Source organism: Micropterus salmoides, unplaced genomic scaffold (assembly GCF_014851395.1).
Source record: "Micropterus salmoides isolate LMB-PRFRI ecotype aquatic unplaced genomic scaffold, ASM1485139v1 Ms_hic_scaffold_2, whole genome shotgun sequence".
NCBI classification, from domain to species: domain Eukaryota; kingdom Metazoa; phylum Chordata; class Actinopteri; order Centrarchiformes; family Centrarchidae; genus Micropterus; species Micropterus salmoides.
Window position 1 is genome coordinate 12,590,846 of NW_024041150.1, and position 259,740 is coordinate 12,850,585.

Here is a 259,740-nt window from a genome sequence, read left to right on the forward strand (position 1 = left end):
TTATTCATGGGGGGCACGGTGTGTATGTGTGCACATAAAGGTACCTGAGCATCATCTTTGTAGGTTTTGTGTGTTTGTGTTGGATATGTATGCTGTTGCATTTGTCAGAAAGTGTGTGCATGCTCGGCCTCCCTCTGTGGACATTACATGGCACGTGTAGAGCTCTGTCATTACAATAAATAATAATAAACCAGTTTGTTTTATATACAGTTAAATGTTTGATTTATTTACCTTACATTTATTCTGTGATGCAAATCTTGTGATTTGAACCCCCCAAAAGTCCTCAAGCACAATTAACTTGAGGACCTGAGGCTTGTAAATGGTTATAGCAGTGCAATGTCAGCTGTGGTGACACCTGCTGACAGAGACTCATTACTACATTAATCCTTTTTACACAGAGGCTAGGCGAATGGTATAGTAGGGAGTATCTGGAGTATTTGGTTGGTGGTATTTTGTAAGTGGTATTTATTTTATCTTTATAAATATTTTATGACAGGACAGGGATGAGTGGTTGACTCACTTGATTTACAGAAGACAAGTGGGCAAATATGAGCTATAGTGTATACTACAGCATAGCATCTTGCTTTTAAAAAATATTCACATTCACCCCAGTAACTTTGTACAGTGTTAGACTTGGTAGACTGTGTGCATATTTGTTATAGTGAACAGTCTTCAGTGCATGATTGCCTTGCTAGGTGCAGTGCTAATATCCCTGACAAAAAGTTATCGTTTTTGGCCCAAGTGCAGCGGTGCAACCCCAGTTGCAGTCATAAGCAGATAATGCAACAAGCTTTATAAACCCTATAAATCCTCTGTGGCAGGACGGGTGGTTTTTGATTAACAGGTTGACTGAATATTAATCTGCTCCTGAGATATGGAAGAGAATTTAGTTTCTACACTGAGCTCTTTCTGGGACTTAGACCTTGTTATAGACTGGAAGAGCTCCAGAATTCATTTTACCATTTCAAGTAAAGTTTTAATAGTATAGTACTAACAGAATGTAGCCTTAGTAATAGTATTTCATTAGAATCTGTAGTATTATATCTTGATACAAGACAAACAAAAAACATCACTGCATACATCCCTACATATGAATACATATAAATAATATCCAGTACAATCACTTGTCAGTGTTACACATTTTAAAAAGCTAATCTGTCAGTTTAGCATCGCAATTTTAAAAATACTTTAAAACATAATGGTAACAATCCTGACTTTTAGTCCCTAGTAAAAATTTAACAAAGAAAATGGATCCTACAGTTCCCATAATGCGACTCATTAGCATATTTCATGAAACCTTTCATTCTTGGCAAACATTCATGTCTTCAAAGTCAAGTCTAACACCTCATCCAAAACCCCAGTGACATCACTATGACATTTTCTCCGACAAAGCTCCTTCAGAGCCACAGCAGACACCAGAAGACTGTTTTATCAGGCTGGGTAATACCCCTCATGATGGAAATCACTAGTGCCACTTTAAGAAGGTAATGTCCAAAATATAACAATACGTTTTTCTTATGCTCATATTCAAAGCTCAGCTGTGAACATCAAGATCAATAAAAAAGAAAGAGAAAGTTAGTGAGCCTGTTGTTTTCTCTTAAAGGATCAAGTAAATGTTGGCATTTTTGGACGGTAAAATCTTTATTTTAACATTTGAATTAGCTAGGCTTGCAGTTTCACCCTGCTTCTCGTCTTTGTGCTAAACTAGGCTGAGCATGCTGCAGAAGCTCTACTCAAAAGGATAACGTGATAGAGCAGGCCGAGAGTAGTATTATTTGTATTTGGATACAAATGGAGATCATTTTCAAACAGCCTCTCAGGGTGTACACATAAAAAAAGAGAGCTTGAGAGAGTTTAAAACTCTGCATGCTTTCACACCTCCATACACCTGGCCAATCACTGCCAAACTGTCTAATACAATATGCTGATATTAGCTAATTGCAGATTAATCGATGTCTGTGTTTATAACAGCCGATAAATGACAATTAAAAAAGGAACAGAGAGACAGAAGAAGGCTCCTTCAATAATTTTACGAGTGTTGTCATTGCATAGTTTTTCCACCAGAGGGCGCTTTGCAACTCGGCAACCATAGACTGTAAAGTTGGCAACACACCTTTGCCACAATTCCACCACAAACTCCATTCTGGTGAGGTCTCATAACCACACATAACAAATGTTAGGGATAATCTTTGTTTTCGTTATGTGTTGAAAAGTAAAATTAAGAACATCGGCTGATATATCGCGATATCGGATTTTAAAATTCTCAACTATTAAATCTGGTATCGGTCTTAAGAATCCCATATCGCTCCGGCTCTACATCATATCACAGTCAAATGCAAAGGGCAATATTTACGTGTGTGTGTGGGGTTATGACAATGCAGCAGGAAGTATTTCCACATTGCCTGTGTGTGTTTGCATGTGTGTACGCTCTTGCTCGTCCGCCCTTCGTTACTTCTTCATTACACCATTCTGATTCTAGGTCAGTAGAAAAGACTCCTCTATTTTAGTCCACATAATCCCCTCTAAGAATGCGCACACCCCTCACTGTGCATGCATCCGTGTGTGTGTGTGTTGTTGTACATGCATGCAGTGTGTTAATACCTCCAGCACGTTACACACTAATCCACTCACAGTCGACAAGACTGTCCTGCGCTTGTGCCTCATCTCACACACACATAAACACACATTACGCACAGTACGCACGCTTCCATCTTGGTTTAGACACTCCGAGTCATACACACCTTGGATATATTTCGCCCCGGGGTGTTGTGGCCTCTTTGGGAGCACCCATGAGCGCAGGCATGGTGGTAGGAGCAACAGGCCAGGTAAGCTTTGATTGGCAGGTCATCCTCACATTCCCATCTCTAGCCTGAGCTCTGCGCGCTTGTAATGTTGTTGTCATATAATAAAATTGCACTGCAAGTGAAATGTTCAGCGTTTTGAAACATTTTGTAATGTGTAACTTTGAATTTAGTCTCCAGCAGCCTCCTGCTTACTGTGCAACTCTCTCATCTCTCATCAGTGTTTTGAATACAGTTCTGCGTTGTTTTAATTAGGAGTAAATTCTGCAATGGCAAAACTAATTTGAATGTCATGTGAAAATCAAAGCGAGAATAGTGCTAAATGAAAAAATGGTGTGAATTTGGTTTAAAACTAATTTGAATTTGAATCTGTAGTTATATCAAAAAAGGCTAATTTTGAATGTGTAGAATTCAGCATCATTTGGTGTCAAACGAAATGGTTTGGTTGATGGACAAGGGGATTCTGTTACAAACCATACCTGCTACCATCTGCATATGTTTGCTTCACGCATGACAGGAGCGACTTATGTTCCTCAGGACCCCCTCACTGTCACAGCAGTTCATTTGGCCATGGTGGAAGTACTTCCACTGAGGTTTGCAGTCTTTTTGTTTGAAGCTTCAGAGCTGAAAGTTCCCCTCCATGTGGCGTGTCCTGGCCTTCCAATTAATCCTGTCACTTGGGAGTGTGATGACTACTTGCTGTGGTTTCTCCCCTCTCTCTCTCTCTCAGTGGGAAACCACTCTGCACTTCCTGGGTTTTTAACCCCTAATCTCCCACCTCCAGGATTTCCTTCTCCATCTTTCACACTGGATTAAAATCTGAGAGACTCATTAGCCAGACAAAAGCTATGAGCTAGTTAAGCAGGTCTTTGCATCAGTGTGCAACACTTGACTTAAAGTGGTGCTCAGAAGACATCATAAGCCCGGCACGACTGTACGGTTTATTATTCTAATCCCATCAGACATAAATATTGGGGGTGGAGTACCATAATGACCCAATATAACGAATAGCAAGTTTCTGATGATACAGTTGTTCATAGTCACATAGGCACGCCACCAGTTTTACACATGAAGGTCAGTTTGCTAGTGATGGGAAGTACTGCTGTGCAAACAATTATATAATGTCTCCATCGCCTCTGGAGGAGTTTATTCCAATTACTCGTAAAGTGACATTGTCCATTTAACTACATCTTTACAACTTGATGATACAGAATGTGCGCCCCTAAAAAAAAACATTTCCTTTCCTGCAGCCTTCCTACGCCTGTTTGTGCCATAAAATCAAAGGCAGGGTCACTGTCACTATTTCATGACTTAAGCTACATACAAAGTTATACAAAATAAACTGTTGCATTGCATTGCAAGCTTGATGTGTGTATGCTTGACCAAAGATCACACTGAGAGGAACGCCACTCAGTGGATAGGGTCAGTGGAATGGGTCTTCTTGCTGCTCAAAATAAAAGTGGGGAGTGTGTTTAGCATTAGCCTAGCGCGCTCATCATTTTCCAGCCCTGTTCCTTCAGGCATTGACCAACAGGTACTGCTCGTGGACAACAAGGGTCAGAGTTTAATAGGGAACAACAGCAACAGCTTGTGCTGTCCGTCGGCAAAGCTATTACATTAGCTAAAGTAACAGTAGCTTAGCAGCTAAAGTGAGACAGAGAGCCGTCTCAAGGATCAATTTAAATGATCTGATATCTTGTCAGACGTGTTGTACCAGCTGTTTGTCTTTATTACCAGTTAGACAACAGAATGCAACATTTTGTCGCACTCACCTGGTATTGTCCCCTCTTGGATTGAGTATTGACCCTTACTTTCCTCTTCCCTGACAATCCTGTCTCAAACTGTACATTTACCAAGCCTTTTCAAATGAAAAGATACTATTGGTTGCATTATGGGAAATGACTGATGAAGATGCCATATCTCGTTCTGTAAATTGTAGGTCTGGTTGTGTTGTTTTTTTTCTGATTGTGTTGCTGTCAGTTGCTTTCAGCCGGCATGTAACAAGTTTGTTTGTGATGTACTTGTAGTACAGGCTGATGGTCGGACCTAAGATTTAAACCATAACCCTGAAACAACCTCTTGTGTTAAAGCAGTTCTCAAGTGAATCAAGTATTATATGGGGCTCATGCAGGGGGACTGATAAAGCCCCTGTAGTTGTACGGAGTAAAACACTCCACCTATGGGCAGGTGTTCTCCATTCAGTGATTCTATTGTTTGCACACAGCCCTGTAATGGCAGATTACAGCAGAAACTGGTGTGAGTGTGTGTGTGTTTGTGTGTGTGGTATGTGTGTAAAGAAGATGAATAATGCGTGAAGCGGAGAGGGGGAGCAGCAATGGATGATGTCATCAAGGCCATAGGGGAATTCTGGGACGGCTCATTTGGCTTGTTCGGGTGTGGCGGCGAATCAGCTACCCCCTACCACGCCTTCGCTCTCGCTCTGTCTCTGTCCATGTAATGCTTCCTCGCCCTTTTGTGTCCGCTATCAGTCGAGATGATTGTTCAGTTCATGGCGCCTGACGTTCAGATGTGCCTTCTCTATTACGCATACACATTCCACACATACAGCCTCTCATTCTGTGTGTGTGTTAGTATGTTAGCCCATTAGGCAAGGAAAGGTTGTACTAATGAAACCCAAGGGACACAGACACACACGCTCCACGGAGAGCCTTTTTGTTACCTTCCTTTGCTTCACTGTTGCCTCTGACCGCGCCCCACACCCTTGTTGCTAGGCAATGAGCAGCCGTATGAGAAAGTAGAGGCTATGCTTCGGTTTAAACCCATTATGATGGCACTGGTTATTAAGCTTTCCATGACTTGCTGTCTTTTTAATGTGTTTACCTCATTTCAAATCACATCATGTTTCACTGCCCCCAAGTGGAAGAAGAAGAATGTTTCTGCACACCGAGAAGCAACTTTATATCATGCAATCAAAAACACTGCGTCACACTTATGAGTCAATTATAATAATATTAAATATAAAAATCCTTTTATGGCACGCTCCACCAAAGCCTGAAATGCAAATTTCAGGGCCTAAATTCCCTCCTCTGCAGGAGTGTGGTAACAAGTGCTGCCTAGATGATTCTACGAGCATCACCTCAGAGCTTTCTCTCATCTGGATCATGTCATCTGAAAATGAAATCCAACTGGGACAAAACTGAATCCAGCGGAAATTATATCCTTTTCAAATTAAGACTGAAGCCTTTTCTTTTTACCACTGCCTTTAATTAAATCAATTTTAAGGCTGTAGATTAATAAATTACACTGCACTGTAATTTCTACTGCTCTGTTTTTATTTTATTTTTTTGTTAACTCTTTTAAAATTTGTATTTCAATGTCTTTTTTTAAATGTCCCTATAATGCTTTTATGTTTTCTGTAAAGCACTTTGAATTGCCTTGTTGTGGGCTATACAAATAAACTCGCCTTGCCTTGTAGCAGTGGGCCATGTGAAATATTGTAACCATCGAACAGCTGCAGTATCACCACTATCGTCATCTGTGTCAACAACAGCAACAGTACAAGAGGGAATGATTTTGGCGTTTAATCACTGACACATTAAGTGATGTTGCAGTTAGAGCTGTAACATGATGCCTGGTCAGATTGAGCTCTATTCATCCCTTGGGTTTCATCAGACAATTGGGAGAAGCTTGGACTGGTAAAGAGCTAAATTGCTCCATTGTTGTCTGTTGATGCTATCTGCTAGCAGTGCACTGACACACGTCACAGCTCAATCTGAGCTGCAGTCAGTCAAGTCATTTGGCTATTTTGGAAGTGGCAATAAATTAAAGACCCTCCCCCGGGGCCTTTGAACAATACACCCACATATAGAGTAAATGCACACACACACACTCACACACCCCATCTCCAACCCACAATGTTTTGCATGCCCCCGTGCTTGCATGTCAGAGGTGAGGGATGGTGTTTAAATGGTGTTGAGGAACAGTGCGTTGCACAGACAGACACAGATAACGCTCTCTACATGACATCTGTTTGGAATGACTTTAAAATGCAGATTTCGACCAGAAGGCAGAAGCTCAGCTCTGTCATCACGAATGTGCTAATGATGGTGCCTGCTAGTATCAGAGAGGCTAAGGCGTGGCCAGGTTAGCAGTGCCTCTTTGTCTGCTCTGCACACGAGGAACAACTCCCCCCCCCCCCCCAAAAAAAAGTACACCCAAGCCCCTCTGGGAGGTTGGAGGGTTGTTTGTGCTGTGTGTGTGGTGTCTCTCTGTCTGGTGTGTGAGTTCATCTGAGGTGTCAGGTTAAGTCACCACCTTAAGGTGTAAACATGTTGGATTATGTCTGTGAAACAGGCAGTGCATGACTAATGCAGCTGGAATAAAATCGCTGGATTTGTGTTGAACTGTGCTAACAAAAAATCCTGGCATAGAATTAAGACGAGATGTATTAAAATGGTTTTAAAATCCACATGAACAGTCATATTAAATTAAGATTGGATTAAAGTTTAACTGTTTATTACCACACTTTGGCCAAATTATTGTCTTATATATCAAAATAATTGCAGTCAGATAATGAGACATGTTTATCACATCACCAAAGCTAGGGAACGTTGAAAGTCTCCGGGGTGAATGTCCTCCTTGATCTTTCTCTGGTCCTTCCGCTGGCTCCTGGCGACTGACCTTTGACCTCTTCCAGTGGATGGGCGGTTTTGGTCTGATGTTTACAGACAGCCAATGTTGTCTGTTCATTCAGTACTAGCAGAGGATCCTAAGGTCTTGAAATGTTTGAGGTTTCTGAAATTAGTTGATTTAAGGAACCCTATGTTTGTCTGAAATTATGTTGGGGCATTTTTAGTGGTGTCTGCCCTTTATTTAAATTGCTGTAATATGCTGTTTTGATGATCAGAGATGCCGATTTTCAAGAACTCTTTTTTAAGTATTGCCATCTTTCTCCTGAGACATTCAGTTGTTACTCTGTCTGGAACCCTGAGATCTGGGCCATACATTATTGTAAAACACAACTGTACACAACTGCGAATTGCATGTTTTAAAGGATATCATCTTTTTTATTTACTGAAATTCAAGTCCAAATTGTGTGTTGATCGCAAATCAACCAGTGGACGCTAACTGAATCATTTTGTCTTCCCTTTCTTCTAGGTAAGTTCAAATGGATGAGTGAGACGCTGAGACGGGGGCCTTGTTAGAGGTATTGTTGAGCTGTTTCTTTAGCATCACAGCTACAGGACACAGCTGCACCTGCTCCTGATTGTTGTATTGATTTTAGCACTTGGTTGAGCACATCTTCAGCTGAGTGGTAAAACCCGTGTGTGCTGCACAGTTCCAGTTGAGACAACCAGAGGGCCTCAGGAGCCAATCCTTTACTTCTCTCATCAGCACTGCAAGTCTGACTAAATAAATCCAGGGTTTTTGCACAGAGCCACCAATAAAACACAATCCGTTTTGTTTAGAATTTATTTTAATTGTTAAAATCTACAGTACAAATGGCATGTTGACATGTTTTCGCCTAATAGTCTTTCTTGGCGATCACTCGCTCCAGCCATCTCTGAACCAATTAACTGTCTAACCACGGCTCTGTCAGGGTCACACTCAGGCCGTGAAGAGAGTTTGCATTTTGTATAGGCTGAAAGCCCCCATTATTGAGGATTGTAAGGAAGGTAGAAGCATCTGGAGGTCCTTTAATCTCTTGAGACCCTCAGCAGATTACTGATATATTTGTGAAGATCAGCACAAGATTAGAAACGTTAGACTTACCACAGGCACCTGCTTTTCTACTTCTACTGTAGGTTAAACAAAACACACAAACAGTAGTATTTGATCAAAGATATGCTTGTGAGTTTTTGCTTTCAATTGAACCAAATAGCTTTAAATAAGTTCTGGAAGCTGTCAGGAGCCAGGAAAGTGCACAAACGGTTCTACTTTGGTAGTAAAGCAGCTGGTTCCATTTCTGGACACCTTTTTCTTTTTAAAATAATAATAAGAAACTAATAACCCACCCTGTGAACTCCTCAGGTACCATTCTTTTGCTGTTGTTGATACATTTTCACGTTCATGTAGCATGTTGGGCTTCATTGCTTCAGCAGTGCCTGCTGTAAATCATTGTTTTATTGCCACTGTTTGTCCATATAGTGACTCTCATTGAGTAGAAAGAGAAGAGGTCATACTTTCTTTAGAAACAACACTGAGGGATGCAAAGCCAGGCAAAATGCACAGTTGCTTGGTTGCATACCCTCACATTCGAAGAACAAAACCCATATGTGCCAACCACTCTGCATACTGACATAGAATCATATTTTCTTTTTTCTTAATTATTATCATTATTATTATTATTATTATTATTTTTTGAATTAAACAATCCCCTACTTGTAGGTGGAGCTGTACATTCTGTTAATGCCTGTGGATCACGTAGATGTTTGCATTGACGGAGAAGACCTTAAAGATGGAAATGCTGCTTCATTAGCTTGTACGCTGCTTTTGTCCTGCACCTGTACCTAGCGCCAGTTGGACAGTCTCACTTTCCATCTCTTTTTGAATTGTAATGTTGGGCCAGGCCATGGGGTGGCGCCATGGTATTAAAAAGGAAAAGGGGTGAGGTCTTGTAAAAAAAAGAATAAACATTGCAGTGGATTCCTCTTCATAAGGTGTTAGGTGAGGACTTGGATATAATAGGTGAAATAATTATTTGGTGCTGGATCCCAGTGCTGCCATGTTTTGTAGTTCTTGTGTGAATATTTATAGATGATGGCTGGCTGGGTATTGTTTTTCTTAAAAGCTACCTGAACTGACACATTGGTGCTAGTAGCAGGTGTAGTCTTCTATAGTGCTTCTTGACCAAGAATGTTTAGCACTAGAAACATACAACAGTGAAACATACAGGGCAGTAAAACGAGATAAGTGTCCTTTGCTGCCCTTCAGTGGTGCTTAAAATACACGGGCAGCATTGTGATTTCAGCACCATGGACAGGGGTTGTCTGGAATGAGTCACAGCAGCAGAGCCTTCACTGTGGGTTAGTTTTTTAAGTTAGCACTGCCACAGTTAGCTGTTAATCATAGTTATTGCTTCTGTCTGCTTTTATAGTATAGGATATATTATGTAGGAGTGTTGGAGGCCGTGGTACATTTGATTCCAGGTCATGCTGTCTCTTCTATGCCCCCCACGGTGTCATAAAATAATATAAGTGATGACTGCCAGTAAAAACAGTGTAACTGATGTACAAGCAGCTTTGCCCACAAAGCTGTGACACATAGCAACGGCTAGATTTTGTTTAGATATCATATATTGCTGCAGTAAGCTTCAAATCTCCCAACATTTGCATTTCACATGCAGTTTATCATTTTCATGACTACAAGCTAAGAAACTGTGAACGAGTGCTTGAGAAAAACTGACTTATGTGTTTTTCTGTGTGTATTTATGCGTGTGTTTGCTCTGGAGCTGTGAAATCTCCCAGCCACTGAGGCAGACTGTACCATGTCAGACTTGCTAATAGGGGAGGTTGAAGGCACTGACTGGAGTCCCAAGTGTTACCCCCTCTGACTTCAGCTGAATTGGTACCTCCCTTGCTATTTTTTCCAAAGGACACTCACTGAAGCTTCCGTGTCTTGTATCCCCTCCCAAATATCGTTTCCTTCAACTCACCCCGATTTCTATAATCCACACGCACACACACACCCCCCTACCTTCCCTTCTGCTCATGTATTTGGGGAGTCCAAATCTGAGGCTTCCCAGGTTCCCATAGTATCTGCAGCCTGAGTGGTAAAGGGAGGGAAGGAGGTCTCCCTCGCTACTCTGCCTTTCTATTGGTCTTCTAGCTTACCTCTTGGTGGCGTGTACTGGCCCACCCCTCCTCTCTCTCTATCCCCGGCTCAGATGCAGTTATCCTGGCAGCAGCGAGGGAGGCTTTACAGACACTCTCTGCATGGGTGAGGACAGCCGGTGGGTTAGAGGACTAGAGGATATCAGCGCCACCTCTATCCTCTTCCCCGTTTCATCTACTAGTGTCGATTTGTCCTTGGGCATAAAAAGAAAGACACCTGGTGAGGTGGAGGCTTGTTTCCTTGGATGACTGGATTGCCAATGAGGCGGGCATTCTGCGAGGACATCAGAAAGTGATCTAGAAGATTTAGTTTTCTTTGTGTGGGAAGAGTGAGAGGGCAACCATGGCTCACGCCGCGGCTCACATTAAGAAGGCCAGGTCCGAGATGGATCAGCCTCCGGACCTGAAGGCTCTGGAGAAGGCTAGAGAGAGGAGGAGACGTTCCCGGGAACGGGCTGAACGCAAGCGCAAGGTACCGGGCAGACTCACGGGAATCACCCACCTCTTCATTCCTTCCCGCTTCATGTGACCAATCAGTTTTTTACTGGTTACTTCATCCCACCTCCAGTCATCCCTCCACCTTATCATCATCAAAGTGTCGCTTCACCTTTACCGAATGAAGACTTTATCAGAGTCCATTATCAAGGACTGCGGAGGAGTTTGGGGAGCAGAAATCATCATCCAACACTACCCATGTCCTAATCTTTACTGTTTCCACCTCCACCTTCATTATCATCTAGAGGTATTCTGTGGCGCCATCAAGGGGGAAAGATTGTAAAGGGACTCATTAACGGAAACCCTCTATAGCACCAAAGAAAAAATCCAAAGCACCAAACTGTGTTGTGTGATCAGTGTCATTAGTCCTTGGTCACCCACAAAACCCCAAGAAACACAAATCATAGTAAGCTGTGTATCCGACAGAACATGGCCATGATGATTGCTCTCCGCTTGATCCCTGCTGCTGTCAGTGCTAGTCCTCATCTCATACTGTACACTGCTGAAGGATCTCCCTCAATCCAACCTTCATCCACTCCTCATTGTGTCATCGTGTGCCTGCCACAGTATTATAAATCGCCTTTGTACAAGTTGTCAATCACTCCATCAGTGTTGCCGTCACCCAACTCCAACCTTCCCTTAGCACCACCCTAACACATTCTTTGTAAAGTAAAATTCCTACAAATACCTCTGCTCGTCTCCCTGTAGATGTACCTACGCAGAGCAGTCTCTGGTGCGTTTTCTAGTACTAGGCTGCGCAGTAAATGATCACTCTGTTTGCTCGTGGATAGACCCATACTCTCACACAAACACAAAATCCTGCAGCTGTGGTTTTATTGGTAAGAGCTGCTGCGATATGCCGTGTCTTGTGTGTATCTGAGTGTATTTGCACACATGATTCTGTGCAGGATTACTGGAGTTCATGCAATTCTGACAGCACAGCACATGGCATGCAAGCAGACAGGCAGTGGACACACACATTTCTGATTGCACTTTTAGGAAAGTCTTGTGTCACTGAGCAGAACTGATCTTGTTGCCAGTATGTTTTATGGAAGAAATGGGCAACCCACTTGAATTCCCACTTGTGATATTTAAAGACAATGAACAGACATGTTTTCAAAGGAATGTCAGCTTGATATATATTCAGTGTGAATATTTAGGAGCATTATCTTATCCAGTCGTAAATCTGTTGTGTTAAATCAGTGTCTCAGTGAAAGTACTGACCTTTTCCTCCCAGTGATGGGTAATGGTTCTAATAAAGATCAGAACTTGGCATCAAAATAACATCTAGCACTCTGCAGCTGTTTGGATGAAGAGCTGTTGTTTTAGTCTTTTCTCCCCCCCCCCACTGCTATTATTATTGACCGAACTGCAAGGGAGATTATCACATGGGATTATCGGTGCCCTCTCTCACTCTGTTTCACTACACAGACACACACACACACACACACCTAAAAGTGATTAATAAATTAAATTTGGTGGATTGTCCAACAAGTGCCCCAGGCCAGACATTTACATCACAGCAACACGCACGCTGCGGTCAAGTCAGTGTTTTGTCACCAGCGGCCGGTCTGGCCCTGTTGGGAAACAATTAACCCCGTGCAAATGGTACTTAGTGAGTATCAGAGGGCTTGGTCTGGACAGCGCATGGTTAAAGCATGTTGTTATGAAATGCTGAAACACATTGTGGATGTAATATTGGATTTCCTCTCAGATATGTCATCATGGGTGCTAGCATCACCAATTATGTAAGAAAGCAGGCAAAAGGCATCATTTAACGTGGTTCGTCAGTTTAAACGCAGCAAACATCAACAAAGCTGAGGGATCCTCTGGCGAGCCAGTCTTTAACAGCTGCGTCTGTAATAGATGAGGATTTTCACTTCATTGCTGTTGTAGAGTGATGTACAGTTATCTCAATAAATCTGAATCTGAAAATTTACTCAGAAACACTTAAAGAAGTGTTGAGTTTCAAAAACACAGCACAGTAGAAGCAATGTAGAATGTCATAGAATGCCCCAATGTCATTTACATTCAGATTCAGTTATAGTCAGATATTTGAGTGTCTATAAAGGGTATTTCAAATTCAGCGGTCTGGGGAAGGCTCTCTGCACTAAAACAGGTAGTGCTCTGGATTTACACATATGATGGTCACTGAGTAATCTATTCCATATAATCCAGCCTTTTACTACGTCGCTGCGCTACTTTAGATACAACATTGTGATGTGGCCCACTTACTCATTCCATATGGAAATACTTATCAAATCATGACAACATTGGACAGAACAGAACAGGACAATTAAAAACATGCCATCTCAGCGTGTGCATGTGTGTTTTACCACTGACCAGACACTCCACTACCGGTCAATAAGGCACATAAATCACTGTAGGGGTAGTTGGGCTATTACATTTTAGTGATTTAATAGGCACCCACAGTGAGTTATGAATTTGAATGTCTGTTTGTTATGTTGTGTGAATGAATCCATCTTTCTCTGAGTAAAAAATCGGTCTGGAGGGAGAGGATTAATTTGGCACACACTGCCAGCCTCATGACATAATATATCTTGATGAAACTCTTGTTGTTTTATGTGCTGTACTGGCAGTCAACAAGATGTAGCAGATGTTGCAGAGTTTTCATTAGTCTCCAGACACATTAAAGAGTAATTCAGCACTGAGCCACCGAGTGCAGTATACTTTAGTCAAAGTGTAGCATGCTACATTACAAGACACTATCCAACAGTTCCCTGTTAGCTAAATACACACTGAGATGCACACATGTCTTGCAATACAATGCCACGATGGCATTATTACATACTGACTTAGAGTATGTGAGTCAAAAAGAGCAGCCCACTTAGGTTTCTGGTAACTATTCCAACCCATGAGCTGAGTCTGGCTGGATCTAAATAATATTTATTGTAATTGGGTCTAACTGGATTCAAGCAGACTTGCCATCAAACCCTGATCAAGTTGTGCATCATGTACAGTCATCACAAGAGAAAAGAAAAAGAGAAACATTAGTTTTTTTAATCCCGTGCAAAAAGAAAACGGTTTTGCTTGAAATTGGCGGCTCATCATGCTGCTACCAGTGGTAGTGCGCTCTCTCTTCTGGGTCTTTGTGGCTCATCTACATTTGTGTCTAATTAACCTCTAGTCTATTTGGACAGTGTGTCTTTACTATTTTGTGCATGTTGGGTTAGGATAGGGTTTTCATTGGGATCCTGCAGGATAGCCTCTAGCAGCCGTCTGGCGGGCAGAAAACAGGCTTGAAAGCAGTCATGCTAGCATGTAAATGCATCAATACTGGCCGCTGAAGTAGCTCGTTGCATGTGAGCTTGTTTTATCGAGGACATTTTCCACTATGTCAGACACACGTGTGAAACAAAAATGGAAAATCAATATGTTTTTCTGTTAATGCCACCAAAGTATATGGATGTCTGGCAATTTAAAGCAGGGTGGTGGTGAAAACTACAGAAGAAAGGACGACGGTCGTGGTTTAGCCTGGACCCCACAGAATTCTTAAGGTTTTAACTGCTGACTCTCAGATTTGTTAAAGAAGCTGTATTACAGTGAGTCTGAAACATAGTCTGCTCAAGAAGTTATTATCTTAACAACGCACCTTCAGGTAGCCATATTGGAGCTATTGGTGGATTAGCTGTAAACCGCTGAAGGTGTCTCTGTTGCCACTTGACCGCCACTTAATGATTTCAGCAGAGAACACATTTGGTTGATTGCTGTCCTTATTTTGTCTAACTTAAACTTGTCATTTTGGTGATTTCCCCTCTAGATAATTAGTGGAATGACTTAGCTGCTTTGTTAAAGTAGCCTGGTTTGTTAACTAGCTAACAGTGGGTTAACTGAGCTAACTTCTCAAGCTGTGTTCAGCTGTCTTATAAACATTTCAGTTTGGAAATGACGTTACCTTGACAGACATTCCAGTTTGAACAACAAGTTTCTGTGTTAATCAAGTGACCTACAGTGTGGAAAGACCACAACCAGCTTTTTTTCTCTTTTAGCATCCTGATTGTTTCATTTAGCTAACATGAGTGCACAAATGTCACTGATCCTCAGACATATTACATGTAATCTCACAGTACCATTGCTGTATTCCTAGTTATACCTGCAGTCAGTTTGTAGGATCAAGTGACGCCTCGCTTGGCCATGTGACTTGACATGCTGGGAATGGATGGAGAAAAAAGATTCGCTGAACAGCTTCTCGTCTCCATCTGTGTGTTTTGGCCGGGAGGGCGGCTCACATGCCCACAGGACAGCTTGAAACAGCCGCAGTCATATAAAACTGTGTCTGTGCTGCTATGTGGCGGAGGACACAGCCAGCAGTTGACCTATCTTTTTACATGAAGAATTAAGTTTACTGCTCTTTACACCCTGTTGTGTATCTTTCACACATTATAATCTACGCTGTCGTGACGGAGATTAGATGATATACCTATTTTATTTCATCTGTTGTCCAAACACTGTCTGTCCTTTTATTATTGTTCACCTCCCACTTCTTCTCATTATCTGACAGACCAGACGTAGGACTGTGAATTTCAGTTAAGTCTTAAGTCACTACCTATATGTGAGCAGGTTTATTCTGTCGCTCTCACTCTGCTTTGTCTCTGCATTGCACTGTAATCCTGACAAGTGCACCCATCTCCTGCAGGTATAATGCACCCAAAAAGGCTCCACCTTCTTTGATTCTAAGGGACTGTTATCTCCTCCTTTCGAACATATTCCCCATCACACTTCCCCCTTCAGAATGACTTTCCTCTCCCTCTTTCCCCTGGTTCTCCCTCTCTGCTGTCCACGTCTGCTGCAGGGCAGGATGCTGCTCAGCTGTGAAATGCGCATTCACCTTTTATCTGTCCTGAAGTCGACCAAAGCAAATGTATCCCAGCGTCTTTGTTAGGCATGCTAGTAAACATCAGTCAGTTTCTCCTACCTAAGATGTTGTAAGTAAGTATCCCGTGCTGGTGTGAATGTTGTTTCAGTGGTTTGTCACTGGCTACACTGCCTGTCAAAGAAATCTGGTCACTAGATTATAAATATACTTCAATACAAATATATATTGCTTGCAGTTAAACTCTTATAAAGAACTATTTTTTTTTACCTTTACTAAGGTAGTATTAAGTATTAAGTATTGAACCAATGGGCAGTTTAGCTGAGTTTACCCCAGCAGGCGTGTTGTTTTTGCCTTCTTGCCAATGCACCTTGTTCAAGTTTCAAGAGTATTTGCCTTAAACACTGTGGACAAGCCAGTATTGATATTGGTATTATAAAACCAACATGTTACTTAACCTTATTCATTATGTTGAAGCTGTAATAAGATAAATGTAGATATATCAGTTTAAAAAGCTAGCTGTGGGCCGTCTAGCCCACAGACGCTAGCCATAGTGCTTCTGACACTATTCTGTGATAGCAACGTCCCCAGTTTGGTTCCGGTGGGGGGTGGGGGGGTCTTTATTGCATGTTGAATACTTGCTCTGTCTCCTTCACCATTTCTTGTCTGCATGTTTTCTGTTACCTGTCTAATAAATCATGATGATCATGATAATGTATTCTGGCTATGAATAATTAGCAGATCCAACACTTGCTGTAATACACAGAAGAAAATGATGACATTATATTTACTCTTATTTTACTGGCTAAAAACAGCATATTCATCAAATCTGTGGGATAAACTTACAAAGATGAGACAAGACTTCATGCCTGGTGTGGAGGCAAACCACTATTTGAGTGAATTGTGTGACAGGAGTGACGGTATTTTTGAAACTGAAAATGATGTGCGCTCCAAGGGCATATCTGTTCCCATTGGGTGACGTGATCACAACATAATAGCTTTAACTAGGAAAGCAAAGGTAACAGAAAGGAAACCAAAAGTACTTCATTCAGGAGATTCTGTCATGAATCGATAATGCTGGTCGGATGTATACAAGGAAGATCATTTATTTGGAAACATATTTTACCCTGTAATAGTCAAACATGCACCTATCAACAAAAAAATCCCATACTGTTAAAAATGTCAGGACACCATAGATCGAATGAGTTGTGAAGCGTTATGGTAGATAGAGATGTGGTAAAGGGTACAAACAGGACGGGGAGTAAGGATAAAAAGAGGTTTTCAGACTCAAAATAAATGACTGTAAATTTGAGGGGAAAAAACTGCGGGGCACCCTAAATGTAGGAAACCGAGCCAAACCACATCTTGTATTGATGCAGTTGACTCATTTCTAACAAAACCATGTGAGATCATCTGTGAATCATACCCCATCATACAAGTGCAGAATTAAACAATTTATGCAAGAGAATTCCTTAGAATGGAACGGGTATCAGCTATAAACACTGATAAACCAGGAGGGATAATCTGGGAAGGAAAGCTTCTGAAATGGGTGGCCAGCTGTTTGGCTGGACCTGTTTGTGAACAAGAAAATAGTGTCTTCTTCTTCATGTCTAGCTTGTGTTTGGATCAAATTACAGACTTAAACATGAGCCACAGTTAAATGAGGGAGCTGGGGACAGGTAGTTATGAAGAGATGTGCTACAGGTTTACCACAACAATGTATATCTCACATTGCTCAAACACAAGTACACAAGATTTGGAAAAACCACTGTTAGTTCAGAAAAGAGCCACACGACACTTGCTCTGAACTGCCTCATCAGAACGCACATAACCTTAGGTGGATGATTGATGAGGGACAGGAGGGTTTTTTATGTGCCCTGTTTTATATATTTTGTTGTTTAAATCCATCCTGTACCATTCATTTTGATATAATAGTAATGGCCATGACTTTATTACCAGGCATTATTCAATGCAAATATGGAATGGTTTGCCTTCAGCCGTTGTACATTTGACAAGTAAACTGTTTTTGAAAAGAGCCTAATGGTATAGAACACCAGCCCCTCTCTAAATATCACATGTTTAGCTACATAATGTCAGACAATATGATGATTACTAAGGAACTTTCTGGATCATTGTCATTAGATTTTTTCAGTTGCTGTATATGTTTTTTTTGATGCGCTTATGATGTAATGTTTACTTGTGTGGACACCAGGGAGAGTAGCTGCTGTGGAGGACAATGACACCATTTGTTCACTATTTGCAGTCCAGAATTCTGCTGCTTTCTGTTGTTTTTAGGAGGTAGAGCTGGTCATCCACTATTACAGCTCCTGTCAAAGTGTCCCTGAGCAAGATACTGAACCCCGGACTGCTCCTGAAGCCTGTGCAGTCGGTGTGTGAGTGTGTGGGAACGTTAGTTCCATTCTGATGAGCAGTTGGCACCTTGCATGGCAGCCTCTGCCATCAGTGTGTGAATGTCTGTGTGAATGTGACATGTAGTGTAAAGCTCTTTGAGTGGTCGGAAGATTAGAAAGGCGCTGTACAGTCCATTTATCATTTACCATTTTGTGTCTGCACATCAGTGTGACTGCAGAGAAATGTAACTCTCACCCCGAGGCACTTGACTTGACTACAGTGCCAGCTGTTCAACTGAAAACTTATCTTACAAACTTGTTTGGCTCTCACATTTCATAGTTAATTACTTGATCGACTCACCCAGAGGGGTTGTTATGAAGCTCCTGCCAGAGCCTAATTGAAATTAACTGAATGATTACATAATTCCCGCCTTAATGTTCTCCTCCCTTGTCTTTCTCTTCTCTGGGTCTTCCTTTCTGTTTCTGTCTCTATCTCTAAAATGGAACAGGAGATTGATGGTGTAATACTAATCCGCTGTAGGGCCCCGATGCAGGGGTAATCCATTTGCCATTTTCGTCATGCTTGTTTTTATGGCCATTTGTGTGTGACACAGTGCATTTCAGTTTTAACCTTTTCTAAGTACTAAGTTGTTAGTTTCTGAGTAAATGGACCTCAGCTGGAACATTAGTTAGTGCTTTTTCTGTGATGAGGTTTGTTATAAAGTTTGCAGATTTGATGCAAATTTAAATATGGGTGATTCATAATGGATTTTGTACACAACATTTATTTCAGATATGCTTAAAAGCTGTAGGAAATGGATGGAGAGGGACATAAATGGGCAAACAACTCTGTTGAAATGGCTTGCCAGGTGCAGCATCACATTGTAAGTGTGACTCTGACTCATTACCACACCTGTGGTTGTCCAAGTGGGTATTCTGTCTCCACACAGCTTTCCAGCTCTTTCTAGTATTATATGTGGGCAGCACTGACTGTGAGGAACATACGCACGAAATGCTGGCTGATTGGAGTGTTTCATGCAATTTTTTTATTTTCTGTATTACTGTAATTATTTCATTCTTATGCCTGGAGTGCTAGATGAAAATGTGTAGTCATATACAGTATGTATTAATGATTGGATCTTCCATGAGTGGAAAGTATTAAAAAATACAAGATATCGAAACATTTTCATTTGTAACTAGTCTAAGTGAGTACTATTAGGTGTTTTAACTTGCAACTGCAGTCTGCAAAATTGGGCAAAATCAGACTTCTAGCAAAAGCAAAGGCTTATTTTTTGAATCACCGCTTGCATGTCCAGTTTAGATTGAAATAGACCCTGTGAAACAAAACTTACAGTTTTTGAGAAAAAAATTCATCCATCTGGGGCTTTGAAGGTGGGATCAAGAATGGAGACATCATTGTCCTACATAGCCAGTAAAAAAATATTGACAGAAAAATGGCCACAAAAATGGGGACAAGCCATGTTGAGATGAGATGGACAAAGTTGTACAGGTTGTTGTAGATCGACTTATAAAAAAAACAATAATATTTAAAAAATCATAAATCAGCGTATTTCTTAGATTGGCACAATAAGCATTTAGCTAGCTGCTCCCACCAATCTGAATCTTACCTGTCAACTGAAAATGATTAGCAATCGGAAAGATTCTCCTTACTGATTCAGTCAGCAATGAATGGGGTGAATGTGACATGCACTGTAAAGTGCTTTGAGTGGTAAGACTTGAAAGTGCAGTACATTTACCATACTGATCGTTTTGGGTTGGCGATGGCAGTATTTAAGCTAGATATTCAGTATCTTGTAATTGGAACATTTTCATCTTGAATAATATAACTGAAACCTACGCTGGTTTAACAACAAATACACAAGCTAGCATTCTTAGCAGAAGTTACAGCATCTGATAAGGCTTGTTAGCTAAAGCTTTATCCATCCTACAAAGCAGCTCACCAGGATGCTATGCACTACATGGGAATGTACGCAATCACAATTTTTATTTTCTTGGTATCTCTGTCCTCTCTGATATTTTATTCCATGCTTGAGGTTTTTCACCCAAGTCTTATAAGGAGCCCAGAGTAAAACCTTCAGTATGTGTCAAACAAGCTTGTTAGATCATCGAACAGTGAAATCATCTTTCCAACTGCGGAAATTTTGGGGGAGCCGATCTGACAATTTTTCTAACTTTCAAAAACAGATTATACGAGTTAGTTAGACTTTGTAGACTTAGTAGAATTAGTAATACAGCTCTCCTTCGACTTTCCAGACTTGAATGAATCAAAATGTGACGATACAAAGAGTCATTTCGGGGTGTTGGTGATGCTCAGAAAAAAGTGTTTAACTATTTATAGCCGTTCCTTTTGTACTGACAAGTGCGGGGGGGAAAAAGTATTATTTGGCCAGTGTGTCACTCGATCCTTCATAGCCCCTATGCCAAAGGTAGCTCACAGCTCATCAGTGTTCCTGGGGGCTTGGTCAGCATGTTGCACAACCTATCATTTGAAGCATACTGACGTCTTAAAGTTACAAATCTGGTTCCTTCCTTACTTCCTACAGTGAAGTTGGCATAGTCATAACCTCTGTCTGTCAATGCCAGAATGCCCTTAGATATGGACGTCAGCATATCTGGTTTCAAAGCTCAAATTTTCCTAGTGGAAAATCAGGGTATGGCCTGCTGCTACAGCTTGAGCAGCCAAGCCCATTGAAATGTACATTGCCATGGAATCTGATCAGAAGTCACATTAGAGTGAGTCTGGGTTAATGGCTTCCCGTGAACTACCATTATAGTGTAAACAGAAATTTTGGCCTTTTAATTTTCCACCAAGCCCTAGTGTTTCCACCATCCAAAGCAACCATCTGGGTTTCCACCATCCAGTTTCCACCATCCAAAGCAACCATCTGGGTTGCTTTGGATGGTGGCTTTGGATTTACTTCTAATCTCAGGCCACAGCTGGATGCCATTTAGGGGGAAATGATTGTAGTGGAGATGTTAATCATTGCCTCCACCACCCCGTCTCACCTTCTTTACATCTATCTATGGATGTATCTTCTGATTCGTTCAAGATTTAGACAGAATGTTTGCACACTTCATGCCTATGTTCACAGTGTGTGACATTATATCATTCCACCACACTAAACTTTTCTGGTAACTGTGTTTACATTTTGTAAGATAATGGTTTTATTCATTTCTGCAGTCATTACCTTGTTTGTTAAATATTCTGCCAGAAATCTAAAATCAATTTTTAGTCCCAACAACCAACTCATTTATGTGACTAAACAAGAAATGTTTCCTCTCTGTTTGGAGCTGCGGAAAACTGAACAGCTGTCATTTTGTCTTTTAGTGGAATTCTAAACTCTGCTCAACTGCTCTTAATCTAACACAGAAAATGTCCTCTTCACTCATTGTGGCTCTATGATGCCCGCCGACCCCACGCCATTAAACCACCCCCTCACACCTCCCCCACTGACCGTACATGGATGTTGATCATGCACCACTGTTTGATGCTGAACTGGGATTGGCAAAATCCAGGATTAGAGCATTTATAATCTGGTTGCTGTGGCACTATGGAACCCACAGGAGAGATACCAATCCTATCGCCATGGCAACCAAGAGAGGGGAAAATCCACTATAGAGAGTTAACAGCAGGGTCTACCCTGTGCAGAGACACACTGGTTAATAGTACAGAATTAGGGCAGTGTAGTGGTAGAGCACAAGCAGGAGTTAGTCATTGCATTTATCATGGAGTTTAGTGTCTCATAATAGACTGATAGTATTTGCTGCATTGCAGGCTTTGTACCTACAATCTAAAGCAATTTGCACTTATTCCTGTTTCCTTTTCAGTTCATTCAGTTCTGTTCAATATTATTTTATGTTGCGCCAATTCATAACAGAAGATATCTCATTGCACTTTTCATAGAGCAGACTGTACTCTTTGTAATATTATTTACAGAGACCCAACATGTCCCATCATGAGCAAGCGCTTGGCAACACAGGCAAGAGAAAACTCCCTTTTCGCAGGTAGTAACCTCGAGCAGAGGTTCATCAACTGAGCTCATTGTTGTGGGTCATCCTGGTCTCCATGAGAGCTTGACAGGTTCAGTCTGAAAGTCTGAATGTGTCCATCTGTGAATCTGATGATATGTTGATGTGAAATTGAAGCGCATAAGACCTGCGAGTTTGTCAGACACTATCGTCACAGGGATGTGGTCCACAGTTGGAAGTGCAGTGCAGTATAGCAGATGATTGTGTGGCTTAGTTATGCAAGGGGAAAGATCACCCAAAGGAGCTTAGCCTGAGAGCAAAGTCCTTCTGGAAAAAAGCTATCTGTCTGAACGTCTTTTGCAGAAGTCAAGATTTAGCTACTTTAGGTCTTAATGGGCCTCACTCACTTTTTTAGAATTTGTGGTTTGGCATCAAAACCAACTCTAGTTGTAAAACAGTGCTATAGATACCTCTGCCTGCTATGCGAGAGAATATTTTCTCACCTATCTCTAGTGGCACCTGGCCATAGCAGAAAGTTTGGATTCTATTTGTCCAGGTTTTGAGGTTCTGAGATTTAGACCCTATCCAGGTGAATTTAATAGGTGTGTAGACATTAGAGTAAAGTTTCTGGTGTGTACCAGATAGTTGAAGATAAAGGTTTCTTGTGTTCATGAGAAAGTTTATAGTGCTCACAAGAAAGTTTCTACTTTAGTATTGTCGCTAACGACTGTAGCTAACTACTATGTATAATACGATTATGTTTTGGTAAATGTGTACTTCACCATCTTGTCAACTTTCATTGTTTTATTATTATTTCTAGGCTGCCTTTTTAACATGTCGCCATTTATGGAAAGTCCTAGAGTTATGGAATATCACATAAAGGCCAAAACGTGGACCCTGATGTCAGTAATGCAGATTGTCCAGTAGCAAAGTCAGAATGAGAGTGATGAGAGAATGGATGGAGCAAGGCGGTTAAGTGAACAAAAGGAAGTAGAGACAACAGAGGGGTGGAGCGGTAGAGGCCAAAATTGGACTTCAGTGTCAACACAGCGTCTGTACAGCAGGCACGGCGAGGTGGTGTCATTTTAGAGTTACTACCTGGAGACAGTGTGTGTTTTCACATTCTTATCTCCATCTGCATCTTTCCTCTGTCCAGCTATTCTCCCTTCCACATAGTCATGGTGCTTCTTTTTGGCATCCCTCTCTCTCTTTATGTCTTTTCTCTTTTCCCTCTCCAGTCAGAGCCGTTCTTCTTCTCATCTTACGGATCTGTGGGTGTTTGGTCTGCTATTTTAGGCAGGTTCATCATCCCTCCACACACCAGTTTCTTCTCTGTGTGTGTGTTTTGAGATGCTGTGCTGAGATTTCAGGGCTTGGAAAAATGTTATAGTCACACCAATTCAACTAAACAGAGCAGGGGCTCACTGAGATTAATTTGCCCCACTGGATCAAGTCCAGGCACCAACATCGCTACATACAAGTCTGTGTGTGTGTCTGATTACTCCCTGTTTGTCCTTCAGGGTATTATGAAATGACAAATGAAGGCATTAAGAAGCTATATTCTTGAGCATGTTGAGACAAAATAAAATTTAAAGGTGCACAGAAATGGATTAGTGCCCAAGCAATAGAAAGTTAAAAGATAAAATAAAGGATGGTTAAAATTGTGACAACCAACGCCAAGAAATGCTGACTTTTAGGCTCCAGTACACTCCAACAACACTAGATCCCACACTTTCCACAATGCAACTTGACTCCCAGCCTGGTAAATGTATTTCTAAAAGTTTTATAAATATCAGTTTTTAAATTGTTATTTTGTAGACGATTGTGGATGGAAGCTGTCTTATTCTCTTGGTGTCTCTGGCTAACTGTTGATATTTTTTGAGCCACTGTAATTTTTAAGATAAGAAGTGAAAGTTTAATGATCTACTTGGAGAAACTGGGACACCATCAGGAGCAAAAATAATAATCGCATAGGGAGATCAACAACACACAAAGGGCAGTGTTAACTGAACTTACTGATGCAGAGAAAACAATTAGTGAACATATAAGTTGTCACAGTACCATTATGAAGTACGTGGTAATATACTAGTAATACATGGCTGTCTTCATCTACCTGCTGGGATGTCAGAAGTCAGACTCAGCTGGAGAACAGTGGCTCTTTGGCAGCCAGGGGCTTGAAAACCTGTGTGCATGGTTTGTGTAGGTTCAGGCTTTGAGTTGAGCAGCTGGTTGTTCCTCAGCAGGGAGTCCCCAGTGCTCGTTCCTGATTGGACAAACGGGCTTTACAGAGGGTGTAGCACTACAACTCTTGGTTAATTCTACAACATCTGGCCTATCATATGACCAGTACCAGATTGTGTAGCACCAGTCTAGTGTGGTTTGACTGCACTGAAGGTCATTGAAAGTCATTGGTGTTTTCCCCACGTGAGTGGATGAATAAATATGTTGTTGAGTATCAAAGTGGGCTATATTCATCCTTTGTAAAGACTGTTATACTTGTATTATTATAACTTTTCCTTTATACTATAACTATAAAGTTACAGCCAATTAGTTAGAAATGCTTCAGATTATCACGGCAATGTGAGATGAGTTCTGCTGTCCACAAAGGCAGACTGCAGGCCTTAATGCTCAATTGTAATTTTTTTTGTTTGACAGTTCACATTATTGTTTAAATGTGGCCCATATCAGACTCAAGTGTGAACTGTCCTCGGCCTGAAGCTGACCCGCATGCGCAGAAGAATAACACGACGTCACAGTGTAAACAGAGCAACAGAGGTTAGCTCCGGTTAGCTCGCTAACCCACCCCCCCAATTTTCACAGGAGACTCGTTTTTCGTTGATTTCTCCCTGGTCACATTTCTCCAGAATTATGACAAATGCTTACAACTTTCTGTTCTTTTCATTATGGTTTCTGTTGCTGTACAACCTAATAGCCCCAAAACTCTCTCCCTCTCTCCCTCTCCCTCTCCCTCTCTCTCTTTCACTCCCTCCCTGTCCGCTATGTCGGCACGGACACAAGTAGCATGCATGTGGCCTTACTAAGAAGAGAGCTCGCGGTTCGGTGGATTTCAGGTGTAAGAAAGGGAATTTGTGAGCAGACGAAAGCAAGGTAGAGGAGGAAGAGAGCCACAGGTTTAAGTATGGCTTTTTGTGAAGCTTCTTCATTCACCCGTCTGCAGCAGAACAGCTGCTCCAGAGTGACGTCAAAGTCGCATCAATTCCGACCTGAGTGTCTAACTCAGGTCGGAATTAAAAAGATCTGTATCGGATTAGGACCACATGTGAAAGTGGCCCAATACTGGAAAAGATCAGATTCCATGTGACTTGGCCTGTTCACACTGTCATAAAAAGATCAGATCTGAGTCACATATGGGCAAAACAATCTGATTTGGGTCTCGCAGTCTGAACGTAGCCAAAAAGATGGGACTTGACTTGGACTTGACTTCTGTGAGAACTGACTTGAGACTTCAAAGCTTTGACCCGAGACAGTCTTAGAACAAAAAACATAAGACAGCGTCAGACGGGCTTGCCTGGCTGCTGAACTTGAAAGGCGAATCATTAAACCCATGCATTGAAAGGGCCGTGTAAAAGAAACTTAGGCTACACCTTAACCTGCTCTTTGACTTGGACTTGCCCCAAATGACTTGGGACTTGTTTCAAATATCTTGGGACTCAACTTGATCTTGCTTCATCTGCCTTAAAAATGGTGTTGCCTCTAACTTAACCAACAAATGCAACAGAATCCCTTCCCACCTGGTATTAACCTGTATCAGGAAGGAAAAACACATGTTAATGCTGGTATAAAAGAACATAAATGGATTGCAACTGATAACATATCCAGATGTAGATTGTATTTTAAAAGTCTTCAACATCTTAGCCCTACCTTTGGAAAAATAGAGACATGACATGACACTATCTCTCTGTCCTCTCACTTTCCAGTGTATAACAGTCAGGCATGTTCGTCTTACTAAGGTTTGACACAGAAGAATCCATTTTCTGAAGGCTTTTGTAGCAAAAGACAAATCCATGCATAAACCCTTTCCAAATCTGTGTTTCCATAGCAACCTGGCCTCCAACTTCTATAATTTATATTTTCTGTTTTTCCCATTGCAGTTGTGTTTTGCTATAGCGTGTTCCTTTTTGAGAGCCCCTGCTGTGTACTTGAGTTTAAACCTATGTTTAATACTGATTCATACATTTACTAACATGTGGCAGTAATGTGCTTGATCCAGTGTGTTCAATATTAAATCCCAGATTTGTGTTTGCTCGGATGACTGACTGCACTCCTTGCTGCATCTCAAGTCTCTGTTACTCGGCAGCACTTCCTCTTTGTTCCCTATCTCTGACTTGTGTTAGCTTTAGCTGGTAGTCATGTTAACCTTTCTCCATTTAATGATGTACTAATTCAAATTTGACAAACTAGGAAACTTAAATAAAATAACGGATAAGTGATCTCTTTTGTGATTTGAAACTAAACTTAAGACATGAATCAAAACAGGATGTTGTTGGCTTTGAGCTGCTACCCCCTAAAACAAATCGCCCCCCATTACACTGTCAGTAAACCCCTTTCATGCAGCTAGTGTTCAGGCATACATCATCACATTTTTCCTCACAGCGGGAACATAACGCAGTACAAGTGGCTTTACCCAACATCCCTCCTCCATCCTGCAGCCAGTGAGCCATATGGTCTATCACAGATTAAAAGAGTTTGTTGTATTCGCCTGCCCCGCCCAGTGGATTACCAACCCACAGAGGGAGCGCCAAGCGAGTGGGTGGGGTGGAGGGCTTAGGAGGGGAGAGGAGGAGGTTATTTCTGTGGGCATTGTGGAGACATGAGAGGAGTGACTTTCCTGTTTAAACTCGAGATGAGGTAAAGAAATGATACTGCCTGCCTGTCCAGGTTTGACCTTTGTCTCTTTGAGCCACACTCCACACACACACACACACACACACACACACACACACACACACCCATGGCCTCATCCCTTGGCTAACCTAATTGGATGAGTTTTGGCAGATGATGGTGATTTAGAGAGGAGATCGGAGGAGACCTTAAGTAAATTACATCCAGGAGAAGGTTAATGAAACTAAAAAGGCCTGTTGGGTGACAAAGCAGTTGTGTGTATTTTAACTGGTGATGGTGCTAAACTGAGTTGGATGGATGAGTGTGTGTTGAGCATCTGGAAAATCGTGGCTGTGCTAGTAACTGTAAATTGACATGTTAGCAAGTCATTTAGTCAAAACATTGTCCTTTAAATGTTATTTTTCTGAAAGCAAGGGAAAACAAATTCTTCCTCTTACAAATAAAAAGTTGAATTCATAAGCAAGAAACACACTTGTTCAGTTACAGCTGCTGCTATAGTCTGTCTTACTTGGTCTGGTACGACCAGTCGAATATGGTGGCCTATGTTCTCTCAAAGACTATTAGGGTGCCGTTTTGGTATTTTTAAACCTGGGCCCCAATCTTCACTAATTTAATAAAAGTTTTGAAATCCATGCAGTAGATGGCTTAAGCCTGCAACTTATTCCTTTTGGGGCAATTGTGGCTGTCAGAATTACGTCCACAAAAAGTTCTTTCTTCTTTTTACCACAGACAGGCTCAGACTATTAAACTAGGTGTCTGAAAACATCATGGAAAGGATCCCTACAAGTCACCCCCGGTGACTCATTGTTTTTAACAAGAAACAAAAGTCTTGCTCAGGGACAATTCTCGCTCTGAAACCTCATGAGAGGCGAGTTGTTGCAGGAAACGGAGTCAAAGTTGAAGAGAGGAGTTTGTTGGAACGTTAAGTCTTGTTAGCAGTTCCTCTATGTATGTAGTTAGAACTGAAGAAGCCTCTGAGATGGTCCAGTTGCCCTTGATTTAACCGTCCTTGGGTAACTTTTTCTTAATACCAGAGGGGGAATTTGAATCATTTTGTGTTGTTTCATGAAACGGACCCCCCACTTGGTATTCATTTGTTACTTTTTTACTCCATGAATTGACATATTTACTCTTTATAGTAAAGTATAGGCCTGATTTTCATTGAAAGTGATTCATTGCTAATTTCCAAATCACCTTCAAGCTGACCAGTTTAACAATTTCTGTGGACGTGGTACAGTATGTCTACTCATTCAGTTGATGTTTTTGTTTGAATATTATCCTATTTGATACATTGTATCTAATTTTTCACATAACATTACCATTTTTATTTAATCAGGCAATATGATGGGTGCCATTTGGAATAATCCATTAACGCCTTTAAAAGTTATTAAATGATGTAACATTTTCAATTGATGCAAACCAACTGCATTCCTAATAATAAGGCCTTTTATTAGAAATCATGTCAGCCTGTAAAATGTGCCATCATACAAGTCTCACTCTGCCAAGATATTCTTATAACAGATGCTTCCCATGATATTCAAAATGTTGGTTCAGAAGACTTTCCAGCATGAAAAGATCTAGTAATACCCTTTACTTTCCACATGGTGTTCCACATAGTTTTACACTTGACCCGCAACTTTATTCCATCCATCCATCCATCCATCCATCGTCAACCGCTTATCCTGTGTACATGGTCACGGGGGGGCTGGAGCCAATCCCAGCTGACATCAGGCGAAAGGCGGGGTACACACTGGACAGGTCGCCAGTCCATCGCAGCAACTTTATTCAGACCAGACTTTTATTTTAACCCAACACCATCAGTGAATGTCCTTACAATCTGTGCATCCTTTTTAATCCCTTGTCGAATCTCAACAACATTAAGTAACACAGTCATAAATCAATTGTTAAAACTTAAAGATACTCAATAGAATTTAACACTCGTGTTTTTATGATGTTATAACAGATTTGCTATTTAGCTAAATGGCTCACTGAATGTTTCTTTTACTCTTTACTCAGAAAGAAAAGAAGGAGGTTAGCGATTTGATTGGAGATGTATTAAAACGAGCTGAATCAATGTATTTTACCAGTCTGGAATTGGAGTCACTATGACACTCGCTCTGATAATCCAACCCTACTTCCACTTTGTCAAATTATGACATATATTTATATATACCGTAAATACAACAACACAGGGTAACTTTAGATGGAATTTCATACCATGCAACATTTGCATGACCACCAACATACAATTTGGAGATATGACAACTGTTTGGAATTAAATATGGACATAACCAAAAGTATAGGCATTGATGCATTCTTAATAAGACAAACTTCTAAGTGGACTTCTGAGTGGGAAGGTTTGGGTGCCATTGCACCAATAATCAGGCCATATCTGGCACCTTGGTTGCAATGTTCTTTTAACCGGACCACCTAGGAACTCATTGAATAAATGTCAGCTTGTTTAAAATTTCAACCTTCAATTGCATATCTGATTTTGGTAAGAAGTCTATTAATAATTATTAATAATAATTGATTCTAGAGCAATAAAAGTTTGATCTGTACATTATTCAGCTTCAGCTTCTTGCTGGACCTGTTAAGATGGTTTTCAGCTCTCCTTGTAAAACATTTTTCTCCGTCCCAAAAGTTCAGTGTGATTTTGTCAGATGTGGTAAATGTTATGATCATGTTGCTTAGTCCATTCATAGAAAACTCCAAAGCTGCTTTCTCATGTGGTTTCTGTGACTCTCAACAATGCAGAGTCTTTCTCCCTACGCTAGCATAGTCAGTGAATGAGAATTGTTTGAGTGATATTTTGAACAGTGACAGCATTGTGTGAGTCATGACCCAGAAGACTGCAAAGAGAATGGGCGCATTTACCTCCCTGATGTCATCAGACAAGGACACATATGTGCACACGGGGTGAATACAAGCATACACATGACACCGACGTGTAGAGACAGCATTGACCTGATGTCTGAAACAGCATCCCATGAAGTCTATAAACCAGTCAGTCAGTCATTCCCATAAGCCGGCTGGCACAAAGGCCAGCTACAAAGTCCCTCCACTTCTGTCTGTCTCTGGACTTCCTTTCTTTTGAACTAATCAATTGCCATGAAAAGGTCTGTGTGACTTTAATTTGTATTCAGCCCAAACCGAATCAATACTGCTCTGCTCTGGGCTACAGTCTGACACAGATCTGCATTAGCAACACACCATGCCTGTTTCCATTAAAACGGTCAATGACATGAGGTCTAATGATCACAATGCAGAAGAAAAGCCTGGTATGCTACTAGTGTTGGACACGAGTCACCAGTAGGGGTCAAAGTATATGATGCCCACTATTACTTATATTTGTAGATTCAATCAATATTTCCAGTCTGTTGTTTCAATATTACGTACTTTAATGCAAGGGTGTCACTTTGTGTTGAAAAGGGGTGGGGACATAGGGGCTCAGATTAGGGGTGTGAAGAGACACTTAGCTCTTTAGACATCACAGTATACGATATTATGTGCAATAAAAGTGAAATTTTGATCTTTAAACACTTCATTTCCTACATTCTGGTGAAAGTTACTGTGGAATTTTATTTATTTATGTAAAAGGAAACACAAAATTCAGGTGGCAGGTTACATTTCAAAATATATAAATATAACAGAATATAATTTAGTGCAGCTCTCAGGCATTCTGTGCTGCTTTCAGATCTGTTTCTCCTGTAGATCAACTTTTCTCATCTAATATCATCCCTGCTGAGGCGACACACATGCAGACATGATTTAGTCTATCTCCTCTTTTGTCATGTTTAAAGGGAAAGAACGGAAAACTTGGCCAAAAAGAAACTGTCAAGAAGTTGTTAAAGTTACGGATTGGTGCATGCACGTCTTTGGGTCGAATAGATTGTTTTGTTTTTTAGCTTAAGTTACATTTTTGGAGCAATGCACATAAGTTTCTTCTATATTTTAATTGCGTTGCATGTTTAATGCGCAAATAAACCTTTCTAAAGGCATTTTCATCCATCCATCGTCAACCGCTTATCCTGCGTACAGGGTCGTGGGGAGGTATTTTCATTTGTTATTTAAGTGCAAGCTATAATTCAGATCGTTTTTTTACAGATTATGCTTTCAAAAAGTGGAGGGGTCATGTCCCCAGCATCCCCAGTATAAATGACACCTATTCTTTAATGCCAGATAGAATCAAAGTATTTAATGTTTCCCCTGTAATTTTCTTGCAAAAGGACAATGCTACTCTTAATTTTTCCAAACAGTTCTGCTTGGAGAAAGAGCTGCAATTTAGCAGGTGTTCAGCAAGCATGCAGTAAAAAGCATGGCTTGGTTTTCAGTCTGGGTGAAGGCATTTAGAAAAAGGTCACATGGGGGCAGGTTACACTTAGTTGTATATTTAATCTTAAAGGAGCCACTCCACACATACATGGCAGTCAGCAGAGGAATCCTCATTGACAGTATTATTTTCTGGTATGTATTTCTTTACTGATAGTATTTTAAGCTCTTTCACATTTCATACTCAGATAGTGGAATGTTGATCAGGTTTGTGAAGTTGTAACTATCTTGCTGTGCTAATGCTGTCCTACTTCGTCACATAGTAAGACAAATTCATGTTCTCTTTACCCAGTGAGTCAAAGACAGTGTCATCGCGGGCCAAAAACCATGACGTGACATCTGTACAAACAACTAGAATCCCCAACATCTTTGCTGTAATTTCAACCTGTAGAAGTTAATCTGAGTGTAATTTCAATGAGCTCACAGGGAAAAAAAGATCTTGGAAGGTGCTACCTCCACAGAAGCCTGGTTCCAGAGTTCTGAATTGTCGCCCACATCTGATTTGTTTAGCAATTTAAATAGGCCTGGGGTTGTACTTGATGATGGCAGTTTCACCTGTTTAGAGAAATAATTGACCAATCACACCCCATCTACACCTGGTATTAAAATGTGATCTGTATCCAGATAAGTTATGCAGATAAATAAAAATGCCCTTTATTAACATACATGAATATTTTTGTAATGACGGAGAGTTTTAGTGTCTCTTTTGGAATATGAAGTGCTTGAATACTGCGTATCACATGGTACATGTAGGGCCTCATATCTGCCCATGGTTAGTGGGTCTTTGATGCCCCCCCCCCTTCCTTTTTTGGCATGCCGCCCCATGCCGACCACCCTCTCTGCTCTCTGTCTTCATGCATAGCTAGGCTGGTGGGTGTAAAAATAGTCGGGTTGGTGGAGTGGGGAGGGGGTGTTGTCCAATGGTCAGAGAGTTGTGCTGGCAGTGGTGACAGGACACAAGTCTGGTCAAGTGGTGCAACAGGGACAGGAGTGCTACTGTGGCCATAGTGAAGTGAGGTTTGGCCCCCCCCGGATGGTAGCCTGAAAGGTTATTAGGGGGAGGGGAGGGGAAACGGACAGGGAGTGGATTATCAGTGCGATTAAATGCACTCACTTAGATTCCTTTATGTTCTGATGGGATAGACTTGCAAACCTTGCACCATGGGCAACGCGGCCATGTGTAAGGTGTGCGGCTCGGACAAGGGCCTGAGGACTGCCGGGAGCCAGTCCAACTTGGACCAGAATTCTTTGCCAGACTACTACTGTGTGGAGCATTTTCCTGTGCAGCCTCTGTTGATGCTGGTAAGAACCCACACTGGCAGGTGCAGCAAAAACTTTCAGGCAGCAGAACTGCTCTTTTTGGGATATTTTAAGATTTTTTTTTTTTTTTTTTTTACAGATGAGAAGTGTTTAAGCAACTTTCTGAAAGTACTTGGAAGTCAGTGTCAGCTCTGGCTTTTAAATTCTGTTAATAGTATTTTGACAAACTGCTCAACTTCTGTAGATTTTCAAATCAGATTGTAACTTTTTGTGTGGAGTTGATATCATTTCAGTGAAAGCAAGTGTAAACTGCTTAGGACTTCTATTCTGACTTCAGAATCCATACCATTTTGTACCTTTAGACAAATGATACAGGTGTTAGAGTTAGCAGCTTGAGGAGCTTTGATGGCATTACTGTGTCAGTGTATGGGGGGAAGGGGGGAAGGGGGGTTGTTTCCTCTCCTCCCTTTAAAGGCCAGTGTGACATTTTTGTATCCCTGCACAGTAGCATGTGGACTCTTGTGCCTAATTTGAAAAGCTATGTAATGACTTTAGCAGCTAGTTGCTGTGGAATGAAAGTATTTTGTTTGTTTCTAAATGAGGTTTCTTGAAGTGGCACTTTTAAAAGTTTTTCGCCTGCCTCAATGGCTTGTTTTAAGTTACTGCAACTTGTTTTTTTCATACTGCTGAATTGCAATTGGAGTCTCATTGAGATTAAAATCCCTTTTGCAAGAGAGACCTGGCCAAGACGCAGCATAAAAGAACATAAAGGACAAGTTTCCAACATATAAAAGACAAACTCTCAATAAGAAATAAAGGAAGTCAGTTTCAAGAAGTGCTGAAGAAGGTTCCAAGCAGAAGGTGCAGCAAACATGAAGGCTTTTTTACATAATTCTGTTCGGACACGAGAGACCAACAAGTGTAGGACGTCCTTTGAATGTAATCCATAATGGCCTTGAGTACTTGTTAAAAAGATACTCAGGTAGGTAGGAGCTAGTCCGAGAAGTGCTTTATAGATAAAACACAGTATACCTTCTTGCATAGAGAGAGGGCCATTGAGCTCAATAGTAAAGGGTACAATGATGTGTCCTATAACTATCATCACAGGAAAGTCGTTTTAAACACAGTGCATCATAAGACAACAGTTTGGATACTTTGTATATCAAATAGTGCAACTTGTGCATGTTCATAGTAGTGCATGTTTTAACTCATCCATCTCTCTCTTAAATTCACAGCATTTTTTCTGAACTTTGAAAACTGGCATGAAAATCCACTTGAGGACAGCGACTTAAAACATTCAGTAACATGGTTGTCTTGTTGTCATGCAGTTATGAGGTTATTTTGCAAAGTTGTCATTGCTGGTGCATTCAACTGCTGCAGGAAAGCTAGGGTGCCCAAAACACCCCGGTGAACTGGTCCTGTAATGTACAGTGCAATAATTCACAGGATGATTTTTATGGCTCTTGTATTGTTTTATTCTGGTAAATGGACTGTACTTGTATAGCGCCTTTCTAGTATTTACATGTCAAATTCACCCCATTCACACACATTCATACGCTGATGGCAGTGGCTACCCTGCCAGTTGCCAACTGCACATCAGAAACTAATCATTCACACACACTCACACAATTTGGGGCTCAGTATCTTGCCCAAGCACACTGACAAACGTAGGCCACACGTAGGCCAATCTTGTGAATTCCTTTCCAAAAGCAAAGCGTGTTAATGTCAAGATTTTTGGCACCTTGAATATCATTGCTTCCAACAACCACCAAAACATCGTTATAACATACTGTTTTATATACATTACCACTTTATACTCACAGGAAATGATAGAATACATGTGATGTCAGATTTTGGAAAGCTACTTCCAATTAAACTTAAATATAAATAGACATCAAAATGTATTTCTTAAGATTTAATACTTATTTTAGGTTTTTTCAGCTCTGAGTTGCTCGTACATTTCTTTTATGCATTGCATAGTAGGAGAACAGCACACTCAAAAATCAACCGTATTTAGGATGCATACCGTTTGGTTTTAGTATACTTTTTTGTCACCTTTCTGTGTGAATACACAAACTACACATTAAAAACCTGCTTAGGCAACTTTCAGCTGCACTAATGGGTCAAATGATTATGTAAGGAGAAAAGTTACTGTGACGACCCCACTGAAAATCAACCACTCCGCAGTTCCCCTCAGCTCTCCAGAGCTTTTTAGTTTCTTTCAGCTCATTGTTTTGGTTGTACAGCCCACAAATGGACTGATTGGTTCAGCTTTCCTGCTCTTATCCATAATGTTTCCAACTGCAGCAGGCTCCAGGACTAGCAGGTGAACAAAGTGGGGCATTTAGCAGCTGTAGTGCCCGATCTTTTTCTCAGGAGTTGGTGGAGACCTAAACAGAGCTAAAATATAGTGAAAATTGGATATACATTGGACACAATGGACACCAACACGTCTCCAAACAAATCCCAATGTTGCTCTGTAACTGCTGGATGCATAGATATCCAAATGTTTTCCAACTCCGATATGATCTTTTTTAAAGGCCTTGATATGTCAAAGGTTTGCATTACATGTTGGACTTGAGAGTGGTGACACCTGGCAGCACCAGTTCCAGCTGAGCTTCTATTATCTGATAGGATGAAAGAGAGAGGATGAGAGGAGAAACACAAAGAGAAAAGTCAGTGAAACTGCAAAGAGACAAATAGAGCTGAACTTCATTACAACATTTAGACTGTCTCTGTGAATGAATGTGGTGAAGTCAAACATACTGAGCGTTTGCCATCAGCATTCTGACTAGACACTCTATAAACATAGATGTACTGTTACACCGGCTGATGAACATGTAAATATATACCCTAACTTTTTGTTGACGGGAACCATCCAGATGGTACCAAAAAAAAGCCCAAATCATCACAACCTGCAGAAAACCGCCCAATCTGTGTACATTGCATCAGACTTTAAAGTGGACCTATTGGTCTGGTGCACTGGTGTTAAGGTAGAGGGTAGAAGAGATGTGTCCGCCCAACCTGTCAGTACGTCAGGGATCTATATGCACAGTGAGGAGTTTAAGGTCCTTGAGCTTTGTGACAATCTAGGAGAGATCTACGGTTTTAAACAAGGAACTGCAGACAATGTCGACCATGATGCACTTCTAGTTTGCTGGAAGGATTTGGGCATTGGAACATTCTAGTAAACACTTGACTTGACAGCTAAACTAAGGACCAGTTATCAGCCCCATATCTCTGTGCTAAAGGTCACTTTTACTGTAATCCATTTTTATTACATTTATTGTGTATATCAGAGGTCACTAATAGGCGGACCGCGGTCCGGATCCGGACCCAGCCGCCGTCCTCTCCGGACCGCCGACCTACAGCCCATTTATTATTGAAACTTACTACCTCGTGACGGAGCGTTTCTATTTTAACCCGCGCAGCTTTTCTAGCATTTACTGTACTGGTTTAGAGGACCAGGAAATTCACAGACCAATCGCATGTGCTCAATCAAATCTGTGCATACCGATGCTTGCGAGTCGAGTCTGCAAGATTCACCAGAGACGTTTTGGAAACACACCCGAATTGAGCAGACGAAAGATAAAAGAGATTTCACATGACTTTTAATCAAGAATGTACAGATTTTTACATGTACATTCCTCCCACGGGCAGTTCAAAACCAGAATATCTCATAGATCTCCAATATGCTAGCTGGAGCTCACGTTTCTCACTGAACAACAGAAAGTAGGAAAGTGGTAGCTCTGCAAGAGGAAATGAAAGAGAAGAGGAGGCATTACAGCTGTTCAGTTGTGTGTTTATTATAAAATTGGTTAAGACTACACTTCATCACTTCAAGCTACACTTTTTATTACATTTTTTCTAAAAATTAGGCACTTTAATTTAGTTGACTTAAATTTAGAAGTTATTATTTGAATAGATATTATTTATTATCCCTCCAGTTTGATGTGAAAACTGACTGAAATATTATTTGATTTGACAGTCCGTTGTTGACTAAAAACATGTGTTGATACAACTATAGGTTATAGTACTGAATGATAACGCAAGTTCGTCGTTTTGATGTTCCGGACCTTTTCCTTCAGGAAATTTTCTCTAACTAGACCCCTTTGAAATCTAATTAAATACCCCTGGTGTATATTGTGTTCTACTGCCTGGTTAAAATCGCATAGGTCAAATCAAGCATTAAATTGTAACTGTTCCCTAATCATCATGTTTATATGGCTTATGTTGTGCTCATAAACCATTCCATCTTCTTTACAGTCACATCCCACCCACCTCCTGTGTTTATGGTCTATTCTGAAAAGCTCTACATCTTGACCCATGACCCCCTCTCAAACTGATATACTGTAGTCAGGTGCAGTTTCAAAGGCGCTGTCATATCCTCCTATTTATGAGATGTAGCAGATATGTGCATGTTTAGTGGTTAAAAAAAGCCCTTATTTTAGTCAAGCATTACAAAAGGATGCAATCAAGCATGTAGTAGAAAAAGGAAAACAATTATTGATCAAATATTTTTGCATTTATCAATTAAACCATTAGTTGCTGCCTCTATGCCCTAAAGGTAACTTCTTCTAATAGAAAATGCTCACTTTGCTTGCTGTAGCACAATCTAGATGACTCGTTTGTACTTAAAATGCATACTTTGGGTGGATGCATGGATGGGTCAGACACAGGACTTTTGACCCAGGAGACCAGTGTCCCATGTGAAACCAAAAGTCAACGTTGACTTATTATTTTAACCCAAACCATGATATTATCCTGTAACAAACTAAGTAGCTTTGGTGCCAAAACCGAACCAAACAGCGACAGTTTCACAACATGTTAGAAAGGTTTCTGGCAGAGAGTAACAATTTAAATAACAAATTATTATTTAAACAAAACAATCAGTGTGAATCAATGAATTTTCTTTGTGAATTAGAAAATGGTCAGCGGTCCACCTGCCCCCCTATGAAATCTGGCACATATGTTGTGGATCACTAGTATATAAGTATATATGATACAGCTGTATTGGTACAGTCGTATGAAACCACTACATGGGTGCTCCCTCAGCCATATGGATCAAAATCTGTCTGAAATAAATAATCCTCCAGCTCCTGCACTGATGATTGTATGCTAAAAGGTCCATAGGGACAGCTCTGATAGGCTGGAAACAGCCGCTGGCCATTTCCAAGTTATCTTGGCTGGATATCACTTTATGCAGGTCAGCTGCTTTAATCATAATGGTAATGAAGGGAATGGAAACACAGGGAAGGTGAATGTGGTGTATATTATCGGGACCTACTATAGTTCCAGCTATGTCAGCTTGAGGATAATGAATTAGGACAGGCTATTTATACTCTGCATGAATGGTCTGTAGTAAGTGATTACATCGTTAATGTCGCTGCGGGGAGAAAACTTCCAGGTGTGACGGAAAAGCAGGGTTATATTTGGCAAAATGTGGTTTGTTTTTGTCATTGCATTGATTGAAGTGCCGCCATAATCTCAAAAATGTGGGTGTGTTCATGGACTACTGTGTGCAAAGCAACCCAAAGGAGCTGTTAATATCAGAAACACACACAGAGCCAGCACCAATGGGAGGAGTGCAGTTGCTAGTAAACACAGATACTGTTATTCCGTCCTGACAGCTAGGAATAGAATGTGCCTCTTCAATCAAATAAACAAGGACACGGTTGCAACTTGTGTGTGTGTGTGTATGTGTGCATACTTTTAGCCTTGTTCTAATGTGGGCCAAATGTCTTTAAAGAGGTCATATTCTGCTTTTGTCTTTTCCCCTCTCCTTTATTGAGTTATATATCTTTTTTGTGCATGTAACAGGTTTGCAAAGTGAAAAAGCCCAAAGTCCACCCCAAAGGGAGTTCCCATCTCCCACAGAAAACTCTGCTCTGAACTGCATGACAACAGCTCGTCTGGTGTCCAGCCTTTTCTTCCGCTGCCGACACATGCATCATAATGCTCGCTTAGTGGCTAGTCAGACACACCCTCAAAAACACTGGTGGAAACACACTGAGCTTCAACACACAGTGACAAGACGTCCGCCTGCTGCCTCTCCTCTCCCTTCCAAACACTAGCTACCCTCCAAGCAGTCAGTGGACATAAAGTTGTTGTGATGTAGAGACAGAGCTCAGGTAAAACTTTATGGATGAAAGATACTTTTGTTACAGATTAATAACTCACCACTCTGAAACTCTTGCTCCAGTCCATGTTGCTAAGCTGGTAAGGGGGAACACGTACAGCTTAACTGCAGCCGTGTTTACCGGCTTTTCAGGGCCCGCCCTACTCTGCTTCTGATTGGCTAGTGGTCCTTAACAAGTTACTGCGCATGTGCAACTCCCAACAAAGATCTTTTAGAAGTGAGATGTATCACTCCACATCTAAAACGAAGTATTCATACAGCAGCTGCAGTATGACAAAAATATGGCGTTTTTTGAAAATGAAACCCATAAACCTGTAAATATGAACACTTTAAACTATTCTGGAGGATGGAAAAGTTACATTTATGATCATAATTAATTGCGTACTATAGGGGTGGCCAAACCTTTTTGATTGGGGGCCAAATAGAGAAAAATATAGGAAGTCAAAGCCCAAATTCTGATATTTTCAGGGTCTGAAAAAGTATTCTTTTGTCTACCACTTAGAAATTTTATTGGCCACTTTTGAAATGTTGATGGAAATGAGACTGAATCATTGAGCGGTGAAACTGATTCTTAGCCTGCATTAAATATAACCAAAATAATGAGTTCAAATATGCCAAAAAGCTCCACAGAAATGAATACAGTTAAGGTAATTATCTTTAGCACTTTAACACACACTATTGGTGTTAATAAACTATTAACATTTTGTTCAGTTAGCCAGAAGTTAAGAACAAAAAGCTAACATGAGTCAAGTCCTGACTCTTTTTATGTTCCTGTATTCAAGACTTCACCAACAGCTCAACTACTTCATTTTGCGTACAGGAGAGCAGTTATTGTTTCCAATCATTAAACATGTTTGATGCAAAATATAACGTCTAGTTCACGTTACTATTACTACTGTTAATATTTTAAAAATGTGCTGACTTGTCAACACAGTGTGTGCATAAGTCCCCATTTGTCACAGGGTTTATCTTCTCCGTCAAAATCGTCTATGGGAGCTCTAAACGGGAGCTCTTTTTTTACAGTGGACATTTTGAGAGGCCATAGCAGGAAATGTAATGTGTAATTAATAATATTGATGAGGGCTGTTTCCGTTTAGATGTTCCACTTCCAGGACCCAGCTGCATGTTGGCTCACTGACATGTCAGTGGAACGGAGTCATCATTCATTTTAGAAGTTGCATGTGCTTCACCTTCAAAAAGTCAGATTGTCTGCCATGGTCTATTGGAAATGAGCATGGCACTTCATTCTTGACCTTAGAAACAGTAGTTTGACAAAATAATCTTAATTCAAGGTAAATACTATCTTTCCCTACGGCTTTTAACCACACCACACAGCCTTCATGAACACTCAGTTCAGATTATTTTGTCAAAGCCAACAATTAACTTTTTCCCCTGTGTGCTGGTAGTGGCTGACCATGTTGATTTGATTAAATCTTAAAACCAAAACTGTGCTTACTGGATTTATACGTAAGTGCTAAACTGTTAAGTGAAAAACTTGAAGTGTTAGTGTGGGTGCTACTCTCACTCATCATTTTTGTGTAGCTAATCTTAGCTAGCAAATTACAAATCGAGCATATAGCATTAGTACAGGCAGGCAACAAAGTCACGCTCATCTCACGATCCCAGCATGTCAGCTGACAGCAGCCATCTTGAGCCAGCCACCTCAGCTGACCGCTCAGCTGATTTCCCTTTCAGCATTCGTTAGCAAATTCCACACAAGGCGCCTTATTTAAGATCCTTTAGCCTGCCTACCCTTGCTGCTTCCTCCGCGAGCCATTTTTAACCCGCCGCCACCCCAGCTCCTCCTTTCAAGCCATTCCTGACCAATCAATGTAATTTCTGTTATTGATGCTGCTCTGTTCGGTACCCTGGGAGGCGCTCTTTGCTGCTGCTCTCTCTGCAGATAGGCAGGGAGGTGTGCCTTTTCTGCCTTATGGCTTTCCACGTAGCCCAAGATCCTCCCTGTCCCTAAACAGAGCTGTACAACCAAACATAACTACTGCAGAGTTCTTTGATAAAGTTCTCCTGACTGAACTAGTGCAATTGGTACATTCTGACAAACAAGACACGCTCATAATAATTGTGATAATAAAAAGGTTCAGAGAAAGGGAATGTGTGTGTGTGTGTGTCTCAAAAGGATCTGACATGGTTCTGGATACACACACACACATAAATGTCCAGTATCTCTCACATGTGAATGACACCCTGATGCCATGGTGTGCCGCTGTGTTTGACAGACAGTTCTAAAGGAAGTAATGCTCTACATGTTTTCTGTGCTTACTTTGCTGACAGACAGAAAGCCTTGTTGTCATGGTTACCTCCAGTGAGGGCAGTGCTAGTCTCCGTGGTAACTGGGAGGGGCAAGGATGCTCCCGGCCTGGGCACTGGGTCTCGCACAGTGTGTATGTGTGTGTAGGAGTGTAGGGGATTGTTTTGCATTATTGATAAAGCTCCTCGCACTCCACAGATGAAGACAGTGACTTTATAAATGAATGTTTGATGTAATGTGGTGGTGGAGGAGCTTTAGGAGCTTCGTTACGCTTGGCAGGTTTGATTAAGTCATGAAGTAATGTGTCTAGACACAGCTGAAAGAGAAGCAGGAGCAGATAGTTATAGAAAGCATGCACGATACGATTATATATTACAGATACAGTAGAAATGATGCAGCCAGTGTGGTTGGGACCCAAGGTTATTTATTTTTCATTTTACATATCTACCTAACTCCATTATAAAATGTACATTTTGAACAGTAATGAAAGCAATAACCTTTATGCACATTCAAAATATTTCCCATCTAAGAGAGTGACAAACTGACTAAGCTCCTTATAACCAGGAGTTATGAAACCGTTTCTGTAGGAAGCTGGCTACCACAATTCTCCCTTTCTCTCTAATGGTAAGTGTTTTTCATTGAAAAGCCTCACTTGTCTGAGAGTCCTGTTGGTCTGAGTGTCACTATAGCAACCCAGCAGTTGCAGAAAGATGATTAGGGCATGGTCTTGCATAATGTGACTCGGCAGCTCTGGAGGGAATGTGAGGATATTATCAGGCAGGCTTGCTTGTGGGTAATGGCTGCTTTGTCCAGTGCTGCTAGAAAACAATGCTAACCCTGTACCAACATGTATGAGTCTGTATGAACAAGTCTACCCAGGGCTTAGTAGACATATTTTCTGTTTTATTGTAAATGAGATTGTTTTTCTAAGAGTTCTTATAAGGTCACTCCGAATTCCCACTTTACAGTCCATTCAGGTACCAGATGTTCAATTGCACATGTGTCCCATTGTTTAATGTTCATCAATTGACGACCGTCATACAGACAGAGTCTTGACTACTTAGTCAAGGGTGTAGTACCTGGCACGTGCCAAACATGGGACTAAATGTGATCAAATTGCTGCTTTTATGAAGAGTTGATGCAGGCATGTCATTGTAGTTGACCCACATCGACTTGTAATGTGCGCCAAGACACTGCTGGTGTTTACTGCCCTTTAGAGTTGCAGCTTGTTCTTTCAGTTCCAGGGATCAGACTATTCGGTGTCATCACTTCATTAAAGGAACACTCTGACATTTTGGGAAATCCTTTTGTTTGCTGTCTTACCCAGAATCAGATAAGGAGCTTAGCACAAAGACTGGAAACTGCTAGCCTAGCTCTATTAAAACTAAAAGTAACGGCATGCACAGTGGTAGTAGTAAGTACTGCCCCGGGGCCTCAACCATTAGGGGTCCTAAAAGCCCCATTTATTGTGTCAATTAATGGTAAAGAACAATCAACATCAACATCTATCTCCAACAGGCTTCAAGTCTCTGCAAGTTGAATTTGTAGTGTAGTAGCACGAATTGTAAACTGCCTGTACTTGAATGTTGTGTGTGGATAGTCGACTAAAACATGGAGGTACATCAGTATCGTCCTTTGAGATGATCATGGGGGTGTGCAGAAAGCTCTAGTAGCTGAGACTGAGTGATGCAGTGCAGTGCTCTGCAGTAGCCAGACAGCTGACTGCAGGTCAGCTAGAAACATGAGACCACAGCTATTTGTATGAGTGTGAAGTAGACATCAGTGCTGCAGTGTCGCTGCTCATTTTATACATAATCAGTGCTGCATTCTTTCCTCTGATCACTGCATTCTGAATGTGAAACTGTGCGCAGTGTTGTGCTGTAGGGGACCGAGTGACTGTGGAAAAAGGAAAGGACACACAAAACTCTGACTCTAATAACGGTCAACTCTGAAGAAGTTTGCCAGTGGAATTTGACCTTGACAGCCAATGAGAGACCATTATTCAGCTAGAAAACAAACAGAACATCCACTATATTATCCATGAGCAAGACAGTGGTGTATTAGTATGAGTGGTGCTACAGTGTTTCTGTCTCTGACCTCCCCGTGGAAGGACTAACGCAGTTTGAATGCAGTAAAAATAAGCATCACACAGTGTTTTTCCACAAGGAGGAGAGAGCTGGGAGCTTTGAACAAGTTGTGTGTGAGCCAGGATTTTAGCTTTAGTGAAGGCACCAAGAGGAAAGTGCTGAATCATTCTGCCTCCTTACAGTCCTGGTCCGTTTCCAACTGCATCTCACTCAGCATCCAAAAACAGACATGTCCTTCCCAAACTACAGACACACATTATTGCACACTAAGGAAAACAAATTCTACTAATTATGGCTCCACAGTTATTGCAGATAATCATTTATTGTGATTGTATTACAGAAAGTGTAAGTAGTCATACATTCTGTCATTTTATTACGGATGAAATTATAATTAAAATAAATTATTTCCCCTTGTGCCGGGGACCCCCTGGAACCTCTTCAAGGACTCCTGGGGGTCCCCGAACCCCACTTAAAGAACCACTGCTTTAAGAAACTAATTTTTGCTTAAAAAAAACTAGCTGGAACATGTTGATTGCATGGATGTGCATACATAGATAATATTGTTAAAGTTTATTTCTACAAACAGCCTGCTTACTTTAGTTTAGACTCACCTTCATTATCATTGCTCACAGTATCTAAGAGTACAACAAATTAAAGGTGCCCTGTGGGATTATGTTCACGTCCATGCTACTCACCAAACCAAATTGTGTGAGTTCTTGAGCTCTAACAAATGCGTTGAATGTATTTCCTTCCTCATAAAACATTTGCAAATTCGATTAGTTCGAAGTGTTTGAAGTCTAGCATTGTTTCAGTGTTTCCTGTCCCACAGTCTTCTTCTTCACTGCCTTTGCTGGTGCATTGCTGCATGTTACTGCCACCTGTTGATCACTGGAATAATGTAAAACCATTGGCAGGACTGTTCTGTTGTGTCACCCGTGTGACCAGATGTGCAAACACTATTAAAAGTATGTGTAATTAAGTATTTTTTTAAAACTAATGAGCCCAACACAATGAACACATTAGGTAGTTTTGTGTATGTGTCAGAAATAACTGTGTTACATACAAAAGGATAAGGCTGCAATATACAAACTGGACAGTAGAGTGGTAAAATGATGTGATTACCATCCTGCTCGACAGCCAGTGACAAAATGTAAATGTGATTACATTATGTAGATTCTTTTTGAAATATATTTCCTCTGTGACTCTTCTAGTCGGACAGCAACACCAGTTTCCTGCGAGCGGCGAGGGCAGGGAACATCGACAAGGTTTTGGAATATCTGAAAGGGGGAGTGGACATCAGCACCTGCAATCAGGTAGGACACAGATAGCATCATTCACCACACTCACACACTCTCTACGGCTGCACAGTACGAACAAAACGTTTTTTTATACATGGTATATTTTGATGGAAGTGTAGGAAGACATTGTCCAACATGGCTGGACTGGAACAAAATAATGGCCCTGGCATTTTTGGCCCCAGACCGACACCCTACAATCGGTCAAACACCCCCCACCAGTAAACCATTCTTGCGGTCCCCTTAAATATGCATACTCTACTATTCCCCCAAGCTGTTCATCTTATTTTATTGGATACTAACTAACTCTTCAGACTTCAAGTATCCAAATCTTGATGATGACTATTGTTTAAAGTGCTTAATGATTAGCAGGTCACCTTTTTGTTTTATATTACAGTTCAGAGAGGAGTCATACTTGTGATAGGGCAATGACAGCAAGAGTTTGCTTGGGGAATTTGAACTACAGTTGACTTCTCTGCAGGTGCACTAGTGCTCACCGCCTACCACCTGAATATGCATGCGAACTGGACAGCAGCACCAACAGTTTTAACGTACTCTAGGTGGAGAAAGGTCTGGAGAAGGCTACATGCAGCCCTACGTCACCCCACAGATAGTAAATAGCAGTAGTCCATACCATATGACCCGGGGGCGTTTGTGGCTCAGGGGTTAGAGCGGTCGTCCACTTATCACAAGGTCGGTGGTTTGATTTTCCCCACCTTTTGCTTTATGGCAGTTACTGCTGTCGCTGTTGACGTTTGGCTCTGATGCAGAGAGCATTGAATCAGCATTTCATTTGGGAGTTGCCTTCTAATAATATGCATGCGTCTTAAGTGGCATTGCTTACTGGGCTACTTAAATTTAATAGTCATTGTTAAAGTTGTTTGTTACACCTGTGCTTTTCCTCCTACAAAAAGTCAAAATATAGTTTCAGACTTTTGGAATAAGAAGTGGATGAAAAACAGAATGATTTTACTTTTTACAGAGGGCAAGTGCACAGCTTTGTTTATAAAATAGCTTCGGCTGCCAACTTCACACTTTCTAACACAGTTAGGTTGTGGTTGTTATTTCCTTAAAGTTGTAGTAAGTGATTTTTTGGCCACCTGTGGACAGGGGAACAAGCTAAAAATTTACACATCCAGCAGACACAGCATTATCCAATTAGAAGCTTGTTTGTATCCACATGGTGAATGTAAGTGCAATATTCACAGTGTTTTTAGATCTGGTTTGGTTTCCACCAACTCCTGAGGAAAGTATCTGGTTCTTTAGCTGCTATATGCTCCACTGTGTTCACCTGCTAGTCTCCAACTTTGCCTGTCTGCAGTTTGGTGCTAAGCAGGCAGTGTATAGTGAGTTTATCAGAGCTATGCTGGGAAACTGCAGAGTTGGTGATAATTCTTTGTGGATTTGTCACTACAGGCAACACTTTTAACATTACACATAGTCTTTTAATCCATTTTTTATATTAAAATAATATTAATAATGCAGCTTTAACTTACATGTTAAGTGTGTATCTAATTAGCATACAATCCACATAATGTATTTTCTGCTCATGTTGTCCACCTAATATAATCTCCACATGCACATTTTATGTTATGTTATGTAGATGCCAATGCTGCCAGAAATGCTAAGTGATGAAAGCACCTACAAAAGCCAGTCATGCAAGGGGGGTTACCTGTGGGCCACCCAGGTGCCTTGTCATCACTACTCCCACTGGTGCGCAGCCACTTAAAGACAAAATACACACAAACACCACACAATAAAACTAGGTTAAACATGCGCACACAGCTGTCACATACACCACCACATGCAGTGAAGGGGAAAGGGGTTCCCAAAATCCACCACCCTATGGAGTAGTGCGGGTCTTCTGGATACTATACAGGCCACAGAGCTGCCGAATCAGAGCACTTTCAAAATTTCTGCCTTGGTCTGAATGAATGCGTGCAGGAACCCCAAACCGGTAAAACCATTCCTTCACCAACACCTGCGCCACCGTGGTCGCCTTCTGGTCTTGTGTGGGTATATGGCCAGTGTAAATTTTGTGAAAACATCAGTCATCACTAAAACTTGCTCTCTACCATCTCTGGAAGGCTCCACAAATGAGAAGTCAATAGCTAGTATTTGGTTGGGTCTGGCAGCCATTAAATGTCTCTTGGGGGCTCGGATCTGTGGCTGAATGCTTTTTGCCACTGCACACCTTCTACACTGCTTAATATCTTCTCCCATCCCAGGCCAGTAGCAGCGTTGCTTAACCAGTTCAGTGGTTCTCTCAATTCCCTGGTGTCCATGGTTTTGATGTAGCTGTTGTAGCACTTCTTCCTTTAGGCACTCAGGCAAGATTATGTGCTGGACCTCCTCTCCCCCCTCCGACCTGACAATCCTGCGGTAAAGGAGACCATCAACAACATGGATACGGTCCCACTGCTGCATTTTCCTTCGTGCTGACATTGGCAGGGTTTCCTTTTCAGCCCGGCTAGACATTCTCTGGTGCTGCCAAAAGGGAAGAAAGGCACTTAGGGCAGGGTCATTTTCCCGGAGGCCCTTTAGGTCAGTTGTTGTGCGGGAAGGAAGAACAGAGATAGCTGCTTGAATGACCTGCTGATATTGGTTTGAGGGTAGATACATTAGACCCTGTATCTAACAGTTTACCACTATTCCCCCTAAGCTAACAGCTACTTTACGGCAAGGGCCTAGCAACTGGGAGACAGCAGCAGCGCTTACTGGGGTATCTTGCGTCAGCAACGTCCCCTCCAGGGTGGCTTAACAAGTGGGGGGCTAGGAATTCACTGGGCTGGGAGGCCACAGAAGCTTGGACCTGAGGAGGATGACCGGGAGAAGAAAAAGCTGGGCGAGAGACCCTCTCATTAGCACAGTCCCGAGCATAATGACCAGGCCTTTGGCAGCGGGGACAGGTCACCATTCTAAAGTTGTTGGACTGGCTGGAAGATGCCTGCAATGCTATAATGTTCTGTGTCAACAAGTTAATCTGATCTTACTGCTTCAGATTCTTTATGCAGGAAGGAAGGCCCACTGAGCCATGTGGCATCAGAGAGACAAGCAGCAGAGATGGACCTGGTTGCGCAGGCTGCAGGATTTTGGTCAGTTGGAATGTACTTCCATTGTTGTGGCTGAGAGGATCTGTGGATGCGAATGATCCGATTGCTCATGTACACATAGAAGCGTCTCGTTTTGTTGTAAATATATCCCAAGACGACCTTGCTATCTGTATAAAAGGTCATAGAGTCAATTGGGATGTCAAGCTCGGATGAAACAACATCTGCCAACTCTACTGCCAGCACAGCGGCACAGAGCTCCAGTCTTGGAACTGTATGTTCAGGCCTCGGAGCCAGTTTTGCCTTACCCATGACAAAGCCTGTGTGGGAGTTTCCATGTTCATCAATCACCGTAAGGTAAGCAACTGCTGCTATAGCCTGTGGATGCATCTGAAAAGATGGAAAGTTCCCTCCTTCTTGCTGTGGAAGGAGACACCTTGGTGTAGGGTCTTTTGATCCGCAAGTCACCAAGATCTTTTAGTGAATCTCATCAGGATGTCCACTGGACTTTCATCTCCTCAGGCAATGGTGAATCCCAATCACCTTTCCCCTGGGTAAGCTCTCGTAGGATGTGCTTTCCTTGACTGACAACAGGAGCTACAAACCCCAGAGGGTCATAGATGCTGTTCACAACAGATAAGACACAACGGCGGGTGAAGGGTTTCTCTTCATTATCAACTTTAAAGATGAAACTGTCAGACACCAAATCCCAGTTAAGGCCCAGGCTACGCTGTACTGGAGGAGTATCTGCCAAATCTTTCAGGTCATTGGCAAGATCTTGAGAAAACATCCATAACTTCTTTGCTGTTAGGGGCAATTTTGTGCAGCCTCAGGTTTGAGCTTGCAAGATTGTCCTGGGTCTTCTTCAGCAGACTGATTGCACCTGTAGCACTGGGAAGTGACTTAAGTCCGTCGTCAACATAGAAGTCACGGTTGATAAACTGTCTTACATCAGGGTCATGGTGCTGTCCTCCTCCTTTCACGGACGAATAACTTATAACACAGTAGCCGCAGTAAAAGTGCAAATGGAGCGTAGATGGAGGTAGAAATTGTTCTTTTGTCTATTGTCCTCCCTGTACAAGAGCTCTATTGACATGAGGGGGACGAAAGAGTTTTTAAGTCTGTTGGTGGAGCTGGGCTGGGACAGGAGGTGTTCAGCTGCAGATGGTTGGTCCTGCACCACCTCACAAAGTCCTCTACCAGGCTCCTGTAACCCTCCTCCTGTCCATCCTTGATGCAGCCAACTATCACAGTATCGTCTGAGTATTTCTGCATGTGGCAGAGCCCGGTGTTATACTGGAAGTCAGATGTGTACAAGGTGAAGAGGACGGGAGAGAGCACAGTCCCCTGTGGTGCTCTGGTGCTGCAAACCACCGTGCCTGACATGTGGCCCTTCAGTCTGACGTACTGTGGTCTCTCTGTGAGGTAGTCCGTAATCCATGTCACCAAGCGTGGGTCCACCCTCATCTCTGTCAGCTTGTCTCTCAGTAGGAGTAGCCGGATGGTGTCGAAGGCACTGGAGAAATCAAAAAACGCCATTCTCACAGCGCCGCTCACCTTGTCCAGATGTGAGTTGGCCCTGTGGAGCAGATAGAGGATGGCATCCTCCACGCCCACCTTCTCCTAGTATCCAAAGTGCAGTGGATCTTGTTCATGGTGTGGTCTGAGGACATGTAGCAGCAGCCATTCAAAGGTCTTCATGATGTTTGATGTCAGTGCTACTGGTCTGAAGTCACCTGGCTCCCTGGGGTGTTTTTTCTTGGGAACATGAAGTCTTCCAGAGCACTGGGACCCTCCCTAGCTGCAGGCTCAGGTTGAAGACATGCTGGAGTGGCTCCCCCAGTTCAGCAGAACAGGCTTTAAGCATCCTTGGACACACTCTGTCCGGGCCTGCTGCTTTCCTTGGACGGAGCCTCCTCAGCTCTCTGCTCACCTGATCCTTGGTGATGGTGGTGGGAAGGGGTGTTGAACTGTCCATGTGTTTGAAGGGTGGGGGTGGTCTGCAGTCTGAGGTGGTGATGGACATGGTGGTGGCATTGGGGGAGGTGGTGGACAGGGGGTGTGAAGTGGGCCATCGCTGGTTGTGGGAGCTTGAGTATCAAACCTGTTAACAAACAGGTTTAGCTGGTTTGCTCTTCCAGCATCCCCCTGTTGTGCAATACTGCACTTCTTCTTCTTGCTACCTGTGATGGTATTCATGCCATTCCAGACCTCCCTCATGTTGTTGTGCTGAAGCTTCTGTTCTACCTTCCTTCTGTAGTCCTCCTTCGCCTCTCAGGTGGACCTTGAGTTCCCCCTGTACGCACTTCAGCTCATCTCTGTCACCATCCTTGAATGCCCTCTCCTTCCTGTTCAGGATGTCCTTGACATTACTGGTGATCCAGGGCTTGTTGTTTGGGAAGCAGCGTACCATTCTGGTGGGGAGCACAACGTCCATGCAGAAGTTCAGGTAGTCAGTAGAGCAGTGTGTGACCCCCTCGTCACACGCGGTCTTTGCGTCTGCACGCAGAGAGACGTAAACAACAACAGCAAGGGCGTGGGAGAACTCTCTAGGCATGTAGTATGGTCTGAGACCAACTCCATGTCGCTGTTGCACACGATCTCCTTCACCGTAACATGCCCCTGGTTGCACCATCTGTTGTTGATAAACAGCGCGAGTCCCCCCCCCCTTTGCTTTTGCTGCTGCGTCCACAGTCCTGGTCCGCTCTCACTGTAGTGAATCCATGTAGAGCCACATTAGCGTCCGGGGTGTTCTGGGTTAGCCAGGTTTCAGAGAGGCAAAGTAAACTGCACTCCCTCAACGTCCTGTCCGTCCCCAGTAGGGCAGCCAGCTCGTCCATCTTGTTGGTCAGACAGTTCATATTCCCCATCACTATTGACGGAACCGAGGGCTTGTACTTCCACCACAGAAAGTTGGCAAAAAAAAAAAAAAAAAGGGTGGAAATGCAACCTGATGTTCTTGCTTATAGCTAGACCCATGAGACAGCCACTTTTCCTGTAGACTGTGCTGAAGCTTTTGAACTATCGGGTTAATACCTCTGGCTGTGTCAAGATAGGTGAGGCCAGGAAGATCTCCATCCACCTTTGCAGCATCCAGCTCCATCAACAAATCGCTTAGATCTCTCAGTTTAGAGTAATCTTTGTTGTTGATTTTGGGGAAGCTATCTAGCTTCTGAAACAAAGCTGTCTAGATTGCCTCCGTTGAGCCATAACATTCGTCGAGTCTACTCCATATCATCTTCAGTCCTATTGCTGGCTGGTGTATGTGGACAGATCTGATGCGCTTTGCATGTTCAGCTGACTCTTTATCTAGCCATTTTACAAGAAGATCCATTTCTTCATTGTATGACAGGTCTAAGCCTCTTATTGCATTTTGAAAGGAACATCGCCAAGCTTGGTAGCACTCTGGTTTGTCATTGAAATGCAGCAGACCCGTAGTGACAAGCTCTCGTCGTGCCAGAAATCTAACGAAATCCGTAATGTGGGAATCAGTAGACTGAGTGGGCTGCCGATCATAAATATGAGGGTTGGATGGCGTAACACCGATGTCACTATGCCAACGTTGTTCATCATCAAAAGTTACACTGTAAAGAAGCTGAGTGCGTGGAGCTGGAGTGTCGTCAATGTTTGAAGCGGAAAAAGGGTTCTGAGACTTGCGTTTACTTGGAGTGTGCGATGACGTCTCATGAAAAGGAGTGTTAGCTGTAGGGGCAACAATACTTTCAGGTTTCTGGTTACTGCAATCCCCTTAACTGCGTTGTTAGCCTGTAGAGTGCCGTCTTTTCACTGTACTGTCTTTCTCTCGCATCGTTGGCGAGAACACGGCAGCAAGTGTCAACATCTTCTTCAGATTACGACTCTGGAGACATGAACGTTGTCCACAGGTTTAATAATGATCAAGGTTGTGAAACTACAAATAAAAAATACAAACCACAAATTATCATCAAAACACCATACACCATACGTTTAAATATAACACAAGATTATTACCAAAGAAATGATGACAATTTAACACTAACTGTCCTGATGCAAAAACTTGAAACCTAACTCTGAATCAACCACTAGGGCTAACTACAGAATGAATCACTGACTGGTTCGCGGTCCAGTCACGTGATTCACTGGCACTGCCTCGATTGTCTCGAAAGCTTTGAGTGTTTGTGCACCCCATCTAACACATTCACCCCCTGTCATAGTTACACAAGCACATCCAACCTATGCCATATTTCCCAGCACTCTTTCCTCAATAACAAAATACATGCATTCATCAATCTTTATTTGAACATGATTAATGTGCGTGGATCAAAGAATTTTCAAAGTAAATATACTTTAAATTCATGGGTGATTAAAGCAAAGATGCTTTATAACTAATGGTCACACTGGAACACAATGCCTACAGAGAGATCCTAAGTCTTCCCTATAAATCAACTCTTAAGATGGGACAGGTGTGTGCTGCTTCTGGAGAGACAGGGGGTGGAGCTTCACTGAGAGGCTGCAACCGAACGTGGCCTTACTAGGCCAAAAGCCTGCCTATCACACTAATTTAATACTTTTCATTTAATTATCATAAGCACACAAATATGATGGCACTGTTGTGACACTTGCATCAAGATACGAGGGGCTGGTTTCATAAAGATAGTCCTCCAAAGACCACCTGTAACCAAAATTTTCTACGTTTGCCAAGCTGTGAGGGTCGACAAGAGTCTGTAAATTTTGTCATCTGCTCATGTCTGCACGGTGGTTGGTTGCTATAAATTTATGATGTTGCAGGCTGTGTACACTGACACTTTTTCATTGTGTATGTTTCAAGTGCACGTTTTTAGAACCTGTCATACACAGACACCCATGGTACTGTATAAAGTCACATTCACCATGCATGAGCTGCTTCACTTGAGGATAGTAGGTGACTTTAGATGTGTTGTCATGGTAGCACTACTGCAAGGCAGGTGCAGTTACAGCAGTCCAACAGTCTTACGTTTATCCATGATTTTTCCATCTATGGTGTTGATTTCAAAACAAAAAACAAAAATGAAATGCTATCCATGCTCTCTAGTATCAAAATAAAGATGCATTGTTGGTAGAATCACTAAAGGGGGCATCTGAACAAGTAATCTTTTTGATCTTGGAATCATATTGAATGTTAAATCAGAGGTTTTTTTATTAGTCATATACTTCTACCTTCTAGACATCCATAATTTTTTGCCCTGTAGCTGCTGCTGGACATAACATCAACCTAAATACAAACACAACACATGACATGCAAACAAATGGCAAAGCAGACATGGACTACTGTGTATTAGTATGGTCATTTCTGTGGATGGATGTCTGTGTCCAAAAATTGTGTTCACTGAAAGCATTTTTTATAAAATGCGGTCGACTTCAGTGATGAATGATGATTACCTGTGTTGTCGTGGGTACATTAAAAGTTGGGTAAACCAACCATCAAGATTATAAATGTATGTTTTGTAATGCTAAACTGTCCCCACTGTGCATGGAGTAGTAGACGGGTGGTTAAAGAGATTAATGATGTTGGACTGTGAGAACACCTTGAGGTTTTTGTCACACACACAACTGTAACACTCAAAATGGTCTAACCTCTGAGCACCTGCCAAACTTTTATGCTTAAATATTTTTCATATTAAGCCACATAATTATCATTCAACCAGGCAGGGGTCAGCAAATAAGTCTGGCATCAGGCCAAATCAGTACATGGTGGGCCAGAACATCGTCAATTGACCATTTATATTCCAGCATTTACTGCTCAGTTGGTAGTGCACAGTGCACTCCAGTGTTCAATCCACACTTGCTGCAAATATTTTTCAACAGTAGTATGTACATCCCGCTGATTGGTCCACAGCTTATTTTTGTGTCCCCACTATCTCCAGGCAGCTGATCCCAGGTTTTCTGACAGCTTTTTCAGAGGTGTGTCAAGCAAGCCAGAGACTCCTTCAGAACTTTTCAACAAAAAGCTTTCAATTAAACATTATCTTGCGCTTTTGATCATTTTGCAGGCACAATCACTTAAGTGGAAGTGATTGTGTGAGTAGCTTTTGCTGTCATGGCTAAGATCTGTAAAGTAATTTGGCCAGACATTATTGTTTGCGGGCCTATTACCAAGCCCTACCGTAAGGTCTACAGAGAAGTTTAACATCTTTCAGGTCATTGTTTTACTTTTTGCCCCACAAATTCCGTTCTTAACTAGAACCGGGGTAACTGATTTCAATAACAAAGCTCTGATAAACCCACTGTACACTATCTGCCCAGCAACAAAATCCAAACAGAAACTATCGGGTGAACATTGTGAAGAATTTAGCAGTTTAATTTTAGCTGCTAAATTCTAAAGAGTTGGTGGAGACCAAAACAAAGCTACAAGGAGAGTGAATATTAGACCTATTTATCAGGTGGACACAAACATAACTCCAAATGAATGCTAGTACTGTGACGTATCTGATAGATGTGTAAATAGGAAACTGTTTGGTATAACTGATGTTTTAGCTATAACAGCTTTATTTCAGCTGATAATACATGTTGGAGCCATAATAGGTTTATTTTGATTAAGTCACTAATTTATAGTAATACAAGATGATTTGAATTTATATTATTCTTTCTGTTAAAATAGAGATCAAGAAATTTAATTATGAATTTTGATTTAGAAAACTTTGGAAATAACAATTGGCTAATGTCGGTGAAAATGATGACCTTGACTCCTCCTCACTAAGAAACAGGTATAATGAGGGGCTGTTTGGCAGCTTGGGAAGGAACTCCCAAGCTGTTTGAGTGAGAGAGGAGGACTGAAACATTAGTGATCGTGATGTAAGATATTTCGAAGAGTTTAAAGGTTCTGTTGGAAGTCAACCACGGAGAATTTATTGTTGTTTTGTTTTGATGTAAATAAATCTGGTATTGGAAGTAAACGGAGGGATCTCCGCGAGTGCTTTTTTGTACACATGAGTCACCTCCAAAAAAGCGTCTGAGGAACATCACGACAACTGAAAGAGACGCCATGGCAATACATGTAATAATAATAATGTTGTTTTCTCTGCCCCCAAACAGACAAATAAATCCAGTGCAGCTATATAACCATAAATCTCAACCGTAAAGCTTAGATATATTGATATTTATATGCTCTTATCTATTACCTCTGTTAGCTAATGATTCAGTGGCTTAGCCAGCTAGCCAAGATGCCTAATATTGCTGCATATTATATTATACTGTATATAGAGGACAGAGGACAGCATATTCCCAGTTTACTTTTTTTTATTCAGCGTCATGCTAATTGTTTATAATCTTTACCATTTCCCTTAAAGTCTCGTGAGAGAGACTTTGAATTTTCCCAGAGTGATTAATGAGCCTTATGTTTTACTGTGCTCTGATTCTGATTATAGCTCAATAATATACTGCACTGATGAGGTGGTATTTACTCTGATTATAGCCGCTTCGCTCCTCTGAGACAACACCAGCACTTCTAAATTACATTTTCACCACATCCCTTTTGCATTGCTTTGAAATTGCTATTGTTATAGATCTAACAGATAATTGGGAATCGTCTCTTAAGTGATTGTGTTCATGGGGGCTGACAGAATGAGGCAACAGATATTATAAATGGAGATGTGGGAGGACAGGGCATGGTACATGATAAAGGGGTTAGTGGTCTCCTGGAAGTAAATGGAGGGCATGGTGGAGGGCATGTACAAAGATGAATAGGGCCCTAGAGGGTTGTGGCAGAACTGGAGGTTGTTTGTTTGAAAGTGGCAGCCACTTATATTTTATATTCAACAAAGAAAAACAGAAAACACCTCATAATTTTGCATACAAAATATACATTAATTAAGAATCGCGAGTAATCAATATGCAGTACATTTGAGATGTGGGATAAACATATTCTATGAGGGTGATTGAAAAGTCTGGGCACATGGGAAGAATATGGAGAAACAATTATAACGTTTTTTATTCAGCTTCCTGTCTGTTGTTGTCCTTTGGGACAAAATACACTGGAACTCGTTTATCTCTGCTGTCTCATAGTCACAGCTGAAAAATAGCTGTGTTTTTTTTGTTTTTTTATGGGAGAACAGTGACAGGTGCTACTTCAAACAGACTGCTGGATGCTTGTTCTGAGATGAGCAACTGTATTCGGGAAACCAGGGGAGCGGGGGTTAGCAGTCTGTCTTGCTTTGCCACAGTTGTCCTACATTTTCTTTTCATGCTTTTTATAAATTACTTGTTAGGTTTAGATTTTTAACAGACCCAAGAGCGGACCCATACTCTGATGGCAGAGTGGAGGTGGTCTGGGTGGAAGCGGCGAGGAGTTGCTGCGAATATGTGAGAAGCCAGCACAGGAATACTGGAGCATAGGGGGGGAAAAACACATTACAGAAACAATCTGGCGATGAATGGCAGGAGACCAGCTCTGTGTCCGAAATCACCGTTTTATAGTGTGTCCAAATGTAAAGTGAGAATTAATATACCCTATATCGTCCTCTCATATTTTCCTTGAATGCAATTTGAAAAGTAGTTTACAACCGTCGGTCACTAACCAAGCATCCAACCATCATGCATTGCACTTATAGAAAAACAGTCCACCAAACAATTGTCCAACAGCAGTGACATAATTAACAGTGCCAAAATAATAGTGAGATAATAATAATAATAAGAATAGAGTAGTGTCCAAAAATGTTGTTTTCATTTTGTGGGTGAGCTCACTGTATAGTCCTCTGCAACACACTAGATAAAGAGTGGCAACTGAATGGGGACTTCAGATACAGCCCAGGAGTATTTAAGCAGGAAGCTTGATGAGCAGATTGCCAGCAGGTGTGGAGGAGGACCAGTTGCCAGAAGATATACACCATGCCCACATCACAAACACAAACAGACACACAAGGGAAGGGGGTAAACAATGGAAAAACACAGCAGAACACTGAACACAGCTGGGCCTGTTTCAGAAAGCATACTTAACAAACTCTGAGCTTATCCCTGAGCTCTGGGTTTATTGAGCCTGAGGTGGCAAACTCTGAATATTCGGCTCCAGAACAACTGATCAGAATAAGTTCAATCAACTCTGAGTATGTTGAACCTGATGGAAGCGTGTGCGTGGGGATGAAAAAAAGCCTCATCAATGGAGCTCCGAGGCTATGATTCACCATGGCAACGGGTAAATAAAGGCAGAGCCTCCATTTTAATCGGGTGGAGCTAGAAATATGAATGTGCCAACAGGGACCATGATTGGCTCTAAAACGCAGGAGTGGAAGAAAGATCAATGCGTTAACATTAGTAGGCTACTATACAGCGTTGCTCATTCATCATTTACCAGACTGGAATTTCCTTAATGAATGATAAAGTGCTACAGCCCATTGCATTCGATTTTAAATAGGAAGGCTATATTTATTAAGGTGTAACCGAACGGGGCAAAATGCCGGTGGCAATCGCCTACCTATGAAAATAGGTTGGCGATAGATCAAATATAAGTTTACTCGTGAACCTGTGATTGTAAAGTCACAGTCACACCCAGCATGTTAGTCTATTAATTATTTTTTGCAGTGGAAAATGTGTATAGGTTCAAACTGATGTCTATTTTACATTAATAAAATCTTGCTCATTTTGTATTTTATTAATGCTATCAAAACACACGACTATCAGCAGTTAGGCCTAATAATGGAAAAACTCACTTTTAAAGCTTTAGGCTTATTTGTTTCAGCTGCACCACAGTCATCCTCACTCAGAAATAGTCCCATCTCCAGCTGACAACTACGATAGGAATGTTCCAATCAGTGCGACTAGCCTACGATATGAAAGATTAGGCCTACTGCAGTAATCAATGAACATTTTCATTGATCAGTTTTATAGGTTACATATAAAATAGTGATTACTGCAGTAGCCCACAGTAAGAGTTTTCAGTCCAGCTAGTCGCAGTGTTATACCTAAAGACGGACACAGATTTTATTCTGTGCTGAGGATAAATCCACGTTGTGCGGAGATCTGTCCTTACATCAATGACAGATTGATCAAGATCATGTTTGGGTAAGAAACTAATAGCCTAGTCTAAGTAGGATTTTAAAGTTTTTAAAGATGTAAATGCGTTCAGATATGTGCTTTGATATCGACAGAATGAATGAGGAAATGAGCAGGCGCGGGAGGGGAGGAGTCCGGTTTTTCAACTGATGCCGTGAACCTAACCTCCTCTGGAGTTACTGATCTAGGGATTATCTGATCTCGCTCTCTGAAACAGAAGAGAGTTTCCCTCATCTCAGGTTCAACATACTCAGAATTTTCACTAATCCTGCTTTCTGAAACGGGGCCCTGGAGTCAGTACTTGGATGTTATCTTGATTCACAGATGTTGTCGCAATGTTTATGCCTCTTGTGCTGTCACTGGCAAGAACATTTCCGAGGTTTCCTTGTGTGGGGCAGCTACAGTGGAGTTAAGGTTAAATTAACAATGGCTTAGGTATAGTTAAGGTTAGGTAACTAAACACTTGGTCAAGGTTAGGAACAAGTTGTGTTTACTGATAGGGTTAGGGTCAGACACACTACATGAACATACTATGAACATACTAACAAATGAAAAAACAGCAGGATTTAGCTGGAATATATATCCTGCTCTGCTAGTAAACAGATGACTCCTGCCAGCTGTGGCAGGGCAATGACAGCTGAAGCAAAGTCAGATGATTCTAGGACGAGCGTTCACTCTCTTTGGAATCCCACATGGAGCCTCAGCTAGGACCCTAGGAGTCCAGCGGGACCGTCAGCCTCAGGGGGCTGTAATGAGGGTTAGTTTGGCTTTCACGGAGGAAATTACTTATTGACTCAGTGGCTCTTTTTATACTGCAGCTTCATGCTTGTGCTGCTGAAAGGGTTACTGAATCAGTGCTGGACAGCAACTTTTTTTTTCTTCCTCTTTTCAGCTCATTGTTGTTGCTCATGTTGTTTTCCTTTGACTTAAGCATAAATAAGCTCTAATAAATCCATTGTGCAGTACCTGTCCAAAACCAAATACCAAAAACACAAAGATAGCCACTGGTTGAGGAAGAAACTGGAGCATTTAGCAGCTAAAGAGACATCTTTCTCTGAAGTTGTTGGAAACTAAAATTAAAAGCAATGTTGCTCCATGTCTGCTGGATGTGTAAATATGAAACTATCAGCCATTAGCAGGCTTAACAAGGCTCCAATTGGGCATATGAGCACCAAAGTCTGTAGAGTGCGACTACATTTTCTTTATTCATTATTCATCTGTGTGTGTGTGTGTGTGTGTGTGTGTGTGTGTGTGTGTGTGTGTTTTCCATCCCAAAACTCATTCGTGGAAGAAAGTGCCAATCAAAAGCAGAGAAGGGGCAACGGATTTATACTCCTGCAGTGACTCGATGCCGATACCTATGGCGTTAGCAACTCACATACCCTAGCATTTACACTTTACACTTGTTTGTGTCGCTCTGCAATTACACCCCCAAAATTCCAGTTTCTATGTTCCACTGTGTTGATTTCTGCCGGTAAGTCGACTAACTTTTAGGCCTCCGCCAACTTCAAAGGGGTTAAAATAATGATTGTGCGACTCTTGTAGACTTTCCAAATGTTGTCGACAGAATGAAATGAGTCATTTCATGGGGGTTGTGAAGCTTAAAAGAAAATATTCTTTCATATATTCATTGTACAGCCGCTTGTTTGGCCAACTAGCTTCAAAGCACAGAACACATCCTGGGAGCTTGGAGGAAATGTGATGCTGTGACGCTGACCAATTACAGTTCTTGTGGTCTGCGTCACTGCCACGTGTAGATACTTTCTTTTTTTGGAATTTTCAATTTGTCAAGCACTTTAAACATCAGCACTTTTGTTTTACAATAATGAAGTTTTGGCCATTTTTTGTTTGTGGTGTGATTCAAATAAAGACAAAGATTTTCCTGTAGGTGTTCCTATTTACAATCAATCTTGTATGGAAAATGACTGTTATGGTGCTAAAATATACTGTTATGGCACTAAAAGTGCTGTGAAAAATGTGAGTGCACCTATATTGTTTGACAGTGCACTTAAATGAAAAATTTAGGCACACCAATGCAAAAAGTTAGTCTGAATCCTTGTACTAAAGATTACCAGACAGCCTAGGCTAGGTTTGCCATAATAACCTAATAAGTTGGCAATGAATCCATGTTCTTTTTGTCTAAACCAAATAGGAAAAAACAAAACCAAAAATGCTTTTTTGTTTTAAAAACCAAAATACCAAAATGGAACAATCAAGTTTTTTGTTTTCTCTCTGTTACAGTTACATACTGAACTTTGCCACAGCTAACAGCGATCACAACCGCAGCCACATGCAAGGAAATATCACCAGTTAATTCAAACTCCAGTTAATCAGTTTTTTACACCAAAACTGGTGTGTCGCCGAAACCACCAGTTAAACTGGAACACTGGAAATATCATGCAAACAAAAAACTTTTCACATTTTGAAACAGCAAAAATCAAAGGATGAAATAAAAACAGATTATAACATGTCAGTGTTTTCAGCTATTTAATGGCATGACAATATGCACCTTTAAAATATAATGTTTACTTCATTTGTTTAGGCAAACTATCAATTAACAATTCAAATGTAACTACTCTGAGCTACTGCGTATGTCAAGTTAAAGAGAAGCAATTACTGCTGTCTTATCTGCCATTCGAAATATGCCAAATCTTTAACTAAATGACAAGCCTCTGTACGCTTTTTTAAAAAGGTGATTCTGGTTTGTGCTATTTTAAAATGACTCCCCCATATTTATCTACTGTCTCAGCCATCACCAATCATTACCAATGACAACAAGAGGATGTTTGCTTGACCTGCACACACACAGACATACTCGCATACAGCTATTTATATCTTCATACCCAGGATTGGCTCTGCTCCACAACAGCATAACATGGCACAGCTCAAACCAGCTTTGATATTTCATATCGGAGTGAAGGACAGCCATCAAAAGATGGAAACAGAGAAAGAAGGGCAGGCCCAGTTAGTCATGGATGTGGTGGAGGAGGTATCTCTTCTATTTCCATTTGGATCTGTTTTTATTCATGTGAATGCTGACTCAGCGTACACACTATTGTTCTTCTAAGAGTTTTCTTTGTTAATGTTGGATGGTGGACGTTGAGCCTGACCTTTCCTCCCTCATGTTTTTCCAGAATGGTCTTAATGCACTGCACCTGGCAGCCAAGGAGGGCCATGTGGATCTGGTCCAGGAGCTGCTGGATAGAGGTGCAGCAGTGGATTCAGCCACAAAGGTAGGTTATCTCAGCTTCCCGCTGAGCGAACTTCAGTTCCTGAAAAGAAATAAGTGGAAACTCCTACACACTAGCTAAGCTATATACTGACAGTACACATCTAGTGTGTTCAGTTTTTAAAAACATTTTTTGTAACTTTTGGACTAATCAGTGTTTGATGAGGGTTCTAACCCTGAAATCACAAATGAATATAATCTAATAATCTAATAAACAGTTATTAATTCACTCAACCAAAATTACTTTTGCTGACACTTTCCTATGGGCTGATATTTGTATCAGTCTGAATATTAATTGCTAAACTTCAATAATTGTATTTTAAAATCTGAATCTGAATAGCATTATTTGAAATTGAATTTATTAGTTTTATTAATTAATTAATTCCAATAAACCTGAAACTGAATATAATATTTAGTTGCAACTGAAACTGTTTTTAGGCCCCACTAAAAATTCAAGTCTTTATATACCTTTACTTTAAGCTCTGTCAATTCAAATTTGCTTCCTCTATTTCAATTTCAATCCACAAGATTCAGTTTCATGGAAAGACAGCAATCGAGTTCAGATCAAACCTGTATTCTTTCCAACAGCCAGCAGGGGGCGACTCAAGTACAAAAGGAAGCCCTGTTCCATCAGAAATAATGGCAGAATGAGCTTCCCACCTGATTTATTACCTCAGTAAACACTTTCATTACGAATTTCTGAACTCAGTTGTCAGTTTCAAGTCCTTTTCAATACAGTATGATGTTCATTTAGTACATTTCCGTCCTGTTTAGAGGAAAGTAGCCAATAAGCAGGGTATGCTTTAGGTTGGGATATCTAATGTGGATATCCTCACTTTCAAGGCCTGATCACACCTGAAAGTAGAACAGTGAAGTTCAGCCATGTCCTCGCAAAATAGCTGCTGCTAGAAACTTGGTGACTCAATAGAGTTGCCCGCCAGCTAGCTAAAAGTAGAGTCGCACAGACTTGCAGAATCTATGCCAAGTAGTACTAAAGCTGCTGGAGGATTACGCCCGGGCCACACCGCCTACCCATGTTAACAGGTTAGCGCAGCCACACAGCCCACATGAGCAGCACGGCTCATCTAGAGATTCGGTGTTTCGCCTATTTTTTCGGCCTAGTGAAAATCATCTGTTGATAGTTGATCATATAGACACCATACCTGCAATCTTATACCTTTCACTACAGGTGCAATGTCTGTATCCGTAGAATATTTCACAGACATTCATTTTTGTTATTATTAGTTATTCTTTTGAGCTGTGAGCTGTGGAAGATTTTAGAGTGATGTGTGACAGTGCTCTCCACCTTAATACTACCTTAATAAGACCCTTTAACTGCCTTTCATTCGTTACCTTTTGGTATCGGTGTCATTCCTATGTCCAACTTTCACCTCTCATGTGGTCATGTATTGCATTCTTCAGGTCAGCACTGAAGTTCATCATAGATCAGGCAAACTTATTATGAGATCAAATAATACATTTTTTGGTCCCAAGCTGAATTCATATTTGATCTCTCATGTTACTGTGAACACTGTGAACACTCACATTACCAAATAGTAACATCATTGAAACTCGCAGATGCATACTCTCCCCTTCATACATACTGTATATGTGACATTGTACTGTATTATATTTAGTGTTTAGTAACAGAAGCATGTTAAAGCTTGGGTAGGCAACATTGGAGAAACAACCAAGAGACAGAAAGATTTTGAAAGTATCCAACCGAAAATATCCCCCCCCCTCCCTTCATTCAAAGCCCCTCCCCCAAAACAGGCAGACGCACTGCACTTTTAGGTCAGTGGAATAATGCAAAACCATGTCACCTGTGTGCGCACACATGCATGTAACAGGGAACAACTGGAAAAAAAGCTGCTCCACAGAGCTACTAGTGGTCAAAACATCCAAAGGGTGCTATTAAGGGAACATTAGAGAGGAACATTCTAGGCATTGGAAAACAAATTGTTTAAATGTAACCGTTTTAATGAACTGTTGTCTCAGTTTGCCATGTCATTAATACTTGATATATAAATACTTAAATAACCATGACTACTGCATATATGAGTAAGCTGAGTTGCACCCAAGAAGTATAACAGACAAGCTCTTTTCCTGTTGTAAACACATTGTCAGGATGTATTTGTGGCCTGTTAACTGCAGTGTATTATGATTAGAGAGACATCAGCGTTTATGAAACTTAATCCTCTGGCAGGCTGATTTGAGATTCTACTCTCAACCACAACTGTGTAATGGTAACAGATTAATTTGCCTTTAAGACTGGGAGTCATCAATACTCAGAGCTATTCACTCTTGTAGAGCATAACTTCACAGCGGAACTTGTTATAATCCGGGTTTAGATGAGGTTAATAAGATTAGTCCAGAAAGAAAAATGCTGATATTAAATATTGCTCGATGTATTGGTGATATGATTTGTTTTTATAAGGAAATACTTCTCCTCATTGTGCTATTTATGTTTTCTTTTCTTCCAGAAAGGGAACACAGCACTTCACATATCCTCTCTAGCTGGTCAGGTGGAAGTCGTGAAGATCCTGGTCAAACGAGGAGCTGACATCAACTCACAGTCTCAGGTGAGCCTCTGCACGCTGCTGCAGGTGTTGGCCTCTTAAAGGCCACCGACAGTAGCACCTCCTGTATTGTCATGTATCAGGTTTATTTTGGACTTTGTTGAAAAAATATAGTACATAGTAAAGATTTTTTTCATGACCAGTAGTTTAGTAGTAACGTCTTGTATTTGCTTGTGTGCTGTAGAATGGATTCACTCCTTTGTACATGGCTGCCCAGGAGAATCATTTGGATGTGGTGCGATACCTTCTGGAGAATGGAGGCAACCAGAGCACTGCTACAGAGGTAGGAAAAAGTTTCAGAAACAGTTTATGTAGTGTATTTAATAAGACGATGACATAGGTCTAGTATACTGCCTGGTATTTTTCATTGTTGGTGAAAAATAAAAACGAACTGCTGGACAGCACCAGATTGAGGAAAGGGATTATTAGAGATGTATCACATCTCCTATTTAGCTGTGACCATCAAGCAGACGGTATAGGGTGCCATCCCTCCAAAGCAACCAGGCCCGCAGATCATTTGTGCAATGCTCTACTGTACCAGTATAATCAGAGTCAGAATCATAGAATCTTTATAGCCAAGTAGTTTTTTACACATACAAGGAATTTGCTTTGGTAATAAGGTGCTACACATATGCAAACATAGACAGTTGACATAAATAAATGTGTAAATATGTAATAAACAGATATAAATATATAATAGTATAGAAGAATAACGATTAACAAATATTTACAATACGCCGTTTTTTGTTGGTCTGACGATTTCTGAATAGCACACAATGAATTTCTATCTAGTGTAGAGTATATCACTGGCTAGTTAGACATCTGATTGTGGGAACGTCATTAGTTTTTCAAGTATTTGGTCAGAGTTATTAGGACACATCGTCTGTGAATCTCTGTACAAAATTTCATGGCAGTCCATTCAGTACTAGTCCAGACACACAAATTAGCGGGCCTAATGACTAAATGACATCGTCATCCCACTAGTATGGCTAAAAAAGCTAGCACATTTTGTGTTAATCAATCATGGACATGTTGAGACATTTAACTGAATAATTGAAAATGTGTCCATCTATCTCATATTCGTCAAGACATTTAAGTCTGGACCAACGTCTTGACTGACCAATGAACATTGACACCCCACTACTAGCATGGCTAAAAAAAAAAAAAAACAAAAAAAACAAAAAAAACACATTTTTCAGTACTGTTAAAAGGAGATCTATTAAACTGCATTTCCAGTCCTATATTGTAGTTTTGAGACTCCTTTAAGGCAGTTTACATGATTCAAAAAGTACTGGCTCTTCATGTAGGCCTTCATTACAGCCTCTGTCTAAAACAAGCTGTAGATGCTCCTGTCTCTTTAAGGCCACCCCTTTCAAAGCCCACTGTCTTCTGATTGGCCAAAACCTGAAGCACGTTACCAGGCTGTTGCCGCTGAGCGGTACAGACAGACTGAGCGTTGCTGTGCCGTAGCTTAACATCCAACACTGTAGATAAGTAATAAGTAATATGGAAGAACACAATAGGTCTCCTTTAACCAATCACCAGTGTCAGGACCAGAGGCCAGGTGTAGTTATTCAAAACAAGTGCGAATAGAGATGTGGGCAGGGCGGTCAATGTCCTGGTTGGTCAGAGGATTTGGTCCAGTTTCTGGTGCTCTGGATCTCGTGGTGCTGGTGAGTAATCTGGGTCCAGGCTGGTATTCTGCAGTTAAGACAGGGAAAAACTCAATTAACTCTCAGAATCACAAACACAGACAAGATTCCAAATCTCAAGACAAAGTTTGGCTGGCATGTGCACATACCAAATGGTATAACAATCCAGGACTGGACGGTTGGTCTGGCTTTTATGGGTGAGCAGATTGCTGGATGTGGAACAGGTGTGCTTGATTGAAGTGATGAGCCCAGGTGAGTAGACAGGAGCACCGGCGACCACGCCCACCAGCAGTCTCAGAGCATGAGAGAGAAAACAGAACACAGACAGACGCAAAACAAAAACATACCAAGCACACAGCAGACATACCAAAAGGGTAAAAGAACTCAAGAACTACATTCATACGCATACCAGCAAGAAGGCCAGGGTCACCACCGGGGGGTCGTGACAACCAGTGAAACTTCCCACACAGAAGTTTCATATTTAGAACCTTTAGTGGCTGAAACAGCATAGTCCCATCCTGTCATATGAAATATTACAGCAACACTTTGCTGTATATTTCCAGATTAAGGATTCCTGAAAAATGAAATTTAGCCTTTTCTCTTAACCTTTCTTCTCCTCTGCCTTGTCATCCTTGCCTCCCCTCATCCAGGATGGCTTCACCCCTCTAGCCATTGCCCTCCAGCAGGGTCACAACCAGGTAGTTTCTATCTTACTGGAGAACGATACTAAAGGCAAGGTCCGCCTTCCTGCCTTGCACATTGCTGCCCGCAAGGATGACACCAAGTCAGCTGCCCTGCTCCTCCAGAACGACCACAATGCTGACGTCCAGTCGAAGGTATGCCCATAGCACTGTTTGACTCCGAAGCGTTGGCATGTGTGGAAGTCAAGCTAATGTGGTTCTACGCGTTTGTGCCAATGTGTCCATACTTTGGTTGTAAGGACTTTTAGGAAGTCTATGAATTAAATGAGACTGTAGTGGATTTGGCTAAGTAGGATCAGATGTCCAGAATACAGAAGGGAAAGCGTTTAAAACTAGTCTAGTGCTTTCAAATGTCAATGGCAGACTAACAATGGGTTCACCCATGGGTCCTATAAGAGTCTTTGGATGGAAAGACCTTGTTTACATCTGCTGTTAAAATGTGATCAGTATCTGGATAAGTTATCTTGATAATCATCAACCTAATCATGCTGTTCTCATTATCTTCATAATGACATGGTCTTATTTTTCTAGTTCATTATGCAAAATAGCGGAGTAGGTGGAAAGCTGGCAACAAACAATTACAGGGAAGGTGATGTTACAGTCCAATTATGTGGACTTCTGATGTGTGGGCGGTGCTGGAGTCGTTGTAATAACATTACAGCCGATGGTGATGACGTTGGTACCCTCAGTGATGAGGTTCCTGCCCACAGTGATGATCACTCATAGCGCCCATAGCGATGATATCCTTAACTACCAGAAGCCTTGATGTTTCTGTGCACAAATGTAATGTGTGGGAAAACATTTCTACCTGTGACTACCTACAAAGTGTGAGACTTTGGCTCCGCAGTTTCCATACTGTCTCTTAACAAATCTTTAACACTAAATCTTTGAGCTGAATTAACTATACTGAATCATGTTACTGATCGCATCAGTAAGTTTTAGCAGTGCTGCTTACTTTACTGGTGACTAAACTACCTTTGCAGTATGGTATTTTTTTATATATTGACAGAGCATATCTGCTTCACATGGTAAATGTGTTGAAACTAAGTGAGCTCACCTTATAAACAGCGCTTTTAAAGGTTAGGACAAGGTTAGGTAGTTTAGGACAGAACCAGCAACAGACTGTACTCATTACAGTCAGAAGGTGCACCAAACATCACAGTGTGTGCATTGATGTACCGATAAACGGTGATGTGATCACTTAACTTAGAAAGATTTTAGAAAAATTACATCAGTGATTATGAATCTTTGAACTGAACTGAATGAGTGTTTACAAAACCTCTACAATGGCATTGGTTAACATTGGTTTCTTTTAACCATGACCTTTTGACCATTATCTTCCCTAAACCTTAACCAAGTGAGAGAGGTGACAGTTTTTTATGAGCAGTATTGGAAGTCACTGAGAAACAAGGATGTCCGGACAGTAGGGGTGCCAGATCAGAAAACACTCATTAGGGTTGTTTTGGAAGGCAACAGCAACCTATTTTTTTTGTTCAGTCTGTAAGGCTTGTTGGGGAAAAAATGGGATTGGGAAATACTGGAAAGAAAATCTGAGTTGCTCTCCAAATTGTATCTCACAAATGCTAAGATGAGCACACTGAGTAGATTACAATTAAAATCTGACCCAGGCCAGTTCTGTCAACTGGATGTATGGAAGATTTTATTGGACTTTAATATTTGTAACCCACAGAAAACAATCCACAAATGTGTACTATGATGCACAAATATTTCACTATCTACAAATATGTATTTTTACATTTGTGATGTGTAAAATCATATCCATAAAAATACAGAGTGACTTCTACACACAAAACAGTTTGCACATTTGCAGATTGCTTTCTGTCAATTTGTGGGTCATGTTGCATTTGTAACTTCCTTTTTACACATTTTTACTTTGTCTACTCGGTCAATAAAAGAGCTTTGTTACTGAAAAGCTATTTGATTCAGAAAATAGCGACGCCACCACCAAGCTACTGAGAAATGTAGTTAAACTAGTAACGGCGCTACTTGTAGCAACGCTACTGCCCAACACTGGTAATATGTTACACCTTCCTGTCAGAGCTATGAAAGAAAGCTTTGTAAAAGTATATGAAAACAGAGAAGTTCTGTATTCTATAAAGCCCAGGTATCAGGAATACTGCAATTCAATTAAGTTATAACATCTTTTGACGTGAAATGATTAAAAAGATTACTTTTTATTTCCATTTCTTCTTCCCCACAAAAAAGGTAAAATACAATCAGTACAAACAGTGTTAATAAACCAAGTCCATATGGGCAAAAAAGGAGAAAGATGAAACTTTGTGCAAGATATATACATACTGACAGGACAAAGCATTAGGTACACAGTAGTATATTTATTGTCTTGCCTTGCATTCAGACTTTTTGTGGTTTACCCAAATCTTGAGTGGTATTCAAATTTTTCACATCTATAAACTATATACACTTGTACAGAAAAATCCAGTGGTTCAGCAGAAGCATAAGTAGTTGTCTCCTACAGATGACCCTTTGTAATGCAATGGATATTCTTACAACTCATGAGAGGCAATGCTGCTACTGCCACCTGCTGGTGCAGCTAATAAACTGCTCTCACATTTACAGATCTCTGTTTACAGATCTCTGTGGTACAGAGTGGACAAAATTCCACAAATGCGTAAAAAGGAAGTCAGAAATGTAACATGACAAACAAATTGACAGAAAGCAATCTGCAAATGTGCTAAAACTGTTTTGTTTGTAGAAGTCACTCTGTATTTTTGTGGATATGATTTTACAAATCACAAATTTTTGATAAAATACATATTTGTAGATAGTGAAATATTTGTGCATCATAGAACACATTTGTGGATTGTTTTCTGTGGGTTACAAATATTAAAGTCCAATAAAATCTTCCATATGGATGCGGCCTGGCAGATTAGATGTCATGTATGTCTGTTTGTGGTGGCAAGTTTTTCCTTTTCTAGATACCGATCACAGCAGGTGTAAATTGGGTCCCCTAATATAAGTATGTATGATTTAGTTTATGACAGAAGACCGCTAACCTATTGTGATGTACTTCCTCTGAAGCTGTGTACCTGCGTATAGTGTGTTTGTGTCTCCATCTGTCTGTCTGTGCACCTCTCTGTTTCTCTCTTCCTCTCTTTCATTCAGTGTCTCTGTGCCTGCCACGTCCCTCCTGGTCCTGCCACTAACTGGGTCTCTCCCTGTTTTTCCTTTCTCTCTTTAAATGCTACCTCTCACACACTTCCCCCATCACCCCCTCCTACCTCGCTGCACCGGTGTCTAAGTGTAGCACTGTCCACTGCATGGAGTGTGCCACTGTCTGCAGGTTGTATGGTGGTGATATTTATGACTGCATGCAACCAGTGGGGTGGAGGGGAGGGGTGGAGGTTGTGTTTAAGATTGCTTTTTGACCATCTGCAAGGGATGGGAGGGTTTAAGTGCCAATCCGGTACTGGTGGGAATTCAGTTACCCCTTAATTTAGGAAGACTCATTTTTAGTTACGACTGTTCCTCTGATACCAGACAGCGGCTTTGTGACGTGGCTAGAGTGAAGATGATTTTGTTTGCCAGTCTTCCTGAATAATAAATTTTGCTTCTACAATAACTGCAGTATATTTCATCAAGGTCCCAATTATGTTGTGATGTAACAAAACACAGTGGAGGGAGAGTATATGCATGCATTAAGCAAAATACCATATGTGGTTCATCTGTTGTGATGCAGCCCTGCTCAATATGAGTCATAAGAAAGGCCCAGAGGAGGCCATAAACGGCAGCACGTACAATCACACGCAAACACATGCACACACAAAACACATATTGCTGTCACACACAGGGCACAGTTCTAATAAAAAATTGGGAAATCAGTCTAGTGGCCGCTATCTGAAATGGTCCTCTTACGTCACAGTTCATTCTTATTGGAAAATGGGGCTGTCAGAGCAATAATATATTATAACTAGGGTCTTATCTATGTAATTTTGGCCATTGGTAATAATGATATTGCAGCGGCAGTGTTAAAAGAAATCCAGCTGGGTAAGCAACACAAGTAGAAACACATTGTGTGGTTTGTAAATAAACCCTCAGGTTAGCCGAACTCATTTGAAAGAGAAAACGACAATTACATTACTGCCTTTCAACATGAAGTTAAATTAGCCATAGTTTAGAGTGTTGACTGCTTTCCTATTTTTACATTATCTAGCTAAACAGTTGTTTGATTTACAGCCTGTCTGATTGTGTGACTAAACTGTAACAATGTTACCGTATTCTGAGATCTCAGCAATTTCTTTGAGGAGAGTTATCATAACCATAAGAAGTGATGACCAAAGCTACAAAAATACAACCCAAATTGTAATATGGGGGAATTATCTTCTGAAGAGAGACTGTAAATTTTGCTAATCTGAAGTTACAATTACAAGATAATGGTACACTGACTTTCCCTTAACTACTTGTTTTACTTTTGTGATAAAATGTCCATCTGTGATATGTTAAAATGGAGTGTAACATCAGCACAAGTAGAGAAGGGTCATAACATTAACAACATTAGCAACCATTTAGTGATGGTTTTCTACCTTATGTCTATGTTTTATGTCTTTGTAACTTGAATATCTGTGGCTTTTAATCCGTTGCTTGGGGGGTAAAAAGACATTTGAAGATATCACTTTGGACTCTGGGAACTTGCAGTGAGCATTGTTCACTATTCACTATTTTAGACTCAACAATTAATCACAAATACAAATAATTAAATAATAAAAAACAATCATTAGTTGCGTCTCCACAAGTCTTTAGTCTGTGTGAACTGGAGATCAGCTGTACTGAGAGCACATCAAAGGGAAGTGACCCACCCCAGCCACGTCGCTTGCCAGTTTAGTATCTGACTGCACAGCTGCCTCTGAGCTGCTCCAGTGCAGTAATGTGTTAAACAATCCTAACTGAACTGATCTTTCCCTCCATCATTCCTCCTGCTTCAGATGATGGTCAATAGGACTACTGAGGTATACACACGCTCCTTTAATTCTCCACAGATTCATAATACAGTCCCATCCCATTGTTATTTCAATTTTATTTCCTTCCACCGTTTATTTATTTCACTTCTACAGCACTGCATGGCGTAAATAAAGAAGCATTTGGTTTATTTTACACTCCACACAGTTTCTCTTGGTTTGGTATAATATAATACCAATATATATAATAACAGTTCAACATGCACGGCTGACACGAATGGCCAAGCTACTGCCGTGTGTCCTGCGCTGAGGCACTGCACAAACTCTGCTTATCTTTAGTTTTTGGCTTAAGATTTGGTTTATTCATACTCTGTCTGTATGCATTTACATTTTTGTTCCCAGTTTATATTAAATGTATCACCGGCTCAGAAAGCCCCTTTTGTTTTTGTCATATGTGACCCTCAATACCTCTAAACAACATCATTATTGATACAGTTTATTGATTTATTTTCAATGATTACATTTTCTCCCTGCCAGGTTTTGATTTAATGAATGCTGTACAACTATGAATGTATATTGTCCACTAGTCTGTCTTGTAATTTTTTCTGTTTATTTCGTTGCATGATTCTAGAGACACACTTTGGACTACTTAGTTTAAAACAGTATAGATTAAATTATTACAAATATTACAATATACTGCATACAATATACTTCTATATCTGTATGGTGGTCCAGAGCTGTCAAAATAAAAATTAAATTATTTAAATTGTATTTTCCATCTGTGTGCCCATGATATATGATGGATTTGAAAATTACATTTTTATTTTCATGTTTGAAAATGCGTAAATACTTCCAAAATGAAAATGTCGTTATCAGTGTAGATTTTTTCCATTTTTCAAATGGGCAGACAACCTATGTGATCCTGAAAATTAAAATTTTCAAAAATGTTGTTAAGATCTGTCCAGAAATGAAAAAGAAATGAATGAAAATGAAGAGTTCATTTCATGCTAAATCTTTGTGTCAGTGTTTTAGCAGAGTAGTTTTTTCCATACATATTTAATGTACACACAAATGGAAAATTTTATTTAAAAAAATTATTTTATTTTAATATTGGCAGACCTGGTCTTCTATACTATAAAGCTTACTGATCAAGTATTTCAAATGCATGCTATCTATGGAAGATCTTACAATTACTGCTTCTACTACTACAATAAATTCTAATCAGTAATGGCATGGGAAGCTTATTAAGCTTTTCAAATATGACCTGCTTGGCCAAACACTTGGTACTGAATAGCATGTTGCATCCACGCTACCTTAATTTGCACCATTCTAAGTTTTTGACTGTGTAAAGTTTTTAAACCATCACGTTAGTCACTGTATTCTTCACACTTTTGTAAACAACTTTTTCACATTAAATCGGACCACACTTACAGAATGGCAAGGTAAGGCAAGAATTTCAAAACTACTTCAATCTGCTCTGCAATCTCTAACTTTTCTCATATATTTCTCATTGCTAACTCTAATAGTTCTATGACATACAGTTAACATAGTGCACTTTGGTGTTGATCAGAAATGTACCCTCCTCATAATGCACCACTTTAATTTGGTGTTGTTTGGGTAGCTAATATTGTTTGTCCATCTTCAAATCAATCTTGATGACAATCTGTGTGTCCTGTACCTCTGTTTTTTGCTTTTTGTCCTTTTCATTTCAAATTGTTTCTGAAGCTGAGTAAAGGCCTTCTTTTACTTTTGATTCTGTTATTGGTAACTCGCATGGAAGTGACATGTCTGAGTGTATTTTGGGGTTGTGTGTGTGGGTGCTACATATTCTGACTTGGATATTAACTTAGATTATTTTATTTACTATTCCTTTTTCTTTGTTTTCAGTTTAGTTTTTGTTCACCTGTGATGCTTAATGCGACTGCTGCATGCTGGGAAGACCAAAGATCAAGAGACATGAGTCAAAGTTCAAGGACATGAAGTAAAGGCTAATGTGGGACTTCTCTCCTCCTCTCTGTGTGTCTGTCGCTTTCCGGTCTGTCTTCCAGAGTGGATTCACACCCCTGCATATCGCTGCCCACTATGGCAACGTCAATGTGGCCACCCTCCTGCTGAACCGAGGGGCAGCAGTCGACTTCACAGCGAGGGTATGATTCCACACCAAGCACAGTTATTTGGGTTTGAAAAGTGAATTGAAAGACACTATAACTCTACTGAGACACTCACTGGACTATTTTTTCTGCTGAATCTCTATTAACTTAAGAAAACGTATTTCAGTGGGCAAGCAAATGAAGAAAACACTGATCACTTTTAGCTCAGTATTCCTATTAATCACATTTATGTGAATTCATATAAATCTGCAGTGCACACTGCTTCATGTGCCAGCGTTTGGTGCCAATGCAGGTAGTAGTGTGTCCTTTTTGTAGAGAGAAGGACGTCAGGGCATAGATGGTCAACAAAGTTGACCGGCGGGATGGCCACCAGCAGTAAAAAGGAAATAAATCCCTGCTTTGCTGACACCATCGTATAGTACAAAACATGACCCGGCTCCACACGGAGCTTCAGACTCATTATGGTCAAATGCCATGGGGCTTACAGTATATCAACGAGTGGTAAAGAGGCATGATAACAACTGATGATAACTTTTGAGGGGTGTGTCTGGGTGTGGTGGAGGACATCGCAGCTGCCTATACCCTGAAGGGCCTTCTTGGAGAAGATGAGTGGTGGCATAAGAGACTGGGATCTGGGCAAGACCCTCCATGGAGAGTCTTGCGAGGGATAAAATTTCTCAGGGCAACCAGCTTCTTCGTGGGTTTGGTGGTAGGGGCTTAGAGGAGCGATACAAGCACCAGAGACAGACGCAATTGTGTATGTTCAGTTGTTGCCTACTGCAGCTTTAACCAGGTGACGTAGTTGCCTCGACCTAGCCATGTAACCCCTGTAGCATCTTTTAATTGGATTCTTTTCTTTGCTTCTTTTGACCCACAGCCCACACTCACTTGAACCATGGGACAATACAGATTATAGAATATAGATTTCATCCATCCTTTTACACCAACCATTTTCGCTTCAATACCTAATTCCAACTGGGTCCACCTTGGGGACTCATCTCTCTCCTGCATTCTCCTTCTCTGATTTCCTCTGCTCTTTTTGCCACTTTGTTGTTCTAGGGCTCCTCTTGGTTTGGTCCAGATTATGAGTCTTGAGTGACATGCACTTACCTGTGCCTTGCCTTTGGCTACCTATTCCAAATTGGAAAGTCAATGGACTCGGGTGGAGGGAGCCATTGAGAATCTCAAATCTAAACCTAACCTTAACCACCTAACCTTAACCGCATATTTTAGTTGCCTGTCCAGCGTGTCCAGGCAGAAGATGTTGTTTTCAGTCATCCAGCTGATATTTTACTTACTTACTGCTATACACACAGGTAAACGCAAAGTGAAGCATATTTTTACATTTAAAGTATTATTGTCCTCCATTTTAGGTATGTAAGTACAGTGATTGTGTGTTGGCCTCTCAGCACTGCAGAATCGTGAGGGACCTACACTCAATACTGTGCCTGAACTGTGTAGACACAGACTGAGCAGTGAAGCTGCTGAAATGCTAACGTGCTGCTCACACCTAACCTTCATGGTAGAAACATTTCTACAGTACCTGTGGATGGCAACTAAAGTATGAAAATATATTTTAGAAATCAACATATACACAGACAAAGCCTTCTTTATTTTGTCTTTTCATGGATCAAGAAACGCAGACAAAGTGGTTCTAACTGAGGCTTTGAAATGGCCAGGTATCTCTTTCCTCAACCCCAGCCAACTCAGCAGTACACCTTCATGTCTGGCCTTTAATCGATATCATCTAGACAACAAATTCAGATGTCTTATTTTTAGCCATGTGAGCAGTGTGGATAAAAATAGCTCACTTTTCACTTTGCACTCTTCAAAAGACAAAAAAACATAAGCACAAAAAACACACACCTTGCACTCAGAAGCATTTCTCCTACACCTCATGGGATTGCTTGTGTGGCGTCCAAGAAGGTTGCAGAGATTTGAAATCCTATGTGGGTAAAAGGTTTGGGAATATGCGCTCGTCCTCAGTCTGTTTGCAGAAAACAATCCCTAAGTTTGAGACAGCTTCAGACTTGGTTCAAGGTGAAATTAAGACAAAACCAAAGTTTGTTCAACGAGGGCAGGTCATGTGGGAATAATATTGCATTTCAGTGGAAATAAGCAAACCTACTTTTAGTTTGTATAAATTTAAGAGCCGTCAACATAGATGTGACACAAGATGAGCATTCAAATGCTAATATATTTTATTTCAAAATAAAATGTTAAATGAGTTTGTTAATATGCTTCAAGAGGGAATACTTAATAAGTGTTGTCTGCTATTTTAATTCATGTGAACTGCCTTTACCTTAAATTAAATACTAAACTTTAAATTAAGTTTTGCTAATGTATTTTATCTTCTTAGTAATTACTTTTAACCATGGTACATGTTTTTTTATGATGGGGGATTTAATTTGACGGCTGAATTTATTTACAATTATAAAGGAAAATTAATTATTTGTGTTTTCATTTGCTTTCAAGCTGATGCTAAATTATGTAGAGATTGTTAATTTGTCTATAGAACATATGATAGATATAAATTCAGGTATGATGTAGGGTATGATGCAAATTAGCGACAACAGGCATAAACGATAAACCAGTGCTTGCTAAAGTTTCCTAAGTACGTATCGAATATGCACCAACTGCCATTGGGGGAATACATAAGCTTTCTCGGCTGCAGTCTGAATGGAAGCGTTGTGATGCAAATTCACGCCAATTGGCGGTAAAGGGTTAATTGTGAGATTTTACTTTTAACTGTTTTTTATTCATATTTTTAAATCAGTTACAATAAAATCACCCCTCTTATCCAACAGTATGAGAACATATGAGTGCGGATTCAATTTCAATATCAGTAATGAACACTCAGGAATTAATATGTTCAATACCTAACGTATCTATGTCTGCCTGTCACTAAAAGTACTTTTTCTCTTTCCCCCTGTAGAATGGGATTACTCCTCTACATGTGGCGTCCAAGCGTGGCAACACTAACATGGTTGGTCTGCTACTGGACCGAGGCTCTCAGATTGATGCTAAAACAAGGGTGAGTATCATGAGAAACAAAACTACGGTAATGGTATCTTATCTTAGGAAGTTGTCTCCAAACTACAGCTTAATAGCCATCATCTCCTCTCTCCTCCAAATAAGTCAAATGTTTCTGCTACTACAGCCACTGGAGTACAAAATTACCAGCTCATTATTGTCATTAGTGACGACAGATGTGAATGTGAGCTTAATGATGTTGTTTTCAGTTCAGCTGGACCTCAGTGGGTCAAATTCAGTATCACACTGAACATCCTGACCTCTGCTTGGGGTTACTTTGCTGTGTGCCAGCTAGCAGGACAGTTATTAGCTGTATTTGATAAAAACAACATCCAGCCTGGATCAGTCACCGGCTACATCTGCATGTAGGGAGGAACACTGCTTTTGTTATAGCAGCTGTTTAGGTATTTTTCAGGTTCAGCCACTGACTTCAATTGACCAAACTAACTTTGGACATCAGTAAAGTTAAATCACTGTTAGTGTCAGCATGTAGTAAGTTTCTGTGTGTTCTGTAGGATGGTCTGACTCCCCTTCACTGCGCGGCTCGGAGTGGACATGATACATCTGTGGAGCTGCTGCTGGAGAGAGGAGCACCCTTGCTGGCCAGGACCAAGGTACGTCACATGTCCATTCACTTTTTACTTTTTACAGGGACAAAATCTTACTTTTACAAAATAGTGAGAGTACAGACACCACCCTCTTCTAAGTTATCATTTCCTAACATAAGGTTCTCTACATGAAGTAGTCCAGCACATGTTGTTCGTTAACTCATTTAAACCGGTGACTTTTACGGAAAGACACTTTCTGATTTTACCCAAGTCAGATGAGAAGACTGAAAGCAGTGTCATCTCTTTATATCCAATACAATGGTTTAGTTTATTTAGCAGATGTAGAAACAGAGATACATATAAGACATTGTGGTTTTAAAAGCAGTTTACTTTGGATCAATTTAACAAACAACAGCATTTTGGTGACTACTGGATGTTTTTATCAGTAGTGTGCTAGCTAAAAAAGGTACAGCATGTAGTTAAGACAGCTTTGGAGTTCTTGGAAGATATATTTTTGCACTTTTGACAAAGCAAGCGGAGCTCTTGTCCCTCTTAGTTCCCCTGCTTCCAGTTTATGTGCTAAGCTAGGCTAAACATGTCCAATACCTATTGTATCTCTGCACTTTAACAATGTTCTCATCTAAAATGCTTCATTTCAACAGTATTAAAACTCTTTAAAGCTGCATTAATGACTTCATTGACACATTGGCACCTTATGGCCTAATAAGGTTGATATTGCTAACATGTTAGCAGTTGCCTATAAAACATCCAGTAGACACAAAGCAACAACAGCATTCATTTGAAGTGGTGTTTGTGTCCATCTGATGAACGTAAGTCTAATATTCACTCTTCTCTGCGCTCTCTAACTCTAAAAATATCTAACTAACTGCTAAATGCTCCACTGTGTTCACCAGCTAGCTGCTAACTATAATAAAGAGGCACACTTGTGCTCTTAAAAAGATTTTTCTTCTTCTTTCTTTCAGTAATCATGGTTTCATAAACATCCAGGACAGTGATAAAAGAGGCAGTGTATTTATAGAACATAGCCACACTGTCGGCCCTCCTACCATGTGTCTCTATCAGACTAAATGACCTCTCTTTCACATATTAGAATGGGCTGTCTCCTCTTCACATGGCGGCACAAGGCGACCACGTCGAATGCGTCAAACACCTTCTGCAGCACAAGGCTCCTGTTGATGATGTCACGTTGGACTACCTGACAGCGTTACATGTTGCAGCTCACTGTGGTCACTACAGAGTCACTAAACTGCTGCTGGACAAGAGGGCCAACCCCAACGCCAGGGCACTGGTACGTTACAAAGATATCGTGTAACTAAATCCCCCTGTGGAAATTTAACCAGTCATAAGATACAAGTCAAAAGCTATGTACACTGTATAGACTCAGTAGGCCCTGAAGGCTAAGGTGAACATTTACTTATGTTAAATATTGTAAGGTTCATCCCTTACTGTGTGTGTCTGTGTGATCCACGTTTCTCCGATAGAATGGCTTCACCCCGCTGCACATAGCCTGCAAGAAAAACCGAGTGAAAGTGATGGAGCTGCTGGTCAAATATGGAGCCTCTATCCAGGCCATTACTGAGGTACGTTACACATCTGAGAGGAACTGAAGTCAGCAGAAATGTTTCTTTGCACCCACTCGGGGTAGATGGGTCAGGGCTGGTTGGTATCATATCTCTGGCTTGACCACCAGCATAGGAGTTCTAGATAGTAGTAGATACAGGAGGTTAATGATAGTTTAGGTTAAATTGTCTACATTAATATTGAGAGCAATAATATTCAATTAATCTTAAAGTAAACAACAATGAATACGTATGTAGATGGATGGATCTTATCCATCCATCTACATAACCAAATATCAGCTTAGGTGCTTAAAAAATGACTGCTAAACTTGCCTGAAGCTAACAGAAGCACTTTTACTATATACTGTGAATATTTTATTTTGACAACTACTGGATCATGATAAAACAAAGAGTAGCACAAATAGAGTCATCACATAAGCAAACTGACTCAGCACTGTCCTTTACACAGCAATATTTATTTGCTAACGTTAGCCACCATAAGCTATTGGCCAAACCAGATAAGACAAGACCAAATAAGAAAAAACACCTGAGTGTACTGAAGGGAGAAAAGGTGAGTTGCATTGCTAATGAGTTAAATTTTTGACTTTTAAGAGGAAGATTGTGTTGCTTCTCCTTTTAAAAGTGAGATAGCCCATAGCTGCGGGTGGGCGACTCAGAATAACTTTGATAGCATATCTGCGGCACACCAGAAATTTGTGCTTTTGTCCAGTTAATATTTGGAAAGGTTGATACTGAAGTAGGAGTGAAAGAGAAATTAATCAACTATTGTACAGCGTAATTAAAATTTATCATACATTAAGCTGACAGTTGGCACAATAATAATATTAATGGGATTAATGTGGACAAGTAATTGGACCTTGCAGGGACATATGTAAATATACAGATCCTGATCTGGCTAATTATTAATTGTCTAATCTGATCAACATCAAAGATATTACCTTTTATGCTGATTTCCTAATAATTACATAGCACTGAAAGAAAAATGGACATTAAAGCAGATATATGAAAGTGGAAAGTGGTAGATGTAATGGACTGTTTAACTTGGGGATTAAATTACAATTAAATAATATGGATGATCCATTTTTTGTCTAGCATACTTTTTAGCTTTTATTTAAAACTTGTTATTTTAGTTCTTCCCTTTTTAATGCGCACATATATAATTTGCAAGAATGAAATTAAAGTACATATCTAAAAAAATATCTTAAGAAGTTCCTTTATCTTCTATGTTGTTTTTTGAATAGTGTTCCTACCAATTGTGGCACCTATGCTCTGGGGAAAGTAGCCATTTGCTTGCCCGAAATTGCTAAAAATTGCCAGATGATATCTTATGATGTCTTATTTTGCATATTAACAAGTTTAATGAGCTCTCCTTGAACAACAAATGTATGTTTCACATGACATCTTATCCTGTTGTTCCTCTTTTACTTTCCTTCCTGTGTCCAGTCTGGTTTGACTCCCATCCACGTAGCAGCCTTCATGGGTCACCTGAACATCGTCCTGCTGCTGCTGCAGAACGGAGCCTCGCCTGACGTCAGCAATATCGTGAGTGATGGGAAACAAGCCGGTCAGAGAGAGGGAAAGTGACAGAGTGGGCAATAATGCATTGTCTTATACTTGTGTTATTTTTGGTTGGTCAGCTAGTTTGATGCATATTACAGTTTAATATGTGTGTGTTGACCCTGCTGACCCATGTGTTGCCGTTTGTTGTGTGAACAGCGTGGCGAAACTGCGTTACACATGGCAGCCAGGGCAGGTCAGGTGGAGGTGGTCAGATGTCTGCTGAGGAACGGAGCAATGGTGGACGCCAGGGCACGGGTGAGACTACTGTCATCTATAGTAGCCCACCAGGGAACATGGCACCATACAAAGTGTTCATTTTTTTCCACTGTGTCTTCTTCAGGAGGACCAGACTCCCCTCCACATTGCGTCCCGTCTGGGAAAAACAGAAATTGTGCAGCTGCTGCTGCAACACATGGCCCATCCTGATGCTGCCACAACCAACGGCTACACCCCCCTCCATATCTCTGCCAGGGAGGGGCAGGTGGAGACAGCCTCTGTCCTGCTAGAGGCCGGAGCGTCGCATTCACTGGCTACCAAGGTGGGTCAAGGAGACATGTGTTGTCTTCAAAGGAGACCTATTATGCTTTTCCATATTTTATGACTTACCTACAATGTTGCAATGTTGGATGTTCATGTTAAACACAAAGTTTCAAATAATGAGGTTAAAATATTTAAAAGAAATCCCTGTGAGCAAAAACCTCAGATTTCCTCCTGTTTTGAACAGCTTTTTCTACCAACGACGGGGCCTTAAAGAGACAGGAGCATCTACAGCTTGTTTCAGACAGAGGCTGAAATGAAGGCCTACATGAAGAGCCAGGATTTATTTGAACTTTGAATCATGTAATCATAAACCATACAGGAGTCACAGAACTACAATATAGGGCTGGAAATGCAGTATAATAGGTCTCCTTTAACTTGGAGGACTTGCACACTAACTACTCGAAGCATGCTAGGAGCATTCAGCGTTAGCAATGTAATTATTTCATTGAGGTTCATGAAGAACAAAGGCAGCCATGTAAAAGCAAAGTCTATGAGGTTTAGAGTTCAAGGAATTGTTTTCCTCATTATCAGTCTCATGCCTGCGTGTGAAGCACAGAGTGAAAACATACACCTAATGTACCGTCACCTTTAAAGCTCACTAGTTATTGTTGTTAACAAACACAACAAGGTTGTATGGTGAAATGCATGCAGGAGCTACTGTATTTCTTCACTTTGGACAGAGCCATGTTAGCATTTTGTCCACGCTTCCAGTCTGTTAAGCTACTGTACATTTTCCTAGCACAAAGAGGTGCTAGCCATCAGATGCCAAAGTCTGCTCATCCTCAAAACAACACATGCATTTTGGGGTCATGTTTTTTGTACTGTGTCTTAGTGTGTTGATTTAGTGCCACCAAAGTTCAAATGGCAAGTATTGCTGTGGAAAAATCGGGTTACCACAGCAGTAATAAATAGGATATACATTATATACTGTACCCCGCGACCCTGTACGCAGGATAAGCGGTTGACAATGGATGGATGGATAGATGGATTATATACTGTAGCAGTTAACGGTAGCACTAATGCTGGCTTTTGTTATAATAAGAACAAACAATTTCTTCAACAAAACAACCCAATGTGTTGACAATGATACAGAAAATGCACACATCCAATTAGGGATTCATGATAACAGATTAGCAGGTTGGAACAAAGGTGCAGTGCCAGCGAGTTAGTACCAGATGCACAGATAAAAGAATAAGTGCAGCTACAGTATGATAAGTGATGATCCCATGGTGCCCTCTTCAGATAAAGAGGTTACAGTATGTGTAGGTCTCTGTCTGTTTGACCCACTTTTGCTGAATGATTGATGAGGCTGTAAAGCTGCGGCTTTCCTCTGAAAAGTGCATGAAGCCTGAACACAGTCAAGTGAGTTATCGTCATCACTGTGTTTTCACCAGGGGGGGCTGCACGCGCCACGTCACGTCAGAATCTTCACTTTGCATCCACAGTAGGACAGATTAGGCCTGTAATTCATTCATATACTATTAATGCTGTGTATTTGTCAGAGTTCAGTGGTTCTCCTCTCTCCCGCTCTTGATGTCTTTCTCCGGGGTTTCTCTCTGGGGAGGAAGGGTGTGGCTGTCGCTACGGAAACCAAATCAGGGAAAGTTGTTATGCATATCTAATGCTCACTCAGCTCATAATAGACCTTCACCTTGAATTGCTCAGGATATTGTGTTTAAAGAATCCCTCTCTTCTCCATCCTTTTAAAAAAAAAATGTGTCAAATCACCTTTTGCAGTGGATATAACCCAGGTTTTGACAAACAAAGGATTGCTTCCTCCGTGGGCAGGGCTGGGTCGCAAACACGCTGGTCATGTGGTTTCTGTCAGCCACAGTCTTGTTCTGCATTTTAAAATAGTTCAAGTGCACCCCCTGCTGGATAAGAATGTGAAAGCTCAAGGGCTCTATTTAATATTTTTGGTTTAAGGTTGCCTAAAATTGCATCAGCATGTCAGGACGCAGGTTCTTGTTTTATTATTAACAAAACAGGCACCTATTAGGCCTCAGGAAATCCTATCTGATGATATTTTGTCTGTGAAGCCCTTATAAGGAAAGATTTTAGATTTATTTTGTATCTTTCCACACAACAATGGATGAAAATAGTCTTAAATATTTTCTCAAGGGGCGGTTTAAAGCGCAGAATATGAATCACAGCATCCCTGGTGTCTGGCTGGGCACCTTTGTCACAAGTTGGTTCTCGTCTCTCTCCCCCCTCTCTAATAAAGCCATGAAATGCTGAAGCGCAGCATTAAAAAAGTGCCGGATTCAGGTTTGATTAAGACTTCATTACTTGATTGATTGTGATTAAAGATATTTACACTCAATAATCAGTCATTGAATGCTTTAGGTTCATGTTGATCTGTTTACCAAACTGATGTGAGATTGCTGGCAGCTATTTTTTACTCTCTCAGCCAATCACAAGCTTTGTTTTTGGGAGGTGAATCCTGCAGCTGTTCTGTGTCCAGAGCATTTACAGATCTACTGCAGCATGAAATCCTCCTAAAAAATACTTATTGTCACTTGAAGCAGGTCACCATGTTTGAGACAATTGGTGTAGTTGCAAGTTTCTGGTAATTTTGGGGTTTTATCCACATGGTTGACTGTACCTATCGTAAGTCGATTTGGAAAAAGTGTTAGCTAAATAAATGGAAGGTAATGTATAATGGTGAAGAGGTCTGAAACTTTTGAATAGAATAAAAATGGCTATTGTTGATGAGGTCTGGCCTGAGCTAACTTGCGTAAACATATCCTGTATTCACTGTCTTTAGACACATTTCTTAATCTCCCTTCTCCCTTGGTTTTTACACTCCACAGAAAGGTTTTACTCCCCTGCATGTGGCCTCCAAGTACGGAAGCCTAGATGTAGCCAAACTTCTGCTCCAGCGTCATGCTCCACCAGATTCTGCTGGGAAGGTATGTATCTAAAATGAAGACTTTCTAACTAACTTTTATAGTTTTTAGTGCACAATCTATGAGATGTTGTGTGTGATGTTAAATCTAACAGAAAGGGAATCATGTCCATTCTGTAAATGTTATCCTGCATGGAAATGGTGTGTTTCCATTTTTCTATTTTGTGGTTAAATTGACTAGAGCACTGGTAAGCCTTGTTTGAATAAAAATAACTATATACTACTAATTTCTTTGAAAATTTTCATCATAATAAGGACCTACCCAGTGATCTTCCAGCTTCTACTGTCTAATATAACTCTAATTCATGCAGTCTTATCCCCTTTAACACTTCCTTTTAACTCTGCGGTGTTAACGGCTTGGTGCTGCGCTAACTGCTGTTTAATCCATCGTCCGTCCCTAACAGAACGGCCTCACCCCGCTCCATGTCGCAGCACATTACGATAACCAGAAGGTGGCACTCCTGCTTTTGGACAAAGGAGCGTCCCCCCACACCATGGCTAAGGTGAGAGTTCACAGTAAAGAGCTGTGGACACTGTGCTGGAGATAATCGGAGGGCTTAGTGGAAAGGCAATAGTCTAGTGTAAGATGTTACATGTAGTGGACAGTTTAGCCAGAATGTAATTTTTTTTCTTTTCTATACAATTCTAATATCTGCCTTAAACTCCCATCATTAAAATACTGCTCAAATTAACTATTATAACTACTGTCTATAATAATAAGTAAACTGTAAATAACAGATCTTGCCTCATATTAATCAGATTCACACTTTTTTTCAGTATCAAAAGTAAATCGATTGTCTGTTACGGTGCACACAGGACCTGCAAGGCAGCATGACTTTTCATGATGCAGATTTGCCTAAATGTAACCAGATATAGGCTTTAGACATAGAGTTTAAGTTAGTTTTAAGTTTAGTATTCAGACATTCAGTGTCAATTGTCAATACCCTTTTAATCCAAGAACCTAAAATTTTCCCGATTAGTTGGTTCTCTTTTACCGTTATTTATTCAGGGAGGTTTCACCAACTCTCTTTTACAGGGACACCCTGATCACACTTACACAGAGCTGCCCAGTACAACCAGTAGGGGCAGTTGGAGTGACAGGGAGGGCAAGTGCTGCTATGTCACTTGCCCTGGAATTTATTCTGCTGATTATTCTGCTGATTATCTAAACGTCGACCTTCCTTCCCAGTGAAGCTCACTGATGTGTTTTTAATAGTTTTTGGACAGCAATATAGCTCTATGGTACAGAGGGAGAAGATACACCAGGCTTTGATAAACACACAGTACATGTTAGTAGATTTGGTTTGGTTTGGCTCCGCACATGTGAATTGTTGACAGCTAGCCGTATCCTTAAATACCAATCAAAAGGACTTGTGTGTGTGTTGAAACTACTAAAAAACATCTTATATGGCGTATAAAACACTTTATTATTATAAGATTGTTTTACAACACAATTGGACAACCTAAATTGAAACAAAGGCTGTTTCAAGGGCCGGATTCCTGCTGGTTTTTCAGCAGGTTTTCAGCTGACAAAGTCAACAACAAGCAGTCTCAGTAAACATTGAGCACCAGCACTTTATCTCCCCCTGTCGTCATGAACCAGAATGGCTACACTCCTCTCCACATCGCGGCTAAGAAGAACCAGATGGATATCGCCACAGTGCTGCTGCAGTACGGAGCCGAAACCAACATCCTGACAAAGCAGGGTGTCACGCCGCTCCATCTGGCCTCCCAGGAGGGCCACGCAGACATGGCTGCCCTGCTCATGAGCAAGGGAGCCCAGATCAACATCCCAACTAAGGTACTATAGAAACCTGCGTTGGATTTGAGCAGTACATCAATTAATCCTCAACACAACATCACAAGGACAATTTCCATAAGAAGCGAGTTCACCTATGCTATTGTGCCTTGCTACTGTTTATTTAAGCTACAGTATGTCTGAATACTCTTGGGGAAAATCGGAATGTCTAAGTCATTGACAGATTATTCCCATACTGTACTAGCTACCATCTAAGTCTAAATATCTTTAATCTCAATAAATCAATCAAGTAATGAAATCTAAACCAAACCTGAACTCAGCATTTTTTAGGTGAGCTTTAGGGCATTTCATGCCTTTATTAGAGGGATGACAGGAGATAATGGGAGAGTGAGATGGGGACCAACGTATAACAACGGTGCCCAGCCAGATACCAGGGATGCTGTGATTCATAGTCTACATTAAACCATCCCTTAACAAAATAATAAAATAGCAAATTTCTTTGCAATATCAAATTACATTATCTTATTCAACAAGAAAGAATGCACAGAATGTGGTCTGAATTGGACTGTTGTGAAAACAGAAAGTGTTCTGTGTGTTCCTCATGCAGAGTGGCCTGACTGCCCTCCATCTGGCAGCCCAGGAGGATAAAGTGGCTGTTGCCGAGATCCTAGCCAGAAACGGAGCCAACCTCGACCAGCAGACCAAAGTATGAGCAATATTATACATTTACATTTAGCTTCATGCCTTCTGGTTATTTAAAAATTATATTCTTCTGAAATCGTCATGTCCCATAGCAGTATTTTCACAATGTGTTATGTTTTTTGTATTATTCATGATTAGAGAATTATAACAGATTTGCTGTTGTTTTGCAGTTGGGATACACCCCGCTCATTGTGGCATGTCACTACGGTAACGCCAAGATGGTCAGCTTCCTGCTTCAGAATGGAGCCAGTGTCAACGCCAAGACCAAGGTACTGAGGCTAAAGTAAATGTTTGTGGGGCTCAGATAGTCATTATTATCTAAGCACCACATGTACGATTTTTAACATTCAATATTTATATTGGTGTTGTATTCCACTATTATTATTTCTGACATGCTGCTTCTTCTGTTAAGTCATTTCTACAGCATCTTATTGCAGGACAAAAATGGTTGTAATAACATGTTTTATCTTGTTACAGCAAGATTGATATTTACTTTTCACTTTTATCTTCTGTATTCTTTCCTTCCCAGAATGGATACACTCCCCTTCACCAGGCAGCCCAGCAAGGAAACACACACATCATTAACGTGCTGCTGCAAAACGGTGCCAAGCCCAACGCTATCACTGTGGTATGGGAACAGATACAAAAAGCAAACACACACACACACACTTGTACGTAGACAGACACACATCTCAGTCACTGTGCTTTCTTCTGCAGAATGGTAACACAGCTCTGGGTATTGCTCGGAGGCTGGGCTACATCTCTGTGGTGGACACGCTGAGGGTTGTCACTGAAGAGATCATTACCACCACAACGGTACGTCACCTAAAACATTTAAGTAACTTCCAGTTAAATTCCCACTATAATCTCATGGTTATGTTATAGATAGCTGGTCTGTGCTGGATGGGAAATGTATGCTTGTGGATAACAGGTTGAATACAAGCTGTATGCTCTGTTAGTATTCTTAATATAACTAACCATAAAAAGGCTGACTAGATATTATGTGACATATTATTGCACTTTGGTTAGAAAACATGCAAATCTGCTTAGAGCACATTGGGCACTGTTGCAGAAAACACTTGATATTTTAAAGTAACACTATGTGAGCTGGGAAAGAAGAAAGAAATCATTCTTCCACTTACAAAATGAAAAGTGCAATTCACAAGCAATAAATGCACCCTTACTCAATTAAATAGGCTCCAAAAATCTGCTACTACAGCCTTATTTGGTCTGGTATGACCAATAGCTCATGGTGTCTAATGTTGGCAAATCTTAGCACACTTCTCAGAAGAAGTCACAAAAGTAAAACAAGAAGCACACACAGTGGCATGTCTGAGGTTTGTGATCACGTTTCACTCAGTCAGATCATCTTATGTCTTTAAAGCAACTGATATAAATGGAGATAAAGACCAATTTGATGTGCCATCATTCAGTTATTACCACTTTGTAACAACTGGCCACTGTTCATAAAACCAGGCTAAAAACTATAGTTAATAAAAAAACGCCTACTTTCCTATAATCATTGTTTAAACAGTATTTAAATGACTATATTTTATGTGAAGTAGGTCCTAATTATGCATTGAAATACAGTAAAATAAAGTTTAAACAGCTGTATATAAAAACAATTCAACTAGATTTAGCCCAATTGTAATGTACCAACTACCAACTACATTTCTTTGGATATGTTATTGATTTTTGCTTTCCTTTTCCATATAAACTAAGGATTCACATGTTGGACTGCTTAATTTACGGTTAATTAACAATTACTTAACAATGCTAATCACCGATTCTCCCCCGATTTGCTGTTTCAAATGTTATCTTCACCCTATTTATATCAATGAGGATGTCAGGATTCGTGGTTGGGTGAGCAGGTTGGTGGACCCAAATGCTGACAGGTTCAGTTCAAAGGTTTAATTAAACAAAAGGCGAGCACACTTTTAGGCAGAGTGGCAGAGTTGAGGTTTTCCCACAATAAACAGAGTCCAAATGAAACAAGGTAATCCAACCAAAAATCCCGAAACAAGCTGGGTGAACAAACAGGCTGAATACATCCACAAGATAACTGACAGTGTATACATGCTACAATGACCAGACAAAGACTAAACAGAAACACCAGGTATAAATACACACAGGGACTAACGAGCAGGGCGGGAACAACACAGGTGACAGGGATCAAGGCAAATGAGGCAGGAAGAGAGACAGCAGGGAGAAACAGAGAGACAAGCAGGCAGGCAGATTACTGAGGGGGGGAAAGACAAAACACAAGTTACTCAACACTAAACATCAGAGTAATATAAATAAACCAGTACAAGCAGACAGATCACAAATAAACTAACACCAACAAGGAACAGACAGACAGAAGCTAAGGTTAAACAGAACTCAGAGCAGACATGGGCAAAACAACACAAACCAGGAGTAAACACTTAAGACATGAACTAAAGGTACAGGACTAAGAACTAAGATATGAGACAAGACAGATACTAAGTAACTTAAAGATGTGGATGAATAATAACAATAATAAAGGCTACACAGAGACTAGAGCAGAATGAACAAAATCAGATTAATTAATGAAACTGGAAGAGAACATAAGTAGACAAGTAGACAGAACTCAAGCATGATGGTACAGAAACTAATACATGAGACTGGAACAGAACTGAAATCAAGAAAATACCAAAACACCACAAAACACCAGCTGACAGATAATAACCAGACAAACAGCAACATCAGGTAGAGGACGCACACTAAAGGCTAGCAAACTAAAACTAAGTCTAAACTAACAGCACAGAAAAAGGGATTCTAACTAATAAGGTTACAGGGTGGCTAAGGGAGACAAGAAAAAAGAACAACACAGATCACGAAGACTATATAACAGATACCAAACTGAGAAATGAATAAACTCAGAACTAAATGGAACAGATGACAGGATTAACATGCAGATACAAAACCAAACCCTCAGAATCAAAACCCAAAAACACAGCACTCAGGACAGGATCGTGACAGAGAAGAACAATTAGAAAGACCTCAGTATAATGCAATTTCATTCAACACCAGCACAAGCCTCCAAAATAACAATGTCGAACATGAACAGGCAACTGAGTGTATGGTGTGAACTACGGTTAATGAGATCCTTTTCCTCCCATGCTGCCAGACGGTGACAGAGAAACACAAGCTGAACGTGCCAGAGACCATGACTGAAGTGCTGGATGTCTCGGATGAAGAGGGTGAGTCAAATTGTACACAAGAACCTCCTGACTACACCTCGTGAATATAATATTTTCATTACTGCTTGTAAACTTTTACACATTTGAAAATAAAAATCACCCATGAAATCTGCCTCACCCTGCCTTAAACCTGCACTAATGACAAATTTTGAATTGTTGGCCCGACTCTGCAGTTCCCTTTAGCTCTACGGAGCTTTTTAGTCTCTTGTAGTTGTTTTGCCAATTTTTCCGGTCACAGCCATCTTTCCAGCAGCAGCAGCAGACAGCTGTTGTCAGCCACAGAGCTTTGATTAACCCGCTTCACAGAGCCCAGAACCAAACAGAGAAAGTTAGTTAGTAGCTATATGAGAAAGTGTAACATCCAAAGAGGAAGATATTTCCTTCTGTAGGTAGCAGAGATCAAGACAGAGCTAAAAGCAGAGTGGATACTGGATTTGTCAGGTGGCCCAGTGCACAACCCTAATATATTCTAGTATACTATCTACTCTGTGTCCGAAGTATAAACAGGCAACTGTTAAACATGTGACAGTGCAACCATAAAGTGATACTGTTGTATGTCACTTATTGTGTTCGCAACCTGTTTTGCTGCCTCTAGGTGGGCAAAAGATTTTGATTAATGCTGTTTTGAGCTTGCTAACCAAACTAGTACTATAACATTCATTAGCTCTTAATACAGACTGTAACACTGTTGTAGATGCTTTGCCACCCTTACACACTTCATTTCATTTTTTTCTAGCAGGAAAACATTTCAGTATGTCAGTATATAATATCTGCTATTGACATCGGTATCAGGCCACATTAGTTTTAGCCAAATTCTATTTTAAGCCCAACTTGTGTTTTACATTTTGTCCCCCTTTTGAGAATAATTCAGAGGTCTTTGCTGACATTAGCTGATTTTTAGGAGGTAGTGAGTGATTGTGCTGTCAACCCACAGCACTGAGATCCATTGATGATGACGATGATTTGTCAGACGACCCCATGGATATGGAAGGTATTTAGCCTGGGATCTTGTGTGAGGACTTGCTGTACTGATTTTACCAGGAGCGGGGTGACGTGTTATGCATTGTGAATGAGCCTGTGGTTAAATTCGACATAACTAACTGTAAATATGATATGTGGATACCAGTGACACGGCACTGAACCTAAAAGATTTCCTTCATGAGGGACTTCTTTTTAGAAATTCAGTGTGGCTCAAAGCTTAAATACATAATTTCGTTATGTATATTTAAAGGAATAGTTTTGAGAAATGCACTTACAGTATTTGCTTTCTTGCTGAATTTTGTGGAGAAAAAGATGTCATTGTGTTAAGCTACCTAGCATAAAGAATGGGGAAACAATTTACCTGACTATCCAAAATTCAAAAACGCACCTACAGGCAAATGTAAAGCTAAATAATTAACGTGTTGTAATTTGTTGTATCTAAAACAGAAATGTGAAAAGAATCCTTTTTGTGGTTTTAAGGGGAATTACACGCAGAGAGCCAGGCTATCTGTTTGTGCCAGTCTTTATGCTAAGCTAGGCTAATTGCCTGAGAGTGATATGAGAGTGCTATCAATCGAAAGCAATTAAACTTATTTCAGAATATGTTGAAGTATTCTTTTATGTGTTGGAATGAATGCTGTTTTGCTACAGGGTATTCTCTCAAAGTGTACAAAGCTACACTTTGTATGCACTTTGTAGTGAAAATGTTTATCCTCCAGAGAAGTAGGAGAAAGTCAGAGAGACAACTACAACAGTAAAACTCATCCCCTAAAGACTTTACTCATGGTGTTGTCACTTCAAAGCTTTCTCCCAACCCCACAATAGTACATTAGGAAATACTGACTCCCTGGAATGCTACTAAACTTCTCTCTACTGCAACTCAGGCTCCGCTCTATTAGCTGTAACTTGTGGATGTTAACATTAGTATGACAAGATGCCAAATGACAAATAGCCCAGAGATGTATTTTGCAGAGTTGAAGGCAACTTTGGAATCCGAGTGAGTATTAGAAATCATAAAAAATGGATTGTATGTTTTCTCATTTCAAATACAGTGACCTACTTAAAGGTTCAGTGTGTAATATTTAGGGTGATCTGTTGACAGAAATGAATACATAATGTTTTCAATGGTGTTTAAAGACCTTACATAATGAGCCGTTATGTTTTTGTTACCTTAGAATGAGCCTTTTCTATCTACATAACCGCGGGTCCTGTTACATGGAAGTCATCATGTTGCATCACCATGTTTCTACAGTAGCCCAAACAGACAAACTGCTCTACAGAGAGTATTTCGTGACTACGTTGAATATGTACAAAGATGAAGTGGTAGTAGTAGTAGTAGAATTAATAGTAGTCGTCTGGTTTATCGGAAGTAAGTGAAATTAGGACAAATGGAGGACCACACATATTATTTAACACAAGAGCATGTCGGCACAGAGCGTGTCGGCCACCGTAGCTTCTCCTACGCGCTTGCAAAGGTAGAGTTGAGCTGTGACTGAGCTGTTGGTTGCAATAATCAACCATCACCACTAGATGCCACTAAAACTTACCCACTGTACCTTTAAATAGTAGTAGGGAAACTCAGTCCATGCCTTAAATGCCTGCTTTGCCTGTAGCTGTGTTCTACTAAATATGAACATGATAACTCACTGAAGGATATTTTTTCTTACACTCTTCCTTCTCCAGGTAGCCAGTACACTAATGGCACCAGAACATCTCTGTCTAACTACAGTATGTTTTTCACTTGTTATGCTGGCCTAGTATAATGCTTTCAGCCAGAACTGAGCCAAAGTCAACTACAGCTCCCACATTTACAACATATCACATGGCTGCAGCCTCGCACACTGCACTCTCAGGCCCATGTGACCTGCCACGGCCACCAGCTACTGCTCTGGAATTTATGCAATGTACAAATAAAATCTTAGCAATAAATTAAAAACTTGGGGGAAAAAATCAAATTGAAACCTCAGAAAAGTAGTTATTGTGGAAATAAATCAGTACAATTCTATTTCATGTCGATGTCTAACCAACGCAGTGTTAAGTAGACCATAAGTAGAAAATGTATTTAACTAGGATTAGAGATGGGACACATTGTTACTGTAGCGTTACAGAAGAAACATCCTTAATGCATTTAGTACCTTAAAAGGCTGAAATGCTTTGCAATCATTTAAAGTCACTAGTTGGTTCTGCATTTGCATCACAAATATAACTCATCTGTACAAGCACAAGTCATCAGATTCTTACATTACCATCTAAAAGTCTGTTGAAAGACTTCATTTTGGTTTCAATTTATCTTCTTTTAATGCACATGGGCCTGGGGGTGGAAATTGTGCTAGACAAGTTCCACCAGTCCTTTGAATATGCAGATGCAGAACAGTTTGGCCCAGGTTAACCTGCAGCCAATAGTGATGCTACCCCCTGCTGTCTGCTAGTGGAACAGCAGTAGAGCTTTGTCACTGTGGTGCAGAAAACACAAGGCCGTAGATAATGGTGACATAACATGCATCTGTTTGGTGTGAGTAACTGCAACTATACACAGACTAGAATCAAAATGTGGTAATAATAAATTAATCCTGTAGTGTTATATTAGGAGGGAGAAACTAGGCTACGTGGTAAGTATGCCAACATTATATTTTCTTATGTCTGGAAAGTTTGTTAGGTAGAGTAAAGTAAGTAAAACTGAGTTTATGCTAAAATATTATTATACAAATGGAAGGCACTCGATAAATGCAAATATGTTTTGGGAAAGTGTCACCTTAGTTTGTCCACCAGACAGTACATATAGGTAGAGATGAATCTTTTCAGCTATATAATGTCCTGCCCTGCACATTTCTTTATAACGATAGTTGAAAAAAATAATTTGAAGGAACCTTATCAAAAGTCCTGCTCATCAGGCTTTAGATCATACTGGCCTTTTGTTTAGTTGACAAAATAATCTTAACTCAGGGTCCACTTACTAGTTTTTGGGGGGATTTACATCATCATCAACATCAGCAGATGGGATTTGCTCTCTCTGAGCAACCTTCGATACCATGTAAACTTTTGCTTCACTGAGCAAACCCTATCTGCTGATAAAGACCTTGAGCTACAGTTGAAAGTCTCGTCGCAAGCTCCATTCAGTTGCTGTTCAGGATCCTTTAATCATAGTATGTGATTATCTCCCTCCGCAAATTAAGTTTGCCCAGTTGTATATTTTCAAATTTCCTTTTTTTGAGCACTGTAAGAACGTCTCATCCATCTTGGTTTAAAGACATTTATTGTGTCTTCTATCTTACTTATACTAGAGATTGAAAGTCCATTATTGACCTTGCAAACAGAAGTTGACAATCAAAAGTTCATTAACAGCTACTAAATGGTCCTTGGTAAGACTAAATGGTGAGGTTGTTTTGCCAACTACTTTTTCCAAGGTAAAAAATGGACTCACTCTGAGTTAGTTTCCACAGGAAACGGAACACTTTACAGAAGATGACCTGAAATGGTTCCACAGACACAGTTTATGACATGTCAAAATGTCTAAATCCACAGGCAAAAGATGTGCTTACTATATTTTTGTTAATACTAGTTGGCTTTTATTGCTTAACATATTTCATGCCTACATGTTTAGCTATGTTTGATTGATTCGATGTTGAGGTTTGTATCAGTCAGTCAACCTGACCAGGAACCGGGTGGCCCAAAAGCCTGGGGTGTACCTTTTTTCACTTTGTTGTGTTTTCTTTCATGAATTCACCTCCACCCTTCTCTCTGCTCTCCCAAGGCGATGACACGATGACAGGTGACGGAGGGGAGTATCTGAGGGCCGAGGACCTGAGGGAGCTGGGAGACGACTCCCTGCCGGGACAGTATCTGGATGGAATGAACTACCTCCGCTTCAGCCTGGAGGGCGGACGCACTGACAGGTACACCAAACTCACTCTGTCACATGTTTAACTTACCCTTAACAAGCAACTACAACAATTTAATTATGACTTTTAAAGCATGGAGCTCCTTTTTGACCCTGATATTCTAACCTTTTCATGAATTAGTGTGTGTATATCTGCATGTATTTATGACACCTTTCCTCTCAAGGACAATAAACTCTACAGCTAACTGCCTGTATTTGTATTTCTGTGTGTGTGTGTGTGTGTGTGTGTGTGTTTTGCAACCTCTCCTGCTCATACTTCATCGTTGGTCTTCCTACTTAGTCGAATGCGAAGGTATGTGCTGACACTGGCCACATATCTGGCCTTTTAAATCTTCAGCACGGCTACAATAACCAGTTCAGCAGTCTCCCTGGGACTGGATATTTAACTTTTATTTGGAAATAAGTCTGATTTCTGCTTTCCCCCCGAATTTGAATCATGATTTTGTTTTGTTTTTAACTCCAGCAGTCTTCTGCTCTAGGGTTGCCAGTGTTGGTTGTTACTCCCAGAGGATGAATCCTAATGACTTTGGTGGCCTCTGTTTTTATGTTCTAGATTGTTCTATTTTTCCATCACAAATCTAACTTGTCTGTTAACTTTCAGTCAGCAGATTCTTACATTAACATCTAAATGCTTGTTATAAGACATAGGCCTGAGAGTGTCGTGCAACACTAGTTCCACCAGTCCTTTTACTGATGCAGAGTATTTTGGCCCATACTCTTAGTCTTGTCAATTATCTTTATGTTATATTTGCCTGTTAGTAAAAATGTAAGTGTGTGAGACAATACTTGATGCTGGTAATCTTTGATTGAGGTGTTTTGGACGACATTGTTGCTGTTTAAGCGTCAGCATTTAAACATTTTGGCCCAAGTCCACTCATTAAATACCAGTACTTAATTTATATTCTCACAAGTCATGAGCTCTACGGAGCAAATTAACTAACTCTTGTCCACATCCACTGTTTTTGACAGAGTGTCAGTTTTTTCCACAATGTTTGTGGAATTGAAATGAAAGTGAACTTTCTCCGTAGTCCTCATGAACTTGCCATCCTGCTGTGACCTCTGCAGTTGTCTTGACGGTTGAGCTTCTCTGTCTTCACTCTTGTTTTCTTCTCTGCTCCAGTTGTGACAGGTCCTTCACACCCACCCACCACAGCTACTACTCCCCTAAACATGAAGGCATGATGGATGAGATGCTGAGCTGTCACCAGGTACAGTGCATGGTCAACATAGGCATAGAAATACACCTCTAGCCTTAAAAGTCAACCTGGCACATCTCTGTTAGGATGCTGTTTTAACAGTGTTGGAACGTAACTAAAGTAAGTACTTTTACTCAAGTACTGTCCTTGAGCACCACTTTGACGAGCTTTACTTTATTAGGGCTTGAGCACGAACCATGCGAGGTCCCTATTGAAACTGATGGGATTTTTTCTTTTCTGCAAAGTAACCTCAATTTTGGAGGCATTAACATACTCGAAAACTCACCAAACTTTCAGGCACGGCAAAAAAATTCGTATATTAGGGGGTTTGCGCATGGGCGTGGCAAAATGGCTCACTAGCACCCCCTACAGAGCAGCCCCTGGACAAAGTTTGACCTATGTGTACGAAATTTCTGTGGTACGTGTATCATGGCCAGACGCACAAAAAAGCCTCTTGGAGCAATTTACACACTTTGTACTTTAACAAACTCCTCCTAGGGAATTAGTCAGATCGACTTTAAATTTTCGCTGTGCACTCTAAACCCATTGACGATTAAAAGTTGTACAAACGGTGAGTTTTCGTCCACGAGCATGCCCGTAGCGTGGCCTTGAAAATCGATAATTCGCCAACAAACAGGAAGTTGTTGTAACTTCAGGATACATGCTCACATCTGCACCAAATTTAATATGAGTAATAAGAGTCCCGCCCTCAACACATCCATCTGCTATCAGTAACTCAAAGTCATAGCGCCACCTGCTGGCAACAGGAAATGTCACATTTTATGCTACGATGGACTACTTCTAGCAGGTTGGACATATCAACTTAAAATCTGTCCCAGAATACCCTTAACACATTGATGAAGCCATGTTGTAAAACTTGTGAGTTTTCGTTCAACGTTGTGGCAGTGGCGTGGCGTCCTAGTTAAACTCTTTGCCATGACACAGGATGTTGTTGTAACTTGACTGTACATGCTCACATCTGTACCAGATTTTACACATTTAGATAAACAGGAAGTTGTTGCACCTTGACTGTACATGCTCAGATCTGTACCAAACTTGACATTTTTCATAAGAGTCCGGGCCTAAACACATCTACATGCCAATATTCAGTTATAGTCATAGCACCAAGTGCTATGTAGCGCCACGAGGGGACACAGGAAGTGACGTATAACATCTTTGTGCAGTGTCAGAAGTGGGTAGCAAATTCACAGCCGAGATCCAGAATCTTCAACACAGCTGCGTCACACCTCGACGCGCTACATGTGCGAGGGCCCGCCCAAGGCTGCTTGCAAGTTTTATTTACTTACTACTTATATATTCTGTTACTTTGTACTTCTTCAGTTCAGAGGGAAATGTTATTTTTTTCTCCACTGATTTATTTGACAGTGATAGTTACCAGTTACTCTGAAGATGAATCTTTTACATTAAAAACATGTAAAATACGGTGAATTAAACTACCAACCTGTCATTAAATTTAGCTTCACCTAAGCAACACCCAAGTATGTGTCAATACGAATGATCCAGTAATATCAAAATATAATCCATACACTGATAGGGCCCATTCTACATGATGCCGTCTTTACATTTTCATTCTTTTGGCAAAGACATTATTTTTAGTTAGTATTGCTACGTTCAGCTGGTACATATCTAATGTGAGGTTCTTTGTTTGATTCCAGGTTTCATCACTTGCCAGGGAGAATGAGAGGGATTCGTACCGTCTAAGTTGGGGCACAGAGAACCTGGACAATGTGGCTTTATCCTCCAGCCCCATTCATTCTGGGTGGGTACTGTATTGTCAAAACTGGAGGAAATTATAATTAACAGACAAGAGTGAAACAATAAAAATGTTAAGCTCTTACATATAGAACACTATACTATACACTGTATATTTCAAGTGTTTAATTACATTTAGTCATGGCTATCCAACGAAGGTTAAATTCAAGGGCAACTGGACTTGGTTGAAGATACTGGAAGACTTCTTCAGTTCTGCAGAACTGAATGAGAATGTATGTTTCACATACTTCTTCAGAAGTCCTTTGGATGAGGGACGAAATGTCTTCCAGTATCTTCAACCAAGTCCAGTTGCCCTTGATTTTAACCTTCGTTGGATAACTATGACCTGGATGACTGAGAATCTTCATAGACTTCAATCATGGCATTTCTCTAATTTGTAATTAACTTCCATTTAAATTCAGTGTATCAATTATCTGTAAAGGCAGACATTGCACATTACAGAAATAACACCAATGACACTTCTGTGTAATTATTCCACAATTTTGCAATACTGTTTTTTTTTGCCGTTCATGCTAAATATACTGGTGAAAGTAGTATTAATATCCATTTCAATCACCACTAGTCTCCCACAGCACATAGGCGTTACTGAATTTTAAGTTATTATGTCAGCGTTTGTTGAATTTGTTACTGTAGATTATCATTTTTAAAAATTGATTTAACTGCTCAGTGTCTTCCACAACCACCTGGCTCTTTTTCTTCTTCTGACCTTCTCGTTTCTGCTCCCGTTTTTCCTCTCTGGGTTCCTCTTATTCTGAATTGTTTCTGCTTGACTTTTGATTCTTTTCTGTCTGATGTGGTTGTTGTTTTTAGCCATTCCTCTCCGTGCCATGATCATGGAGACCACAGCAGGTGACCTTCTGCCCCTTGGTTAAAGCATTTTCCCCCTCATCTTCATCACTCTCTTCCTCCTCTCACAGTGTGCTCTCCTGGTGGAGAGGTGTATGTGTCACTGTCCTCAACAGACATAGCCTCATGTACTTTTTCTCTTTGGGTTTACAGTGCGTCAGATCCTTTTAATCTGACAGAAACTGTCAAAATATTACCATTAATAGCTCCACATTCTGAGTCCCAGAATGTCTGATATGGCAAAAAGAGGCTGTGAAAGTTGAGGACATGTTTCTTGATTTCATACAATGTCTTGTGAATTGTGCATTTCCACTAACATACCCACCAACGTTCCTTGTTAGCCTGAGGAATCTTTTGGCATAAAAATAGTATTATTACAGTATGTAAAATCAGTATTATTGTATATCATAAACAGAAAATGTACCTTGGATCTCTTTAAGCAAAGCAAAGAAAAAGTTCTTATTGATATGCTGTCTGTCAATCAGAAAAGAAAGTTTTATTTTCTTGCCATTTTGAAGTAAACCACTATTTACTATTATGTTTCAGCAATGGAGGACAGCAGTCTTTGTCTTCTAACAGTTTAAAATTTCAATAACACGTGTTTTTATGTGTCTGTGTGTTTTTAAAAACGCTGTTGTTTGCTTTACTGAAGCCAGGGCGAGATCACATTAGAACTGGGTGTGGTATCAAATTGTAATGTCACCTCATCACACCCATACCTACCCATTGAGATGTGCGATACATTGTGTATACAGTATTTGCCACTTTGCATGGGAAGTGTGGTCAAAGAGTCTCAAGCTATGAAGTCAATAAGTTTGCAGCTTTATGGAGATGGAGCAGTTATTCATCGTGACCGTTCAGTGTTGAGAAAATAGACACCAAAATCAGTAGTAGATCACTCATCATATATGATGAGTACATAGTACATTACCTAGTACATAGTTTTGCTTATCATTATATAAGCTGTTTATTTCATCTTAAACAAAATATATATACAAATACAACTTTGCCTTAAAGCACTTGTAACTTTGTGTTACTGTATATCTTTTTGGAATATTATTATTAATTAAAAAGTGGAATTCTTAAGGAATAAAACACACCTTTGCTCTGTCACTCAGCAGTTTTGCTGCCACAATCTTACCTGGTCTGGTAAGTTAAGACCAGTAGAATATCATGGCTAATGTGGTGATGTGGGGTGGCGCAGGGGATATGGGGGGGATAAAAGCATCAGCTAAATGAGTAAATGTAACGGCAGCTATATTATATATATTGCTCTGTAACTGACTTTAATGACTTTTTCTGTAATTGTGTCCTTTCTGGCCTCAGTGGTGGCTGTTCAGCAAAAGTTACATAGGTTTGCCTTAAATATACGTAAAATAAATACAAATGAATTTACTCCATAAGGCTTATGTTGCAACGTTCATCTGTTGTCCAGGGATTTAAAAAATAAAATACTATAAAAACCGCTCTTGCCCAAACAATCCTGACTCAATTGCTGTTTGCTGATGACAACTGTTTGTATTTGGTCAGAAGCTTCAGAACAAGCAGGTCAATGGGCCGTGAGTTAAGATTGTTTTGTCAACTGCTGTTTCCAAAATGAACTTTCCAGCTCAACTTTTTAGTCCTTTTGTAGTTTAAAATGTGTAAATCTTCCAACTTGACAACACAAAACATCCACATTAGCATTATGTGTATAGAATCTTGGATTAGTAACTAATTCAGGGAGCTACTCGTTCTCTATGTTCTACTTTGAGATACTGCTATTGGTTAGCACTGAGGCAAACAATCTACAGACAAGCTTTGGTGTCTATGTTCTCATCACTTAATGGGATCAATAATAAATGTCTTTAATCTGTGGCAATATCTCCTGTCCTACCTCAGTTTCCTGGTCAGCTTCATGGTGGATGCCAGGGGCGGAGCCATGCGTGGTTGTCGGCACAACGGTCTACGCATCATTATCCCGCCCAGGAACTGCAGCGCGCCCACACGGGTGACGTGCCGACTGGTGAAGAGGCACCGTCTGGCCACCATGCCGCCAATGGTTGAGGGCGAGGGCCTGGCCAGCAGGGTCATCGAGGTGGGGCCGTCTGGAGCCCAGTTCCTCGGGTAAGGCTACACGGGTGGAACAGTGGAAAGAACGAGTGCCTTGGAAGTTAGTAGATGTACAGGAAGATGGAAGGAAATGTTTAAAATATCAAAAGTCAGCAGGTAGATTTATTGTTAGTGGAAGTTTTGAAAAATGTGTATGCTGGTTCCTGCACTTTTTCATATTTTACATGTTTTTACTTCTTAGATTTGAATGTGCCATGCCAATAACATTTGAAATTAAATGAAAAATTAGAATTTAAAAAGTGTTTGATGTTTGTTAAAGATGCATCTGTAGTGTAAGAAGGAAGAGAAGGGAGAACTCATGACTAAAACAGGAAGAACCTGGAGTCTACATTCACGCTATTGACACTGCTTTTTATCCCTTTCAATACGAAGCGGCCCTTTTTCTTTCAGATTAATTTAACCTCTGCCTCTGGCTTACTAAAACTGTTTCTGTGTCTGCTCTTGCTTTCTCCCAGCACCAGGGATCTGTTAATCTTTGCTCTTCAGCATGCCGTTTTCTTTCATAACAGCTGCTGTCTAACTCTTTTAACCTTATCCCCAACCCTTAATGAAAAGGCCTGTGTTATTAACTTCCCCTTTCAGTATATAGCACCATGATTGGTTTGATATGTGGCCTCAAATTCTGCCCTTTGCTGGAAATGTTTGAGTTACTATAAAATAAAAGCATTCAGACTGCGATTGTGAGTTTTCCAGTACCGTATCTATGCCATTCCAGTTTAGGCCTTTCATTACGCATCATCCAGTTATCCTTTACCTATCCACTGCTGACACTACGGAGGTTCTCCCTGACCAAAACTGTTGAAATATGTTGTTTTTATGTTTATGTAACAGTGAAACCTGCCTAACTCTACCCTTAAGATGATTTATCCAATTGTGAATGTAAATGATCACTTTTTGTTTGTCATTTGACATGAAAGTGGTAACATTTGAAACATTGCTTACAGCATATTTGAAACTGCAAAAATATCCTCATTGGTTTATAAAAACTTAGAAAGAGACCCAAAGAGTTCAAATTATTTAATGAAATGATTTTTATATTTAAAAGAATCTGAAATTATATGTATTTAATAATATGTTATACATATTTACATAATTGTATGAATAAATAGACAATTATAGATAACCTTGACATTGTGTAGCATTTTTACATTTCAGTTCATTATTATGAAATATTATTTCATCCTTGTTTTCACAATAACAGTGTATTACATGCCATTTTGATCTAATTCCAACAGCATTATTTCTTATTCTTTTTTATTTTCTCTTGCAATACCAGTTTGTTGCTTATTTATGCCAAAGCAACAACCTATCACATTCCAGGTCCTGCCCTGTTTGTCTTGATTGACCGACTTTATGAAGTAAATCTGTTATTGGAAAAAAATAGCTTTGTGTTATTTTGAAAGAAAAAACTGCTGGAACTAAATAAAACTGACAGTGATAATAAAAAACATTTCATAAGAAGTAAAAAAATATATAATATATTTTTATTTTTTAATTATTTCATAATTTCATGTTTATAGTTTGTATGTGTTTATTCTTATGATTATTTATTCATAGTTTCTTATTTATTTATTTAATTTGAACACTTTTGGTCTCCATAGAGATGCAGATTATAATTACCGCAATCACTCAGCTGTTCAAATGAGTCCCCAAGGTTCCTATTTTGCACCCAACCAAAACATTGTGTGTGCTCTTTCTTCCTCACTGCTGCGTACGGACGCTTGGTCGATCACACAGTAAACTCCACCTTCCCAGTGCCCCTCCACCTCTTAATGAGGGAGAGAGTTTGGTTAGCAGAATCCTCCAGCTCGGCCCGCCGGGGACAAAATTCCTTGGGTAGGGTGGAAAAAAATCAACAGTTTCCCATATGAAACAATCCATGGATGCTGGTCTCAGTGTTTCCATTTAGAACCCCTTCCATTAGATGTTTTTTTTTGTCTGTACGTTACTGTGTTGTCATGCTTGCACTAGTGTCATCTGGTACATTGCTGTGACATTACTTTGCTTTTTCTTCAATCCTTCTTTTCTGCTTAGCCTTTTCAGTGTTGATGTTTTCATGCTTCCAGTATTAATAATAAATGTGTGTTAGAAGAACTTTTTTTTTTCTTCATTTACGTGTGAAATTTAAATGGTTGTGTGGCCTGTGAGTAGCTAGGGAACCAGGTGAAATTTGACTGCATGGTGTGGTTCTGTGGTAGGCTCTGTTTTCCTTCCTTTCATGTAAATAGCAAGCTGACCAACAGGCTAATTTCCCAAGTGTAAATCACAAATTGGGAATTTGGGGGGGGGTTATGTTTTTATTCATGAGTTAAAAAGCATAGCTTTCAAATAACATAATGTAATGTTTATTGTCAAAAATAGCAACAATAGAAAAAAACATTATTGTGCACTGTCAGGCCAGAGAACCCTCTAAATATCACATGCAAATATCCACAGTTATTCTGTAATAGCTGTGTTTGTCCAATGCTGGATTGTACTTGTAGCATGCTTCTTATATATGTGTTGTAGCTAGCTTTTTGTGATTATGCCTTATTGTGATCAGGTAAGTACTAAAATGACAGTTCACTACTTATACTAAATTAAGTATTAAATATAGTTGTTCTTCAAGGACTTTTTTCTCAAAAGGGGTAACTCATCCCCAAATCTTGACATGGATTACGGTGGTTACTATAGTAGAATAATAGTTACTATAATTTTCAAAGCAGAACTTCAGTCACCTTCTCAAACTATTCTTGCCACATAATCCGCTTCTTTGCTGTCTTTTAGTAAGTTCAGAACACTAATGCATATAGTAAAATGCACTGGCAAGAAAAAACATACAACTGCTGGGTGACTCAGATGCGGCAGCCTCAGTCAGGTTGCTTACATCATCCAGGACACATGTGTGACTACACTGACATGCTCATGATGGAAATCCAAGATCCAGACTTCATAGAATTGTGATTACATCCATAACTATTGTTTGAAGACAAAAACATTTCTATAAAAATGTTTGTAAAGACAGGAAAATCTAAAGTCTACACAGAAAAATAGTCTTGTCCCAAGTATGGCATATGGTATTTACTTACACGCACTACCCTTCTACCCCTCCAGTCCTGTGATTGTGGAAATCCCCCACTTTGCTGCCTTGCGGGGGAAAGAGAGGGAGCTGGTGATCCTGAGAAGTGAGACTGGAGAGAGCTGGAAGGAGCATCACTGTGAACACACCCAAGAGGAACTCAACCAGATACTCAACGGCATGGATGAGGGTCAGTCTCTTTGTGGTGTACCAGTAGACTGCACCACGAGTTGGGGAATGTATAAATGTATTTCTATATTTCTACATGTATGTCCCTGGCTCATGTACTTTTTTGCCCCCTCCTCCAGAGCTGGACACACCAGAGGAGCTAGAGAGGAAGCGCATTTGCCGTATCATCACTAGGGACTTCCCACAATACTTTGCGGTGGTGTCGCGCATCAAACAAGACAGTAATCTCATTGGTCCCGAAGGAGGCATCCTGAGCAGCACAGTTGTCCCCCAAGTACAAGCAGTTTTTCCTGAGGGGGCCCTCACCAAGAGGATCAGGGTCGGACTGCAGGTAATTTACAAAAGCATCAGTATAGTCTATGTCCCCCCTTCGCTATATACATGTACCTGTTTTGTTGTATTTGTCTTATACTTTTGCAGATTCCAGTAAGAATTTGATAAAAATGTTTTGAAGTTATACTCTTGGATGTCTACGATTAATCGTTTTCAAATCGAAATTGCGATTTGAAAGAACACGATTAGCTAATCGTGAAGACGGCGATTAAAATGTAGGTTAATTATACAGCGCATCTGTTTTAAACTTCTGTGTTTTAGCCTACACATTGTTAACGTGTTGTTAATTTGTCATTTTGTGTGCTTCAGCTACTGCAGGCTGTTACATATCCACATGGAGCATTTCAGAATAAGAGCGTTTTGCCTATCTGATTTTGCTTATTTGTTCAGTTGTCCTTGATTTTTGTGCTTCTGCTATGGTTAAGTCAGCTATGTAGTTAAATTGTTTATTTTTTTGGTCTGTTTTAACTGTGTTTATTGTTGATTTACGATCTGGATTATCTTGAAAATCGATTCTCTATGCCGTTCAGTGTCTGACTTCCTGCCTGGTTCATGTGCTCCGTGCTGCTTGACGCGGTAAATAGACTGGCAGTGAATATTGAACTTTAGCAGAACTTCAATTTAATAGTCGAAGATTTGATGGGCGGAGCCTGATTTGACTGTCAATCTCACAGTTGAAGCTTCGCAGCAACAAGGATCACACCATTTTGGCGATATCGGAGTGCTCAACGTCTGATTTTAAATAGAACTACCAGTTTTCTCCCAATAAGTTAAAATACTGCCTATTACAATATACATTTCAACGTTTAATGGTACAAATGAAAAAATGAGACAAGAAAATAGCTTTTAGGAAATGTTTATAAAGTGCGGAGCTAGCGTGTGTTAATAAATCATAAGGTCGCTGTATACTCTGTCTTCTCTCCCAGGCCCAGCCAGTCAGTATGGATGCAGTGAGGAAGATCCTGGGGAACAAGGCCATGTTCAGCCCCATCGTCACCCTGGAGCCCCGCAGGAGGAAGTTCCATAAACCCATCACCATGACCATCCCTGTCCCCAAAAGCAACTCCGACCCGGTCCTCAATGGATTTGGAGGGGACACCCCCACCTTGCGACTGCTCTGTAGTATCACCGGTTAGAGAGTGCACACAAATCTGTGAATAGACCAACCAGACACATTCTCACTCTCTAATATGTCAATCTTTGTGTTTGTGTCCATGTGCAGGTGGAACGACGCCTGCTCAGTGGGAGGACATAACAGGAACCACTCCGTTAACATTCATCAATGACTGTGTCTCCTTCACCACCAATGTGTCTGCCAGGTAACACAAAAAATAATAATTTGGGACTCGGATGCGGCAGACAACAAAGACCTAACCTCACTGGTTCTTTCCAACACCCTTCTGCTTTCTAGATTCTGGCTGATAGATTGTCGGCAAGTCCAGGAGTCTGTCAACTTCTCCACCCAGGTGTACCGAGAGATCATCTGTGTCCCTTACATGGCCAAGTTTGTCATCTTTGCCAAGACCCACGATCCCATTGAGGCCCGACTGCGCTGCTTCTGCATGACAGACGACAAGATCGACAAAACCCTGGAGCAGCAGGAGAACTTCACCGAGGTGGCCCGCAGCCGAGATGTAGAGGTGAGGAAGGAGAGTGGAGGAGGAATGTCTCACCAACCACAGAGGACCTAATACGATGCAATGTTTACATTTAGCTTGAGAACGTTTTGAGACTTAATTTCTGAGAAATGGGATATTGGGTGATGCAAGTTGCCTTCCTCGCTGTGTTTACCAGGACATAGAGCTAGGTAGCTGTGTTAGTGGATAGTTGTCCTAGATGAGGAATTATATTGACAACATAAGGGGGCCAAGGATTGGGGAACACAGTCAGACGGAGGGGAATGGAGCCATCTCAGACCACTACTGAAAAGGTTCTAAACCAGTATAAGGCAGTATCCCTGACACAAGACATTTTTCAACATATTTGCATGATAAGCTGTATCAGATGCTGAGGAAAGATTGGGCATGTTTTGGGTTATGACAGAAACGTCATTAACATTTCTCAATATAATGATTATTCACCACTTATAAATCACTTTTTCAAAAACGTTTGATTGACTTTTGGTTTTGTATGAAATGGGTGAACTACTGCATGAAGGTGAAAAGGGGAAACCACCTGGGGTTAAAACAAAAAAACTCTGGCAGTTGAGAGTCTGTTGGTTCTTGTACTAATCTGCCTGTTGTATTTCTCAGGTCCTGGAAGGCAAACCTATCTATGCAGACTGCTTTGGAAACCTTGTTCCCCTTACCAAAAGTGGCCAGCACCATCTCTTCAGCTTCTTTGCCTTCAAGGAGAACAGACTAGCACTCTTCATCAAAGTGAGCACTCTACTTTATGTGTTTATTTCACAAAGAAACATGCGCATCGTTTAAATGCAAGTGCAGCAAGAGAACTATAATTCTTTATATTGAATTTTCCTTATGAAGCGTTGACTGACTAATGCTGAACTGCTTGGCTGTTGCAGATCAGAGACAACACTCAGGAGCCGTGTGGCCGTCTGTCCTTTATGAAAGAACCCAGGAACTATAGATCACTCACCCAAAATGCCATATGCAACCTCAACATCACCCTGCCATCATACAGCAAGGTAAGGGCACTGCCTTTGTTTGGCTCAACAGAGGATGCTTTCTGTTGCACATCTTGTCAGTTCTAGTAAGTAAATCTGGCTGTTGTAATTTAACATGAAAAGCACTACAATAAAATACTGTAGCTGTTTGTAAACTGGATCATACTGCAATCCTGAGCCTATTTCCCTCTACTACTGTAATACGTGCTAATCTCCCACATATCAGTTACTACACTATTCCAAAACATAATGGCAATTATTTTTTAATTAATACTCTTCAGTATACATTCCTATTTCTTATATTCATGTTTGACATCATAAGCAGTGCGCTAATGCTATAAGCAGCCAACATTACTGCTTTATAGTGATGGTTGCTACTTTGCTGTGAAATCTGACTTAAACGGTGAGCCATCTTAATGGCTGTACTAGGCAACATTGTGGCCTATAATCAGATCAGAAGAATACCAAGTATATTGGATTTAAAATCCCAGAAGTCATGCAGTGTGATGGCTAATCTGGATAGCATGGCTCGTCTGTGATGCTTTAGTATGATTCAGGCTAACAAGATCTGAATCTGTTTTTTTTTTACTTCTAAAATCTCTGACTAATGTGGCTTTAAAGATCACTCTGGCTCTCCCTGAAATCACACTGACTGGTTGTCTTCGTTTCTATGGTAACCATACTTTTGCCCTTGTCCTTTTCTCCCTTTAATGTTGCTGTTGCTTCTATCTGTACATCTTTCTGCTTCTTGCTGCTTCTTGCTCCCAAAAGGAGTCCGATTCAGACCACGAGCAAGAGGAAGAGGTAAAAGCAGCCACCGCTCCCCATGTCTCTTCTACTAACTAGCTCTGCTGACCTATGCTGTCCACTGTCTTGTCACGAGGATAACATTATGGACATGTTCAAGTAGTCAGATGTTATATTTTAGATTTAATTTGTTTATTGTAGTAGTATTGTGTTTCGTCAGTGGCATAGCTCATTTTTGTTGTTGTGCTATGTGTGTCCTTTGTGTTCTTTTCCTGAGGTACTGTAGCAATTATAACGGTAGTAGTAACTTTAGGATATCTAGCATATACAGTACAGTGGATGAAACAAGACTAACTTTTCATATTTGTTTTTCTTTCAGACCAGCAGAATGCTAGAGAAATGTAAGACATTTTTTCCTATTTAATTTAATTTTATAACTAAAATAGTTTTAAAAAAAACTAAAAAAAAATAATGTCATGTCTGCATATCTTTATAAACCAAACTAATATGACAATAACATTGATATTGTATGGGTTGTTAGTCTAGTCTAGAGTGCAGAGGAATAACCACACTGATACACTGACACCACCATCTTAGCCCTTATCTTAATTGTAGACTATACATCTTATCAAAGCCCTTTAAGCTTCATGTTTTTTGTCTTGTCAAACAAACAAAAACCTCCCCATGTCAATGTTATGTCCTGGGGCTTTGTTCACTTTTTACTTTCCTTTTTTTCTGATTTGACACCTGCGTCAATGTCTCCAATTTAATGCTTTCCCCATCATAATTTGAGATTGGAAATATGGAGAAAGAGTTAGACACTGCCATCTACGTATTTACATGACAATTGAACTCATTCATACTGTGGTGATGTTTATGTGACAATGGCCCATAATTTTTTGTTGGCAAAAAAACAAACTGGCAATAGCGCCAGCACAGTCAAAATGCCATTTTTGTCTTCCTGATTTATTTATGCTTGTGCCTGTTTCATCATTTAGCGGCTCCTAACAAACCTGCTTGCTTGTGCAATTTGGCTACTTTGGCACAAAAGCGTTCTCATATTCACCTGCTCAGAAAAAAAGAACAAACATATTTGTGGCTTAGTGCATAATCAGTCCTCTGCAATATCAAACAACCTTTCATGTATTTTTATTTTTGCATCTTTCAGTTTGATATATCAAAATGCAACTTGTAATATCATTAAGCCAGACTCTGTACTGGTTAGGTCAATGAGAGACTCCAATAATGACATTCACAACTGCTTGTGGGAGGCTTCAATCCCCTACAGTTAGTTAAATAACTGTAGCCATCACATTGCAGCAAGAAAGGATTGAGAGCAGCTTTTAAAGGAGGTGATGTGGTTTGTCATCACTGAAGCACACCTGGACTCCACCTGCTGATACTGCTTTCATCTTCGTAATGAAGTTTGTGCCGTGCTGTGCTAGGGTTGTGCTAGCACCTCTGGTCACACACCAAGTGTCACACCAATGTGTGCTCAGAGTTCCTGAAACTGGGTACTGTGCAAGCACCCAGTTCCAGGAGATTAGATGCCAGAATATTAGTATTCCTCCACCTGTAGACCTTCTGAATCTTTCCCTTTCGATCCTCTGTGCCTTGCTCATTTAGTAATGTGAAAATTGAGCAATATATCAAGGCAAAATTCTTGTGTGTGAAACCCTCCATGACAGTAAACCTGTTTCTGATTCATGAAACATACATGGATGATATGTTATTGATTAGAATCCACGTATATGTTTTCAGGAGAAATTTAAAATAAAATACATGATACTGATACAGTATGTTGCATCAGTAGTTGTGTTAATAGATCAAGAACTCACCACATTACTGAATGAAGACATATTAATAAACAACTGTTTACTAATTAAATAGATAGCTAACAACTGTTAGCGTTCTGTTTAATTGTAGACTGAACTTTCCACGCTCTCTTTACCAGAACCTTTCCATCAGAACTCCCCTTGGCTTTGCATGGAAATAACTTGCCTTACATAAATGTGTATGCTTGTGCTTGTATGTCTGAATGATTATTTGTAATGTCTTGTTAATGAGAGTTAATTTGTTATTTTGTTGCTGTGCTGATTTTGGAATGTTCCCTCACAACACCATGTTCTTATGGTTTTGTGCACAGCGTTTTGTGCATGTTTAGTTAGCTAAGGCTGAATGGACAGCAAAGTGTCCATCATTAGATTCTGTTAAGTAAATTATCTGCTTTGTCTAGACTGAAAAGCATGGCAAATCATCATATGTTGTATAAGTTATCACTGGCTTTCTTTGATTGACGCTATTAGCATTCTGAGTTGTTTTCCAGGCATTTCGCCTGTGTCACATTGACATATATCATACATCCGATCAATCTTGAGATGTCTTGATGTTGTTTCTTTGTTTCCTTTGATGTTCCTTCTTCCATTGTACTCGCTGGTACCTAGTCTCATTTATATTTGGTATAGTTTTTAAAATGTATTTTAGTTTTGTTCTATAGTTTTGTCTTGTGAGTGTGAGTGCGCTGAGTGTATAAGCAAGTTATTTCCGGCTCATATCATTTCCCATCTGTATTATTTAGCCTTTACTTTACCACAGTTCCCCAGAGACATGAAAATATAAGCCAAATTCCTCTGAAACCCTGATGTAGAACCCATTGTGAATTTGTTGTCCTATGATCCCTGCAGTGTGTTCCAATCTTGTCCTGACCACATTCTCCAATGTCTGTCTCCTTTCATTTGAATTTTTGATTTTCTTTACTCCTTACTTGTTCTTCTTCCATATGGAAGATGAAGAGACGGAGACATCAGTCCTGAAATCTGAGCTGATTCGAGAACCAGACCTCCTATCCGACGTGTCAGAGATGAAGCAAGATTTGATCAAAATGACTGCCATCTTGACTGCAGACTCCACAGAGAAATCACCTTCCTTAGGAGGGTGTGGTCTAGAGAAAGGGACTGAGGATGTTTCTGGAGGGCCATTAGAAATAATGGAGAAGGACTTAGAGAAAGTCAAAGAGGACCTAGAGAAAGTCAGCGAGATACTGAGGAGTGGAACATATGAGGGTGAGGCAGCAGAGGAGGCAGCAAAAGCAGCTAGAATGGCTGAAGAGTGGGTTCTCCTCTCAGACAGTGAGATTCAGGAGGCCAAAAAGATGGCAGCTTTAGAAATTCAAGAGCCTATCTTACGTGAAAGTAGAGCTAACAGAGGGGCTCCCAGACCCAAAGCCATAAAGGACAGTGGTGACCTTAAAGAATACCTCCTGGATGCACCAGTAAGCTCCAAAATAAAAGCTAAAAAAGAGCCAGCTGTCCAAGAAAGATTCACTGATGTTGTACTACGCAAAAGTTCAAAACCAACCTCTGCAACCAAAGTTCATGACAAAACAGCTGCTGGTGAAGTTAAAAAGCCAGTCAGAAAGAAGGGGAAAGACCAGGTGCAGGCGGAGGAATCAACAGAGACAGGTGCACTTTTAAGTGTGCCCACAGCCCCTGCCCCAGCATCACCTGTGTCCCCAGTGGTTGAAGAAACTCCAATTGGGTCAATAAAGGACAAAGTCAAAGCCTTACAACAAAAAGTAGAGGCAGAGCAAAAGAGCAAAAAGGTCACTGGAAGCAAGCCTTCACAATTGCCTATTATGAGCAAACCTTCTCCAAAAGCCAAAGAAAGCCCTAAATCCAAACAGGTCCCACCTAAATCCCCCAAAGCTGAATCTGAAAAGCTTGAGGAGACCATGTCAGTTAAAGAGTTGATGCAAGCATTCCAAACAGGGCAGGACCCCTCAAAGAGAAAGTCTGGGCTATTTGAGCTCAAAACATCCACTACATCAAAATCAGAGAAAACTGTCCAATCAAAGTCCATGACCAAGGCAGTAACCTCACGTGTCTCTCAAGAACAAGAAGTGTCTTTGGATTCCAAACCTTGCAAGAAAGAGACTACTCCGCAAGATAGAGAGAAAGAAACCAAGTCAGTCGCTGCCGCCCATTCAGAGCTAACTGAAACTGTGGACTTTGGAAACGGTGACCTTGATGATAGCTCTGACAGCTTAAAACATGAGGGTGTGGCGGACTCACTAAGTGCCAGTTCTGGAGATGGAACCCCTCATCTGAGCTCTGAGGACAGTTACAAACATGAGGCTCTAGCAACTCCAGGCACAAGCCCAGAAAGTCTGTGTCCTTCTCCCAAAACTGGACAGCAGACCTCTACAACTTCGGCAATAACTGTCACAACAGTCAAAATAGAAAGTAAAGCCACTGAGAAGTCTGGAGACTCTGGTGTAGAGACCACTGGTGACCAGCTCTCTACAGAATTGACCCTCCCTGTCTTTTCCAGCGAGGCTGCAGATGACCACACTACAAGTGAGTCCATATCTGTTAAGAGGAGCGAGTCTAAGCCATCTAAACCTCAAAAGCTAATAAAGAGAGTTTCAGAAACTGTAGAAACTTTTCTTAGCGATGACGAGAGCCCTGATCGTCAGCTAGCTTTGTCTTTAGTTGGTTCTCCAGCCTCTAGATCCTCTTCTCAGCGTCATGAAGGCTTAGAGCTGCCTTTAAAACAGGACTCAGATGCTCTCAGCCCATTAGCTGATGACTCTTTGACAATAAGCCACAGAGACTCTCTAGAGGGTAGTCCTCTCATGGAAGAGAACTCCTCCGATAAGTCCCCAGACTCTATTGAACCTAGCCCAACCAAGGAATCGCCCCCTCATGACTCCTTAGAGAGCAGCCCTGTAGAGCAAAAAAACCACCCATCCTTCCCATCAGCTAAAGGTGCACCCAGTAAATCCTCTAGCCATCCAGAGTCCTCCAAAGCTACAGAATTTTCCCAAGATGCTTTGCGTGGTAGGCTGCTTCGAGACCATGACGCTAGTGCTGATGATGACAGTTGTGAGCAGACATCTCAGATGACAAGTTCTGGTAAGAGTCCCCTCTCCCCTGATACTCCTAGTTCTGAAGAGGTAAGTTATGAGGTAAACCCCAAACCCCCTGACCATACATTCCTGTCTGTTCCATCCAAACCGGCTGTCATCCCTGAAGACCCAGAAGAAGAGGATACATCAGACAGCTATGAAGCTAAGAGAAAAATCACTCCAGAGGAGGAGATGTTTAAGATGGCAGCCAAAATAAAAACATTTGATGAAATGGAACAAGACGAAAGGAGCAAAAAGAACTCTAGAAAAGATTGGTTTTCCTCAGCAGATGCCAAAGTAGGGGATGACAGCTATGAAACATTAGAGCCCACAAGTCAGAAGCTTTCGCAAAGTGAATGTGGGCTCAATAGACCCGCTGAAGATTCAAAGGTAGCTCTTTTTGTTGATCTTCATATTAAAGTACAACCTCCCTCTCCTTTTTCAGCAGGTTTGCATGACGGATCGCACAGCAAAGAGGGCAAGAAAACAACAACAACAACAACAACAACAACAGCCAGTGTAACTTCAGAGGGACCTCACTCTGTCTCAGACCAGCACCATTCAAAATACAAACTGGAAACTACACAGGAACAAAGAGCCGAGCCATCTGCTAGAGCTAATAACAACAGTACTGCCAAAAAGGCTGCTGTAACACCGAACGCTGAAAACAGGACTGATGAGCAAAAGGAGGAGAGCTTAAGGAAGTCAAAAGAAAGTGAAGGAGATGATAATGGTGCTCAAGAGTTAGGTGTTAGCAATCTGACTGGTACGCTAAAACAAGGTAGCAATGTAACAGATGAAGTAAAAGGAGATCAAAAAGGGCATACAGGTGCACCAGAGGCTGGACTCAGTGCAACTGCTGCCACAGGTCAAACAAAGGAAATGTTCAAACCGGAGGTCTGTATCTATGACGACACAGAGGAGGATGATGAGGCACTGGAACCTCCCAGAACTGAGTCAAAAGGTGTCACTGCAAGGGTAGACACTGACTCATGGTCTGCCATGCGGGAGGATGATGCCACTTTTGCAGCTCGTGTCAAAGAGGAGGAACAGAAGATACTAAATTTGGTGGTGGACCGTCAGTCTCTGCAAGCAACTCCAGACACAACACCTGGTAGAACACCGACAGAAGAGAGCACTCCTACCAGTGAGCCCAACCCTTTTTTATTCCAAGAAGGGAAGCTCTTTGAGATGACCCGAAGTGGTGCTATTGACATGACTAAGAGGAGCTATGAGGAAGAGGGGGGTGGCTTTGCCTTTTTCCAGATAGGTGAACAGCCTTTAGAGGAGCTTCTCTTAGAAGAGGCCAGAGAGGAAGTCATGAGGTCGGCAGAAGAACCTGAAGTCGGCCTCAATCTAACACTGGAGGTTAAAACTGAAGAGACTGAGAAATCAAAAGAAACAACTGATTCTCAGCTTCAGTCCTCACCTGAAGGTGATCAGCCAGCCTCTAAAGCTGATGCCTCCAAATCTAAAATCCCTAAAATGGGCATTTCAGCTTCAGCCAAACCTACAAAGAAAGATCAGACTTCACCTGAAGGTCTAGAAACTAAAACTGACAAAAATGTAAATGAAGGATGCTTAGATTTAGACACAAGTTCCCCTGACCAAATGATAACGAATGTACAGACAGCAGAAACTACAGTCACTAGATCAGTTTACTCTGAGCAGGGCCAAGAGTCCTCTGATTCTTCTCCAGAGGAACCACAGTCAGTGATAGAAGCACCCAAACCAACAGGCAAGTCCAAACAAAGTGCTTCCAGTAGTGTTAAAAAGACTCCGGTCAAAACACAAGCTAAGTCTGCTCCTCAAGGTCGGGGTAAATCCACAATTGCCTCTCCATCTCATGCAACCTCCTCCTCAAACACTCTTAAAAAAGAGGCCTCCTTCACTTCTGAGTCTAAATCTAGAATTCCCATCAAGGCTAGTACTCTCAAGCCTGATTCTACTGTCAAACGTGCTGAATCTACCCAAAACAAAAAGCTTAATGTCCCTGTAAAAAAGGATACAAGGAGAAAATCTGAGACAGACGCAGGTCCTTCTGTGGAAGTCAAAACCAAGACACCATCTTCCAAAGCCAAGAGCTTCTGTGAGGGGGAGTCTACCAGGACATCTGGTAAAAAAGAACAGGGTCGCCCCTTGAGTGCTGAGGCAGCAAAATCTAAAAGCTTCCAGTCCAGATTGCCAGTCCGAGGCAAAAGTGGGCAGTCGCCTCATTCATCTACACCCACTAAAGAGAAAAGTGAGCCATGCAAACAGTCCATTGAGTTCTTCGAAGAGATAAGTGATGAAGCAGCAAAACTTGTGGCAAGGTTAGCACAGGCAGAGACAGACAAAGAACAAGAGGCTGATGCCGCCAACTCAGACGATGAGAGCAGTCTCATTGATCCATCAATCATAGAAAGAGAAACTTTCCCTGAGATGCAGTTCCCTCCCTCAGGAGACGTCTTTCCCATTAGACCACTGTGGGACGACCCTGTTGAGACACAGATGCAGCGAATCCCCGATGATAAAGTCCAAAGTCAAGGTATCCCCCCAGTTTAAGGGGCTATTCTCTATCTCTTGTGCCTCATTAGTACACTGTAGCTGTAAAGGTGCTGCCTCTCTGTCTCTTGTTGTTAAGTCCCATTGTAGTAGAAGAATCCATGTGGCTGTGTATTTGTGTTCGTAAAGACGTTTCTCTTTCCTTGTATGTCTGCTGAAAATCTCAAGATTGACTTAAAGGCTTTATGGAACTCGTGAAAACAACTTAGTGACTCAAATGTTTGAAATTAAAGAGTAAATCATTATTTCAACACCTACATGTAATGTCAATAATTTTAATAATGATTCAAATGTACATTTGTTTATCATAGCGTCACTACATTTTTAATCAACCATTCTTCACCAGCACATTATGCGCTTGTTTTAGATTACAATTCGGTAATTTGCTATCATGATTTAACCAGACAAACTGTCAAAGTGCTACAAGAAGAAGAAAGCCAGTGATGATTTTTGAAACCGTTTGTGAATGTGACTTGATTTGGTATACCTTGTGGCTCTGACCGCTCATGGCTGTCTGGTGGTATTTACAGTAGATCCACAGGATGAAGCAGAAAGAAAAGAGCAACGGTTGGCCATTATAGCTGACCATTTGGGCTTCAGCTGGACAGGTGAGTCACACCTTGGTAGCAGTGATTAAGCTTTCAAACTAAATATATATATTATTACTTAATGTTTGCCAGGCTCTCAAGAAACATCATTTCAAATGTATCTTCATCATAATCATTATTTTATCTTCTTTTTCTTCAGAGCTGGCACGAGAACTGGACTTCAGTGAGGAAAGGATCAACCTGATAAGGATTGAAAACCCCAACTCACTTCAAGACCAAAGCCACGCTCTTTTGCAACTCTGGGCAGAGAGGGAGGGAAAACATGCCACAGGTTTGTGAAAAGGAGGATTCATATTTCTCAGAATGATTACTTAAGTACAAAGTAAAAGCATTTATTCAAATTTAAAGTTGAGTTGAAGTTTTTTGTGTGTCACCAGAAACAAGCCTGATCAAAAGACTGACTAAGATCAACCGAATGGACATTGTTCACCTCATTGAAACTAAGATAAACAAGTCCACTCAGGAGGAGACATCATCACATACCTATGCAGAAATAGAGCAGACCATAGCACTGGATCATAGTGAAGGTACACAGACCAGTGTTAACTTAAAACAGATTCATGATTTGGTTGTTGTTATTTCTAAGTAGAAAGTTCTGATCGATTGTTTTCCTATAAAACTAAGTAAATAAAGTTATTTAAACTAACCTCATTCGGTATGCCTCCACTGTCAGGTTTCTCTGCCCTTCATGAAGACATCGACAGCCCCAGGTCAGGCAGGCGTACAGATGCTACACGTAGGAGTCCAGGCTCAGGACAAGAGGTACCCATGGTGTCAGCAGAGGACCTGTCTTCCAGTTTGTCATCACTTCATGAGACAATGGGACGATCAGACACAGGTTCCACTGCAACAGGCCTTCTTAAAAATTCCCAGAAAGAGAAACTACAAAAAGAGATGAAGACGGCATAGTAAGTTATGCAGAAAGTTATATTTTTTTATTATTTACACAAACATGGACACATGTTGCACTGTACATTGGAAGAAGTGAATTACTTTGGATTGCAGGCTAGATAGCTAATTTCATCGACGCAAAGATTTTTTAGATTTTAGTTGGACTTAAATCCATACTGTGTGGTCATTACATTACATGACTTAATATTCATATTCTTTTATTATTGATATGCCATCCAATTCTGTTTTTTCACAGTTCATCACAACGAGTATATGAGGAACTGACAGACACGGTACACACAGGCAATTTTAAACAAGTAAGTCCTTTCTTCACATTGTACCGCACCTCTCCCTTCAACCTCCGAGCCCATGTGATAGACCCTGTGTACAAAGGGGGACCCAAGTTAGATGCCCAGATTACCCCCCCTCCTTGCCCCACTGTTGAACCATGTGATGATGAGGGTGCTGTTGGATATGAAGGGGCAGAGGGGGGAGAGGAGTGGAGCTTGGAGTGTCTACAAACCACCTATTCTGAAAATGATTATCATTTGTCACCGTTGCCTTGGCGAGAGTCATCCAATAGCTCTCGAACTGGTGTATGCGAGAGTCGGCCATTGTCTATGACCGATTTTGGAGATAGTTTGATTGAATGTGATCAAGCCGAGCAAGACTTCAGCAAACTGTCTATGGAACTTACGGAAACCAATGAGGTATCTGAAAAGATTTGCTTTTCACAACCAGCAAGTGAACAACGGATTCAGCCTACTGTTATCCCTCCTTCTGGTTCTGGTAATGCAATGACAGACTCCACATCCAAGACCAAACAAATGGCAAAAGAACACATGGATGAAGTTTCACGTCGACTCTATAAAGTCCTGTATGGTTATGATGTTGACCTTATGGATTCAGATAGTGAGGATTCGTCTGTGGTCCCTATGAATGAACACCCTGAAGACACAATTCAAGCTGGAGTCGGGAAAAATAACATTAAGGGAGCCGCTAGACGCACAAACATTGATGAAGATATTTCAAACTCTGTGCTTGAGAGTGATTTTGACCAGGCCTCAATTTCAGATGACCTTGATGTCAGATCCGTACATGTTGTGAATCAAACCCAGGTTACTGCCACTCAGACATTAGCGTGTCCCTCTGATGTCAGTTGTCCCATTCCAGGTTTTATTTCTTCAAAGGCAGAACTCATGAGCTCTTCAAGCTTTATTCAGCTGTCACATGACTCAACTTGTGAGAAGATTGATGTTGTAGTCTCTGTAGAGTCTGCACCTGAGATCGAAGTATCCAGATATAGATCCTCTTTTCCAGAATCCACTTCTGAAACTATTTGTGAACTTCATAGTTTAGTTCATGATAGATCAACTTCACCTATATGTGTCACTGATACAGCATTACTTCTGACAGAGAGTCAGGCCTCATCACCTGAATCAGTGTCATCAGTAAATGAGCTGAATTTTCTTGCACCAGATTCTCCAGTACCTCAGTTTAGGCCTTTGTCTCCCCTACCACCTCTTGTTTTTCCATGGGAAACTGGTGATGTTGGGGCTTCTGTCCAGGGGCAACAATTACTGAGTGCGCCAGGAGGAACTTTAATGCTGTTAACACCAGAAGCAGAGGAAAGACCATTAACGCCAATGGTTTCAAACAAAAGACCATTTGGAAGGCCAGTATCACTAGGCAGTGATTATAGTTGTGAGAGATCCATCTCACCTCAATCATTAACTTTTGACATAGAAGAAAGAGCATCATCACCTGAGTCTGTCATTTTAGAAACCATGCAATGGTTTTTTACCTCCTCTGAGCATGTGACTCTGTCTCCTGATTTCCAGGAGATGAGACCATCATCTCCTGAATCCATCAGTGCTCATTGTCAGCTCCCAGAGTCTTTTACAACTTGTCAAGATAGAGCTTCATCACGGCAGTCAGTGTCATCAGATATGGAATTTGAAACAGTGTTCTCAACCCTTTTTGAAGACAGGCCAACATCCCCAGAATCTATAGCATCTGTTAACGAATATAAAGCACTGTCACCGGATTCACCTATAGCTGAATTCAGTCACAACTTGCCTGATGCTGCTTTTGTAGTGGTAGGGGAGAGGTTCACTTCACCTGAATCATTATGCTCAGATGTGGTACATGGCTCCATGTCTCCAGTATCATTTTACCAGGAAGAAAGAGCCTCATCACCTGCATCTGGAGATGAATCGGAATCTGTCTTACCTGTTTTTGGACATAGATCACCCTTAAGTGAATGTGCAGAGGTAGCGTGTGATTCCATACCTGCTGAACATAGAACAAAATTAGTACCTGATACCGAGGAAAAACTACCAATACCAGTGGAATCTGTATCTGAGTATGTTGATGATTGGGTTGCTGTATCTTTGTCTGTTAATGCAGGAAGGCCACTTTCAGCAGAGTCAGTGCCTGATGACAGACCACAGTCTCCAGAGTTAGCTATGTTAGACATTAGAGCACTCTCTCCTGAACTAGAAACATTCACTGAGTCAACAGATTCTCCCATACCACAATATATGCCATCTGTGCACCCTGCTGTTACTATAAATGACCATTCATCATCACCAGAATCTGTCTTGTCAGATCCAGAATATGAGGCCATGTCATTGCTGTCATATTTTGAGAGTAGGCCGTTATCTCCAGATTCTAGTGGTTCTGTAAGTGATTATGGGTCGTTGCCTAATCCTGCCCATAATCTCATAACTGACAGGACCAAATCTGCTAGAAAGATGAAAGATAAAACATCTAAGAAATCAGTGAAAGTTACAAAATCTATGAAACAATCATCTGAGTTTATAACAACAACATATGAAGAGACACACTTATCTGCTAAAGTTCTGTCACCTCCTTTGTCTTCAGAAACTGCATCTAGTGATCTACCGTTGTCATTGGGATTTGATACAAATATCCCAGAAGATCAGCAGCTACCTGGAGGGTATCACATACCTTTATCTTTAAGAAAACCAGCCTGCTGTTTAGCCTATGATGCAGAATGTCGGAAACTCGTCTCTCAAATTCATGACCCACAGTATGTAGGAGTGTTTCCGTTTTCTGGAGCAAGCACAGAGTCTTATCAGACAAAGTCAGATGTAACAGACGAAGATGAAGACGAAGGTGACGCTTTGCAATTAGAAAATTACCAAAGATCACTTTCATCAGATTCTGAAGCAGAATATTGGCCGATGTCACCACAGTCACTGTTGGTGCTGGACGCACTCAGACCAGATTCCTCCCACTCAGGGGGATCTGTAGATAGTCAGAGAGCTTTAACACCAGATTCCCCTCTTCCTCAGTACTTTGCCTCTTTCTCTGTTGACTCTCTAGTTTATCACAGATTAGAGTCAACAGAGTCAGTGTTGTCAGATCTGGATCTGGAGACTGATTCAAACCTGTCATTTATTTTTGAGGACAGACCAGAATCACCTGATTCAGCAGCATCTATAAACACAGGCAGGGCACTATCACCTGACTCAGCTATTTCTGAGTTTAGACTGTCTTTACCTGAATCAGTTGTAATTGCTAAATTGGATCGGGCTTCTGATCTAGAATGTGTGTCTGTTTCAGATTCCATTGATAAAAACAGACAACTTTCACCTGAGCTGTCAATTCCTGTGCTTGGACAGGCCTCTCCAGAATTTGCTGTTGGGAGCACTCTGGAAACATCCCCTTCACCTGTTTCAGTTTGTTCAGATTTAGAATATGGGGCTATTTCTGTGTCACAATTGTCTCGTGAAGTGAGACCATCCTCGCCTGATTCAGTAGCTTCTGGAGATGGCTACAGAGGTGACTCACCAATACCAGAATTCAAAACAGGGCTGACTGAATCAATTTCATTTATTGCTCACGGATCATCTTCTCCTGAGTCAGTGTTTTCTGATGTTGAATACACACAGTCAAGTGCAGACATAAGTATTTGTGAACAGAGACCTGACTCACCAGAATCACAAGTTTCGGAGACCACGGAGAGACCATTGGATGGTAGTAGTAAAACATTGCCTCTCAAGCCAATACGGGTGCCAGTATATAGACTTGTTTATGATGCTGAACTTTGGAAGCTAATTTCTCAAATACGTGATCCTCACTATGTAGGGGAGACTTTTTGCAGTAAAACCGGTGTTTTCGAGTATGCTGGAACAAGAATAGAGTATGTTCTGGAGGATTCAGATATGAAAGAGGGAGAGTTAAAGGATGGTGTGAAGTTGGACATTGCATGTTCACCTGGTGCAGATGTTCTACAAGCAGTACAAACAAAGACTGAGGGAGGAGATAGACCAGTGTCAGAGTCAGAATACAAACCTTCACCAGAGGTAGTACTTTCAGATTTCAAATATGGCTTTTCACCTTCAGAGGCCTGTGCAGACCAAACAGCAGACTCACCTGAATCAGTTGTTTCCATGCTTGAAGAAAGCCAGTTAGCTGCTGGTGCAACATTTAGAGCAAACCACTTGATATGTCAACTATATGACCCCCATTATGTAGGAGAAGCCTTTGTAAGCAAAGCTGAAATGTTTGAATATGTGGAGACTAGTAAAGAGTACTTTCCCCTTGATTCAGATGCAGAAGAGACATGTAGGCCAATGTCAGATGACAACTCATTGGATGGGGATAGACCTTTGTGTCAAGATCCACCCATTCGACAATTTTCTACTGAGTCAAGGTTGTCATCTCCTGAATCAGAAGTCTCACTGAGTAAACATGGGCCCCTCTCTCCTGACTCACCAGTGCCTGACTTTAGGATGGAGTTAGAGGACTCTGTTGCTTTAGTTGGTGGTTACAGATCATGCTCGCCTGAATCAGGTGCCTCCGATCTCTGGGATTCATCAGGATCTTTTTCTTCACAATTTGGCATTCAAGACAGAGCAGATTCTCCCGATTCTGCGACATCAGAAATTAATGAGAGGCCACGCTCACCAGAATCAGTGACAGAATATAGGCCTCTGTCACCTCATTCACTGATGATAACAACAGAATTAAGAACATTATCTCCTGATTCAACATTATCAGTTAATGAGTTTAGGACTTTATCAGCAGATTCTCCTCTACCACAGTTTAGGCAATATATGGAATCAGCCGTGCATGGGAGATCCTTCACACCCGATTCTGAAAATGAACTCAGGGCACTTTCACCTGATTCACCCATACCTGAATTGAGACATGCTTTAACTATTTCAGCTGCTGAATACAAATCTACATCACCTGAGTCTGTTTGTTATTCAAATATAGAGCATAAAGATGGGCCATTTGCATCAGTATCCAATGATCGTAGACCTCTATCACCTGATTCAGTAGCATCCGGTGATGAATGCTGGGCCCTTTCACCAGATTCACCTTTACCTCAATACATAGCAAGAGGAGTCGAACGTTTCCCATCGTTTGTTGGTTTTAGGTCAGCTTCTCCTGAATCAGCTACATCAGATGTTGAGTGTTTGTTTGATTCCCAATCTATGACTGAAGATAGACCAGATTCTCCTGAGTCATTAGATCTAGAAGTTGAAAAGAGACCTCTGTCACTTGATTCTGAATCAGAGTGTAGGCCTTTCTCACCCTCATCACTCATGTTAATATCAAATTTCAGATCATCTTCTCCTGAATCAACTGGTTCTCTGAATAAATTTAGCACTCTTTCATCAGACTCCCCTATTCCAGAGTTTAGACAGCTGCTACAAGAGTCCTTAAGCACACACATGGAATATAGGTCCTCTTCGCCGGAGTCAGTGTTGTCAGATTTGGAAGTGGAAATGAAATTACGTTTCTCTAAGTTATCAGAGGACCGACCTTCATCTCCCGAGTCGCTTGCATCAGTCAGTAAATACAGAAGACTGTCCCCTGATTCTCCTATACTTGAGTTCAGACCTGCTTTGCCAGTTCCAAATGCTGGTGTTAATACTAACAGGTCATTATCACCAGAATCAGTGGCATCAGATGTAGAACTTGCTCCACTAATGTCTCAGCTGTTTGAAGTCGATGGGAGGGCAGATTCTCCACAATCAATTTCGTCTTTCTATGAATACCATTGTTTGTCTCCTGACTCTCCAGTACCTCAATACACTCATACTGAACCTCCTATGGTGACAGTAACATATAGATCCACATCACCTGGGTCAGAATGTTCAGATGAGGATTTGGAGACTGATTTGTGTATTCCTTGGCTTTTTGAGGACAGAGCAGCATCTCCTGGTTCAACTGCATCCAAAGATGAATTTAGACCTCTTTCGCCAGACTCACCCATTCCTGAATTTACACAGGCTCTACAAGAGTCCTTCATATCACATATGGACTTAAGGTCCACTTCACCTGAGTCAGTGTTGTCAGATTTGGACGTGGAAATTGAGTTATCTTTCCCAATGATCATAGAGGACCGACGTTCATCTTCTGCGTCCTGTGCATCTCTGAGTATACACAGAGGACTTTCTCCTGATTCCCCTGTGCCTGACTTCAGACAGGCTTTGCTAGATACATATCCTGAGTTTAATGCTTGCAGATCATTGTCGCCTGAATCAGAGGCTTCAGAAATAGAATATGCGCCTTTGAATTCACAGATGTTTGAATTTGAGGACAGAGCAGAATCCCGTCAATCAGGGGTGTCCTACTCTGATCTTAGATGTTTGTCTCCTGACTCTCCTCTACCCCTGTACACTATCAGTGCACCCACTATTTTAGGAGTGAGATACAGATCCACATCACCTGGGTCAGAATATTCAGATGAGGATTTGGAGACTGATTTGTGTATTCCTTGGCTTTTTGAGGACAGAGCAGCATCTCCTGGTTCAGCTGCATCCAAAGATGAAGATCTTTCGCCAGACTCACCCATTCCTGAATTTACACAGGCTCTACAAGAGTCCCCTGTATCACATATGGACTTAAGGTCCACTTCACCTGAGTCAGTGTTGTCAGATTTGGACGTGGAAATTGAGTTACCTTTCCCAATGATCATAGAGGGCCGACGTTCATCTTCTGCGTCCTGTGCATCTCTGAGTATACACAGAGGACTTTCTCCTGATTCCCCTGTGCCTGACCTCAGACAGGCTTTGCTAGATACATATCCTGAGTTTAATGCTTGCAGATCATTGTCTCCTGAATCAGAGGATTCAGAAATAGAATATGCGCCTTTGATTTCACAGATGTTTGAATTTGAGGACAGAGCAGAATCCCGTCAATCAGGGGTGTCCTACTCTGATCTTAGATGTTTGTCTCCTGACTCTCCTCTACCCCTGTACTCTATCAGTGCACCCACTATCTTAGGAGTAACACATAGATCCACATCACCTGGGTCAGAATATTCAGATGAGGATTTGGAGACTGATTTGTGTATTCCTTGGCTTTTTGAGGACAGAGCAGCATCTCCTGGTTCAGCTGCATCCAAAGATGAATTTAGACCTCTTTCGCCAGACTCACCCATTCCTGAATTTACACAGGCTCTACAAGAGTCCCCTGTATCACATATGGACTTAAGGTCCACTTCACCTGAGTCAGTGTTGTCAGATTTGGACGTGGAAATTGAGTTATCTTTCCCAATGATCATAGAGGACCGACGTTCATCTTCTGCGTCCTGTGCATCTCTGAGTATACACAGAGGACTTACTCCTGATTCCCCTGTGCCTGACTTCAGACAGGCTTTGCTAGATACATATCCTGAGTTTAATGCTTGCAGATCATTGTCGCCTGAATCAGAGGCTTCAGAAATAGAATATGCGCCTTTGAATTCACAGATGTTTGAATTTGAGGACAGAGCAGAATCCCATCAATCAGGGGTGTCCTACTCTGATCTTAGATGTTTGTCTCCTGACTCTCCTCTACCCCTGTACTCTATCAGTGCACCCACTATTTTAGGAGTGAGATACAGATCCACATCACCTGAGTCAGAATATTCAGATGAGGATTTGGAGACTGATTTGTGTATTCCTTGGCTTTTTGAGGACAGAGCAGCATCTCCTGGTTCAACTGCATCCAAAGATGAAGGTCTTTCGCCAGACTCATCCATTCCTGAATTTACACAGGCTCTACAAGAGTCCTTCATATCACATATGGATTTAAGGTCCACTTCACCTGAGTCAGTGTTGTCAGATTTGGACATGGAAATTGAGTTATCTTTCCCAATGATCATAGAGGACCGACGTTCATCTTCTGCGTCCTGTGCATCTCTGAGTATACACAGAGGACTTTCTCCTGATTCCCCTGTGCCTGACTTCAGACAGGCTTTGCTAGATACATATCCTGAGTTTAATGCTTGCAGATCATTGTCGCCTGAATCAGAGGCTTCAGAAATAGAATATGCGCCTTTGAATTCACAGATGTTTGAATTTGAGGACAGAGCAGAATCCCGTCAATCAGGGGTGTCCTACTCTGATCTTAGATGTTTGTCTCCTGACTCTCCTCTACCCCTGTACTCTATCAGTGCACCCACTATTTTAGGAGTGAGATACAGATCCTCATCACCTGGGTCAGAATGTTCAGATGAGGATTTGGAGACTGATTTGTGTATTCCTTGGCTTTTTGAGGACAGAGCAGCATCTCCTGGTTCAGCTGCATCCAAAGATGAATTTAGACCTCTTTCGCCAGACTCACCCATTCCTGAATTTACACAGGCTCTACAAGAGTCCCCTGTATCACATATGGACTTAAGGTCCACTTCACCTGAGTCAGTGTTGTCAGATTTGGACATGGAAATTGAGTTATCTTTCCCAATGATCATAGAGGACCGACGTTCATCTTCTGCGTCCTGTGCATCTCTGAGTATACACAGAGGACTTTCTCCTGATTCCCCTGTGCCTGACCTCAGACAGGCTTTGCTAGATACATATCCTGAGTTTAATGCTTGCAGATCATTGTCTCCTGAATCAGAGGCTTCAGAAATAGAATATGCGCCTTTGATTTCACAGATGTTTGAATTTGAGGACAGAGCAGAATCCCGTCAATCAGGGGTGTCTGACTCTGATCTTAGATGTTTGTCTCCTGACTCTCCTCTACCCCTGTACACTATCAGTGCACCCACTATCTTAGGAGTAACACATAGATCCACATCACCTGGGTCAGAATATTCAGATGAGGATTTGGAGACTGATTTGTGTATTCCTTGGCTTTTTGAGGACAGAGCAGCATCTCCTGGTTCAGCTGCATCCAAAGATGAATTTAGACCTCTTTCGCCAGACTCACCCATTCCTGAATTTACACAGGCTCTACAAGAGTCCCCTGTATCACATATGGACTTGAGGTCCACTTCACCTGAGTCAGTGTTGTCTGATATGGATGTGGAAATTGAGTTATCTTTCCCAATGATCATAGAGGACCGACGTTCATCTCTTGAGTCCTTAGCATCTCTGAGTATACACAGAGGACTTTCTCCTGATTCTCCAGTACAGGACTTTATGCAGCCAATATTTGGAATCCCTGATACTGTCTTTGGACATAGGTCAGCATCTCCCGAATCAACATGTTCTGATATAGAATACATTGTTATAAGCCTAGGATCACTAGTTTATGGCAATAGACCCCCTTCACCTGGCTCAGGAACATCTGGAGATGAATACCAGGGTCTGTCACCAGATTCACCCATACCTGAATACACACCAGCAAAGTCTGGACATGTTATTGTGAATCCCGGGTATAGATCATCCTCCCCTGAATCCATTGAATCAGATATTGAGTATGCTTTAAGTGATCTTTTGATGGCCATGAATTATGATGGTGAGGATAGACCATCTTCTCCTGAATCAGTGGGACCGGAAGTACAAGAGAGACCATTTTCAGTTGAATCCATAAACGAGTACAAACCTCTGTCACCTGCGGCATTGATGTTACTTGGAAACATCCGATCAGTATCTCCAGAATCTACTCAGTCACTTGATGAACACAAGAGGTTGTCTCCAGACTCACCTCTTCCTTGGTTTACACAAAACGTTCTTGAGACTACGACAGCAGAAACATACTATGGGTTTTCCTCGCCAGAATCAATATTGTCAGAAATGGAATATTGTTTTGCTCCATGTGACATAGAACTCACTGACATGAGTTCACTATCACCACAGTCAGAGAGATCAGATGATGAATGTAAACCCCTGCCCCCTGATTCACCAATACCGGATTTTACAAAGACATTTGTAGAAAATGTCATGACTGTGAGAGACATATCACCCACTGTATTTTCAGATTCAGATGATTTGTCACAAACTTCAGACCCGTTTTGTACAGAAGAGAGGTCAGCATCACCAGAGTCTATTAAATCAGATAGAGAGGAATTACTGTTAGCACCCAAATCATCAATAACTGAATTAAAAGTCCCAGCTGGCAATGAAGCAACCCTTGATAGCACTGTGTTATCAACAACAGTGGCACCTACCTCACTTGAGGAATCAGCCGTCACAGTAGCTGAGTACAATCTCATTTATGATGCAGAGCTATGGAAGCTGATTTCTCAAGTACGTGATCCTCAGTATGCGGGAGAAACTTTCAGCAGTAAAACAGGGTTCATGCAATTTATTGGCAGCACAATAGAATATGAAATGAGTGTTCCAGATTATGAACAAGATAATAAAGGAAAAGATAAAAATGAGCAAGATGCCACTGCCACAGTACCATCAGTGTCACCTCCACCAATGATTGAATACATTTCGTCTTCAGGAACAGCTCCATACAGACAGGCTAAGTACACATTTGAAATACCTGTCTGTGAGACACAAACAGGGTCTGATGATGATTGGGTAGTTGTATCAGTATCAGACGCAGAAGATGATGATCTATGCTATTCACCAGAATCCTTGATAGACTACAGACCCACGTCCCCTGATTCAGTCATGGTGAGAGAAGCGAGAGCCTCATCTCCAGAATCTGTATCATCAGTCAATCAGTTTAGACCACTCTCACCAGATTCCCCCTTACCTGAATTTACAATGGCATTGCCAGAATGCGTGAAGTTCCAGAGATCAGCATCATCTTCAACTGAGACTTCGGCATCAGAAATAGATGATATGCCATTTGGAAATTTGGAATCTCAGTTTGCAGAATGCAGGCCGTCATCTCCAGAGTCTACACTGTCTGAGGATCAGAATGAGAGAGACAGGCCGTTGTCATCTCAGTCTCTGCCTGAATACAGACTTATGTCGCCTGAATCAGCCATGCACATGGTTGACACAAGAGCATCATCTCCAGAATCAATGCCTGAGTTTAATGAGAACAGGTCGCTGTCTCCAGACTCTCCCATACCTCAGTTTACAGTATCGATTCCGGAGTACACCAGTATTCATAGGTCATCATCTCTTGAATCAATGGGTTCAGATTCAGAATGCGAGCTTATGGTCACATCATCAAGAGTCACTGAGACTGACAGACCGTCCTCACCTGAATCAATATCATCTGTCAATGAGTTCAGACGACTGCTGCCTGACTCACCAGTACCTGAGTTTATGAGAATTTTGTCTTCTTATTTTATGGACGCTAACCGTGTTGATAAATCATCTTCACCAGTGTCTTTGTCATCGGACTCGGAGTTTGTTCCTTTACCTTTGGATTGTTGGATTGATGATAGTCCAAGGCCAGTAAGCCCCCAAACTGATGAGTCAGAGGAGGAATTTGACTTTTGTTTTAAGGGGACTGATAGGGGGGGCTTTAAACCAGAATCTCTGAGTCAGGTGACATCTCCTTTACTGCCCGATGGGTCTTCATTATTACCTGACAAAAGGCCATTGGCCGTGTCACCATTACTAATTCAAACTAGTGAGACAAAGTCTAAGGAAGGACATGCCAATCCTGAGTGGCAAAAAATCCCAAAAGCACAATCAGTTTTGTCGAATGTCGAAATCAGTGAATGGATGCAGCGTGGATCAGAGGCTGAAAGAATCTCAACTTTACAAACCCCTGTTTGTGAGGAAGACTTCCAGAAAGATTCTCATGTGAAGCCATCACCAGTTCAAGATGCTAAAAGAAAGGTAAAGAAGATCCTACACACCAGTGCTGGAGAACTAAAGAGCAAGAAAGCCTCAAAAAGGGTAAGACTGAGAGCATGTCACTTGGATGGAGGAAATAATTCTGTGTGCCTTGATGGACTAATGACAAAAAGGAGTGCAGTGACTCGATTGTGTCCGGAATGTGTTTGGGAAAATACTTTCCCTTCAGTTCTGATTTATTTGTCTGATGCAAAGATGCTTTTAAAATTTGCATGTCATGGCTTCACACATATTGTTCTGAACTGTATGAGATGTTGGCTGGATGGGACTTAAAAACTGTCACTGCACAGTGATACTAACTTTAAAATTTAATCATGCTTACCAACCTGTATGTTGATTTTTTTGTTTTTTTTGTGAAGTTATTAAAATCATGTTGATGTTCACTTACAGGCTCCTTCGCCAGAGGAAACACAGTTTCATACACACAAGTTGTCTGCTACAACAGTGGCACAAGATGCCAGTAAAATAGGTGGTGTGCTGTTCACAGATGCCAAGCGAATGAAATCAGTTCCCCTACAGCTACCTGAGCAGAACTCATACACGACCCACAGAACTGTTACTCCAGTTCTAATCACATCTGAGAAGACATCATGTGGGTATTCAGAGTGGGAGTTGTCCCCTAAGAAAGCACAGTCCAGTGAGCTTTTTTCACCCATGTCAACACAGTTTTTGGTGCCACCAGATTATGAAGCAATATTTTCAGGACATCAGACCCTGAGAGTTTCTGAATGTAGCCAACCCTCCATGAATGATTTGAGTCCGTTGTCTCCAGTGTTCAGGGACTCCATTTCAGCTGAGGCTGTGGCTGAAGACACTACCAAAGGAGAGTCTGAAGATTTTGAGTTTTCCCCAGACTTTAACAGAGTTCTCTCGGAATTTGAGAAAACAGTCTCTGAATTTCAATCAGAGGATCCAAAGGTCCTACCAAAGGAACTCAGTAAGGGATCGGAATCTCCACAGCACTCTGACTCAGATCTGGAATTCTTTGACTGCAGACAAGCCTTCTCTGACTTCTCTGAACCAGAAGAAGTGAAACTAGAGCATGAGTTTACCTATCATATCTCCGAACCCTCGTCCCCAATGCCTGGGAGTAGCCCTGATTTCAGCTTCCTGAAAGCGAGCCCTAAGCATACCGCCCACCCTTACCTCCAAGTGGAAGATTACAAACGATTCTCTTCTGGCAGCGAAAGTCTCGGTGAATTCACTTATGATTCAGAGGGTTCACGGGAGTGTCGAACAGAGGGCGACCTCCCTGTGTGTGAGGAGCTTCTTTCCAGAGATCAGGCAGGGTATTTTGATGATGACGACTTCCTGGGAAGGGTAAGAGGTCGAGCATGAGCACAGTGCTGCACTGGCTACTGTCTTGCCCTTCCAGGCTGGTTGCTGTGGTGCTGCATTCAAGATAAAAAAACACACGTTTGCATTTTACTTCAATAAGGCTAACAAGTGTTTCTGTGTGCATGAGGGTCTAAACTTTCCAGAAAATAACAAAAGTTCGATAAATATGACAAGTTGCTGTGACTGAAAAAGCTGTGTTTGACAGTGGTGGTGTAACCTATTTAGTTGCTAATTGTGAAGTCAGCATTGGTGACATTTACAACCTGCTGTAACCTGTAACTCCTTGTTCACATCCGCACCTGTTTGCATCCCTTGATTTCTGCTTGTTGTTGATCCCATCAGTGTGCGAAATATCCTTCCACAATTGGGGGGACCAGTGCTGTGCGCAGTACTTTAAAGATAAGGAGAATTCAGGTTTGCTTTGTTTTAACCTGCCGTATTTTCCATAAATGTGGCCATTGTGACTCTCATCGGTGATGCTAGGTTTACACTCGTTACCTCTTTTGTAGAGATCTGGGGGAATGAGGTCTCACACCAAACAATGTCAGGGCAAGCTGCCCGAGCCTCCTACAGCTTTCCAAAAAAAATTTACTTTTACATGAAACACAGGAAATAGCTCCCTGGAATAGCCAAGTTGGCTAATTGCATAGAAGTCACTGTTTTCGTTGCGCAAACGCTGGAAGGGTGCACAACGTCCTGTCGAATTGCACTCTTCAGGTTTTCACTAGATTTTGATGCATCTCCACCTGTTCAGACCAAGATTGGAAGTATACACTGCGAGATCATTTGCAGTATAGTGGTTGACTAGCAACTCTCCATATGTCATTTAGTTTATTAATTTGTATTGAGATGGTAGGGCTGTCACTGGTTTTTCTGTTGACCAATTGAGGATTGATATTTTGCTATATGGACTTGTTTATGAGTGTACATCAGGTGTCTGTTCACTGTTAACTGCTCCTAACCTTTTAACATTTCAAAATGCAAACAAAGGCAAGATAAAATAATCTAAGAAATGTAATCGAGGGCTCTGAGACTTCCCATATTTCGCACACTGGTACCCATCCTTGCACGTTTGTTTCAGTTGAAATTGTTTGCATAACTGTGCCTTCTCTTCATCTCACTTCACTATTATGTACAGCCATACACTTTCTTTATTTTATTCATCACTCATTCCATTTGTCTGTACATGAACTCTTTGACAAGCGAACACATAAGTGAGATAAAGAGAAAAGAAGGAATAGCCGCTGCCTGCAGGAGTGTGCTGTAGTCATATATTGACCCATGCTGGTTGTGTGCTGTCTCCCAGGAGATAGCTGAGGAGCTAGGGTTGCTGTCCTCTGATAGCTCAGAGGAGGAGGTGCTGACCACCAGGGTGGTCCGACGCAGAGTTATCATACAGGTAAACAAGCATGACTCAGCTGTGCCGCCCCAGTGCACCATGTGAGTGCTGCAGGGTCAGTGGGTAGCAGAGGTTTAATGCTTCCTGGTGTGTGTGTGTGTGTGTGTGTGAGGAGGTGGAGGGGCAGGGGGGGGGGCTTCATGCTGGAGTTGACTTTCCTGGTTAATCATATACTGCAGAGTGTCCCACACTTGTTACATTTGCTTGGCACAAAAGTTATTTTCTGCAATGGTGAAAGAAGATTACTAACGGTGGAAGATTGGTATTTTGTTGTTTTGTTGCCCGACTTCATGTCCGTTTCATGTCTTTGTTCTGGTATAGAAATGATTTTTAAGGTTGATTTGAATGATTTAATACTGGAAGGTTAAAGGGTCAGATTTTAAATGTTTTGACTTTGGTGATCCTTGTTATAGTGTCAACAAAGAGACGGGAAGATAGCTATGCAGGACACACATTTTCACAACTCCAGAAACATATGCCATCAGAATGACTTGAAATATTCTATAATTGCAGAAAAAAATCCACACATAGCGGCTTTAAAAAAGACTGTAGATTTGATGCTGCTTCTCATGTTTGGGTGATTTATGTCATATGTTGCTTGAAATTCATATAAAACAATGCTGTTGATTGTACCCTTATGAATTGACGGTTTCTTGTCTTGTTACAGGCGGATAATCTCCCAGATATCCCACCACAGACTGTCACAGAGGAGAAGTACACAGATGAGCATGGCAACATGGTAGTTAAGAAAGTAAGGGAACATTCAAAGATGTCAACAACATAAAAATATCCACAATTTACACTTAAAAAAGTGCTATTCCTTGACGTATATGATGAAAAATGTTTACAGTTTTTACAGCAAAGAGATTCTCTTTCTGTCCTGTCCACCAGATCACACGGAAGGTGATTCGCAAATATGTGTCAGCGGATGGCATGGAGACACAGGAAGTGACCATTGAGGGCTCTCACCAGGAGACGGTGCAGATCGAGGAGGGAGACGCTGTTTCCAGAGTGGTGAAGAGAACTGTGCTTCACAGTGACGGAGATCAGAAAGAGGTCAGTGTCATCTACCAGCTACTGTCAGATGTTTTAAACCATTATGTGGTTTATACATCATTTATGTAGTTTATGAACATCTTCTATTGCTTCCTTGAACGTTAGTTATCTAATCCTGCTAGTGTTCATTGCATCTTTGAGACTGCTCCTAGAATCTTCTACATTTGCTGATGAAGGGAGTTATTTTTAAGTTTGGAAATGCCGACTTCTGACACAAACAAATGCAAAGGTGTGGCCAAAACACCAAGAGAAAACTGCCCACTGAGGCTTGCATGTCACGTAATAGTGAAACATACTGAAACTGCATTCATTAAAAATACCTGTGTGATATATGTGAAAGGTAAAACGTAAAAGCATGTTTAGTGGCCAAGTTCTACACAAACTAGCTAGCTAATGTTGGTTAGCAATCATTATAATACAGATCCATTATGTTAATTGCTTTGACAATGCATCTGTGTGCATTAATTTACTGCCTGTGACAATATACTAGCAGAAAATGTCTCACTTTAAATGAAATGCAGCATTCATCAAACAATAAATAATGTTATTCAGTTATGTGTGCAAATCAGTATCTCATCTTTCAGATTCTTAAGTCTCAAGTACTTGTTTAAGTATAATTTAATGAGGTTGGCATGGCCTTACCAACAATTAGAATCTTGTTATTGCTAGTTTATTCAGGCAAATTCCTACAGCCATGCTAGCGGCTCTGTGAGGTTGTACCCACATAGATCTGCTTTCACCTAAATGCTAACATTAGCATGCTAACATCCACAATGATAATGCTAACATGCTGATGTTTTGCAGGTTTAATGTTTACCATGTTTAACATGTTAACATCTTAGTTTAGTGTGTTAGCACGCTAAAATGTGCTACTTTCTTAGTACTAAAACACCTACGCGGAGGGAATGTGATTAGTTTCGCTGGTATTTTGCTGTAAAAGTACATACTGAAGGTTTGACCCAGTGACAGCAATAGATAAAACATAAAAGCACATACTTCATTATACATAGTACGTAACAATTGGTGCTTTGACATCTTATCTTATCTTCAGTTGACGTTCTCGGAGCCCCTGGCCCTGGGCGCTGCCACCGCATCAGAGTTCGAGGTGGAGCCAGTGCAAGGTCGAAAGGTCAGCAAGGTTGTCAAGACAACAGTGGTGAGAGGCGAGAGGATGGAGAAGCATACTGGAGACCCCTCACTTGCTGCAGATCTCCCCTCAGCCAGAGAGGACTTTGAGAAGGTCAGCGTGTTCAAACTAGAAACACGATGAAAGACTATTCTATCAAGAGCTGATTGCACATATTTACTAGGTGTTCTTGGATTAACTCTTGGTAATAAGAGAAAATTTAAATTTGGAGGTGTGATTCCACAGTCCCAGTGTATCTTTACAAGTGCCTCCACTACATGCTGATATATAGGTAGTCAGAAACTGCTGTTGAGCAGATAGTTGTGTCAGGTTTCCAGTGTTTGTCTTTCCTCCTTCTGATGCCTCTCTCCTCCCTCGTTCTTTTCCCTCTAGGCATTGAGTTATGCTGGAGGCTTTGGGAAAGTACTCCTGCCTCATGTAGTAGAGAAAGACATTGTGCAGGACGACGGTTCTGTGGTTAAAAGGTTGGACAGCAGCATGGGAGTGGGTAGAAACGGGTGTTTACTAAAAGCATTTAGCAGAGGTTAACATAGACGCATGGTGTGATGGCACCTTCTAACCTTTAATGTTACTGTCCAAACTTTGATTTTGACTTGAACTTTGCAGGGTAAGTGGCAATTAGAAGACTAGATTAGATTTTTTTTTACAACCTGTTATTCTTGTAGTTTTGGTCATTATTATATAGCACCGTGGTTAGACACAACCTTACAAAAAAAACATACCAACAGTTTTTAAGCCTCTATTTTTAGAAGTTTGTAGCATTTTTCTTCTTTGTAGAAAAATGAGACAATCCCAGTTAATGCATTGCTTTTAGCCCATTTATCTCAGTGTCCCTGACTTGCGTTGCTGTTGCCACAGTGTCCTTGTATAAATAGGAATGATGGACAGAAAATATAGCCCAGGTTGTAAAAATTTAAGTAGCTTTGAAGTATGAAATGTGGACAAAGTTGCATGGTTTGTGTTCAGTTTCTGACTTACCATGTTTGCAGACCTGGCCATAGGAATCCTAACCTGCTCACGTCTAAATGTCAATATTCAGGCTCAGCTCATCCTCTGAAAATAACAAACACAGATCAAAACCTTGGTTCACCCACATTTCAGGTTAGCATGGAAACATAGCAGTGGGTGAGGACCTAAAGAGAACAAGGCCTGTGTGGAACTCTGCAGCTGCCAAAATCACAATTACAAAATTTAATCAAAGATTTCGTTTTCCATTTGAGTGCACATGATGTATGACAAAATAAAAATTTTGAAAATCCACTTTCTAGTTCCATTTTAATGTTTAAAAGGCGGTTATTTGTTGATTTTAACAAGAAATTAGCTAAAATTATATTATATATTAATATTATTATATAAAAATGGAAATATTTATTCATTCAAAATTATTGTGGTATCCTGTTTTCATTTTGAGGTGGATTATTTAAGAAGACCAAACCAAAAAAACTAATTGAAAATTGGGCTGTTTTTTAATTGGCCGTTCTTTTTCAAATTACATGATTAGATTTTTTAAAAGTAATTAAAATAATTAAATAATTATCATTGTGTCACTGTTTTGCTTTAGAGTTGTCATTTCCTTCCAACAGTATGCGATGTAATGTGTTATTTAACTATGCAATTCCAAAAATAAAATAAAAATTTTCATTCATTCATTTTCAAAAGTTTCATTTTGCAGTGAATCACATGCACGTGCATGGAAAATGAACTGATTTGATTTAATGATTTAATTTTAATATTGGCATCCCTGGATGTGGCCCATTTAAGAACGTGAACCTTGGGGGAGGCAGGATCTGGTCAGTCCATGCCTGTCAACATGGCTGGTGATTGACAGTCCATCAGCATGGGCTTCTGTAACTCTTCTTTTTCTGTTCCCGCAGAAGCCAGATGCGTAAGTCGCGAACCCAGAAGAGGACTGTGGTGAGGGATGCCCAGGGGAAGCACGTGCACCTGGAGCGTCTGGACGACCACCCAGACGCCCTGCGGCCCGACGCACTGCAGCAGCACCTGCACCGACTGCTCCAACGCTACTGTGAGGAAAACCAGGAAGAGGAGGAGGAGGAGGAGGAGGAGGAGGGAGGAGACCAGGAGGAGGAGGAGGAGAGCTTTGACTGAGCAGCTGCTTTCACAGATCCTCTGCCTCCATCTTAAAAGCCTTTAGTGACGTATGCTTCCTCAGATCAAGATGTTCCAGATCCCCTTCTCCTTGTCCTCGCTGATCACTGGATTGAAGTTTGAGGGTTTTTTTGTTGAATAAAGGAACAGTATTTTTGTGCTTTAACACTCTTCCTTCCTTCACATTGTGTTTCATTTGCTCTTTTTGTGACCAAAGATAGCACCCTTCATTTTTGTCGGAAGATGGTTTTTGTTTCTACCTTTATGTCTGCTGTGGTGTGATTACGCTACGACTCACCGAAGGTGGGTCAAAGTCAAAGGGGGCATCTCGGACGTTTCACCTCACGCACAGGCCTCTTCTTGAAGAACTCTTGTAAACATTTGTACATAGGAGACAAAAAAATCATGCTTAGACTGGGGGGAAAAGTCCGGAAAAAAATTCAAAGCATTTAATACATTAGCCCACCTAAACCTGCTGTACATGCACCGATTCAGCTGGAGAATGGCCACCGTACAGATGAGATTAATGTTACATAGAGAAGAAATTGGGAGGAGTGAATGTGCGTATCATCATGGACTCTTTATACAACCGAACACCGCCCTGCTGACCTGTTTACAAAGGCTGTGTGATCACACCTTTTGTCTTCCCATGATGCATCTGCCCTTTTATTTTGTTCGCGTCTGTCCTTCTAATGCGTGTTGTGCATTCACATTTTACACGTCACAGAGCTGCCACCTCTGTGTGTATATACAGCGTGTCTATGCCGTCTGTGTTTCGCCCTGCAACCTCACACGCGCTGCTTCTCCTCACCTCAAACTGCAGCCGTGCTCATATAATGGTCCTCCATCGAGCCTTTTAAAGGAAAAGTCTGGCCGCATTGTTCTTGTCAACAAATCCCACGTGCGGAGTCGAACCAACATTGAATGTATCTGATAACAAGTACTGTACGTGTGTGTTCTTCCTCTGTGCCATTGAGCTCCAGCAACTATTACGACACATCGGTGAGCCTCACTGTTGCACTGGGTGACATGTTCCTCCATCACCATGGACATATTTAGTTAAACGTAGTGGAGAATGTGCGCCTAACCTGTTTCACATGTGAAAGTCAGTTGTAAAACGTCATGGTGATGTCATCAGGTTATCTCCGCTTTGGGGTTGAAGACTAACAGGAAGCCTGTGTAACAAGCTGGAGGGGTGTGTATCTAGCAGGGAGGGTCTAACAAAGAGATGCCATTGAGTTGCATTATGGGAAATGTAATGATCTTTGGAATTTGACTCATACTAAGGGTAAGTAAGTAAAGTTTATTCAAAAGAGAACCTTTTCACAGAGCACCACAATAAATTGTCATAATTTACCGTTATCCCACATTGTGGTTCATATCAGGGAGAAAAAAGTATTATATTTGAGGATTTTAGCTCGTCATTGCTGCCCTGTTGTTTTTCCACCAATTAACATATTTTACTTGTCAATCATGTGTGATGCTGCAAAATCAGTCGCTGTGTGCAGAAACTATGTTTTGCTTTATTTACATGATGAAACATTTAGGCTACTTAATTAGTTCTGTACATTAGTGGGCTATCTCGTCATAATCTGTTTTTTTCGATCATGAAACAAACATGGCCAAAAGTGACATGGCTCTAGCTGACACCAGAGAGGACATTTCAAAAAATGTTTCATTGCTTCCTGAGTAATGAATGAAGTTAAGGCTGTGACTGATCACTGTAATTTATTCTGACTCAGCCCCACATGCACCGTTACCTCCTGTTAATTTGACACAGTGAGCCTTTTTAAAAGATGAAACAATCTATTTATGATTAGTTTTTAAGGCTTTACATCTTCAATAGGAACCGATGGGCTCGGGGGCTGAGAGCCACAGACGGGGCAGGGAAGTCACATTGGTGGTTTTGGTCTTTTCATGGGGTTTGTTGACAATAAAAAACTACAGAACAACACCAGACTTGTCCTTCAGGTTTATGGACACCACACATAACAGATATGCTTTGCTTTCATTGCTGTTGTTCTTGTTATCACTGCTATCAGGATTAAACTTCCACTGACTTCATCACATACAAACTTCCTTATTTATTTATTACCGTCCATTTGTGATATCTGTTTACTCCAGCAGTTGAAGCTGAGAGTGGTGTGTGTGTTTGAATGTGTTCTAAAGCTAAAAGTAAAGACAAATGAAGACTTTTTTTGCCACCGTAGATGTAGAGGATTTGCCGGTTGAATTGTGTACAGACTGATGTTTGGTGTTCATCTACAGACTTTATCTATGTAACAATACGATCCTCACGTTGCCATTTATTTTGAGTGTGATCCAATGGAACAATAAAAGAAATGTCAAAAAGAGATCGTTGATTTGATATATGAGCATCTTGTTTCCATGGTGATAAAAATATATACATATTAACAGCGCAAATATCTACGCGGGCATGTATGACGTTATCAAATTATTACTAAAACGTTAACCTGAAACGCTAACAAGGCATAGCAGCTGCAGTGTGTACATGGCGGAACAATAAAACTGTACATGTGTCAAATGTGAAGTGATGTCGTCTTTTTAAAAGAGCTTCAGTTTTGGACAGCGCAGGAGTATTAAGGGAGAAATGTGAACATTTTTCTTATATTTCTCCAGAAGTTTTGGCCGGATGTGTACCTTCAGAAGCTTGTTAGCAATGTTGCACTGCAATTGTGTCGAAGCAGGGATGAGAAAGCACAAAACTGCAGGAGGGGGAAGAAGTTGTGTTAGTAACATGCAATAATGGGATGAGGTTGCATACAGAGGGAGAGAAAGTAGAGGAGAGAGGAGCTCAGTGCATCATGGGAAATCCCCCGGCAGTCTAGGCCTATAGCAGCATAACTAAGGGATGGTTCAGGACTCACCTGAGCCAGCCCTAACTATAAGCTTTATCAAAGAGGAAAGTCTTAAGCCTACTCTTAAATGTGGAGATGGTGTCTGCCTCCTGAACCCAAACTGGAACCTGGTTCCACAGGAGAGGAGCTTGATAGCTGAACGCTCTGGCTCCTAGTCTACTTTTGGAGACTCTAGGAACCACAAGTAACCCTGCATTCTGGGAGCGCAGTGCTCTGGTGGGGTAGTAAGGTACTATGAGCTCTTTAAGATAAGATGGTGCCTGACCATTAAGAGCTTTGTAGGTAAGAAGAATGATTTTAAATTCTATTCTGGATTTTACTGGAAGCCAATGCAAAGAAGCTAAAACAGGAGAAATGTGATCTCTTTTCCTGGTTCCTGTCAGAACACGTGCCACTGTTAATAAAATCAGAGACGTTAATAATCAGTAAAATAAAAAAGGACATACAGTGGGAAATACCTCTTCTAAAAACGTAGCTGGGATAGTACCTTAAAACACAGGTGGAGGATGTCATCTGGGAAATTAAAGTAAAAACAGTAGCTGTGTCTGTCAGAATAATTTGGTGAAGTAAAAAGTACGATCTTTCCCTCTGAAATGTAGTGGAGTAGACTTTTAAAGTAGCATTACAGAAATACTCAAGGAAGTGCTAAGTAACTTTCCACCACTGCTGAGGTGCTTATTACAAACACCAGTCCTCCCCAGTTCAGAGCTGGTATGAGGACTTTTGAAGCTGATCTATCCTGTAATCTGGTGTCAAAGTTGTTTACTTTGAACTCAAGGATATTAATTATATCAAGCGCTTCGATAGTGAGGCCTTTTTGAATTTAAACACAGGTATGCTGATTCCCGCTACAGGGGAAAATAAATAAATAAATAAAAATCAGTGATGTGTGATGAACTGAATGGCACGGTGGTGAACAGCATCCAGTGGTTTAAAGATGGCATCTCTATAATCCAAATTATATGATTTGTTTTCTGTTTTGATGGGAGAAAAAAAGCTCAGTTTCAGGGAAGGAATCCAATTTGACTTTTGAGCTTTTGAGCTAGGAGTTCAACATACAGTAAGCTTTGTAGGACAATCAGCTATCTAATCATATTCCTAAGCATTCATAGTGCTGAACTGTATTAGAAAAGGTGATGGCACTGCAGTAGTGTGGTTCTTTTAAAATATATTTTGCCCCTGGGAGTTTAGAGCAGCTAACAGTCGAGCCAAAGGCAAGCCACCAAGATGGTATCATCAGAATAGAAGTGTGCAATGCAGTGCTGATTTTGACAATACATTTAATTTATGTAGAGTAAATAAAAGAAGGCTACTGGCTGCAGTATGTTTTAAACACCGCTTGAGACCTGTTTTAATTGTAGCAAAAGAAGACATCATGAAACAAACCAAGTCATTTGGCATAAATCACACATTTTATTTGATATTTCTTAAACATACATCAGGCTTGTCCCATCATGGCAACATTATATATGTGATGTGTCCCATCGGGAATTTCACTGCATCTTGAGACAAAAACAAAATGTGTCGTGTGCGGGACAAATGTGATTAAAGACTGCAGAAACAGTGTTCTGAAGACAAAATCTCACAAACACAAATGTAACCATCAGTGGACACCCTGTGACTCTGAAGGTGACTGCTTCCTTTACCCAGTGCTTTGATTCTGGAATTATCTTTCCCATCCCTCCTAATCTGAACCTGCAAGTGATGACAATCCTCTTTCCCTTTGATTTAACAGTGATACCAAAATAACAAAGAGTGACATAAGAACTAGAACGTCAAGAACAATAGTGATTTACTGTTTAGTAATTCTGGCTGATGATCCAATTCCCCATGACAAAAATAAATGGGAATCGTGCTTCCAGAAGCAAACGTTTCAGCTGGACTTGAGATTCCTGTCAGTCTCAACATCATGATTCTACTTTAGTCTTGTCCAGTGTAAAAGATGGTGCTCTAACATTGGCTTACACCAGCTGGACAGAGGATAAAGGAAGGATTCACCAATAAAGACAATCAAGGTTAAAAGGTTTAAAGGAAAGCGATAATAATGAGGATATAACATGTCAACAAAACGGATCAACTGATACTGAATGAAAAGATCATTTGACTGAAAAGCTTTAAAGAATGGCCTTAAAGAATAAATGAATTATTATACGTTCCTCTGTATTTCAGAGATCCATTCTATGAAGATACTCTTCTCACGTGATAGAGGTCCAAAACAGACAAAATGAAACACGTTTCAACTGAGTTCCCTTTTAAACATTCATAGTTAAAATTCTGAGTAAACATAAAATACAACTTAGTGCCAAGGGCAAAACAGATTTGTAAAATTAGCCAACTCAGCTCATATGGATACTAATAGATTAAGTTAAGAGAGCAATTAACACCAATTACCAAAACCTACACATTACCAGAAGAAAGCAAGCTTGAGCCTGAGCTTTAATAGATGGCAGTTCTGAAAAGATACATGAGTAAAAAGCAGATATGTGATATATTGGTCATTGCGCCAAAGGCGAAAAAAAAAAAGAGGAGACAAATCACAACAACTCATGAGTCCTCAATATGTGCAATATTCAAAAGAAAATATCTGCAACTACATGATGACTGCAAGTTTCACATATTTCACCAACCCATTAAAAATGAACCAACTGGAACCAGTGGCTGCTCTGAAAACCACTTCTATTTAAAACCTACTGATCTAAAAAACCTCCGCGTAATAAAACATGCTGCAGATGGTAATATCCTGGAATGAACAACACACACTCTCACTACAAAAAGATATTGTCAAGAAATAAGGTCTTCTACCTTTTTTTTCTCCCCAACATGTACAATAATCTTCTGTCCAGCAGCGACAATATGTAAACAACACACTGAGAGGGCAGAGCTCTAGCTATCATGGGCAGGGATTGGCTGAGGGATCTGACGGACACTTGGTGGGCGGGGTCTGTTCAGCTGACTGCTGTAGGCTGTTTGCAGTCAGAGATCATCCTCTCAACTGAAACACAAATCACATGAGGATGCATTACAGGACAAAAAGCCTTCCAGCAAATATACAGAACAACATATTCACGACATATCACGTAATTTTGTCCAAAAATATTTTATACTTTCCTTTTGCTTGATATTACTTATCAGAAACAAGAATATCTAATTCTTCATTAGTTGGGTTTAATCTAACAGCACTGCAATGACATTTTTAGGTAAAGATGAAAAGATGGAATTTATGGAATGCAGTAGAAGCAAAGGCTGCAATCAATTTTTATTAATAATTTAATTTTGTGCAATCACTGAAGAGTGTGTGATATTGAAATGCAAATGTAAGTGGACCTTGAGTTAATACTGACTTATCAGCGGCTGTTTCCAAGGTCAAGAATGAACTGTCTGCTAGAGGTGTTCAGAATCGGGATAGGTTGGAGTTTGCCCAGTTACCATTGACTTGATTGTTAATCTGCTGAAAAGTGTGTGACGTGGTCGAAAGCTCCAGAACAAGGGGATTCACTGTCAATTTAATGATGAATAATGATCAACTCAAAGTCAAACTACCTTTTTTATTTTCCAAGTTAAACTTGTCATGTTGTTGTGTCACATACATGACATTGTGTGGACTGTGTATAATGTGTTTAAGGGTTAAACAGTTATATGTACATTTTCAAATAAAACTTTGCATTTAAATAATGGTCTCAAACTGCTATCTGTATCTGAACATCTTATCTTGATAAAAGACAACCAAAGCACGGGCCTTTACATTTACACCTGGTAGAAATAAGGGTTCCCGTTATCTCAATTCGGCCCTCATTCTAATCAACAGCGCCTCCAGACCCAGATGAATCCTTGCCTTGACATGCATTGTCATTGCATCATCAAGGATTGGAATTACCTGTGCTACTACAATGGCTCGCATGCTAAAATTCTGTATAATGCACATTTCATACTCCGTACTGCTGCTGCTCACACAAAACACAGTCTTTGAATCTTGTTTTCCACTTACTTTGCTGTTTCTACAGTGCATTTACATTACCGTCAGTGGAACACTTCCTGCAGATGTTTCACAGCCTACCATTTATTAATACTGTATACTTTATACACATATACCGCCGCCATGTTAGTTAGAATTATTTATCATACCGTTGTTAGTGCTTGCTCATGGAGATCTGTGAAGCTTTGTAAAGCGAGTTGAGAAAATTTCTACTATGGTGCTAATTACTTACTGAACTCATTTTCATCTTGCATTTCATCAAAACTTGTTTTACAGTGTTATAATTTATTATACTTGAGTTGCTGCATTTATCTCGCTCTACACCTGCACTTAATATTCCCGCCTTGTCTACTCTGTCCCAGTTGTTATGCTTCAAATGTTAAGCTCTTTGATGCTTCTTTTCTTCTTCTGTGGTGCTATACGTGGTTTTAACAGAGATGGACTTATTCTTGCTTTTGTTGTGCTTGTATTTATTTGTTCTTACAAATTTTTCTTCTGCTTTTTGTTTGCAATGCTCCAAATGTAAAGCACCTTGAGCTGCATTTTATGTATGAAAAGTCTTATACAAAAAATGTGTTATTATAATTATTACCACAAAAGTGAGTCCACCCCTCACATTGTTGTAAATATTTGATTCTATCTTTTCATGTGACACTGAAGAAATGACACTTTGCTACAGTGTAAAGTAAGTGTAAGTGTACAGCTTGTATAACAGTGTAAATTTGCTGTCCCCTCAAAATAACACATCACACAGCCATTAATGTCTAAACCGCTGGCAACAAAAGTGAGAACACCCTTAAGTGAAAATTGGGCCCAATCAGCCATTTTTCCTCCACAGTGTCATGTGACTTGTTAGTGTTGCAAGGTCTCAGGTGTGAATGGGGAGCAGTTGTGTTCAATTTGGTCTCACACTCCCTCATACTGCTCACTGGAAGTTCAACATGGCACCTCATGGCAAAGAACTCTCTGAGGATCTGAAAAAAAGAATGGTTGCTCTACATAAAGATGGCCTAGGCTATAAGAAGATTGCCAAGACCCTGAAAACGAGCTGCAGCACGGTGGCCCAGACCACAAGACCATACAGCGGTTTAACAGGACAGATTCCACTGGTGTAAAGTAGAGCTACTGTCCTGAGGTGATCTTACTTGGTGGGCACGGTGGGTGAGCCGGAGCGGTGGAAGTGGATGTTCTGCCACTTGCTGTCGCGGCGGTGCCAGATGCGGGTCTCCTCCGACTGCATGGTGCGAGGTATGCCGTTGCCGTCGATGTACTGGGTGAGGCGGATGTAGGCAATGCAGGCGGCCTCGTCCCCGATCAGGTGGACATGGGGGTTGAGCAGGATAGTGTGGATGGGCTGCTTCCCCTTGGACAGAGCTGCAGAGGAAGAGAACATGGAGGATGGACATACACTGTAAAACTCTTTTAAAGAGCAAGTCTGGCTGACAGCTTAGATCTGAGAGGTGTAACTGATTCCCTACATTTACCACAGTTTCCCCTCACATCAGCTCCCCAGTATTCCCACAGGGGAACATTTGGGCCATTTCTTTGTTGCAGGGATTTTTCCACAGTCTCAGATGTCAGCAATGACTTTTGGTGAGTGTAATATTATTATTACTGATAGAAATGAAATCTTTTTTTTATTAATATTACATTTATTTTTTTTATTATTTTTTTTGCTCAACCATCCAGTTTGATTGTGGCCATTACATTGCTTTCATCAAAATTCTGTTCTAAAAGCATGCGGAGCGATGTTAGATTGAACAAGGATAGAAAGTAGATTTTCTTTGTTCTGTTATTCCAATGACTTTGATTTTAACCAGAATAACAACAAAGAAAATTACCAACCAGAGCACTTCACTTCCTTGACTGATGACAGAGTTGCAAGCGAAGAATTATGGACACTGTGCTTAAAATAATGCATGATACAGAGACTAATTAAAGTAGTGCCCAAATGACTAGTTGACTGATTAGTCCATCGACAGAAAATTACTCACCAACAAATTTGATAAAAAACTGTTAAATCATTCATCAGGCAAAAATGTCAAACAACCTCTGATTCCAGTTTCTCTAAGGTGGACGTGCAGCTTTTCTGTTTTTATGCTTGTACATTTTTAATCTTTGGGTTTGAACTAAAAACTCAATAAATTTGTGAGCAGCATTATTCCCTGTCTCCTAACAACATAATGTAAACAGGTAATAAAACAATATTGTTTTATTACTTGTTTAGATTATGTTTAAAAACTTTTATGCTAACGCTGGCTATGTTTTTAGTCTCATTTATTTGTCTGTTTGTCCTTTTTTAATTTTATTTACCTCTTATCAAACTATTTCCATGTAATGATTGTACCATGCTGTTAATGTCAAGATGTCATAACAAAGACATTGTCGGTTATGTTGTCTTGGTTATATAACTTCATGATAATATAATAAACAGCTAAAAGCACACAACAAAAATAACTCTGCTAATACGATCATGGTTCAAAGATAATATTTTACTTTATTTATGTTTAATATATTTTTAAACCTGGGCCCTATTATTACATATTTTGGGGTCAAAATGACTAGTAGGTACAAAAAGTTTTGGAATCTGTGCAGTAGATGCTTCAGCCGGGCAGCCGTGAACTGGCTGCAGTGGCTGCAATGTATTCCTTCGTGGCAATTGTGCCCTTCAAAATACTGTCCACAAAAAGTGTTAAAGAGACAGGTGTTGTCATTGAAAGGATCCCTACGAGGGACTGGCAGTGACACCTTTCCTTTTTAACAAGAAACTGAAGTCTCGCTCAAGGACAATTGATGAAATGAAAAATCTCATGAGATTGCAGGAAGACGACAGCGAAAAGGTGAGTCAGAGTTGAGAGGAGAGTTTGTTGCTGGAGAAACTATTACAGTCCCAAAACTATATGTTACTATATGATTCTGAGGCTGCTTCTTTACCATTCTCAAAGTAGAAGCGGTGGAAGTCTGTGCCCTCCACCAAGTTGCCCAAAGCCTCGGGTTCAAAGGACGTGAGGCCAGGATCACATATCTTCCTGAAATAGCACACCAGACAGCCATATTACAGTCACAGAAAGACAATGATTTGCTTTTACAGGTGGAATTGTGTCTGATATTTGAGGCCCAAGTCACTTTAACTAGCCGAACTCACGTGTAGGCCTCAAAGTCGCCGTTGTTGATGGCCTCGATCAGCTGCTCAGTGACTTTAATGATCTCCTGCTTACGAGCTGAGAGACAGACACAAAGGGAAACAAAGGACTGTTAGGTTAGCTTTGGACACACGAACCCTGATGAATGTGAAAAGAAGCACAATAAAATGAACCAATGTGGGACAGGAGAACAACGTCACACGCAAAAGCACAACATCAGGACGTTCAGGGACCGAGTCAAGAACCCACAGAGATGCACCGTCACACAGACGTGAGTGAAGGAAGGGCTGGTAGGAAGTTAGTCAGCGTGGTACAACATACTGTGTGAAAACATCAAAATTACCTTTCATGCTAAGTAGGTAAGCTAGGAAACAACCAATGGAGAGATTAAGTGCAGCTGTTGTGGCTTACTAAAATATACCCACTACTGACATTTAGTTTGGAGATGGCAAGGTGGAGTCAGTCAAAGAGTGAAAGGCTTCCACACACCCACACACACCTGTAAATCAGTTTTTACCTTCAACACTGCTGTTCCCAGCTAACTGAACACGCACAGTCTGCTGTTGCTGCTGTACATTGATTCCCTCAAGTGACAATAAAACCAACAAACTCACTGCAGGAAGGCGAAACATGCTCCCTCGTAAACTTGTTCGAGACAAAAACCAGTAGCCCCAGGATCAGTCATTTACAGAAGCAGGAAGAGACATAGGACACATACCGACAAGATAAAAGCCACAAAGCCTGTTCTGATTGGCCGTTTTCCTAAAAAGCCTGACACAGCTGAAATAATGTTAATCTAAAAGTGTCCTTTTGCACCAACTGTGGACTTTATGTTGCAAATAGCACACTGAGGACTGGCTGTGTTTACAGAGACAATATCAGTTTGCTTTTGGGGCCCAAAAATGGGCCTTATACAAACTTTAAGGAAACGGTACAATAATTTGACATTCACGCACACCAGGAGCTGTTAGTGTTTCTGCGTCTTGATGTGTAGACATCATGTAGATGGCGGGGACTGGGGATCAAACCACCGAATCTACAATAATTGGACAGTCGCTCTGCCACCACTAGAGCTGCTAGATTTTGGACTTCTCATAGTGTAAATAAGAGGCCTTTAACCTGAGCCGAGGAGGAGGAAGAAACTACATTAACTGCATTTCCAGTCATTTAGTTTCAGAAGTTTCCATACTGTAGTTGATTTTTTTTATACTAGTACTAGTGTCAAACTGATACAATAAGTGTGTTTCGGTATCGATGCCAAAATGATTGATGTGTTTTTTTTCCTGTTACCCTTCTTTGAAAAACATTTTTTCAAGAAACTTTTTTCCCTGTTTTTCAAGAGGCCAAACTTGTCAAATCTTCAACGTAACACAAGCAGCTGTACAAGAGACTAAAATGAATTGCCATTTTGCTTCTCTTCATTCAGCCTGACATGTTCACAGCTGCTGATTTGTGTCAGGTTGCGGAGGTTATTTTGTTCCGCGTTGCCCTAACCAATCAGTAGTTACAGAAGCATTTGTCCTGCTGACGTCAAAGGAAGCAGCTCTAGAGGTTGCTGGGAACAGTTAACTGTTTTTCAGACTAAAACTTTGCCAATTAAATAGTTCTTTCTGTCAGTGGACCACCAACAACCTGTACAGCTGAGATGACCTCATTAATTTTCAACGCCATCTTTCTGTCACTATTTCTCATGCATGTAGATACACAGGTATCTAAGGAGAACAATCATGTGACAGAGGTTGATGGAAAGTGAATTATAATAATGACTGAACATGAGCAGACATTTACAAGCAGCTTTTTAGTACTTTTGATTCTCTTTGCTATGGATGCATTTCAGTTTTTAATTACTTGTTTCTTTGCAAATTATGATGCACTGGCAGAGTTTATAGTAGCCAGTGTGTCAGATAAAAATGTGTTGTATTCTATTACATATGTACTTTTTTATTTTGTATATTAGAGAGAGTGCACACACTTTCCTCATTCAACTTTAGTGAAAGCAATCACTGTGTCATATTTCAATTAGCCTTTGAACAGAAACAAAAGCAGCATATGGAATCCTGGAACAGGGACATTTGTTACATTTCATCTAATGTAACAGTAATGTAAGACTGAACAATTCCACTTTGGAGGAAGAAAACATTTAAATGCAAGATCTGTGAAGGAGTATTGTTCTGTGGTAGAAATAGATGTGTTTGAGTACTTCCACCATTGTATCTTATTACAGCAGCACTAGTAGCAGTCTATTAAATATCAAGTAGCAACTTAAACCCCAAAACATGTGTCATAGTACAGAAACCAACATTAGCTAACATAATGTTAAAGCAGATGAAGACCTCGCTGTTGCTGTTAATATTGGAGAAGTGGAAGATCCTTTTTTCTCAGAGCACTTCACTTCTGTCTCTCTGGAAACAGAGAAGAAGCTGACACTAAGTGAGAAGAAAAGAATACAACCTCTAAGGTCCATTATAGCAGTATGAAGAGGCCAGCCTCAGCTGTATAATAGTCTTTCCTCTGGGATCTCTTATTAGAGCACGGACAGAAAGACAGAAGGTTGGCGTGCACACACTCTAATGGACAGAAACATACACACACGCGGCAGTAAGGAAACTAAGCAGATAAACTGATCCTCGACAGCAGCAGGACTGTTGAGCCAAAAGAAACAAAGCACAGAAGCATTTAGTGTAACTGCAGGAAGAGATGATGGATCAGATGATGACACAAAAGTGACACAAAATATGTTTCTCAGGCATTTGCGCCGCTTCTTTCTATAATCTTATTTAAGTAAAATGCATTAATGTTGGTTTCAGACCACACAAACTATTCATCAGTACCAAAAAACAAAATGTTTATCAAACATGATTTTCATACAAAAACATTTTTGTCTAAACACAAGAACTTCAAAAGCCTGAAATTTTAACTTTTTGATTTAAATCCAGAAGTGTGTGATCACGGAACAAGTTAACCATGTAACAAACACAGCCAGAAATTTAATTCCAGCTTTCAGTACTGAACAGTATTCAATACTTTGTCACAGATCTGATACTCAGCCTGAGTGCAGAGCAGTCCCTCTTCTTCTTTATCAATTTATTCAGCTTTTCTAGAAATGACATGGGTTTGATTTGACGGCTAGGAGTCTGTAAAATACATACCATGTAACAACTGTCATATCACATGAAGAAAAGTTGAAGTTCATTCGACCAATCCATGGAAAAAAAAAACTTTGATTCCACAAAAAAGTCCAAGCGTCTACTCCATTAAAGCACAGAACACACACAATAAGACATTACAATCATCCCAAGTAGCAAGTTCAATGGACAAAATACCATAGAGTCTGTGTCACACCTCCACTTGTAAGGAATGTGCAGATGTGTAGTTGTAGATTTTTTCTTACTTTAGAGCCATTGCTTTTTTTTTTTTTTTTTGAAATATTACAGGCCTCTTAAATTCCTTCAAATGCAACATTCTGTAAAGGAAAAATTATTCTTATTGCCAAAGAGGGTCACAAGTAGACAATTCATGAGTAAGGGCCCACCAACTGTAATACAGTCGAGAGTGAGGGTGTCATGACAGCTTCTGACCTGTGAGGGGTGCTATAAGACAGCAGCTCTGCACTCAGACACAGCGGCTGAGGTGGGGTTCAGTTTGGTCCAATTTTTTTAGCCAACTTAAACAATTTTTTTAGAGCATAGGACATTTTTAAAGTTTTCCCTGAGCAAAAAGTTAAGTATCTTTAAAATGATGTAATACTCATAAGATGCAGCAAAGGATATTACTGAACCAAAACTGTTCTGAGCACACTATAATTTTGTATTTTGATTAAATCCCAGGCAGAATCAATGTACATTCACTGAAATGGTTAAATGATAATAAATGATTATAAATGATTAAACTAACTCTTGCTCTTTGCCTGTAGCAGACAACATACTGTGTTTCTGTCTGATCACTGATGCCAGCACTGCCTATGTGGTTTAACAGTAAAACGGGCCAAGAGTTGGGTGACATTCCTCTGCGAGCCCAGTATTCATGTTAAATGATGCTCTGAGTCTGAGCCTGCAGTGGGTGTCAGGCTGTGCCATCTTAAATCTACTGGTCTCCCATTCTCTGGCCCTGACCTAACTTATCTTTACGCTGCCTTTAACTCTGACCCAAGCAAAGAGCAGCCAGTGTGCGGCTTGACCCGGCCGGCTCAGGCATAAGTTTAGGGATTTTGCCAAGAATTTACACTTCTTCTTGCTACACTTGTGAATATCTTCAGTGATACCAAAAGGAGGGGAGGCTTGCAGTTTCTTCCTAACGACTGGGAAATGGACTTACACTGGGAGTCGGTGGGGCCAAAGCTTGGCAGGGGCAACCTGTGCTGGGGGCCGTACCCCTGTGTGGGGGTCTGATGAGGGCTGCAGTGGCATGCGGTGAGATGGTCAGTGAAAAAGACCAGAAAGGAAGATGTGAAGAAGAGGAGCAGGTAGGCCGCCACCAGTGCCCACAGGATGTACTGGCAGCACTCTTCACCACTGGGCCAAACGCTGGGAGAGTACCAGCCGCAGGAGAAGGAGGAGGAAGAGGAGGATGAGGAGAAGGGGGAGGGGGAGGGGGAGGGAGGCCGGGGAGAGGGGGAGTGGTTTAAGTGCCTGAGGTGGTAGATTTGGGGGCTGGAGGAGGGAGAGTGTGCTGAGATGAAACAGTGGGTACAGAGGAAGGATGGATGGCAGGAGATGTAGGTTGGCGTTGGTGTGGTAGCGGGAAGGACAGGAAAACATGAAATGAAGAATAAATGAAAAGCATGCAGGAAATGGCAGTTTGTTCAAAGCTCTCAATTCTTTCACCAGCTGAGAACAAATCAGTTTGGACAGAGCATGTGGAAATGTTCAGGGGTGTAAAGGTGAACAACAACAATAATGGAAGCGTTTCGTCAGATAGAAGCTGAGGTGATGCTGCAGGAGCATGAGCATCAGATAACTAAATAATCCAATGAAAAGATCCATATCAGCTTCATCTCTGCATGCATTTAAATAGCTTAGCTCAGAGACTCAGCTTTAAAGGTTACACACACACACACACACACACACACACACACACAGCGATGTTTGGCTACATTTGCTACCACCAACCTTCAGGGAGTATTAACTGATTTTGTTTTTGGGCCACTTAGGAAAAACAACATGTTATAAAGTATGCACTCTCCTTATAGCTCTGTTTTAGTCCGCACCAACTGCAGAGAATCTGGCTGTTTAGCTGCAAAATGTGCCACTATGTTCACCAGCGAGAGACTCATTTGGCCTTTCTCTTATTTGATGCTGTGTATGTAGTTTACAGTGAGGGTTTTGCACTGGAGGAAGTTGCCAAGGTTGGAGAGCAGTGAACAGTAAACTCACAGTCTGTAAGACCTGCAAGAGGCTAAAAAGCTCAGTAAAACCGAGAGGAGCCGCGGAGTTGATGACAATTCTCTGCGGGTTTGTGGCTATGAGTCACTTCTTTCACATTAGATTATTATTATTGCTACAGGGACGGCCCTGGGCTGAAAAACCCATACAATTTTAAAGCCAGTGTAGATGGAAAGCCAGGTCAATAACGAATACGTTTGATCAGCATACTTGCCAATCTCCAGACATCCCAGTTTAAACCGGGAGAGCGAACCTAACCTTTCATCCGGGAATGTTACCCTCAGAAACTGTGTGTCAACCCAGAATTTTCTTGCATTGTAGTGAATTTATGGGCTGATTTTGTTGTTGAAATGCAAGCGCATAGGTTTTGATTCAAAATCCAGCCCACAGACTCCGCTCTCAGCCTCGTTTGCTCTGAGCCACATCCTTTCCTCAGGAGTTTGTGGAGACCACGCCAGAGCTAAAAAGGAGAGTGAATATTGGACTCACATTCACCAGGTGGACACAAACGTGACCCTAGTTAAATGCTAATGGTCTGAGGGTGTGTACAGACAACTGCTTGCAACATGTTAGCTACATCTCCAACAATATGATGTTGTGCTTTCAGCTTGCTGTGGAGTTCATTTTCCTCCAAGCAGTCACAAAAAAGATCAGTTAATAAAGCTTTATCATACCTTTTCAGATTAAAACACATCATTGCCTCCACTTTTCAACCAAGCCACCGAAGAAAAGAAACGCTGGACACTTTACTAAATCCATTTAATGCAATGGAAATAAGACACCCAACAGGAATCAATCAACCACATTCACATCAGTGCAAATGAGTCGCATTCAAGAAATAGGAAATAGTAGTTGCTCTATTATATTCCCACTTCCTGCCACAGAGAGCTTCTTCACAAAAAATGTAATGATTAAAATCCTCTGCTCATTTCATAAAGATTTCTAAGCCTTTTAGTTGGCTGAGGCTGTGACACATGCAAGACAGATGAACAACTGTATTATAGTATGATACAAAAGGATTATAGCAGAAAGAAATGATGAGGGGAAAATCTCTTCTTTGGAAAAAAAAATCTCATAAGTAGAGCAGTGTGGAGCAATTTCAAAGCTTCGCTGAATAAGATTACTGGAGCATTGAGGAATGCCGACCCTATCAGCCATGAATAACAATGGAAGCCATTATAAGCGTCAGTTCCATGTCTCTTAATGGGCCTGTGTATGTACTGTAAGTATGGGAACACATACGCACGCACGCACGCACGCACGCACGCACAGCAAGGAAAGATGAATGTGAGAGGCCTCAAGAAATCAGAAAATGCTTATTTTTACAAAATGTTAAAAATGTGGAAAGATTCTAATCTCATAGTCTGACAGATTCTCTATACTATCAAAAGGTTACTACTGCAGTGAACAACAAAAAAACACAGACAGAATGACACATTCACAAATCAATTCCACTTTTGAAATGGCTCCATATTGAATATGTGGTAATTTGAACAGATTTTCAAGTAGCATTTCAAAAGCCCCACCTCCACCTCTTCTATGACCCCTCCCTACTCTGCTCAGTTTGGTGTTTCTTTGAGGGGAGAGATTAGGTCAGAGCCTAGACACCAAATATTAACATTTTCTGTCCCCTCCAAGCTCTGAGACAGTGTGTGTGTGTGTGTGTGTGTGTGTGTGTGTGTGTGTGTGTGTGTGTGTGTGTGTGTGTGTGTGTGTGTTTTATCATCATCATCACTACCCATCAGCTGCACTGATCCGTGGTTTGAGTTCATGGTACTGGGACAGCCATGACATGCAAAATTAAGCAATTCGCACCATGAGAAATGAAACATATTCAAACTGGAAGACAGTAAGTAATACAACATGCAACACATTCATGCAATATTACACAACCAGTAACAGGGTGCTGTCAAAAATGCCCCTGTGAAGAACATGGTTAGCCCAAAGCTAATAATAATGTGAGCGAGGGCACTCAAAGCAGAAAAAGAGAGGGGACTTCATACACACCACTTGTTTGAGAGTTTAGAGGAAAGTTTTAATGCAGGTGCTTTGAAGTTGTCCTGCTAACAGAAGAGTAGTCTGTATTCATTAGTCTGAACCTCCCTACCTCTCACGTCCTCGTCCTCGATGGTAGTGTTGGCACTCTCACTGGACTCCTGTGAAAGGACAAATGAGAGACATGAGTATACCCAGCCTGACAGAAAAGCCCAAACAAGCTGAGGACAGACATCTGTGCTCAGCGGAGATCAGTGTTCGATCTCAACAGATCATTTTATCATCAGCTATTAGCATCCCTTACATCCTAATTTGGGATTAGACTATTGATTGGTATGTTGGTTTTCCTTTCTTTCGCAGATCTCAGCATTTAACATAGAGTACCCTCTTATTATTACCAATGGGAATGATGGCCAAAACTAAACAGAATTATATTTCATATGGAAACTGCACTTTACCCATAAATCATCCTTTACACATTCTTCCTTTTCACCCCTTTAAATAAGAGATTTCATGTTGCATGACTCATTACTTGTACAATGATTCTATCTTTGCTTGTGACAAACAAATATCTGATTCAGCAAACACAAAAAAGCAGAGTTGCATTGGTAAAAGTGATAAGCTGCGAACTCTCTTCGACACTCTACTATGCACGAGTACACAAACTCTATGCTACACTATGTGCTACAGCACCATCATGTCACTGCACAAAGCAAAAGACAGAGGCATGCACGTGTTCCCACACTGTCATCTGATTATTATACATGATAATGTAGATCCACACATCTGCACAGGCAAATCACCAAGACACTGTAGACAGACTCCAGGCTATTCTGTTAAGGATTTGGCTTGGAACAGCTTTGGTATGCATGGCACTGCGTGGTCTTTATTTCTGTTCCAACAGCATGCATAATCCCTTTGTCACACAACTGTAAAACTGACTGATGTTACAGAGACAATGGTAGCACATGCTTTTCATCGGCTTAAACACCGGCATGACAACAAACTCATTTTTATGTTCAGATCTTACATAACAACTGCTTCAATATCCAGAATAGAAAGTAATAAACAAAATTGGACACATAGATAACCAGCATCAAGTCAAATAATTCCATGCAACAGTTTACAACAGCATGCAATATTTTACAGAATCCACAATCTCTTGTTTTATCACATGGCATGTTCTGTCTCAATAACAATAGCACACAAACATCATCATCAGAAGCAACATTTAGGCTCTACTCTAAATGGCGCACACGTCAGCAGCAAATTACAGCTTCAGACTAGCATCTGATCAGCTGTATACCTTGTTTCCATCAGCAGGGTTGTGGATAACAGTGGTTTGAGGCTCCTGATTTGAGAGGACAGTAGGAAGAGAGGGTGGTGCAAAACCAAAGTGAGTTAGGAAAAACGATTGACAGAAAAGTATTTTGCAAGAAAGGAAAAAAGTAAATATTCAAGTGGTAAAGGAAGCGGGGGAAACTGACATTATTGCTGATTGGGCTAAACAGAAATATTACAAAACAGAATAACTGCAGCATCTTATTCAAGACAGATGGGATGGGATTACAATGGAAGTTGAGACAATTCCCTGAACATCAAGTATAACAAGTTTTACCCAACACCGATGGCAAGATGACAACTTACATTCAACACAGAACTTACACTCAACACAGACACCATGGGAAATGACCTGACGTCTATCTGCCTTTCCTAGCCAACAGCCGTAGGATACCAATGTGTTTTTTCTACAGCTAAAACATCCAGGAAAGGTTCACCCGAGTATGTAAAAGGCAGGCGTTTGACCAATCACACGTAACTTTACACACACAAACATACAGCTGTACTACTAAAAATAGATTAAAGAAATCATCTAAAACCAGATTTGACAGAGAGGTAACAGATGTAAATAACAGGATGGATTTCCAACTTACATGTACAGTTAATGCTATTGCAAAACTGTTTGCTGTACACTGGCGCTGCATCACTGTGTCCCAGCTGACAAGTTGTTACATTATTTAACTTTGACTGAGGCTGGGCTATCTGCAGGTGAACACTCTGTGATGATGCTCATGTTTTCTGACAGTACATGGTCCCTAGTCCACCTCAGGATAATATTACTGTTGCAATTGCTGCATTTGTGCTGTAGGTGTGCAGACAATTTTCTGGCCTTCGAACTTTCTGGAAGTAAAAACTTTCTGGAAGCAAAATTTCTTGCCTAGACAATGTTGGCACTTCCAATGTTTGGAAGGCCGTGACTTTTTATCAAAAGGAATAGTTCAACATTTTGGGAAATAACGCTGATTTGCTTTTGTTACCAGAGTGAGGTGAAAAGATTCATATTAATCTCCTGTCTGTGTATTTACAGAGCTTCAGTCTGGGCATGGTTAGCCTAGCTTAACAAGTGGAAGCAGGGGGAAACTGCTGGCCTAGCTCTGTCCAAAGTTATAAATATATACCAATACCTCTAAAGTTGACTAATGAACATGTATCCTGTTTGCCTAATCTGTAAACAAGCTGAAATGTAAATGTTTTTATTGGGAGAAAGAAATAGTTCCCTCATACAACTCCCCCTAAAATCACAACTTGGTGTTTTTGCATTTCAGTTTGGGTATAGATTAAACAAAACAAGGTACATAGTGTTACTTAGTCAGCTTCGGACCTGCTGGTGCCCTAACCTGCTAAGTATATTAAAGCTATGTACCTTGTTTCTGAGATCCAGGCACGTTTCCCACCGCGCCATGTCTTATGCGTCTTATGCTAGCTGGGCTAACCACTTCCTGACTCCAGCTCAATATTTCACACACAGTAACTCTCACAATAATTAACTGTCATGAGAGAAGTCAACCACCAACAATTCTCTGATTCAAATCTCTGCCTGGCTGATGGTCATGGGTACTGTAGTTGTCAGAGCTATTTGGGATACCAAATGGGCAGAAATAAACCTGAAATTAAGCATAACATAAACCTGTAACGACTTAATGATGATTTATCTAGGAGACTCAGTGTTGCCACTTCAAAGAATATTGAGGTTATCATTAAAATGTAAATGGTTATTTGCAATGATTTGCAATTACAACTCTAAAACCCAACAGCAAACCGGTGTTGTCTCCAGTTTGGTTTAGGTGACATGCAATGGCCCCAGTGTTGCCATTACAGTCATCATCAACAACAAAGGAAATGTAGCCCATGTACAGCAATGTGGCAATGCAATCAAGCAACCCAGAAGTGCATTTGGATGGCTCATGTTACACAACCATTAAACCATCTACACTAAAGTGAGAGAGTGGAGTTCAACAGAGCTGCAGAATCAGACAGATGCTACTGAAAGTATGGACAGATAGAGACAGACAGTCGTGCAAACATGCATGCAGCAAGGCAAGCAGACAGTGTACCAGAGAAGGAGTGGGGACAGGCTCTTTGGGGCTGGTGACCACATTGGCCTTGTTGTTGATCTGGAGGGACAGACAGGTAGACAGACGGGACAGGGCAGAAGTGAAAGGCTTAGTGTTCAAATAATTGCTCTTCGAGCAGCCGCTGTGGAGGGAAAAGTGGAACATTGTGCTCAGGAGTCGCTGTCAAGAATAGCGAGTGTCAGTGAGTCAGACATCAAATGAGTGTGGCCCATCCAGCGCACAACAGCTTCAGTTTGAACAGGGTAAGCAAATCAGCATCCTTTATTTAAAACAGTATACCATAAAAGAAACCAATTCCATAAAGAGTAAATAAACCAAGTTAGAGAATTATTTTAAGCTTACAGAGCTAGATGAAGAGAAACACCCTGGGGTGAAACAAATCACCCAATTACTCTGTAGAAGAATGATAAATTAGACTAAACTCTGAATTGACATTTCGACTTGTTGCACAAGTGCTGCCTTCTGCATGTCCCACAGTAAAACCAGATTATGGTGTTTTCTGGTAGCTATAACCATAACTCTGATAAGTTGTTCTCATGTCTATAAGACACCTGAGTATGTACTTTTATTCCTGCTAAAAACAATCTTAAAAAATGAACAACAAAGTTGTTCACTCATGTGATTGGATGGGTTTACAGTATTACAGTAAAAAGAAAGTTCCGGGAACAATAATATTACAATGTTAATATGCTGATGTTTAGCAGTTCAGGCGGTTTCAGACAGTGAGCAGCTGCCAACGTGGCTGCCTCCAATCCTACCAGCCTGTACACCATAGCCTAATACTATCCACCTAGTACTGAATCATCGCATAGTTTAATAGAGCGGGTTGCAGACTAAGATGGATGAAATGATCAGAATCTGACACGATTACAAGCTGATGTTACTCCAGTACCGTTTATCTTCTTTGATCTGCCTTCCTGGATCTGTGGTTGCAAGACACCTATTATAGTGTTGATGCTGGCCAGTATTTACCATGAGGTTTTCATAATCTGGTAATCACAGTTTTAATGATATCTATAATAAAATCTAAAATGGTTATACTAGCAGTGGGAAATCTGACTGTGGTTTGTCATTAAACCGCTAACCGGTTCATCCCTAACCGGGTCTTCCATCTGCAACAGGCTGCAATGGAACCACAATTCTTCCCGAACCGGCTAAATCCACATGGGAATCCATCCAATAGTTAGAGATATTTCAGTCTAGACCATAGACTGTATAAAAAAAGTGGACGTAGCCACCGTGACGTTACCCGTTGGTTTGTGGTAGTTTTGAAGCCTTGAGTTTGGCATATTGGCTGTCGCAATCTTGAGACCATAACCTCATTAGGAAAGTGTTTACTGAGGTAATAAATCAGCTGAGAAGTAGGGTCATATTCTTATAGACTTCTATACAATCTAACTTCTTTTTGCAACCAGTGGAGTCTTCTCTTCTTGGTGTTGACCAAAGTGGTGGACTGACTGCCATCCCTAAAGCCATGCAGCTAGCACAGCTAAAACGTGGGTTTGTCACATTCATGGACTAGACCCTCTGTCATTAGGCAGTCAACAGTCTTTCTCGTTTCTTTGATGCATCACCATCAGTGTCACTTAACATTCCAATTCACTGGTTATTATAATTATAAACACCAGTACGCTAAAGGTCATCATACTTTACAGTATTTACATTACATTTATTCATTCAGCTGACGCTTTCATCCAAAGCGACTTACAATTGCCATATATGTCAGAGGTCGCACGCCTCTGGAGCAACTAGGGGTTGCTCAGAGTGGGGAACTGAACCCGGGGTCTCTCACACCAAAGGCATATGTTGTATCCACTGCCCCATCACCATGGGTGGTGCCAAATAACTTCCATTTACTCATTTGGCAGACGCTTTTATCCAAAGCGACTTACATTTGAGGAACAACATACAATCATTAACAGTATCAAATACAGATCTACAACTGACAATACATACTAGTAAGAGCAGCAATAAATACTAGTAAGAGCTCATAGTTCATATCACATCAATGGGGTAAATACCTAGGGAAGGAAGTAAGAGTTAACAAAAAAAGTGCAATCAATACAAGATAATTGTAAGGAGATCGAAGAAGAAGAGCACAGGAAGTGCATGTTAGAGGTTAGGAGTTAGAGGTGTTATAAGAGGAAGTGTTCTTGGAAGAGATGAGTTTTCAAGAGCTTCTTGAAGTTAGAGAGGGACGCCCCTGCTCTGATGGCGTGTGGTAGCTCGTTCCACCATGAGAACAGCCGGGACTGGGATTGCTTTGAGTGAAGGGATGGCAGAGCCAGGTGGAGTTCGTTGGAGGAGCGTAGCGGCCGAGAAGGAAAGTAAGTTTGTATTGTGGAGTTTAGGTAGATGGGTGCAGACCCATTAGTCACTCTGTATGCAAGCATTAGTGACTATCGGGGAGCCAGTGGAGGTCACTGAGTAATGGAGTGACATGAGTCCTTTTGGGCTGATCAAAAACCAGACGCACTGCTGCGTTCTGAACCATTTGTCAGGGTTTCACCGCACAAGCTGGAAGACCTGCTAGGAGGGCATTGCAATAGTCGAGGCGAGAGATAACCATTTCCTGTACCAGAAGCTGGGTGGCATACTGAGTGAGGTAGGGCCTGATTTTCCTTATGTTGTATAGAGCAATGCGGCATGACCGAGAGACAGCAGCAACATGGTCTGAAAAGGATAGCTGGTCATCAATCATGACACCCAAGTTTCTCACCAGCCTGGTTGGAGTGATAGTAGAGGAGTCAATTTGTAGTTTGATGTTATGGTGAACAGATTGCTTGGCTGGAATGACCAAGAGTTCAGTCTTAGAGAGGTTTCGTTGAAGGTGGCAAGCCTTCATCCATGCAGATATGTCCGTGATCCGCGTCGAGACGGTTGGGTCATCTGGCGGGAAGGATAGGTAGAGTTGCGTATCGTCTGCGTAGCAGTAGTAAGAGAAGCCGTGAGAGCAAATGATCGGCCCCAGTGAGGTGGTGTAAATTGAGAAGAGAAGGGGCCCTAGCACTGAGCCTTGGGGCACCCCTGTGGAGAGGATGATAATTGTCCTTGCCACACAACATTGTAGGAACACCCCGAGAGGTAGGATTCAAACCACAGGAGTGCTTTACCCAAGATGCCCGTTGCTGAGAGTGTGGATAACAGGATCCTGTGGTTGAATGTGTCAAGGCAGCTGAAAGCAGGATAAGAACTGAAGATTGGGCTGCAGCTTTAGCTGACCTTAGGGCTTCTGTTACAGACAAAAGAACCGTTTCAGTAGAGTGGGCACTCTTAAAACCAGACTGATATGGATCTAGGAGGTCATTCCGTGAAAGGAATTCTGAGACCTGTTTGAATACTGCCCGTTTGATAGTTTTGGATAAAAATGGTAGAAGAGACACTGGCCGATAGTTCTCAACTTGAGTTGGGTCAAGTGAGGGCTTTTTGAGCAAGGGTGTGACCAGTGCCCTTTTGAAAGTGGTCGGGAAGGTTCCTGAAACCAGAGAAGTATTTATCACATGAGTGATTGCGGGGAGGTAGGAGATATGGCTTGGAGGAGATTCGTAGGAATTGGGTCCAGCGGGCATGTAGTGGGACGGCTATGGGTCAGGAGTTCTGATACTTCGCTCTCTGTGAGAGGAGTAAACAAGGAGAGCGAAGAACCATTGACCTGGGAGGGCAGAGGAAAAGATGTAGTAGGACTGCTACAATGGTTGAGTTTGAGTGTTTTAGAGAATTGGCTGGTTATAGCCGCCACTGAGCAGCAAAGGTATCAGCAGACAAGTTTGTGGGTGGAGGAGGATTTAGTAGTGTTTTAAAAGTGGAAAATAATTTCCTTGAGTCAGTGGCACTGCTAGTTCTGTTATTATAGAACGCCGTTTTGGCAGCACTTACTTAAATGTGTTTAATCATTATTCGTATGTGATAATTAATTTAAAAATGCCAAATATGGTAAATCTGCCTACATTTGTAAAGAGTGTTTGTCAACTCCAAAAACAGGTGTTACAAAGGGGTGTCTTGTAAAGTAAAAGTGTTAATAATAAGAACACATTGGCAATGACAGACTCATGTGCATCTGGGTCTGAATCTGAATAATCAGGTTACCCTTTGTGTCATGATGAAAACCAGTCAGGATAGACTCTACTAAATATAGGAGCAATTAACATAATCACTGACAAAGACATGCCCAGTAACAGACTCAAAGCAGAACAAAGGAAATAAGACATGATAAGAATGTGCGCCGGGTCTGTTTCTACAGCTATTGTACTATTTACCTGTATTACTATAATGACGCCAGCTACTTTACCTCCAAATCTACAGCACAAGGTACAAGGTCAGATTCTGATATTATCCAGTTGATACTACACTATATGGAAAAAAAAGTATTGGGACATACCTCCACATTTCAGCTACAGAAGCTTTAATGACATCCCATTCTAAACCCATAGGCATTAATATGGAGTTGGCAACTTCCACTCTTCTGGGAAGGCCTGGCTAGCAATCTCTGTTGTAGTTCATCCCAAAGGTGTTGAGGTGAGGTGAGGGTTGAGGTTAGGGCTCTGTGCAGGCCAGTCATGTTCTTCCACACCAAACTCATCCAACCATGCAGTTATGGACCTTGTTTTGTGCACTGGGGCACAGTCATGCTGGAACAGAAAGGGCCTTCCTCAAACTGTTCCCACAAAGTCTGATGCATATGAAAGAATTTTCTAAAATGTCTTGGTCAGCTGAGGCATTAACATTTCCCTTCAGTGGAACTAAGGGGCCCTGGCCAACCCCAAAAAAACAACCCCTAGCAATATCCTCCACCAAACTTTATAGTCGTCTACAGTTGTTTACAATGTAGTCAGGTAGGCAACGTTCTGACATTCGCCAAATCTAAGACGTTTCCACTGCTCCAGTCCAATGCTGGCGTGCTTTACAAGATTCAAATCCAACACTTGTGGAATATCAAGGAGGGAATACATTTCACGAACTGACTTGTTGCCATGGCAGCATCCTATTACAGTACCAAGCTCAAATTCAGTGAGCTCTTTGGAACGACCCATTCTTTCGCAAATATTTGTAAAGGCAGACTGCATGGCTGGGTGCTTGATTTTATACACCTGTGGAAATGGGATTGAACGAAACACCTGAATTCAATTAAGAGGTGTGTCCCAATACTTTAGTCAATATAGTGTGTGGAAAGCGTCGTGGAAAAAAAACAACCTACAGACTGCATTTTTCTAAGATTTATAATAATACTGGGGAAGCACAACATGACTCTTAACCTGAACCACTACTTACTTACCACACTACTTATTGACAATTGATTTTTTTAAAGGGTTGGTGTTTTTTTTTTTTTTTTACAAAGATGCTCTTGCAAAGTCTAACTTTGATTCAATCAAGAACAGGATTGGTTTTTGTGGCATGGTATAAACTGGCCAGCACTAGTTATTTCTAATAATATGGTCTATTCAGGCACGCAGTCTACACTTGTATGTCTTGTATATACACTGGTATGTCTCAGGCAGAGACAAATATCTCCATGGCAAAACCATTAAGGGGCTGTGAGAATGATGAAGATGATAGAACGTAAACTCCCCCCAGCTTGCAAAACCCCCACAATAAATTTTCTTAGAGGTAACCTTAGTGTTCTCTAAAGCTGTTAGCTACAGCCCTGAACATGAGAACAGAAGACAGATGTTTGTATAAAGTACTTTCCCTAATTACTGTGTTCTGTCTATGTTATAATCGTATTGCCTCTTTGTTGATAAACTGATTGGCTATTCAACAGTGTGTGATGTGTTCACTGTCTGTTCAGTCATGCTGTGCCTCCCCAACCTTAAACAGCACTTTGGTGGAATTTAAATACAAGGGGTTTTCTACTGCTAACTAACCACTGCAGGTGTCAGTAAGCACAGGCCTACCCTCAAATGTTCTGTACCGTCCGTCCTCCTTTTCTGCATTGAGCACCAGAACAGAACCAAACAAGAGAGAAAATTTACCAATGCCTTACTGTGGAACCCTCTCTCTCTCTCTCTCTCATAATGTGCACAGAGCAGTGGAGGGTCATTTTCCATAAACTCATGAACAAAATGTCAGTACATATTCGGACCAGCCTTTCCTAATGCCATTAAATAGATGATCAGTATCAACCCACAACAGTATTTAAAGGAGTGTAAGTGATTCTGAAGGACTGTTGATATTTGAACTTATCTGCCAAACAAATACACCCCCTCCTTTCAGTGTTCCCTCAGACGCTCCGCCCCCCTAATTTCAACTCTGAGGTTTCTCCAGCATTGAAATTCCTTCACCCTCGCCTGTCAACTTTCTTCTCCGTTTATACTCTTAAGACCTTTGGCTGTTTCTTGGCCATCTGTCCTCCTTCAGTGCCTAGAGTCTAGCAAAATGCCCCTTCCAGCTCAACCTTCCAGCTCTCCTTGATCCTAGCAGCAGCAGGCAGCTCTGATAAACTAACAGTAACCTGCTCAGCAGCAGAGCACATTTAGCAGCTAAAAAGCCAGATATTTCACTCAGGAACTGGTGGAGACCAAAAAAAGAGCAAAAAGACAGAATATTGGACATCAGGTGGAAAGAAATAATACTGATGTTGCTTCATGAGTGTTGTATTTGTAAGTAGGCCGTTTGTCAACATACTAAACGAAGCATATATAAGTCACATTAAATAAAAATCTACTCTGATTGGATTTTCCTGGAATGATTTTCTACAGCACAAATAGTCCCAATGAAAATCCATCCACATTTAGGACTGTGGATTGTCTAGAACTTTAACCACCGTTTTTGATTTTTAGAGCTTTAGGCAGCAAAAACAAAATCTTATTCACCTTCATTATATTGGGGTGGTGACATGAGTATGAGGCAGATATTCCAAACCTTTGCCATACTAGAAACCACTAGGGTTAAGTGGGGGGGAAAAAAAAAACCTTTAAGGAACACCCTCCCCTCTCCCAAAAGGGGAACGGTAACAACCTTAAACAATGGCCAAATTGAATGAGAGATTTAGAGGCGCAAAGTTGAATTAGGAGAAACACACACACACACACACACCCTTGGTTGTGTCAGTGGAGGATTTTCATCATATGACAGCTGAGTGGAGAATAGCGGGGAGATGAAGCCTTTCTCCCACCCTGGAATCATTATTTAATCATCAGTTATTAGTTTCCAACAGAGTCCTCGGCTCAGATGTTCGTCCTTCTCTCACACAGATTGACAATGCAGAAGGGGATCATTATTGGGAAATATCTGTCACACCCACTTGGGAAAGATTAGTTTCACTGAGCTTCTATTTTTACCAAAGCAGTAGCGCTGCTTGAGTTCATGGGCCTACAGTATTCAAAGAACAGCACTTTAAACATGAGCTGAAACCTGCGGAGGTACAGTGTGATATGTGGTCCCGTAGTACGGAAAACAATAGTCAAGGACATGTAAGCTTTCTGTACAAGAAAAAAAAAAAAAAGTGTGAGGGAAGCTGAACTTACTTTGACACCATCTGGTTTCTTGTTCAGCAGGCTCTTGGCTGCTGTTGAGAAAAAAAACCAACAATGCAAGGAAATGAGTGGACAGCTGGAATTACCACGTGTACACACACACACACACACACACTATGTCTATTCAAGGCTGGCCAATTACTAGCAACCTCAAAGTGGACCCTGCTAGAAGTGGAAGCAGAAGAACAAAATGCAAATTAAGTCAGGAGATGAAATAAAACTTTGTGAATCATTAGTCTCGAACATGCAATTAGATCCATCTGACAAGACCATAGGAGACACTGTCAGCAGCAGTCCAGGGAACTGAGCTCTTTAGCTTCTCTTCCCCTTTCTCTACCCACTTTCACTCAACACGCGACAGAAACACCTTTGATTTTTAAGGAGTGAGCTGAAATCATGTAAGTGGGGACTGTGTCTTCAGGTTTTGGTGGCCAATGAAGACCACCTGTATTTTCAGTTAACATGCAAGGACAGGTCTGAGACACAAACAGATGATTGGTAGTGGCAGGGAGAGCATGTGGCTTTCGGGGTTTTGTGCATCCTCTATGACAATGAGGGTTGATTGGCAGGAAGGGGTTTGTCAAACTATAGACATGTGCATGTTTAGTAACTGATAGAGGCTTTGCAGTGACATCAAATATCTTTTAGCAGCCATATTGGAGGAACGCTTAAAAAAAATAAACTGTAATATCCAGTCAGTACAGCTCAAATTAAATGATCTCATCGGGTGGAGTTGGGTTTAGCCACATCCATGACAAGCCTAAAGCCCCCTATGTGTAGATTTTTTAAAAATGATTCATGATTCATCATTGAAATAACTCAAATGATATCAGGTTTTGTTTGTGTCTTTTTGGATTATACCACTTTGAAGCTGATGACACACAGAACAACTTTTAGAGCAATGGTGCTGGGCAATGTTGCCGTCAATGGTATTACTACCGTAATAACCTCCTCTGATCTTTTGCATGTCCCGTAAGTAGTTTAGACATTTTTCAATCTTTCCTTTTCTCCAACATGGCCACCGATGAATACACTCTGTCAGCTGAAAGCCCTATACGGGAGCTTTAGTAGACATGACATGCCTCAGTACCAAACCTGACAGCGTACTTTGACACTGAGGAAGTGCCAACTATGCCGAGAGCTCTTACCTTACACATGAGTTACCACACAAGAGGGGGAAGGAAGAAAAACAGAAGTAAACACTAAGGGCATGATTACACTATGACTGAACACTGCCAATGTGAATAAAACTAATGTAAGCTTGGCTGTCATTTGTCATAAAGAGACAATCAATGATGTTAGACTCAGTTTGAGTGCTTTGCCCTTTAAAAGGAATCTGAAGATGGGACTGCATCGATCTGTATAGTCATTCAATCTCTGTTGATAGCAATTGAAAAGGGAGGACAAATGGAGTTTTTTGGCCCCCAAAGGCCAGCAGATGTGAGAAACAGCTGCACTCAAAACAGGAACATCTTAAACACTATCTGAATGTGTAATAAAGACAGAGTTAAGGAGGCATTGAAGACAAAACTGTTATCAGTACTGGCGTTTATGCCTAGCAGAACAACATGTAGCGCTATCTCTTAAGACAGAAATATTTCAGCCAGGACTAGAAGGAAATGTGAGCATTCACCGCCAGTCTTCATTATAACTGGTTCAGTCCTACCTGAGAAGTTGCGAGTGGCGAGCATAGTGGTCAGGATTGCGCCCTAGGGAGAGAGAAAAAAAAACACTGAGAGGAACAAACTCCCATGTTGACACAGGCTGAAAGGTTAATGATTAGATATTCTGGCGCCTATGACTGGATCTGGCTAATTTTTGTTGTAAAGTAGACCAGTGTTTTAACAAATAAGACCAACTGTATTAACTTTCTTGTCAAAGCTGAATGCAGCAACTGAACAGCAGGTAGTCGCCCATCTTGTATAGTAACTCCAGCTGACGCTCACCTTGAGTTTCCTTCTAGCGTTGAATTTCTTCAGGCACTCCACAGTCTCCTGCCTGTGCATCATGGACGCCACAGTGGAGCGTTGCTGTAAACACAGACAGTGTGGCGTGTGTTAGAAGAATACCTGCCTTGATTGCATTGAGCGATACGTTTGGGACTGAAAAGGGCGGATGTGACGGTGTTTGTGAGAGTGTGACACGTACGCAGATCCAGGGGTGTTTGAGTGCATCTGTGGCGGTCACTCTCTTGCCTGGATTAATGGTCAGCATCTTGTTGATCAGGTCTTTGGCCTCTGGAGTCACTGTGTCCCACTCAGGAGAAGGGAACTGTGGAGGAAGAGGAATGACCGAAACCATTTAAAGTCCTACCATCTGCAATGCCAACATGCGTCTAATACCTGGATTCCACATACAACTGAGCAATATTAAGTTTTAAAATTGTTTTTATTGACTAAACTGCCATACACACATATTAAGTGGCCGAATATGACATTTCAGAACATTAAACAGCAAACTTAAATTACTCAGTCCAGCACAAGGCAGGGCATGCTGGGAAATGTGGGCAGTACAGCAGACGGTGGTGGAGTGTTCGCGGTAAGTTGCAAACTTGTTTGTGAAATACATTGCCAGAAGGTTCATTTTCAAAATAACTCCAATATAGCCATGCATATATACCTAACACTTCTGCTGACTATTTAGCTACATTTTAATTTTGCGTTGGGCCAAACAACGCCCCTTAATTGTGATATCATGAGATACATGGCCTGTTGTGAGCTGTTGCTTAGTTATCAATTATCAGCTGTTTGTCCCTGTTATCTTATTTTTCATTCCCTTTATTCCCGTGTAGCCCCCGTGTGTGTGTGTGTGTGTGTGTGTCAGCATAAAACTCACATCATAAGCACCAGCTTTAATCTGCTGGTAGAGTCTGTGCTGGTCCTCGTCCCAGAATGGAGGATATCCCACCAAGAGGATGTAGAGGATCACACCTACACACACAGAGTTAATCATGAAAGACCTCTCATTCCGTGATCCATAAATCAATTTCAAAGCTGACACTTATTATTATTATTATTAAGGCTCAAAGATGAAATCCATAACTTTGCACCAACAATCTATCTAATCTAAATACACACATATTTAAATAAAGAACAGTGTAGTAACTGACGTGCTTGGCCGGTTGCCAGTAGATGATGAAAGGCCTTCTATCTGACATTGAGACAGACTGACCACAAACACAACACGACTACTGTTTCTGTGGACTCAGAGGTGTGGAAAGCAGCAGGTGTGTGAGTGTGTGTGTGTGCTTTGGACAGTTTGTGTGTTTGACGTGTCAGGCTGCTGAGGTAAGGCTGCTTCAGGCTGATCAGTTAGCTCATCAGTCAAATTGGGCCAGAGCCTAGAATGTTTAAACTATTGAGGCCACGAGACCAAGTCCTCCCAACCCTCCAACACCACCAAAACCAAATTCAGTCCAATTTTTGTAATTGTTTCGATTTCTCAATAGTCTATTTATGTTATTTACTTCCTGTAAATCTTATTTCTACAGGTTATATGCAGGAATCTTAAGGTTAAATGTTTTACATTTTAAGACCTTTTTTGAGACCCTTTTCATACATTTTTGCCACAAACTGGAGTGGAATGAATTCAATAATAACCCAATTCAAGGTTTATTAGGCTGTATCTTTTCCACAGGCAGCCGCTTTGTCTAATGGTTATCATTCTTTGATGGTGTCAAATCTAGCGGGATTCATACATGAACTACAATCCAACTATGTGCCTAGGTTAGCATTAAGATCCTGCATACACCCTGTTCTAAATAAAGTTTTAAATATTGAGTCAAAGCTATTTAGTGTTTACTTCAGTCAAAGTGCACTCTGACCCTTCCTCGCTACCAGAGGACCCTGTTTACTGTAAACTGTGCTCAGCAGTGTCCTGTAGGAGCAAAACACACTACAGCACTTTCAAGGAGTACTTTAACATTCCCCTTTCTTTCCTAGAGTGAGACGAGCAGACGCTTCTCAATCTAATGTCTATTAAGTACAGACCTGATGGCAGAAGGTCATTAGCTTATCATTACTCATTTGATGAATCTGAATTTAAACAGTGATTTAAAAAAGTTCAATTTGTGTTTTTAGACTATTTCTTCTATTTAAGGTTTTTATTTTAAATAAAATTTGCCTCAGTATCAGCAGGTTTTCAGGATCAGGGGCAAACAAAAGGAGTACCAGTGCCTCTGCCCTTGTTGTGGGGTGTTCTTCTGGAGCAGTGGCAGTACCTTCGACAGCTGCTCTACGAGGCTTCCTCAAATTAAACAAATCAACAGTTAGTCGGGAATCTTACCACAGGCCCACATGTCCACCGGCTTGCCGTAGGGATCTTTCCTTAGCACCTCTGGGGACAGGTACCCTGGTGTCCCGGCAAAACCTGGAACATGTGCACATATGAACACCCCATACAGAACAACCCCTCTATCTTAATATAATAGGTATAGTATAATATAATACTAATTGGTTTAGCCCGACACCGAAAACACCACCTTCAATATGTGGAAGTCTATAAAAAGCTTGTTAGGACCTTCTCCTGAAAGCAAAACATTTCACAGTAGCTAAGGATCAGCGGTCCCATAAAGTTACGTTTAATAGTTTAACAGGCTCCAAGGAAAACATGGTATGTGGTTTGGCTCGTGACCAGCAACATGTAGCCTACTTTTAAAAAAATTAAATAAAAAGGCCCCTAAGTACCAGCAGACCCTTGGGCAATGAGACGTAGTAGTAGTATGAGTAGTAGTAAAGCCAGAACACCAAGTGAACTGGTTCCAGATGGAGATTGGAGCTGGGGAATAGACCAATTATATCTGGTTTCTACAGGGAACAGGGAGAAGAAATAGACATTCAGTCCAAACTTGATGTAAGAGCCGAGAGCAGTGGCACACCTAGTCCCTTTAGATTGATAGATAGGGCTTTGATGATAAAAGTTGTTCATTTGATTGTGCCGTTTGAAGAAATACAAAACTAGGACAAAAAAAAAATATCTGTTCTACTTTCTTCAATCAGCTCAGTAAGACCTGTCCTTGAGAAAATAAGTGCACAAATGTTGTTCTCAGAGAGATAATTAGACATTTAGAGATCTGAAATTGGATTTGTGCATCAGCAAAGGACAGGATACAGGGAAAAACGTACATGCAGTTCAGGTGTTCAGTATCTACATAGATACTATTCATGAACAAACACTGTCATTGTTCCCTAGAACACTGACACTTTTACAGGAGCCCTGAGAGGCAAACGAAAAAACATTCTGGTGATCCACTTTCCAAGTCTGGTCTAAATTGTTTTCTCTCTTGTGTTTATGACTTAAAAAACATGTGGAATAAAACGTTTTTCCTGGATACTCTACGTTCCTTAAAACATTTTTCATCAGTGAAACAGGTGGGAAGAAAGATTAGCCAGGTGAAAGGTTATTTTGTCAGGAGTGTTTGTTATAATGCTCATTTCGGGCCACAAGAGGCTGACGTGCACCACTACCCCACCTTCTAAATACAACTAAAATCATTCAAATGTTTTCTTGAAGCATAGATTAAAAGGCATTAGTAGTCAAAATACATGATAGTAATATTACATAACTTGCTAACACACAATATAGTGTACATGTACCTTGTTTTTAAAGCTCAAGGGGAAATTAAAACTCACCTGGAAGAAGATGGAATGGCACAGTGGATAAACACATGCCTCTGACATATATTGCAACTGTAAGTCACTTTGGATAAAAGCTAAATGAATAAAATGTAATGTAAATGGAAGAAAAAAATTAATGCTTTGGTCCTATTTAGAACATGGGGTAGTGGTGGTGCCTTTTGATGATCCTGAAACTTTTTTTATTTTTTTTATTTTAAACAGGTAGGTTTTTACAGATATTTGTGATCTGTTGAAAACCTTTGGACATACAGGAAAAACATCAATAAACTTTTTCTTTTTATAAAAACTGTACTGGAGCATGTACAGTATCACCAACATGCCAATCAAAGACACTTGTAAGTAGCCCAGCTAAGACATGTGATGATTATTCCATGTGTCTGTAAAAAAAAAAAACGCAGGTCAAAAGCAAGTGAAAATGAAAGAGTTGAATAAAAATGAAAATTAATAAGATTCACGAGAGAGATACTGAATAATGATATTTTTTTTCACACAAACTCCAAAAATCCAGCCTAAGTGTAAAGTCAATTAGAGCTGTTAAACACAACAAGCCAATAATTAAAGTGTACTCACCGAACCATGCCTGCTGGTCTCCCTGCACTTCAATGGCCAGGCCAAAATCTGCCAGTTTAACCGCTGCCCCTTTCAGTTTGCTGGCTAGGAGCAAATTCTCCGGCTTGGAGTGAAAAGAGACAGATAAAAACCTTCAGTAACTACCACTAATATAGTGGCATCATTTTAAAATGAAAATAAATAGGACTGAGGGAAAGCCTTTATCGGGAAAGGTTATTATAGTTCACAGAGTAATATCATTAAGGACTGATGTCATACAGTGAGTTTGAGCGTTCAGCAGCAGGACTAATAGCTGAGCTACAGGCCAAATGTAGCAGCTGCCCAGTCTAACAGATAAATGTCTAGTGGAGGAAGCCATGTCAGAGTCAAGTGACTCAACACACAGAGGCACGACTGACTCATGTTGAGCCTGATTACATTCAGGTTCAGTCAGGGGCCACGGCTGACCTCAGCCCAGCGGCACGGGGTGGATTTCATTCAACGAGAGGCTGGCGGCTTGCGGTCAAATTGGGCGGAAGAGCCTGACTGGTTAATTTGCTGACATTTTCAAAGCAGTTTCCTTGATAGTGCCAAATAGGGAATTGTTCATAATGACTAAGTTGTCATATAACAACGAAAAAGGGGAGCATGCTGTTGATCAAGAGACTTTTATTTTGCAATAATTATACCCAGTTACCCCGGCTATATCTTAGCAGTGGCCACACAAGCCATTATTCATTCTGAGCCTACATACAACCTACTACAATTTCAATCTCACATATATACACACTACAAGTTGGCTGAATCTTTGTCAATTATCAATCAATCAATTATCAATTATCCAGTGAGAACTAGACACCAAGATGGCCAGCCTATACAGGCATCTAGGGGTGTCTATTCAGACCAGGTAAACAGGATGCTTTAGGTGTGTGATTGTAAAATAAAAACTCACCAATACTAATACTAACTGTTCTGAGAAGCACCTGATTCAGCTGTGAAGTGCAGGGAGATGTGCGGAGAACCCCTTTTATCCCAATAGGTGTGGATATGGTGATATGATGGTAAGCCATGCATCATTTTGGCTCAACGAATAAGTAGCACTTAAATGTAATTTATCGGCTTTGACATTGCCGTCTTTAAAATTCCACCCTCCTAAAAGGAACCATATGTTCGGTAATAAAAAAAAAAAAATTCTAGTTTTGGATCTTTTCCTAAAATGACATGGCAGCCTGGACCTTTATTCTCGGGAGCTTACAGCTGAGACGCAAAGCACTAATAAAAAGGAAAAGAGAAGCTACAATAGTCTGTAGGGAGAACTTGGTGGTCACATTAAAATTGTACAAAAATGTAAAATACATTGGAGGCCTTGTATGAATGTTGTTAGTTTCTTCTGACCAGACAAAGAACCAGAGCTGGACACCTGTAGTCATCAGGGCAAAACCCCATACTGTTTTTAAGAATCCTTCCTAACACTGCTGCTGCTGCTTGCTGTAGAACTTGTGTTTCTAGTCATCCTTCATGCAAACATGATGGGCTTTCTCATCTAGTGAAAATAAATATATGTGAGAGGCACAGAATCAATTACGGTTTATATGGCTCTTCATTCACTCAAATCATTTGAAATCCATTACCGTCAGTCAATGTTCATATCTCAAAGCTGTTTGAGCGGTTAGTGGAGCATGTGTGAATTTCTGAGACGTGCAGCTCCTCAAACCTTTGCGCACAGCATAGGTTTGAGGAGGGGGAGGGAAGGAATGAAGGCAAAAAGGAAAAGAAGAGAGCGGGAGGAGTGGGGATAAATGCATCATGCAGTCATTGCAAACGCCCCCCCGACATCTGTTTACCCCATCCCACAAAATCCCCTTCTCACCCGTGGGAGAAAATCATGCAACCTTGAGGGTAGGAAAGTGTTGAATCAAGGAAAGGAAAATATGCTTTGAGTTTGATCATGTCATGTACTGTTAGGGCTGGGCAATAAAATAATAATGATAATTATTGTGATATCACTTTCCTCAATAAGAAATGTTCAATAAAAGTTTGATTTCATTCATTTGAATCACAAACGAGTTAGTACTTATTTTCTTCTATTAAGATACTTATTTTGTTGAGGAAAAGGGACTGAAAAAATTTGACCTAATTGGTTTGAATGCTCTGCCTCAGATTTGTGAAGTGATTCACGGTTTGTTCTGACCATAAAGAAAAGCTTAAAACCACAATGAACCATCGGGTTTCTTCAACTTTCCCTCAGGAGCAAAAATCACCCTTTAAACGTATGATATAAAGAAATAATGATTTGATATTTATCCTGATAATTATCAATATGGAATGATGTGGAATTTTTTATTGTGATACCATTTTTGGCCATATCACTCAGCCCTATGTACTGTATATGATAACCCTAATCTTGACCACAACCACTCAAAACCTAATAATATCCTCCCCACCCCAAACTAAGAGTATAACTACTGGTACTAGAGTTGTCCCTTAAAGTATTAAGAGCAAAAGACTACTCCCCATAAGCTGCATTTCTAGAAGACTTAATAAGTGCTTTATAATCTGCTTTATGATCACACAGATGGTACCATATGGATGAAGGGTGCTCAGCGTGCTTCAGCGCCTGGTGATAAGTCACATTCTGACATCCTTTATTTACTACCTAGTGTCGCGCTCAGGTCTGTAGATAGGGTTACAACAGCCCCACACATGCAAACACAGTCAAACGTACAGTGCGATGACTGCAAATAAATACCCGGAAAGTGTTTCACTGATGCAATGTGCAGGATGTGGCTAAGCTCGCTCGCAAGCCACGCTACTGAGGCATCATATCAGCATACTGCACTGTATATTCACCTCGAAAATGTTTGTTGGGCGCACACACACACACACACACACAGATACCTGACTGGGTTTCTACGTGTGTGTACAATGTACAGTTCATATCAGACTGATCAGGATTCATATCCCCTCCTTGCTACTGGTGTGTAATTGCTGTAATTGGATTCTGTCCAATACAGCGAGCCATAAATTAGATAGAATGAGTGGCCTGCTAAGCCAGGCTCGGGGTTCTGCTTCAGTCTGGAGGACCGCTACTGTAACTGACAAATACACACACTGCAATTGCTGCCAAAATGTTGCACATAAACAACTTTCCCTCAGGTTTTAAATTCTTTATCTCAAAGGGGACATTATCTGACAAGTTAATCAGCACTACTGCTGTACTGGGATTTTCTTTCAGACAGAATTGGAGAGAAAAGGGCAGTAAGAAAAGTACAATATGAATAAAAAGAAATGTCTCACAGTAAGGGGTTGGCCCGCCATGAGCCTCCAGAACAGTTTAAGAGCTCTTTGTAATAGTTTCTGAAGTCTCTACACTCTACTGGGGGGGATGAAACTTTCACTTGTTTGTGTCTCGCAGCTTCTTCATCAATAATGCATTACATATATTAATTTGGCAGGTGCTTTTTTCCCCCCAAAAAGGGACACACACAAGGTACAAACCTAGCCAAAGTGGATCAAGAAGAAGCCTTTGAGAGTGCTGCGATACTTTGGCTCCATGTTTCACCTGACTCCAGTTCCACGAGGCTACTGGTGCATTAGGCAACATATAAGTGCATAGCAAATGCAATTTCTTCTCTCTTTTCTGAGTGATGGAGACAGAAGGGTCGACAGAGAGAAAGAGCCTAGTGCTCTCTAAATGTCTGAAGACTGAGGAATCCTGCGGACCGGAACAGCGAGTACATGAAAAGTGGAGTGAATTGAGAGTTTTTTGGCTGGTTGAAGACCAGAAATGCTGCTGCATTTTTGACCATTCGAAGACGTTTTACTGTGCATGCCCTGCTACAAGGACATTTCAGTCGTCAAGGCGAGAGATGATCAGTGCCTGTGCAAGGAGGTGAATGGCATATTCTTTATGTTGTTATGTTATATAGTGCGATGCAACATGACAGATGCAACATGCTCACACATACTGATCACAAGGCGTTTAACTGGAAGTGTTACAGGGGTAGTTGGTAGGTATGTGGTTCTTTATGAAAAGCAGATATCGTAGCAGGAGGCCTGTGTGCAGCATTACTCTTGACGACAGCAAGCAATAAATCCATGTATCTAGAGACTTTAGTATAAAGCTCTACAAGAACTTTAAAATGACAGCTATGTATTGCTATTGTGTGTGTGTGTGTGTGTGTGTGTGTGTGTGTGTGTGTGTGTGTGTGTGTGTGTGTGTGTTTTATATTCCCTGCAATACCTAAAATCATTATTTAGAGAAATGAAACCACATGAATAACCACACAGTGTGGCAAACAGTGCTTTCCATAGTGCCTCAGCTCTGCAGCCTGCTTATTTGTTTTGGTCGCATTTGTTTTTGTCTTTGTGTTTCTGCAGTGAGCTGTGGCAGCTGCCTGGCAACAGCCAATCAGAGCTCGGAGAGAGGGTAGTCGGCGAATGCAAAATCCAAGCATATTATTGCTGAGTATAAACCAAACCTCAAACACACCTGCCTCATTTGATTGGCAAATCAGAGCTTTGGGAGCAAACCACAGAGATGGAAACAAGACTACTGTGGGCATAATGTTTACTGATGTCCAAACTCTAATAACATTTCACCATGATGACACATTTGACCTCACTTCAGTGCACTCAAATAGTCTACCTATGACCCTTGTATGTAGTTATATGACCCAGTTACAAGATGGTGTTTCAGTACATCTCTATCAAAACATACTCTAATACTCCAAAAGCACCCCAATACTGCTATAGGAAAGGACAATTAATATATTATTTACTGCAGAAAGAAATCCCAAGCCAATGGGTTCCCAGATTGGCTCTTGCTTAAGGAGTAGATTTTGCACTACCATCATGGATTTTCATTTTTATTTTGATGCCACCACTTGTGCTACTGATAAGCTGGGGTCTTCCATCAGTCCAGCACAGCCGCCTAGGCCTGCAGCTTCTGGTCCCTGTGAACAGGACCGGTACTCTACCTCCAGGGTAACCATCCTGAGGACCACTAGTCCGTTTTTAAAAGATCTTTGTTTTTATTTATTTATTTTTATCTGATGTTGTTTTCAGCAAAGCAATTTGTAACCTTATGAAGGAAATAAGTCAATAAATAAATAAAGTTTATTATAATTATATGTAGGTCAAAGACAGCAACATCATTCCTTTTGCTTTTCTGTGTTCACAGTTTCACATGAACGAGCACTCTGTGCTCCTATAGGTCAGCATCACAGAACACGTCGCAGAAGTTGGCAAAGTAAGCAAGCGAAGGCAGGAAAACATTCTGACATGCTAGTCTTGTCCCGGACTCTGCATTGGTTGTCTTCTACTATAATCCACTACACAGGATACACGAGCAACCCGGAGATTATTTTCGTTTGCGATGCCCCACATCTGTTGTGTTTGGACCGTCACTGAACTGACGATGTGCTGCACAGTGATCCGCACACTATTATTTGCTGCGCTTTGTGTTCCATCTAATATGAAATGGTTAACAATTTTAGTCAAATTTGTTTGCTGAATATTTTGTATTTGTGGAGATTCCCTAAAAAATATAACATGTTATAAACCTTATAACAATCTGTAAAATGTATGTGTCATAATTATAATTAACTTTTGCAGGATCAACGTTTTTGAGCATTTATGTATTTAACAGATTTCTTTTTTTATTTAGATAAATAGCAAATATCATTTACAGAAACTGAATGTAAATATTTTTCCTTTTCCATACAATTTTAAAACCCATTAATTTATTTATAAGTGACCTAACCGCTCTCCAGACTCCTGTGCCTGTACAATGCGCTGCGTTTATAGCTGCAGAGTAACTGGAGAACTGCCAGTCTTATTTTCAGGCCCATTAACACTTTTCTATGGTGGGGACAAGTAGAGTGCCTGCTCAGTGGAAGTGTGAAGTTCATATTTTCTCACAACATGACCCTAGAAGATGTAAACGTCTTCATGTGAAATGGGAAAGAAAGGTTGGAATATGACATTTAAACAAGAAGTGAGTTAAATCAGCATAGATGTGGAAAAGAAGAATCAAACGGGGGGGGGTGAAAAAATGGAGAAACAAATACTGAGGTCTTTGTGGTGAGTCTACTTACCTTGAGGTCGCGGTGGACCACACCCATCTGGTGGCAGTGGAGCACAGCTTCTAGGATCTGCTGAATGCAATGACTGCATGCAAACACCAGGGGGCCATGGGTTAGTGACAAGCTACCACTCACTGTCTGTGGCTGTGAGCTCGCTTTGACACTCGGGGAGCCGCTGGCCGTGTTACAGACTAGGCTGTCCAGCAATGTGGCAACTGACCCACCCAGCAGCCATAATGAGGGGTACTTTGGCAAAATGCACCATTTACTCAATGTTGAAAAGTTCATTTGTGTTGCCACGGTCACCAATTGATGTTTGCTTAGACAGACCCAGGAAAGACAAACATAGCTGTGATTTTGTCATCGTCCACCACTCACACAACACGGCCAATTCTCTGCCCGAGTCTCAAAACAGAAGTGGTGTTAGCTGCTGGCCAACTGGAGGCTAGACCCTAAGAGACTGAGGAGGAAGACGTAGGCGCTGATGGTTTGAATCGGTTACTGGTTCTCAGTGTTAAGCCAACAGTGTTGGAGAGTTTGCAGATTTTGTTCCTCCTCTCTTCTGTCAAATTAACATACTGGAAATTACGGAAGCTGAAGTTATTTTGATGCTAGTCAAGTCGTTAGTTTTGTGACTGGACTGAACAGTAAAACAAGAAGACAGTTGGAAGTTTCCCTCCAGAGCAGACAGAGCAACATCCTCTTCACAGTGGACTGCAGCTGTGATTTGATGAGTGAAAAACATGGAGGATCCCAATTTATTTTAAATGTTAGATAAAAAAGGTGGCAAGACCAGGTATTTTTTTTTATCCTGGTGATTGATTATGTTTACGAAATGAAGTTCACTGACGGGAGAGGTGCTTGAAGTTTTAACTACTTTCTACATTCTGATTTGAAATAAATCAGTGTTTTTATAATAACCTTTGTGCTGGTCTCAAACCCAAAACTGTGGCACGTGGACAACTTTAGTGTCATACATTTTTACAGATGGTATCTAAAGCCACAAAACATTCTTCCTCCTCTTTCTCTCTCAGGTGTCAGCCTTTCAGCGGCTATGCCCCCCCCCCCCAGCCTGCCCCCAGTACTACATGACCTACCTCCTCCTCTTCAGCCAACCTGCCCACAATGCCCTGCTACAAGTGGATTTTAAAATACTCCTGTCAGGTGGCGGTGTGTGAGGGTGACTGGTGGAGGAGGGGGTGTGGCTGTGGAGGAGGCGGCACTCTGTAGAAGGTTAATTGGTTGATTGATCAGGCAGTGGAGGAGCGAGGCAAGGTGCCGCAGGTGGGCGGGCCTGTATCTTTTTGCTGTTACTGTCGTCACTTACTAACCTTTAGGTCCCTGTGCACTATGCCATTTATGTGGCAGTGATTTACACTTTCTAGAATCTGCTGTATGCAGTGACTGTGGAGGAGAGAGAGACCGGGCCAGAAGCAAAAAGGAGAGGAAGAGGGAGAACAGGTAAATGTCAGGAAACACAGGAACAAGAACAGGCAGACAGAACACACCAAACACATTAATACTTGACAAAAGGAAAGTTTTAAAGGAATACGTCAACATACTGGGAAATACAATAATTTGCTTTGTTTTCAAGAGTGTATGGAAGCCCAGAGAGGCAAGAAAATGTTTCTGTGTGATCCAAGTCTGATCTAAATCGGTTTATCACCTGTGTTTTAGAAAGTATGAAAAAAATGTTTTGCCAGGATAATCTTTCTAAGTCCCTTAAATATTGGGGTGGAAAATAAAGGTTCTGGCACGAAATCATTTTCTTATTTGTTCAGAATGCTATTTTGCTATTTTAGTTTTGTCCACAAGAGGCTGAAGTCCACCACTACCTCATGTAACCCAACAGAACTAAAAGCACTAATGTTTTCTTCCAGGTGCGTTTTAATTTCTCAATGCGCTCAGTGAATCGAACTCTAATGGCGTTTAAACAAAACAAAAAATCCAGGAATTTAGAAAGACTATCCTGGCAAAAACTTTTTTTCACCTGTTCTGAAGTCATAAACACAGGATAGAAAGCGATTAGAAAATAGATCACCAGAATATTTTTCCCCCTCACTTGCCTCTCAGGGCTTCCATAAGAATGAGATGAGAAGATTGATCATCAATCTCATGTCTGTGCTTTAAGAACAGAGCTGTCCAAAGTTCCTAAATACACCTACCAACACCTCTAAAGCTGCATTATTAACACTATGTATCAAGTTTGTTTAATCTGAACACAAACAAAGTTAAAAATTATTAAAAAATAAATTATAAATTATCCATCTGTCCAGTATGGTGAAAACTGTACGTTTCCATGTGAAGAAATTAATAAATAAACTAATTATTTTGCTCTTACACCCAGCACCTCTGTGCTGCATCTCTGGCTACAATACAGGTTGCCAGATAATTGGTGAACAAGGTCTGGTCTCTGCGCAGGCAAGATCGTTATCATACCACACCTGACAACCTCACAGCGAGAAGACTCTCACTACACCCAGCTGCTGTTCGCCAAGAAAACTAAAAGTTCCAACACTCAGCGCTCCCTAGACATCATACATTTCTGTTTGTTCATTGGTTAAACAAACGCGAGAGCTTTAATGGGGTGGGTAAGTGTTTTTTCCTTAAGACTGTTTCCTCCTGCTCTCAGTCTTTATGCTACGCTAACCATGTCAGTACATGACATCAATCTTCACATCACTCTTAAAAAGAAAGCACATTGTTGAACTGTTCCTTTAGGTAATTTCACAAAGAGAGAAAAATACAAAGCACACATGCACGTTCTTTATATAGCTTTGTCGATGTCACCTTCAAAAAATATTTAAAAATCAATAAAATCCACCACAAGAAAACTGGAGTCAAATGAATGTCAAACTCGGAAACGTTGAAAATCTTCAAAATGATTAAAAACTAAATCCTAAGTGAACATTTAATGGACATGCTCTGGGATGAAGCCGCTTGTCTTTACAAACGCTGAGACAGGCTTCTTTTAGAGTGGATTTTTAACAGACAGGGCAGAAGGCAACATTGGGAAAAGTAGATCCAGAATCGTAGGACAGAGGTGGAACAAGAAATGTAGAAAGAGAGGCATAAAAGGCATATCAAAGGCAGCTCACCATGAAACACAGCTGCATTGCTGTATCCACGGCATAATGACCAGGGGTTGTATATTTGTGCGTGTATGTTGCGTACAATAAAATTGACGTACACAGTGATATATCGGTAGTATGCAATTTCATGATTTGCATGGAATCATTTTGATCACCGTTCTATCATGTGTATCTGCTTAAATATGCCTTTTCTGCATCACATTTATTCAACAAATTCAGAAATATCAATACAACCATGTGTTACACTGACCTGGCATCGGCTTCGCTGTAGTACTCCCTGGCAACAATGTCCTCAAACAGCTCACCACCGGTAACTCTGGGAGAGAAAGAAATGAAGGGACAAAAACTGAATGAGAAAAAAAAGCTGGAAAGAAAACATGTCTGGAAAAGAAGTGAATTGCAAAATCACAGATATTTATTACTGTGTCTCGAAGAAAAAAGGCTTGATCATGCTGCACAGTAAAAAATCCATCCAGAAGAGATTATCTTAAGACCAACTGGGTCAGAAGAATGGTATCCCCACAATATTAAACACTGCTCAAAAAAATAAAGGGAGCACTTAAACAACACAATGTAACTCCACTCCTGTGAAATCAAACTGTCCACTTACGAAGCAACACTGATTGAGAATAAATTTCACATGCTGTTGTGCAAATGGAAAAGACAACAGGTGGAAATTATAGGCAATTAGCACGACACCCCCAATAAAGGAGTGGTTCTGCAGGTGGTGACCACAGACCACTTCTCAGTTCCTATGCTTCCTGGCTGATGTTTTGGTCACTTTTGAATGCTGGCGGTGCTTTCACTCTAGTGGTAGCATGAGAAGGAGTCTACAACCCACACAAGTGGCTCAGGCAGTGCAGCTCATCCAGGATGGCACATCAATGCGAGCTGTGGCAAGAAGGTTTGCTGTGTCCGTCAGCGTAGCGTCCAGAGCATGGAGGCGCTACCAGGAGACAGGCCAGTACATCAGGAGATGTGGAGGAGGCCGTATGAGGGCAACAACCCAGCAGCAGGACCGCTACCTCCGCCTTTGTGCAAGGAGGAGCAGGAGGAGCACTGCCAGAGCCCTGCAAAATGACCTCCAGCAGGCCACAAATGTGCATGTGTCTGCTCAAACGGTCAGAAACAGACTCCCTGAGGGTGGTTTGAGGGCCCAACGTCCGGGCTGGGAGGAGATCCCTCAGGAGACCATCCGCCACCTCATCAGGAGCATGCCCAGGCATTGTAGGGAGGTCATACAGGCACGTGGAGGCCACACACACTACTGAGCCTCATTTTGACTTGTTTTAAGGACATTACATCAAAGTTGGATCGGCCTGTAGTGTGGTTTTCCACTTTGATTTTGAGTGTGACTCCAAATCCAGACCTCCATGGGTTGATAAATTTGATTTCCATTGATCATGTTTGTGTGATTTTGTTGTCAGCACATTCAACTATGTAAAGAAAGGAGTATTTAATGAGATTATTTCATTCATTCAGATCTAGGATGTGTTATTTTAGTGTTCCCTTTATTTCTTTGAGCAGTGTATTTCAGCAGTTATGGTCATATGGTATATGGACATTATTTATTCAGCTGAAAGAAGTTTCCATGTGCTTCCGTGAGGTTATGGCTAAAAGCCAGAGTGCTTCTCTAAGTGAGCAAGGCTCCTATGATTTTCTCGAAAACGGTTCATCTGATCAACTGCAGTGTCAAATTTGGTGCAATTTGGCCAGATGGTGACGCTAAAACATCAAACTAAGCTTTGGACTGTAACCTCTGAACTATAAATCTCAGAAACATGTTGGAACCATGTTGACTCTACAGATGAATTGTAATTGAGCCATTGGAAGTGTGCACTCAGCCCATGGTCCCAGCTTTCAGCTACAATTGGTTAGTGTGACCTATGACTAGGGCTGGAAGATTTGGCCCAAAATAATAGTCACGATTAACTGAACATTTGACCTTGATTACGATTAATAGTCAAGGTTTTTACTGTAAATATGTTCAACCATTAAAGCTGGGTTTAATTTTTTTAATTAACAGATGTAAAAAAATTGATTATCTAAATATTAATTGATAAGATAATGTTGACGTGCACAAACCTGAGGCATGGTTCCCCTATATTCGGTGTATCGCCGCTGCTTAATTATGACCGCTGCTACTACAATTTCACACAATTAATATCAGTGAAGGTAGTTAGCACTAGCTAGCATCTCCCGGAGCTGACTGGAAGGTGAGCAGGACTGGAGGGGGCGGAGTCACGTGAATACACAGGCAGAAGTATGTTTTTAAGGGGAAACATTAACAGGATTAAATAACCAAAATAACCGCCATGGGAAAATTACGTCCATTAGAGGCTCTGAATTTCATTACTTTTAGTTACTTTTCAATTTATTATCCAGCCCTACATATGACCCATCGACTGATCGACAAAACCCCCAAATGTCAGGTGTGATGATGAACTTCTGAGACTTAACGTTACATTGTTTTAATAAGTCATGAGTCCAGCCTGTACAGACTAGTACTGCAAACAGTGTAGTACCAAACCAAATCTGCCGAGGCCTTCTTAGGAAGAAACCTATAGACACTAAGGGGAAAAACAGAAAAAAGTAGACCTATCAGGTCACATTTAACTGCCCTAAATCTGAACAGCCAATCTGCTGCTGTTTTGACTGCAATGCATTACCTATGTCACGTTCATATCTAATGGTCTCATGTTTTGCACTCCAATCTGTGGAGACAGTGGCTTCTGTAAACACAGCAGCTTCCTAGAAAAGTTATCTGCTAGCCTGGACTACAGTGTCTCCCTCATCAGTCCAGCTGCTGTCACCCTGACAAGGAGAGAGACAGCGGCAGAGAGCTCAGGGTGAGAGGTTCAGGCAGCTTCTACTTCTGTGCTCTGATAGTGACCCCGAGCGTGACCTGTACCTGAGCCGTATCTTACCTATTACCTTATCTCACAAGCGCCGACGGCACAAAGTCTGCCAGCTACCATGCTAATAAAATCAACTAAGACACAAACTCGCACAGACAGTCGTTGCATGCTAACTTACTTCCTTTCACTTGGCACCACACACACACACACACACACACACACACCCTCTAATTTAGTCAGGTTTCATCTTGTGTGTTTATCTGTTAAATAAATACTTGTGGATATAACAACTTCTTTTATGTAAAATACCAAATTCTTCAACTTACTAGCTATTGATGGTCATTTTGGTTATAGCTATTAAATTATTCCTTAAAGAGTTCCAAATTAAAAGTTCAGTATATTCTATGAGACTAAATTAGATATTTGGCTATAAAAGTTAAATTCTATTAAAATGTAAATAGTAATAATAATTATTATATAGGGTTAAAATAACTGATGCCATTTAATCCCCAACACAAACCACTTGTTTTCCTGGATTCTGTGGGTCGAGGCGAATCTATCCAGGTATCACTGCCTATTTGCATCTAGATTGATTAGAATGAGAACAGGCACACGTGCTTAACGGCGACACCCTGCTCTGAATGGTCATCCCTTCCAAACTCCCACGCTCCGCTTCTGACTTTTAATCTTTTAATAGAAATCTGTAGTTTTCAAGCCCAGACAACCCTGACGATATCATCAGGGTCAGACTTGCCGAAGCTCCATCAGAGCCAAGGAAGACATGAGACAAAAGGTCTTCACAGGCTGAGTAATACTATCCTTGTAAAGCAAACTGGCCTTCACATGTGACATCAATGGAGCTGCCTTTTAAAATGTTTAAAAATAGGCCAGCAGGTTTGCTGAAAACACAGAATGACTTGAAACATATTTTAAGGCAAAACCTTTTCCATGACCTGCGGAAAACATTACCACTTGAGTCTTCAGGGGTTTCCATATTAAAGGTTCATGCAACTTTTAATGACTTTGGTAGCTGTAAAAAGGTCTGCAGAGTCTCAGCGTTACTGTTGGCCTTCATTCAGCAACTAGGAAGTGACCCGTTATGTCGCCATGCTTTCACTCTGCTCAACAAATGTAAGGTTAATATCAAAATTTTAAACCTGTAAAACCCGTGGAAATATTATATTTTAGTTCACTACTCAGTTCATGGTCAATTTGCATCGACTGCAGTGTTATTATGTCTTGTCATCCGGCCAGGAAGGTTTTCCATTTTGAAAAACAAAGGGAGGAAAGTTTTTACTCTGTGTGTTGTCTTTTGGCCAGGAAAGGAACAGCCTCTGCTCTTTTTTTATTGCCCTTGGCAAATTAAACGCAGCATTTAAAATAAATTCAAGCAATTTCCTTTCTGGCTTCCAGATTAGACTGTAAACAACAGCTGACAATACACAGGAGACAGGAGGAATGAAGAAGCTGTTGAGTTACAGCGGACACACACAGGCGGCGTGTGCCGCGGATTGGATCCGTCCTCAGCCCTGCGTTAACTCACACTGGAAGCGTCTCAGAAGCGTTTCAGCAGCGGAGCGTTTAGCCTGCCCCATGTTGTTGACTTGTTGTTTATTTGTCTTTTTGTATGCTTCTGCTACCAATCTCAGCTGATGATCCATTTTTTCCCGTGCCCTGCAGGGCTGCACATTCCAGAGAGCATTTCAGAATAAGAGCGTTTTGCCTGCCTGATTTTGCTGAATTGTTTAGACTTCATTAATTTGGGGGCTCTCTGTGCCGTTTCTGCTATTGACTTCCTTCCCGGGTCATCTGCTCTGTGCTGCTTGACGTGTCTTCCGTCAAAAATAGACCTGCCGCTTATCCTCCGTGCAGCGGAGCAGAGAGCCGCTTCTGGGACGCGCTGCGGCGCTTCTGGTGTGAGCACAAGCACTGACTGAGAATGGCAGCAATTAAAACCGGCAGCAGCGAGACAGGTGTAACGTGGTGCACACGCCGCCTGTGTGAGCCCGGAGTTATTAGGGAGTTAAATTAAATGAAGTGATAGAAAGGAAAGAATAGTGATTGCTTTATGAACACCACATAAAAAACACATTTGTAATAAGGATGACAACTGAATACAGAAGAAGTGGGTAATGAACTTAAGTTTTGTTTTATTTGCTGAAATTGTCTTAAACTTTACTTGGACAGGCCGCCCAGGTATATTTGGCAACCCATTTTAGCATTTTGAAGAAAAACATGGAAAGAATTGTTATCCATATGTCACTACAAAGACTAAGGAGCTGGTTGTGGATCTAAGGAGAGCCGAGGCACCAGTGACCCCGGTTTCCATCCAGGGGGTCCCTGTGGACATTGTGGAGGATTACAAATACCTGGGAGTGCACATGGACAATAAACTGGACTGGGCCAAGAACACTGAGGCCCTCTACAGGAAGGGCCAAAGCCGTCTCTATTTTCTGAGGAGGCTGAGGTCCTTCAACATCTGCAGGACGATGTTGAGGATGTTTTATGAGTCTGTGGTGGCCAGTGCTATCCTGTTTGCTGTTGCATGCTGGGGCAGCAGGTTGAGGGTAGCGGACGCTAACAGGCTCAACAAACTGATCCGCAAGGCCAGTGACGTTGCAGGGGTGGAGCTGGACTCTGTCGATGGTGTGAGAGAGGAGGATGCTGTCCAAGCTACATCTCATCTTGGACAATATCTCCCACCCACTCCATTACTTGCTGCTCAAACACAGGACTCATCCCCCCAAAATGCACCACAGAGCGCCACAGGAAGTCATTCCTGCCTGTGGCCATCAAACATTATAACTCCTCCATCTAAGTGTCTGAAAATCAGTTATTAAACTAGACCGCTATCTATTTTCTGTGCAATATTACCTGTTTAATAATTAATGTGCAATATTCTCTGCTGCTATTTATTCACTTGTCCTTTTTGGTTCACCATAATAATTAATAATGTAAATATTGTACATACCCACAGTCCTTTATATTTGTGTTAATATTTTATATTTATATACTCTTTATCTATCTACCTTGACAAGTGTGCAATTGTGACAAAAGAATTTCTGTTTCTGACTACATGACCGTTTAAAACGGGTCAGATGCTCTGTGTAATTAAACTACATTTTAAGCACCGTAAGTAAGTAAACTTTATTTATTTAGCACATTTCACAGACAAGAGGGGTCACAAAGTGCTTCAAGGTAAAAAATAGAACATAAGACAAATAACAACAACACATAAAATACAAAGCCATAAGCTAGTTAAATGTGTCTTAAGGTGTTTTCTAAAGGTTTCCACAGAGTCCAAGGCTCCAAACCAAACAGAAAGTGTTTTAAAACGTGTTCTGGGAATAGTTAAAAGGTCTTGGCCTGAAGACCTCCGAGAGCGTGCAATAGATCCAGGATGTAAGAGGGAGCTTGACCATGCAAGGCTCTGTAAGTAATGGTTAAAATTTTAAAATGCACTCTCAAACCAATTGGAAGCCAATGAAGAGCCTTAAGCACAGGAGTAATGGGTGATCTCCTGTTGTACAACTTGCAGTTTGTCCATGAAGGATTTGTTTAAACAAGTGTACAGTACATTGCAGTAATCCAGACAAGAAATAAAAGCATGAACAAGCATCTCCATCTCTTCTTTAGAAATGCCGTCTTCACGATTAACTAATCGCGTTCTTTCAGATTCAATTGCGGAGCACCTGCTGCTGTAAAAATTAATCTCGGTGAAAATATCCAGAAGAGAAATCGATGTCTTTTCTTTGACTTTGTAAAATGTACTTTTCTCCGAGAAAGTAAGCAAAGCAGACACATACAGGGAGAGAGAAAAAGGAAGAGACGGGGAAAGCCGGTGTGTTTGCAGCAGAGGTGTAGTTGTGTGCGTGTGTGGAAAAGAGAAGGGAAAGGAAGCAGATTCAAGTAGCCTAGGCTAGTGAGTAAACGGTAAAATAAGGTGGAGAAGTAGAATTAAAATGTTGAAATAAGAAATAACCTGAACTGTTGGGCGAAGTAAATTTCATGTTCATATACATCTGAAAATTCCATCCGATTTAAGAACACCAAGTACAAGAAATCAGACTAAAATGATTACATTCCTGTAAAAGCCATTTGTCAATATAGCGGTCATGAGCTGCAAAATATTATATATCAATAAAAACATTCATTCCTGAATTTGGGGGGGGATACTTTTTTTTTTTTTTATTAATCAAAAATGAGCACGGGGTGCGAGCTACGAAGCAGATGTGTTTGACGTAGCACACAAAAACTATGATTTACTTTCAGTTGGACTATAATGTCAGCTTTATTAAGGTGTTCCCCTGCATCCATATCTGCATACATGTCACAGTATGAAAAGCACAGGTGTAAATAATAAAAACGATAAAATAAAAATACTGATGCCATCGGATGCGGTCGTGTATCATGTGCTCAAGTATCTACAGTACGTGATGTTTCTGTGCAGCATGTGAACATGGTGAGGGCGTGTGATGACTGAGCACACAGACAGATGGAGCAAAGAGGGAGGCGAACATGCCACGTCTGATCTCCCATTAGTGACAGGACATCTGATTGGCAGCGGTCAGTTTTCTACTCCTTCTGAGCATGACATGAATGTGTATTCCTCTGTGTTCGAGCATGTTCTTTTCCTTTATGCATGCATAGACATGCGGCAAAAGGCCCCGGGCCTGTGTTTAACCATGTCTAGTGTCCTGTTAGTGTCTGAGGTGTAGAACTGAAATGCAAAATAAAAATCCTGCACTTACAAGTCAAAGACCAGATAGTGGAATCCTTCCTCTGATATGCTGTCATGGAGCCGCACTGTGAGGGAGGGAAAAGGAAGGGGAGGAGACAGAAAAGAGAAAGTTAGTCACACACACAGTTACACAGTTACACATTGGCAGCAGCAGGTAACTGTGGGAATTATGAATACTTCTAACACAAACTGAGCACTGAACACTAGTGACCTGTGCTGCTCTCAGTGTGAAGTGCAATTAAGGGTTTCAGACACCACTGGTGAATTTAGCTTTCTCTGGATAAAGAGCTCGTTGCCGTTTCACACATTGTTTTTGCAGATTTGTAGATTAATGGCAAAATTCAGCATTTTGGTAATATGTTTGCTTTCTTTCTGAGCGAGATCAATGAAAAAAAATCAATCTCATGTTTGTATATTTGGTACAGAGTTGGTTTACGGCTGTGCATAAAGAGGCTCAGTCCAAAGTAAAAACACAAAACAACTTCCAACACTAAATAAAGCACACTGTATCTCTGCTACATACATGCTCTTCCTTGGCTATTTCTTTGTTGTTGTTTAAAGCTACTTCTTGGAAGAAGGTTTGCAATGCAATTTAAGTCGTTCCATACATTGACACTGAAGCTGCTCAGTGCATCCACAAAGCAAAAAGATACAGACAAGCTGCTTGCCTGTGCTTTCAGATTTTATGCTAAGCTAGGCTAATCACATCCCGACTCTAGCTGTGTACTTAATGCATAGACATGAGATCTTTTCATCGAATAAATGTATTTCCCAAGGTCACACTACTTTCACTTCTCTTTCAGAAATAAAGTTCAGTTCCCAGAACCTTCAGTTATTCCTCTAAGTGACTGTTCTTGTAAAAAGTACAGTATCAGCACATATAGAGGCTTAAACTGCACATTGTAAAATGACAAGGTTTTCTGAATGTTCTTGAACAGATGTGGCACTATTTCACTTTTTGTTCTTTCAACGTTATCACAGAGAGAAGCTTTAAAATAGACCATTTATTTACTGTCAGAGACAACTGTACAGCAGCCACAGAACAAGCATAGAGTCATGCACTGCATCAATAAAAGCTCTAGTGTCTAGTCCCTTTTTATGAATACAAAGGTTTTCTGAGGCCAATCTGCCTGGGAGTGCACACTGATAATAAACTGGACTCCGAGAGCAGTCGCTTTTTCTCAGCAGGCGGAGGTCCTTCAACATCCGCCAGACAATGCTGAGCATGTTCCACGAGTCTGTGGTGGCCAGTGCTATCCTGTTTACGAGGAAAACACAGCTGTAAGATTTTCTCACCGCTATTCTGTCTTTACATTCGGAGTAATGTTGAAACGTTTTCTCTTAAATCAAGAGACAGCTGGTGTGCATGGGTCGCAGGTGTGTCGCGTTTGAACATTACGTTGCGTTGCAATGGCGACCAGCTACACTGAGGGGGTACTATCTGCAATGGAAAACAGAGGATGGCGGGCGAAAAGCGAGTCGAGGCAAGTTGAGCTGGTACCAGCAATGGAAGAGGGCTTTAGTCATTAAACTGGACCTTGTAGTGCAATATTCAGTTTCAATACTCTGGCTTACTCTTTCCATATATTGTAGTTTAAGAATTTTAATCCATTTCACCTCAACACTACCTCATCATAATCATTATTACTACCTACCTAATGAGCTTATACCTTTTTATTTATTTATACAAATGCCAGTATTTTTAGACTGAAGTTGCCAAGAAACGTCCAGATTTCCCACTTTGAAAGTAAAGAAAAAACAGGTATTTGTTGGTTTTCTGGGTAAGGGTTACTACTTTGTCAAGCATTTGGCATGATACGCTCCTAAATGTTGGCACAGTAAGCCAATGTTTCAAATACGATGACTGGTTACGGTCTGCCAGTCAAACTGTACTTTCTGCATCCATCTACACGTTCTCAGACCTGATTTATACAGAATACTGATACAAAAATAAGCTATTAATACTCACTTTTATTCTCTCTAAGAGGTTGCAGATCCAGATATGGACACACATACTGTATGGATGTGGATGAGCTGAGAGTCATACATGCTTCAGCTACATATTTTTAATGGACATGGCCTTAGAGCCCATATTTGTAGTTTCTTCTTTAATTTACATTATAGAAAAATATTTTGAATTTATTTATTAATCTGAATGACAACAAGCACATTTTAACATTTTAAAATGTGCTTGTTGTTGGCTATACCCAACTCTTGAGGCTATGGCTAAGTTCTGCTCTCGTCAAAACCACCAGACTTCATTGACAAAACCAGCAAAACACAGGAGTTGCTGGTCTACTGCTTCCGTGCTCGGTTAGTTTGCTTTGTGCGACTTCGGTGTTTTACATTTACATTTATCTGACACTTTTATCCAAAGCAACTTACAATTGCTATACATATCAGAGGTCGCACACCTCTGGAGCAAGTGTCTTGCTCAATTGTCACAATAGTGGATGTCACAGTGGGGAACTGAACCCAGGTCTCTCACACCAAAGGCATGTGTCTTATCTATTGCGCCATCACCACCTGTGGTCAAAAGGGTTAAAACTGCCAAACTCACATAAAAATAAATAAATAAAAACCAATCAAGGTAGCAGTAGACCAGAGAGGTAAAATTACTGATTTTGTCAATGGAGTCTGGTGGTATAGCAACTGTTTCTGGTTAAACAAAAAGGATCTCACTCTTTTTAAAAAAAAGGTCCATCTCTAGAGGGGTCTCCACACACAGTGAACTCACCATGTTTCAAGCCATGTTTACCATCTGCAAACTCACTACCGTGGCCCCTGCACAGGTGCTCTGAATGAGTTTGAATGTCAGAAAGCAGGGCCGTCTCATTCTCTTTGAACGAGAATAGAACACAGAGGTAAGAACGCCGCCAACAGGGAGGCTTCAATGAGCTAATTAGCTACACTTGCTAATGACATGAAATGACATGGTGTGAAGTGACAAAGAGGACGAAGCTGAGACTAAGCATGATGCCTCTGACAAGGACTGGAGTACCTACTATAGCATAAGCTGAGGGGTTAAAGAGGGTCTCTTGCATGATTGCCTGTTCCAACCTCCAGACAGCGTTGGAACATGCTCATTTCACTCTTTCAGTCAGGCAGCTTTGATTGGTAGCTAGCACAAGGCAACACACTTACGGAAATGTATACTCAACTTATTAGTGATAGTCCTGTAAACTACAACCTAAAAGCAAGCATATGTCCTTAACCTCTTACCATTCCTGTAAAATTAGCCTGAAAAGCCTGTTGTGTAGCCTTTGTGTGTAGCTGTGTGTGCTTTGTGTGTGTATTTCCACTGACTGAAACAGACTCCATAGGTAATTCAACAGACAGTGAGGGACTGACTGCACTTTGCGGCTATGAATATGAAGTAGGATGCTTCGGGGAAAAGCTCATTCCAATTTTAGTGATCAAGAAAGGTTAAAGACAAACAGGCACCAACATGAAATGACAGATGAAAAGATTTTTTTTTTATTTAAAAATAGATCCCCCCGGGGGGATTTTCTGACATCTCCGTTAACTCGTCTCCAGATTGACATCCAAGGAATTAGGGCTTTCCCAGAGCTGCATGTTATGTGAATGGAATAGTAATGAGTAGCGCTACCTGCTACCAGCCAGCCAATTCTGACGGGGGACAGATGGGAGGAAGGAGGGGGGAGTGTGTGCACGTGTGAGCAGGTGAGTAATAATCTCCAGTGACGGATTCACAGCTGGAATCGATCAGTGTTCACGCGCTGTATTATTTATGTGAGGGTCTTTTGCACTATTGTTTTATAACTATGTCGTCATGTTTTAAAAGGAAAACTACAGTTCAGTCAGAAACACTGACTGCTCTGCAGGAAGATATGTTTGGCGGTACGGCTCTGTTCTGAGACCTCCCTGCCATTCCACGTGCCTACATGGGAAGCCTAACTAAGCATGGCAGGCCTGTCAAGCTCTGGTTTCTACACATGTTGAAGCGCTGTGAGTGGTGCCGCAGTAACAGCAATGCTGTATATAAAGACTTGGTGTCTTTATACAGACACTGGTGTGTTTTCTTTGGCATTTACAGAAGCAGATATGCAAGAGCAAAAGAGCAAAGCTACAAACATGAGCATGTCAAGCTAATTAGCTTGATACCTACAAAAGTAATCCAACGTAACCCTGCACATATTTTAGACTTATTATGGGGTAGTGGGGGAGTGCCACTTCATGAAGCTGACCGCAGGGTTTATCAGCGCTAGGTAGCTAGCTCATGAAGCTGCCAGTCCCAGTTGTCTTTTCAAAAGACAAAATGGACGGTTTACAGCTTGTGACAATGGGTTCATCATTTCAGACAAAAACACCGTTCCAACAATTACAAACTATTTTAATGCTAATACTGCCTCGTTGTAATCTGTAAAATTCCACATGAGGGTGGAAATCTCAGCAGTTGTAGTAACGGTGAATAATGGGGAATGGGCTAAGCAAACGGTCAGCTGTTAAAAAATAGCCCAACACGAGCAATCAGTTGTAACAAATAAATTCAAATTTTCTAATAAAGATGAGCATTTCTTAGAAAAACTTTCTTCAGCTCTGCGATGGACAGTTATTTTCTTTAACTCAATTAAAGCTCAACATTGTTTGGTTTTGTGTTTTATAGTCATTTTTAATAACTTGCATTTCAATGACCTTACTGTTCAAAATTTACAAAACAAAAACAAATATTAATGCAATCTCTCACAATAAAGTTTATTGTTAAAATATCTTAAACATAACTAACGCAAAATTTTTAGATCATCTTTTAGGATTTTTATTACTTTTAAATATCAGCATCATCTTCAAAGTCCTGTCTGTCGGGCCCTAAATGGTTCTCTCCTTATCTACCTGCCAGAAAAAGAGTTTCTGCTGTTATCCAACCACCTAATTCAAGCTGCCACTGACAAAAATGAAATTATCACGTTGCTCTGAAGTAAAGCTTTGGTTTGGTTCTGTTAACAGACATGGCAACCCAAACCTCTGTAAAATAACCCTCTCGACTAAACCTAAATTCTAATTCCAGGACAAACCAGCAAACCAAACAAATCTCCCTATTCGTTAGTCACTCACACCCCCTCATCCCAAACTAAAAGAAAAGGCACCAATCAAGTAAATGCCAGTTTTCACTGCGTGGCAAAGTCGTTACTGAGGTGATAATTACAGTTCCTTGGCCTTTGTGGCTTCTGAAGCAAGGAGGGGAGGGAGGGGGAGGTGTGTGTGTGGGTTAGGGGAAGAGAGCCATGTGTGTAGATGAGCTCTATTTGTAGACATAGTCATTACACAAGCCAGAGCATAGGGTCATTTATCTACACCTACCACAACAATATGGATTTCTACGCTGTGCTTCCTTGTATTAAATCAGGTCGTGGGGACATAAAGCTGTTCATGCACTCACACTGTAGAGCCTCAGCTCCCATTCAGAGCTGGAAGTAAAAAGGTGCTTGATTCTTCTTCTTGTGTTTGCTTGGTATTTATCTGTAAAACATCTAACAATTACAACTTTTATTTCCTCTGTTAAAGCTTTTCCTTATGGACTTTCTCCTCATCTGATTTGAGGGCCTAAAGCTGCCTGTAGAGTTACTTGTCAGATGGTCAAATAACCTTTTCTGTAACATTCTGAAACAGAGCTACATTTCTTTCACGCAGATCTAAAGTCAGCTAGAAGGTAGGAATGAATTAAGTTCATGAGTTTTTCCTGTCTGCTTCAAAGGCATAAGCAGTGAATGGGTGATATGTTGTCTGTCATATGTACAGATTGCAAAGCCCTTTTCAGGCAAATGTGACATTTCTGATTGTGGAATCTAAAATATAAACTAGGGCTGTGATAAAATCTTATCAAAATGTCACATCATTCAATAATTATTCTTCAATCATTATCAGGATAAATTTCAAATCGTTATTTATTTCTAGTTTAAAGGCGGATTTTTGCTCCTGAGTGAAAGTTGAAGAAACCAGATGGTTAATTATTTGGTTAAACTTTTCTTTATAGTCAGAATGTGACAAACACTTGATGCCAAACAGTGAATCACTTCACAAATCTGAGGCAGAACATTCAAAACTATAATAATAAAATGTTTTTTCAACCAATGTGCAATAGAAAAGCACTAATTTGTTTGAGATTCAAATGAATTAAATCAAACATTTATTGAACATTTGTTATTGATTGTGATAATTCTCATTAGTGTTTCATTGCCCTAATAGAAACACGACTTCACAAGGTCCTCCAAAGTGACAAAACAACTGTGTGTCTGTATGTGTGAGTATTTCTAAATATGGTTAATGGTCATATGGCCATCGCGTACAAGAGGGAACAGCTACGGATGCAGGAATATATACTCTGGCTTTCTTGAACATATAGTATGCTGTTGAAACCACTTGGGAGGAAAATGTGAATCCAGGATACGTTTTTAATGCATGTTCCATACAGCTCTGAAACCATCTTCAGGCTAGCCTGTATGTTTTGAAACACTATGGATAAAGACACGGGGCCCAAGCTAAAAGGAAGAAGCTGAATAAATCACATGCAGAAGGTTGGTGCAGCAGCGCTCACTGAATGGTTTGGAGAGAATGACGTGAGGCCTTTACAGAGACCAGATCTCAACCCAGCTGCACACCTGTGAAGGATTTTAGAGCAACGTGTAAGACAATGCTCTCCACCACCATCTCCATAACAACAAATGACAGAATCTAAAGTCTCATCTTCAGATCAATGCTGTGATGTCTGTGACTGTCTCTGACCTTAAATAAAAGCGGTTTACATAAATGAGGGAATATCTGGTAGAGAAATGGTGATTATCTCTCCAACAGAGTTCCACAGACTTGAGCCCGAAGCTGTTCTGGAGGCTGATGGTGGCCTTGCTCCATACTGAGACACTTCATGTTGCTTTTTCCAGTCATTTGTCACCATCTGTACATTAAACATGGCTCTGCTTGTAACATTATGAGACAGAGGACAGAAAGAGATACAGTAAATCTAACGGGGAGTACTAGTTACCGATGTTGGCATGCTTGAGCAGGCGGCAGATCCTGGCCTCCCGCTCCAACTTCTGGTGATCTGTGGAGACAAAAAGACAACATATTTGTCACATCTGTCTGCTGAGCCCTCCCTCCCTCCTTCAGACTTCTCTATAGAGACCTCACATATTAAACACCGCCTCCCTCCTCCTCCACTGTGTCCCTCCTGCTGGGAAAATGTAAGCAGTAAAACTAACAGTCATAAATCATTAATGCATGAGGAGATGAATTTGAGGAAAACCTTGGAACGTCGCCCGAATTTCTGGTAATCCAGCACGTGTTCACTGGTCAAATCCATATGATGAGGTGGCAAAATGAGCAACTTCACTTCTATAAACTGAGAAGTGTTTATGCTCTTATACTATCCTGAAAGAACCAGATATAAAAGAGAGAAAGTGTAACAATGAAAGCCACGTCAGTGAAAGTAGCACAGAATACTGCAAATTAACATATTGCTCTTGTATTTAGCACCGCTGAATTAAAAGCTACAAGACCTGTAACATGACATGAGCCTGAGATGACATCACTGCTCCCTTTAGCTGCCTTCCGCTTGAATTAATATTATACTGGTCCTTCACAGCCCACAGGAGCTCTGGTGCATTGCATTACAACTGAAGTAGTCAATTTCCCAGTAGTCAACACTTATGAATAAATTATAGCAATAAACTTAGGCATAGGTTCACTAGTTTCACAAAACAATCCAGACTCAAGGTCCACTTGCTAGCTATATACAGAACTTTCAACCATATCACACGGTTTTCATCAGCAGAGTTGGGATTGCTGAGTCAAACTACTATTTCCATGGTCAACACCAACATGGACAATAAGTCCTAATGGTGCTACAGATGAAATCCCCAGCTTGTTTGCTAGAATGTCACAAATCCTTCTCCATGACAAGAGAGCAAACTCCATCCACTGATGAAGACCGTACGGATGCATTTGTGTGGACCTTGGGTTGGGACTGTAGAGACATAGAACCAATAACTTTGACAAAGGCACGACACAAATACATGGTTCACTCCAAGGTGTTAAAAATGAAGAGCAATCTTTTCCTTTGAAAGATAAATCTTATACCAAAACTTACAAAGTAAAGAAAAACAGAACTGAGTCAAACACAGCCAAGTGTGGGATAAATAATACAATAATAACAACTCGACTACCTTTATCTGTCATGCATCACATAAAAATATGAACAAAACTGCTCGATTACAATAATTCGATTCACTTTCTGTCCACTAATCAATTAAAAATCGACCAATCGTTGCAGCTCTGGTTGTGTTGAAGCCTTTGTCAGCGTCTCTATGTGAAAGCAGCCGCTGAAGGCAGAGAGTGAACATCTCTCTCATCAGCTACTTGATATTCATATTTAGGCCTTGATGTTGCTAAATCCAGATCCTGTATTTGACTGACTGTGAATAGGCCTCGTTATTACCAAACTGAGAGGATGTGAAGTACCGAAATGTTAACATCCACTTGCCAATTTGCTCTTCAGAGAAGTACACTCACACACTGGCGAGTTTCCAACACAGGTCCCATCTTCTGCCAACACCAAATCACAGTTTCCCCCTGCTGTAGAGAATAGTTTCTCATCTATGTGCATCGTGGCCGTTGTTGATATCAAAGAGTAACAGTATTAGATTTTTTCTAAGTTAGTAGCTCAGAATTAATGTGGGTGCTCTCAAGACAACCCGGTTTCAGTCGCAGGTCGTCACACATGGTCAGGCACCAATGGTGTCACTGAGAACCCCTTTAGCGTCATTTTACAATGCTACAAGTATTATATGTCAGGTCAATGTCAGGTGACGTAGTATAAAGATCGACAAAGTACACACAAGGAGGAGGGGCGGGTCAAACAAACACTGGACTTTCACCTAGGAGACCAGTGTTCTTTTCCTGTGTGAAACCAATAGTCACTATTGACTTCTTTTAGACTTAAGTTATACAACATATGTAATTTACGTAATTAACTTTAGTTAAGTAAATGAAGTTACATAACTTAAGTACATATTTTAACACAAACAATGGTTTTTCTTAACTTAACCGAGTAGTTTTGGTGCCTAAACGTAACCAAACTGAGCATTTAGGCACCAAAACTACTCGGTTAAGTTAAGAAAAACCATGTTTTATTTTGAAAGACTAGCTGGACGTTGTATATTTATTGTTGTTAACCTGACCGGACGTCAGGGCTGTATGGCCAAAATATGGCCAAAAATGTTAACACGATAAAAACATTTCCTATCATTTGTTTTCGATAATCCAATCCACTTTATTTATATAGCACAATTAAAAAAAAAACAACAAGGTTACCAAAGTGCTTTACAGAGATGATATAAAATATGTTCAATATATATATTGTGATAATTATCACAATATATGTCAAATCATTATTTCTTTCTAGTTTAAAGGCTGATTTTTGCTCCTGAGTGAAAATTGAAGAAACCAGATGGTTAATTATGTGGTTAAACTTATCTTTATGGTCAGAACGTGACAAACACTTGATGCCAAACAGTGAATCACTTCACAAGTCTAAAAGGTAGAACATTCAAAACTTCTTTTTCAACAAATGTGATTAGTTAATCTTTCTAGAAATTAAAAAGTGACCCAGGGTTCTTGACTAAGCGTTGATATGTGACAGCTATGGAGTGAGACCGTGTTGCTCGGGAATGACTGAAGTCAATGCAGGGAGTTGCCATTACTCCCTTGTACAGACAGTTATGACAGTTACAACATTCCCCTATGCGTCCTTTAGACAAAATCTTTCACTGACCCTTTCATTTTACTTTTCACTGGATTGCCACATTTGATTTTACCCTTAAAAACATCCAGCTTACTGTCACATCTGTCATTGAAAAGGTCAACAGAAGAAAATCATTATTTCCAAATGAACACAGCACACAGGTTGATTTACTATGGCAATAACACCAAAAACAGGATATAATGGAGCCAAAACTGCAAGAAGCTTAGACTAACCTCAGACATTTAAGAGGCATCACTGGGCTCATCTCCAATTCAGCTGATTTGCTATTCAAATGAAGAAGCCCTGAGGATGTTGAATTAATGGAGACGATGTTACCCAAAAGAATGTTGAATATTTAACAAACAGCTCTTGTAAAAGTATGTATTATTCACCACTGTGAGACATAAATGGGCTTGACGCAGTCATATTAAAAGACATTTTTCTCATGTCTGCTCATCATGCACTACAGTCGGGTGGGCCGTACTGCCTTAAAAATATATTAGGACACTTCAGGTTATTTTTGCAATAATGACATTCATTAAAATTTAATTAATTAAAATACATATTATAGCAGTTCGAGGTAGAGCTAATCATAACCAAGCAATTAACTCCTCAATACTGTTAATACTGTCATATGATGCTCTAGGGATGGAAACTTCAGCAGTTAAAGTGTCAGTCTGGACCAAATGCAAACAATCAACTAATAAACATTTGTTTGGTTTCCTAGGAAACTTTATTTTTGGCTTCAGTTGTTCAGACTTGGCCTCGCATGGCTCTAGCAACAGAAGTGGTATTGATCATCTTGGACGACTCCACAGAGGTTAAATAGCCGAGTTTCCCTACCAGTCGGCCAGAACTGAAGAAGTCAGATGAGGGACGAAATGTCTTCAAGTATATTCAACTAAGTGCAGTTGCCCTTGATTTTAACCTTCCTTGGATAACTATGACCTGGATGACTGAGGATCTTCACAGACAACTATTAGACGGTTTGTCATGAAACAGTTTGGACATTCATGGCCCCCAGTAGGAATTTAAGCTGGAGTTATTGTGTGCGCCTGTATTTTGTTTGATAAGGGCTGAGCAGTGTATGCATTTGAGGTTCTGTTCCATCTGTCATTTGATGGTTTCGTCTGCATTTTACTGTTCCCTTTTTTTTTGCATTTTCTTCGATCTGTAAAGCACTGTGCAGCTTTAAAAAAGTGCTAAAAACTGTATGTCAGAGGCCATTAAGTTCATTTACGTTTGTAGTGCTAAAATGTATCACCGGGGGGAGCTGTGCAAATGATGTGCAGAACAGAGGAGAGGAAAGAGGGAGAAAGACAGCATATGTTTAATGTGTACATGAGGAGTAGGGTTGGGGGGGGGGGGGTCAGGCAGAGGTTGATTCAGCAGCTAAATATCACTTCCTGGTTTTATTTGCTCTGTTTTTCCTGTGTTTGAAACTGTATCTGTTAAAATGGGTGTGGCTGCTGTTTCCTTTGCAACATTCTCCACTGTGGAATATATTTGAGGATATGTCTAAACAATAAGTGGATGATTAGTAAACTGTAAATTAAATTTCAGGTTCATATTGGTGCATAATGTGGACTCCAATGGCTTGACAATCAGCTACAGACAAAAAAAATGCTGCTGGGTAAGTTTAACATTTGGTTCTCCAATAAACAGCGAGTGTAATCTCAACTGGCACCAATGGGACAGGCTTGCGCTCCCTTGTAATCCCATCTAGTTTCCAACCAGATATGATCACACCACCTCCAATCTCGCCTCGGTTTACATGTCCCTAATACTAATTGGACCAATGGGATGTGCTTTTACAGGGGCTGTAATCCTCGTGGTCACCGGGTGAACGCTGACTTGGCTCTCCCTTTCTCCACATCATCCTTCCCGTCGGCTGCATGGCACGCTGCTCATCTGTGACATAACGGGATTTACAGCCTGAGCGGTGCTCCCTCACCATCTCCAGCCTCGCTGCAGCCACAGGCATCTGAGCTTTTCACTTCCTTCTTTTGCTTCAGTGTCTTAACTGTCAGTCTGCTGTAAGTTAGCGGGACATTTGGAGCTGCTTGACAAAAAATTTGATGTAACATTTACTACTGTAAGTGGCAACGTGCAGTTCCACTTACATCCATTCAGAGAAGTCACATGAGTTCAAAGTGATGTCCAACATTTTTACTTAAGCCTGACTGATGTTTGACGCAATATTGAAATTTGAATCACTTAATTCTGATAACAATGTATCAGCAGATATATATTTTACATAATAAGCACATAACCTACTAAAGCATTTCTTATAAGGATGTTTTCCTTTTTGTGTGTTAAGAAATGCACTATATTAAAGATGTGTAGTATAGTATAAGTAACTTGTCAGTGATCTCTGGTGGATAAGCATACGTCATGGAAACACTTTCTAAATTATCTTTAACATAAGTTTGGCATTTATAGTCTACTTGTTCTTGGACAACATACAAAACTTGCGTAACTGTAGTAAGATAATCAGACCACAACATAAATGCTTTTGGTGCAAAATGAAATCAACTTAACAAGCTTCACTTCGAATCGTAGTGCTATGAGTCAAGCAGCATGTTGACTAAAAATAGGTCTGAGAGTGAAACTTGTGATTTGTTTCAGTTTCTTAGTACTTATTTGACTCAGATTTGTGTTGTTCTCCATCTTTGCTCACCGTAGTTCCTCTAGTACTGCTGAAGCTATGTTTTATGTAATAGTAGTCCAAACCTTTGCCTTCAGTGGTCAGAGGGTTAGGGTTATAGGCAGGTTTGAGGAAAGTCGTTAAGCTTTACATTTCATTTAGCATACAGGTATGATACAGCGTTTATTGCCATACAGTAAGGCAAAACCTAAGGTTCTAGGCTAGAGCACTTCACCAAAGCAAAGATGGAGCTTGATTCACCCCTCAAGCCCTTGATTTCTCTCAATCATAAATCCAAGTCCTTGGTGTGATTCACACTGGAGCTGGCCCATTTAGAAAACTCATATGAGCTCCAGAACATCGTCATGAGGGCGATGAAAACAAGGACAGCAGCTATTTTCAATACAGCCGGCTGATCAAATGCCTCCACAGCACAGTAAAGCAGCACATCTGGTTCTCAAGGTGGACACACACACACACACACACACACACACGTCATATACTGTGTATGTCAGGGGTGGCCAAACTAGTGCCCACAGCCCAACTGTGGCCCACTGCCCAATTTTAAATGGACCGTGGTGAATTTTTGAAAATAAACTAGAATATGACTCATTTCTAATTCTAATCGTGATCTGACTGCAACATGAGCGCCGGCGCCTATTTCGGCCATTCTTGACACTGCTTGTGATTCCACTCTTCATAAGTGGCCAAGAAGCGGCTCTCCACTCTGCAGAGAATGCACACCTAGTCTATTTTTGAATGAAGCCGTGTCAAGTGGCACAGAGCAGATCGAGCCAGGTAGGAAGTCAGACACATAAAATGCCATAGAGGATCTGGTCCTCCTTTTTCAAAATAAAAACACCATAGACCTACAATGATGGAGAAGGAGCAAAGGGTCTCTGATCAGCACCTGTGTAGGTCCCCTGACGAACAGCTGTGTTTGTTCAGCCTTGGAAAGTGAGCAGGGATTAATAGAAATGACTTTCTTGTAGGAAAATAAAGACTTGAGAATATAATAAGGGTGCCTGAAGGTGGAGAACCGAAAGCCGTCTTTAGAAGACATTTCTAAAAGCAGAGGTTTTTTTTATAAACCCCATCTATAATAGTTATCCTTGAATGGCAAAACTAGGAATGCTCTAGTCAGATATTGCAATCACAAAACTCTTTCCTGCATCACTCTACTGATCTTTGTTCCTGTAAGACTGGCAGGGAGCCCAAACACACATCCTTAGACAAATCTGAGCACACCGGCTCATGAATAAGATAATAACTTGGGGGATGTAAACAAGCTTTTCACCGACAATGTGCCGATACTCATTGTGCAGCCTCACAGAGGGGTAGTAAGCCCGTCTCACCGTCTCTTGTGATGCTTGAGCTGACAATCATTAGCAATCATGATCATCATGGCTTTATTCACTGGTGGAGCTGCTGATGCACTGGAGATTCTCGCGTGTGGGTGTAATTGGAGGCACCGTAATAAGAGGGCCCTGTCAAAATCCAATTAGCTGTAGCTATCCCGGATTCTCTCCGTGTATAAGCTGATGGAGAAAAGGAGAGAACACACTAATCAGATGCCTCAACCGTTTGCTCCTAACATGGGGAGTGTTTGTGCGTGTGACACAGGGCTGCACGTCCTGCATTCAGCTGGAAGCACTTTTACACTGCTACATGGATCCTCCCTGAAGGCCATGTTATATGTATTTGATCACCCACCTCATCTGCTTTTATTTATCCTGGAGCCAGATTTTCAACATCTGACCTTAAACATTTAGCAAACAAGCAAATACAGTATCCAGCTCAGGTCCTTGTCTTAAAGTTTCTCTCAAGCTAAATTTTTCCCACCTTTTCCTTTCCTCATCTTTGTGTGTACAAACGAGTGCAGCACCATGGATGCCTTTGGAATACTTGACTCGTTGAGGAGGATAACTGGTTTCTGTCAAAACACTCCGCTACCCTTTTCAAATATCCTTTCCTTCTTGTTGGCTTATGTTGGATAAACCTATGCTGAACTTTGCCTCTGCACTTTGCGGTGAGCATATCTTATACCGCTGATGGTGTGAAGAGAGCCTTAAGAATTGCAGCAGATGCCATGCTAAATATGCCAGCTTTACCTATCCACCTCTAAACCCTGCAACAAACCCAGAGCTGTGAATCCCCAGAGTGTTGTGCTGAGAATTCTGATCATATTCTGCTCCACCGTATCAGTTTGGGCTTCCCCAGGCCACATCATGCTATACAGCAATACACACACTTCCTCACAAATGCAGCGACTATGGCTCAGTTGTAGCCCAATCTCTGTGGCCTCAACCAGAGCCTGGGGTTAGCCACTGCATCAGCTCAGGGACCAGACACAGAAGTCCAACCCACACATGAAAACTGACGACAGCCGTCATACTTCTGATGTCGTCATTATAGTAACGCGGGGTAACAAGAGGGGAAAATTAATACAATGAAACATGTAGAATGTTCCATGTCAAGCCATGACTCCATGTGTTAATACCACATATTCAAAAGCAGCAGTAAGCTTTCTCTGAATGGCACCTCTGTACTGTATGTTAGTGATGGAGACAGCATCTATTTAAGCTTCTGCTTCCACCTTTACCTGCCGTGTCAGCGCATCAGTAGTCAAACAACAAAAAGACCAAACCAAAAATAACAGAGTAATCAGTCTGACTGCTGTGAACATAAATACTGCGGTGACACTCGTGTGTAACTCTGTGTGACGGATGTGCTGACACTGCAGAGGACAGCGATAGGATTAGGAGGGAACGAGTGTTTCGGTTGCAAAAAGGAAGTTACCGACAGGTGTGTGTTTGACATGATCAACAATTTATGATGTTTACCTTTTCTCCTAAAGCCCCATTTGGGAGTAATATAATTCTGTTAAACTCGCTTCATTTTCTTTTGTTTGTGATCTGCCGCTGCGGCCATCAAACAACGTGTGCCTTCTAACCTCCACCTCACATGCATCTCCATTTCTCTGACAGAAAAAAGGATTTGTCTCGTCCTGGTTGTTGTTGCTGTGATTCACAGTTAGGTTTATTTATGTGCGTCAATATATATGTGGTGCTTTGCGTCGACCATTTACAGCTGAATGCGGGCGTGTAGAGGGCGTGATAGGAGGCTGATTCACATGCGCACATTTCCAGGTGGACTGCAGGCGCACATACACATTTAAAGATATTTTTTGGCATTTTTTTTATTTGAGAGTGATCGGAAAGTGGATAGAATCTGGAAATAGGTGATACACACAGCAAAGGGCCGCAGGCTGGACTTGAACCCGGGCCACTGCAATACGGGCCCAGTCTTGAAGATGGGGTTAGAGCACGCTCTACCAGGTAAGCTAACCATGCATGTGCACTTTTAGTATGGATCCTATGCACCATTTTATAAATGGAGGCCCCTGGTGAGAAAGAAAGCTACAATGAACTTTAGAATTTCCAAAAGGACCAAAGGGATAAACAAAACAAAATGAGAAAATATGACCACTACTGTGATTGATATACATAGGAGATAGATACACATATATCATGGCACTAGATGAAAAGTTTTAAAAACTCGTCCTGTGGGGAACATTAATGTCTGAACCAAATTTCATAACAATCCATCAAATAGTTGTTCAAATATTTCAGTCTGGATCAAAGTGGTGGCCAGCCCAAAAACTGACCAACCAACTTTGCCAATCCGTGGCTAAGACAGGGGTTTGACAGAAAGAAAACATTCACAGCTAGACAAAAAAAAGTGACCTGATTATGTTTTCAGCAATAAAACATCCATCAGCGACCACTGACATTTCTGACAGACATGACAGGCTGAAAGAGGCCCAGTCAGTGGACATAAAGCCTTGCTAGCAGAAATACCCTGTCAGACTACAGTCTGCTAAGCTCTATGTTCTCTGTCCAAGCTGCTTTCACTGCCTGGCACTCCGGGAACACTTTCCACCAGGCCATTCAAGCTGCGGTGGGAGTTGATATGACAAGTCATTGTGTGGGCAGGCAGGTGGCACCGCCAGGGGAAACTGCTGTCAGCATGCTGCCTGCTATCACCACCAACCAGACACTCAGACGCCGTCATGAGCGGCCAGCGCGACATCCATCATAATCCGTCATCTGACAGTCCAGCCTGACAGCTTTACACACTCCGTCCCTCCTCACACTCATCTCCCAGTTTGGATGAACAGAAGCAGAATATGCTTCAGATGAAAAGGCACTTAAGAGGTTAAGTAGTGACTGAATGAATGATTAAGTGCAGAGATTAATATGGCACAACTTCCTCCTAGCAGACCTATTGGCAATATCTTTAAATTGATATTCAGAGTACTGGTGATAAAAGCACAGACTTGTATTAGGATTTAGGACGTGACCCAAAGTGCAAACAGCCAATGGTTTTCGCCTGGATGACTTTATTTGCTTACAAACAAACAGAGTTTCAATGCTAATAGCTAGATTGCAGTTAAAACGTGTGTGGCAATGGCTTGGACTGTTCATGTGATGAAGTTGATGTAGTGTAAACAGGAAGAGGACAGGCCCAGCTGTTTGACAGAGGGAGGGGGGAGGGGGAGGCTGGACGGGCCAGCTGGGTTCCTTGTCATTTGTACATTCTTCGTGGAATTTCAACATGTCTTTAAAAGGTGTGATTAACTTAGAAATAAAACTGTTTAAAGAGCTTAAACTGCAGCAAATTTAAGAATGATGTATTTTAGATTTCACTGCCAAGCACAGTTAAATATTTTAAACTGTATATTTGGCTTTCCCATGGGGTTAGTCATTTCTTGTGAGAAAGACATTGGCTCATGTTGACTATTTTTACTTCCTGTCCTGCATTAAAGGAGAACGCCCCCCGATTTCACACATAAAGTGTGTTTCCTGGTGTTGGTATAGTAGTATATTAGCAAGTAGTCATGGTGGGAATTGTTGGGTCTCTGTAAATAATATTACATAAGAGTCTAGATCTGCTCTATATGAAAAGTGCAATGAGATCATTCCTGTTATGAATCGGTGCTATTTAAATAAAGCTGAATTGAAAACACCAACAATTCAAAAAGAGTTGAACACTCTGTAGTGTGGACGAATATAGAAGTGTTATTTTATGTTCTCTCCCCCACCAGCTGTTTCACAGTGTTTTACAGATGCACAAGCCTGCAGCCTTTATTTAGTGGCCCTGCCTGTGACGGAGACTCAAACCAGCAGTGAGCTGATTGAGATGAGGTGTCAAACTGTTTTAACAGCTCGTCAAATGTCTCTTACCTCAGGGTGGCTTACACGCATCTCTGCACAGAGAGTCAAGCTTCACACACTCAAAGCTGCGATGTGCCACATGTTTCTGTGTAAGGGAGTAGAAGTCTCGCTGGTTTGATACCCAATCGTGTTTTCTGATAAAGCAGAAGTCACAACCTTTCTAGGGAGTGTAACCGCTTTCATACGGAAATCAGCGCAGAAAGAATAATTCATAGTGAAGAAAAGTTTGCATGCATTTATCCCGTGTGAAAAGGCCTTTATCCCGCAATCATGAGTGCTGTCACATAGTGGTCGGTCTTTACAGGAAGCAGTGGCGTGCCGCGGCATGTCGGCTGTGGCTTTTCAAAAACAGATCGTCCCGTCTCTCTGTCTTGTGTCTGTCACATACTTCCCCTGCTCAGAGGCGGATAAAATCAGCTCCATACCTTTCATAAAGTGCAGCAAGCAGGCAGGTTGGTGCAAAACCCCATGAAATAAGGAGTGTAAAGCTGCTAGAGTTAGGAGCTAATGACAAAAGTTGTACTTTGCTTTTAGCTTTTAGCTGGGTAGTTGGCCGTCCAGTCTAGTGTCTGACACACTGTCAGATCTTCTGTTGGTCCTGCTGTCCTACTCAGAGATCAAGAACAATGATCCATAGGCTGTATAAAAAGAACCAGGAGGCCAGAAGAGGGGGACTGTAGAAAGAGAGCAGTCTGACGAGGAGGTTTAGGTTGAATGATAAAGCATGACAAGAGTGAGCAGTGATGAGATTTAAGTTGAATGATTAATAAGCATCTTGTAAGTTTAGAAAACAATTCTTTTACGTTTTTAGTACATTTAATAGCAACAATATAATTTAGCTTCAAATTTCTCTCAAGTTTGTATTCGACATAATACCGTATTATCTCAATAAAAAGGACTAAAACAAATGTATGTGTGACACAAAAGGCAATTTGTTATTTTTTCCATCTACCAGCCACTTTGGCAGATGAGCTAAAAAGTTCATTCCCACCCCTGGTGAGCAGCTATTAACAGATATATCAATGTATTAACAAACACAAGACACAGACTTTTTGCAGGATAACAGCATCCTGCAAGGCTCCCTTTTGGTTTCCTGCCAGCACTCTGCAAAGTGAGAAAATATTTGCTTTTGTTAAATAACCTCCCTATAGTTCTGTTAAACACAATCAGAAAACTCAAGTAGGAAGCTACCATGGCTACTTGTGCTAGAGGTCGACCGATTAATCGGCCGATTTTTGGCATTTTTTAACAGAATCGGCATCGGCCAATATCCAAGTATATCAAGCCGATTATTAGGCAGGCGCATCTGTGGGCAGCCTAGTGTTGTCGTGGAACACGTGTTTGACGCGCGCTGCCGCTAGAGTCATTTTCCAGCCGAGTGAGCAGCAGACCTCATCCAGTGCCTAAGGAGCTAACTGTAAGGATTCAATTCTTATTACTCCTTTATATTTAATTAAAAAACTTTTGATATGTTACTGCCAACTTCGAGAAAAAATCTGAATAAGACACATGACATTCGGCTAATTTGGATCGTAGTTGAAGTTGCATTATCACAGAAGAGTTGCTATCATGTCACAATAAGTAAGCAATAATTTTGCAATTACAGAGTGAATCTGAGACTTTTATTTGTTCTGTTTGTGTGTCTTATATTTGAGAGGGTTGTCACTCAATGCAGAGAAATAAGTAATAAAAAAAGAGACCAACACACTATAGGCTAGTGACAGACTGGCTTTGCTTTGCTAACGGGTAGCTACAGACAGACCCGGTGCTAATACGGCACTGGAACCTTAACGACCGTTATCTACCGCACCGAATATCAACGCAGATTTCTGTGCTTCAGTTCGGTGCAAATAGAGGTTAAAAACCAAGCAAATATCGGCCAAAATAAATTGGCAACATTAATCGGCCATCGGCCGACCCGGATTTCAAAAGATCGGTATCGGCGTGAAAAAAAACATATCGGTCGACCTCTAACTTGTGCTTTAATTTGTTTACTGAAATCTTTACTAACCATTTAACAGCACACAGATTGAACCTTTGCAGATGGGAGATAACAGGCACTCCATCATTGTAAGGCCGCTTTAACCATTTTCATTGAGTAAGAAATATAAAGATCAGGGTGACTGATGTCACCGTAGTGTTCCCTCTGATGGCCAGCACAGCATGTCACCATCAGCAGCAGTCTGCGGATGTCGCTGACAGCAGAAGGGCAATGCTTCAACGAAGAATGCCTTCATTAGTCCAGCTGTGGCTTCCATACTGGACTCTCAATGCATCGATTTCCCATTTGTCCCATGAGAGCAAGGCTTGAGCAGGTTAATGGCTGTATTGATCCTCCAGACAATAAATCTCGACCTGTGATCAATAATAACACTCTTTAGTTGTTTATGAATGTGAGGGGTGCCGGCTTGACATTATTCACAGTCAGGAATTAAGTGCCATTTACTCCAATTCCTCAATAACACAAATATTGGCTGAAGAATTTGTTTATTTCTGAATGAAACTCCATAAAATCGGTTTAATAGAAAGAAAAGCATCCGTGTTTGTGACAGTATTGAAAGTTTAACACCTGATATACTGTGATTCCTCCCAAGTCTAAATGAAACATAAAAGAACAAAACTGCACTACGAGCCAAAGCAGAGGCACCACAAAATCTAAAGGAATACCTAACAATTACTTCTATGATTAAGTTAAAATTTGCAACTGGTGAACTTGGGGTCTGAACACGGGAGTCCAAACTTCCAAGAACATGAGGATCTGGTATCCTCACTATGCATCTCGCAAAAAAGCATTCTTGCTGATATCAGCCGCTCAGCCGGACTCAGGGGATTACACTGCAACTGTTCACCTGTTGTGTGACACCACCATGGCAACTAAAAAGTCCAATGTTAGCTTTGAACCACATCAACAATGACATGTGGTCAACGGATACACCTGTAACTGACCCTTCGCTAAGCCACGCCCCCCTTTGTTACTATTGCCAAGTCCGACAAACAGTTGGACCCGACTGGACTCACCTGACTTTTGGCACGGCGCTGCCACTGTCCAGAACTGCACTCCATGGAGAAAAATTGTTGTCTAATTTTTGGAAAAATCGATCTCAGAAAGGAGCAGACAGTTTTGCAGTTGCATTGTGCATTTGGAGGTTGTATTGAGGCTGTCAAACTGACGTGAAAAAAATAAAGACAAAGAAGCTAAAGCCTTCTGATCACAGAGTAAAAGTGAACCACCTTATTACCTGACGATTGAGAAAGAGGACAATCAACACTGCTTCTGTACAGCTGGGTAGGTCTCTGTTCACTATTACAATCATTAAAAAGCAAAAACAGTATGGCGTTAAATGTAGCAGTAAGTTAGCTAGCGTTAGCTAAGTAACATTACATTAGAAACAATAGACATTTTCCTGGTTTTGGAAAGGGAATAAATTGTACTTCTTATTTCAACCTCTCTGGGTAGCTACTGTAATTATTATGAGTGCCCCAGGAACAGCGTTTGACCATATCTTGGAAAAATACAGCAAAACAAACAAAAAAAAAAAAATGAGTCAATGGAGCGCAGCCATGAAAGTGTCGGACCTCAGTTAGAGAGAGTCCTATTCTGCGCTGTGATTGGGAGTCCTGAAGTTGTTGTGGTGTTCACACTTTGTGACTGATCGGAGACAGGGGGTCACACACCTACACAAGCTGAAAACGACTGTCACCCAATGACTCGTCTCCAAACCACTTTTTGTCAAAAAACAAACAAAAAAAAAAAAACACACACACAGGAAATGACATGAAACAGGAGTTGTTATAAAGATAAAAGTTGTAAAAACAAAGAATATGGGTGAAACAATGAATTGGCACATGGTGGTAGCAGGGATTGAGAGAGTAGGAGGTGAGTAAAAAAAAAAAAGTAGCTGCTCTGATTGGCTGGACGTGGATGTTGAGTCGGCTGATTCATATATTTGCAGATATTTGGCATGCTAGATATCTGGTTGCTGTGGTGATGCACTGGCGAGACATTTTTATGCATCGTGGAGTAGCCCCAATCACAGCCCGACAATCAGCGAGCTCAGTAACTGGTAAAATCGGGCTTAAAATCGTGTAATGTGAACTAGGCTTAATATGTATTTACAGTGAAACAATTATGACCACACTGCCTCCGTTCACTTTTGTTTAACTATATTTATACTTTCTTCTCACACACACACACACACACACACATCTACTGAAGTATGGCAACATCTGTACAACCATGGTCAGTACCATACTGGGAGCAAGTTTTAGGATGGATTAATTGCAGAAAATGAATTTCACTAGACGTTGTATTATTTATGAGACAATAAACTTGATTTGCAGCCAGCCCCCTCTCACCTTCTTCAGTCTATTGCTCTGACCACCTTCACCTACCTCATCAGTACCTCTTTCAACCGGTTGTTTTCCTAAGACTCCAAAAGCAGCGAGAGTGACACATCTTTTTAAAGAAACCCACACTCAACCCTTCTGACCCCGTCTCTCTTCCTCTATTTCTTTCTAATTCAACATTCGGCACATCACAACCACAACATCCTCCTTCACCCTGACCAGTCTGGTTTCCAGGCAGGCCACTCAACTGAAACCGCACTCTTTGCCTTCACAGGGGAATTTACAGATCAACAAAATCACAACTGTTTGCTGTTCTGGCTCCACAATGGCACAACGAGCTAACCACTGACACCAGGACAGCAGAAACTACCAGTGTTCATACACATTTTGACCAGTGAATTTCCATGACTTTAAACCAAATCTTCATGACCAACCAAAAAAAGAAAGAGCGAGTTGTGCACATGATTCATAAGAATAACGCAAATTAGCCACCTTTAGCACCCAGAGTATCTCCGCAGGTAGTCCTTCATTCTTGGATACAGCATCTGTCATCAAAGTCTGCTTGACAACAGAGAAGCGAAATGCACCTGAATTGAAAAAGACAGTGACCGAGGATGAAGTTGCTTTGCACGTAGCACAGGAGTTTATTTACTTTGGCGTGGATAGTTACCGTTGCTTCGCCCGTGGTCGAAATGTTGGCACATGTTTGGCCACACAATGTGCAGGTCCAAGGTCTTGGTCTTTTAAAACGCCACGACATATACCTGAACCTGTCCTTGTGTAACCAAACACTATTAAATCTACATTTCCCTGGCACTGTGTATTTTCTAGCTAGCTAACAACGCAAGCAATTTGAACCAAACCATCTCAACGCACACAAAAGTGTAGGTTATATGGCGAAGTCTCAGCGGAGCCTTCTTTATGTAAAGAAATATAGACTATTGAGTAGAAATATTAACTTTGGCATAGTGTTATTTAAAGTAATTTCCATGATCCCAAAAACCTTTTCAGGCCTGGAAAGAACCATTTTCAAATTGCATGACTTTTCCAGGTTTTTCATGACCGTGCAAACCCTGTCTAGGGTCTCTGAAACTCTGTTCAGACTGCACCCTGGCCCATAAAAAAAAATAAATAAATAAAAACTCACTGTCTGTCTCTCAGTATGGTTTTCTGTAGGTTCTCTCAATGACAAATGGAGAAAAAAAAAAAAAGTCTGTTTCTGTATCTGAGAGCCAAAAGAAATGGACAGATAAATAAAAACACCAAAAGGATGTCAGCTGGACTGGGGAGAACAGGGCCCATGCAGGAACAGAGAGATCATTTGCGGTGAGAGTTTACGGAGTTTGTAGAATCAGTGTGGAAAGGCGCAGTGTGAGTTTAATAAACAGGAAAAACAAGAAGTAGTGATGGAAATAAGGTGCCTCACACACTTTCCATCTCTACCTGTTTACAGTACATCCTTTGAGGCGACGAAATATTTATAGAAAATGTTTCCACTTTGGCACAACTCAACCACTCACCACTCAGGGCTGTTCCCTCTTCACACCTATGTCTATGGAATAGATCTCTATCTGCTGTTCTGCCCGGCTGTCTGCCTGTCAATCCACCGGACTGAGACTGTAATGGATACTGGGCTCAATGAGTACACCAGTAACCCAATTATTGGCTGTTCAAATGCAACCTGGGATGTCCTGACCCCTAACCCTACATTACTGACCATCTATTGCATATTATTGTGTCTAAATAATACAACTAAAAATCAAATATAGTCTGCATTACAGCATTGTGGTTTAGGGCATTGTTGTATTCTGTATATTACCCATAGAGAGACAATTAAGCATTCCATATGAAGCTCAGCATAAGTTCAACCAGGAAGACTATCTTCATGCTTCATTCACTCTTTAGTTTACCAATCAGATTTTGCTACAGCCTCCATCAACCAATCATGTAGTCGCTTTCAAACTTCAAATCTGCTCTCCTCTTCTCATTTTATCACTCAAATGAAGTCTCCTGATTGACAGGCTGATCATCAGTTTGGACATCTTCACTTTCTGGTCTACACTGTCTGAAGCACTGATCCTTTCTTACCAACCTAGTTGGTATTTGCTATTTAAAGCAGGAGTGAAACTGCACATGTATTTGAGTACAGGACTTAGATTTGATGATTAATGAGCAGATTATTGTTTATCCATCAATCATTGCCCAAGGTTCAATTTAAAGTGTGCATGACTGGAGCTTTCCAAAATTAACAACAATGTAGAAAACAAGAATGGTCCCAACTAGCCTGATGGGGTTGCTATTACAATCTTGCCAAGCCAGTAACATCTGAAACAGACACATTGTATTTATCTGAAAGATCATCTGACACATGCAAAGTGCAGCGCAGCAGTGTTTTCATTTAAACTATGACGGATATTTTAGAATATTGAACAACCCTACACTTACCTTTGTTATCCAGTTCAAATCCTTAGCCTATTATATTTCATATATATTGGATTTACAGAAGGACGTCATCTGCATAGCTATAGATTTTTATGTTGCGCTTTATTTCACTGTCAAATGGTAAGATAGAAACTGAAAGGAAGGCTGCTCTAAGGACAAAAACCCATTCACCGATTCAAGAAGAATTCAACAGAATTTTGAAAATACCATAAGTCATTCTGGAAACAACATTGCAAAATTTGCATTTCCTTGCTTTTCTGCTTCTTTATGTACTATAGGGCTTTGATTCATAGTAATATCTATTTTAGATATTATTTCAGTCTCCCTCTCCCTAATCTGCTCATGCAAATGACTCTTGATAATGCCAGGCTCATTCAAATAGGAGCCAGGGTTCACGTTTAGCATTTTTATACTATCAACAACATGCTTAACAAGATCAGAAATGCATCAAATATCTGCTAAAACTGGAGCAAGTAAGGTAAAATGAGAGAAGTGCCAGAGGGTGGTGAATAGCTCCGGAAAGCAAAATGTGGACTCAGAAGTAGAGACGGCAGGAGATGTATGTGTAACAGTTAAGTCTTGAAGGGAAGGGTTCACTGAAAACAGTGAGAGAACAACTAGAGGATTATTATTATTATTATTATTATACATACAGTCCTAGTGTGATGTTTATTTTAGTTTCAGCAATGTTTAGCGTAAAGCCTGACTGTTATAATGGCATTAACCATTAGCCTGTAGCAGACGTATCAGTATTGGTGTATATCTACACTTTGTCCACCAGAGTTTATTTTTCAACTGTATAATGTCCCACTTAGTGCATACAATATCTTGGTATTATAATATTTGAAAGAGACACTCAGACTCTGTTTAATAATCAAGAATGTCTTTTTATGTTGTGTGTTTATGTAAAATAATCTGCCACAATGTGAATGTGAAAATATCAGCCATAAAAATCTAGTATTGGTCAGGCTCTATTTAAAGACCGTGTATGTTCCTATACTAGTGCTGATATGATACCTGAGTTACAGTACAGCTACAATACTTTATAATTATTTCTTGTGCCAACATGATACTTGAGTTTTGGTACAGATATGGTCCTGTTTTCTTTGCCAACACGATGCCTAAGTTTTCTGTACAGGTACAAAACATTTTTCAATAACTTTTTTGATGCCTTACAAGCCGAGGCATTTACCAGGTTTTTGGTATAGAGCTGACAAATAATGTTCAATAAAAAAAAATTTTAAAACACTTAAGAAATAAACATTTTTGCACAGATGTGACACATTTTGGTTGTTACTGAAGTTTGACAATCAGCCCTGTTTTCCAATCAGCAATGTTTATAGATATATACATAACATATATACACACACAATAATGCAAACTAATATACACTTACAAGATCCACTTGCTCCAATAGCTGGAATTTCAGTCTGCGAATTAAACTGTATTCAACTGGGATGGCTCAAATAAAACAGCAAATATGGATGGCATTTTGTGTCAACACTGCAAGGATTTTAAAGCATGTTAAGTGGCTGAAGGTTCATTTGAGGTTACATCACCACATCTGCTTCTGTGGAGGCCCTTTGGGGACAAAATGTCCTCTCGGGTCTGGCTCAAATACATTAAAGACTTTCAATTAAAAAAATATAAAAACACTGTTTTATATTGTACCTCTTGCACCAAATAAAGCTTTGCTGTGTTGAACACTAGAAAGTGAAGTCGTTTACAGTCTATCGTGAGGACAGTGGAGCATAAAAATGCAGGGAGCTTGGAAAATCCCTCTCTCATTCCTCTCAGGCTGAGTGCCCGCTGAAAAGGGCCGACCCTACAATCCCCTCTCCCTCTAATGTGACACTGGAAAAGAGCACGTGCTCTGAGAGACATTGAGAGTCGAGCAAGAAGCGGCAACAGCATGGACACATTATTAACAGAGCAGCAATCATTTTAAATTACCACTAAAGAAAGATTATTATTAACATTCAAATCAATGACAATGATACTGAAACTTCACTTTCAAGTCACTACATTTTACTATTCAATGTGACACCATCAGCATTTTTAACCCTTAAATGTGAGGCTTATAGTGGAGCGTCTGAACATCTTCATAGCACTGACCTGTGAGAACCATCGATGTGGACCTTTAAATTGTGTTTTTGATTGATAATCAGTTAAACATTTAAGTACATTTTTTAAAAGAACATTTGCCAAAATTCCATTGGTTCTGTTATTTTCTTTGTTGCAACTGTAACCTGACTGCTTTTGGGGTTTTGGACTGTCTTTTAGCAAAAAGAAGCAATTTAAATCTGTTTCTGAACATATTATAGACCAAAAAACTAATTGATTAATCAAGAACTGGCAAATTAATCACTAATTAGAAAATTTGTAGTAATTAGTAGAAAAATAGTTTTTCGTTTCAGTATATTTGTTATATTTTTCCCCAGACAGACACACAAGCGCACACAGTTTCCCTGCAAGTCAGTCAGAACTGAAGTCCCTCCGATGATGGACAAAATGTCTTTAAGTATCTTTAACCAAGTCCAGTTGCTTCTGATTTTTAACCCTTCTTGGATAACTATGACCTGGATGACTGAGAACAAGTACAGTATGCCAAATTTTTAGGTATTTCTCCAAGTAAGTGGGCACCGATATTAGCAGGAATTCCTGGGAAATACCACGTTCTCAATTACCAGTCTCCAACCCCAACTCACAAGTGCACATTCTAGGTAGAACACCTTGTACGTATAAAGTTAGGGCTGTCACAATGACTGCAATATTGAAATACTACGCTATTAACAACCACAACAACCGCTGTGTTCATACCTTCTTGCTGAACACTGCATGTTAAAGGAAAACTAAACAGGCCAGATGCCTGTAACATTTTTTTCATGTTGCTTTTTGTGGAATGCTATACTATAGCACAGGTGTTAGTTGTTGCAGAAACACATTCAGCTCCGCAGAGGGTTGTGTGTGCGCGCATCTGTTGCTGCTGTATGTAAATTTACTTGACTAACGTGCCATGAAGGTAACAATATTTTACGCGTGAAAAAGAGATAGAGGTAAAACTGCAGGAAGGAATTTACTTGGCAGCACTGTGTAACCTTGACTAGCACCTAGCAGCTAGCTTGCTCAGACCATGAAGCTGCAGTTAGTTCTATGCATTATTGCATCAAATACATGGCTACGTTAACTTCCTGGTTCATATTTCATCTCAACACTTGAACCTGTAACAACACGCCCACATCAACACAGCTATTGTGTTTGTTTCTTTTTACAGCAGTACTATTTGTGGTCTGAACACTGTAACCAGACACCAGGGACGAGCAGTGTGAAAAAAGGTGGACCATTCAACAAACTTTCACCATCACTGACATTGACGGTGCTGAAAAGATACGCTGAGTCACTTATTAGCTGAACTACAGAAAAATATTTCAAAAAACAAGCCAAACATTCTCTAGCTCCAGCTATGCAATTGTCAAAATTTTGTCATATTTGATAGTAAACTGAACATTTAAACATTTTGGACTGCTGGTCAGACAAAACTGTAATGTGATGTTGTGACACTGTTCACTATTTTCTGACATTCAAAACTATCAATCAGCAGATTCATCAATATTGAATTTTCCTCCAGAGAACAGAAACAGACACACATTCTCTGCAAGCCTGCACCTGCTTTAACGGTTTCTCCAGGAACTCGTCCAGCAGAGAAAAAAAACAAAAACTATGCATAATATGTGTGCCCACAAATATACAGGGACATAAGACTTGCAGGCAAATAGTTAGTGCAGTTATCATCCAGGGTTTAAGAGATTAAGGTTACCACCAAAAGCCTCAACAGAACAAGAGTTCGCCTTCTAATGGAGCTCTATAAGCTTTTTCACTCACTTTCAAATTCGCATGTACTGTACAATAAATGCACTCTATTCAACCTCATGGTGGCAGACACTACCTGTGCTGTCCTATGAAAGCCTTTCAGTTAGTTGAGGTTTGTACAAATGTCGAGTGTACTGGTTCCGCAGGGGGGGAACGCATGGCATCACATGACCTGTCTATCAAACCCCAGGCACATATGGCTCTGAGAACATCCCCCGCCGGCGACCTTTATTTACCGCCACCCACACACTCTCACATCTCTCACTTTCATCTTTTCACTCCATCTTTAAGCTTTTCTTTTTTTGCTTTCATTATTTCAAGCTTTCCTTTTCTTTCTTTTTTATTTTTTTTAAATATCCTTCTCTCCCTGTATCCATCTGTTAACATATAACATCTCGTCAAAAATATCTAAATGTAGCACAAGACAACATAATGTGTGAGCAATGAGCATCGTGGGTCTCTTGTGTCCGCGTGAAGCTACGGCAGTCTGTTTCATCATTCACCAATCCCGTCTTTTTATGGGTTCATTAATGTCCAAGCCCTTCAGAAAGTGCAACAGAACCACGTGCATAAGCTTTGAACAAAGCTAAAGTTGATGAATACACAGGGCTCCATAAGGGAAGTAGTACAAGGTTGCAATTACATGCACCATTTCATTTCATGCACTCGTTCTTAGTTGTAAAATGCATCAGGGAATAGTGTATATTTTTACACTGACACCAAATTGTTGAAGCCAACTCATTTTTTATTTATGTGTTGTTTGTTTTCCACTTGGCGACAGCAGAACAAACGGTAAATATACATCAGGCATATTATCATGAGTTATTCTGGAGTATGTGTTAACAAAAAACTGCCTATTTCCAGAGAGTGGGCCACAAAATCACAACAATGAGCTACAAGACGCTAGAGCGTGCTCCAGACCGTGGTGTTCCTCAGCAACAAAGATGAAATTGAAATTTTTTCCTTCATGTGTGCCTTTATTTTCATAGTTGACGGTATAAACACAGACAGGAAATGTGGGGGTAAAAGGTGGGAGTGACATGCAGCAAGGGTCCCCAGCTGAAATCAAAACAGGAACACTGCAGTTATCTGCATGAGTCTTAACCACACGGTCACCATTGCAGTTGTAATTGCAATGCAACATGACTGGCTGGCTCTACAGCAGCATTTGTTATCGGAGCATTTTCTGATCTTCAAGCAAGGAATCTGACTAACAACGGTGCCTCTGTCATACAGCAATGAGAAGTGAGGATTCTGATTAAACTGATGCCTTTGTGCCAAGACATGTATACACTACAATAATCCAGTTAATGTAGCTTTTGAGAACTTAAAAGACTCACAATTTGCATTGTCTTGCCTATAAACGAATACAATGATCATATTTACACAGAATTTACATTTGCATGGCCATACTCTGACCTTCAAGGTCTAGAGATGCTAATCTGTATAGTAGCTGTGCCGAACTGTGGCCAAAAGCCCCTCACTGAATGCTCCCATGCCTCACATCCTCTCCTGACCTGCCAATGATGGAAACGCAGAGGTATCTGATGGTTTCCAATGTAATGTTCACTGTAGAGCCAAATTTCCAAGACCACAATGCCACTTCTTTTTGTGTGTCTACACAATTACCACAAGCTGCAAACAAATGACAGTAGCTTGATTAAGGTAGGGAGGGCTGCGTAGAAAACACTTGGCTAAACCTAAAGATGTTTAGCAAGCACACTAAGCCAAACAGACTGCCACCCTTTGTTTTATAGAATGCTGAAAGGGAAAAGAGTGACATTAAGCTTATATCCTCCTCACACTGGCTTAAGCATACCGAGTGTGAGAATAAGTGCAAGGGAAAGGAAAAGAGAAAGCAGAGGCAAATGTATGGTTTAATATACTGTATATGGTTTCCATTTTACTTTCTACATACATGTGTTAAGGTTTGATGAAGTTTGATGAATGAGGTGAACATAATGCAAGCTTTGCCAAGTTTAAAAAGACCAAAGCGAGCTATGGAGGTGAGAACCAGCAGACTCGTGTATCGGTCGTTAACCATTTCTGTTCATTTTCTATATTTCTTCATAACGATTAAAACTAAAGCTGCATTTGTTGATTTTGGGTGTTTTCGTTTTTCGTTCTTTGAGGGCGTCGGAACAAACACAATCTGACATATTAAAACAAATTCCACAGTTGTTATGGCTAACATATTAGCACACAGTTGCCCATGTACACATCAAGCACTTCTCTACAATACAGATGTTAGAAAGGATGTTTACCAAAACTTTGATAAATGAGGCTTGACGGCAACGGATTCAGTGGCTCAGACTGAATTTTGCCCCAGGAGGATCATCATCAAGTGGGTATGACCTGCCACATTTTTCCACCAGCTTCATCATCAGCTCTGGAGGTTGTGCTTCAGGCTTGAGTCACGGACGGCTGGGAAAAACAGTTTGTTTAATGAGTGAACTTGTTGGCTTGCACTCTCTGCTGTACAGAATGGAGTTCCATTAAGTTTAACCCCCGTCTTACCTGCAATTGTCCAAGGCTTTCAAGTCATTATCGAGTATTTAAAGACATAAGTGCCATGTATTATATGATTTTCTAACACTGTGCAAAGAAATTGAAGGGTTTGAAATGAACCCTTGTGATGTTTGCACTTCTCAAAAAAACGGATTAAAAAGTAAGCTTTCATAGAAGCATATAGAGTAAAGAGATCAACTTATGGCACGGCCCTCAAAGTGTGTTCACGCTCGACGCAGGAAGCAGAACACAAACAGCAGGAAAAAATTTCAGATGCAAAACTTGCCTGAGACCAGCACCTGAATCTAAATCAGTCTATGAGATTATAGGGGAAGGTGATCACACTGTCAGCCTGAGTGAAAAGTGTATACGTGTGTCACTGATGAGTGTATGTAAAAGGAAAATGTTCTGTAACTGTGGGCATGAAAAATGATTAGTCAGGATCATATGTGCAGGGAGGTCGTGCTAGCTGAACTGGGACCGTGCTGTGGTGTTTAGTGTGCACTTGGAGCTCAGCAGACTGAATTTGGCACTCACAAGAACCTCAGAGTTTGTATTTATTCTTGCATTAATAATCTGCTGAAATTCTATCCTTTATTTAGAAAGAACACCTGGGACCTGACCAAAGTAGTGATGATGCCATCCATTTTCTCCTCTACAAATTAATGGAAAAAGCTGAAGCCCTGTAGAGGACCTTTAGTGATGGCACAGAGTTTGAAATGTGATCCAAACGCTCACCGATAGACTACCACTTCCTCCTCCTAACTCCCAGCTGTCATTTGTCCAAAACCACTCTTGCCCTGGAGGGCTTTTTGACAGATGTATGACTGTGAGAGAAAACAAAGGCATGAGAGGACATAATCCAGAGTGGCGAGGAAGGAGGCATGCGAGTCTCTGGCTGTGATGCAGTGACGGCAGCACGAGACTGGGATTATAAACCCTGGATTACACATTCAAGCACACAAAAACACAAATCCACGGTTGGATTTGGCCCGGGTCCTGCTTTCACTCAATTTGGCCTGATACAGCAAAACACTGAACAGAGGCTCAACAGATCATATCATTCCTATCCTAGGGCTGGGCCATAAATACAATTTGAAAAAGATTCTCAGTGAGAGACTACTTGCTACTTTTCAAAACGGTTTATTTGTAAGGATACATAATTTAAATTAACAGATTCATTCCACTATCTTTTAGTTTAGCTAAGACATTTGGAGAGACTATGGTGGGTGGGTCCGAGGCCCCAGAGGGTCCGGTAAAGTAAATTACATATGTCCATTTATTTTTAATGGACACATGTAATATGTTTTATACTTTCTGTGAATATAGTCCAATTAATCTTATTTCTATCCTGTATAGACACCTTATTTTGAAGTTTGATAAATAATGTTGTATGTGGTTTTCGTACAGCTTCTCTTCAGGTAGGACTCTCATGCTGCAACACTTGTCTTTGTAAAGAGAGAAACTGACAGGAAAAAGTCGCCAACCTGCCTGTCAGCTCACTCCGGGCCGTTTCAGTGGATTTACCATAAAGGTTTGAATACGTGGGCACTCCAAATTTGGGTACGGCTAGCTTAATCGCCTTCTCAGAAACAGAAAGAAGTGACAGAAACCCTCAAAGCGGGTCAGACCGTCTGTTGCCTTTTCTAAGGAGTCAGCCACAGATGGAGTGGATGTCCTAGAAGAAAATTAAGCAGAACAGCGTCTCCAAACATTGTTGCGTCTTTCTCGGACACTTTAAAATGCTTCCACACTGCCGACATGCCAATGTAATTGTTCGTAATTGTCTCTTGACTTATTAGGCCAAACACCGAAAGCGCTATTTTCGGCAGATTAATTCTGGTGGCCAAACAGTTGAACAGTGAACCACATATTGCATCTCTGAAAAAACATTTCTGCACCTACCAATTTATAATTATCGATTAATCTCACAATACTTTTTTCTAACAACTAATTTATTGATTAGATGATTTTTTATTACTCAATTAATATAAGAAATATATATCAAAAACTTGTCTCATTAATGATTCCATATTTTATTCAATCATGCTGAAAAAGAGACACAAAACTGTTTTTTGACCTGTTTCATTTGTTTTTAGTAATTTCAAGATCTTAGCAATTAATGAATTTATTAGTACAATGTTTTTAAAATAGGAAGCTCAGAACTATGAAACTAAAACACAGGCTGTATGAAACCACAGCTTCCTTTAAACATATTTGATAAAAACAAAGATAACCGTTAGCTGTATGAGGCGCAAAGCTTTTCACTTCTCCATATTTGAGCTGCAGAATCAAGCAACGGTAGCCATGTAGCAATGAGAGGCCTTCACGCCCACACATATCACATAATTTAAAAAAAAAAAGACAGGAAAAGTGTGATACCATGTCATGGCCTATTTTTGTCTAGTGTGGGAGGAAATAGGTGGCAGACAATCCCCATCATTGACTAATGGTGACACGAGAGTCTGCAACTTGGAATATCAAATAATGTGCATTACACATTATGACTCGTGTATATTTAGTTAAGTTTTTTTTGCTTGAATTCTGTTCTGCCAGACTGAGTTTTTCCAAATGGTGGAAGTTTCATTTCAGAACAAAACTCTTCATACTTGTGTGCTGTCAGAGTGATGAGTATGCTCTAATGGACTTGTACAATTCACTACTGTCTGCAAGTACTTCTGTAATAGCTCTTCCTTTGTCTCAGGGCGTCAACTGTGGCACCACTTTGCATATGCTGAACAGCAACCCGGACTCAAACTTTGACAAATGAGACAATCAAAGCAGTGAAACAAATGTTCTGACACACAAAACTGTGGTAGTCATGCACACAGAAACACGGCACGCATAAGAAGATGGACACACTCGTGTTTTTCCTCTCCTGTAGCTCTTTGAGTCAATTTATAGAACTGAGTCACCTTCAAGTGGAGGCGTTTAATCTCAACAGCGGTGTGACACACAACCTCAATTATCTTTTACTGCAGCTGCCATGTTCATTCCCAGCCTCAAATTTAATGGAAAGCTATGGCCAAGAAAAGCACATTTCTGGGTTTACTGTGAGAACTTGCCCAGCAACATTGGCATATTTCTGAACGATAAGCTTTGACCTTTGATGTTTCCTGGTGTAACGCAACACAGGCACACTTATTGGTATAAAATGTACAGTAAATGAACATCTTGAAAAGCAACAGCTGTGTATTGAGACCATCGTTGAGGATCACATATTGCTAAGACATTCAAATAAAGCATCAATGCCGTTTTTGTGCTTTTATTTCAATTATTTCCTAAAGTAATGCATTGGTCAAAGCAAGAGCTCAGCTAAAAGAATATTTTCAAAAAATAGTCTCCAGACATAACTTTTCTTGGGTTAGTCAAGTCATATTCACAACGCGACTATGGCGGCTCACTTTCATCCCACACAAACATGCTCTTTGGTGTCCCTCAAGGTTCAATTCTAGGTCCCATTCTATTCTCCATCTATATGCTCCCCATCAGTAAAATCATCCGCAAATACAATGTACAATTTGTACAATTGTATAATATCAATTGAAAATCCAGAGGGAGGTCTCTCTAGAAGCCCTTGGGGGTTTCTTACCTCTCCTGCATAATTCGTACAGTGTATTTTTTATATATATTTTGTCATTTGTGCTACTAAATAAATAAATAAATCCATCCTGCAAACATCATTGTCAGTTAACCTGAAAGCTGTGGTGATGGCTTTTAGGGACAACATCAGTGGTCTGAAACCACGCTAAGCCCCCTTCCGTCCCAACCCATTTAATTTGAAGTACTTTAACATAGTTGAGTTGGAGTGGATTAAAAAAATATTACTATACATTATTGCCTTCAGGGGGAAAAAGCCATTTCACACAACGTCTAGTTTTGACCATTGTCTATGAACTGAACTTAAAACAGAGACGAGACAATCTGAGTAGATGGTGTCTTACCACCTCTGCTTAACTATTTCCTGGGAGAAACACAGACAACTGGAACATGTACCCAGTGCACAAATTTAAGTACACGGTAGAAATGCCAGTGGAATCCCTGAATTTCAGTGGAACTACAGTGTGAGCCTGCTGTTTCTGTGCCTAGTTCAGCACCACCGAACAGAGTGACCATCTGTTTGGGGAGATTTCCCCCGGTCTCCAAGCACAGTCCAGCCACGATATTCATGACCAAAAATGTTCTGGAGCCAACATTTAACTAAAAGTGGAAGCAAATGTCATTGGTACAGCAAAAAGAGAAATAAGGTGGGATGAAAGAGGGATTAGGTGGTTTTAAACCATGCCACATTCAGCATGATAGTAAATTAATGTAACAGAGCTGTGAGTGATGTGTGAACGCCATCTCACCATGTCGTTCACAACTAATCTGGCCAGAATGTAACCAACATCAAGTGAATAGCTGTACTGCTGTCAAATATAGATAAAATCTGTCAATTTTCAAGATGTCTTGATCAGGCCTTACAGAAACACAAGCCAAGGCAAATGACAGAAACGCTAAACTCACGATATGAAATGTTGACCTTGTGTGTTATCAGGCTCTAACATAATATAACAGACCAATACCCAAGTGTTTCTGTTCCCACAGCAACATGTTGACCTTACAACCACCGAGAGCATTTAAAAAGGTGAAAATCAACTTCATTCTTATGCTGTCTCCCTGTAGATGTTACCAATATGTAAAATTGGACATCCATTAAATCCATAAAAAGTGGGTAGCCGAGAGAGGCTCTCAGCTAGAATTTGATAAGTTTGGGAGATTCTTATTTAATTAGTTTCCGTTTTCTTATTCTTATTTATTTTTTGAGCTGTGCACACAATCTCATAGATTCTTGATGGCATATGATGGCAATTTTTCCAAGCAGGCTTTTTCCGCTTACCACCTAAGCACAGCTCTAGTTTGTGGTTCTCACGCATAGCTGCTGCTTATAGCGTTAGCATCACCAAGCCTGAGAAGCGTCGGCTGACAAAGGACGTCATACATGAAGGAGATTTATTCCTCCGGAGTGGCAGTAAACACAACACCTGCTGAAAACTGCTTTATTAAGTAATTAACAAGTTATTTAGGGCTGATGAACAGTGACATTGACATAAATGTTCTTCTAGTGACGGTCAAACCAGCAGACTCCCTGTCTTTGCAGCAGAGACACAGAGTCTGATAGCAGCAGCTCGTGGCATTAGCACAGACACTATGTAACCACAAGACCAGTCACTGCTCCCTCTGCCTTCTCCTGCATTTCTGAAATATGTCTCGAGAAACAAGTTCAGTGTTACAAGCAGTGCTCAATTGATATGGGATATTCAATGGCTAATGCGGATATTTAGAGAGCAGGGTGGCAGATAATGCCGATATCAAAACAAAGACAAGTCATGTATAATTTCATTATTCAATGCAGAGTACAATCTAGTGGTTAGCTTAGCCAGCAATGTTGTTTTAGATTGAATTTAAAAAACACATTGGTTCTGCTGCAGATATCAAAGAGTGACTGGTGTTTAAGGGAGAGCCAGGTGCTTTTTTCTGAAGTGACGTCACTAACCTTAATTTTTCTCAACAACAATATAGATTTAATGCAAGCCAGTAATGGGGTTAGATTAGATCTGCTGTCATTTAGGATGATATATATACAGCCTGGTGAGTCCAGGTACCGGCTGACTTCAACACATCTGCTAGATACAAAAAAATAAAAGCTTCAGAGACTTCAGTTTCTGTGCAAATTTTTAATATGGACAATGGTCATTTTAACCTTTTGTTATATTTCTTGATGTGGGAATCTCACCGTGCAAAACTAGCATTGTTAAAAAGGTAGCCAGCAAAATAATTGGCACACAGCAGCTTTCTTTGGCAGACATCTAAGTATTGCAAAAGCTACCGTCTATCATAGCCAGCTCTGACGCCCCACTCTTGGAGGAATTTGTTCTTCTCCCTTCTGGGCGGAGATACAGGTTCTGCATGGTAAAAGAAATACATTTAAATTTGCCTTTGTCCCAAGGGAAACATCTGTCCTAAATCTGCACTGAGCCTGAGCTGCTGACTGCACTGCTCAGAAGCACGATGATAATGATAACACTATTTTAATTATTTGAGTACTTTTGAACAAACAGTTGTAACTGTTGTGATGTCCCATGTCTCCATTGATGGTTTTTCTTTTCAGTTTTTAGCCCTCTACAGTAGTCTCCAGTAAGTCTACAGTATGCTTTATGAGGCTGTATGGTGCACTGAGTTAATGTTAACATGCGTCTGAGGGGACATGACTGTTTGTACCAAATTTCACAGCAATTCATCCAACGTTTAATGATCTCTTTAGTGTGGAACAAAGTGGTGGCTGACTGACATCGCTGCCCTTAGAGCCACGCCCCTTGTGTGGTTATAAATGGTTAAAACGTGGTTAAATAAAATGTGTATTATCTAGGTAGCTTTAGCAAAACATTTGCTGCCACCAATTCCTGTCGCGCTTTAGTGAGGACACTGCTCAGCCAGACACACACTCACATAATATATAGTGCAATAAGGTGAACTTTACTTCCATTAACTCTCGCCCACACACTTTTTCTTGGCTGACATCACTGCTTCCTCTCTACAAGGCTGAGCTGCTCTGCAATTTCACACTCTAACCTTTCTCTTTCACTCACTCCATGTTTCCTCACCCTGTTTGTGTCCTTTTAACCCGTCGCCCCTTTGGTATATTGCTCTTAAGAAAACCTTGCACAAAAAACATCAACCTCTGTCCATTTCAATCCTTAATCCTCTTTCCCTTCTCCACACAGCTGTCTACTTTAAATTCACTCCTTTCAAAAGGATACCATGCAGGATGCGTTGAATCACAGACTTTATAGTACATTCCTCCTACCCGGGTCTTCTTTTAGACATTAGATCTCCATTTTCTTAACATGTTTATCCAAAGCGATCACCATTCATAAACCTCACTGTCTGGTTTTCTTCCTCCTCCTCCCTTAAGATAGATTTATACAGTCTTAAGGACGTGATCGTCAACTAGATCATTTTAACAAATACACATTATATGGTCATTGGAACATAAAAACTTTGAGGATGAAGATATGCCAGGGGAAATGAAAGCAGCACCTGGCCAGGTTAGATTCGAGCTGCGGTGCTGATGAAGAACCAGAACTGTGTGTTAAGAGTGTCATGGCAACATCTCATCCTGTGATAACCGTCAATACGTGGGAGTATCCGGCTCAAGTGAGAAACCGAGGAAAAAAGGAAGGAGACAACCTGTTGCTGCAGCCGCCAAAAGGAGACTGGAAACAAACCTTTAAATATTCACACTTGAGAAGCTGGAACCATGGATTTTAGTTTTCTGGATTGTTAGTTTTACCGGGAAAAAATGAAATTGATGATTAATCACTTATGTGTTCTGTTCTTCCTTCAGACGCACACAACTAGGCAGGGGTGGAGGGGGAAAAAAATTACTGTGAGTTCGGGGTGGGAAACTCCATGCACCTCACGATTTGATTATGATTCAGAGGGCTGCAATACGATGATAAAATGATCATCAATGCATCTTGAGCATCTTTTTTCTATAAAAAGGATTTCTGGATACTTTCAAATTTCATGTGTGCATGAAATTTCAAAAGAAATGTCTTCCCATTCGCTTTATTGGACTAATCTGCATCCCTAATTTGCTTTACTAACCTCAGCTCCTCCATGGTCTTTCATCTGCTCCGCAAGCTTTCACCGTCTGCTGCTCGTTCTCACTTTCACACACACACCTTAAAAGAGCTAACTTACGCTGCTCTTATAACAGCAACTGTCACAAAGCCAAGCATTGAGTGTTAAAATGCTCACATAGTGTGCGAGTGACAATCATTGGGTGTGCACTGATATTACTGATCATCTGAACTTTTAGTAATGCCCCCATTCATTCAGCAGCGGTGCGCCAAATACAGGGGGAACACTGGTCTCTGTTATGTGCACGCCACAAACTGTTTGGGCGCTACACTTCCGCACTTCTGAGTTCCATCACCATTACATTACAAATAACATTTTTGATCGATTTAGAATCATCCAAGTCTGCATTTCAATTTATTTAAGAATCAGTTTCCCCCCCACCCCTACTACTGAAGGTCGAAATCAAAAGTTAATTTTGATTGATTTTCAATTTAGAATCGAAATCATGACATACCGAAACATTATTCAAAAAGCTGTGATCCGATCTATAGCTTCATCTGATGGAAAAACTGAAAAATATCATGGATGCTTACAAACATCCGTGATGGAAAAAATTCTGCGGACGTAGACACCACTAGCGCTAGGAATGCCTCCGCATGAAAGTGTAGAGTGGGTTTAAGTTCCATGTTTTCCCAGATGACAAATCCACACAGCCTGCCCTGATGCACCACCTAAGCCTCTTTCTGGGCCAGAGAAAAAGCTCTTGCTGTGCTGCCCTTAAAAACATGACTCAAATCGGCTTCAGTGAATGATGCAATCCATGATTTCATACACTGAGCGTGTGAGAGAGAAAACATATTGAAAGGAGGGAAGGTGAAGAAGGAGAGAGACAAAACAAAATTTCTGCCAACAGTGTCCTTGGAGGGGTTCTGGCAGCTTTTCACCTCTGCTGCTGGTGCACAATATGTGTGGGTGTCCAAGCATTAGAGTAGCCGTATTACTTACACCATCCAGATAGTGTCCCTCTGGGACATGAGGCAACTTCAGCAAACTGCATTAGTGATGTAGTAACCATTAATTACTGCAGGAGAAACCCCATGGCGCCATTTTAACAACACAGGGTTATCTTGAAAACGCTTTGAGGACATTCTTAACTAAGCTGTTTCAAGATCTTAACACTGTTAACACGGTGAGTTTAAATGTGGCACAGAGCATTTAACACATTTAATAAATAACTTCCATTATGTTCCAGTATGTTATGAGGTTTCAGACCACAAAACAGGATTGCATTGAAGAAATATCTAAAGGGCTGCATTGGGGGGCACCTGGTGTATCCGGTAAGACAATGCAATACGATCCAGGAAGCCAGTTTAAATAGTGTATCTGACATGTAAAGGATAAGTAAAAGATACATCAACCAATCCCATGAAAAGGCCAAAAACCTGAATTGATCCTACAATCGAGCAATGTCTGCGTATCCGAAGCTTCCATATCCATAGCTTATCCCTCTGTTTAGACAGTCGACAGCAAAGAGGCAGACAGGAAGCAAGTATAAAGAGAGGGGCGTGACAAGCAACAAAGGTTCCCGGCTGGAATCAAACCAGGGACGTTGTGACGATGTGGCAAGTGTTGTAACCGTTCTGCAGTTGCGGCGCTCCGGAGCTCTTAAAAACTGTTAAGAACACGTCTGCCACACCGTTGAACTGGCTAATACTGTAGGTCCATTGCTATGAACACTGTAGTCAACCCCACATACACGGTCCTGCTCCCTGGAATGGTCACTACTCCGGCAAATCCATGACTTAAAGTAGCCTACAACAAATATACTATTTCCTCTTGTTTAAGTAATGTTTGCTACAGTGTTTATTACCAACACTTTTAGAAGTCAGTTTGACAAGAAACAGTTGGAGCACTAATTCTCTAGTCGGGGGCCATCAAACCTGATTGGTACCGTGGTGTGTGCAGCAGCATATGAAGGCTGTCAAGTAATAACCTGTTTAATACGGGATTCACAATAGGCCTACATGTATTGCAACAACACATTCATTATGAATTGTCCCCATAAATAATTGCACATACATTTGAGTATTTCTCTATGCGGACCCGACATGGATTGGCATTATAAAAATACATACCTGCTTTTTTATTTCAAGGGCAACTCCTGCAGCAGGAGGAAACTCCCATTGCCTACACATGTGTGGACTGCAGCAGCATTACATGAATACATTATACAAACCAGGGAGTGTGTTTTGGGGAGGATGTGAAGAGTTCTGGGACTACATCTCCCACAAGTCATCAACACATTCACACTCTATCCTTGTAATTCACAGGAATTGTAGAGGAAAAAGATGAAGAACACAGAAGAAGACAGAGAGGCAAAGGGCAGTATTTCCAAAGAGCCACAAAGCTTCAGAGGGACAGAGAGGGACTGACCTGAGAGTGGTTTATTAAGGCAGAGGAGAGCGCCGCTGGAAGATGCGGTCTCTAGGTTAGAGCACCCAGTCTCTGTCTGATAGACAAAGAAGTCCTAATTAAAGCAGACAGCCTGTCCCTCAAGTGGCTGCCCTACTTGGCTAAATGAGGATTTAGAATAAAGCCCAGAGGGAATACTCCAGTTTATGTTTCAAAGAGATGGGAAGAGGCAGCACCTGAGTGGACGACACCGATGAAAGACAAGTCAGGAGGGGCCTCAGGCTTACTGTAGCTGTGACAAATTATACAAAAAGGCAAATAAGCAAATAAGCTCTCCCAAGCAGTAGAGCCGCAATACACATAATACAATCACTCTCTCCTGTTAAAAAGATCATGATTCCTACAATAACTGAACCCCCTTCACTTGGGACAGTGACTCCTCCATCCAGGAGAGAGCAAACCAGTATTTTCTAGCAGTACCATGGTCAAAGCTGGAGGTGCTGCCTCACACTTTTAGCTGGAGAGAGTCCCTGATGGAGCCAGCAGAACCACGTCAACTGCAAAGGCAGAGATACAATCCTGAGGCCACCATATGGAGCGTCTCTCCACACTGCAGCAGTGAGAAACTCAAATATCCAGAAGAAAACCACTTCTCATTCATATCAAAAGGATCCAGCTGACGTGTTTCGGGGGATCTGATTAGAATGCCTCATGGACATGTCTCTGCGGATGTATTCCAGGCATGTCCAACTGGGAATTGAGGGAACTCACTGTATGGGGTGTGCATCCTCAAGGAAAACCTAAAGGACCCGGGTAGGAAAAAGCATATTTGGACTACACACAACATTAACCCAGATATGCAGCGGACAATGGACAGATGAGCATAATTATTAGGGACATACAGTTTACTGTCATAGAGGAGTAAGAAACCAGAAAATTATCAAGTAAATCTGGGATGCAAAACGAAGTAGCGAGCATTGTGTAGATAGGCAATCTAAAAGGAGTTACATGGTGTACTGAACAGAGGGAGTCGCATACTGAACATCCTGTCCTGAACATCTGGGGCGATTACACGTACTATTACACCCTAGTGAACAGTACAGGTACATTTAAAGGGTGGGGGGTCCATGATGGATTGTGAGACCAAAACTTGGTCATAACAGCCCCTGTTTGCTCTATAGCTCTGATATGATGGACAGGTTATTTGAATAAGTAGTTTCATATTAGACACTAAATCCTCAACCTGCCTAAAGAAGCAGCAGCTTCTCACAAAGTTTAGATTTTGAGTTTTGGTGTCTCAAAAATATACCGATACCAAACAAAGTTCATTAGGCTAATTGTTTAAAAATCTTTATCTTCATTTGTGTTGATTTACTACAATTTTTGAGGAGAAAGGAGACCAATATATTTGGGACTATGTCTTGTTTATGATTATGCTGTCTTACCCCCTAAATTGAATGGAAAATGAAAAACCAATAACAAAATTGGTCACAAAAAAAAAAAAAAAAAAGAAAAACCCCAACAGAGAAGCAGTACATCCCCACATACAAGAAGCTGGAAAAAAAATTTTATACACTTGAATACCTTTTTGGGGGAGGTTAAATGACAAAAAATTGAATTATTAAAAAAACAAATAATTACAGCACAATAGGCATGTTTGAACACTAACAGTATAATTTATACATGCATACCACTTTTCAACTCTAAAATATCAGCAGCAGCCTTCAAACATCTTCTAGCTCTCAAGCAGATTTTTGCTGAAAGAAAAAAAAGAAGTGGCCCTTTTTCCCTCCTTTCCTTCACCAGGTTGATTCATCAAACAAAAAGGCCTGACTTCACAGAGGCTGAGGCACTAATCCACAGAAATCCATCCAGGGTTCTAATTCCACAAAAAGACGGGAGAATGCAGCTTCTCAGTATTGATCAGCTTCCTCCTGTGGGCTTTGATTGACTGGCTGATAGCACACAAACGATCTTATTTCATCATCAAACACTCAGTTCCTGCCATCTGCTGCCTGCCAACTGAGCAGCAAAGAAAGACCTCTGAAGAATTGTTTCCCCGCACATTTTAAGCATTACAGTGGGACACTGTATTATTGAAGAACAACATTAAGAATTTCCAGAGTGCCATCTACAATGTTTTTGTTGTCCTACGCCCTGTTCCTTCACGACACCCCCACCCCATCATCCTTTCACTTATTCATCTCCTTTTCAGCTTTAACACAATTAGCTAGAGTTGAAGTGGGAATAACATTAATTGCTAATTAAAAACAGAAGCTGGAATGATACATCCTTCTCTTGCCAGCAGATCGATGGGGAAATTAGGCAGGCAGAGATGAAAATACCTTTTGCCAAGAACTGGGGAGTCCTCCACTCCCGCTGACAGTTGCTCTATAACATGGCAGCCTGATTTCTGTTTTTCATGCTCCCTCGCGTCACTCTAATGAGGTATATTTAGCCTGCCTGAGCAGCTGTGCATCAGTTACAAGAAGAGGCAGTCTGGGGTAAATAATTGCAAATACAAACACCCTTCTGTCATTGCACTACTGTTAAGCTTCACTGTTGCATTTCAACTCTTTTCCCCATTGTTTCCCCCTCTTTGGATGGATTGAATACGGACTCAAAATCCAGTTCAAAAGCGCACAGTAAAAGAGCTCCAGAGCCCTTTTGTCTCAGCTGAATCACTCACAGGGGGTTAAACACGCACAGGTTTTTTATGCTCATGTGAAAAAAGAAATGCAAGGAGGTAAACAAAACTCCATCTGTTCTCCCTGCTGAAGCACTCTCAGAGCAGACAGAGAAAACAAGAGGGAGTGCCTGAATTTCCAGTATGGGTGGAATCGCACCCCGAACATGAATACAGACAGCTATCCGCTTAACTAAATACACAATTGCGGCGTCAACACCACAAAATACTAGGCAGTCTTTCCCACATATGGACTTTACTTGGGCCGCCAAGGTATGTTTGCCAAACCATTTTAGCATTTTACAGCGAAACACACGTTATTGGTGGTATTATGTTACAAGATATGAAGGATATTTTACAAGTACGGACCAGGTAAAGCAACAGTGAACACAACAGTGCAGATATCATTCGGTACCACGTTGGTCTCAATCTCTTCAATAGAGTATGTCATTAAAAAGCCTCCTCAGGAATCGTGTGTGGAAAAATCCAAAAGACGAGTTCTGTGTCTTTTCGGCGACTTTATAAACATCAACAGACCAGTACAGGGAGAGACACTTGAGACACTATACATCCACAGCTGTTAAAAGAAATGGCTTCAATTTTCTTTTTATGTGAGGAAAATAGTCTGAGCATATATTATAGTATTCAAGTTAGTTTAATATACTGTAAAGGTAATATGGTGAGTTTTCAGTAAAATGTTGAGATTCAGTCTTTCCCCACTATGTGCACACGCTCTCTTTTGACATAAATGGATTTTGTTGCATTGTGAAGTTAATTTAGAACAACGTCTGGAACATTTGTGTGTTAAATGAATCTGATTTTTGCAGTGAGGAGAACATCTTGAAAGTGAGATGAACAGTGAGTTATTCAGTGCCTTTTAATGTTGAAACGCCGACACACAGCAGCTGCATCTGAAAGAACCAGCCTAACGTGGTCATACACCCCGTTACAATACATCTAAGCTACGCATTCAATTAATGGAAAATACAAATGTGATTATAGTCAGATTTCCTCATACCTTAATGATGGCCGGTCATATTAAGCCTGTTAACTCACACATTCACACAGTCTGATTTTCTGTCTTCCTGCATGTGGCAGCTGCAGTAGTGTTGTTTTCAGCCTGTTCTTTTCCAAAATATGCCGCTCTGCTGCCAGTATACTTGTCCATGTTTGCGAATGTTCATCTGCTGCAAACACAGGCCCTTTTATGTCAATGCACTCATGGCTGGATTAGGAAACCCCGGGTTGATTTACCGGGCTAATAACCAGCATCATGTGATTGATTAGCATGCTCACGGCTGTCAGGGTCAGTCAAGCCAGATAAGGAAAAGATGTCTTGGGTATGTTGAATTTGCTTCGTAGTGCAGGCCCATGTTCTTCTGACTTGTGAATGTATGGAGGAACACCCCTATTTCCCCCCCAAAGATGGACAACTAGACTAGTTCTTATTTTAATGACGTGAAGAGGCTAACTCTGTCTTAAGTAGTGCTGAACAATTTAGAAAAAAAAAAAAAACCCAATAATTCTAATATGTGAATATTTTAAGTGATATTGCAACTCTAGTGGGAATTTTATGAATAAAAACATTAAATTGAACATTTGTTATACATTTGTTAAAATGCAACAGCACGACGGCGCCTGATCAGAAAGCAGCCGGTGTTCTGCCAGCGGACCACAGACAAGGTAACAGCAACTTAAGCATTTAACTGAAATCCGGATTGATTGTTGAGTTGAAGGCTAGCAAAAGTAAGCTACAGTCCTCAGCTGAAAATGTACACGTGCGTTTGTTGTTCTCCTTTTTGGGCCGTGAGTTGGAACCTCACAGTCAGGAGATAACTGGGTGTCGGGAGCTGCACCTTTTAACTCCCCTGCAGCTCTCTGTAGCTCAGACAATCCCTGCTACCTGCGTGTGCTAATCCATCCTTCGTTATAATAACAAACAGCTGTTTGGCGTGCAGGATCGCTCATTTCAGGTTCCACATTTCACGTGCGCCGCCAAGCAAAAGTACTTCTTAAACAACGCATCGATGAATCGTTGAAATAATCTATAGAAGCTTCGAATACTAAAATCATCGTTAGCTGCAGCCCTACATCAGATATTCATGCCTCAGTTCCTATGAAAACTGATTTGTTTTATACAATGGTTTTTTGAAAGCTAAAATTATTTGATAGACAATTAGCATTTCTACAATAATCACTTTTTAAGCAAAAACACTAAATGTTCACCTGTTCAAACTACTCACAAGTGAAATTTTGCGGGAAAATTTTGGTGTGGCGATGAAGAAGCAGGTTAGATAGATGCCATTGGTGTGGTAAACCTGGGTTCAATTCCCCCCAGTGACATCCGCCAATGTGTCCCTCAGCGAGACACTTAACCCCCAGTTGCTCCAGACTTTTTAAATGGACATTCTCTTCAGGGTTTTTGAGTCATCACTTATGCTTGTGATGACAGCTCGCTGGTCATCCAAGTCACAGGCCATATGGGTCAGCCAGGACCTGAGGGCTGAGCTGTGGATACAACCACAGGACACACTCAAATACCATTTAGACTGTACACAGGGCACACGCCGCTGCTTTGTGTCATGTCTCTTTCTCCCTTTTTAACAGACACACACACACACACAATCTCCCTTGATCCATCTCTTTCATGCCCGGCCTTAGCAGGGAACTGTGTAAATGGTGTGCTGAGCCCCTGACATTAGCTGCTAAGCCAACCGCTGGCATTATACACACACAGGCCAGCGGTGTGTGCTCTGATGGAGCACTTTATTGAGACACACTCTCCTCTTCGCGCACGCAGGAAAGGTACCTCTGGCCTAGTATCGATATAAACACAGGGTCAAGGGGTCGGGTCATCACCCCTGTTGCCGGGGTTAAAGCAGACTTTAAAAGCAGTTGGCTCCAGCATATTAACCTACAGAGTGTGTGTGTGTGTAAGACACTTAGGAAAAACTTACAGAGCTCAGTGCTGTTAAATTAAGAGAGACAAATAAATGATCCATTTCAAATTCAGCAAATGATATTATTCAGCTAAATGTGACTGAAACGAGTGGATCGCCACACACGTGCACAATTAACATCACAAAGACTGTAATATACTTCAGGGCCTATAGTACCCCACAGACTATATTTAGCCCACCATCTCTTTTTGTTTCCATGGGAATGAAGAGTTCACCGTGAGCGGCTGCGGCCTCGGGTAGTTTCCAGAAGCAAAACGACAGAAAGGCTGCCTCCTGAACCATGGCTAGCTTTTCCACAGCCTGGTGGGTTTGTCAAGCGATCATTTCCACTCCGCCGAGCCCAAGCATCGCTAGGTCTGTGTTCAACCGCTGCCCTAGTTTTCCCTCTGTGCTGTCAGAGAAGACAGGCTTTCAGTTCAGTACATCTGGATAATGTTTTCGTTACATGTCCTGTGCTTGTCCCAGTATTTTTTTATTGATATGAACAGAGGGGCTTAGGAGTAAGTAACACATATAAAACAGAATACAAATCTGTAAAAGGTTTAACTTCAAAACTTAAAAGGTAGATTTTTATTTCTTGAAAAGGAAAAATGGGTAGACCTTGTGATTTTGGATACTTAAGGTTCAAGTTACAGAGTTTATTAACTTACCCTTTATTACATACTGCATGTGTGTGTCATGATTTTATATTCCAGTGGGGACTTTAATCTGAATGCACACTAACCAACGTACTTGCCACCGTGGTGACAAATATTAAAGGTCCCCCTGGGTAGAGACACTTTGAGGGTTAAGACGTGGTTTTACAGTTCAGGTTAAAGTTAGCCGCGTAGGGGCTAGGAAATGCTTTATGTCAATTAGATTTCCCCATGGGGATAGAGGGACGAATGTGTGTGTGTGTTCTGTGTTCCCTGTGTGCAATTATGATGTAAAAATTATATGTTCTCCCTCTGCCGGCTTCAGTGGACGTTTTGACCGTACCCAAATGAATAAGACTCGTACTGAGACCCCAACTCAACCTGAAGGCCAATGGTGTGTGTGTTACAGCATGAGAGTCTTACCTGAAGAGAGGCTATTAAATCTTAATTGTACGCAATACAAGCACAACATACAATTTAATTTATCAAATTGCTTCTGACTTGGTGAATGTAACGCAAGGATGGAGGATACACATGTGACAAAGTCCGTTAACACAACATATACAGTATTGAAATAAGATTAATTGGATTATATTCACAGGAAGTATTAAACATGTCACATGTGTCCATTAAAAGTAAAAAAATGTTAGGGAAATTACTTAAAATTATTCTTTGATTTACGGTTGCTGGAAAAACTTTTTTGCTGTTTCAGCACCATTTATATTTATTCAGTGTGTTTATGATCAAATGGTTTACTTGCTTTTAAAGTGCACTAAATGTATGCACTTAACTTTAAAATGTACAAGTGTTTCTTCCAGGGGGGCCCCCTGACCCACCTAGAGGGTCGATGTCCACTCACCACCGTCTCACAAAATCCTGTGGGAAACGCCCATCTTATAAGACACAACTACTCTGAATTAAATGGTACTGCCAAATTTGAGACACAAACAAAGACCAAAAGCTATATTTTTGATGTAGTTTAGCCATTATTTACAGCTAGCTTGCCCAAAGACAATAAACAAAAAGGTAACACTACAGAAGAAGCACTTCACACATGCACACATTAGCAAAACATCAACTACTGAAAACTGCTCGTTTCAGCTGTCTTGATCTTGAATCTGACATGCTGTACACAGGAGCCAATCAAAGTGGAGGCTGCACCGTGAGCAGTGACACCAATGCTGCTCTAAATCCAAGCTGAGTCCTACCTACATATCAACGGCCCACTTCCTGACTCCCCTGGGTGGAGGGGTGACCTTGCAGTGTGCTTTGCAATATGTATTCTCACTGCTGTGTTTCCTACACATAGACTTTAATTGGGCAGGCCATGCAGGTGTAGGAGGTGTAGGAGTAAAAGCATATATGGTAGAGAGTGAACTAGAAATAAAATGGTGAAATTTAAAATAAGCCACCAGAAATAGAAAATTGTGTTTTTAACACATAAAGCTCCCCACACCTCCAGGAAGCCGCCATTCTGTGGTAAACACTGCACTGTCAAAGTGCAACCAACCCAAGTTGTACTGCACATTCTCGAAGTGGTGACCTCGGGTATGGGGAGGCGGAGGCGGAGGCGCTAGCGAGGAGGCTTAAACCAACCTGTGGGCAATAGCATAGGTCCCTAGTGCGTCTCTTAAGGCGTCTGGGATTGAGGCCTAGCTGGCTACCGTCTCAAAAGAAGATTAACCACAGTTGCCCACAAAGTGATTGTGTGTACTTTCTCAAAGCACAGACTGCCTTCTGTCAGAAAGTTTTCATGATTGTTCTACTTGTAGTTCTGCTGCAGTTCAGTCACGTAAATATTCCTTGGAAGTGCGCTGCACCAGAAAGCCCTGCCTTTGGTGTGAGGCCAAAGTTTACAGCCACATAAAGCCTCTCTGATGGGATGGAGCTTCCTGTTTGGGATTTGTCATCATGCAGCAGCAGTGTTGGCAGTGACTCTGGGGTTTCCCTTCATTGAACGTGACCTTCAGTTCAGCCTGCTGCTCCGCGATCAGCACACCACTGTATCTATCTGGCTGTTTCTGTTGGCGTTTCGTGTCGCCACAATGTGCCTTCAGCGGTCTCCTCCATCTTTAGAAAAATGTTTACAAATAACTGAGCTAACAACTGCACACATTTGTGTTTAAGTCTGCACAGTCACCAAATTTCCACCATCGTTTCTCAGCATACTGTATCCTACAATTACTTTACTACGCTTAAATGAGGTCTGCTTGTGTATCATGCTTAAGAAAACCTTATTTTGCTTATGTTTGAGCATTTATGCTCAATGCATCTTGATGCCCCCCCCCATTCAGGATAATTTCCAAGCATTTTATTTGTACATTAAAATCCAAAAGACATGTCTCCTTATTAGCCTAAAAGGACTAGTTTGCATGCCTTATTTGCTTTACTAACCTCAGCTTCAGCTAGTTCTGTCTTCTGTGTTCTGTCAATATTATGTTATCAGTTAACATTTAGAAAATCGGTTTTTGACATTTGTGAACACATTTAGAATTGTCCAGAAGAATCAATTTTTTTAACCCACCCCAAGTTTACCTAAATTAGACAGTGTAGGTTTTTAATCTCAGCTTTGTTCAGAATTTTCGTCTTATTGCTTTTCTGAAAGTGATGTTTTGCTTAAAATCTTTGGCTGTTTGCAATTAACTTCCATTACTTTCCGAAAGGTGCCGACTTACAAACTGTTTTTTTAGCTTTAGTCTACCTCCTAGTAAGCAAGTGCCTTAATTGTGCGTTGATGACACACATGTGTTCTCATATCTCAGCCTCGAACGCGGAGAGTACAATGTAAATTTTATCACAAGGAACGATGGCTGGAACTATAAGTAATCTAACTAATAATCTGCTTCGAATGTACCTCTGTGGACTGCGACAGGAAAAATCCCACCGCACAAACTAAAAGACTATTTTTTTCCACTTGCTTTCTGAAAAGTTGGCTAGCACCACACACACACACACGCACACACCCCTTTCCATTTCACTCTCATTTTCTCCTTCAGGTAAGAGAGGCTCTGGCTCAGCTAAGGCATTGAGCCAAAGCAATATGAGTATGAAATCAATCAGACTCCCCTTCTATAAACACCTGCCCTCCTCTCTTCATCTCTCATGCTCTCCCCTCACCTCCTCTCACCATATGAGAGGACTGGTTATGCATGAATAGAGATACTGAGCCATCGAGAAAAAAAACAAAAAAAATATATATTTTTTTTTTTCCTCTTTACTTTTTGTTTCATTGTTTGTATGCTCTTTTTTTCAAAGCACTTGTACTCCTCCATATTGCTTTTCTTCATGCAGCTGTTAATGCTGTGAGGAAACCCCCTGCTTCCCCCATGAGACGCTACATCAGCTGCGGCTGTGCAGCTCCCCATCACCGTGCGCCTTTTCAGGCCCATCTCCTTTTGTTTGTGTGTTCCTGGGTTGTGCGCTCTCCCATGTGTCTTGCATAGGGATCAATAAGCGGCACCACATCCAGACCGCGGGAGCCTCAGCCCACGCCGCACAGATAATGATGGAGAGAATAAAAAAAAGGTGAGATGGGGAAAATAAAAGAATCCATGCCTCCGCTTCCTGGACACACGCTCCATTACAGGAGCAAGCACAAGAAAAAAAGGGCAGCGGGAGGAGAGAACAAGAGAAGGGAGTTTTCCCTGTTCTGCTTTCGCGCTGCCTTCACTGGCTTGTGTTTTAATGTGAAAGACAGCGCTGTGAGTCACATACAGCTCACCAGAAATCAGAGGCTGTGGTTGATATCAGAGAATGAGTCACAAAAAGGAGCTGCCGGCCTCCTTCATGCTGGTGCCACTTTGATGGGTTACAAAAATGGAAAGCAGCGGAACGCGTGAAAGCCGGAGTGGATCCAAAGCTGGAGGAGCAGGATGTGGTTAGCATGGCTGCTAGAATCTGAAACCTGACCACCTCACTCTAGTACAGATATGACGAGGAGCAAAATGGTGAAGGCGTGAGAAAACGTGCTTAGTCAAAACAAGAAGAGGAAGTTGGTTTGAGGGCTGACAGGGCTAAGAAAGTTACAGTTTTAAGAGAAGTTACTGTCCCAGAGAGACACGCTGCCACGGGAGCTACATTACAGAGCATGTACTCACCCCTGGCTGACAACTTCTTGGTATTGATTATTTTGGCGGCGTATTCCTGCCCTGTGGAAATCTTCATGCACCGTCTCACCACAGAGAAAGCACCCCTACAGAAGAGTGAGGGATCAGTCACTACATGGCAACATTTTCTAAAACATACACATTAGGGTTGGGCCGACAGACGATGCCAACGTCCATCGGCGATGGCTGACAGGCATCACAATGTTGAGCTGGCATCATGAGATCGCTCAACCCGAAAACACGTACAGCCATGAACAAAGACTTTTTATTAGCATTTAACAGAAAGGAGAACACTCAATAGTGAAATTGTGGATTACCTGAGTCACCTTATACATTGTCTGACACCCCTCAAAGACGCTTGTAATCAGTGTTTTAATGTATAGATTAGGGCTGAACAATTTTGTAATAATCTAATTGAGATTATTTTTGATTGATAATGCAATTGTGATATGATTTTCAATATTGAAGAGAATAATCATTTTTACATAATTATTCTCATTTTCATTGAACAAACAAACGAAAGGTGTTTTCTTAAGTCTGTGGAACATGATGTGTAGGCCAGAACATCTCTGCAGAACCACAATATTTCATTTAAAATGGCATTTTGACACACACACACACCCTTTAACAAATACTGCACCTCCTGCGATTAGAAAATTGCAGTAGGCCATGATGCAATTTCAGTAAGATTTGCGGCTTGTGTCTGTACTGTTCCACTGACTCCAACTGAGTTAGATGCAAGAGGGAAGCTTCCAGTCTGAAACGCGAAGCCAATGCGGAAGTCCAATAAACCTGCATTCTATTGAACGCCCAGCAGGGGGCAACTCTTCTGGTCCGGTTCCATTAGAACTTATGGTAAAATGTTTCTACTTCTCAGCTGATTTATTACCAATTTCCTAATGACTTTATGGTCTCAGTCGCTAGTTTCAAGTCTTCTTCAACACAGCATGAAGTTCATTTAGTAAAGTATGGTCCCATTTAGAGGACCATAAAGCAGAGTATGTTTCAGGCCGGGCTCATCTGTGATTAGCAAGTCGTTACCATGGCCACCGGTCAATCAGGCTAGAGAGACTCGTACCCTCTGCACTGTGTAAATTTAACCAGCGCCGTTGAAAAAGCTTATTAGGAGTCAGCTGTTCACTTTCTCTGATGAGTACATTTAGTTTTAAGACTGTTGTTTGCTAGACAAAATTATCAGCCGTGTTAAAATGACAGTTAGGGTGAAGTACAGATGCACCTAGCTAAGCAAGCTAGCTAGCTCCGCATACGGCTGTTAGCTCCGCCGTCTCGTCCAAATATGGTCACGTCTGATGCCGCTGGTTGCAAAAAAAACTAAACAAAAAAACAACATGGTGGCCAAACTCGAGGGTTCAAAACGGCAGTCCACAAACCAACGGGTGATGTCACGATGACTAACTCATCATAACAGTCCCAAAACATTGTAACAGCTCAAATGTGACCAGCCTCTAACAGGTGCAGCAGAGCTAACGATAGTGAGGGAGATGTCAATCAAGCACAGCAACACGGTCCTGAGGTCTTCAAAAGCAAAATAAGGGTCAACACCTGGGTTGTAGACCACGGCTGTGTAGGGGCTTCAATACCTCTCTGTGTTGTTGGCCACTGTAGATAATCCTGCAAAACAATTAGCTAGGAGGACTGTTTTATGGCAATATTGGATTTGTTGAGGTATGAAATAATCATATTGCCCTGCCCATAGGACCTCCCATAATATTCTGATATTGAAATAAAAAGAAGGTAGCTATTTGGTTTAATGAAACTATTTGAGTATATGAGTGCTTGGCAAATTCACTATTGATAAAAATTTTAAACACTTCCCTCTCTTCCTCCTGGAGACCCTGCTCACCTGCACCTCTCCTTCCTAAAGGCTTCCTTAAAATAGATGTTCATTCTAAAAAATCTGCAGCAGCAATAACAATCAAATAAATTACTCTGCACAAAGGCCAGGTACACATTAAATAAACCCTCAGGTAGCCTGCAGGGGAAGTCTTCACTGTTTGTGACTAAAACTTCCAAACCTGTTTTTTTTTTTTTTGGGGCAACAGTCCTGAAGAGAGTGGAGCGATAATGGATGTAAAGACTGGTATTTAATCAGTGCGCCAAATGACTCACAATCAGAGCAGAGTTTTCCTGCGCTTTATTTTTACAGCTGGCTGCCTAATCAGTTTGCTGGTTCACTACGAAAACAATTGACGTGACTCAACCTGCCGGCGAGCAGGAACGGAGAACCACACCTTCCCAAAGCGAACAGCGCGTTGAACATGGAGGCTACATGTAGAGTGTGTGTGCGCGCCCGCAGCGTGAACCACAGGCACCCCACTGAGGAATTTCAACCATTCGCATATTGCAAAAGAAAAGAAAAAAGACAAAAGGGGCGACACTTGTGCAAACACAGTCCACATTGCTCGGAAACCCGTTCAGTTTCGTATAAGGTTGCCATTATGTCCAGTAAGTCCAAAGGTGGACTGACCTGCGCTGTTCATGACACCGAATTCCAGCCAAATGTCCGCTTGTTTTTACTTGGCTGGTTTGTCGCCAGAGGCACACGCTCGCTGGAGCATGATTTAAAATTAGGGACAAATTATCATGTTCCACTTTTACATTCGGCACGCATTACAAGGCGCTCAGCAGTGTTTCTCTTAAAAGAGTTAACTTTTTCAATGCGCACGGCGGCACTTTTAAGACACTCTTTTAAGAGGGAGCTGGTGACGTCCTCCCCGCACGCGCTAAGATAACACTCCCATCAAGGTACTCGCAGGTAGGCAGAGGTCGCTCGCGGAGATTTCGGTCAGTCTAAAGAGAGTTAAAACGCAGGGCAGTTAAGCTTCACGTTCAAGGCACATTTCGATAAAAAAACGTTTTAAAAAGAGTTATAAAATGAAGAGAACTTACTTCCCCAGCTCCTCGTACAGCTGGTACTCATCGGTAAACCTGGTGCAGGTCGTTGAAGCCATGTTAAGGTGAGCACAGGAGATCAACTTGGGAAACTGAAAGCCTCGGTCGCTTATGCGCTCCACAAATCCGTTCCCGTTCTGTGTTGCGAAGTGCCACTTGTTTCGGAGGAGAAGAAGAACTTAGGAATGATGCAGCAGTGGCTCCTAGGTGTCTTTCACCGCCCGGTGTCGCTCCTCCCGGCTCCTGCTCGTAAACCCCGGATTCTCCTGGACCTGACAGAGACGTCGCGACCTGCTGTTGTGTTAAGTCTGATACAGACACTTGGATCCGTTGACCGCAGTCAAGAAAGACTTAATATAGAATATCACTCATCCGGTGGTGGTTTTCAAAATAAAACCCTAATTAAATCGTCTTGCTGTCATGTAAATGTAGAATGTAGGAAATATTAAAAGAGAAAACTTGAGCTTCCTTTGTTTTTTTGTGATACAGACCCTTGTAAAGCCCGCCATTGTGCAAAATACGTATGTTATGTTTGTTTAAAATAGTTTTTTATTATTAATTAAAAATAGAGCAAAACTAAGGAAATAATTATGTGTTGCCCACAGGAAACTATCAGGACCACCTGACAGAAGATTATTCAACTTTTTTCAGTCATGGGTTTTAATCTAGGAATTTTCCCTTTATTTCAGTTTAGGCCATGGACATTGGAAATTTTTTTGTTTGTTTGTTTAATCATAGTTTTCATCATGAGCCTTTAAGTGCTGATCACGTGGGTAATATATTTATAATCTGCTCTTGCTGACATTAGATAGCCTACACAAGTTCAGTATCTTTATTTTCAAGTCGAAACATTCAGGAAGAAGCCTGCATTCCTTATTTCTTACTTTTTCACACCTGTCAAAGTAGAAAGCACATGAGCAGACAGAAAACGTATTTTATTGTCTTGATTAATTTTCTTTCCTGTTGTAAATGTAAGAATACGTCTTCAAATAAAATGTATAATCAAGTGGATGATAAAATAGATGGTTTTAACCCTTGAAAGTGCACCTTTAGCTTATACACTGCTATAAATAATTACATTTTATTTTTAATTGTTATTGTACTTGTTCACTGAATGATGACCAATGTCATTTCTTTCAATGTGGTATTGTATTTTATTTTGGAGGTAAAACAACTTAACATCCGTTTTTGTCTTAGTGTGCGGTGTGTAACTTGACAAAGCTCACTCTCGCCTCAACGCTTCCTCGTTGAAAGCGCTACACAGGGGCTCCATCTAGAGGCAGCGGGGTTGACCTGCGACCATGCATCTGGAGTTGGGACTGAGACTGCGGTGCGTCTCAGGAGCCTCTCAAAACCACATTTCCATGAACACAAGCTCCCACCACAGACTGCTGTATTTGGTTTTGTTGATGTGATTCACACCACGCAGAAAAGTCAGAAAAGGTTGTCTGATTGAGAAAAATAAATATTTTTCTTGATTGTTCTCCTGCAATAATCCCAACAGATGCAACTATTGTCAAGGAAAGTTAACAGGAAGGTTCAAATCAAGGGCAACTTGATTTGAACCTTCCTGTTACTGTCTGGTGTGACAACATGCATGTGATGGCAATTAACAGGACTGTAAATAGAAATGCCCAGTGTTTGGCAAATCACTCAGCGGTATATTCACAAGCCTACTATTGACATAAAACATGATAGTACATTATCTCTTTCAATAACATAAAGATTTGGTATCGTTATCATGTTGGCGTGCTGATTCTGGCCCTGGTATTACTTGGTATCTGATCTGATTTAAACGTCATCTTCCCTAGTCTTCATCAGCAGAGGGAGTTTAAGGCGTAAAACTCGGGTCTCATTTCACCTAAGCATAGAACCTTGGTCACACATAACAGGTATGAGGTTGAGATGGTGACCTCTCAGCAATACCCATATCCATTTTGCTTATTACTAATTCTAAGCGAGCTTTGAGTCTGCTATGGAGCTGTTTGCAGGTGGAAAACAACACACTGTGGGTGGTTGTAGACAGTCCAGAAAGATTTGATAATGTCTGATGTCCCAGCTGCCCATCGACTGAACAGACGTCATGTCCAGTCATGTTTCCAAGGTCAAATGAACTTTCATGCATCACTTTAACCTGAGCTGTGGAATGTACATGCTTAGATGGAGAGCTTGAAGGCAACAGACTACTTCCTGGGGACACCCTTACTATAGTATATTAGGTCAGACATTACCAGCAAGCTAATGGCTAATCAAAGTAACTAGGTCGTGGCATTTCTAAAAGAAAAACAGATTTAATTTCTGCCGCCCTTTGGCAAACACACTGAACCATCTTTATTAAGCAAATAAACCTCTTAAAAAGCACAAAATCAAAAGAAACCCTCAAGAAATCCCAAATCTTCCCGTCTTATGACCATGAGCAGGTTCACCTCGCACACCTACTGTTAACTGGAGCTCCATTAATCCCTGTTCATCCTATAATCTGATCTAATCCACCAGTGAGGAGGTGGTGTGTAAAACACACTGTTGGTTGCTTCCTGTTGAGTGTTAGGGATTGTGTGGGGGTGTGTGTGTTCACCATCAACACCATCATTAGTTCACTAACACTGAAATGCAGTGTGAGTGTAAGTGTGTGTGTGTGTGTTTCATGTTTTTATATCCCAGTGGGGACCATAATGATACTGATATAGATAGCAATTGTAAGTCGCTTTGGATAAAAAGCATCAGCTAAACGACTAAATGTTATGCATGCAGTTGTGATGGTTAAGTTTAGGGTGAGGGGCTAGGAAGGGTTAGGGGTTTGGGGAACAGAAATGTGTGTGTCTCTGTGCGTGCGTGTGTTCTCCATCAACACCATCATTAGTTCACCAACACTGATGAAATGCAGCGTGAGTGTGTGGTGAGCGGCCGAGAGATCACTACTGTAAACAGTCCTCTGCTCATTAGAGCGTTTTCACTGAGTGGCTGCATGGCAGGGAGAAAACACAAAATGGTCACGATCCTGCTCTGATTCTGTTTTTATACCTTGTGTCATGTTTGGCCAACTCTGTATTAGCTGTATTGATTCTTGTTTTGGGTCTAGTCTGCTCTGTGTTTAGTCTCTACCTGTTTTGGGGTTGGTTCTTTGGTCTGTTCTGTATCAGTTATTTGGTGTGCTTTGTCTGTTCTGTGTTTTGCTTTCTGGTTTGGTTTGGTTGCTGACGCCTTGTGTTCAGTTTCCCTGTTTGCTGTGTTGTTTTGTTTGGACTTGTCTGATGTTGGTTTGTGCCTGATCTTAGTTTGTTCCCTTTGCCTGTTTTCTTGTATATTTGACTATGGCCTGTCTGTGTTCTGCGTGTTCCCCTGTCATCACCCTGCTTCCCTGTGTCTGTGTGCTGCTTTGATTGGTATCACCTGTTTGTGCTCCCGCCCTCGTCATTAGCCCGTGCTTCAATGTTTGTCATTGCTGTTCTGTATGTTGTTCGTCTCCTTGTCAGGTGTTTCTGCCTGTTTCCCCGTCACTTCCCGTTCCCCCTACTCAAGAAATATTACATGCTGGACTCATTTGGATTGTTGCTTTTGTTCACCTAGTTTGGATTACCTTAGTGAATTTCTTGGTTTGTTTGTGTTGGACTGCCTCATTTTGAGTGCCTGGACTTACAAGTAAGTTGCTCTTTATGTTTCATCAATATATATCTTTAGGATCATCCTGCTGAGTACAAGCCCTGCAGTTGGGTCCAAAAACCTGTATTTGCCTGAATAACCCTGACAAAAACTAAGATGTCTATATTCATCTGCATCACCTCCATCACCATGACGATGAGCTATTTATATTGTAGGAGTAATAGTGAGCCTAAAACATGCCCTATGCTCCCCTCTAGTGACGATTTGTATCTCCTGTTAAAGGAGTGTAATATTTAGGAGGATCTATTGACAGGAATGCAATGTTATTTCCATAATGTTCCTGGTGATGGGGCAGTGGATAAGATACCTGCCTTTGGTGTGAGAGACCCAAGTTCAATCCCCCACTGTGACACATCTACCATTGTGTCCTGAGCAAGACACTTAACCCCTAGTTGCTCCAGAGGTGTGTGACCTCTGACATAATTAGCAATGTAAGTCACTTTGGATAAAAGCATCAACTATAATGAACTGTTATGTTTATGTTTTCATCTCAGAAAATTAGAGTATATATATATGTGTGTGTGTGTGTGTGTGTGTGTGTTCATTTATTTCAGTAATTCAACTTAAAAGGTGAAACTAATATATTATATAGACTCATTACATGCAAAGTGAGATATTTCAAGCCTTTATTTGATATAATTTTGATGATTATTGTGTACAGCTTATGAAAACCCCAAATTCCAAATCTCAGAAAATTAGAATATTGTGAAAAGGTTCAGTATTGTAGGCTCAAAGTGTCACACTCTAATCAGCTAATTAATCCAAAACACATGCAAAGGGTTCCCGAGCCTTTAATTGGTCTCTCAGTCTGGTTCAGTGAAATTCACAATCATGGGGAAGACTGCTGACCTGACAGTTGTGCAGAAAACCATCATTGACACCCTCCACAAGGAGGGAAAGCCTCAAAAGGTAATTGCAAAAGAAGTTGGATGCTCTCAAAGTGCTGTATCAAGGCACATTAATAGAAAGTTAAGTGGAAGGGAAAAGTGTGGAAGAAAAAGGTGCACAAGCAGCAGGGATGACCGTAGCCTGGAGAGGATTGTCAGGAAAAGGCCATTCAAATGTGCAGGGGAGCTTCACAAGGAGTGGACTGAGGCTGGAGTTACTGCATCAAGAGCCACCACACACAGACGGGTCCTGGACATGGGCTTCAAATCAAGCCGCTCCTGAACAACAAACAGCGTCAGAAGCGTCTTACCTGGACTACAGGGAAAAAAAGAACTGGTCTGTTTCTCAGTGGTCCAAAGTCCTCTTTGCTGATGAGAGCAAATTTTGCATCTCATTTGGAAACCAAGGTCCCAGAGTCTGGAGGAAGAATGGAGAGGCACACAATCCAAGATGCTTGAAGTCCAGTGTGAAGTTTCCACAGTCTGTGTTGGTTTAGGGAGCCATGTCATCTGCTGGTGTTGGTCCACTGTGCTTAAAGTCCAGAGTCAGCGCAGCCGTCTACCAGGACATTTTAGAGCACTTTATGCTTCCTTCAGCAGACGAGCTTTATGGAGATGCTGACTTCATTTTCCAGCAGGACTTGGCACCTGCCCGCACTGCCAAAAGTACCAAAACCTGCTTCAGTGACCATGGGATTACTGTGCTTTTCAGAGGGCTGACATTTCTGTATTCAAAATCTCTTTTTTTTTTTTGATTTCATGTAATATTTTGAATTTGGGGTTTTCATAAGCTGTATGCAACAATCATCGAAATTATATAAAATAAAGGCTTGAAATCTCACTTTGCATGTAATGAGTCTATATAATACATTTTCATCTTAAGTTGAATTACTGAAATAAATTAACTTTTGCACGATATTCTAATTTTCTGAGATGCACCTGTACATACACCACGGGTCCTCTTACAAGGATGTTGCCATGTTTCTGCAGTAGCCTGAATGGACAAACTGCTTTACAGAGAGTGTTTCCTCACTACGTTGAATACGTACAAAGAAGAACAAGTAAGGTTAGCAGTAGTCAACTGGTTTATCAGAAGTAAGAAAAGAGAAATTTTTTCGTCCTTAAATCTTTATTGCAAAAAGAGAAATGCAGTGTATATGGGACATGAAGTTAACTGAATTTTGATTTGTGCAAAATCAGATATTGCATTTAGATATTTTGCAAACATGTAATTTGAAATATTAGTTAGTTTGCTGTCTATGTAGAGTGAACTAGATGTCTGCAGGTTGTTTATATGCTCTGATAATGTTAATACAACACATCTTTGTAGTAGTGCCCATGTAGATTCCACATTCCCACTTAAAAGAGCATGAACACACACTGAAGTCGGAAGAACCATTTCACAACTCTGTTAATGGGACCATCTAAGGAGCACATGAAAGCACTGTTAAACTCTGGTTGCAACTTGCAATCCTCACCACTAGATGCCACTAAAACTTACACACTGAACTTCTAAGGCATGGTTCTACCGATGTTTCTTGTATTCTCTCTTGCCTCACTGAGATAAAACCCTGGATGTCTAATAACTTCAGTTAAAACGACACAAAATCAGAAATACTTGCCCCTGTCGGACCCAGCTACCTTAACAATCTCACCAGTAGATTTTACTACTTGCTTTCAAAGCCCTGAACGATGACTGTATAACTCCACTTGAGCCGGACCGAGGCCTGAGATCCTCCAGCAGGGCTTTCCTAATGGTTACAAAGTCACTAAAGGTGACTGGGCTTTTGCTAGGCGGGCCCCTCAGCAGTGGGACTCCCTGTCTCAAACTCAGTGGCCTCTTTTAAATCTCTTCTTATTTTAATTCATTTATATTTTTAAGTATGGATCATGTTTGTTTACTGTACAGCACGTTGGAACTTGATTTTGAAAAAGTGCTTTACTAATAAAGTTGTCCTTCCTTACTGCTTTGTTACTACATCGAGGGGCTTCCTCATCTGACAGATCAAGTTTAGTCTCAGTTCTTCCCATATGAAAACATTTTTGTCATGTTTGAGTTAGAACTTTATGTTAGTGACAGGATACAGATCCTGCTACATGGTGATTCTGGAGCGTCTCCAGACCAAGGCTGGGTTACAAACCAGGATACCTGGGCTTCACAGCTTCCAAAGGTCCTACATTCATTGTTTTTAGTTGGTTTGATTAATTTATTGCTTGTTAGAAATATGCCAGCATATGTATCTGTCTTGTCTACAGTGTCAAAATGTACATGATACATATTTCTAAATTAATTTGTGTTTAATGAAATGACTGCTAACTGAGTCAAAAGAGGTCCACGGCAAATTTTTGTCCCACCACCGTAGTGGGTTATTCCCTGTGGTGCTAACCTTTTCTCATTTCTGTATTTCTCATGGAAACAGGGTCTTTTTTAAATATAATTTGTCTTAGGGAGTTTATTTTCATTTCTATATTTTAGTTTATATTAACAGTATTCTTAGTGATACTCTAGCCCAGGATTTATCCTTCAAAAGAGGATAAAGATGGAAATCTAATTTTTTATTAAAGGGTTAGGGTGACTTTGGATCTGTGTAAAACAACCCAAATGGCCGCCTGCTCTTCATACGACCAATGTCATCTTTCCTCATGATTAAATGTACCAGAGAGAGTACATCTGGCCAGGGGTTCAATAACTGCAATGGCAACATTTGAGACGAATCCATGCGCACTCTTTAGCACACTGTTATATCTGCAAATAGTATCTCATTTGCAACAACTGCTGTTTGAAAATGAGTCATCAGAATTACGACATGTTACATTAACTATGAATAAGTGTAAATAAATGATACCAAGAAGAGCAGAAGTCTGAAGGGATAGATCTGTCCAGAAATCTGCAGGATTGCTTTAAGGTATGACAGGAAGAGGGCGCTGTTCTTCCAGTTGAGGTGAAACTCCAGCTCTGCGGTTCGGGCCATGGCAGGTGATGAAAGGAGAAAAACATGGTTGGAAAAATACAAACATCCAAAATTTCAGCCTTCTTAAGTAAAGGCAAAAATGCCAGGGAAGGACACAAATCATTGTCTTTCACTTACCAGCCACTGATGTGTCTCTCTCCTCTGTCATGCCACCTGAATCTATTGGTACAACACAGGATACATCTTGGTTGTGTCCTCCAGGCAGTCTCTTTGTAGTCCTCAGCTGCATATGTACAAGGCGACGGATTCAGTGTTAAACCACTACACCGTTTTTTGGTGCTGCTTTCTAACAAAGCACGATTAAAAGGGTTTAGTTTTAAAGGACAACAGTATTCGCAGTAGGATGAGTGACACTTAACAACATAAACTTCCCCTCCCCTGGCTCCCAGGTGGTCTCACATCACTCTCTGTCACTAAATACACAGTGGAATCAGATTCTTGAAGACAGACATTTATATTGTAACATACAGCGGTACATTTTTCCTCGCTTAGTGTTGGCATGAGCCACAGACAGCATGTGGAGTTGATATAAAGGGAAGATCCAATCTTCCCATCTGGTGGTGGGAGAGGAATGGAGAGATGGTCAATTTGACGACCCACTGCTGCAGTAAGGCCTTCTCACACATATTGTAGTTATATAACACGCAGACAGAGTTTCACACATGTGGGTTTTTGAGGGGCAATAACGACGGCAATACTGATGCGTTTCCACAGTCAGGACTCTGATATTAGTTTTTCAAGAACACATTTTTGGACTAAAGCTGCAGCTGATCCTTGTGTCCTGTATACTTTATTTGTCTACATTTCTTCCCCCAAATGCTCCTTATAGTGTTTATCCCCCACATACTACAGCTTTTTCAGATCCATACTTTAATCTAAGATAAGTTAAGATGTTCCTTTATTCTTCCCCCGCTGGCACAGCAGCACAGAGGAATATAAAAAGAACAAAATACAATAAAAGTGGAATTAATATGTACAATATATATGGAATAAGCAGCATCAGTATGTAAAATAAATACACTATACACAATCAAAAGAGAATCTGGCAAACGAAGATGGGAGATGTTGGGATTGTGGAGTCTGATGGCAGATGGCACAAATGAGTGACCTAAATGTTTTGAGGTGCGGGGCTAGGTCAGTCTGTGGCTGAAAATGTTCTTTCATTCATTATGATGCAATTGTACTGCAAACAAGCCAACACTGATTATTTTCCTCCAAATAAGATTGTCTGCCCTGGACCTAACCCAACCTGTCTGTTCATCTGAGCGCTCATGTTTCCTGCCCTGTTGATGTTGCACTTGGTATTAACGATATCATCAGGAATGACAGGACTCAAGTTGTAAAAAACTGGAATTATCCTTTTGAAGAAGTTATAGCGTGAAGATGTTTATGCTGTAAATTTCCCAGAACAAGACATGTCCCACACAACTTTGTGGCAAATCCATATGAAACAACTAAAATGCTAAGCTTACAATTCTGACAGTATGTTAAGACGGGCTCAGTATCCCTTAGAATTATAGCAATACTGGACGGTTCCCCACCGCATTATTTACTTGCCAATTCTTGTGCCAGTGCAGGTGGTGCCTATACTGAAAGTAAGTGTAAATGCATACGTTTCTAGCTAGCTGCAGCCAATGTGTGCACAGTTGGTGAATTGGCTGATTTTCGTGAATAGCTCTGGCTATGCACACACTTACTTTCAGACACACTAACACACCTTCCACATTCCTCCAGGGGGAAATAAATGGAAAGGTGATCCCGAGGCTAAAGTCATGAAATCATGCAACTGCAGTCCAGTACTGTCCAACTTCTAGTGATTTCCCTCACACACGCTGGCATGTGGCAGGTGGAGAGATTTCCAGTCTTGCAAAGAAATATATCCAGTCTTTTTTCTCCATTACTGGCAGTGAAGAAGGAGGAGGAGGTTTACAGATGACCGGGTTTCTGCCAATGAACAGCTGATTGGTCTGGCGTGACGCCACATGAGAGGAATCAGAAGGAGGCGATTCCTATTTCCTTATCTTGCCTGATCTCCCTGCATTTACAGCAAGGATCTTTGGACTTGGACCCCTCATTCTTTTTCTCTTACTTCTAATTCAGACTTTCTTATTCCGTTGCCTTCTTCTTTGTTACAACATGGGCATCATTTCTATTCTAGTTATAGTAAATTTATGCTCACAAATGTCATTTCTGAGGCAAATGAACATTTTCTGCCCTTAGTTTTGCCTTTCAGGCTAAATACTTTATTTAGTTTTAGATGATGGCTGCTGGGGACTGTATAAGAGAAAGAGAAACTTTTCTAAAAACATAAGAAAACTAGTAAAATCGGACCTAACACTCTGACAACAAAGTCCAATTAGGCAGGAAACATGAACAGTCGGATGATCAGACTGGTTAGAAACAGGCCAGAAAGCTAAATTTATTATGCAAAACCAAAGTAAGCGCTCCTGAAATGTCTGTAATAATCCTCTTTTTCCTCAGAAAAACTGTGAGGCGTGAAGGTTTTACATATGAAGCAGAGGTTAATAGATGGTTGGGTGCATCTTTAACACCTATCACCCTTTCTGAGCATGGCGTCAGGAGGGCTTTCAAGCATGTGAATACCAATAAAACAATAGGACCAGGCTTATCAATGGGTGGCTCCTTAAACCAGTGGTTCTCAAACATTTTCACATCAAGGACCCCTAATCGGACACAAATTAGACCATAAATTTTGGTGCAGGGTCCTTAATTCCAATCTGATAGGATTTTTGTTTTTAGATGATTTATTTATTATAGAAAGTGAATTAAACCCAAAACCACAGTAGCCCTACCTTCACTCATTGTGTTACTTAGAATTATGTGAAAAAATGTATTCCCCTTTTTGCTGGGAACACCTGCAAAGAGTGGTTAAATGTCTGTGAAGATTCTCAGTCATCCAGGTTAAAACGAAGGTTAAAATCAAGGGCAACTGGACTTGGTTGAAGCTACTGGAAGACGTTTCGTCCCTCATCCAAAGGACTTCTTCAGTTCTGACTGACTGGCAGGGAAACTCAGCTATTTAACCTCAGTGGGGTCGTTGGCCCGGGTCATCGATACCGCTGGTTCGTTAGTGTTCCTTGTTGCTGTGACGACAGTCATTACAGTCGTTAAGACTACCTGTGGCCAAGACTGAACGACCATCGTTGGTATCTTCACCTGAGGCCAATAGGTTACGTTTGTTGAGTTTACTGGGAAGTGATGAAAGGACAGCATTGTAAGTGGGGGATAAGTGGTGGCGTAGACCCCCTCCTCTGTTCAATGACAGCTTCTTGACCCGGGTGTAGATGGCCTCCTTGACACCTCTTTCAAACAAGTGGTTAAATGATTTGTCTCTGGTGGAGAACAGCCTCTCTGCCGCAACACTGCTTGTGATTCACAACTGTCCAAATGCGCCACAACACCCTGGCCCCGCTTATTGTTTTGCATGCAAGTCCACATACAAGTAGTGTCTTCACAGGTTGATGCACATCAGCTTGGGAGGCCTGTCCTATTTCCCAGTGTCAACACAAATGCGAAGGATATAATGATGATGATCATCCTTTAAGAAAAAAATATCCTATGAAAATACAGCCTTAATTGAATGGGTTAAAAACTATATATGACTGAGGGCTTCATTTTAACTAGTCCCAATAGAAGAAAACCACCCAAGAAAAGGGGTTGTTTTGATCCAGTAACCCAACAGTAATGTAAAAAATACTGGGTCAAAACAACTGATGGTGGGTCAATTATTAACTCGGTGATTTTGTGGGTGTGGGTTTCAAGGTCTACTCAAAAATGTGTGTTTTGCTTGATGTTACTTCAGATGTGTGTAGATAAGTGTGATGTGGAAACGTGAAACCTCCAGTGCGCACACACTGAGGATGGACGAACCAGTGAAGCCTGTGGGGGAAATTTAATCTTTTTCTTTCCTGTTATACTTTTCTACAGCTTCATCCTTTAACCTTTTTTGAATGCCTTGTAAAGCACTTTATAAACTCTGATTTTAGAGAACCCCTGTATAAATAATCTTGATTATAACTGCCATTCAAATGCATGTCTGAGAAGAACTGCGTATTGTTCTTTTTCCTGCACACGTCAGCCTTGAGCTATGGGTGCGCTTCTCTGTGTTTCTTTAATTGTACAGTGTATTGAAAAAGCACCTCAGTTTACGCGTCTATCAATCACGCAGACTGACCCATAGTTTAAACTAAGTTGAAGAGGAGGTGAAGGTCCAGCTGTGGTACGTCATCTTCAACTGGATCTGACACATGGGCCTCCAAGGCCCTCCTGCACACTAAAAACTCCTGGGTGAAAAATAACCCATAATGGGTTATTTTTGAAAAAGGGACCAACTAATTTCTGGGTTATTTCAACCCACAAAATTGAGTTATTCTTTTTGACCCAACTTCTGGGTTAAATACCTGACCCAAATGTTGGGTCAAAAGAACAACCCCAACATCTGGGTTGAAATAACCCAGAAATTAGTTGGTCCCTTTTTAACCCAGGAGTTGGGTCAGAAATAACCTAACTTGGGTTACTATGCCAGTAGGCCTTATTTCAGAAAATAAAACTTTGTTTTACATTTTATCTGTCACGGTGTGGTGCAGGCAGAAAAAGAAGTGGAGGAGTCCAAAGTTCCAATTCAAACGTTTTACTAATAAAGTCACTCCAAAAAGGTTCAGCCAGGACGTACACACACTAAACAAGACTACAAAGCAGAACGGCCACAGACTGACTGAACTGAAGGAACTAAATACTAACGCAGATGAACACTGATTAACAGAACACAGGTGAAACAGATGAACTAAATGACAAAAACCATGGAAACAGATGAGTGGCTGGAAAACAGAACAAAGGAAGACATTTGACTAGAGGTGACTGACAATATTACACACTTTTACATTTTTATTGCATTAAATTAAACTATATAAAAAAATAAACAACTCTCAAACATTCTCTATCAAACATTCGAACATTCAATAACTGGATTGAACTTGATGCTTAAAGTCTTCAAACATTGGTTGTGTCATGTGACTTTAAACTAGTTAGATGTACATGGCAACCACAGAATGACCACGGCTAACGCTAGTCTCAACGTAGCAACTACGCCACAGCAAATGGTGCTAAACTAGCAACGGGGACATGGGCACAGAAAAGTTTACGTTACATCAACACTGAAAATAGTCGCTTACCTTGAATACACGACGAAGTTGCACCAAAGAAGCACAGGCCAAAACGGATGGAGCGCGAAGCGACGGTTATTTCAAATGACTTGTGTGAAAATCCCAGAACAGCTGCGAAGTGGTTGCTATACATTCATGTCAATAAAGCTAATTTGAATTTGAGAGAGAGAAAGCCAGCCCTATAACCCAGAACATGGGTTACTCTCTGAAAATATAACCCATAATTTTAACCCTGCACAACTAACCCAGAACATGGGTTGAAGAAATAACCCAGGAGCTTTTAGTGTGTGGGCAGACGCACTGAGGGGGAGGGAGGCCGGGCTTCATTTCTTACTTACCCCTTGCTCTGGCAGACAAGTGTTTCCTCCAGCTGATGCAAGGAGGCAAAATTCAATCCAATATGTCTGAATATTCTCAGTCATCCAGGTCATGGTTATCCAAGGTGGGCTATAATCAAGGGCAACTGTACTTGGCTGAAGATAATCGATAGTCAACAATTCCAGTTTATCAATACCAATATCTATTGTGGGGACAGCCCAGCTGACGGTGAGTGTCCTGGTTTCCCTTTTTTCCCCCCCCTCGCTTTATTTCCCCCATTGTTTTGCTCTGCCTGCCTCCCTGTGTGCTCTCTCTCTCCCTCGGCTCCTGAGTCCAGCCAACTACCTGCACCTCATCAGCCTGCCACACCTGCCAGTAATCAACCTCATCCCTGCCTGTATTTTAACCCTGGTTCTCCACACCATCCTCGCTTGATTGTCGTTGCTCCATACCTGGTGCCACCTCTACGTTCAGGCGCTCATGTTTCTTGTTTTCTCTCATTTTCCCTGTACTTTGTCGCTCCAGTCACTAACCCTGTCTTTCTGTATGTTTTCCTCGTTTCCCTCGTCATCCGTTCAGTCGGCTGGGCTCATCCTCCGGTCCTCTCCTCCCGGGCTTCCTCCACGGCGCCCTCCCGGCTCCTCCCTGCTCCTCGCCTCACCACCTGCGCCTCGCCTGCTCCTCGGTCCTCCGTGCCCGCATCCCCCGGCGTCCACCTCTCCTTCCTCACCTCTTCCCTAGCCCCCTCCGTGAACCCTCAATAAAACCTCCTTCCCTCTGAGCATTGCGTTTGGGTCCTTTCTGTCCTGTCTCCCAACAAATATCAATTTATTTATTCAGCACACTTAAAACAACCAAGGTCGACCAAGGTGCTTTACAGGTTAAAATACAATAATAAAACATACAGTATATGATATGTAGTGACATTAAAATTGCCAGCTTAACTCGGAGGAAATGCCAACGAAAAGAGATGTGATTTCAAACGTTCAAGAGTTGGGGCGGTTCTGGTCTGAACTGGCAGGTTGTTCCAGGTCGGGGGCAGCTACACCAAAGGCTCTATCGCCTCTGGTTTTAAGTCTGCTTCTGGGTACATCCAAGGAAGAGATTGGCAGATCTCAGCACTCTAGCTAGAGTGTGAACGCGAAGAAGCTCCGCTTGTTAAAGAGGAGCCAATCCTTTAAGACGTTTAAAAGTAAAAAGTAAGATTTCAAAATCACTCCTGTAATGAACAGGAAGCCAGTGGAGGGAGTGCAACACAGGTGTGATGTGGTTCCTCTTTTTCTTTCCTGTCAGAGCGGGCAGCAGCATTTTGGACTAACTGCAGGCGCTGAATAGATGACTTGTCTAAGCCCACATATAAGGAGTTACAATAGTCAAGGCGGGAAGTTATGAAGGCATTAATTACCCTCTCTAAATCTTTAGGAGGGAGATAGGCCTTTACCTTGGCTATAGTTCTCAACCGGAAGATCTAACAGTGGCGGATATCTGTTTATCAAATTTAGATGCGCTGTCCAATACAACACCAAGACTCCTCACAGTAAAGAGATTATTAGAAGTTAAAATGGCGAGAAAATCTTCATCAAGCAGTTCAGGATGTCCAAACATTATGACCTCTGTCTTGTCTTCGTTTAGGTTGAGGAAGTTTAGGTTCATCCACGTTTTGATGTCCTTCATACAGTCTTGCAGGGACAGCAGTGAGCCCTTTCTTTTTACATTCAGTGTTAAATAAATTTGAATATCATCCACAAAACAGTGGAAAGTGACCTTGTACTTCTCAAAAATGGAGGCCGGGGCAGCATATATAAAGACAATAAGATGGGGCCTGTAATGGAGACCAGGGGTTCCATTACCTGAAATAGTCAATTGAGTATTAAGATGGGGATTACTGATAAAGCAGGAGCCATACACATTGTTATTTTGATTGTTTGTTTGATTTGTGAAGCATTTGGTGGCTGTCTTTGTGAGTGGTTCCACAGGGGGGGTCTGGCCATCCTGCCTGTGTGGAAAGAAACCTCAATCAGTGATAGTCAAGGTTCACAATATAGTATTGACTGCTTTTACTCCATTTCAGTTAGTTGTTAAATTAGTTTAAACAAGAAGACGAACAATGTAAGCACTCACCTCTTCCTGGTTGTCTCTTCAGCAGGGGGTGGAGGCAAAGGAGTGTTGTAGGCCCAAGCACCTGCTTAAGAGCTGCAGGAGCAAACCATGAAGCTGAGAGTGGGGGGAGTAAAGCCATCAATTGTGTCCAAACAGCTGCTCACTGTACTGGAAAATATAACAAAATATTTGAAAAGTTTCAATCTGGTTTTAGGAAGTACCACAGCACTGAGACTGCCCTGCTTAAAGTCACCAATGACCTTTTAATGTCTACTGATGAAGGTATGTGCTCATTCCTGGTACTCCTGGACGTTAGCGCTGCTTTTGACACCATTGATCACAACATCATGTTAGACAGACTGAGGCACTGGGTGGGGACCTCTGGTACGGCCCTAGAATGGTTTTCATCCCACCTGTCAAATAGGAAGTTTTGTGTGTCTGTAAACAATTATGTCTCCTCGTTCATATTATCCATAAACATGGCATTTCTTTTCATATTTATGCTGATGACACACAAATATACTTGCCCGTCAGATCCACAGACCCTGGAATGCTGAGTTAACTTAACAACTGACTTTGTGAAGTAAAAAAATGGATGTCAAATAATTTCCTCTAGCTGAACTCAGACAAAACAGAAATCCTGGTCATCGGGTCTCAGCAGATGGCAAAACAAATACTGCCATCTGCTGGTTCCCTAGTAAATCACATTAAGTCTGTGGCAAAGAACCTTGGTGTTTGGTTTGATAGTAATTTAAATTTCGAGCAGCACACCACAAAGCTTGTTCAATCATGTTTTTATCAACTTAGAAATATAGCAAAAATTCGACCTATGTTAACTTTTAAGGACACCGAGACCATTTTACACTCCTTCATCTCATCACGCCTGGATTATTGCAACAGCCTTTTCACCTGTTTAACCTAAAAATCTATTGATCGACTCCAGACTGTCCAGAATTCAGCTGCCAGGCTTTTAACCAGAACAAAGAAATATGACCACATTACTCCTATTTTAGCTTCATTACACTGGCTCCCTGTGTGTTTTAGAACTGACTTTAAAATTCTATTGATCACTTTTAAAGCTCTTCATGGCCTCTCGCCTTGTTATATTTCTGAACTTTTAGTCCCATACGCACCAGCACGTACCTTGAGATCCTCGGGCAGAGGTCTGTTGTCTGTTCCAGAGTCTCGACTGAAAACTAAAGGGGACAGAGCGTTTGCTGTCAGGGCCCCGAGGCTCTGGAACAGCCTGCCCGAGGAAATCAGGTCAGCTGAGTCAGTGAACTCTTTTAAGTCCCTTCTTAAAACATACTTTTATAGGAGAGCCTTTCCTGATCTTATTTGACTTTATTTTATCCCTTTTATTTTATTCTATTTTACTAATTTTATATTTATCTTAAATGTGTATTTTAGTCTTTTCAATGTTTTCTTGCTTTTATCTTGTATTGTTTTTGTATTATTGTCTTTTGGGTATTATTGTCTTTACACTTGTTAAAGCACTTTGTAACTTGTTTTTGAAAAGTGCTCTACAAATAAAGATTATTATTATTATTATTATTATTATTATTATTATTATTATGTGACGATAAGACCGAAGTTGAACAATGATTTAAGTGATACCAGAGACAAAAGCACACTGTATTAAAAAAAAGATTCTGTTATTCTAGAACTCATTGCACTCGACTAATGACATCAGCTGGCATGAATGATAACCAAGAGGAGATGTCCAACACCTCATTTGGATCACATCATCAATTAATTAAATCAGTGTAACAGAGCGAAACAGCAAGTTCGGACATTCATCACAAAACAGTACACTCAGCAGGTGGTGTATGACCTCATGTTTTCCGCCCTCATGCTTATTGTATAAACATTAATCAAACAAGGATGTGATTGTGTGTATTTAAATAATGATGAGGAGATGGGCTGCACATTACATCAGCAGGGAATTAGTGAAGAAAAGAATGTTCTCTCTTCAACTCTATGTGGGAAATTGTGTTGGTTCCGAGAGGAGTGGTCTTCCATTACAATGGATGTGGCTCTGATCCTATCACCCCTGAGTATATGATGCGGTCGAAAGTGGTCAAAATGGTTCCACAATTCAGTTCATCAAAACACAAAACCAACTCATCAACAAAATCATTGTTGAAACTACTAGTAACACAGGTTTAAAACACTCCACAGAAATGGAACTTTTTATTTAAAACTGCACTAATGAATATATTTATATATTAACAATGGATCAAATCACAAAGTGCAATATGAGAAGGGTCACCCGTAGTGAGAATAATCACCAATTCTGCAGTTGCCAAATATAAACAAAGATATATTGCTGGAAAAAAGGCTTCCTATTGTCTCCATGATGCTGACGTGTTAAAATTCCTTTGACAGTGAAATACTGATGTTTTTGTGTTGCATGCAACATTTTGTAGTGTGCAAAACTCACACTTCCGTTCCGAGGTGTCGACAAGTGACGCATCGGCATGTTCTGGCTGGAGTACTGCACAGATTATTCTGCTGGGGCCTGATTCTGACTCAGAGTGGAGAGGGGAACTGTCTTTTCGTGATGTGCAGGAGAAATCAGTAGGAGTGAAAAAAGAGTGACAGAAAGCAGAAGACTTTTCGGAGGTGGAGGTGGTGGCAAGTGGACAACAAGCCTGGGGGCTAACTCACACTGTGTCTGTGTTGAAGATCCAGGCCTTCCTTGCAACACAGCTGGTGCACTGACAAAACCTCCACAGGTCTGGACTTGAGCAAAACCTGAAGAGGACCTCCGCTGAGCAAAGCAGGGAGCAAGGGAAGAGAAACAGAGGATGAAGAGAGCATGAAAAAAAAATTACAAGAACAATGACAGGGATGAAAGAAAAGGAAACAGAATGAATGGCTGAAAGGGAAAGGAGAAGAGAGGACGAACATAGGCAAGTACTCAACAAGAATTACGAAAGGAATTAGAACAAATATTAAGATATTAAAGGAGTGGTCCTGGAGAAGCGCAAATGGGGCCACATGTCATAAACTGGATAAAGTGGGAGTGCTGGAGTCTGCTGAAGGCCAAGAGAATTTCCAGTTGTGCATGGGTGAAATTGCTCAGTACAGGAAATCCCCATGTCTGGAGAGAGACTACCAGCCAAAAAAAGACTGTCCGTCAAGCTAGTTCGATGTTCTGTCTTCTATCACACACTTAAAATCTTCTCATGGGCTTCAATAAATGTCAAAGTTGCTCTACGTCATGTAGGTGGAACAATAGTACAGAATGTATTTTCCAGCCGGGACGACTTACACTTTGGATGTGTGAGCTCTTCTATTTCCTGCAGGATAAAGGATGTAGCATCTTTATCATTTTGGCACATTATTTGCAGAAGCTTTAGGCCACTTCCTAGGCAGGACTTCCTATGACGTCACTGTCAAATATGACAACAGCCGTTTCTCATGCTTGTACAACCACTTGAAACTCAACGACCTCTTACGATTGGAATGTCACACTTTTGCCAAGTAGCTGGAAAGCACAGCCCTGCAGTGTGTAATGCTCTGAGTGCATGCAGTGCAAAAGTGTTAAATGTGTTTTGGCATTTTGGGTGGCGTTCACAAGATATTTCATGGGTTCTGTATTAATTCAGATTCTTTTGGACGACAGCTGCTTGATATTTGTCTTGTTTTTCATCACTCGTCTTTGGGAACGATACTTTAGAGCCCAAGCCTAGCTGAGTCACGGTGCCTCGCATGCAGCTCTTGGCAGGGAGGTGGTCAGCCCTTTCCAGTTGGCTACACATAATTCGGCTAATTAGCACCTTGATCATGCGAGAACCTAAACTATACGTTTCACACGGTGCCACAGCTGAAAGAAAAACCAACACAATCCGGCATAATCGCACTGCACTTTGATCAAAGTGGTCTTGTTCTGCCATCCATCAGGTTTATTTTTTCATATCATTCCCAATGAGCACTAATGGGCATGTGTACTGAGGCAGCAGGATGAGGGAGCTTGATGTATTGCCTTACAGCTCAGTTACAGGGAAAACTACCCTAGCTTTAGAGGGATGCTAATGCCCATAACTGAAAGCAAATGTGAATTCCCAGAGAATCCAGGGTTTAACTGTTCCTATGGCCCATGGGAGAGGAAATTCAGCATGACGCAACAAAATAAGAATCTGATCTTCAATAATTCTCAGCTGTAGCCCTAATACACGGTGGGCATCTCTTCTATTTTATAGTCAAGATTAAAGCTGAGCTTCGCCAGGTAAATTCTGGCTCCCATGGGTACAGTCTGGCCTGTAGACACAAATCAATGTAAAGGAGCTGAGGAAAACCAGCACAGTTAACTCAAATCCCCCTCACCTGCTTTGGATTTACAGAGGCTAAGGATCGAAAGAGCCATCCTCATATCAGCATAAGCTGTTAACACAAATGCCGCTGTGGAAGTTGAGTCAGTGCCTGAATGGTCTGAGGTCATAACTTGGCTCTGAGTACAGTGCCGAGGCAGGGGGATCCAAGTCAGCATGGAGGGATGTGCAGTGCAGTCTGAAACTCCTTCCACGGGAAAGCCCCTCTCTCTGGAGCTCCTGTTTCATGTGTTCCAATCAATTTCATGCTCTCAGATCGTACCAGAGCCACGTTCTTGCATTGTTCTCAAAAGCGGCTTAGTTACTAGAAAGACAAATAAATATAAATATTTGACAAGCTAGTAAAAAGCAATTAAGTATAGTAACTATAAATCTTGTCGGGTACAGTACATTTAGAAGTCATTAAGTGTCATTAAAATAGCCAATTGGCCTGTAAAGTAGACAAAAAACATCTACTAGCAAAACTCATTAATCTTTTGAGCTCAAGGGTTTGGGGACTGTTTACATGGGTGCTAAGCAACAGACACATATGAAAA

The 259,740-nt window shown here is 41.0% G+C and overlaps 2 protein-coding genes across 12 annotated transcripts; one reads left to right on the plus strand and one right to left on the minus strand.

The window, feature by feature from the left end:
• Nucleotides 1-9,995: 9,995 nt before the first annotated feature.
• On the plus strand, nt 9,996-136,928 carry ank2b (ankyrin 2b, neuronal). Its single transcript, XM_038731151.1, has 52 exons — nt 9,996-11,066; nt 44,426-44,527; nt 60,696-60,794; nt 63,274-63,372; nt 63,554-63,652; nt 65,672-65,857; nt 70,684-70,707; nt 72,090-72,098; nt 72,705-72,803; nt 75,703-75,801; nt 76,316-76,414; nt 77,460-77,657; nt 77,851-77,949; nt 79,393-79,491; nt 79,666-79,764; nt 79,850-80,047; nt 82,863-82,961; nt 83,362-83,460; nt 84,561-84,758; nt 85,324-85,422; nt 85,589-85,687; nt 85,948-86,046; nt 86,136-86,234; nt 88,567-88,639; nt 93,372-93,513; nt 93,799-93,810; nt 94,639-94,726; nt 96,391-96,494; nt 97,319-97,357; nt 99,236-99,460; nt 101,204-101,302; nt 102,560-102,714; nt 102,833-103,044; nt 103,973-104,177; nt 104,269-104,365; nt 104,458-104,686; nt 105,299-105,424; nt 105,571-105,693; nt 106,444-106,476; nt 106,799-106,820; nt 109,206-111,332; nt 111,771-113,852; nt 114,400-114,477; nt 114,617-114,748; nt 114,855-115,004; nt 115,151-115,385; nt 115,625-115,685; nt 130,739-130,822; nt 130,963-131,127; nt 132,179-132,367; nt 132,647-132,738; nt 134,149-136,928. Exons 1-52 carry the CDS (start codon nt 10,938-10,940, stop codon nt 134,381-134,383), a joined length of 10,143 nt encoding a protein of 3,380 aa, XP_038587079.1. The 5' UTR covers nt 9,996-10,937; the 3' UTR covers nt 134,384-136,928.
• A 1,724-nt stretch (nt 136,929-138,652) lies between these two features.
• On the minus strand, nt 138,653-240,084 carry camk2d1 (calcium/calmodulin-dependent protein kinase (CaM kinase) II delta 1). 11 transcript variants are annotated; one of them, XM_038731155.1, is made up of 20 exons: nt 239,745-240,084; nt 236,826-236,920; nt 192,602-192,661; nt 185,615-185,669; nt 178,256-178,321; nt 176,245-176,317; nt 168,849-168,951; nt 166,927-167,010; nt 165,478-165,572; nt 164,791-164,913; nt 164,589-164,672; nt 164,309-164,351; nt 162,634-162,671; nt 155,150-155,209; nt 153,061-153,105; nt 151,867-151,915; nt 144,381-144,456; nt 144,170-144,264; nt 142,381-142,609; nt 138,653-140,254 (listed from the first exon to the last, which is right to left on the minus strand). In XM_038731155.1, exons 1-20 carry the CDS (start codon nt 239,804-239,806, stop codon nt 140,251-140,253), a joined length of 1,539 nt encoding a protein of 512 aa, XP_038587083.1. In that variant the 5' UTR covers nt 239,807-240,084; the 3' UTR covers nt 138,653-140,250. The 11 variants fall into 11 exon arrangements, with proteins under 11 accessions (XP_038587083.1, XP_038587081.1, XP_038587082.1 ...); XM_038731153.1 differs by having other exon boundaries at nt 162,634-162,674; XM_038731154.1 differs by lacking the exon at nt 176,245-176,317 and adding an exon at nt 174,926-174,998 and having other exon boundaries at nt 239,745-240,083.
• Between the last annotated feature and the right edge of the window lie 19,656 nt (nt 240,085-259,740).

Coding starts and splice junctions, on each gene's coding strand:
- ank2b (XM_038731151.1), top strand. CDS start 10,938: ATGGCTCACGCCGCGGCTCACATTAAGAAGGCCAGGTCCGAGATGGAT. Junction 63,653..65,671: donor ACCAGAGCACTGCTACAGAG/GTAGGAAAAAGT, acceptor CCCCTCATCCAG/GATGGCTTCACCCCTCTAGC. Junction 104,687..105,298: donor CCCGCAGCCGAGATGTAGAG/GTGAGGAAGGAG, acceptor TGTATTTCTCAG/GTCCTGGAAGGCAAACCTAT.
- camk2d1 (XM_038731153.1), bottom strand. CDS start 239,806: ATGGCTTCAACGACCTGCACCAGGTTTACCGATGAGTACCAGCTGTAC. Junction 164,914..165,477: donor TTAAAGCTGGTGCTTATGAT/GTGAGTTTTATG, acceptor CTTCCTCCACAG/TTCCCTTCTCCTGAGTGGGA. Junction 142,610..144,169: donor CCGCTTCTACTTTGAGAATG/GTAAAGAAGCAG, acceptor CTTCCTCTGCAG/CTCTGTCCAAGGGGAAGCAG.